The sequence below is a fragment of the Phascolarctos cinereus genome, unplaced genomic scaffold (assembly GCF_003287225.1).
Source record: "Phascolarctos cinereus isolate Bilbo 61053 unplaced genomic scaffold, phaCin_HiC Scaffold_9;HRSCAF=440, whole genome shotgun sequence".
In the NCBI taxonomy this organism is placed as follows: Eukaryota; Metazoa; Chordata; class Mammalia; order Diprotodontia; family Phascolarctidae; genus Phascolarctos; species Phascolarctos cinereus.
The window spans coordinates 260,210,744-260,469,938 of NW_027556402.1; the positions used below are offsets into that span (position 1 = coordinate 260,210,744).

At 48.8% G+C, this 259,195-nt stretch overlaps 1 protein-coding gene and 1 long non-coding RNA gene across 7 annotated transcripts in view; one reads left to right on the forward strand and one right to left on the reverse strand.

Moving 5' to 3' along the window:
- Positions 1 to 1,419, reverse strand: part of LOC144455151 (uncharacterized) — a 12,216-nt gene extending 10,797 nt beyond the window's left edge. The window contains exons 1-2 of the long non-coding RNA XR_013483845.1: positions 1,151 to 1,419; positions 356 to 432 (exon numbers count right to left, since the gene is read on the reverse strand). This is a non-coding gene — a long non-coding RNA (uncharacterized LOC144455151). The remainder of the gene's footprint in view (positions 1 to 355; positions 433 to 1,150) is intronic.
- A 49,482-nt stretch (positions 1,420 to 50,901) lies between these two features.
- ANO1 (anoctamin 1) lies at positions 50,902 to 237,510 on the forward strand. 6 transcript variants are annotated; one of them, XM_020970769.2, is made up of 27 exons: positions 50,902 to 51,142; positions 135,078 to 135,280; positions 153,795 to 154,109; positions 167,576 to 167,674; positions 168,532 to 168,683; positions 171,000 to 171,054; positions 175,008 to 175,053; positions 177,781 to 177,846; positions 178,350 to 178,405; positions 180,427 to 180,468; positions 183,475 to 183,539; positions 184,391 to 184,525; positions 188,636 to 188,796; positions 202,111 to 202,193; positions 204,952 to 204,963; positions 205,607 to 205,678; positions 210,641 to 210,715; positions 213,056 to 213,257; positions 213,367 to 213,478; positions 215,047 to 215,104; positions 215,726 to 215,826; positions 217,886 to 218,025; positions 220,533 to 220,685; positions 226,847 to 226,899; positions 229,322 to 229,506; positions 231,540 to 231,645; positions 235,671 to 237,510. In XM_020970769.2, the coding sequence occupies exons 1-27, from the start codon at positions 51,073 to 51,075 to the stop codon at positions 235,929 to 235,931; spliced, it is 3,078 nt and encodes a 1,025-aa protein (XP_020826428.1). In that variant the 5' UTR covers positions 50,902 to 51,072; the 3' UTR covers positions 235,932 to 237,510. The 6 variants fall into 6 exon arrangements, with proteins under 6 accessions (XP_020826428.1, XP_020826430.1, XP_020826431.1 ...); XM_020970770.2 differs by lacking the exon at positions 50,902 to 51,142 and adding an exon at positions 73,824 to 74,063; XM_078148767.1 differs by lacking the exon at positions 50,902 to 51,142 and adding an exon at positions 108,954 to 109,104.
- Positions 237,511 to 259,195: the final 21,685 nt, after the last annotated feature.

Here is a 259,195-nt window from a genome sequence, read left to right on the forward strand (position 1 = left end):
TTAAAGCTCAATGGGAAAAGCAAGTTTAAAGTATCTAACCCCCTCATAAGACTAATCTTAGCACAATCTTTTCAGATTGTAAAGTGGACCAGATCAGGGATTTGGAGAGGAGATCCACAGAAGTTACTTTCTCCACCTCTGAAACTGTCTGCAGGACATTAAACATCAAAAAAGAGTAGGACAGCAACTTATCCCTGGACCATTTCTATCTGAATGCCACAAAAAAAAAAAGAAAGAAAAAGAGAAGAATGAGATAGTAACAATGGCAATAACTCCCTTCACATTCTACTTCAAGGTTTCTAAAGCATTTCCCCCACAACCCTGTGAGTGTAGTGGTACAAACATTAGCACTGACCTGCTACAGATGAGGAAACTGAAAATCAGAGATGAAATGGTCTGTCCATGGCCATACAGCTAGGAAGTGAAAGGATTCTAGAGAGAAGGAAGAAAGAAATGGCGGGTCATGACATATCCCCCCACCCCAACCAACAGTCAACTGGATCCCCTTGGAAACGTCATAAGATTATGGATGTAAGGTTGGCATTGACCTCACAATGCAGCTATTCTAAGTATTCCCACTTCAATGACTGCCCATTTAATAGAGGAGGACGCTGGGATCCACGGATGGAAAGTGACTTGTCCAAGGTCACATAGCTCATAAGCAGGGGTGCCTCTAGAGGTCCTTGGGTTCCAATTCAAGCTCCATACTGATCAGTCAGTCAATAAGTATTTTTAAGTACCTGCTATGTGGATGGCAGTGTGCTAAGCACAATACAAAGAAAGGCAAAAGGCAGTCCTGCCCTAAAGGAGCTCACAATCTAACCAGAGATCAGCTAATCAGCTGAGCATTGTTGATTTGAAAAAACAAAACAAAAGAAAACCCTTCACTTTTCCAGACTAGTTAGGCAATTCTGTTGTCCCAAGGTCTGGAGGTGTTGCCCAGTGCTGAATCCTGTATGTGATTTCCAAGAGGAGGACTTGGCCCTTGCTTCCTACATGGGGAAATCTCCCCAATTCTCTTTTCTCCCCATGTGCGCATTCTCACAATGATATAATGCTAGAGAATTTATTCTCAAGAGCTCCTGTTTCCAATAAAAATTCTGACTCCTCTTTGACGGGAAGGCCCACCACCGTCACCAACCTATCTTACCTTCTAGCTCCACAAAGCTCTGACTTCCCACTGAAAAGTAAGAAATTGAGGCCACTGGCTAGCAAACACCTGCTCCCTCTCTCCCTTCCCCAGGTCGCAGGGCCTGGCCCTGCTCTATTTGAAGAGTTTGTTTCTTGGGACTTCTCCCAATCCGGACTGTTTATACATCAGGCCATCATTCTCAGCGCCAGCTTCGCCCGGTGGTGAGGCTGTGTCCACACAAAGCCCAACTGTGTGGCAGCTCTTGTGAACCCGAGAAGGGCATCAGCTGGGCCTGGAAGGGAAAAGCATCAGTCAGTGCACCTTGTGAGACTCTGACTGATGTCTCTCCCCCACGCTGCTGAACACTCAGTCCCGGATGTCAACCTTCCAAGAATCCCATGGACAAACCCAAAACACCAAAGCTTGACAGAAGCTGTCCCGGGACAGCTGGTCCAGTAGGGGATTAGGTATCAGCTGGCAGGAAGGGCTGGGCCCAGGGGTCTCCAGTTTTAGCCTTGACAGCTTGCCTCCAAGGCCTCCCGGGCCTGACTCAGCCCTGGTTCTAAGCCTTTAAGCTCTTGGAGGAGTTGGGGAAAGAAGACAGGGGATCATCAACCCTCCCACATAGCCTCCATCCTTAGGGGAGTAAGCAGGGCTTTTCTGGGTCTTGGCAGGGGCCTGGGTCTTCTGCCTAAAGGCAAAATGGCCTCCCCTTCCTCTCCCCACCATCTTCCTCCATCTTTGCTGATGGCTTTAGTCCGTGAAGGCCCTTCCTGTCTGCCCCCCCCCGCCGGCCTTGTGATGCTCCCTGTTTTCCTGGGTTGTGTCTCATCATCCAGAGGAAGGTGGGCTGCTGGAGGGCAGGAGCGCAGGGCTTCATTGCTGCCTGTCCACCCACAGTGATGAGCCACGTGGACACCCACAGCATCACACATTGTAGGTACTTCACAAAGCATTGGCGACTGAATGAGGTGAATAAATGAATGAGCAGAATAGTCCCCCCTTACCCCACACACTTGTGGAGTTGAATTGTGAGTGGATCCTGCTGGTGTGGGGAGGAAGAGTCAGGAAGACCCCGGTTCAGATCCCAGCTCTGACTCACACTCCTGGGAGTCTGAGGGCCCTCCTATAAAGCCTCTCCTGATAACTGTGTGACCTTGGCTGGGTCACTGTCTTTGGACCTCCATTCCCTGCTCTGTTCAATGAGGAAATGAGGAATTCTCAGGTCTTCGCCAATCCTAGATTTATGCACAAATGACGTTTCCTGGATAAGCCCAGCCTTAACTTAAACCTCGGTTTCCTCATCTGTGAAACAAGGGGGCCGGACTCCCTGGCCTCTGAGTCCCTTGCACCTCAGATGGTGCAAAGTGGTGTGTGCTAAGGGTCCACATTTCTCTGTTCTCCCCACATAACTGTAAGCTCCCTGAGGGCAGGGCCTGGGTCCGCTTGGTATCTCTCCTAGCCCCTAGCACAAAGTTCTGTATGCAGTAAGTGCTTGATTTCCATTTGTTAAATGAAAACCTAGGTGGCTTATTTACAAGGCTGGACGGAGCAGTGAATTTGAAGTCAGGAAAACCTGGGTTCAAATCCTACCTTCTCAGGGCAGCTAGGTGGCGCAGTGGATAGAGCACCAGCCCTCGGGTCAGGAGGACCTGAGTTCAAATATAGCCTCAGACACTTGACACTTACTAGCTGTGTGACCCTAGGCAAGTCACTTAACTCCAACTGCCAAAAAAAAAAAAGATTTACAAATCCCACCTTCTCTGCCACTATCTCCGTCACCCTGGACAAGTCACTACCCCTCCCTGGCCTCAGCTCCCCCTTCTGTAAAAGGAGGGGGCCAGACTTGAGATCCCTTTCACCCCTAGGTCTGAGGTCCTGAGACTAAAAGGCCCAGTTTTCTCATGGGCAGGAGAAACGTGATCTCACAACAAATGACTCATGCTGATTGTACTTAAGAGGCCCGGGAGGGTGCCTGTCAATCACAGGTGGTGTTCTGCAGCTCTGTCCTAACCTCCAAGCCCAAGGTGTTCATGGCAAGCTGGGGTGGCCCCTGCCAGGAGCTCATAGGAGCAGGGAGGGACCCTCAAAGAGCCTGGCAGAGTGCCAAAGACCTGTCACCCCTTGCCCCCAGCCCAGCCCCAGATGGGTGAGGGAGCCAAATAGGAGGACCTGATTCACCGTCTGCTTACTCTTCCTGCTTCCAAGGAAGTCTCGGCAGGAAAAGGGCCCTTAGCAGGACAGGCTACCCAAGAAATGAATCCTCTTTATGGTGCCCCTGCTGAGTCATCAGCCAGCCTCTGCTTGAATCCTCTCAGTGATGGGGAGCTCATTGACTGAGGCAGCAGCTGCCCATTCTATTTTGGAGGGCAGCTCAGAAGGGATTGGAACCCAAATCTGCCTCCCTGTCACTCCCAGCAGCCCTCCCGAACAAACAAACAACCAGGTGGCCTCTAGAGTCGGGCAGAACAAGGTCACCTCCAGGCACCTCTCCCATGAGACAGCGAAGAGCTGGTTTTGGATGCTGAGGACCCAGCAGCCTTTTAGTGAAATGTCCACGCAGGGCAGTACTGCTCGTCCCTCCCTGCTGGGCCTTCATGCTGGGGTCAGCGTAACCGGGGCCATTTCTGCCCCTGCCCCCAAAATCACCTGACGTGTTTACCTTACCCAGATGCTTGCCTGAGCCTGGGTGTGAGACCAAAGGTTGTCCCAGGAGCTGCCCTGGCTGGAGAGACTTATGGCCCCTGCAGCACTGTTTATAGATCCAGCATTAGCTGAGGGCCCTCGAGGCAAGCCCTGCTGAAGGAAGCCTGGAAGGGGGGTGAGGGGCCCTGCTATCTTCACCAATCCCGGCAGCCTCTCTGCACTGCAGCGGGGCAGATTTCTCAGCTCAGGTCTGAAAGGAAGTGCATGTCGAGGGGAGTTTATCTAAGACCAGGAAAGGCCGTAAACCTCAGGGAGAATGAGGCAGAGCCAGGAGACAGCTTCCTGAGATGCGGAGCAGGCCTTGTGGAGGGTGCCTGCAGCCCCCAGTTCGGGGAGATGAGATGCCCCCACTTCCTCCTCTCATATAAACACCGGAGCCGCCTGCCAGGCTCCCTACTGTCCCGAGGAATGATTTCTGAGACGTCACCAAGAAAAAAGCCCTTCTTGAGCCTCTAAATCTGTGACTGATCCCATTTCCTGAGAATGGCCCCAGGCCCAGACACCCTTCAAATCCACTTGCCAAGCCCCAAGATGCTCAGCATCTCCTCCAGACCTAGGCCCAATGGATCCTCCAGACACAAGGGGCCAGAGACGAGTTCGAGGAACAATATAATGTCATCCTGGTCAGGGAGAGCCCGCGGCTGGTTGGGGGACTCGAGAAGAACGGCAGAAGACAATCATAGGCTGTTAAGCACATTACCCAGTATCGCCTCATTTGCAGCCTGGAGAGATAGCTGCTTTTACTATCCCCGTCTTACAGAAGAGGAAGCCGAGTATCGGAGAAATTCAAGTGACTTGCTCAGGGTCACACAGCTAGTAAGTGTTTGCTATCGGACTCAGACCCTTCCTGATGCTGAGCCTGGTTCTCTCTGCTGCACCACCCTGTCTCTAGGGAATTAGATACATGCCCATTTCTACCTGACGTGGAGAAAACAGAAGCCCTTTTGGCTTAGGAAATGGGCTGATTTTCACAGCTTTGGGAAGTCTGAAGTATTTTCTGTTGTTGTTCAGTTGTTTTTCAGTCCTGTCTGACTCTCCATGGCCCTATTTGGAGTTTTCTTGGCAAAGATACTGGAGTGGTTTGCCATTTCCTTCTCCAGCTTGTTTTACAGATGAAGAAACTGAGGCAAACTGGGTGAAGTGATTTGCCCGGAGTTACACAACTAGTAAGTATCTGAGGCTGTATTTCCTAGGAAGCTCCAAATTTCTCCAGAATGTTAGACCGGCTTTCCTCTGAAGTTTGAACTTCACCCTCTGGTGGTGATAACCATCCTGACATAGGGAACAAAATATTCACAGTCCCGAGGGCTTTGTTTTGTGAGGAAATGAATCTGAAAGATTACTGGGGCCTTGAGCGATCCCATGCTCAATAGTCTATTCAAACGAAGCTAAAACAGAGCAATTTATAAAACCAGACAGGGGACACATGGACGCCCTTTGATGGGGAGACGTTCACGCCATCCAGACACCAATGGTCATTTCCAGCTGTCTCATCAGACTCACATTCATGGGTTTTTTTGAGCTTGGAACTTACCTGGGGGCCATCGGGAAGAAGGCCAGAATGTTTTTCTTTCCATCCCTCTATGCCCCACCCTCTTCCCCCCCGGAATTCAAATCCACACCCTGTGTGGATCCACAAGGGTTAGGGCAGGAGGGAGGTCAAATAGGAGGAGAAAAGGAAAGCAGAACTAGAGCCAGAAGGGCCATGATAGGTAGCTAGTCCCAACCCCTCATGGAAGAGCTGAAATCTGAACCCCAGACCTCTGACTTCAAGCCCAACACTTCGGAGGAGTGTGATTGATGGCTGTTTCTCAATATAAATGACAAGCTCTCACAGGGAAAGAGTTTGGATGGAGTGTGTCACCAGCCGTGTGCACAGTGCCGGGCACATAGGCAGCGCTTAATAAATTTTATTGAATTGAATTGCATTGAATTGAATTTTTCTTGACCACAGAGGAAAGATCCCCTTTTGGACAGAAACAGATTTAGGCTTGAATTAAGGGGTGGGGAGGACTTCTCACCTTTCCAGGTGCCCCAAGGCACAATGGACTGCCTCCAGAGGCATGGATTCATCATTGCTGGGGGGAAGGGGAACCAATGGAATAAGCATTTATTAAGCAGCCTACTGTGTGCCCAGCACTACTACGCTAAGTGCTTTTGTGAATATTATCACATTTGATTCTCACAACTCTAGAATGTAGGGGCTGTTATTATCTCTGTTTTACAGATGAGGAAACTGAGGCAGACAGGCTAAGTAACTTGCCTGTTCACAGTCACATCTAGTAAGAGTTTGGGGTTCGATTTAAATTCCAGTGTTCCTGACTCTAGGCCTAGTGCTCTGTGCGCTATGGCGCCCCCTAGTGGCCCAATGGCTAGATGACCACTTGTCAGATACGCCATGGTGCTATTGAAGTGGATGAGCTTTGGGACATTGGAGAAATGTCACTTGATATCCCACCTCTGATACTTGCTACTCACCCTTGGTGCATCCATAGGTCTTAGTTTCCTCATCGGGAAAAGGAGGGGTTTGGAGTCTTACAGTGTCTGAGGTCCCTTCTAGCTCAAGACCTGTGACCCCAAGTCCCTTCCACCTGGCCAGTCATGCCCACATCTTGATGACCACTGGAGATGGTGACAGATACATCCTCGCTGGCAGGAAGGGTTGCCCTCTGGACATATGTGGGTTGGGGTTCTTTTCTTTCCCTTGACTTCCTGAATGACTGGTACCTTCAAGTTTCAGGATGGCAGAAGAGACAGGTGCCATTACTGCTCAGACTTCGGCATGTCATTTGTTCAAAATATATCTCAGAGCCTGCCCAAAATGAACTGGGGAGAAGGGACAGGGAAAGGTAGCAACCAGCTGTTCATCCCACGGGACACTCCCAATCAGGTGATCATATAGAGAATCTGCGCAGAGGAATCCCATGCTTACTGATCATTGAATACCATGAGAGTACTGGGTCATCCTGGAAAAAAAAAAAACTTGGTGAGGCCTCAGCCGCCTTATCTTTGGGGAGAGAGTAGCTAGACAAAAAGAAAGTCACCATGTCATTTACCCCTTCCCCACCCCAGAAGCAGAGTGGTAGCAGGGTCATGGATCCAGAAGTGGGAGCCAGAACACCTGGCAGAGGTCAGGCCACACCTGGAAGAGCTGAAATTCATGCGGCAACTGATCTGGTACCAAGGCACACAAGCAGCCTGCAAGCTCCATCCATCCATCTCCAAGCATTTACGAAGCGACTACCACATGGCCAGACATGTGCCAGGGTCTGGGAATACTGTGGCTACAGGCAGACCACCCTGCCCTCAAGGAGCTTACATTTTAATTAGGAATCAGCCTTTCTCTCCTAGAGTCCCTAGGCAGGCTCTCTCTCACTCACTATGAAAGATTTATGAATGCCTGATAAAGTCTCATTAACTGACTGCAGAGTCCCCTCTGGGCTCATAATAATAATGCCAGTAGTGATGACGGTGAGATCTGTCCCATTGGTAGCTGGGTTTCACAGCTTAACAAGAAGTTTCCCACCCATGATCCCACTGACCTTCACAATGGCATCTCTTGGGGCAGCTAGGTGGAGAAGTGGATAGAGCACCAGCCCTGGATTCAGGAGGATCTGAGCTCAAATCCTGCCTCAAACACCTAACACTGACTAGCTGTGTGATCCTGGGCAAGTTACTTAACCCCATTGACCAGCCCCCCCCCAAAAAAAATCGCCAAACTCCAGTGGCATCTCTTGTGGGGCAAGGCCAATTCAATAACACCCACAGTCAGCCCACAGGCCTTTTCTTTATGATGAAGAAAAAAGAGCTGGGAACAATCAGAGAACACCTGTGTGTGCTATGAACTTTACAGCCAGGCCCCTCTACCATCCCTCGATTCCAGAAGCAGGCCCACCACACAGAGGAGGGAGTCCCCTGTATACCTCCCAGGATCTGGCCGTCATTGACCAGTGCCCCATTGTACCTGGAATGCTCCCCTTCCTTATCTCTGACTCCTAGAATCCTTGGTTCAAATGCCATCTTCTGTAGGAGGCCTTCCTGGCTCCTCCCCACCCCCACCCACCCCCAGCTTCCCAGCTGCTACTGCCTTCCCTCTTTAAGGTTACCTTCATCTCCCCTATAGCCATCTTGTATGTATCTGCTTATGCATGTATGCAGAGGCTTCCCTACTGGTCTGCAGTCTACTTGGCAAAGGCTGGCTTTGCCTTTCTTTGCATCCCCAGAACCTAAGCAGAAGGCCTGGCATGTAGTAAGCACATAATGCACACATGATTGGTTGAGGCCGAGCAGTCTGGTCCAGACACCATGTGTCAGGTGGTCTGGAAGGGGAGAAATCAATGTCAACCACACCTGCGGTCTGAACCCGGGGTCCCATTTCTGTAGTATCATTGGTGTGTGAAGTGCTTTCTTCACAACACCCCAGTGAGCTAGGTGGGTCAAGGGATAGTTATTAACCCCATTTTACAGCAGAGAACACTGAGACTTTGGCAAGAAAATGATTTGCCCTGTTGTGAAAGTCTACAGAAAAAAGTAGGATTAGAGACTGGCCTTGAAGAGTGAATGCAGGGTGGTCCTCCTCCCCTTTTTGGTCAATATTTTTCCCATTTAAGGAGATAATGGAATGGAAAGCCACATGTGGCCTGCCTGGTTAGTCCATTACCAAGCCACTGACGTGCAGCAACCATCTTGCTTCCTGCAGAGGTCGAGAGCGCATTAACAACAAATTGCAGTGGTCGCAAATTGATTCTCTGGAGAGATCAGGAATGATTAATACACAGTAATTTACTTCTCTCCGTTGGTGCAAAAAGCTTCTATTATGGAACCCCAGAGTTACTTAGAAGTCAGCTGCTGCACCACCTTCTCTGCCTAGACTCTCCATACCTTCCCAAGTTGCTTGAATCCCTGGGTTCAGTGAAGGTTGGAAGGCAAGTCACTAAAGCCTCCTTTAGCAAAAGCCAAACAGGAACCCTCCAGCTTCTGGTATTTCCTCCTGTGCATCTTTTTGAGTATAAAGGAATATTCCAAGAAAACAAGCTTCTAAGCAGGAATTTCACATTCAAAGCCCAAAGTGAAATCTTCCAGCCACTTGGTGGCCAGCCCATTGTCCAATACCTCACATACCTACACTTGCACATTAGGAATCCCCACTACCCAAACATCCCAGGTAACACAAGTTTGGCCCAACTTATAAGAGAAGAGGGCCAGCCCCTCTGGGTCCATACATGTATACCAGCAATGGTAGAATGAGTGAAAATGGTGCTAGGAGAGGAAGGCTCATGGCTTCAGCCTTGATTACATATGGACCCAATTTGATTCACCAGTGAATAACAGAAGATTGTGCACCTGGTCAATATCTTTGTCACTGCCTATGATCCATTTTCAATCCCTAAATCTTGTTATTCCTCAGTGGGATGCTTCTGGACAGTCTTTTTATCCTGGAAAAAATAGATTGACAAGGTTCTGAAACAGCATCACTTTTTCGGAATAATTCAGTTTGTTGATGGTTATAGGGAAGTACCAAACGCCTCTGCATGTTCAGAAAGCAAAATCACATAGCTAATGGTGCTGAGGTATGATTCAGACTCAAGTCTCCTGACTCCAAAGATCAGGGCTCTTTCCACTAAGCTGCACTGCCTCCTAGGAGACACAGCTCTAGAAACATTGGTGGAATGACTGTCACCTACAGGAAATGGCTTCTCAGCCCCCACATTCTGTGTGGAAGCTTCCCTGGGCATCCACTCAGCCTCTTTGTAGAATCTGAATGATTTCTAGGGGTTTCACAGACAGCGACAGATTTTCAGCACCTCCTCCCCGGACAGGTAAATATTTATATTTCATGGTGCATGTCTTCACTTGATAACAGAGTCTGTTAATGATTAGACCTGCTACTAAATGAAGTCCAAGTTTCAGAATCTGGAATCAAGACGTGTTAACTCCCCAAGACAACATTTGTTGAGCTGAAAGGTGATGTTATTAGCTAAGAAAAAAAAAATCAATGGCTGTGTGACCCTGAGCAGCATACACATCTCTGAGCCAGGGATCAGGTGGGCATTGGACTAGACGGTGACTGAGATTACCTCTACCTCGGAGACTCTGGGCTTCCATGAGGGGTTGTTCCTGTAGAGGGTGTCATGGTCAATCAGAACCTGTTCCTGACCATTTAGATCATTAGTCTGGGGCAGGGATCTCAATAACCCTGATCCAAGCAGCAAATACATGAGAGAGGCATAAACCCAATCCCTTGGGAGTTCAGGGAAATGAGACATGGTTTCCATAGCAGGATATGTGGGAGGGGGGTGCAGTGGGAGCAGGGGATTGAGGGAGATAACATTCAGGAAGACTCCATGGAAGAGGCACCATTGGGCTTGGAAGGACAAAAGGGATTGGCACAGGTTGGAATGGAAGCTCCTTGAGGACAAGGACTGTTTTTGCTTCTTCAGTTTTGTTTTGTTGTAAGCATCCCTAACACCCAGTACAGTGTCTGGTACAGAGCAAATACTTACTAGATACTTGTTGCTTGATTGGAAGACACTTCCAGGGAGAAAGAAGTACATGCAGAAGTATGGAGCTGGGAAAGCATGGTCCTTGTTTGTAGAGCTGGGAGTTGTCTGGTTTGGCTCTACCCTTTGGATCCTGCAGGGAGGGATGGGAGATAAGGTTAGAAAAGGAGTGCCAGCAAGCGCTCCCCCCTGAACCAACCAAGGCAAACTTCTCTGTCCATCTCCAGGCACTTACCCAGGCAAAGTGCCAGGTCTGATGTCTAGCCATGAAATAGTGGAGTATCAGGAGATAGGGAGTCTACACCTCGTTCTGGCTACTAATCATAAGTAGCCAGATCCTTTCTCTCTCTGGCCTCAGTTTCCCCATTTGCAGGGTATTGCCTGATGTTGGGAGCTACAATGGTGCACATGAGAGGGTCTCTCTCCTAAGGTTTTTTCCCCCAGACTAATAGGAGAATAAGGTATGTCCACAGATGCCACAGTATAAACCAGAGCTGGCTAAGGACACAGGAGAGGTGCCAAGAGAGAGCTAGAAGACATCCTGGAGAAGGACCAATGCAATCCAGGAAACATTTTTCAGCATCTGTAAGAGAGACCATCTGCATCGCTGTGTGTGTGTCAAAGATGTACAGTTACAGAGCAGGTGCATTGGTTGAGAGACCTTCAGCCCTCATTCCAATCCCATCCTCCATCCCCAGCCCTATTGGAAGCAGGTGCTAGGGATAGGACTTCTTGACCATTAGCCCAGTTTCTTGGCAGGCTTCTGAACACTGATTCAAAATGACTTAAGAACGCAAGCCTGTGTTTGGGGATCCACTCCTGGGGACATTCTTGTTTCTTTCCCCGTCCTTCTGCCATTCTTCCGCGGTGCTCCATTTCTGGTTCCTTTTTATTGGGAAATCTCTGATATGACAGAGCTTGAAATCATGGTCATTCAGTCATAGGCACTCTTAGTCTGGTGATGGCTATTCTCCTGCCTCCAGGCCTGGGTGGCTGCTCCCTTTTCCCCCTCCAGCCATCACCCCTGAGTCCCAACCAACAACCCTGGCCACACACCAAGCGTGCTTGACAGCTGTATGACAGAGGCTGATCTTGGGAATTCATATTCCTCAGGGTGGTATCCCCACGGGAAGGCCTCCTGGATAATATTAGTAACCGGTTTATTTAAAGCCAGGGGATTTCCTTAAGCCCCATTGCTTATCTCTCCTGAGCGTCTTGCTGAAACTTAGATGGCCTTCCACTTCTTGAGTCAAAAGAAATGTGTCCTTGCCTGGACCTCTCCCTGCTACTTAGTCTAACATGGTGACATCAGGATGGGAAGGGTCTGTTCCAGATCACTTAGGGGGGAGGGGCAGGGGTCACCCTCAATGCATAGCAGACATTCAACATGCGTACATTGAATGCCCAAATGATTGATGGCCCCTCTTGGGCTTTCTGGGACTGGGAAGGGGTTAATAAAAATGGAACCCCTCCTTCGTCCTGTGTGGCCCAGGCAGTTAGCAGAAAAAAAATCTTTCTGTGTTCTTTTCTGAGCCAAACAGTGAAGTGAGTTGTGCAAAATGCCAGCCAGATTCCTCCCAGGAGTTATTTACAGCCCGATTAAGGCACCATAAAAATGAGGTGAATGGGGCTGATTGAATATTTGACTTTAAGCCTGGTTCTGTTTTGATTCAGGACACAATTATGAAAAATTATGCCCCTTTCCTAATTCAATGAAGTCAAGAATGAAAAGACTCTGGCGCCGCCTCCAGCACCCTTCACCCTGTGCTCCACTCTGTTGCTGGGAATTGTCAGCCCTGGGGAGCCAGTTCCTAGGCAGAGAGCACAAAAGGATTCACTTCTTTCTAAAGGAGGAGGAGAGGAAGAAAAGTCTGGACCCCAGTACTCTCCTACTCAAAAACTTTCCATGGCTCCCTAGTGAGCACCAGCTCTTCATGATGACATTTGAAAAGCTCTGGTTCCTGGGGCATCTAAGTGGCGCAGTGGATAGAGCACCGGCCCTGGATTCAGGAGAAGCTAAATTCAAATCCAGCCTCAGACACATAACACTTACTAGCTGTGTGACCCTGGGCAAGTCACTTAATCCCATTGCCTAAACAAACAAACAAAAAAAAAAAGAAAAGAAAAGCTCTGGTTCCCAACTGCCTTTCCAGGCTTACTTCTTGCTTCCATTTATATAATCTGTGTTCCAGCCACACAAGCCTCCTAGATATTTGCTGAGCTTGATATCCTGTCTGCTACTTTCCATCTTTTGCACACATATGTGTGTATATGTATATGTGTGTGTGTGTATATATATATATATATATATATATATATATATATATGTATGTATATGTGTGTGTGTATTAGCTTTGTATCCCTACTGTCAACAGGCATAAACACACACACACACACACACACACACACACACACACACACACAGAGTATACAGTATATATATATATAAGTATAAATATATGTACAGTATACAGTAGGCACTTAATAAATGTTTCATTCAATCATAGTAATCAATGTGTTCACCCTTCACTTTTCATTGTTCTCTGAAGGGAAGGAAGAGAGCAATCCTTCCCTTCAGCTCGGACAGTCCAAAGACTTAAACATCATTCATCATCCTTCAGATTTCCCAGGCTGTATTCAGAGCCAAGCCTAGGCAAAGCTGGGAGGGAAGGAAATCAAGGGGAACCACTGGCCCCTTTCCCATCCCAGGGAATGCCATTGTCATGATCTGACCCCTCGGCCCTGAAAGGTCTCTGCACCATAGCCCCAGGTCCCTGGACAGTTCCCATGGTCCGGTCCTTTCAATGCTTACCATCACCCAACTTCCACTTCAAAATTCAACATTCATGGATTGATCATTTACTGTGGAACGTCCTGGGCTATTCACCACAAGTAGATGTGGGTAAAAAATCCACCAAACATGGTCCCTCCCCTCAAGGAGATTTCAGTCTAGCTTGAAATGACAATGTGTATTAACAACAACAAAACCTCCGGTGCAGGGCATAGCATCTGTACCTGCCTCGGACATTCTGACAAGGTGCATGAGAGGCAGAGTCGGAAGTCCAAAGGAAAGGGACCAGCACTAGTGATTAGTGAAGCTGGAGCTTGTGCCAAAAGCAGATGGGAATCATTGAAGGTCTTTGGGTGGGTGAGTGATGTGGACGGAGCTGGAGCAGCCCTGTCAGGGAGTGGTGATGATAACGTTGGATGGCAGAGCCAAAGGGTCCAGCCCAGGAAATAAGACCAGCCCGAGAGGAGCCTAGTGAGAGCTGAAGTCCAGGCTTCAACCTCAGGCAACAAGGGTTCAGTAAGTGAGTCACGTGGGGATGAGTTGGACAGTTTGTCTCAATCTGATCTTGGGGTTTTAATGACGCTCAAGCTCTGTATGATTTAAGAGGTGGAAATCTGGTAGGCAAGAAAGTGAATGCAGTTTTCAGTTTGGGACTAAGCGCTCCTGCTCTGTCAGACTCTACTGTCCTCATCTGTGATAAGGGAAGGTTTGGGAGGGAGGGGGAGGGGAGGGGAGCCTGGGATTGAGGAATGACCAAAAATTCTAAAAAAACTTTTTTTAAAGAAAAGAGTGTCAATAAACCATTAAGAAAAGCCCACAATGTAGTCTGAGAGTAGCTGGTGCCTAGGATGAGGAGCCTGCTGTCCTCTGACCTTGTCAGGACACATGTGATTCAGTTCTGGGCACTGGGAGAGGCAGGATGGCAGCATGGGTGGACAGTAGAGTTAGGTGCCATCACTCTGCTGCTTAGTGGCTGAATGACCCGGGCAAGTTCTTTTGATCCTCAGTGCTCCAGGCAACTCTCTGAGACTGTAAATAGAAGAGAAGATTCCAATTCATACTAACAGAGGGAGTTTCCTCACCTGGGAATTCCCCAAAGCAATGAAACCACAAGTCCACTCCTTTCCCACTCTCTGGGCATGCATTTAAGGGCACTGAGGGCAACAGGAATGGTGGAGGACCCCAAAACCCTGCTATAGGAGGATTAGCTAAAGGAAATGGGGCTGGGGGTGAAATGGGAGCCTTCTGCAGGTGTCTGAAGGCCTGGCTCGAGGAGGAGAGATACACCCGGGTGTCTTTCTTCTTGGAGCATAAGCTCCCTGAGGGAAGGGGCAGCTTTGCTTTTTCTATTTGCACCCCTGGCCCTTAAGATCATGAGGACCATAGATTTAGAGTTGGAAGGGACCTCAGAGACCATGAAGACCAGCTCCTCCCTTTTACAGAGAAGGAAACTAAGGCACACAGAGAGGTTAAGCAACTTGCCCAGGGTCACACAGCTAGGAAGCATCCAAAATGGAATTTGAACCCAGATCTTCCTGATTCCAAGTCCAGAGCTTGGCTCAGTGGTGGCACATAGTATTGCTTTATCCATTCAGGCCCACTGTGTGTGCCAGCCCCACCATCCAAGCCTCCTTTTTTCTTCTGGATTCTCTTCAGCTGCATCATTTCCATCCTCCTCCTCATTTGTCTCCATGGTAACTAAGTCCAAATGCATTTGGCAGAGGGCCCTGAATGCCAGTGTGGGAAGTGTGGGATTTATTCTCCACACAATAGGGAGCTATTCAAGGTTCTGGAGTATGAGTGATGTGATGAAACTGATAAGAGGTATATTCCTGCCCAGGGAAAACAGGAAGGATTGTTCTTACAGTGTCCCATCAGAATGCAAGGAGGCCTGAGTTCAGATCCTACCTCAGACACTAACCCTGGACAAGTCACATAATCTCTCTCAGCCTCCAACTCCTCGTCTGTAAAATGGAGATGGTGACAATAGCACCCACTTTATAGGGTTGTTGTGAATGAGGATTAAATGAGATATACAGAAAAGCACTTGGCAAACCTGAGATAAGAGACAGAGAGAGAGAGACAGACAAACAGACAGACAGATAGACAGAGAGAAAGGGGGGGAGAGAGTGAGAGAGAGAGAGAAAGAGAGAGAAAGAGTGAGAGAGAGTGAGAGAGAGAGAGAAAGAGAGAGAGAGAGAGAGAGAGAAGAGAGAGAGAGAGAGAAGAGAGAGAGAAGAGAGAGAGAGAGAGAGAGAGAGAGAGAGAGAGAGAGATTACATATATAAGATAATATTTGTAAAGCATTTAGCACAGTGCCTGGCACACTTAAAAATGTTCCTTTCCCATCTTTGTAGTAGGAGACTTGGAATTTGAACCCAGGTATTCTGGCTTGAAATCTGCCCTGCTACAACCCATTACACTATACAGGAGAGGAAATTGAGTCATGGAGAGATTCTTGAGCAGGGGAGTGATGTAGTGACAGCTGCCTAAGGTGATGGACCAGCTGGTGGTACAGCTGAGGCTTGAGCAGGATTTTTCTCCCTCCCAATGCAATGTGCTTGTCACTATACCCAGCTAACTCCCTTAAAGCTGAAAGGAATCAGATCATAGGATCACAAAAATCTCAGAGGTGGTGGGACCCAGAAGGGATGGCCATGGTTAGGACTGTAAAGAAAGAAGTACTTCCCCAACCCTGGATTATCCAGCACTGCAGAAGTCTGCTTGGCAGGCAGAGGTCACTTTCCTCAAAAGATGGGTCTATCTGTTTGGAAGCCCTCTTGTCCTGGCATCTACTTTTAGAAGTTCTGAATAATAATTATCCCAGCTTCCCAAACAGCCACTTTCTCAGATGTCACAAAGGCAGAGTTAAAAAGCCTGTCCACTGTAATCATCAGTGTTCCCATGACCACAAGGAGTTGCTAGGATATTGTCTTGGCTGGGAAGTGTCTCCTGCATGCATGAAAGAAAAAGCTAGGGACTCTCAGTGCCCATGGAGGTTACATATTTGAAGATGACATCCCAGCCCTCCTTCCATCCAGGTCCAGTGGAAGGCTACTGGACCCTTAGTCACTACAGAGAAATCCTTAACTTCACCTTCCTTCTTTGGCCACCCCAGTGGACAACAGCTGGAACACTCCCAAGAATTCCTAGCCTTGTTGGGTCCTGGCTGCTGAGAAGAGGTCAACATGGGGGAGTCCTCAACTCTAGTGCTGAAGCAGCATTCCCAGAAAGCCAGAGCCTGAAGGACGGATGAGCCTTGGGAGAGCATTCTGTGCCGGTGCCAAGGGAGTGGTCCAGCTATGATTGTTAATGTGATAGTTGGCAGCTTCCCCATGGCAATGCCATCTCTAATGAGTATGAAGAAACAGCAAGGGAGACCAAGCTTAGACACAATTCATCTTGATGATTTCATGTGAAGATTCAGCCAGCCTCAGCAGGCCTCCTTCTTGCCTTGGAGACAGAGAAAAATGTCCAATGGGCAATGGTTGCTAGTAGTTTATGAAGGCATTAGGAAGCAGGTGACTGCGAATGAGCCCTTACCCCTATAGCAGGGCTCCTAGTACCTGCCCCTCTGTTGATTCTGGGACGCTAGGGGAAGCATCTCACTTGATGAATTGACTTAGTTGGAGCATAAGAGCTGTCCATCCCAAGGGTCCTGCTTGGTCCCTGAAGACCCAAGTGAGAGAAATAGGTAGAAATCACAAAAAAAAAGAGGCTTGGGCTTGATGTCAGGAGCAATTCCCAAACAGTAAGAGCTGTCCTTGAGGGGACTGGAGTTGCCTTGGAAGACAGGGGCTAGCCACTCATCAGAGGTAGAGATAGTCACCTGGGGGATGTTACCCCCCCCCAGGTTCTTGGTCAAATGTAGGTTGGACTAGACGCCACTAAGCTCTCTTCCAACTCTGATGCCTGGTTCAAAAAGGGATTACATAGCTCCCACTCCAGCTGCCTTTATCATCAGCTCTTAGAGAAGGGAAGACTGGGTGAAAGGCTCATGTCCATAGGTTTTCAGGGGCCAGGGAATCCATGGAGAGAATGTTGGGGTTCTGGAATTGGCAGGGAGTGGAGAGGAGCAGTTCAGAAGGAGTGAGTGTGGTGCTTGGAAAGAAGTTGGTAGTAGGAAGAGGGAGGGGAAGAGAGAAGGGAGGAGACAGAGAGAGAAAAGGGGGAGGGAGAATAAAAGGGGGAGGGAAAGAGAGAGAGAGGGGAAGAGGGAGAAGGAGAAAAAGGGAGGAAGAGAGAGGGAGAGAGGGGGGGGAAGGAGAGAGAAAAGAAAGGAAGGAGGGAAAAAGAAGGAGAGGAGGGGGAGAGAAAGAAGAAGAGGAAAGGGGAGAGGGAGAAGGAGGAAGAAACAGAGAGAAAGGGAGAAAAGGGGGAGGGAGGGTTAGTGAGCCGATCTAGTTTAAAATCTACATGTGAAGCTTACACTGCAGCCTCCCTGAGCCCGTCTCCTCATCAGCAAAATGACCCTGGAGCTAGCCACCAGCTCTTGGTTTTCAGTCTTCACTTACTTTGGATGATTGCGCTTGTACGTCACATCTCCGCAATCCGTGAACCTCTTGTCACCCCCTTTACACCTCTCCTGGGAAAATGCAAGTGAAGGCATAGTTTTGATTTTGTCTTTGTAGTTCCAGTGCCTAGCACATAGTAGGTACTTAATACTGCGGAAGGTGTGGGTTTGTTTGTTTGGAGTGGATTGAGCCCAAACCCCACCAGAGTGATGGGTGAGTACCAGTGTTGATATATATACATATATACAATGTCCTCCTGGACATCCCCCAGATGAGCAGAGCATTTTCCTTGTTCAGTGATGGTGTAACCAGACATGCCACCTACAGAGGCAAGGAAGAATTCCTTGGGTCCCGCAATGAGTCCTAAAGGTGTGGGTCCAGTGAGAGCCTTTATCCCATTTTTTCAACGCCTTGAAGGGAACCCAACCTAAAGCTTGTTGGTGGCTCAGTGAGAGGCAGCTGCCTCACTGGGGTGTTTGTTTTAATTTTCCCACGCCTCTGCATTTCAGGATTCCAGCCAGAAGTGGAAGTACCAAGATCCCAAGAGAGAAGCTATTCTTACAGTGTTTCTGACCCAGTCAAAACCAGGAAGCACTAGGAATCTCATGAGAGTGTGGGGGGCCCTGGAAGAAGGATAGCTGAAGGACAGCGGGAAGAAGAGTCTCTAAAGGGGCTCCCATGGAGGTCAAACTCTGGGTACTTTATTGAGATGGAGCCTTCCAAAACATGGCTCCTCTCTGGAGTCAACCAGAGATGAGGCATCTTCCCCAGGCCAAGCTATGATCCTTCTCCAAGGCCCTGGTGCCTGAGTCTGCAAGACACTAAAAAAAGTCCTCCTGACATTACACCTTTAAGACGGTTTTAATGCAACCTGTTGGATCTGAGTGTTAAAACTGCCTCCTCCATCGTTCAATGGGAAACCACTCAAAGGAGAGCTTCTGTGAATAGTCTAGAAGTTCTAGGTGCATGTGAGGGGTAGATTCCATAAGTTAACCACAAGCCTTGATTAAGCACTTACTTACAGAAGCCCTGAGGAATGAAGGAATCAGTCAATGAGCATTTATTAAGCACCTACTCTGTGCCTCTTTAACAATAAGCCTGTTAAACTTAGAAATACTTCAGTGCAGGGATGGGAAACGGTAGCCTTGAGACCACAGGCTCCTCACCCCGCTTTAGAATTTGCTCTTTGGTCTGGCATCTATACTGAGAGAATAAGAAAATAGGAGTGCCTCCCAGGCAGAAAAAAACACACAAGAAACAGTTCCTATCCTCAAGGACCTTATATTCTTTCTTTCTATGTATCCTGTCTGTCTGCCTATCTATCTATCTATCTATCTATCATGTCTGTCTGTCTGTCTATCTATCTATCATGTCTGTCTGTCTGTCTATCTATCTATCTATCTATCTATCTATATATATCTATATATCTATATCTATATCTATATATATAGATATAGATATTGATATAGATATATAGATATATAGATATATATATATATATCTCCTGTCTGTCTATCTATTTATCTATACTGTTTGCCTGTCTACCTATTTATCCTGTCTTTCTGTCTAGCTATCCTTTCTGTCTGTCTATCTATCTATCCTGTCTATCTATCTATCCTGTCTATCTGTCTGTCTGTCTGTCTCTCTGTTTTCAAAATACAGGGAAAGTGACCGGACCAGTGATTCTATTGGTATAAAAAACCCCAAGAGGAGAAGACCACCCTCCCCACCCCACCAATGCAGATTAGGAACTTCCCCGCAATTTATGGTTTTCCAGAATTGCCTGGAGCACTGAAAGTGAAGTGACTTGACCAGGATCACACAGCCAGTGTGTGATAGAAGCCAGACTTGAACCCAGGTCTTCCAGGCTTCCAGGCTGCCCCTCCTCTGTGTATTACATCCAAGGCACTAGGGATGGGGGCATATTCCCTGACTTTGGAAGACAGGAATTAAATCCTGCCTCGGCTGCTTCCTGCCCATGCGATTTGCTTCCTCTGTAAAATGAAGAGGTTCGACTTGCTAACCTCATGTCCCTTTGTGCTTGCACTCTGTGACCTGGGAGCCTTGGACACTTTCATGACAAGTCAGAAGAATGAGATTCATTTGAAGGAAGACAGAAATATAATACTCATTTATTATGCAAAATTGACTAGAACAAGGAGTTAAAACCTCAAGTGCATTGAGAAACATGAACCCACTGGGAGCCTTACGTGAATGAAATGTGAGCCCGATGAGATGGCTTGCTTCCTGCTTGGCGAACTGACTAACCCAGCCAACTGTCTTGGCTGTAAAGAAGGATTAGCCTGGTTCTGCTGGGCCCCCAGGGCTGGTGGAGCCAGGAACTGTGGGAAAAAGTTACCATCTGTATAACCTTGGGCAAGTCACTTAACCTCTGCCTCAGTTTCCTCATCTGTAAAATGGAGATAATAATAGCACCTACCTTCCAGGGTTGTTGGGAACATCAAATGAGAAAATAACTATGCAATGCTTAGTACAGTGCCTGGCACATAGTAGGTGCTATACAGATGTTTTTTGTTGACCTCATTTGGGGTTTTCTTGGCAAAGATACTAGAGTGGTTTGCCACTTCCTTCTCAGCTTACAGATGAGGAAACTGAGGCAAGTGGTGTTAAGTACCCAAGGTCACACAGCCAGGAGGTATCCGAAGCCAGATTTGAACTCAGAAGATGAGTCTTCCTGACTCCTGGTGCTCTATCCACTGCACCATCCAGCTGCTGCTGCTGCTTTTGGCTGTGCCTTATAAGGGAAAACCGACCATCACAAGAGGTGGTGGGTTCCCTCCCCTTGCTGGAGATCTTCAGTCAGTGGATGGAGAGCCCTGTGTGGGGATGCTGTTTCAAGAGCTTCTTCATGCTGGCATTGTCCCCCCACATTGTCTCCTCTGCTTGGTGAGTTTGGCCCAGAGCATCTGTCTGGGGAAGCCCCCAGCCAGGCCAGCTCATTCCAAATCTGGGTCAGCCCACGACTCCCAGATCTTGCCCCTTGCTGGCTCCCCTACCCCCTCCTCGCTTTTCCACTTCCTTCTCTGTGGCTTATTCCCCAATTTCAGTGTTAGTTCTTTGAGTCAACAGCTGTCTTTTTACTTGTATTTGCATTATCAGTGTCTGACATACAAGTAGATAGATAGATAGATAGATATTCACTACCTATTTATGCCTCTCTGTCTCATCTCACATCTCTCTCTGTCTCTGTCTCTGTGTGTGTCTGTGTGTGTCTGTGTGTGTGTCCCTCCCTCCCCTTGAGGTCCCAGCTCATCTGTGCTCTGTGGCATACCCAGGGCCCTTTCTTCCACTCTGGAGGAGATATAGGGAAAGGAGGACAGGGGGAGGGGTGGTGGCAGAGAGAGCCAGACTCTGTCTGCTGTTCAAGGACCACCTACTCAAGTTCCAGTTCAGAGGAGCTCACTACCAGAAGGTTGGCCACAGGATGTTTTTGACCAAAGCCAACCTGCAAGCTGTGCTCTAAGGCCTGGAGAGGCTTCAGTTATCAGCCTTGGAGATGATATAGTCACAGAGCCCTTGAAAGAGGGACTTGACTTTCAGCTCAAAGAGAAGGGGCCATGACTGCTCTGCCCTACACCACCTTCTGAATCTGGAAGGGAAGCCTTTGATGCCTGAGGCCTAGCTACCACTCTCAGAAATTGCAGCCCAAACACAGCTTCCCAATAGGTGAGTGGGGTCATCTGGGGCAAAAATGATCAGTTCAGGGAAGTTTGTGTCTGGCATTTTCTACCCTTTTCCTGTGGTCCCCTCATTCCTTCTTTGCCTTGACAGATCCATAAGATTATAGAGGATTATAGACCAAGAGCTGGATGGTTAGAGAGAGACAGAGACAGAGATAGAGAGAGGAGAAGAGAGAGAGAGAGAGAGAGAGAGAGAGAGAGAGAGAGAGAGAGAGAGAGAGAGAGAGGAACAGATAGAGACACAGAGAGAGACACAGAGAGGAGAAAGGAGAGAGACAGAGACAGAGAGACAGAGACAGAGAGAGACAGAGAGAGACAGAGAGAAACAGAGAGAGACAGAGGGAGAGAGAGAGAGAGAGAGAGAGAGAGAGAGAGAGAGAGAGAGAGAGAGAGAGAGAGAGAGAGAGAAGGAAAACGAAGTGCTTACCATGTACCAGGGACTATTTTAAGTTCTAGGGATAAGCAAGACTATCCTTACCCCTCGAAGAGCTTCCACTCTAATAGGAAGAAAACACATGAAAGGGAACTGGGAGCAGGGGAGGCTGCTGCTGGTGCAGTAGAAAAGTTAGAAGTCATCCAGTATAACCCCTTCATTTTAAGATGAGAGTACTAAGACCCAGAGAAGATACGACTCACCCATGGTCACAGAGCTAGTGAGTTTCAGAGGCAAGACTTGAGCCCTTGGCTTGTAGGCTCTATCCTCCACACCAGAAGTGTCCAACACAGGGTCAGCTGGCCCCATGTAGCCCAAATCAGATTCAGAGGTAGCTCTTAGCTGACCTCAATATGTTGATATATTAATTTTAAAAGAGAAATCTAACAAACATGTGGTTTTCTAAGTCATAAACGTCATACAGAGAGCCTTGTGTATGGGTGAGGAGCCCCCATCCCTATTCAGACTGGACAGCACACTGCTCTACCATGCCTCTTCTTAGAAGGAGGACCCTCATTGCTGGTCCCTGGCCATGATGCTCCCTTTGGGACTGCTCGTTCCTGCACTTTTGACACCTGGCCCCAATGACCTCCTCATCCCATTGCAGAATCCCAGAATCTCAGAGCTGCAATGGACCTCAGTGGCCATGCAGGCCAAAGTGTGCCAGAAAACTACAGCATTGCTGAGAATCGGTCACCAAGCCTTCGAGTTTGGTGGGGCAGTGAGGAAGCTAGATAATTCAACACACTGATCCAGCAAAGCAAGATGCAAGCCCTGCCCTGGATGTTTACAGCCGAACTGCATTCTCCACTGGACAGTCCATTAACCTTTAAAATAAGCCTCCCCAAAAGACTATAAACTCTAGGAGGGCAGGGACTGTGCCTTACACGAATTCCCCAAAGTACTCAGCCAAGCAATGGGCATCACCAGAGAATGAATGTGGTTGTTTGTCCAATGACAACATGAGGGTGGCATCTTGACTTGCAAATTAATTGGGTTTAAGTGAGGCTGAGCCTCACAAAGTCATCGCCCTCACTCTCTCCTCCAGAGTTCAGTGGCAAGACAAGAGTCAAGATGGTTGGCAATGGTCCAGATGCAGTGAGTGACCTTGGCCTTTTTAAATAAAGGTCTTTCCTGCATCTCAGTTGGTCTGAGGCAATGCCCATTCAATGACTAAATGAATGAATGAATTTAGTATTGAACCCAATGCCTTGATATTATAAATAAATGTAAGTGTAGGTAAATGTATATAATTTGCCAACAAAGCAAAAGGAACAAGATATACCTACCAAAGAGCCAAGAGGGGAAGCAGTTCCACCATCCGTTTGCTTCTTTCTCATTCTAGTAATGGTAACCAATACGTCTAAAGCACCAAAATCTGCTAAGCTCAAGAGGCATCATCTCTTTGGAGCATCACAACAACCCTGAAAGGAAAGTATGGCTGTAATCCCACCTCTTACAAATAAGGAAACTGAGGCTGAGAGAGATTAATGATGTATCTGTCATTGTCCAACCAGTAAGTGTCCCAAGGGGGATCTGAACACAGCTTTGCTGAACTTCCAATCCAGCACTGGAGCCACCTGGCCACATCCTAGGTACTCTACCTGGAGAATCCTGGCTCAGGAGTGCTGTTCTGACCTTTTCCCTTGGGTCTCTGACAGATGATGAGGAGTTGAAGGAATTGGAGGTGCTTAGCCTAGAGATGAGAAGACTCGGGGCAAGGGTGGGGGAGGACGCAATAACTGTCTGGAGTATTTCAGAATTCATCAGGTAGAAGAAAGATTGGACTGTTCTGCTTGCTTCCCTGGCAGAAGCAGGAACAAAGAGGGGAAACTGCCAAGGAACCAAGTTAGATCTAATATTATTAAAGACTTCCTAACAATTACAGCCAGGCATGCGCTGGGACCAGCTGTTAGCGCAGATTGTGAAATCTTCAGTGTGCGCATTTACGCCTCAGAAACAAGCAAATAGTCCTCCCAATCAGAGCTTGATTTACTGTTCTGTGGACTGTCTAGACTTAAGAAAGTGATTGAGAAATGTTCATAACGCAGATTAAAAATTTTTTGAAGTGTCACAGGTACATTTTTTTTCTGGTAGCTGGTTGTTAAATGTTTACCAGGGTACCCCTAGTTGGAGCTATCCTAAAAATGGAACAGATTGCTTCAGGAAGTAATAAGGTCTTCCTCTTGGAAGTCTTAGAGAAGAGGTGAGAAGACAGATCACTCATCTTGTATAGTTTAGTGAGAGTTCTTAAGGTGCGACTACTGAGGTCCAAGTCTGAAGCTTTGATGATTCCACATTTCTCTCATGTGTCAACAAAATTATGGAGAGAATAAAATTTTACATAATCAGAGACTCAACTATCAGAATCCTCAGTTAACTGGACATCATATTTTCTGGCATTGAAATTTAGGAAAAATAGATGATTAAAAAAAAACAAAACAGGTTAGAGAATTATTTTCTATACAACATCCTGGAATCAGGGAACACTCAGCCCAACCATTTCCAGGACATTCAGCCACACACAAGCCGAAAGAATGATCCCAGGGGCTTTGAATGATGGGAGGCCTTGGCAGAACTTTCAATCCAGGGAAAAGGAAACTGTAATTGCTGATCTAGGATGGAGGCCGTGGACTCTGGAGAAGATTTGAGAACCGGCAAAGGTTTAGGTCACCTTTCAAGCATCTTACCTAACCAGATGCCCTCAAGCACTGCAGTTAAAGGCTGTTCCCCTGCCTTACCTAGTGCGTAGAGTTCATCTATAGGAGGGGCAGCAAGGTGTGGAGAGCACTAAATATGATGTCAGAAGACATGAGTTCAAGTCTCAATCTTCTGTTTAACTGGGCACACTGGGCAAGTCATAAGATCTCTGAGTCTTAATGTCTTCATTTTTAAAAGAGGTGACAATGCTTGCCGAGCCTCCTTCACATGGATGTTGTGAGGTTCAAATGAAATACTGAAAAAAACCCAGGAGACCTGAGAGACTCAACTTTTCTGAACCTCAGTTTTCTCATCTGTAACATACATGCAGTATCTATTTTCTTTCCAAGGTTGTTGAGAAGGTCAAATGATCTAATATATTTCAGATGGTCTGCCCACTTGAAAGTTCTATGTAAATAGGTTATTATAATTACCAATCAAAATGAGCATTGATCATTCAATAGTGAATGTGGGATAGGTTTGTGAAAATGGAAGGGCAGGGGTGTAATAGGTGTTTTTCTTCTTTATCTGCAAGACTAGGCAAGTCCTAACCCAGAAAACAAGCTTTCTCTACTTCTGGAGTTTTGAAAAGTATGGAAGGGTTCCCATGAAGGGGCTTTCTGAAAAGCCATAGTACAAGTCATTATTAGTTCTCATAGCTCCACACGATGGGACAGATGGGAGGAATCAAAGGGGTGAGGCCCCCAACTAGAAGAGTCCTGGGAGGGGTTCAAATCAGCAGGCAAAGAGGCAAGCCCTGATTTGTAGACAGCTACAATTCTGAAGGTCCCTTTGCAAATTTGTTTCTTTGAAATATATTTCCCCATAGCAACAAATTTACCAGAGTGCCTTCTCTTCCCAGGCTAGCCCACTGGGGCCCACCAAAACCCAGAATGTAGCTAAACTCTGGGACTAATAGCCCCATGTTGAATTGGCTCCTGGGAAATAGGAACCATGTAGTACCCCAGAGAAGGGAAGGGGGAAGGGGGAAGGGGTGGAGATAGGATTTGGGAAAGAGGAGGAAGGAGAATTTTGGTCTTGGGGAAACTTTTAAATAGCTGAGGTTTGTCTTTGGTAAGGGGAACTGGTCCAAATGGAATGTTGCAGTTAGCATGGCAGGAGGGTGTACAGGTAGGTCAGACTACATGAGAGCCCTCAGTGACTGAGAAGAAGGTTTCAAATGACAGTTGAACAAAAGTTTATCAAGCTCTGACAGATTGTAGAGCTAGTCTGTCCTGGGAGCTAGAGAAAGTCCAGAGTTTTGACCAGGTCCCTATCTTCATGTAACTGCTGGTCTAGGCAAAAATGAGCCATCTGCATGGATGGTGACATTCCTTGGTAAGTGTATTCCAGAGGGACAAAGGGCCATTTTTGGTCAGAGGAGGCAGGTCTTTAAAAAAGGCAGGCAGGTTGGTGCCAACACCCCCAAGCTCCAAAGTGACCCATCTCCTCTTCTTCCTTGACTCTCAGGGTAATCTTCTCTAATCAAGCCTTTCCTTCTTTCAGAAGAGAAGATCTCATAAAGCACAAGAATTCCAGAAGTACAAGGGATCTCAAGAGATCCCCTAGTCCCTGACGGCTGGCCTTCTGGCTCTTGCTTAAGAATCTGCAAATGAGGAAGAGCTCACTGCTTCCCAGGGCAGCCCATTTCCCTTTGGGACAGGTCATTAACGGGAAGATGTGTCTTTGTTTGTTTTCCTGATATTGAACCTAAATCTTTTTTTTTTAATAACTCCCAACCCCCACCATCCCACCACCATTGCTCCTGGTTCTTGCTCTGTGATCTTCCACAAAATGGCCCTTCAGATCCTTAAAGAGAGCCATCATGTCTATTCAGAGCATCCTTTCCCTCCTTAGGCTTCTTGTCTCTGGCCAAAAAAGATTCGTTTCCTTCAACCTGTTTTCATACTGCATGAACCAAATTCCTTTTGTGGAAGGGGTACCAAAGAAATGGAATCACTTTGTCCAATCTCTAAGGGCAAGACTTGGAGTAAGTAGCTGACCGTGGAGTCACAGGACCCAAGTTCTGATCCCGTCTCTGATACTCACTACTTATATGTGCTGGGGTAAATCATCTAAATTTTCTAAGCCTCAGTTTCCTCAACTGCAAAATGAGTCAGTCTTCTAGCTTAAATCCTATGATCCTTGATCCTTTATTCCCCTTCAGGCACCTAAGACAAAGGAGTCAACAAAGAACCCTTCTTCCCTCCACTTCTCCAAGTAGGCGCCACATCTTGCTGTCACTCCCTTCACATCCTCACCTTCTCTCATCACCTTAGTTCAAGCTCCCATCACATCCTGCCAAGATTATTGCTGCAAGCTCCTGTTTGGTTTCCCTGCTTCAAGTTTCTCCTCACTCCAGCCTGTCCTACACAGCTGCCAAAATGATTTCCCACAATGACAGACTGGCCATGTCACTTTCCTACTCAGCAAACTCCAGTGGCTCCCTATTACCTCAAAGATAAAATATAAGTTGCTCCGTTTAGCTTTCAAAGCCCTTCACAACCTGACCTGAGCCTATCTTTCCTGGCCCATTATACATTATTTCAGCCAAAAGCTGTCTCTCTGTTCCTCCCATACAACGTACCATCTCCCACCTCCAGATCTTTGCACTCGTCAGCCCCCATATTTCCATGCACTCCCTCCTCACCTCTCATATTCAACATGCACAGTTAATAATGATAATCAAAATCATAATAACTAATATTTCTGTAGTGCCTACTACGCACCACACACTGTGCTAAGCACTTCACGGATATCTAGTTAGATCCTTGCAACAGCCCTGGAAGATGGGTGCTATCATTATCTCCATTTTACAGATGAAGAAACTGAGGCAGGCAGAGGTGAAGTGATTTGCCCAGGGTCACCCAGCTAGTAATTGTCTAAGGCCAGATGGGAACTCAGGTCTCCTTGCCTCCAGGTCAGTATTAGTATCCTACCACTGTGTCACCCAGCCCAGACTGGGGCTGAAAGAGAGGACCATACTTTGGGTCTGTAGCATTCAAAGTTTCTTCAAGTTGAAGTGGTATAGGTGGATTCCTGTAGCTCAGATGCCATCAGCCCAGAACTAGCAGCATTTCTTTCTGACATCAGGCCCCCAGATTCTCAGACTCCCCAGTCTCACTTTTGGAAGAGCCCTGTCCAAAGTGCTTGTCTGGTCCCTAGACAGGCCTGCTCCACATCCCTCCAGGGCTCAGGCCTTTTCCTTCAATCTCTAGGAAGAAGGAAGCCAGCGTCTCCCAAGACAGGCACGCCGCTCTCTTTGTTAGCCAGGCTGCTTTCTCTTACATGGAGCCCGAGTCTGCTGCTTTATAACTTCAGCCGACTACTCCTTGTTCTGCTCCTGGGTCAGGCAGAATGAGTCCATCTTTCTTCCATGCGACAGCCCTGACACACAAAGACAGTTTTCTTTCTTCTCCAAGTAAAACAATCTGCTCCTTCCACTGATCTGAGAATGACACGATCTCAGGGCCCTCCTCATCATCTTGGCTGTCCTCCCTTTGACAAGTTCCAGCTCATGCTTTCTAAAGTGGGGTGCCCTAACATGCTCCTCCTGAGGAGGTCTGCCCCATCAGAGGACGGGAAGACCATCACCTCCCTATTCCTCAAGGCTATGCCCTACTTAACGAAGTCTGAGTGTGCATTAGCCTTTGGGGCTTCTGACTCCTCTAGAGCCTGCCCCCCACCCAAACCCCTACATCTGTCCACCTATGCCTTACTCATCTTTCATATGCAAAACTGATTTGAAACCCAAGCACGTGATTTTTGTTGCTGCTGTTCAATCATGTCCAGCTCTTCGTGACCCCATTCGGGGTTTTCTTGGCAGAGATACTGGAATGGTTTGGTTTTTCCTTTTCCAGCTCATTTTACAGATGAGGAACTGAGGCAAACAGAGTTTAGTGACTTGCCCAGGGTTACACACTAGGAAGCATCTGAGGCCAGATTTGAACTCAGAAAGATGAGTATTTCTGACTCTAGACCTAGCACTCTATCCACTGTACCACCTAGCTGCCTATTACATGACTTTTATCCCTATTAAATTCCATCTAATTAGATTTAGCTGAATATCCTAGCCTTCCTAGAAAGATTTATATTCTGAAGTAGTGGCTATCCTTCCCAGTTTTGTTTCACCTACAAATCAATAAGCTTGCAACATTTGCCTTCCTTCAACCATTGATAAGAATGGTAAACAGCACAGGACCAAACATAGCTCTCTGGGGCACATTCTAATCCTAAAAAATAGGCTTATTCTACTTCTAGGCTGGGAAAAAGTTTGGACCACCCCCATGTGGAGTCTTTCATAAGAGTTAGAGAAGGTGGGTGGAGAATGCAAACATTTAATAGTTCTCTTTAATAGTTCAGCTTGGTGGATGGATAAAAGGAGTCAGAATGGCGAGGGTCCTGCCTAGTCTTGGGAGCAGTATGATATGGGCTGGCAGGTTCCAATTTGCAGATAGCTGGTTTCCCAAAAGTTCTTTTGCAAGTCTAATCTTTTAGAATTCTGATTGCATTTAACAGACTATTTCTTCATTCTTACCATCAAGCTGTTAATGACTGTTTATTGGATCTGGTCATTCAATCATTTCCAAGTTCAACAGACTATGCTATCCTCTAAGCTGTATCACTCCATTCTGTCCACAAGAATGGCCTGCAAGATTTTATCAAATTCCTTACTTAAGCATAAGGCAAATCCTATCTGAAGCTGATATGCCCGTCGAGTAACTGTCAAAAGAGAAAATGAAGTTAGTCTGCCATGATTTTTTTTCTTAATAAAACCATATTAGTTCTTTGTGATCACTGCCTCCTTTTCTAGAGGTTCATTAGCCATCCCTTTAATAGCATGCTACTGAATTTGCCAAGAACCAAAGTCAAGCTCAGTGAATATCAAGGGCCACCAGTTCCTTCTGCCATGAAGCTTTCTGGTCTCAGTGCCAGGTGTTCTACATAATGAGTTAAGCAGGCCTCCACCTTTCTAGGGCCTCACCTCCCTGGGAGCCAACAATTAAAGATGTTAAAATCAAACCAGTGTATCACAAATAGTGGCCCAGAACACATCAGCATGCCAGAAACTTCTGGGTCATCTCACTTAGTTCTGTCAGTTGTTGATCAAAAGAGAAGGGAGAGATGGTAAAAATTCAGCTGGGAAAAGGAGGAAAGATGGCTCAGTGTGGGTGGAGAGGGGTGGGGGTGGGGGTTAGTGTGTATGCACATAAAAACACATGAGTGTGTACATGTAGGCAGATGCAAGTGTGCATACATGTGTGCACTTAATGGAATGAGATTAATAACTGAAGAAAAAATAAGGAAATGGGGATTGCAGCCCCAGCTTTGCCATCAAAGTTCATTGTTTTATTTTTTTTAAGATAGGCACTGGGGTTAAGTGACTTGCCCAGGGTAACACAGCTAGTAAAGTATTATGTATCTGAGGCCGGATTTGAACTCAGGTCCTCCTGAATCCAGGGCCAGTGCTCTATTCACTGTGCCACCTAGCTGCCCCATGTTTGATTTTATTTTTTATGTTAGTGAGTCCCTTCCCTGGCAGAGCCTCAGTTTCTCTACATGTAAAACAGAAATCATTCAATTCAATCCAACAAGTACCGGAGAGTGTACTCTGTGTGAGAGCACATATGACAAGCTCTCCATCCATCCCTGTGCTGTGGGCATGTTGTGGGGACAGAGTGAGATAAAATGCTCCGAAAAGTGTAAAAGACTTGACAAATGGGTGGTATGTATTACAATATGGTTATGGTATGGTCATCAGTGAAGCTGGAATAAGGGACAGGGGGCTTCAATGGACAAAGTGCTATATTTGGAAGCAGGAGACCTGGAATTCAAATGTGGCTCAGCTCCTTGCTAGCTGTGGGACCTTAGGCAAATTACTTCCCTTCTCAGGGCCTCAGTTTCCTGTTCTGTAAAATGGGAAGGTTGAACTAGTTAATGTCTAAGCTTGTCATGGCTCACTTGGGTGTGTAGGTGAGCAGGACAGTCCTGCCTCACCCTGAGTGGGCTGTCATGACTCAGACTGCTAAGTTGAGAAGGTGAGAATGCAGCATTTAATTCTATTCCTAAGTTGTTGAGAGGGGTAGTGTGCATACTGTATGGACGGTGTATCTACATCAGCTCAAATTTAACTCATTGTATTACAGCATTTCAAGGCTGAGGGAATGCAAAGGCATCCCTCATTGAAAGCCTGAGCTGTGCTGGTGCTGAGATCTCTGTCTGTCTATCTTTTTCTGTGTCTGTATCTTTCTCACACCCATACCCATACACACACAGAGTCAATGAATTATCTAAGATCCAAGCAGGGAATGTTCTTAGAACACAGAATGTCAAAGTTGGGAGGGACATTAAGTCCCTAGGAAAAAATTGTCACAGCTGGGAACATAGAATATTGGGATTGGTAGGGGTCTTAGAACCCGGAATAGCAGGGCTGGGAAGGGCCTTAGAACCCAGAATGTCTGGGCTGGAAGGGGCCTTAGAATCCAGAATGTCAAGACTGGGAGGAATCTTAGAACCCAGAATGGGGAGGGGCCTTAGAACCCAGAATGCCAGGGCTGAGAAGGACCTTAGAACCCAAAATGTCAGGGCTGGGGGGGATCTTAGATCCCACAATATCAGAGCTGAGAGGGTTCTTAGCAATCATCTAATCCAAGGTTCTCATTTTACAGATGAGGAAACTGAGGCCCTGAGGGAGTGAAGCAGCTTGCTCAGGGTTGCCAAAACAGGCACTCAGGTCTCCTACCTCCCAGCAGTGTCCTTTCCACTCCATCACTGAGTCAGAATACGAGGGCTCACATATGCGCAGAATCATCGAACCCCAACAGAAATCCACCTTTTTCTAAATTAGTATAGAAGGTCTCAGGAAAAAAAGGGGGAGATCAAGACTGAAAGCTCCAGATTCAGCTTCTGAGACCAAAATGGCCCTCTGAAAATAGCTTTAATCTGTCAGTGCCTCAGTTTCCCCAAAGGTAGAAATCGTCAACCACCTGGAAGCCTGGATTCAGAAACTGAATCATGCAAATTTATGCTGGCTTAGAAGAGGGGCTGCGCTGTATTAGATGCTAGAAGCTGATAGCTGGGAATCGTTTGGTCTGCTTCTCAGAATCCTTTGGTCTGGATACAGCGATAAAGAATGTGGGAGACTCTGAGTACTCCTGGGTTCTATCTGGGTCAGAAAGCCTATAAATAATGCTTCCCATGGTAAATGAGTACAGTCCCTTCCAATCTGGGTAAAATCAGGCAGCACAGATTTAATTGAATTTCTTCCTTCTTTTTTCCTTTTTAACGTCAAAGTTTCTAGTCCTCGACCATTCTTATTTTAAATCATATGTGCTTTCATCTCTGTCCCTGAAGACCAGTTCTCAGCTTCCCTAGTAGTTTCACTCCAGCTTCTCTCCCTTTTCTCAGACACTGGTTGGGGGCAAGGAAGGTGCAGGGATGGCCACCAGCATCTGGTGGGAGCCTGCAGCACAACCACAGGGGAGAGAGTTAAGGCATTGTTTGGAGGCTGAGTCACTGTGGGTGTGCTTGGAAACCCTCTGCTTTGAATGGGACATTAACATGATACACATCGTCATGTTCAATTTTAAAACATGAATTTGGGCTGGGTGAGCCTCAGAGACAGAATGTCTGAGTAATGAATTCCTAGGAAAAAGGATATTAATATATTGTACATGATGGGATGGGCAGGCATTAACAGGGACCAAGAGGCAACGTATGGAGTCAATAGAGCAGAATCAGGGATGCTGGAACAGGAGTAGGGGGTGGGGAGGGGGTGCAGTTCAAATTGTAAACTCACCAGGTCTGTGACTCTGGTAAGCTGCCTCACCTAAGCATCAGTGTCTTCATCTGTAAAATGGCTATAATAATGACTGTAGCAATGACCTCAGGTGAGATGTCTGCAAAGTGTCTACTAAACATTACATTGTGATAAGAGCATCAGATATCATTATAACAAAGAGAGGAGATTTTTGCTCTTTGGAAAGCCCAGCTTCCCAAGTCAGAAAGTAGCATGGGACTATGGTAAGAGCATTGGAGAGGTGAGCAATCTTGTCTCTGAATGATAGCTGGGAGACACTGGGTAAGTTGTTTCTCTTCTTCCTGTTTATTTCCTCATCTGTAAAGTGAGAGGCTTGGACCAGATAACTAACATACCTAAATCTAGCTCTAAAGCTAGGCTGCTATGACCTTCTGTGATTCAGCCATGAAATCGATGGTTTGGCCGATGAAGGGGATGTCCAGATGCAAAATTCAGAGACCCAAAGGAGGGGCAGCTAGGTGGCACAGTGGATAGAGCACTGGCCCTGAAGGCAGGAGGGCCTGAGTTCAAATCCGGCCTCAGACCAAACACCTGACACTTACCAGCTGTGTGATCCTGGGCAAGTCACTTAACCCCAATTGCCTAATTAAAAAAAAACAGAGACCCAAAGGGAAAACCATAATCCTGTTCCCTCAGACAGAGGCACAGTATTGGAGATTTAGAGCTAGAAATGATCTTAGGGGGCACCAAGCCTAACTGCCCTATTTACTGATGGGGAAACTGAGGCTCAAAGAGGGGAGATGACTTGTCCAGAGTCCAGCACCCTATCTTCCTTCTCCTAGCTGCCCCTTCAGTGGAAAATTTCTTTTAATACTACCTGAATCAAGCTCCTACTTGGAGTCTGCCCTGTGGAAAGGCTTGGGAGACCTAATATTGCTTTATTCTTAGAAAGAGAAGGAAAAGAAATTTATATCAAGAAAAGAAGGAAAGAAGGAAGGAAGGAAGGAAGGAGGGAGGGAGGGAGGGAGGAAGGAAGAGAGTAAGAGTGAGTGAGAGAGAGAAAAAAACTTAGTATCCAGCATTTCTTCAGAGCTTGCACTGTATGTGTGCCCGGCCCATCCCTCTCAAGAAGGCATACCTTCCCAAAGGACCATTTGCTGATGTTGGCATCTGGTCAGTTTTTAAAAAACAATCAGTGGACATTCAGAATTCAACCAGACTGGAAAGTCACTCTGACAATACAAGAAAGAAAGACCTGTAAGGGGGCTGACCTACATCTGCCCAAGGAAACAGAGTGCCTAATTAGAAAGGAATGACTCCTTGCCTCACAAACATTAATAACGGGCTGAGAAGGAGAAACCCGCCTGCATCTCTGAGAAGAATGGAACAAGGCCAAGGAGCTCAACGCATAGAATGTCATGCTGTAGACAGCTTGGGAAATGATATTGGAAACCAAGAAGCTTCAGCCGAGTGTAAAATCAAACAGGACCCATGAGGAGCAGAACCTTGTGCTAGTCATCTGGGTCATCCAGGAAGTTCTCACACATGGCTCTGCTCCTGTCTGGAGAGAGAGAGAGAGAAAGAGAGAGAGAGAGAGAGAGAGAGAGAGAGAGAGAGAGAGAGAGAGAGAGAGAGAGAGAGAGAGAGAGAGAGGAGAGAGGGGAAAAGAGAAGGGAGAGAGAGGGAGGAAGGATAAAAAGAGATGGAAAGAAGAGGGACAGAGGGAGAGAGAGAAGGAAAGAGAGAGAAAGAGAAGACTAAGAGAGAATAAAGAATAAGAGAGGAGAGAGAGAATAGGGGGTGTGAGAGAGAGCCCAAAAAGGAAAGAAAGGAAGGGAAGGAGGGAGGAAGCAAATAAAGAAAGAAAGAAAGAAAGAAAGAAAGAAAGAAAGAAAGAAAGAAAGAAAGAAAGAAAGGAAGGAAGGAAGGAAGGAAGGAAGGAAGGAAGGAAGGAAGGAAGGAAGGAAGGAAGAAAGGAAGAAAGAAAGGAAGGAAGGAAGGAAGGAAGGAAGGAAGGAAGGAAGGAAGGAAGAAAGAAAGAAAGAAAGAAAGAAAGAAAGAAAGAAAGAAAGAAAGAAAGAAAGAGAAAGGAAGGAAGGAAGGAAGGAAGGAAGGAAGAAAGAAAGAAAGAAAGAAAGAAAGAAAGAAAGAAAGAAAGAAAGAAAGAAAGAAAGAAAGAAAGAGAAAGGAAGGAAGGAAGGAAGGAAGGAAGGAAGGAAGGAAGGAAGAAAGAAAGAAAGAAGAAAGAAAGAAAAGAAAGAAAGAAAGAAAGAAAGAAAGAAAGAAAGAAGAAAGAAAGAAAGAAAGAAAGAAAGAAAGAAAGAAAGAAAGAAAGAAAGAAGAAAGGAAGGAAGAAGGAAGGAAGGAGGAAGGAAGGAAGGAAGGAAGGAAGGAAGGAAGGAAGGAAGGAAGGAAGAAGAAAGAAAGAAAGGAAGGAAGAAAGAAAGAAAGGAAGAAAGAAAGAAAGAAAGAAAGAAAGAAAGAAAGAAAGAAAGAAGAAAGAAAGAAAGAAAGAAAGAAAGAAAGAAAGAAAGAAAGAAAGAAGAGAAAGGAAGGAAGGAAGGAAGGAAGGAAGGAAGAAGAAAGAAAGAAAGAAAGAAAGAAAGAAAGAAAGAAGAAAGAAAGAAAGAAAGAAAGAAAGAAAGAAAGAAAGAAAGAGAAAGGAAGGAAGGAAGGAAAAGGAAGGAAGAAGGAAGGAAGGAAGGAAGAAGAAGAAGAAAGAAAGAAAGAAGAAGAAAGAAGAAAGAAAGAAAGAAAGAAAGAAAGAAAGAAAGAAGAAAGGAAGGAAGGAAGGAAGGAAGGAAGGAAGGAAGGAAGGAAGGAAGGAAGGAAGGAAGGAAGGAAGGAAGGAAGGAAGGGAAGGAAGGAAGGAAGGAAGGAAGGAAGGAAGGAAGGAAGGAAGGAAGGAAGGAAGGAAGGAAGGAAGAAAGAAAGAAAGGAAGAAAGGAAGAAAGAAAGAAAGAAAGAAAGAAAGAAAGAAAGAAAGAAAGAAAGAAAGAAAGATTGATTGATTCAAATATAAATCTATTCTAGTACACTAATTAAGAGCTTGCCATAGACATGCTTTCTAAACTGGATCAGCTGGGACAACAGAAGTGAGGGGAGCATATTTATTTATCTCTCTTGCTGTAATGCATGAGCTCCCTGGGAAGAGAAAATCATTAAGAGATTGAAGGATGTTATCACATACATTCTTCTCCTCTGGCATCATGACTGAGAGAGGAAGAAAGCAGCCAGAGCTGCTGCTGGACTCAACCATATCCCCAAAGTTGGATGGCCTCGGTTCTCGGGAGTCAATATTCCTTCGCATTAGCCTTTCTGTGGTCCTGTCCACCAGCTGGGCCTCTTCCCTGAGGAAAACAGCAAAGGCAAAGGTGAACAACTGTCAGTCCATGGTGTTCTCATCCATGTCCTCATCTTCAGTTAGGCCATCTGTGAAGATGGTTCCAGACCCAGAGCTGGCCTGGATCTCCTCTGAGCTCTGGACCCAAATTTCCACCCATTTGCTGGACCTCTGCTTGCATGGCCTCCCGGCACCGCAAATGGAACATCCACTTTTTTTTTTTAAATAATTTCCACCTCATCTCCCAGACATTCCTATTTTACCAAACTCTTCTTCCAGGTTTGAAACTATTCCCTTCTTAAGACTGCACCTGCACACAGGCAGAGTAGGCAGCCATCTTACACATATTGTTATTGCAAAATACCAGGGAAGTGTCTGCCCCGCCCTTGGATCTCCCTCATGCCAGCCTGGTGTGACTGACAAAGTCATTCCTCGGGTGAAGACATCGAATGCATCACAAAATCATAGAATCACAGTTAGTGGAGACCTCACAGACCAGCCTATAGTTAGCAAAGACTCTACCCCACTACGGGGTCATCCAGCCTTGGCTCGAAGGCCTCCAAGGGGGGAACAGGACACCTCCTGGCTCTACCCTCTGGGGTCAAACAGAACACGTTTAGTCCTTCATCCATAAGCCAAGTTTTTCAAATCTTTGAGGAGAGATGATGTGCAAACCCCTTCTTGAACAACATCTTCATTCAGTTCCCCATCGTCTGGCCAGTCTCCAGATCTTCAGCATGCTGCACTTCCCAGAAAGCAATGTCTAAAACTGTCTATAATATCTACATGTGGGTGAGCCCAGACCAGTCCCCTGAGCTACCAGTCTACATTAAAGCAAGCTGAGATTGGCACCACCCGCTCGTGACCACTGACGGTCTTCCTGCCCAATCTCTCCTATGACATCTTGGATCTCCTCATTACGCTTCTCATTCTGTTTTCACCCACTGCTTCCATGCCAGTTTCTGTCAACTGGTTTGTTAAATTAGCTAGCCCTCACTTGGCAGAGAAGGGAGGGGATTGTGGGCAAGCATGCCATTCAAGAAAGATCTGTTTTCTTTTTCAAAGTTAATTGGAACCTGGAATTGCAAAACATTTCCCACATCCACCAGTAGCCACCCCACCTTCAGCATGAAGGTTCAGAAAGAGACTCACCACAATCCTCATCACCATCATCATCATAGTTAGCATTTGTATGGCACTTCTAAGTTTTGCAAAGTAGTTTATAAACATTATCTCATTGGATCCTCAAAACAACCCTGGGATAAAGGTGCTATTGTTATTCCCATTCTGCAGATGAGGAAATTGAGGGTAGGTTGATTAGGTTAAATAACTTGCCCACCTCACTCAGCTAGTAAGTGTCTGAGGTCACATTTGAACTCAGCTCTTCCAGACTTCAGGTCAAGCACTCTATCCACTGATATAATCAGAGTAACAACGGCTATCCATGATCAAGGGCTGTCCAGTTTGCAGAGCCCTTTGTAAATACAACCTCAAGAATCCTCACCAATATGTTAGGCAGGCACTACAGGTAGAATTATCATCTCCATTTTACAGATGAGGAAACTGAAGCCCAGAGAGATAAAATCACTCCCTCTTCTGTGCTTATGTAGGTGGTAAGTAATAGAAGCAGGATTGGAACCCACATCTTCCTGCCTCCAATCCCAGCATACTCTGCTATACTGGACTGCTTTAAACAAAGTGGGCGATACTTTCAGCAGACAGACAGAACCTATGCCCAGAAAGGGGCAGAAGCCTGGCTTCCTGACCCCATCAGGGAAGGGCTAGGCCCACCAGTTCACATAGCTGCATAGACAACATGCCTCTCACTACCACTACCACCCTCATACTGGGTCCCATTGAGCCTCACCATTTCTGGTGTAGATCAAAGGGTTGGATGGGGGGAGAGAAGAGTAATCAGCTTCAGTCAGGCCCAGGACATCTCCTACTCCTAAAACAATGCTTGGTTTGGTCTAGGGTTGGGAGGATTGAAAGGAAGGCCTGGGGGGAAAGCAGCACAAGCCGGGTACCTCCCTACTGGAGGATTTCTGGGAAGACTGGCATCACATTCATGGTGACCAAGAGGGTTCAGAACGCCCCCATTCTGAGCACGTGAAGGAGGGTTGGCTGGTCACCTCTAAGAGAGCCCAGCTGCACTGATTATTCCTTCCATCATTCAACCTCTCTGGGCCTCAGCTTCCTCCTCTGTGAAATGAAGGGGCAAGACTTGAGCACCTCCAAGTCCCCGAGCCCATCACCAAGTACAACGTTAGCTCTGCGTGAAATAGCAAGGGGTCTCCTATGTAAAACCCTGCATGTAAAAACCTTAGGAACACCAAGTCATTCGAAAAGCCCAATAAGGCTGCCAATACATTTCCCCAGAACACCGGGCCTGTGGACAAGTCTTGGAAGCAATCTTACAGAGAAAAAATGTCCCTCTTCCATTTCCCCAGATTATCCATGTAAGACAACTGAGATTCTATCTTTAGGCCCAAACAAACATTTCTAACTGGACAGTGCCCAGCCCCAGAGGCTTCAGGCATTCTTGGACGCTCTTGCGCTAATCAAATCATTTGTAGGAAAATAAATGGGGTTCAAACTTAGTGGGCAGAGTGAAAAAAGAGGCTATTCGTAGGAAGATTTTTGGGAAAAGAACAAAGCTCAGACAGGATGTTAGCCTGCACTGACCTCCCCCCAACTCCCTGAGTGATGAAGCTCCCAAGCCGCCCTGGAGGCCTCACCATCCCAGGAAAAAGAGTAGGATTGTGGGGAACAGACTTCACCCAACCCCCAGCCAGGCTCCTCTCCCCCTGCCCATGCAGAGTAGCTGGAAGTGAGAAGCAGTGGTGGGAGTGGGAGGGTCTCCAGCCATGTGACAGAACTAAGATCCATGTAAGCTGAAGGAGGTCCAAAAGAACAGAAGACTAAGCCCCTCATTTGACAGAAGGAGAAACTGAGGCAGAGAGGATTGTGACCCTAAGTTGGAACAATACCTCTCATTTCTAGGCTTTATATAGTGGACACTATATATAGTGGGCCTGGAGTCAGGAAGGCTCATCTTCCTGAGTTCAAATCTGGCCTCAGACACTTACTAGCTGTGTGACCCTGGGCAAGTCTTAATCCTGTTTGCCTCAGTTTCCTTACCTGTAAAGTGAGCTGGAGAAGGAAATGGCCAGGATCTTTGCCAAGAAAACCCCCAATGCAGTCATGAAGAATCCAAAATGACTGAAAAGACTGAACAATAAACATACAGGGAAGTGGAAAGGAAGGGAGGCAGTACAGATAGGTGAGTAAGGAAGGCCTCTGCTCTCCATGAGCTGCCAGCTGTCTTTGGAGTGATGTGTACAACCAGAAAACAAAAGAAGGCGTGGTAAGTGAATGAAAATGGTGTTCATCTAGAACTTATTGTGTGCCAAGTGGAATACTGAGGGCCGAAGATACAAACAGAAAAAAGCCAAACGCTCCCTGCCAGCCACGGGCTCTGCTCTCACTGGGGGAGGCACTGAGAAGGGAGATCAGCCGCTGGGCCAATGGCAGAGCCCTGAAGGCTCCTGGGAGTAGCCACTGCTCAGACAACCAGGGCTCTGAAGGGGGAAGAGTCAGGAGAGATGGGAAGCCTGGGGTGCCTTAGCATTATCCTGTCTCTACTTTGTAGCTTGAATGAGTTCTATTTTGTCTCTATTCGGGGATCAGCTTGGCAGAAGTGGGATTTCTTGAGCTTATGCTAACTGGGTTTTAACACTATCTGACCGGCTTTGCCACCTAGAGGTCGAGTGTCATCATGCCTTTTAAATCAAGGGGCCAAACTTTTCAAGACGTTGCTAGGCTAGCCATATTGAATGGTACAGAATTCAAATTTTGTGGAATCTTAAAGTGATGCCAATTATTTCTAAATTTAGTTTACTGGTGTAACACACATACTTAGGCAGGACAACCTACACTTCCCACTGATTGCCACCTGCAAAAATTCCCTTCCTTTGAGGCTTTGTGCATTCGGCTTGTTTGCCAAAATGAATTATTTTACAATAATAAAACACCTTTAGACACTGTGGGGATTCACTGGAGAAAAAAAAATCTCTTCTTGAAAAAAGCCTGATTTTTGTTGGTCTGTTTTATTGCTTTCCCAGTAAATTTAAACAGAGGGAAGGCCAAAGCCGGGTTGACCGGACTGTTGCTGATGTCATCGACCTTTCACAGCACCCAGGCCTATGTGGGACTAAATTGCAACGTCTCTTTCTTTGGTCCCAGACCCTGTGGTGATGAGCCAAAGAAGCGTCCTTATAGAAATGGTGATACACGTCCTGAAAGACGTTTGGCAGGTGCAATATTGGGAGTACAGTTATGTCTGAAAAATAAGCACTCTTCGATGATATCATGCAGATTTCGAGCATTGTGTCAAAGTATGAGCCTTTCGAAATGATAAACTAAAAATATAATGCTATGGTTATTGTTTATTTCCTAGTGACTGTGTGACCAGGTCAAAAGTCAAACTAGACGTATCCCCCCAAAACTGTAAAAACGGAGATTTCTTACATTTAGGGGCACTAATATTTAAAAGTGCCTAGTACATAATAAATACTTTATCCATCTATCTAGTAATTAAACGAACCTATGTAATTTTAGGAGCTAGGCATTCACTCTCTTACTAATGCTTTGCAGAGCAGACTTTTTTTTTAGTAATTGCCCCAGATAGATAACAGCAAAGCATCCTCCAGAACAAGTAATGATTTTCTTATCTATTTAATTTAATTCCAGATAACTGTGCTAAGCACCTACTGTGTGCAAATGGTACCTGGTATAGAACATAGCCCCAAGGGAATGTCAGTCAACATGCCCATAATACTTGGCACTTAGGTGCTCAAAAAATGTTTGTTGACTGACTGTCTAACTGATAGGCACTGTGCAAAGTGTTAGAGATACAAAGAAAGGTCAAAAACGAACAAACAAATGAAAAACTGGACCCTGCACTCAAGGAGCCTTCTGAGCACTCCAGGCCGTGTCTCGCATCTCGAGGATCATGCCTAGTTCTGGTTTATCTTCTCTCAGAAAGGATGTTGGCTTGCTACACAGTGTCCGGAGAGGGCTCCCACCATTGGAAGGGCCTCAAGATCGTGCCATGTGGAGAGTGCTTGGGAGAACTGGGAATGTTCAGTCTGGAGAGGAGAGGACTTAAGGGGGCTTTCAGATGGGGACATAGCATATGAAGAAAAAAAGACTTGTTCTGCTTGGCCCAGAAGGCAGACCCAGGAGTAATGGGACTGAAGTTGCTAAGAGACAGATTTGGGCTCGTGTTAAGGAAAATTTAACAGCTCGAATTGTCCCAGAGTGGAACAGTCTGCCTCGGGAGCTGGTGGTGTCCTCCTCCCCGAGGAGGCCTGTGAGCCCAGACTGGAGGACCACTTGTTGGACATATCCAAGAGAACCTCCTTTGTGTGAGGCATAGACCAGAAGGGCCTCCTTCCCCAGCTCAGATGCTGGGGTTGCCTGCCTCAGTAGGTCTGCTGAAACTTTCTTTTTCTTTTTTAATAATATTTTATTTTTTCCAATTACGTGCAAAGATAAATTTTAACATTCATATAAAAAGTTTTTGAGTTCTAAAATTTTTCCTTCCCTCCTCCCTAAGACAGTAATTTGTTATAGGTTATATATGTGCAATCACATAAGACATATTTCCATATTCGTCACGTTGTGAAAGAAGAAATAGATGAAAAGCTTAAAAAAAAAGGAAGTGAAAAATAGCCTGCTTTAATCTGCATTCAGATTCCATCAGCTCTTTCTCTGGACGTGAATAGCGTTTGGAACTGTCTTAGGTGATAGTATTTCTAAGAAGAGCTAAGTCATTCACAATTCTTCATTGTACAATATGGCTATCACTGGGTACAAAGTTATCCTGGTTCTGCTCACTTTACTTTGCATCAGTGCATGGAAGTCTTTCCAGGTTTTTTCTGAAATCATCGTGCTGGTCCTTTCTTACAGCACAGTAGTATTCCATTACATTCATATACCACAACTTGCTCAGCCATTCCCCAGTGGATGAGTATTCCCTCAATGTCCAATTCTTTGCCACAACAAAAGCAGCTGCTATGAATATTTTTGTACATTTGGATCCTTCCCCTCTCTTTTTTTTTTTATCTCTTTGGGATACTGGCCTAGTAGTGACTACTGATAACTTTCTAAATAAGCAATGAATTCTGAAAGGGAGCCAGGTTGAATGCTTGGTCACTGTGGGGACTGGATCATCTCCCACCCTTGCCTGTCTCCCAACACACCACACATATTCTCTCTTTCTCTCACACACATCCCACACACACACTCACATGCTCTTACACTCACATATACACACACTCTCACACTCATATACACACTCTCACACATACACACTCTCTCTCTCTATCTCACACACACACACACACACACACACACACACACACACATACACACACACACCTCCCTGGCCTCAGAGCATCCCAAGAAGCTCCCCTCACTGCCTCGCTCAGGTACTGCCTCCTATGTGACACTTTCCCTGCCCCTCCCTCTCCATCCCTCCAGTTGTCCACACTCCTTCCTGACTAAACATTCTTGTTCCTCCACGACCACTAGAAGGCAAGCTCCCTGAGGGCAGGAAGTGTTTCATTGCTGCCTTTGCATCCCAGCAGCTGTCTCAGTGTTGCCTTAAATTCTTTCTATTTGGTTAAACTTGTCGCCATTGTTTTTCCATAGTGGGCTGGATTGAATGTTGGGCTCTTCTCTGAGGCATGGCTGCTGATCTGGTTTGAGTCTTTGTTCACTGAATTGTTGTGAAATGAACACCCTACCCTAGGTCAGAGTCCTGCCTCTGCTGTTCACTGCCCACGTGACCTGGCACGGGCCCTCTCTGGACCTCAGTATCCTTCTCTATAATATGAAGAGGATGGACTGGATCAGCCCCAAATCATTGGACCCTGCAGGAAGATCAACTTCCCCGAACCACCCAAAGACCTTTAAAGGGACTGGCAATGGATAAAAGCACTTCAGTGAAGGACTCCGTCTTCTCCAGGAGCCCAGAGCTCCTCTTGCTTCTGGGGCAATAGGAGGCTTGCCACTTTAGTCAGAAGCAATGGCTGTGCTTCAGCGGGCACCCAGCCTCCCTCATGAGAAGAACAGCAGAGGGATGACTTCTTCTGCAGCCTGACTTCCAGGTGCTGGCCACTGAGCAGCTGCTCCTTCAGCCTCTGAACGCAGATGAGGCCATAGACACCAGCCAGTTCAGCTCTTCATTTTAAGATCCAGAGAGGTCAAGCCATCTGCCCAAGGTCACACAGGCAAGCAGCAGAGAGATGATTAGATTCTAGGACTTTTTCTATTATATCATGCTGTCTTTTTCCTCTCCCTGGGACTCAGTTTCCCTACCTGTGAAATAATGGGGGGGCAGTAAGTAGTGGGACTCAAAGATCCCTTTCAACTCTAAATCCAATGACGATCATGCTTACAGCTCAGTTATACTCCAGCTAATGAATGAGGAAGCATTTATTAAGTGCTTACTGCACCCTAAGCACCAGGCATACTAATAAAAGCAAGTCAGAGGGTCCTTGCTTTCAAGGAGGTTTCCTCCTAGTAGAGGAGGACAACACGGAATGGGGCTCAGAAATGATCAGGGCATGATGTGGAGGGCTGGTCTCATGGATCAGAGCCCAGGGTTCCAGGCATGGAGGCCAGAATGGGGCTCAATCTGAGCGGGGCAGATTTTAGCTCAATATATGGAAGGATATCCTAACCAGGGCTATTGAGGTAGATATCCCCTACTTTCCCTCCTAGATCCCTGTCTATGATCCCAGTGTGATGGGCTACCCTGCGTATTCAAGCAGAGATGGACTGATCCTTCCTTAGGAACTTTGCAGAGATAATTCATGATCTAAAAAGGCAGCTTCACAGGGAAGTCTCTGAGCATTCTAGCTCTGGGACTCTCCCATCCTACCGTGCCCAGCCTATGCTCTTTCCTCCTCTCAGATAGTGTGCTTTCAACCTGCCTCAGTTGCAGGTGATCCACGCCGAGATTGCCCTGGCGGGACCCTTGGCCTTGGAGACCAAGTCTGCCCTGCACGGGGGAGGGGTGGGGGGTGGAGACTCGATCTGGTCCAGGCGCTGCCATTCCATCACTCCCGAGGACCTGCCAGCCCCAGGCGAAGGCTTGGTGAGTGTTTGAACATTGTACAAACACACCACTCAACGACACAGCTCCTCTCACTGTAATCTAAGCAGGAGGTTATGAACCTCCAGATGGAATCTGGGGAGAGCATTTCCCCCCACCCTCAGCTTGGCAGCTGCAGGGGGAGAGCCAGGCCCTTAACATACGGCCCCCCAAAAGAATGACAAGCTGAGGCTGGGTCCAAAATGCTAACTTGGCTTCTTTTCCCCAAATAAGGCTACATGACATAGAACTGTTTATACCAGCTCCCCCGGCGAAACAGGGTGTTTGAAGCTGCTTAGAAGAAAAGCTCCAGGTCAGTTCTTGTCCGTCTTTCCCCGGAGTCAATAACTTCAAAACCACGGCCCGGTTATGATTTCACGACAGGCTTCTAGAAATGTCCATTTGTCACTTTGTTACAGCTTATGAACAGCCCCCAAGGGTGGTGAGCCCAAGCCCCTGCCAGCTGCAGCCATCTCGGGGAAGTCTGAAAGACCCTCATGGCAGAGCTTTGGAACCACCAGGCTCGAAGCCCAAATGTGGAAAGACAAAGGAAGAAAAAGAAGAACCTTCCAGATGTCATTTCAGGCTGGAGGGAAAAACCAAAGTGATTTTTAAAAAGGCAAATAGAGAAATCACTTGGGTAGGTGCCTGTCTCTGCTTGGAGAATTTATTTCAAATTTTCTCTTGGAAAGAAGGCTTCTTTCTGCTGCAGATCTTCTTGGATAACCTTCAGGTCCCAACAATATTTACAAAAGAAGAGACTTAGCAGGGCCTAGTTCCAGGCCCTGGTATAAATGGTTAGACCTGAAAAGATGTTTCAAACACATCAAGAAATCTTGAATGCTAAATCTGCCACCCTGGCCATCCACGAGGAAAGGTGCTGTTATTAGCACCTGAGTATCCCAGGGGGCCAACTCTAACCCCTCAGAATGACTCAGGGGTGGGCACTCACACAACCTGTCTTCCACCCATCGTCCTGTAGCTATAACTAGGAATTCTGGCACCTGGGGCAAATTCAGTAGGGTGGGGTGGCAGGTCAGGGAGGGGAAGGAAGGCTGTGTTTAGCAAAGAGCCGTGACCAGTCATTTGCTTGGTTGAAGTAGATGAAAGATGCCAGGTAGAGGGTGAGGAAGGTCAGAGCATTCAAAGGGGGCAGGGCGTGATGGTGAAGATTAATCAATGAATCAGCCAGCATCTATTCAGCACACACTAAGGCCAAGCCCCATGCTGGCGATGGGATGGAAGAGCACCCAATGCCAACCTGTACAGAATGGAGGGAACTTGGAAGGAAGAGAGACAGCTACCGAGGGAGGCGTCCCACCACGACCATCAAGCAGCATGTCAGCTCCTCGTCATTCACTCATTCCATGAGCACTTATTAACCACCCACTGTGTGAGGGGCATGTTGCTGGGCACTGGGCATACAAAAAGAAAAAGACCAGTCCCTGACCCCAGTGAGCTTACATTCTCTCAAAGAAGAGTGTACGGTACCCAGAACCTTACAGGCATTTCTGCGGGAGGATTCTAGCCACTGGTGGGAGGATGGGGATGGCTGCAACACCAGGCTTTCTTTAGCTAAACTTTGAAGGAAGTGAGGTATTCTGTGGGATTGAAGGGAGCCAGACATAGGGGAACTGTCTCACAAAGGCAGGGAGGGAGGAGATAAGATACCCATGGCAGGAGACAGCCAGAAGGCCCAGTGTGGCTGAAACGTGAAGGGCATGAAGGGGAGTAATAGCGGAAAGGAAAGTCAGCAAGGGCTTTAAACACCCAGCAGAGAAGTCTGCATCTGATCCTAGGGGTAAGAGCGGCCACAGCCTCCCAGGGCTACACTGGGGCAGATCCTCACCGACAGCCACACAGTAGGTACAGTTATGATCTATGCCAAGTGTCAGTCTGGTGTCACCCCTCCCTGCCACCATGATCAGTTTGGCTGCTTGTGAAGGATGGAGCAGGGAGGGGAGAGAAGGAGGGACCACTTGGCTGTTATGATAGTCCAGGCAAGGGATAGAGAGGGCCTGAGCAGGGTGGTGACTCTGGGAGGGGGCAGAAGGAAGGAGCCCTATAGGAGAGACTTGACAGGAGAAACAATTGCATTGGTCAATGATTGGATCTATGGAGCGAGGGAGGGTAAAGAGTTACGGGTGATGCGGGCTATGAACCCAGAAGAAGAGGAGGGGAGAAGGCGGTGCCCTGGACAGAAAGACTTGTAGGATCATAGACATAAAAGAGGAAATGCCCTTAGAAAGAGAGGTATGCCCAATTGATAAATGGTCAAAGGATATGAACAGACAGTTCTCAGATGAAGAAATTAAAGCCATCTATAGTCATATGAAAAAATGCTCTAAATCGTTATTGATTAGAGAAATGCAAATCAAAACAACTCTGAGGTACCACATCACACCTATCAGATTGGCCAACATGACAAAACAGGAAAATGATAAATGTTGGAGAAGATGTGGGAAAATTGGAACACTAATACATTGTTGGTGGAGTTGTGAAATGATCCAACCATTTTGGAGAACAATTTGGACCTATGCTCAAAGGGCTACCAAAATGTGCATACCCTTTGATCCAGCAATAGCACTTCTAGGGCTATATCCCAAAGAGATCAAACAAATGGGAAAAGACCCACATGTACAAAAATATTCATAGCAGCTCTTTTTGTGGTGGCAAAGAATTGGAAATTGAGAGGATGCCCATCAATTGGGGAATGGCTGAGCAAGTTGTGGTATATGAATGTAATGGAATACTATTGTGCTATAAGAAATGATGAACAGGCTGACTTCAGAAAAACCTGGAAAGACTTATATGGTCTGATGCTAAGTGAAGTGAGCAGAAACCAGAGGACTTTGTACACAATAGCAGCCATGTTATGCGATGACTAAGATTGTTAAACTGAACCCTTCTCAGCATTACGAGGACCTAAGACATCTCCAGAGGCCTCGGGATGGAAAATGCTGTCCACATCCAAAGAAAGAACTATGGAAGTCGAATCGCTATCACTTACTTTTACCTTCTGTTGAGTTTTGTTTCATCTTTCTGATGGTTCCTCCTATTGGTTTTAATTTTTACTTACAACTTCACTAATGTGAAAATATATTTCATGGGTATGTGAATGTAAAGCCTATATCAGTTTGTGTGCCGACTTGGGGAGGGTGGGGGGGAGGAAGGGGGAGAAAAATTTTCAACTCAAAAGCATATGGAAGTGATTGTGGATAAATCAAAATAAATTACTAAAAAAAAGAAAGAAAGAAAGAAAGAAAGAAAGAAAGAGAGGTGTGTTTTAGGGGGAAGGCTGGTGAGGTTTATTTTTGCCGTGTTGAGTCTGAGATACTTCTTGGCTCTGTTTGGTCAGGAGGTGAGAGAAGCAGGCAGCCTTAGAGAAGGGTCTGAGGGATGGGAGGTTTCTCTAGAACAAAGCCAGGTCTCAGTGAACACCAGAAGATGAAGGAGAGGCTGGGATCTTGGGTTCAGAATGAGAAAGAGGATATCACATCCCACCCCCTTGGTCTACGTTTGAGAAAGCCAAGGCCCAGAGTGCTAAGGCAGCTTTCCCAAATTCATATGGGCCAACGGCTGAGCCAGAATCTGAATTCAGGCCCTCTGATTCCAAACACAATCCTCTGTCTCCTATAGCGAAGCAGGGGTGGGCTTAAGAGAGGACACAGCTGGAATGGGAGATACAAGATGCCTAGGATTTAGCTTGCTATTAGAGGGTGGGCAGAGGCAGGCAGAGGGTCAGCCACCTTGGTTGCCAATCCCCCAGCTCACTCAGCACTGACGGTGGGCATCCAAATGGAGAATGCCCAGTGAGAGGAATTGAGCCCTTGGGATGACAGCCTCAGTGGCCTAGGGCTCATTCAAGCTCTGCCTCACTCTGCCACTGATCAAGTAACCAGATTCCAAGGATGTTTTTCCCCTCCCATAGAATTCTGGAATCTCAGATCAAGAAGGGGCTTTGGTCAATGGCTGTCAAACCCAACTCTTATTTGAGTATGCATCCCTGCCCCCTCTGCAGCATCCCTGGCAAGTGGTCATCCAGCCTTGCCAGGGGACAAACACCCAAGGCCGTCCACTCTCCTCGAGACTAGCTCTAATTTTGATGTTCTCCGTGCTCTCCAGCCCCAATTCTCCTTCCCTCATGCCCACCCCCAGTGCTTCTGGTTCGTTCCTCTGAGGCCAAGCTTCTTCCTCCCCATGGAAACCTTGCAAATGCTGGAATGGTGACTCCATCTGTCCTGAGTCTTTTCTCTAGGATAAATCAGCCCAGCTCTTTCATCAGACGGTTGTGTGACACGAAGTCAAGACCCTTCTGACCTCCTCTAGACACTTCCCAGCTGACCGATGTCCTTCAGCCATGATACCCAGGAATGGACCCTAAGAAATCTCCCTTGTCCCAGCCTCATTCTGAGATTCCGTTTTCCCACTTCTCGCAAGTGGAAATTGGGTTAGGTGACCTTTGACTAAGCTCCTTCCACATCTAATGGTCAATACAACTGCGTCCCAAGTGCCATGGGGAGGGGAGTGGATATTCATAGAGTACTTTAGTGCCTTCACCCAAGGTACACCTAAGGGCTGCCCTACCCAGGTTGGGACTGGTCAGCACTTTTCCTCAAGTCCCCGCCAGGAAGTAGCCACTGCCTTCTAGGGCTGGGCTGGGGCAGATCTTTACCAACAGGCATATGATCCATGCCGAGTGTTGGCCTAGTGTCACCCATTTCTGCTCCCCCTGCCCCACAGCATGCCCCAAGCTCAGTGCCATCTTGAAACCCTTGAAACTCTTGCAGCTTAGAGAGGAGGGGGAGGGGGAAGACAAGAATGACTCCCAATGCCCCAGCCCCAGAGTGTCACAGGGCTTCCCTCTCTCATCTGTCTGTCACCAGACCCATCCAGGCCTCTGGGACTCTCCAATTCCTCCAGAAAACCCCCAACCCTAATGTGGACAAAGCCTCGCCTACCTTTCATTCAGACTAGACTAATTCAGCTTTAAAAAGTTTGCCCAGGGAATGAAGGGGTAGGCAGATAAACCAGAAAAGGCTAGAATTATGCAAGAGACAAAGGCTGTGAGATCTTCCCCAGTTAACCCCGTCTGATCCCAACCTCTGAGGCTGCCAGCATGTCCCTGAGAAAGGCCACATAGGACTGGACAGGTGCCCATCGGGCCCACCCATGCAACACAATGGTCAGGGAGTAGAAATCAGCCTGCTCCCTGGAAAGAAAGAACCTTTCCATTTATGACAAAAGGCATTCCTATGCCAACGCTGACAGCAGACATTCAGACTCCTTCCCCCTCCCGCGGCCCCCTACACCCACCCTGCCCCGCCTCCCTTAGGAGTGGGTAACTCATATCATGTAAAGTGGAGAAGAGAGAAATGAGAGAAAAGCATTACTTTACATCCTGTCTGGAAAGCAAGTGATCTGATCAACAAACGAGGGGCCTCTCACAGGGCTGGTAGCATTTTGTAAAAAGAAGAATAAATCAAGCCAAAGGAATTAATCTGGATAGTGAAATTTATGGGACCATGGAAGGTTATTGGGTGGGGTGGGAATAGAAGTGGGGGTGGCATTCCCAAAGCCCCATAAATCACACCCACAGAGTCTGCCTACTTGTTTGCTGACCCTGATACTGATGATAGTAGCCTGCATTTCCATCATGCTTTGAGGTTTACAGAGTAGTGGTTTTTTTCTCCCAAAATAGCCCTCTTAGGTAGGTGGTGCAAAGATTACTATCATCATGTCATAAATGAGGAAACTGAGGCATAAGTGGGCCCCTAGTTGTGAAGGTGGGAAGAAGGAAGGACTGTGGTCAAGTAGGAGGCAGACCAGCCAAAAGTCTGGATCCCCTGCCCAAGCCTATCTATCTCCCATGAGTGCCATGGTTTGCCAATCCCTTATCTTCCCAGTGTAGCCCATATAAGCTATGAGAACCCTTATTCCAACTCCAACTCTCACAGATAAGCCTTGGGTCCCAAGGCAAGGGCATTTCTCCCCATTTGGGTTTCTAGAGGTACCCCTGAGCATATGGAGGTGGTTCTCAAATGTTGATTCAAGCAACCAGTCTGGTCCAGTTCAGTCTATTCCCTACTGATAACGGCCAGTTCTCATAAGTAAACAGCATCAATTAACTTGCTCCCCAGGCCCTGGCTACACTGGAATGGTGAGGGTCCTAGGGACTAGGTCATGAAATGTTGGAAGGTACTGGGAATATTTAGTATGGATCAGAGAAGACTTGAGGGTGAGGGTGGAGTATCAAAGGTGGGGACCTCCCAGTCCCCACCTTCAAGCATTAGAATGACTGGAAGGTGGCCCCAGAGGGAAGAACCACAGCGATGTGGGCTGGAGGAAGACCAATTTCCGAAGGGAGAAAGCCCTTCCTAATGATCCAAACTGTCCCTAAGAGGGACGAATGGGCTGCTGCCTCTGGAGGGCATGACTTCTCCATCACTGGAGGTCTTCATGCAAAGGCTGAATGAGTGCTCATTGGCTGTGCTAGTCAGCTCTGGGGTGGATCAAATGGCCCGCGAGCTTCCTTCTGGCTCAGATTCTGTGAAGATGTGGTCAATCCTCTGTCTCCACACTGTTGAAGAACGGGGACTGGACCAGAATTTCACTGATGTAGGGAACTCCTCGAAGAGTGTCTCCCTCTAACCTTCAAGTTATTAGAGAGGGGCCTCAGGTTAATGACTTGCTCAGAGTCACACAACTAGATCAAAGGCAAGGCTTGCACCCAAGTCTTTCTGGCTCTGCATCCACTATGTTCCCCTCCCTCTCATTCTGCTGAAGTGGTGTGTGGGAGAGTGTGGATTGGGAGGGGAAGGGGTAAGGATCAGCCTTGATGTCCAGAGACCCAAACTCTCATTTCAGCTCATCCACAACTCTGTGTGTCCTTGCAAAGCACTTTTGCTCTGTGGCCTCCAAGTCCCCCATCATGAACAGGATGGTCTCCTTGCTGCTCAGAGAGCCCATGACTCAGAGTCTAGCACTAAGAGTCAGTTTTCCCTTCTGGTGTTTGTCCTAATTTTGGAAAAAGAGCAAGAAATGTAATCATTGATGGAATGTTGAGGGCAAACACTGTTATCATGGATTCCAGCACCCTGTTTGATCAAATGATTCATGGGCAAACTTTGTGAGGCTGAAAGATTAGCCTGCCTTCCATGAAAGCCACTCAGCCTGCTGCTTGGGGCCCTAGGGGGTGGCTTTCCAAGTCCTCAGAGTCTTCACACAGAGGAGGCAGCTTGGGAAAGAAGATCAGCCCCTTGGCTTCCTCCTGTGGCCAAGAACCTGTGGCTCTGATACCCAGAGCCATCTGCAGCTCTCGAGCCCAGGATGAAGGAGAAGCCTCCACCGGCCCAGAAAGATATAGTCCAGCAGACCACCCTGGAACCTCTGCTGCCAGGTAAGCACAGGCTGCACCATTAAGAGGGGACATCTCCGGGGTTTGATCCCACATAGACCCAATTCAGTTTGCATAGCTTTTTATGCACAATACAAAACTAAAGAGGAAGGATTGATCAAAGTCTTTAGACAAGTGTGTTCATAGCCAATGTCTTGGTCTGATCTGGCAGTGCCGCTCATATGTGTGGTTTGCAGAGGGCGGGGAGGGGGGGTCCTTAGACTTGAGTCCAAGGGAGGTGGCTTCAGGGGAGTCAGCAGAATCTGAAACCCGTCTGTAACCGAGGCGGGAAGGGAAGGGAGATCAAGAAATTACCAATTCCAAGCTTGGAAGGAATCTCGGAGGCACCTGGTGCAACCCCTGCCTGACCATGGATCCCCCCAACAACATCCCCAGCAAAGGGTCATCTGAGCTCTAGGGAGGTGAGCTCACTACCTATCGAGGCAGACAGCGCTCCTTGGAAGGATGTCTTTCCTTACGTCCTGCCTGAATCTGCCTCTCAGCAATTCAGCTCCCCTCCCCCACTCCCTCCTAGCTCATCCCTGGGGGGAAACTGAGCAAAGGAGAGTTCATCAAGTACTTGCCAACAGCTCTTGTGTCCCCTCTAAGTGGTGCCCATGAGACATCCCTGAGGGGTTCCTGGGGCAAAGTCTGCCTGGCTTGGTCTCCAGATCCCTCCCCATCCTGATTTGCCAATGTGATCTTTATCACTGTAAACATGTCTCTAGCTGCTTAGAAATGGGGGAAACAGGAAAACTGTTGTGTCATTCAGCCATGTCTAACTCTTCGTGATTTAGGGTTTTCTTGGCAGACACTGGAGTGCTTTGTCATTTCCTTCTCCAGCTCATTTTACAGATGAGGAAACTGAGGCAAACAAGGTTAAGTGACTTGCCCAGTTTCCATAGCTAGTAAGTGTCAGGCTGGATTTAAACTCACAAAGAGGAGTTTTCCAGATTCCACTGCACTACCTAGCTTCACCAAACAGGAAAATTAGGGGCTAATTATGTCATCATCTGACTCAATCAGTCCAGCAATAAGCATTTATGAAATATCTAGGTGTCGGGTACTAGGTCCTGCAACCCAAAGGACTCACTAAGTCACAAACTCTGAAATGAAGTATTTCACCCTTTCCCTCCCTGCCAAGGCAAAACTTTTCTCACATTACTCTGATTCTAGCTGTCAGGGAAGAAAAGCATCTGATAAGTTCATTCACACTAGGGTAAGAAGAGCAGATATCCTGCGATCTGCCATCAACTCTTAACACTGGGATGTAGGATTCCAAACCTATCTCTCATCCAAATTGCCCTCTTCCTTCTTTGCTGAGGTCCTCCTGATACCTCCGTTTTGAGGAAGGGCCCCAGCCAGCTATGCCTCATTCTCTGGATTTCATCATCATGCCCCCACACCTTTTCAACTCCCTTTTAAGGGTAGTCTTCCCCTTCCAGGGAGCATCTTGAGGACAGGCAGCACCTCACTTTCATATTTGTGTTTGGTGCCTGGTATAGAGTAAGTGCTTAAAAATGCTTGGTGACTTGACTGAAGACACCAGGGGAAAGACACAGCTGTGTTCACCCAGTCAGAGTCCTCAACTCTCCCTCTCCCTCCACCCTCTGTGGAAGCAGTTGCTAAGTCTTGTCAAATCTCCTTCCAGCAGGTCTGTCACACGCCCCCCCCCCCAGTCACACCTGCTACCTGAGCTCAGGTGCTTGTCCCTTCTGGATCCTAGTTCCTGCCCTCGGTGAATTATCTCCTATTTGTCCCACATACCATTTGCTTTGTTGTCTTCCCCATTGGATTGTAAGCTCCTTGAGGGCAGGGACTGTCTTTTGCCTCTTTTTATATCCCCAGCACTTAGCACAGTGCCTGACACTTAGTAGGTGCTTAATAAATATGTATTGAATTGAATTGAATCCTATCTCACCCATTACTATTGTGATAGTTTTACTTTGGTCTCCCTGTCTCAAATTTCTCCCCCAAAAGCTACCAAAATTGTTGCCCTAAAGCATAGGTCTGACAGCCGTCACTCCCCTCACTCCCCTGATCGAGAAACTTCACCAGCTCCCCATGGCTCCTGAATAAAATACAAAATCTTCATCCTGGCATTCAAAGCCCTCAGCCTTCTGCTCCAACCTCTCCTTCCATACCCTTTCACAATGATGCCCTTCACACCTCCACACTGTATGTTCTAGTCAAATGAGCCGACTTACTGCTCCAAGAACTCATGCCTACCTTCCCATCTTCCACCTTTGTACCTACATTTTCTCTCCGTGAATAACCCACTTTGTAAACATTAAGGTATTGGGTGCATGTGTGTGGTCAAAGGTCAGGAAATTTGAATGGTTTCATGGAAGTAAGATCCTACTCCAGCTCTCCAATGCCTCATCGTTGGGGGAGGGTGACCTTGGCTTCTGGAAGTCTCTGCCAGATCAGAACAAGCCAGAAAGGGCTTGGGTTGAGACCCTGCCATGAGGCTTTGCCTGGTTTCTAAGGACCAGCAAGAAGCTGGCCATCTGCTTGGCCACAGAAAGTTTTAGCTACAGCGTCTCCCCTGGAGTACTGAATGGCCTCCTGGTTGGGCTCTCTGGCTCCACTACCTCCCCGTTCCAGGCCATCCTTCACTCATATGCCAAGGCAATTTTCCTAAAACATAGGTCTAACCATGTTCCGCCCCCCTCCCTGCTCAGTAAATCCTGTGTCTCCCCATCACCACCATGATCAAAATGAGTGACCTCCTCTGGTTGGCATTAAAAGCCTTGGCCTCTTCCCCCATTACTAGCTCCCTTCAGTGCACTCTCCAGTCCAGTTGCACTGGTCTATTTGCTGTTCTTCCTTTCATCTCCTGCCTCGGGACTCTGCACTGGTTGTACCACATGCCTGGAATACCCTTGCTCCTTGCCTCTTCCTCTTAGAGACCGTGACTTCCTTCAAGACTCAGCTCCAATCCCTTCCATAGGAAGCCTTTCCCAGGCTCCCAAACTGCTGAAGCTTCCCCCCCTTAGGTTACCTTGTATCTCATTTGTGTGGATCTGATATGGATTTAGTTCTCTGCGTGTTGTCCACCCTGAAAAATGTAAGCTCCTAGAGGGCAGGAGCCCTCTTAGTCTTTATTGAGTCTTCGTATTCCTAGCACATAGTAGGTGCTTGTGGGTGGCTGGATGTTTCATCTAGAGTGACTCTCAAAACTTATTTACAACATCCTGGGGCTATAATCTCTGTTCCTTGTAGCATTATTGCTATTATTTGTATTATGTTGTGAATAATAACCCCTCATTAAGTGAGGCTTTTTAAAGTCCTGAACAGGGGTTCCCAGTGTGACCCATTTTTTCAGAAGTCTTTTTTGCCATCGTCTCTGAGTGAGGAACTGAGGGATGATCAGAGGGGTCTCACCTGAACAATTTCCTATGGGCCTGAAGGACAATATGAGTCTTGGCTGCCCACTCCAAAGGAAGCCAGGACATTTTGTGTTTAAAGGCTTCTCAGACCCCAGTTGGAAAGGAGCAACACTCTCATTCTGCAGAGGACGTACCTGAGACCCAGAGGAGTGAAGTCACACACATTATAAGGGGCAGAGATGGGATCTGAGCCCAGGTCTTTGGATTCCAGAGCCAGCAGCAGTGGTGAAGCCACATTGTCCATCTCATGCAAATGGTCGAGAAAGAAGCAGTAGGAAAGCTGAGTCACAGAGAGAGGCAGAGCCTGGGGCCACAGTGTCCCCTCAGAAATGATGGGAGATGCTTCCAGTGAGGAGGCAGGAGGAGGTTGGGGCTGGGAGCAGATGCAAATTGAGCCAGAGGATGCTGCTGAGATAGGCCTGTAGTGACCGGCTCCAGCCTTGCCAAATGCCAGTGCTGATCCATCCCGGATCTGACATCCTGTCCCAGCCCACAGCCTGCCCTCGGCCTCCCCTCAGGCTTCCAGATTCAGCAAATTGGGAGCATAAAGGAGATTGTCATCATTTGTTTAGTGAGAACCACAGACAACCTCAGGATAGGCGTGGAGGATGGTACCAGGGAGAAGCTGAAGGACAAAGGAGGGTGGGAACTGAGGAGATGGGAAGGATTTCAGGAAAGCTCAGGCTGGTGAGAGCACGCCCAGAAATCAGGCTGCCTTCAAGAGGAATCTGTCTTCGGGGCTCAGTCTCCGGGACTCCAGAACACTCTGCAAAATGTGTAACAATGTATCAGGGATAGCTACTTTTGTACGTGGTCTCCTCATCCATGAACAAAGCTCAAAGCCCTCTTGTCATAATCACCACGGACAGGTGCCCGGCACTGCAGAGCTTGCCTTAGAGTGCCACATAGGCATCCTCTCATTTGAGCCTCTGTAAAGTCCCGTGAGATTCAACCTCGGGACACTCTTATCCCCATTTTACAGATGAGGACACTGAGGCTCAGAAAGCTAAAATGACTGCCCCTTGGTCACTCAGCTAGTGCCAGAGGTGGGGTTTGAACCCCTATCTCCCTGAGTTCAAACACAAGACCCTGCCTTCTAGGTCACGTGGTGCGGAGTGTGCCTTCTGGCCCCAAATCCATCATCCTTCCCACACCAACATGCTACCACTCCACATCATCAGTGGTATCACAGCCTTTCTCTCAGCTGTGAGATGAGTTGCTGTGGGAATGCCCTTCATCTCCAAATGTCACCTCTGCCTGCTGGCCACAATAATACCAATTCTACACTTACAGAGGACTTCCTAAAACCATGAACCTTCAGAGCCAGAGGGCCCTTAGAGTCCATCCTGTTTTCTTCCCCTTGTCTTCATAGCCATAAAGCTTGGATGAAGCCCCAAGTATCATACTCATCAAATCTGATGATGACACCAAGCTGGTACGTTGCCTGGCCAGTTGGACCACAGAGTCAAGAACCAAAAAGATCTTGGCAGGAAATGTCCTGGGATAAATGTAAAGTCTTTACTTGAGTTCAAAAAATCAATCTCACAACTACAAGATGAGGTGGCTGTGACCGGGAATAAGTTCACCTGAGAAATGGATGGGAATTCTACTCAAGCTCAAGCTCAGGGTGAGTCACCAGGGCGACATGGCAGCAACAGAAGATCATTGAATCGGGACCACCTGGCAGGTGGGGGAGGTGCCAGTGCCCTGTCTGTCTTGACCAGACCTGTTGCCAGCACTAGGTTCAGTTCTGGGCTCCACAGCTTGGGAAAGACAGTGACAGAGCCCAGGTAGAGGTAACCCGGATGGGGGAGGGCCTGGAGAGAATCAAATCAAATCAAATTAATTTGTGCCTGATGAGAATCAAAGAGATTGAAAGACTGGGGACAGTGGAGATACATCTGTCTTCAAGTGTTGGAAAGGCTGATGTTTGGAAGCAGGGTTACATTGTCTCTGCTCAGCCTCAGAGAGGATTGCAAAGAAGCAGATTTAGGCTGCTTAGGAGGTCCTTACTAATTCGAGCCATCTCTAAAGTTCAGGCCAAGGTTGGATAGCCCCATCTTGGACTTCTAAAATGGCTTCTCTCTCAGTCTCACTTTGGTGTCCCCTCCATGCCAGACATTCAGTCAATCTGTGGGACTTGTTCAAGGTCAGGCCACAAGCTCCCAACAGAGTCAGGACAAGAACCCATGGCCTTGACTCACATGGCAGAGTTGTTACCCCCTGCCCATTGCTTCCCTGATAGACGTGATTCTAAAATGCTGCTGGGAGCCCTTTAATGAAAGATTAATGCGGCATTTCACTAGCTTTTAAAGGCAACCACAGGAAGAACTCGGTGATGGAGTGCAGCCATGCCCACCACTCATGGTTCAGAATTAAAAGGGCCAAATAAGCGAGAGCTCCCATACCCTCGGCTTGGGCCAGGCTGAGCTCTTTAGACTTCCATCGGCCTGGACTCCCCCAAAGCCAGGCCTTGGCCTCAGACAGGCTGTGTCAACAGAAGGAGTCCAGTACAGCCAAGTTCCTCTTCTGGGAAATGTCAGCCAGTCAGTAAACATTAGTAAGCACATAGTATGTGCCAAGCACTGCGCTAAGCCCTAGGAATACAGAGAAAGGCCAAAGACAGTTTCTGCCCTCAAGGAGCTTATTGTCCAACAGGAGAGGTAACATGCAAACAGCTGGGTAGAATCAAGCTATAGATACAGGCTAAATTCAAAAATCAGAGAAGATCACCTTAAATGGCCTAGAGAAAACCCAGATCTGGTTTCCTGGAAACTCCTTGTTGTCTCCAGAGATTGTCCTTATTCTCCCTGGGTGGAGGCTGTTCCGGAGCATGAGTGTCACTCAAGAGCCCTGCAGAAGCCATCCATCACCAAGTTAATTACTCGAAGTGTGACAGGCAGACACAGAGTGATGGAGGAGAGGCTCAGGGGTGGGGAGAAGAGGCCAGTTTGCACCTGTCAGAGGACAGCCAAAGGTTCCTAGAGCAAAACTTAGTTCCTCATTTAGCAAATGACCCTCTTAATACTGCCCAAGTCTGCATGAACTGTCTTAGCTGCTGTACCTCCTAGTTGATGAACAGCAAACTTGAAATCCTCAAACTCCAGCAACTTTTTTCAGATAAACTATTTTTTTGTCATGCCTCTCCCATCTTGGATTTGGTAAACGGCTCTTCAAATCCTAAGATAAGACTTTACATTTATTTCTGTTAAATTTCTTTTTGTTAAATGCATTCCAAAGTTCTATTCTCTAAAGACTTTATTGGATCTTGGTATCACATGGGTCTAGCCCATATCCTGTCATTAACTTGTTGAGCATATCACATCACTGTTGTGAGCCTCTGTTTTCTCATTAATGAATTAAGCTGGATAACCTTTAAGGTCTCTCCTCACCCTAAGTTCTGTATGTTTCTGCAAACATTGCCATTTTACCAATTAAAAGTCATTAAAAACAATTTCCAGAATTTTTGGATGTCAGACAAGTCTTAGAATACAAAATCTTGATGAGATAAAATGGAAATAAATCAACCATGTGGATTATCTTTCCTTAAAAGAAGTTTAAAGTATAATGGGGAGCATACATGTAGAAGGGATAGAGATAAGGGTGTGATGTGGAAGCCTGAACCAAACCACAGTTTTTCAGAGTTGTTCAGACCCTCCAAATATAGGCTTTCATAGCTGGAAGTCATCTGGTACAACCCAGAAAAGGGTTCCGAGAGTGGCATTGTTTTCATAAAGTAGATGAGGGTAGAAATTGACAATTTCTTTTCTTAGTAGTCCAGCATGTTATGAATAAAGGGATGGATGAATGAAAGAAAAAATTGTTAAGCATTTACACTACACCAGGCATTGTGTTAAACACTTTACAAACATTATTTCATGTGATCCTCATAATAATCTTGGGAGTTAGGTGTTATTATTATACCCATTTTACAGATGAGGAAACTGAGGTTCAATCTCTTTATGTGTAGCCTAGGAAAGGTGATTATCCCTCAGCCCATTACCACATTTTCTCATTATCCTGAGCTCAAAGGTAATACAGGAGTATGTTTGTATGTTTCTTCATTAATTACAAAAAAAAAGCAATGTCTCTCATTAATTTATAAATTACCTCTGAGCCCCCTCTTCAAAATTTTTCAAGACATCAGCATTATTTTTAACATCTCTTTCATTGTTAGGTGGTACTTTGAGAGTTTGTGCTATATGAAGATTTTCAAAGTCTTCAAGTTCTTCAATTTTTTCCACTTCAGATTTAATTAATGCCTGAATTCCTGCTCTTATTTTATCTAACCTGGGTTTGGGAATTAAGTTATTTCTTATCGTGGTTGTTGGATTTATCTTCAATATGTGGTTGTTTAATTTGGAGGTAAGGATGCCATTAACAAAAAAGGCATTTGAGGGCCATGTCTAGAATGGGGATAATCTGCTTCCTCTTGCTCTGATGTAACCCTGGTACATGACAATATCTTCCGGCCTCTTTCTGTTTCTTCTACACACCCAGCTTGCCTACCTGAGTTCTCAGCACTCTCCTTACTAAAGAATTTCCAGCAGATCAGGTATTGGCACTTCTGGTTGGTTCTGATGTCCCTTCCTTTCTTCCATGTAATATCAGAACACAATGAAACACCACTCATTGCTCTGCTCTCTTTGTCAAGCTCCTTATTACCAAATGAGTTTGTAAAAAGCACACAATAGGTACTTAATAAATGCTTATTCCCTTCCCCCTTTTCCCTCTTCATCATGACAGTTTCCAGTAGGGCCAAATTGTAACCACGCTTATGCCACCACCCTGTCTATTGCTCAGCTTCAGAGAAGCAGTACAAATTGACCCAATTGTGAGCATCATCAGACCCCCACTGGGCCAGCATTTTGGGCTCCTGTGTGGGGTGGCAGTCTCGGGGTACAGAGAGTCTCAATTGTATGGACTGGCATTCCCTTGATTTTCCATGTCTTCTCCCTTCCCCCCAACATCAGTGACCGAATTATAGAACATGACATTTGGAAGGGACCTCAGCGATCATCTGATCCAAACCAGATGCCAGAGCAAACCCCGGTGTGACAGAACCAACAAACAGCTTGTCCATGGCATGGATAACGGTTGGGCTTTGAGAGCAGTCGTGGTATAGTTACCACTCACACTCTCGATTTCTTCATTTGTTGGACTAAGGTGGTCTGAGGTCCTCCCAGCACACGATCTTTCCTGAGTCTGCTAGGTGGGAATTCAAGGGAGTGGATACTGAGGGGTAGGAGCAGGAATAAAGGGAGGAGGCTCCATTAGTCTCTCATCCCTGTGTGCTGCCCAGTAGAGATGTCTCCAGTCTGTCCATTCTGGAACAACCAGGACTGGACTTGTCTTACCCTCATGAAATTTTAAAACTGAACACAGATTTTCTCATCATTTGTCTTCATGGGATTGTGTTTTTGTTTTGTTTTTTTCCCCCTTTCCCTTCAAGAAAATGCGCAGGCTCGTGCACGCGCACACACACACACACACACACACACACACACACTGTGTTCAGCCATCTCTCGAAGCAAAAAACCAGGAGTCCAATATTTGTCCTTTCTAATCAACAAAAGCGTTCATCGATAAGTGCAGTGAAGGCAGTTTTGACTGAGCTTGCTTTGCCTCAGGGCCTGAGTTGGAGTACTGGGGGGAGGGGGGGAAGCTGTTGCATTAATGAGGGTGAGGTGATCAGGGCTACAGTCCAGGATGCAGAAATTTCTGAGACCCTGACTGCACTTGCTGCTCTCTTTCAGCAAAGTAGAAACACCTGAGCTTAGCTTGTTAGCTAGAATACTGGTTTAAAATAAGAAATGAGGGTTATGTCTAGCCAGCAGCCACACCCTAGCCCAGCTCTTCCCTGGCCCATAGCCACCCTTCCCAGAAGCCTCTCCGGTTGTGTTTGAGGGAACATCTTTGGGTTTTGTGCTTATGGTTGCTGGGCAGAATCACCGAAGTTTGTGCAGATGAGGCATGAGCATCTCATTCCTGAGGCTGGGTTTTATGATACATTCTTCTCAAAGCGTCACCATCTTGGGGCAATCAGCCAGCCACTGGCCCGTCCCCGGTGCCGACCCTCGGCACCTCATACCCAGAATGTTGCAGTAGCTGTGGGGGCATCACCTTGCCTCTGGGCAATCCTGTACTCAGCAGGCAAAGTGGTTTTCCTAAAGCATAAGTTACCTTCTCTATTCAATAAACTCTAGCAGCCCCCTATCACCTCCAGTATCAAATAGACAATCTCGGGTTGGGCCTCACCCTACCTTTTCAGTCTTCTGACAACACAAACTCCCCTCACCCTCAGCCCACAAACTCTTCGATCCAGCCCCACTGGCTTCTTTGTTGTCCCTCTAACTCAGCAGTCCATCTCCCCACTCTGGGCATGGTACCCCCTGCCTGGAAAGTGCTCCCCCCTCCTCTCTGCCTCCCAGCTTCCACTTTCTACAGGAAGCTTTTCCTAGCTCTCCTTTAATTCTATTGTTTTCTCTTTGTTCTTTCCAATTCATCCAAAATAAAACTTGTTAGTACACAGATGTTTGCATGTTGTCTCTGAACTTAGATGGTTAGCTCCTCTTTGGACAGGGTCTTCTTTGTATGCCCAGCAGTTTAGCACAGTGCCACATGAGTAATAGGTACTTAAAAACTTTTGATTGACTTCGTGACTGACCAGGCCTCTCCCCTGCCTTCCACACAATGGACCCAAGACCTTCCCCCTCCCTTGCCTCAGCCCACCATTGAGCAGAAGGAGAAGACCAGCCCCACCTGCCTGCCACTAAAGGGAGCCGTTAGGTGAAGCCCTTACTGTCCTATTGCTTAGTTCTACTGAACTCAGATCACTCCCAGAGAACCAGACTCTGACTCCCGTCCTGGTGTCTCTGCTGGACACACTCCCAAGCCCCACTCCACTCTGACCCTGGGATCTACTATTTACTTAATAGGGGACTAGCTTCCCCACCACTGCTCCCTCCCTGAGGTCTTCAGGAACTTGTCATCCACTCTGCTGCTTTCCCAGTCTACTTACTCCTGGCATTTTGTCTCCCATAAACAAACATGAGCACAACCTCTACTTTATGCATCATGTCCCTCCCCCACCCCAGTAGAATGTGAGCTTCTTGAGAGGGCAAGGACTGCAGAATGTTTCTATCTCTAGAGCTTAGCATACAGTAAGTGCTTAATAAATGCCTTACTATTCTGTTAGACTCTGTTGTAAAAGGGAGCAGAGGCAAGAGGAGAGACAGACAGAAGAGGAGAGAGAGAGAAAGAAAGAGAGGGTACAAAGAGGTAGAGGACAAAAAAGGGAGGAGAAGAGGGGGAAAGATAGAGAATCCCTTAGAATTCAAAATATTTCTCTTCTTTCTCTACTCTTCTTTAGTGTGCCTGTAAGAGATGAAAAATTACATGTTGAAGGTCTCCATCACACACTCTTGGGAAGGGATTTTGTCTTAAAAGGGAAAACAAGCCACAACACAAGGGGCAGCAAATTCCCAGCTCCCAAGTCTGGCCCTGGCCGGCTGTTTATCACATCTGCTCTCAGCCCTGTCCTCCCACCACCTCCAAGAGCAGAGTGGCAATCTCTCAGCATGCTGGAAAGGTGCTCAGATGGCTCTTTGTGGTAACCAGCTTTTGTTTTCCCGTCTCCCCTTTCCAGGCGTGCTCTTGAGGCCCCCACACGCTGGCCATATAAAATGAGGCTGGGGGGGGAAAGAGCTAACAAAACAGCCAGAAAGCTTCTCCCTTGGGTGTCTGGGGAGGGGGGTGGGTCTCTAAATATCTGATTGAAGCTGGTTTTGAGGGGAATTCCTGACGGAGGCAGAGAAGCAAAAACTTGAGAATTTCCGAATGAAATCAATGAATCTCTGGAAGGGCCCAGCCCTGACTGGTTCTGGCCACATGAGGCCTTGGGTACCAGGCCATGGTGTGATGTTAGATCCCTGGGAAAGCACAGCCTGAGTCTCTTGGGGGAAGGGGAGAGCAGTGGACTAGAAGTCTCTTTCCTTCTGTGGAAAATGAACTTTGAAAATGCCCTCCCTCCCCCCAATCATCCCTTTGTTACAAGGTGACATTCATTCCAACGATCATCCCTGCTCCTAGGCTTTTATCTGCTAAAAGCACCAGGAGAAACTCCAAACCTATGCATTGGCAAGAGGCTCAGACCAATGCCACTCTGGACATCTGGGGAAGGAAAAACTGGCTTTTACTGGGTGCCTGCATTCAACCTTCTCGGCTTTCTTTGACCTTATAAAAAAAAAAAAGTCAAAACACTAAGTCTTGACCGGGAGGATTCTTCCAGAAAAGCAGACTTTGCTGAAAAAATTTGGAATAAGAAGCTCATTTCATCTTAGTCCTTTTTATTTCTTCTTTTTAATGTCAGACAGGCATTTCTCCTTCTCCTTTCCTTCTCTTCCCTTCATTTTTAAAGGTCCTTTTTTTTAAATTGGACATGCTTGAACTCTAGAAATCTCACATCTCTAATGACTTTTAAAAACTTATGTGTATTTTTCCAACCTCCATCTCTTTTATGGCCAATGGCTTTGGCCCGGAAACTATTTACTATAAAAAACAGGATGTGTTTTCAGTGATTCAGTACCATCCCCAGCTTAAATGTTTGCACTATTAATTAGATTGGGGGGGCAATTCTTTAAAGAAAAAAAACCCAACAACTCCCACATAGGTTGTATCTATAAGCTGCTGGGTGGTGACTGGGCAGTCTGAGGTCAGATGGAACTGGAAGATTCCAGTCTAAGGATGTTAATTCCCTTTGGCCTTTTCTTGGAGCCATCATTTTAAACAAATCCTAGATTGACTTGGAATTCAGGTACTATGTTTTCAGGGAAATTACTCAATACACAAATAGACAAACATACCCCAGCTCTCCTACTTATTGGCCGTGGGACCTTGATTAGATCTCTTCTCTTCTCTGGGTCTCAGTTTCCTTACCTATAAAGTGAGGTCGTTGGACAAGGTGAAATCGTATGTCCCTTCCAGCCCTAAATCTCATGATAAATACTTGTTTTCTGTGTCTCTTGGACTGTCTTTGGAAAATAAGCTTTCTGAGATCCGCTAGTGTTAACGCCAGGTCTCCTGGGCCTGCATGTGTGTGGAATCCTGGGTTCTGATGGACACCGTTCCTGTTGCTTTTGGTAGAATCTGTATGCCCTGAGCTACACTGGAAAAAGAAGACCAGGTTTGCAATTGCTGGGCTCTGGGTGGCTGCAAAATGGCTTCAGCTCCAACCTCCCTCCAGTCTTGCTGCCAAGCAGGCCAGCACTGCTATTGCCCACTCAGGTCCCCAAGTTGCAGAGATCTGCTTCAGAAACCTGCACTCCGCATTTCATTATAGATGACCCATCACCTTACTCAACTGTCCCTCCTTGCCAGCTGCCCATGGAACAGTCACAAATCTATGACTTTCCTCAGCTGAAGAGAAAGAGTCTCATGCCACGGAAAGGGTCCCTGGATGGAGTCAGGAGACCTGCCTTCAAAGTCTGCTCCTGGACTTACTACTTTGAGCAAGTCACATGACCTTGGTATGCCTTGGTTTCCCTGTTGGTAAAATGTAGTTAATAGTGCAAAAGCTTCCTCCTTTACAAAGATTGTGAGTAAAGCATTTTGTAAACTTTGTAGGTTTTTTGTTTGTTTGTTTTTTAGCATTCCCATGGGATTTTATGGAGCTGAACAGATACAATTTAGAATTTACCACTTCTTTCTGGACTTTTAGAACTCAGTGGGGACTCTTGGCTCTGCATGTCCATGCAACCCACTGTGTCCCAACAAAAACACAGCCCCCACTGGATGATTCACCACTTCACAGAAAGCCAAAGCTTCCCTTCCCACCAGCTCTTTCAAATTGGAGTTCCCTTCTCAGGGGAGCTGACCTCTCAAGGCTGGGGACACTGGATTAAAGTCTCCTAAACGGTTATTGAAGCATAAATAATCTTGTTTTAAACTAAGTTCTAGTTTGTTTTCACCCATGGCTCTGTTCTGTGCAGGCATCCATTGGCCAAACCCAAGCAGTGGTTAACTTATTAGCCTAGCTGCCCTCTTGCTTTGCCCAGCCCAGCACTGTCCAGAGGTGACATTGGCTTCAGTTCTATCAGACTCAGGCAGCCACATGGGGGTGACATCCATTCCAGAGCCAGGCCTGCCCCATCCTCTCTCCCCACACGGGCACACTCCACCCACAAGCCCAGGGTTCCTTGGCAGTCCAGTGATTTGACAGCAGCTAGGGCTGTTCTGGGTACCTGAGGGGGTACAGTTGACCACAGACAGGGTGACACAGAGCAAGGGAAGAGGTGGGTGGATGGTGTTGGACTGTTGAGAAGAGGCGCAGAAGAAACTAAGGGAGGCTCAAGTCACTGGGAAAATTTAATCCTTTCACTTTTGTGCTATGAGCGGTCAGGTCAAGAAGGAGTCAAAGGAAGCTGATGTGGAGTCTGGGGGTTGGGGTTCCCAAGCCCAAAGGGCATGGCTTCCCATGATCATGTGTGAGGCAGCCAGGGGGCACTACAGGGCACAGGGCTCAGAGTCAGGATGACCAGAGTTCAAATCCAACCTCAGACACTTATTAGCTGTGGGACCCTAGGCAAGTCAGTGAACCTCTGTTTGCCTTGGTGTCCTCGCTATTTGCTTTTATATGCTCAATCTCTGAAGGTGGTTGTGGTGATCAAATGAGCTAATATCTGTAAAGCACTTAGAACAGTGTCTGGCACATAGCAGGTAATACATAAATGTTAGCAATGATGATGGTGGTGGCGTGCACTGGGCCTGCAGAATAGCAGAGTGGCATATCCAATCTATCACGAAGTCTTAGCATTTTTGCCTTCCTGACATCATCTCTTGTATATGTCCCCTTCTCTCTCCTCCTCTCTCCTCTCCTTTCCTCTCCTGTCCTGTCCTCTCCTGTCCTGTCCTCTCCTCTCCTGTCCTCTCCTCTCCTCTCCTCTCCTCTCCTGTCCTCTCCTCTCCTCTCCTCTCCTGTCCTCTCCTGTCCTCTCCTCTCCTGTCCTCTCCTCTCCTGTCCTCTCCTGTCCTCTCCTCTCCTGTCCTCTCCTCTCCTGTCCTGTCCTCTCCTCTCCTCTCCTCTCCTCTCCTCTCCTCTCCTCTCCTCTCCTCTCCTCTCCTCTCCTCTTCTCTCTCTCTCTCTCTCTCTCTCTCTCTCTCTCTCTCTCTCTCTCTCTCTCTCTCTCTCTCCCTGTCTCTCTGTCTCTGTCTCTCTCTCTCCCTCCCTCCCTCCCTTCCTTCCTCTCTGTCTGTCTCTCTCTGTCTCTCTCTCTCTCTCTCTCTCTCTCTCTCTCTCTCTCTCTCTCTCTCTCCCTCTCTCTCTCCCCTCTCTGTCTCTGCCTCTCATTAGTCTGCCTTCCACTAGCCTCTCCTCAGTCCAATGCATCCTCCATGCAGTTGCCAAATTCATCCTCCTAAAGCACCAGTCTGACCCACATCACCCCTCTTTTCCATAAATGTCAGTGCCTCCCTACTGCCTCCGGGATCACCTATAAAATCTCCGTTTGGTGTTCAAAGCCCTTCACAGCCCAGCCTCCTCCTACCTCACCCCGGGCCACTGTGACCCCATGACGCTGGCCTAGCAGCTCCTGGCCCCAGACCTTCCATTTCCAGCCCTGGTGTTTTGTCTGGAGCTCTTGCCCCCCTCAGCTTCCGTGGATGCTTCCTTCAAGTCTCAGCTAAAAGCCCACCTTCTAGAGGGAGCCTTTCCAGGCTCCTCCTCCATCCTAGTGCTTTGCCTCCGTTGGTCAGCTCCCATTGATCCTGTCTACAACTTGTTTGCACAGAGCTGGTTTCATGTTGTTGCCCCATTAGAATATGAGCTCCTTGAGGCCAAGTATTGGCTTTGTGCTTGGCCCAGCTCATGGTACACAGTAAGCACTTAATAATTGCTTAATGACTGACTGTTTTCTCTAGTGAGAGTGAAGCCCCTGTAGCAGGAATCTGTTGTTTCTGGGGGTTTTGACACATACAGTTATAGGTGGCTGGGTTGCACAGTGGATAGAGCTCTGGGCCTGGAGTTTGAAAAATCTGAGTTCACATCTAGCCTCAGGCACTTCTGGGCTTATGACCTTGAGCAAGTGATTTAATCTCTATTTACTTCAGTTTCCTCATCTGTAAAATGGGGATAATGATAGCACCTACCTCCCAGGGTTGTTGTGAGGATGAAGTGAGATAATAATTGCACAGTGCTTAATATAATGTCTGGCACATGGTAAGTGCTATGGGAATGTTAGTTTATATGTGTGTATGTATGTATGTATGTGGGTATGTATAGAATTATATGTGTATGTCTATGCAAATAGATACATGTATACACATACATATCTGTACATATATTTAGATGGATAGGTAGATGATGGATGGATGGATAGATAGACACACAGACAGACACACAGGATAGATGATAGATAGACAGATAGATAGATAGATAGATAGATAGATAGATAGATAGATAGATAGATAGATAGATAGATAGATGATAGACTAGATAGATAGACAGACAGACACACAGGATAGATAGATGATAGATAGATAGACAGACACACAGGATAGATAGATGATAGATAGATAGGTAGACAGATAGATGGATATTCAGATGATAGATGATAGATAGATAGATAGATAGATAGATAGATAGATAGATAGATAGGTAGATAGATGACAGATAGATTTCTTGCTGACTTCAGAATCAGGGAAATCTGGATTCAGATCCTGCTCCTGATATTTATACTGAGTCACCATTTGTTGTTGTTAAGTCATGTCTGACTCCCCGTGACCCCATTTGAGGTTTTCTTGGCAAAAATACTGGCATGGTTTGCCATTGCCCTCTCCAGCTCATTTTACAGATGAGGAAACTAAGGCAAACAGGGTGATGTGACTTGCCCAAGATCACACAGCTAGTAAGTGCCTGAGGCTAGATTTTAACTCTGGAAGATAAGTCTTCCTGACTCCAGGCACAGTGCTCTATCTACTGCACCACCTAGTTGCCCATGTGACCATAGACAAGTCACTTTACCTCTCTGAGACTCAATTTATCCATCTGTAAAGTGGCAGTAATTCCCGGGTAGCCCCTATCTCATAGAGCTGTGGTGAAGTTTTTACGTTAAAGTCTTTGGGAAATGTCCACTCTTTCATCTCTCAATCAAACAGTCCAAGAGAATTTACCAGGCCTCAGCTGTGCCCCAGGCACTGCGCTAAGTGACAGGGATTCAAAGACAAAGTAATCCCTTCTCTCTAGAAGTTTATGTTCTAACAGCGGGTACAATATGCACATATATGTATATGTATGTTTTATATCTACTATATATTATTATATAGAGATGTATTATATTATAGAGAAAAGTAGGGAGAAGAGAGAAGAGGAAGGGAAAAAAGGGGAGAGGAGAGGAGAATAGAAGAGAGGAGAAAAGGAAGAAGAGGAAAAGGAAGAGGAAGAAGATGGAGTGGATAGATAACTGACCAGGAAGACCTGGGTTCAAGTCCCACTTCTGACATACCAGCTATGTGACCTTAGACAAGTCACTTGACTTCTCATCATCCCAGGTAATTTTCTAAGATCACGATTTGCCCACTAGTCAAGGATGTTTGTACATCAGACGTTCCATAATCTAATAAAATCTCAGGTCCAGATTTTTTAAAATGAAAGAATTCTACAAAAATAGCACCAAATCTTTAATGATTTATTTTTTTTTAAAAAGAGCTAAATTTATGATTCGTACTCAGCCTAGGTTGGCCATGGTTGAAGGGTTCCATTTGAGCTCAGTATAATTGCAGCCCAGGAAACAATGACAATGAAGCTAGCTTCCCTGTGACTGCGCCCACCTTCATTAATCACTGTTTAATATATTTCCGAGAGTAAGAACGTATTAAAGAAAATGCACACTTTTAAATCTGTCCAGATGCACACAATGGACCATCACTGGCCCAGCACAGTAAATAATAGACGTTAAAAATAGCCAAAATGCATATTTACATTTTTTCTGAGCCTTTACGGTTTATAGTTCATCGTCCCAGGGCTAAGAATTCTAAAATTCTCTCTGTGTATTTACACAGCCGAGCCTTGCTATGTATTATGTCAGCCATCAAACCCTTCCAAGAAAAATGGGTTTTATCTCTTTTCTCTCCTAATTCCAGTGCACATTCTAAGAGCGGATAAATCAGAAGGAAAAGCTATGTGCAGTGAATTTGGCCATAGACAGAGAAAGTTCAAAAGAAGCCTCTAGACTCATCCCCATTCCTCCCCTTTCTTGGGTGAGCCTGGGTTAGAGGACCCATGATGCCATCTTCTATTGGACAGACTCCTGACTGGGTGATGGATTCTATATGAGGAGAATAAGACAGTTCCCAACTGTGTGATTTCTTGGTCAAAATTCTAGTGGCCTCTTTATGAAAGAGTTCAGTAGCTTCTAGAAAAGTCATGGGGACATGAGCTCAAAGACCAAATTCCAATTTCCAGCAGTCTGTTTACTTAGTACCTGGATGGCCTAGAGTACCTGGATCTCTGCAAATGAGTAAATTAAATGAGGTGGTATCTAGAGTACCTTCCAGTTAAGAGGCAACTAGTAGATACAGCACTGAGACTAGAGGCAGGAAGACTCGAGTTCACATCCTACCTCAGACACTCAATGATTGCTAGCTGTGTGATCCTGGGGCAAGTCATCTAACCTATTTGCCTCAGTTTCCTCATCTGTAAAATGGTGATAATAATAGCACCTCCCTCCCCTATAGGATTATACGGAATTATAAGTGTAAAATGTTTAGTACACTGGGTACCAGGTGTTAGGGTAAGCTCTGGGCATAAAACAAACACAAACAAAAAACAAAGGCAAAAGACAGTCCCTAACCTAAAGGAGCTTATAATCTAATGAAGATACAAGATGCAAACAAATATAGATAAAGCAAGCTACATACAGGATAAATAGGAAATAATGCAGAGAAGGCACTGGAATTCTGCAGGGTTGGGGAAGACTTCCTAGAGAAGGGGGGATTTTAGTTGGGACTTAAAGGAAGCCTGCATATTCAGAGATAAGTTATTCTTATTAAGTCAGTTCTCCAGGGCCCCTTCAGGCTTGACCCAGAATCATTTCTGTCTTGGTGGGTGCCAGGACAGCCAGCACCAAAAATCAGGATGGCAAAAAAAAAGCCCATGCTTCCTAAATATAGAGAGTACATTGATTTTTTCCTTCCTGCAGATGTTCAGGGGCCCGCGAAATCTTGGTCACGGAAGAAAGAAGCATTTTGAGACTCTGGCACACTTAAAAATGCCAACGCTTAGGAAAATGGAGCCAGGGCTTCTTGCCCCAGAGCTAAGGGAAGTGGAGGCACAGAGGGAGTGACTGGAGTCAGGGGAACTCTTTCCAGTTCCTACTCTGGTGCTTCCTACCTTTGTACTGCTGCCACCTCCAGGTCCCCACCTACAAGAGGATCCTAGGACCTGACTCCAGGGAGCTGACTGCAGGCTCGAGCAGGGGCTTGCATGCAGTAGGACCCTAGAATATGTTCGATTTAATCACTTGCTTCTCTGGCTTTCACAGCCCCGGTTCCCACAATTTCTCATCTTATTAGATCGTCCCTCTCAGTCGGCCTCTTTCTCTCTATACGTTAACATTACCATCTTTAGTGACAGGAAAACTCTAGTTTAAATCCATCCAACGATGCATGCTGACTGTGTGTTACCCAGGGCAGTCACTTACCTCTCAGGGCTATAGGCAGCTGTCTAAAACTTGAAAGTTCAGAAAAACTGCCGATCTGCATTGGTGCAGAGAATTTCCTCACCTGGGAGTTCCTGCTGCCAATGAAATGACCAGTCCAGTCCCGATCCACAACAACAATATTATGTGTTCAGTCTGCACGTGGGGTAGGGGGTGAAAGGGGGTGAAAAAAGCAAGACTCATCACTTACTAGGAGTATGAGATTGGCAGAATCATTGGCTTTTCATCAAGCAAGTCTTCATTGAGCATTGTGCTAATATAAGAACATGTGTTTTGTTTTTTGTGAGGCAATGTGACTTGCCCAGGGTCACGCAGCTAGTAAGGGTCAAGTGTCTGAGGCCAGATTTGAACTCAAGTCCTCCTGACTCCAAGGTCAGAGCTCTATCCATGGCACCATCTAGCATGTATTGATTAAGTTTTGTGCTAGGTGCTGAGCCTCAGTTTCCTCATCAGTGAAATGATGGACCCAGTGACCTCAAATCTATTCCAGCTCTAAATCCAAATCCGTCTTAGTTAATGTCATCCAGAGCAGGCCAGTAGCATAGCCTGGCTCAAGGTGCCAGAAGGGTTCGCTAAAAAGCTGTGTTTTTAGTAGAACTTGCTTTCAAAGGCATTGGGTATATCCCCCTCCCTCCACCCCTCCAGCAGCTCCCTTCATGTTCAAACAGTCTTGTTCCCCATCCTTAGATGGCTAGGATTATGGAGTTCCTGGCTTCAGGCACCAGTGTTCAGTAATGGTTGCCTGGCCCAGGGCAGCCTGCAGATGGCCAAGAACCTCCATGAGCTCTGCCTCCTGCGGCATGGGGGTGGGGGTTCTTCTAAAGACATCCCGGCTCCCCTCTGGGGATGAGCCACAGCGACCTTTAGAATGGCATTTACCATCAGCTGCTCTTGTCCATTGGGAAGCTTGGCCTGAGGTCAGCTCCTTGCCTGATGCTGGGCTGAAGGCAGTCCTGGGTCTGGATTTATTATATTTATCTGGGGGTGTCACTTGTTTGGGTCTCATGGATATACAAGGAGGCGCCTTCATTGGTACTTCCTCTATCCAACCCCCCTGCCCCGTTTTGTTTTGTTTTTTATTGTAACTAGCTGCTTGCTCTCTCTGGCCACCAACCTGACTGGGCCCACGAGACTTTTCAAAACTGTTGGTTTCACAAGCTAAGGAGACTAGGGAACGAATAACCCTTCCACTCCTCCAAAGGACCCGGATGCCCCAGCCCTGGGAGCCCCTCGGTTGTGTGGGGAGGCAGTCCAATAGCCAAAAGGCATTCCATAAGTGCTCAGTAGGCACCAGGCATAAAGAAACAAGAACAAAAATGAAGACAGCCAGCCCTCGAAAGGCTTGCTTTCTATTGAGAGTGCAACACAAAAACCAGGAAGCAAATATCTACGAGATATCCAGAGGAAATCCAAAGTGGCACCTGGGAGGGGTGGGGAGAAGGGGGACCCCTGGGAGAGATGAAGCCTAAAGGGAAGTTAAGACTGATAAGGTGGAGGTGAGGAGAGACTGCAATGAGGGTGGGGGGGGAGCAGTCTGTGCCTGGTCACAGAGACTGCTGATGAAATGATGGGTCAAAGGACCACCAAGCAGGGCAGGCTGACTGAAGGAGATCATGAGCATGAAGGACAGTAAGGTGCAGTGAGGGAGGGGTCAGGAAGATAGACTAGACCTTTTGGGGAAGGTCTCTGAAGGTCAAGGAGAGGCCTTTACGTTGCCCTGGAAGTAAGAGGGAGCCCCTGGAACTTTAGGAGCAGAGGTGACCTGGTCCAACCTGTGCTTTAGGTCCAACCTGTGTCACCTCTGGCAGCTTGTAGAGGATGCCATGGAGAGGGAAAAGATGGTTTAAGGAGAATAATTGGGGGGGGGGTCCTGCAGTGCTCTAGGTGCTAAGAAATGCTAGTACACTGACTGGTGCTTCTGTTAGTGGAGAAAGAGGACAACGGAGGTCAGCGCTGAGGTCTTGGAGTGTGACACCCATCAGCCTGCCCATCCTAAGCTAAAAGTGACCCTCTCTGATTAGGGCTGCTCTCTTACCTGGAGCCATATTGCACACAAGGATGGGGAGATGAGGGTTCTCACTGTCCATCCGAACTTTTAACGTAGAGACCCCTGGCTCCAAATGTCCCCAGCCACCACTGTGTGACACTGATCCTTAAAACACACCTCCTCTCTGTTCTAGAACATAAGCTGGGTAACACTGGCCACCTCTTTAGGCTTGTCAGCCAAAGTACTGAGGAAATCCATGGCCCCGGCAGAATAAATGCACCTTTCAAAAATCAGCCCAGCCAACCTCCCCTCTCACTCAGTCAGAACAGACACTCTTAGAGGAAAATCATGCGGGGGAAATTGAGACAGCTCCAGCTCTACTGGGCTGCCTCCATGCTGGGGGAGAATTTCGGAAACGAGGCTGAAGTGCCCTGAGGGACGCTCCCCTCCCATGCCCAGGCTTCACCTTGCCCCACTTCCAAGGGGTGCGATTCCGTTGTCACACCCAGGAGAGGGGAAGGAAAGGGAATACGCCTTTCTATCAGCCTAGCACGTGCTCCAGGAGCTGTGCTAAGCCTGCGCATTTGATCCTCACAACCACCCTTCGAGGCCGGTGTTCTGATTATCTTCATTTTACAGTTGAGGAAAACCAGGGCAAATAAAGGTTAAGTGACTTGCCCAAGGTCACACAGCTGGCATATGTCCAAGGTAAGATTTGAACTCAGGTCTTCTGGATTCCAGGCGCAGTGCTCTATCCACTTGTCCACTAGCTCTGTCCTGGGGGACTGAGTCAGGGGTTCTAGGGACAAGGTTGCTGCCCTTCAGGGACGCCCCCGCCCCCCCTCCCCGTCCATGCTGAGCCTCTTATTACCGTCGTTGGGGGCGGGGGGGCGGGGCTGAGAATCGGAGGTCCTCATTACAAAGCTGCAGGTCCTGAGGGACGATCCCCGCCTCCATGCCCAGGCTCTTCTCTTCCGTGCCCCAGCCCCAATCCCAGGCGCTCCCCCGATGCTGTTCCACGGACCGGGGGCCAGGGATGAACTTAGAACTTAGGCAAGGAGCGATGCCAGGGCACCCTGAGAAGCCCAAGGGAGGCCAAGGGCAGCTCAAGGCAGGAGAGGGGAGGAGAAGGGGCTCCCTCGGAGAGCGCACAGCTTTGCTTTGTCTGGTGGGGCGCCGCGTCGCGTATGAGGTTCGGTCTGTCCCACCGCACCCCGCGCACCTTCCGTTAGGAGCGGAGGGAGTCCAGCGACCGAGACCCTCGGGCGCGCAGCAGTCACCAATTACTTAAAGCGGCCTCTCCCGCTGCAAGGGGGAGGAGGGCATGGGAGGAGCGGGGTCAGGGCATCATCCGCAGGTGTGCGCCCCGCTGTGCCTGGTACCCAGGAAAGGGACAGGAAGACGAGGAGGAGGAGGAGGAGGAGGAGGAGGAGGAGGAGGAGGAGGAGGAAGGGGGGAAGGGGGAGCGGGAGAGGGAGCAGCGGGAGCGGGAGCAGAGGGAGGAAGGGAGTGGGCGTCGCCGGGAGCGCCTCCTGCCTACCCACCCCCAGGGGCTCCGGAGGAGGGGCCGGCTCCGCTCAGGGCTCAGTTCGGCGCGCTGCGACTCCCAGTCCTTTCTAATCCTCCCTGCTTGGCCGGCCGCCGGAGCCTGGCCGAAGGACAGACGGTTGGGCCACAGTGTCTGGGGAGGGTAGCGCTGAATTTCGAGGCTGCGTGAAGGCACCTAGTCCCTGGAGCCCCCTCATCCCTCTGGCTGGGAGCTGCAGACATGAGCCAGGATGCCTTTGACCTCCAGACCCTGCCTTCAAAGGACAAGAAGGACTCGGAAGAGGGTGAGTCCAACCCAGTTAGGGAACGCGATGTTTGAGGGGAGGAGGAGAGAGACAAGGGGGAGAGGTTGCTGTCAGGCAAATTTGGCAAAGGAGTCAGCACTTGGACCATGGCGCGAGCCTGAGGAGGAAGGGGCTGCCTTTGCTCTTGGCTCGTCTTTGGATGGGAGCCCGGATGCCTTCGGAGGCAGATTCCCCACCAGACTGACCTGGGCTGGGTCTAGGGACAAGGGAGCCCTGTCCAGGGTGCCTTAAGGGGTGCGAAGTGTCACGTAGACCAGTTAGGTGCCAATGGTCAGTTTCTTGATGGCGCAAATAGCAATTTGAAGAGAGTTTTAAGACCTGAAACTTTGCCTGTGCTCCATACCTAAATGGAGCTTTCCAAAGTTCCTACCCCCACCCAAGGGCAAAGGAGCTGGGCAAGCTATCCGAAAGTCTGGAGGCGGAGTCCACGCCAAGAAGTGACTCCTTTCCATAAACCCGGGCAGATAAATGACAGCAAGGCGTTTCGGATGTTTTTCCTGGGGGACTATTAATAAACACATACTATTTTGCGCTTAGATTTACCAATGATAGAAAGGAACTACTCTGGCTTAAAATAAAAATGGGGACCGCAGAGGAACTTAAAGGACCCAACAAAAATTGTGTGTGTGTGTGTGTGTGTGTGGTGTGTGTGTGTGTGTGCTCAGAGAGAGGCAAGCAGAGGGAGGCAAACATGGAGCTTAAAGCAGGACTTTCACTGACACCCAGGACCCTCCGACATACATCAGAGCTTGGGATATTTTTATACTAATAATTTTAAAATAAATGACCCTGTCCAAGTTCACTGGAGGGTTAGTTTTTTCCTCCTCTCCCAGTTCAAAGGTTATTAGATAAACCTCAAACTGGGCTACTTAAGGAAGGGGGATGGAAGGCTAAGTTTTATTTAATTGTAGGGCAGGATGATCTTAAATGAAATCACAGCAGTGAGACTTTCTGTGGCCTACAATCAAAATGCCAACTCAAACCGGTTACTGCTAAGTATAGACTGGGGAGTCCTTGCCTTTACTTTCTCGTTCTCTCGTTCCCTCTATCTCTCTGCATTCCCACGGAGACTGCTGTCCCAGAGTCTGCTTATTAAACAGGCAAATATTTAACTGGAGTTCGGCCCATTTCTAAAAGTAACACTGTGTGTTCATCAAATTATTACAGACCCCCGAGAGTACCCCAGAGAGCTCAGGGAATTGGGGGTCAGGATGAAGGGAAAGGAAGTAGCTGGGGTCTGAAGGGGGAGAGAAGACAGAAGTAGGAGAATAAGACTTTCCAGCATGTCAGCCTGAAAAAAGAACAGAACTTTATTCCAAAGCATTGCTACCCTGCAATAAGCAAAGGCCTTTGGGAGCAGGAGGGTCACCCCAAACTTCTGTTTTCATCAGTGTAGGAAATTCCCAGTGTGAAAATCCTCTCCCCACCCCACCCCCAGATCAGCAGCTCTTCTGTAACTTAGATTCTAGATTTAGATGAACACACATTTATTAAGTGCCTACCATATGCAAGAGTTTTACAAACATATCATATGTTCTTGACAACAACCTTGGGAGTTAGATGCTGTTGTTATCTTAATTTTTCAGATGAGAAATCTGAGACAAGAAGAGGTTAAGTGATTTGCCCTTGGTCAAACAGCCAGTATCATCAGAAGTCACATTTGAATTCAGGGCTTCCAGAATCCATGGTCCTTTGTCCACCTTGAAACACTGGGTGACAGTTAATAGTTATTATTATTATCATCATCATATTAAATATAGTAAATAGAGACCCCTATTTTCATTGACTTGAAAGACCAGTCTTTACGTGTCTGCACTTGGGGGCTAGAGGAAAGAACAGGAAGGGTTCTGTAATCCTGTAGAAAGTAAGCGTCTGAAGGGCAGGGCCTGGGGTTCAGTTTTGTCTTTGTACCCCCAGGGCTTGCCCTAGGACCTTGCTAAGAGGAAGAGATGCTTGACAAATATTGATTTTATTCTATACCTTGGAAATGTTCCTGGAGTGGGAGAGGGGTCACTTTCTGTAGGGTTTTGCTCCTCAGGAGCAGAACTGCACTTCTCACTAGGTCTTTTAATACAAAAATGTGTGTGTATGTGTGGTGTGTGACGTGGGGGGGGTGTAGAATTCATCGATGCCAATGCGTCACAGAGCTTAGACCACAGGAAGCTCATAAGCTTTACTTAGCATAGCCCACTGATCAAAGAGATCAGAGAGCATTATCTAAGTACTTGCTATGTGCCTGGCACTAGGGGTATGTGCTGGGGGTAGAAAGAAAGGCAGAATCAATGCTCAAGGAGCTCACATTCTAATTCGAGACACAACATTGACCTACAAGGTACACATAGAATAGATGGAAAGTGATCTTGTTGGGGGGGGGGGTCGAGGGGAAAAGCTCCAGCAGCTGGGGCAGGGGGAAGCTCTAGCAGCTGGAGGGACCAGGAAAGTCCTGCTGGAGTTGGTCTCTGAGCTAAGTCTGGCATGAATGTAGGAAAAAGCATTGATGAAGCCTATGTGGCAAACACTGTGTGCTAAGTGCTAGGAGTATAAATACAAAAGACAAAACAGCCTCTGCTCATGAAGAAATTACTTTTAATAGGGGATGGCAGCCAGGGATGGGGCATTTGGTCTGGGAAGTCAGGTGTGATGAGTGGAGTCCTAAGGTGATTAACTGATACATCCTTACAGTGAGTGAACAATAGAAAGGGAGGAAGGGAAGGAAGGAAGGAAGGAAGGAAGGAAGGAAGGAAGGAAGGAAGGAAGGAAGGAAGGAAGGAAGGAAGAAGGAAGGAAGGAAGGAAGGAAGGAAGGAAGGAAGGAAAAAAGGGGGGGGGGAGGGGGGGGAGGGGGAAGGGAGAAAAGGGAGGAGAGAAGAGAGGGAGAGAGGGAATGAGGGAGGAAGAAGCATTTATTAAGTGCTTACCATGTACAAAAACACTGTCAAATGCTGAGATACAAACAAGAAAGCAAGGCATCCCCTACTTTCAAGGATCTCACACTCTAATACAGAGAGAAAACACATATAAGAGGTTTCCACTACAAGTCAGATGGAAAGGTTCCATGATCCTTAGGGTGCAGCAGAAAGACTGGTGGTAGCACATCTTCTTTAGTATCATTTTCACTGATAAAACCCCATGGAAACCATTCGATGTGCCAAGGATCTTGTTTGGGAGAGCTTTCTTTGCCCCAGGTCTTCAGCAGCTGTGGCTGCAGTCAGAGTGGGGAACTTCAGCACCTGCAGAAATAATTGCCAAGCTGAATGTCCAATAAGTGGGCTTCCCTCCATGAGGGCTGTGACATCCGCTCTGGAAGCTGGTGGCCCAGAGGCTGCTTCCCCTCCCAGGGCTCTTGCTATCTATCTGCAGCAATCAGTCAGGTGTCATTGGTGGCAGAGGCAAGGATGTTTATCAGATGCCTGTACTCCCAACAAGAATGGGATAGGCATGGGATAGGAGTAGGAGGCAGGCAAGTATGAGTACAGTGGGGCTGAATAACAGGAAGAAGTGTGGGGAGCATGGTGGGGCAGGGGCCAGCATGCCCAGTATCCCACAGTCTGAGCTGGACTGCCATGCCTGAGTGTAGAGACTGGAGCACAGGAGCATAGCCAGCTACATGAGGATGGCCTGGGAGTCCTGAAGAAGGGGTAGAGGAGAGAGTATTCCAGGCACGGGGGCAGCCACAGGAAAAGCAGAGATCGGAGATTGAGTGTTACGTTCTAAGAACAGCAACAAGGTCAGAGTTTGTGGAGGGGAGTAACAAATAAGGAGCCTGGAAAGGTTGGAATGGGCTGGGTGGTAAAGGGCTCCCAATACCCCCTCCCTTCCCCCATCCCCCCCAAAAAAGGATTTTATATTTGATCCTGGAGGTAGTAGGGAGCCACTGGAGTTTATTGGGGGGGGGGAGGTGACATGGTCAGACTTGTGCTTTCTGAAAATCACTTTGACAGTGGAAGGGAGGGTGGATTGAAGTGGGTAGAGGCTTGAGGAGGGGAGAACAGCTGGATGGCTATTGCAATGGTCTAGGTGAGAATCTGACTCGAGCGAGAGGAGGAGGGAGTGGTAGCTGTGGAAGCAGAGACAAGGGGAAGTATGACTATAATGGGATGGTGTTGACAGTGCCTTCAGAATAACACTTCTGTTCCCATTTCTTTTTGTCAGTCTGTATGGACCTTGGGTTGGAGAAGGGCTCCTAGGTGCTTAGGGCCAGTGTGATGATGGGCAAACTTCTCAACTGCTCTGTGCCTCAGTTTCCTCATCTGTAAAATGGGGATAATAAAACCAAACTTCCATTCTACCATGGAGACACAATATGAACGCAGATCAGGAAACACAAGGAAATTTGAGAAGAGCCAGGGAAAGCGAGGACTCGCCACCTGGGTGTTCCCTGTGGAGGTGGGAAGGGGAACTTTCTCAGCGGGTCCAATGTCTTTAGAACTCTGACACCATCATTTACATACGAATGCTCCTTCCTACGCACCCCCAGCCCTGGGGCTGAATCTGAGCCCTCCTAGGCAGCCACTTTACCAGCCACAGGCTGGGGTGGGGGTGGACGTGGGTAGAAGTCCAGCTTATAGCGGCAGCCAGTGAAGAGTGACCGGGAGCAAGGGTGATTGCAGGAAAGAAGATGGGGCAGGAGAGGCTGAAGCCAGACCAGGACAGGGCCGGGCAGCCTGGCGTGGTCGCCTTTCCTTTATCCTATGGTGGTAGTGCCCCAAGCCTTCTTTTCTCTCCTTCAGTCACAGCTGTGGTGCCCTGAGGGCAGTCTGTCTGGCAAACCACCTCCGCATTCCCGGCCGATGAATGGCCCCCTAAAAGGAGCACTGGGGAACCCAGGCCGTGGCCCTGGGGTGCGGGTGGGATGGAAGAGAATCTAAGCTTCCTAGTCACCCAGGGTTGAAGCAATGTGCACTTTCTTGAGCTGCTTCTTAGCATGTAGCGTAGAAGACCTTGTGCATGGCCCCATGGGACGGAACCAGGAGCACTGGGTGTGAATGACAAAGACGAAAACTTAGGATCCGTGTCAGGGAAATGTGTCTAATGGAGAGGGAGGGAGCAAGCTTTTATTGAGTGCCAGCTGTGTGATGGACACTGAGAAACACTTCACAAATATTATCTCACTGGACAGCTTCCCTTCCCTGGAGGGCTCCAAGTAAAGGCTGGGTGGCCGCTTGTGGGGAATGTCTGGTCTGAGCCATCTGCCAGCCCTGAGATCTGATCCTGGGGTCTTCAGTGGTAAGAGATAGGGGTGGGGAGCAGGAAGAGCCCTGGGATTGGGGGTCAGGAGGGTCTCAGTGGCTCTGCCACAGTAGCTATGGAACCTTGGGACCATCCCTGCTCTTCTCTGAGCCTCAGTTTCCCTCCTGTAAACAGAAGTCTCTGAAGGCCTGTCCAGCTCTGATGGGTCTATAGTCAAAGGGCCAGTGAGGTGTGTCTGCTGCCCATCCCATCCACCCTCTCCCAGGGCAGTAAGGAGGCTCTTCTGGGGAAAGGATGGGCCAATTGCCAGTACCCATCGTTGTCTTATACCTCTGGTTTTCATGGACTTTCCCCCAGATAGGAGTACAGGGGCTGTCCTGTGGCCTCAGATTCCTACTCCTGGGAGCTGCTGGGTGTATCTGGGACCCAAGGAGTGCTTCCCAGGCTGCAGTATCACAATAACAGTCCAGGAAACATTCTGTGGTCAGTGGGCAAACACTTGTCAGCGTAGTGCATAGCCATGGGTGGAGACTCACACCTGCCAGGGATGACCCACCCAGCTGGTCAGCTTCATTCTCTTTCTCAGGCCAACTGGGAGGGGCTGGGCTGGGGTTTTCTGCCAGTTGTTTTTAAGCATGTCTTGTGGGTTGAGCGAAGCGTAAGGGCAGGGTTTGAGGCCTGGAATCCCAGCTAAGGGAGGTACTTACCAGCGCTGTGACTTTGGGCATGTGCCTTAACCCCTCTGGGCCTTGGGCACCTCCTCCAGGTCCAGATTAGCTGGCTGGCAAACCACAGGCCAGACTGACCGGTTGACCTTTTTTTTTCAATTGCCCTTGAGCTAAGAATGTTTTTTACATTTTTTTTGAAACAATAAAACTTTATTTACCAACGTAAAAGCCATCATTAACATCCATGGGGATGGGCGGGGCCTTGGCCCAGGACTGGAGTTTGCTGACCACTATACTGGATGATGCCTAGGCACCCTTCCAGCTTTAAACCTAAGATCCCAGCACGCTTTGTTTTCTTGGGGCCTCAGTTGTTAAATAGGGAGTTGGATTAGGTAACCTCTGTCCCTTCTGGAGTCAGCAAGGCGGCTCAGTGGATAAAGCTCTGGACCTGGAGTCAGGAAGACAAGAGTTCAAATCCAGCATGCATCAGACACTCACTAGTTGCATGACTCTGGGCAAGTCACTTAACCTGTGTTTGCTTTAATCCACTGGAGAAGGAAATGGCAAACCGAGCCAGTACCTTTGCCAAGAAAACCCCAGACGGGGTCACAGAGAGTCAGATGTGACTAACCAGCCACCACGGGCTCCCTCCTAGCCCTGAATCCTCAGGGGAGGAGCTCCTTCACAGCAGGGACTGCCTTTTGCCTCCTCACCTCCTCTGTGCTAATCACAAAGCTTGGCATGTAGTAGGCAATTAATGCTTCTTGACAAAGTTCTGTTTCCATGTCTATAAAATGGGGTCTTGGACTAGGTGACCTGTAAGGCCCCTTCTGCATCGGAATCAACGATCCTGACCCAGGAGTCTATTGGGAAGCCTGCAGTCTCCTGCAGGAAGTCCTAGCCAGTTCTGTGGCTGCACCCTTGTTTGCTCCTGGGCTCAGGCAGTGGTGGGCAAACACTGTCTCTTTGGCATCCTTTGCCTTCTCTGCTCTGCCCACATGGCACTGGTGGGAGGTGTGCTGACTTCTTGGATCACTTCATCCCAGACCCTGATGTAGTCCTGATGGGACAATGGGTTCATCTTTTCCCCTGCTCTTTTTTGGAGGGTGGGGCCTGGTGTCAGAAGGCCCTGCCATTTAGCAGCAGCATGAGCGGATCCCGATCCCCTTCCCTGACCTGGCAGTTATCCCCACCCTTCTCACTCCCAGGGTGGTCCCAGGGCAGGCCCCTACTATCTCTACTTCTCTAGTCCTGTGATCTCATGGTCTGCTCAAGCTGGATTTAGCTAGCCCAACCTCACTGGAGGAAACGGAGGCCCCAAGAGGGGTGGGCTGGGGGAGGCACTTCATACTCCGAAGGTGTTAAGTTCAACTCGATGAGGATTAGTTGTTGTTATTATTGTTGGGTTTTTTTGTATGTTTTGTTTTGTTTTTTGCCAGCTGCTACAGGCAATGGACAGCTAGGTCCATAGGGCCTGGAGTCAAGAGGACTCATCTTCCTGAGTTCAAATCTGGCCTCAGACACTTGACACTTACTACCTGTGTGACCCTGGGCAAGTCACTTAACACCGATTGCTTCACCAAAAAGCAAAAAAAAAAGTAAAACAAAACAAAACAAAAGACCGTTAGTACAATGTAAGATCCTTGATGGATGACAGCGACTGATTGGTTTTGTTTTTCTTTGTATCTCTAGTCCCCCAGCACGGCAGGACTCAGGCCTGAGTTGGAATCCTAGCTGTGCTCCTCTAGGCAAAGCACCCTCTCTATGATTTAGTTTCATCATCTTTGAAGTAAAAGGATTGGCCTCTGTGCTCTCTAAAGGCATGTCCAGCTCTAAATCTACGATTCTGTGAATCAATATTTATTGAATTAAACTGTAAAGGACTCATAAATGGTGAGTGTCTCAGGCTAGGCTTCCCAGTTCCATGCCTTCTACTTCAGTTTAGAGGACTGCAAAGGCTAACGTGAGGGTCTTCGAGTCAGAAAGGCTCGGGTTCCGAGTCAGCCTCTGATATTTCCTAGCTCTCTCTGCCTATGACTTTGACAGCTCTGAAAAACTCTGCAATCTGGGGCATTCTGTATACCTGAAGCATCTACCTCACCTGGCTGTTGTGAGGAGCAGATGGGAGGCTGCAAAGGAAGGGCCAGAAAACCTTAGAGCCCTATGTCAATGTCAACGATCATGTTTATTGTTGAAACAAATGTTTGGTTGCTACTATGAAAAACAAGCAAACAGGCAAGTGACCAGAGGTGCCATCTGTCACAGAGAACCCTCCACTTCCATAGAATAAACCAATACAGTGGCCATGTTTCTGACAAAGTATGCCTCACTCTGCACCTGTGCTCCACCACTTCTCGACTGATGTGGATGGGAGGTAGGTTTCACTCTCAGGCTCAGGTCCATCACTGGCCACTCACTGACTCAAATCCTTCCCTCTTGTTTCCCTTTATATTATTGTGGCCTTTGCCAAGATTATTCTGTCAGTCCTGTTTACTTTGCTGTGCAAAAGAGATCTCTGCAAATTTCTCTGAATTCTCCAAAAATGTCATTTCTCACAACAGTAATAGTCCATTAACTTCATTACTGCGCTTTATCCAGTAATTCCCATTGATGAGCATCCATTTGGCTTCTGGTTTTGTTGATGTTGTTGCCATTGCCAAAAGCACAATGTCATTATAAATATTGTGGCACCTGTGGGACCCTTCTTTCTATCTTTGACTCCCTCGGGGTACATGCCTCGCATTAGGGGTAAAGAGCATGCACAGTTCCTAACAATTCCAAGTAGTTTTTCAGAATGGTTGGGCCAACTCACAGCTCCACTAAAAACTAGTGTGCCTGTCTTCCCCCAGCCCCTCCAACACTGGTCATTTTTTCAGCTGTGATAATAAGAATTGTTATTTTATCAACAAAGATGAGAACCATCACTCTACCCACTGACCTCTGCCAGGCAGGAAGCATGACAGTTTCCCAAAATCCAAGCAGAAGCCATATTTCAAATAGGAAGTTTAACAATGAAATCCTCACTTCATTTTCACCAAGATGATCATCTTCTGTAATGCTAGTATAGGCATGTGGATGGCCTGCTGTTGGACATTCCTTAATGGATACTGAAGTTAAGCCAGTGGAAGAGACAGAGTTCATTTAATTTTATAATGCCTCACCTTAACATGCTCCTTTTCTGCTCACAAGCTTCCTAAAAATGAGAGCTGTCCCTTGGAAAGCACAATGGACTGCTCCTGAAAGAGAGTGAGCTCCCTGTCCCTGGGGGTCAGCAAGCAAAGACTGGATAACCACTTGGCCAAGATGCCAAGACAGAGTGTTCTTAATCAGGTCTGGGTTGGACTCATCTAGTATCCATCTAGCTTGGAGAATCTGAGCTCCTGTGCTTTCTTACAAATCTTCAGTAATTCATCTCGATGAATTAACTCCAGTTTTTCCTGTCTATGTCTTCTTTGTACATGGTTGTTTCTATGTTTTCTCCCCCGTTAGACTGTGAGCTCACTGAGGGCAGAGACTGTTTGCCTTTCTTTGTATCCCCAGCACTTAGCGTAACAGCCAGAACATACTAATCAATGAAAAAATGCTGTTTTCTTTGGTTGATTGCTGTCAAAGCATTTTGAGGAGTGGGAGGCGTACTAACAACTGGGGGGAGGGCAAGGCAGACTTTCTGTTAAACAGAAGGGTTGGACTAGATGTTCCCTAAGGTTCCTTTCCAGCTCTCTGTCCTCTGATTGTTTGGGCACCAGCTCCCTGTAGCTCCCTGTGACTTGTCATCATAAATCCTGATTGCTCATCCACGCTCATTGTGTAGCATTTGCTCCCTCTCATCCCTATCAACCTCCCTTTCTTTCCTTCTTTAAAGTTTATGTCCTTCTCAAAACCTTCCTATCAGCCTTTACATTTATTAAATGCCCCACATCTTCCCAAAAGGACCTTTTGTATGGGACCTAGTTTACCCTATCCATGTATCCTTCACTATTTATTCTAAATCCAGCCTCAGACATGACCCTTGGCAGATCACTTGACTTCTTCTATCTGCCTCAATTTCCTCATCTGTAAAATGAAGATGATAATAGCACCTACCTCCAAGAGTTGTTTTGAAGGTCAAATGAGGTAATATTTGTAAAGTGCTTTGCAAACTTTAAAGTGTTATATATATATGCTAGCTATTATGTTATCATTAATATTATTATCTAACAATCTTTTTCCGTTATTTTTTTTCCACCGCTTTTCAAGTTTTTATCACGTTTCCCCATTAAGGCTAAGGACTATGTCTTGAATTTTTTTTTTGGTGAGGCAATTGGGGTTAAGTGACTTGCCTAGGGTCACACAGCTAGTGTTAAGTGTCTGAGGCTGGATTTGAACTCAGGTCCTCCTAACTCCAAAGCCAGTGCTCTATCCACTGAGCCACCTAGCTGCCCCTATGCCTTACGTTTTTATAATGATCTTCTTCCTACACTCCCCCTCTAAGTAACCATCTTCAGCTCCTCTGAATTTTTGTTCAGACTTCAGTAGCACCAGGGACCTTAGATTCCATTGCACAGTTTTGTTGAATAGCCCCTATTAACTTGTTGCCTACCCATCCCCAGAGAGGCAGGATGAGGGTATGACAAGCATCAAGAGTCTTGTGTTGATGCTGGAGGAGGTGATGAGGACAATGAAATGCTTACGTGTCCTATTGCCAAGTGTGAGCTCCTCAGGATGAGTAACATGAGGTCCAAAGTACCCTGGCCATTGGAATTCATATCAATATAACACTCACCATCCTCATACCCTGGATGTCTGAACAAGCACCATGTCAGAAACACTCCCATAATGAAAACAAAGTGGTGGGTTTGCCCAGAGCTGAAAGTTTTTATACATAAAGAAAACAACTCGGGCTTGTGTACACACACACACCCACTCCCCCACACACTCACACACCCCTCCTCCCAAGGCAGTGAACTGAGCCCAGCCAGAGACTATACACAGAGACTTAAGTCATGTATTGGGAATGAAGATTAAAGCTGTCCCTTGGCTCTCCTTCCATTTCATGGTCATGCCAACTGCCTGTGAAATGATAAATGGAAAGCTAGACATCTGAAAGATGATGACTTAGCATCCTGCCTCCAAAGGCCTGAGCAATCATGGTGATGATTTATTCCCCTCAGCAATCCATCCCAGTCAATCCTCAGGTGGGAAGTGAAAAGTTGTGTAGCACTGCCCAGCTACTCTGTTGGGGTTCAGTGTTGCTTTTGGGGAGCATGCTGCTCTTCAGCTCACATCTGAACGCACAAAACATTGAATGTTGTGGGTGTTGCTCTGGAGGGTACCGTCAGCCAGCTAATACCCATCATTGCCCTCTTCTACCTTCTTTGTCTCTTAGGCTTTAATCAAACACATTTTGCTACAACAGGTTTTTTGTTTGTTTGTTTGTTTGTTTGTTTGTTTGTTTGTTTTTGCCTAGGGGCAATATATAATGGCCTTTCCAGTCCATGTGATCAACTCCTCTGCTGTTTAATGGAATTTAGTTATATGAAAAGTTTGGGAGCACACTCACAATAGCTCTGAGCCCCCAGTTAAGAAAATTCCTAACATTAGGGAGGCAATATGATTTAGTGGGTAGGACACTGGACTTGGCATCACGACTACTGGGTTCTAAATCTACCTCAGATACTTACTAGTCATGTGACTTTGGCCAAGTTCCTTAACCACTCTGTGCCTCAGTTTCCTCATCTGTAAAAGGGTTGCACTTGATGGCGTCTAGGGTCCCTTTCAGCACTAAATCTATAATCTTACGTTCCCTAATCTTCTCTTGCTAGATCATACTAGAGACATATAAATCTAGTAGCAAAAGCATTGAATTAAGATGTTAAAATGTATCTATCAAAGAAGGAAATAAAGCAATAAAATATTCTCCTGGCCCATACACAATAGAGAACAACTTCCTATTCTGCCAATGACTTATAATCGATTTCCCCTCTAATCCCTTGAATTCCTTAGCACCCCCTCAAGAGGGGGTGAGCATGATAACTCTCATTTCAGAACTCACCCACCCAGGCATGTTGAAGATGCATTATTGTCTACCTCCTCGGACTCTCTTCTCTAGCCAGCCTGCCCTGGTCATCTGGATCCAGCCATGACTTTGCTCCATGTGGTTATCTACTATAGCCACCTTCTGGCTGCCGCTTCCAACCTGAGTGGAGGCTGGACTGGAAGCAGGAAGGCTAGATATAAGAAGGCCATGGCAGTGGTTCACATGGCAGATGCTGAGGGCCTGCCCTAGTATAGCTGTAGTCTGGCTGAGAAAAAGGAGAATGATGGGAAAGATGTCATGGAGGTAGAATCTAGAAAACTTGGCAACTGATTAGGTATGGGGGTTGAATAGGGGTGGGTGTGGGCAGGCATCAAGGATGAACCTTCCAGGTTGTGACCAGGGTTGACTGGGAGGGTGGGGAACAGTGCCCTCCACAGAAATAGGTAAATGAGGAAGAAGTGAGTTTAAAGGGAAAGATAACGGGTTCCACTAGGGACATGTTGAATTGAGTTTGAAATGCCTTTGGTTCTCCTAAGAATTCATGTCTAGCGGGCAGCTGGTGAGGTTGGCTTGGAGCTCAGGAGAGAGGTGGGAGCTGTTCTGGTCAGTTTGGGAATCATAGGCGTAAAGAGGACAACTAAAGACATAGGGACGAATGGGATCTACAACAGAGTGTCTGTCTGTCTGTCTGTCTGTCTCTCTATCAAAGAGGGCCAAAGCTAGAACACTGGGGCTCACCCAAGCCAAAAGGGTAAGATGTGAATGATGAAGCTAGACATGGCTCTTGTCCTCATGTAATTTATCGTGTAATTGGAAAGACAAGGTATAACCACAGGAAAAGTTGGTTCATTTTTTGTGTTTTACATGACTTCACATGTATAATCAACACCCCATTGCTTGCCTTCTCAGTGGGTGGGGGAGGAACTGGAGAGAATTTGGAACTCAAAATTTTAAAAAATAAATATTAAAAATAAAGGTTAAATGTTAAACATTTTACATGTAATTGGGAAATATATAAATATGTAACATGTTTAATATATTTATATTTAATCATGTATTTTATATAGCACATATAAAATGATATACTTAGTTAATTTTTTCCAAGCTAGTTAACAATTAGAGAGATGCCATAATGGGATAGACATGGATTAGGGTTAGTTAGTCCCAAATTGGTGCTCCACAGCACTGAGCTTGGAGTGTTGTAGGGTGAATCAGGACCTTGAAGGGGGCCTTCTTTACTGTACATATAACAGAACATCAAAGTTAGAGGGTGAGCTTAGAGATATTTGAGTGAAACACTTGTGTTTTATACTTGGGGAAACTGAGCCCCGAGCATTTATTAAATGCCTACAATTAGCCCCCTCCTGCATGGCTGGAGTTTTGCTTGGAAGCAACAAGGAACAGTAGACAGAAGATGACATTTGAAGGCAGGGGACATCAGTCTGAATCTCAGCCTGTACTGACATCCTGCGTGATCTTGAGTATGTTCCTTCAGCTTCCTGGGCCTCAGCTTCCAAATCTCTAAATGAGGGGGCTGGCCTCAGGGGCTTCTGAGGGCCCTTCCACCTGTACAGCTGAGGTCCTCTGAGAGTCGGGGAGGAGGAAGCGGCTGGGATGAATGGACAGGAGCGGTCCTGGAACAGGTGGCCTCTGGGCTCCCCCATAGTGGCACTCAGGCTGGGACATCCTGACTGAGCTGGGGAGCAGCACCAGCCACATGGAAGCCATGTCCACATTTGTCTGGGCATGTAAGTCTCCTGGGGCAGTTTGCCTGCTAGAGCACCCAGGGCCAACGTGGAGTCACCGCCCAAGCCTGTGGCCGCCTGCTGCCGTGGAAACTGACCCATGTACCTGCCCATGACACAGAGCAATGTAAGGCTGATATGTGTTGTATTCCTCTCCCCAATGATATCGACAAAGCCATTAGGCCCCAAGGCTGCTGCATTTTCCACTGTGATCTGCAGAGACAATTTTGTTTGCTCACAAAACAGAAAGCAGCCTTTTAAAGAAACAACAGAACAAAACAAAAACCCAGCTGCTACCCCAAGCCACCACCTTAGCAACTCTAGTTATCATAAAAGCGACCTACTCACAGGCAAGTGACCTTCTTCTTTATATATAGATATATGAATATCATTGTTTCCAATTACATGTAAAAAGAACCTTTTAACATTTTTTTTAAATTTTGAGTTCCTGATTATCTCCTTCCCCCGCCCTCTCCCCTCCTTGAGAAGGCAAGCAACATGACCTTCGAATCAGCGCTTTTCTCCCCTCCAATATCAGAAGAAGATGCTGCCTCTGCTCCCGTGGGCCTGTGTGGAAATGGGAAAGAGCCTTGGACTTGGGGCCATCATCTCCAGCCCTGACACCAGCTCTTTGTGTGACCTTGGGTGGGTGACCTCCCATCACAGACCCTCAGTTTCCTCACCTGCGAATCGGGGGCAGTAACCGTGCTCCCAGGGGTAGATTAGATAGCAAGCCTGTTCTACGAGAGACCAGTCCCTGGGACAAGTCATCCCACTTCCCTGTGCCCCTGTCAGTGAGGGGTTCCCGACCTTGTTTGTACCCTGGACCCCCCAGGCAAAAACCTGGTGAAGTCAACCACCCCCTTCTCAGAATCACATCTCCAAGTTCCTAAAATAAAATACATACGATTACAAAGGAACCCAAGGTTAGTGAATGTAAAGATTTCATTTTCCCCCCATCCACTGAAAACTCGGTAAGAATCCCTGCTTTGAGCCTGTTTCATGTCAGGCCATTTGCTGATGTGCATGAGTGAAAGCAGGGGGCAGAGGGTGTGGGAGCTCCTCCCTTGTGGAGTGAAATAATAGTGAAAATAAAACAGCCGCAAATGCCAAAGATTTCACTCAAGCAGCTGCCATCTCTGCCTAGCCACAAAGCAGTCTCCATCCATTAGCACATCTCCTTCGAGCCTCACTATCACAGGTGTTCTGTCTCCCATTTCACAGAAGAGGAAACTGAGTCTCTGAGAGGTGGAGTGCTTGCCCAAGGTCACAGAGCTAGTCAGGGTCACAGGTGGGATTCCAGCCCAGGTCTTGCTGCCCCCAAATCCAGCTCTATCCACTAGGCCACACTGCTTCTCCAATTTAAAATGTCTTTTTGACCTCATGAAATGGCCAAGCCCCAGATGACAGACTTTCCTTCTGGCAACATTCCATATAACAAACTCCGCTGCCCCCTGAAGAATCTGGCCAGGCCAGGGAGCTTTACCTTGAGAGCTGTGCCCAGGGCTGGACTTTTCCCCAAAAGCTCCCCTCCTACCCTTCTCAGGTTTTCTGAAGGGATCAGCCTTGGGTTTCAGTTTGTTTGGGGGTAGAAACAAGGCAATCTAAGCCTGGAAGGGCAAGACTGGTCTCCCCCCCCCCACTCTGCTCATATTCACAAGAGCTGGGGAGGGGGGGAGATCTGGAACAAGAAACAGCACCACCCCCAGAAGCAGTGACAGGCTCTAGGTTAAATCCTGACCTGCTTCCTGCCTCTGAAGAGATTGGAAGAAGAAAGTAACTCAATTAGGAAAAAAGCATTCTCTCAGCTGGGTTTTCTGTAGAACTTTATACCAAGGGAAACTGATCTGTGAACTTAAAAAACAAACAAAACAAAACAAAAAAACAACAAACAAGGTTATTGGACATTAGTCTAACAGTCAGAGGCCCTGAATTCAGATACTGGCTCTGTCCCATGTGTGGCACTGGGTGAGTCCTTCGACCTCTCTGGCCTTTATTTTCCTCATCTGTAAAATGGAGCTGGCTAGAACATGAGGCTCCTTGAAGCTCTAAAAATTCATGATCCAAATTCTTAGCTCTTCCATTCACTCGTTGTGTGATGTTGGGCTGGTCACTTTCTGAGCCTCAGTTTCCTCATCTGGACTTGCTGAACTCTGAGGATCCTTGAAGACCTGAATTGATGAGCCGGAATCTTGGCTCTGTGGACCTCGGGCAGGTTACTGACCTCATTTCCTCCTTTGTGAAGGGGGGGGCATGGATGTGCTGGACCACAGGGCCCCTCAGCTGTCGAAGCCCTGGATCCAGCTCCATCCAGCATTTCCAAGCTCCTACTTCTTTAGTTTTTTAATCAACTTTTTAAATGATCGGTTTTTTTTTTAGCTCAGCCCAAAGAGATAAACCAGAGACAAAAGAGGGGGAGAAAGGATGTTTTTAAATAAACGCTGGGCTCCAAGTTTGTGTTCTCCTCCGGAACCTGGGCCGCTTTGGAGGCGTCTCCTTCTTAGTGCATCCGCTTTCCTGGCCATCGTTTCTCCATTTTCCCATATTAATCATCTGAGGAATCCCAGCAGGGAGGTTTATTAAACAGGAGAAGGAACCAGGATGCAGGCGTCAGGCCAGCCTCTCCAGGACCTGCCCCTCTGAGCCCTGAGCTATCTGCCTGGGGGCTTTCGGCAGAGCCCGGTGCTTAGCCCATAGTGCAGGAGGCGGGGTTGCTGGATCGATGAGAGGGAGGCCCACAGCTGCGGGCTCTCCGGAGATCGTCAGGCCATCCCTCTGTTTCCAGGGAGGCCTTAAGCCAAAAGTCCAAAAAACCACAGCAAAAACTTTCTCATTGGTTAAACCTCAGAAATCAAGGACATGGCAACTCAATCCCCAAAGAGAGAAAAAGAAGTACTTTAGAACCCAGATTCTATCACATGAATGTTACTTCCCCAAAAGGTTTAGATATCAGGAAAAAAGCAGGAAAGAGGAGTAAAGAATTAAATCCTGTGTCATTTTTGCCCAGGTGAAGCTTCCTCTGTTTTACCTCACCACATCTCATCCCTTCCACCATTTGCCCCCTAGGGAAGGCATGCAGGGTTATGTCAGGGGATGGAAGATGTCCTAGACTGAGAACTCTAAGAGGCCTCCTGGACCAACTGTCTCCTTTCCTTGGAGACCCCGAGAGATGCAGGGACTTGCCCAGGGTCACACAGGTAGCCACGATCTGGCCAGGATTTGAATCTAGGTCCTGTGACTGCAGAATCCGCCAGCCCTTTCCCACTACACCATCCGGCCTTCTGACTTTTGGGAGGAAAAAATAGCTTCTTCCCCTGGTTCTCATGAACTGTAGTGAACCAGGACAGATGTGGCCAGTGAGAGCTCTTTGAGTCTGGCTGCCTTTGGGCTGTCCAGTTAATAATAACTGACATTTCCAGAGGCTTTGACTTTGCAGGGCTCCTTAGCCCACAGGACGCCTGGAGGCTAGGACACAGACACTTAAGGAGGCTTTCACACATCTAGGGTGTGTCACAGACAGGACCCAGACCCATATCCTTCCTGATGCCCCATCTGGGGATCTGTCCATAGTGCTGGGAGGTCGCTGGTCCCTGGTGTCCCCCAGGACAGAAGCAGCAGCTCAGTTTGAGCCGTGAAAGATGAGGAGGATGAAGAGATGCAGGGATATGGGGATGGTATTCGATGTTACAAGATGGACACATGTGAAACTCATCTCCTCTTCTTTCCTCCTTTCCTCCACCCCAGTGCTGGGAAGAACACTCACCTTGCCTCAGAGGGTTTCTGTGAGGATATGTAAAGTGCTTTTCAAAACTTAATGCCTATAGGAACAGCAACAGTTACACAGTTCAGGGGCCCCCTGTGATCCGAGGCTTTTCCTCATCCTGCTCCCTTTTCAGCACCCTCTCTCTCAAAGTAACTTTGTGTAACTTTCCTCATACTCTGTATTTATTGATCTCTGTGTCCATGGTGTTTCATTGCAACAGAATGGAAGCTCCTTGATGGCAGGCATTGTTTTGGTCTTTGTAATAACCAGCACTGAACACAGGGCCAGGCACAGAGTAGGTGCTTAAGTATTTGTTGGATTGGATGGTTGAATTTAGTTAGCCAAGGTGTGGTACAGCAAGCCATCCACTTTACCAGGGACAGAAGATGGAGAGAGAGGGAAGGGGAGAGAGAGAGAGGGAGGGAGGGAGGGAGAGAGAGAGAGAGAGAGAGAGAGAGAGAGAGAGAGAGAGAGAGAGAGAGAGAGAGAGAGGGAGAGAGAGGGAGAGACAGAGAGAGGGAGAGAGGGAGAGGGAGAGAGAGAGAGAGAGAGAGAGAGAGAGAGAGAGAGAGAGAGACAGAGACAGAGACAGAGAGACAGAGAGAGAGAGACAGAAAGAGACAGAGAGAGAGACAGAGAGAGAGAGAAGGGAGAGAGAGGAGAAAAATATTTCTATCTATCTGTCTGTCTATATGGAGTAGTAGTGGGAAAATCAGACTGGAAAGGTTGGTGGAGACAAGAGCATGGAGGGCTAAGGCATACACATGGTTTTGTTGTTGTCTTGTTTTGTTTTGAAATAGTATTTTATCCACACACGCCCCCAGTTACATATAAAGACAGTTTTTAGCAATCATTTTTTTAAAGAAATTTTGAGTTCCAACTGTTCTCTCTCCCGCCCTCTCTGAGATGGTAAGCGATGTTTCCTGATGTCAAACCTGAATGTCTCTCTTTGCTTGTTGACAGATTGATGGTTGAGTTTCTAGTTCATCTGTCTGATATTCCATTTTCCCATCTGTATGATGAGTGGAGGAACACAGGCAATAACAACCCCTGGGCTGATTATGAGATGTAAATGAAATAATATACATGAACTGTAAACATAACATGCCGCAGCAGCATCAGCGGGGGTGGGGAGAGCTGAAAACCTGGTACTTACTCACTCAGTGAACCAACTTCCCCGGGGGTTCAGCAGACCATTCAGAGGTGGCCAGAATGACGAGCACTTCCTTTTCCTAAGACTGGGGAAAAATAGATTATCTCCTTAAAAAATGAAGATATGACCTACTCAGAAGAGAAATGTGCATCCAAAACCAGCAAGACTGTTTATGAAAGGAAGACGTTGACATGTTTTAAATCCGTTGTGTATAAAAATGAAGTGTCTTTGAAGACTGGTCTGTCCCATTTAATCCCTAATAGCTTTGACAATTTACAGACAACTCTCTGGGCTCAATATGTGTAATTGAAGGGACGTTTAGTTCCGCTTTCTCCTCCGGTTACCTGGATCTTTGCTCATCCTACAGAGAGAGAGAGAGAGAGAGAGAGAGAGAGAGAGAGAGAGAGAGAGAGAGAGAGAGAGAGAGAGAGAGAGAGAGAAAATGTTTACACATGCAATTGTGCTCAGGGGTTACATTTAGGGAGAAGGTCCCCTGGGATTGCGTGGAGTTCATCAGCTACCTTCCCCTTTCATTTGGTCCTGCTGTCAAAGGATATGACAAGCTCAGGTCATAATCTAGGATTGCCTGGTAATTCTGTCTCAGTAAAATGTTGTGAGCTACGTCACTAGAATTTGTTTTGTTTGTGTGCACTTGTGCGTACGTGCGTGCGTGCGTGTGTGCATGTGTGCATGTGTGCGTGTGTGTGTGTGTGTGTGTGTGTGTGTGTGTGTGTGTGTGTGTTCCATCAAAGAAATGTAGGCAAAGAAACTAAGCAACCTGACCATGGTAAAGCCATCAGTGGCAGAGCTCAGGGTGTAATTCAACAAGACAGTCCTGAAGCAGACCTCTGTTAGGTCTTCCAGATCTGTCTCCTAGCCCTCTGAGAGAGAGACAAAGGTTGATAGAGTGTTTATTATTTTTGACAACCCTCTATCCTGGGCCTTAGTGACCTCTAGAGACCTCTCTTCTACCATTAGCCTTCTTCCAATTAATAAGAAAGATGATGATGATGATGATAGCTAACATTTATACAGTGCTTACAATGTGCCAGGCACTGTGCTAAGCACTTCACAACTATTATCCCCATTTTACAGAAGAGGAAACTGAGACAAACAGAGGCTGACTTACCCAGGGTCACCCAACTCCTAAGTGCCTAAGGCCAATTAGGAATTCAGGTCTTTCTGATACTCTTTTCTTTAGGCTCATACCTTCTGCTCAATGGGGGAGAAAAGGGAGAAGTTACCAAATCATGTCATCTCTTTTAGGAAGACAATGAAGTGGGGTGTCCCAGTGGCAAAAGAACTGAACTAGGAGCATGAATGTGATGTCATAGGACACAAGTTCAAGCCTCCCCTCCCCCCTTCCACTTTTACTGCCCTTAGACCCTCTGACAAGTGATGACATCACCTCTCTGGGTCCAGGTCTCTGTGTCAATAGTGTTGGGGTTGAACTAGGTGCTTTCCAAGGTCCTTCTAGAGTTGGCTATTGAGTGTTTATTTTTTCAGTATTCCAGTGAAAGCATTCAAGAAAAGGACACCTGGGGGTGGGGAGTGGGGGCTGAGGCTCTTTAGCCCAAAGATGTTCAGAACTGATGTAAAAATGTAAACTGATGTAAAAACAAACAAACTGCTTCTTAACAATGAGAGCTGTCCAGAGGGGGGGGGGGGTTGGTGAGGAGATGGATTTTTTCTTTCTGGATGTCTCAAGGCCAGGCTAGAGGCTCACTGGACTGAGCTGGGCTAGGCGAAAGGGGACTCTTGTTCAGGTGTGGAGGCTGAGCTTTTTTCATCTTTCTTTGTGAACGATCCCTGGATAGTACTGTTAGTGGGACATGGTGGGAGACATCATCTAGACGATTAAGGACTCTATGCCTGCCCATCGGCATGCTGATCTTGACCTGAGTGGTCAGTTCCCTACCTCCCTGCCAAGCCTTCCTAGGATAAAGAGGATCTGATAGACAATGGATCAGGAAAGATCCTGTTTTCCATCTGGGTCTGCTATTGCCAAACTTGGGGTGTCAGACTTTAGTGTGTCACCTCCCTCCTTTTGACTCATAGGTGCTCCTTTTGTTTTGATTTTAAAAATTTATTAAATAATGTGCAGCTAGGTAGCATCATGGGTACAGTGCTGCATTCCAAGTCAAGACATTGTTGTTGGGTCATTTTTCAGTTGTGTCTGACTCTCCATGACCCCATTTGGGGTGTTCTTGGCAGAGATACTGGAATAGTTTGTCATTTCCTTCTCCAGCTCATTTTACAGATGAGGAAACTGAGGCAGACAGAGTGAAGTGACTTGCCTAGGGTCACACAGCTGGTAAATGTCTGAGGCCAGATTTGAACTCACAAAGATTAGTCTTCCTGACTCCAGCACTGGCAGGTGCTCTATCCACTTTGCTATCTAGCTGCCTGAAGACTTGAGTTTAAATCCAACCTCAGACACTTGCTTAGATGTACGTCCCTGGGTAAGTCATTTAATTTCTCTTGGTCTCAGTTTCCTGATTCGTAAAATAAGGTAAAAATAGTACCTCCTATGCAGGGTCATTTTGAGGATCAAATTAAATGATACATGTAAAGTGTTTTGCAAACCTTAAAGTGCTATGTAAACACTATTATTATTTGTAAAAGAAAAAATTCAGCAAAACCAAGCAATATATTGGAAAAAATTTGATGTGATGTGCAGTGTCCTATCGTTGTGAATCCTGACGTGTGCAGCAGTGGAGAGCAGTGTCCTATTATCTCTTTTCTTTGGAGCCAAGCTTGTTTTCTGTAATTTCATAACACTCATCTTTGACTGGTGTGTGGGCTTGGTTCTCTTCCTTGTGCATGGCTGTAGCCATTGTGTAGACTGTTCCTTGGCTCTGCTTCAGTTCAGAGAAGTCTGCTCATGCCTCCTGCTGTTCATCATGATTGTCTCTTACAGCTCAGTAAAATCGTTACCTTCACGTGCCACAACTTGAGCTGGGTCTTGAAGCCAGGGAAACTGAGGGGCCAGAGGATGAAGAATAGAGATGCTGTCTTATGTTTAAGGAATTACAAATAGACCAGCCTTTCTGGGTTGTTGATCACATAAGGGAAGTGAAATATAAGAAGACTAGAAACCTAGGAAAGGGTTTTTAAGGATATGAAGAGTTTTAAAAGCCAAACAGAGGAATTTATATTTGACCTTGAAGGTCATAGGGAGCCAGTGAAGGTCACTGAGCAAGGCAGGGAGGGGGGAGTGACCTATCAGACCTACCGTTATGAAACCAAACCTATCACTTTGGTAGCTGAATGGAAAATTATACCACACCCCTCCCCAGTCAATCAAAAAGCATTTATTAAGTGCTTACTGCATGTAATGCATTGTGCTAAATACTTGGGACAAAAGGGTAAAATAAGCTTACACTTTAATGGGAAAGACAACATAGACACATAGAAGTCTATTCAGAATTTATATGAAATGAATATAAGGGAGTTTGGGGGAGAGGATACCTGAGCAGGTGGGGGTGGGGATGGGTCATAAAGGCTTAATGTAGAATATGGTACTTGAGGTGAGTCTTGAAAGAAATCAGGGATTCTAGGAGATGTGAGAAAGAAGGGCATTCTAGGCAGGGGGGGAGGGGGCAGCCATTGTAAAGGCATGGAGATGAGCGTCAGGTATGAATAATAGTGGTTAGACCTCAGAGTTTCAGGAAGCCGGTTAAGTGGAAGATGAGTGGAAAGGTAGGAAGGGGTCAGGCTGCAAAGGACTTTGAAATCCAAATTGAAGAGCTTATATCTATGCTGGATGCCAGATGGCAAGAGAAAGCCACTGGAATTTGCTGAGTAGGGAGATGACTTGATCAGACCTGCCTATAGATCATACTTTCCAACTTATACTCACAGTATCCATGGGAAGAGAGTATTATCAAGAAAACAGATGCCCAAATCTAAAATAGTCTTAGAAAGAAATGTATTAGGTTGTTTGGTGGAGGAGAGCAAGCCAGAAAGGAGGCATGGCTCCCTCTCCCTGGCCTCTGGAAGGTTTACAATTTATAGAGTTTAGATAAGTATACCACACTGGGGAGTTAAACAGTTTTGCTCTGAGGGCAACTTGAAAGCAAGATAGATTGAGATGGATATCAGTAAATGTAAACAGTCAATAAAATTTGGGTTGAAGTTAAACACAAAGGGAACCCAAAACATAAGCTTTGGTGGACCCAGAACAAGGATAGATCTAGGACCTGGGCAAACCCAAGATTCCCAGAACCATCTCCAGCATTCCTGGAGAGATGCTGAGTTCAGGCGCACTTTCTGGGTTTAAAGAATCTCTAGTTGGATGTAAACACTATAACAATAAGTCTTCTGAACACTGTAATAAGCATTTTCCACAAGAGAACACACTGGTATCCATTGTTGACTCTTTTCTTTGTTGCCAGGGGTCATGCTCTTTGAAATTGCTTCCTGTCCCTGTCCTTGACTTTATGTGTGTGCATGTCTTCTCCTTGCTAAAGAAGATGCCTTGTACTGGACATGTAGCTCTGATGCAAGACACCATGGCTGATGGAGGGCAGAAAAAGAAAGAAAATATCTTCTCATCTCCCACTTTCCACTCTCATCTCCCCACAGAGTGTAGACTGCACGAAGCTTCTCATTGTCTAACGTGGCTTAACTGAATTACCTTTTTAGAGGACCTCAGGGGCAAAGCCAATCTTTAGCTAGCCAATGGCAAGCTGCCCTTCCAATTTTATAAGAGGGATCTCTTCCAGACTTCATAAAGGGATAACAGGGTGTAGACACACCTTTGTCCTTCCACCCTCCCACCCCCCACTACAAGGGAATGGCTAGTTCCAATATCATCTTGAGCCTTGCCTCAGAAAAGCATCGGGCCATATTTATGAAGTAAAAACATTTCTGCAAAGTCGCAGTTCATTATTGTTTTGTCAGTCAGGCCTTGTTCTAAATATACCGGGGCTGCTGTTAAGTTAAGGGAGCCCTATTATCATGTAAGGACCACCTCCTAATTAAGCCATCACTTGGGTATTCATGTCCTTTTCTTTCAACATCTGGAGCTTCCATGGTGACACATCAGATGCTGCTCGGTGAGGTTGCTAGACCTCAGACCTTCACACACATCTTCAGTCTGGAATTTAACTGCCATTTAAAGAGAGCTCCGAAAAGTCCATAAGCCTGCCAATCTGTTCCCAAGCAGCACCCCATTTTCCACCATCCATGCCAGTGCCAACCAACCTTGTCCCCAGGCCCATTATTTCCTTGAGCTAAAAAGGAACCCAGACATCTGGGTGCCTCCAAGCCCCCTTAGAAATGGCCTGTAATGAAAAGCTCATAGAAGAGATGAAAAGGAAGAGTAAAAGGAAACCAGCCTTGCCTGTTTCAGGGTCCTTGACTTTAGTGCAGAGGGCAACAGAAAAAAACAGGACGTGAGAAGGAAGGGAAGCAAGGAGGAGCCTTAGAATCTGGCCAGGAGGCTTCCACCGGGTAAGTGCTTAATGAATCCTATAGTTAGGCCAGTGGAAGAGACAAAGCTGATTCAGAGTTCGTGACATTCTGTAATGAGTCACTCACAAGATCCTTTTCTGCCCTCCCCCAAAACTGCTGTCCCTCAGAAAGTGGAATAGGCTGCCCCTGGAAAGGAGTGAGACCCCCATCCCTGGGGGTCATCAAGCAGGGTTAGGATGGCTTCTTGTCCAAGATGTTGGGGCAGTGAAATGATACAGTGGGTAGAGGGCCGGATCTGAAGGCAGCAGTCCTGCCTCAAACACTTAACTATCTGTGTAACCTCAGGTGAGTCACTCAGCCCTGTCCGTCTCAGTTTCCTGATCTGTAAAATGGGAGTAATAACAGCACCTACCTCCCAGGGTTATTGTGAGGATTAGAGATAACAATTGTGAAGTGCTTAGCCCAGGGCCTGGCACACACTATTCTTGCTATGTTGTTGTTGTAGGAGTATTTTTGTTCAGTTCTGGGTTGGAGTAGATGGTCTCAAAAGCATCTTCTAGCTGTGATAATCCAAGACCCTGCAATTGCTTGTCTATCTTGAATTCATGTCAGCTTGTTATGTCAGGTGGTCCTGCCTGTGGCTGGTTTGTATGCGGCTATCCACATGTCTCCCCATTAGACTGGGAGCTCTTTGAGAGCAGGGAGCCTGGCACATAGTAGGTGCTTAATAAATGCTTATTGACATGACTGGAGGGTTGCTGTGAGCTCTGAGGTGAGTGACGTGCTCAGTGACACAGCCAGTGCACATCAGAGACCCACCTTGACCCCCGGTCTGCAGGCTTGGAGGCCGGCTCTTTAACCAGCGAGACCCACCGCCTCCCAGGAGCATGTGTGCCAAGTTACATAAATGTTAGCTATTATGGCATAGAGCGGCTATGCCTCTCTGAGATGGGCCTCCCCTCAGCTGCCGCATGACTGGCTCATCATCAGCTTGCAGTCTACCCAGAGTCCCAGATCCTTTTCACCATTGCTAGCTTGCCACTCCTCCCCCATTTCGGATGTGCAAAGTCGACTTTTTAAAAAAAAAATCCCAATATAGGTCTTTACATTTATCCCTATAAAATTTAATCTTGTTGAATTCTGCCCAGTAGACTCTCTTTGGATCTTGCCCCTGGCATGGAGTTTGTTAGCTCTCATTCACAGTTTTTGCTTATCGAAATAAGCATGCAATCGGTGTATTTGTCTGTCAGTGATAAAAATGTTATACAGGGGGCAGATAGGTGGCACAGTGGATAGAGCACTGGCCCTGGAGTGAGAAGGACCTGAGTTAAAATCGAGCCTCAGACACTTGACACTTACTAGCTATGTGATTCTGGGCAAGTCACTTCACCCCAATTGCCTCACCAAAAAAATAAAAAGCTATATATCTATAGATAGATATAGATATAGATATAAATGTCGCTGGGCACAGCAGAGCTCTCTGGGGTCGTTCACTGGGGACCTCCTTCCAAGGCGACGTGGATCCATGGACTGAGTCATTCAGTCGGGTCCAAGATGCTCTGACCGTACTGTACTCTGATCCATCCCTCGCTACCTTATCCACAAGCACTGCATGAGAGATTTTATCTGAGGCTTTGCTAAAATCTAGGTAACCCTATCAAAAGCATTCCTCTGATCTACCACTCAGTAACTGTGTGAAAAAAGAAATGAGGTTAGTTAGGTGTGACCTGATTTTTATGAAGCCATTCTGCCCCTTGGTGATCACAAGCATTGGCATCCTCATTTCTTAAATGAGGTGACTGAGGTACCCTGCCATAATACATGCGACACAGATGGGGCTTTGCTAGTGGCAGAAGCTGGTGTTCCAGTGGGGAGAGGATGGGCCATCCCCTCTCCTCCACGGGCTGCCCTTGCATCTAAATTACCTGTTCTAGGACTCGCCTTCCTTTGCCCTCCACGCCCATACAGGCACAGCCCAGATTTTTAGGAGTATCATTTTACCTTCCTTGGAACTGAATCTGCCCCAGGGGCTGGGGTTCCTAGTTAGTGCTCTGGGGCCAGAGCATGATGCGGGCATGATCATCACTGAGCATGAGCCTACAAAGTCATCAGAGCTCAGAGAGCTGTCATTGCTGGCCTCTGGCCTGACATTAAACGAGGAATGGTATTCCAGCCTGCCTATCTCAGATTGCTTCTAAAACATGGCACAAGTGGAAGATTAGAAACCCAAAACTCTGAAAATGTTTGCATGCCATGAAGGAACAGACAGGCATAAGCCAGGGTGAAGTTTTTGCCCTGGAGCACATGCCCTCTCCCCCAGGAGCTGCTCCCCAGCACATCTGATCATCGTGCCTTGGCCCAGAAGCCGTCCCTGCCAGCCCTCCAAGGTGATGTCTGGCATGAGTTCAGCTCGAGGACTCTACAGGACCCAAGTGGGCATGGCTGTCCCAGATAGCAGCCCATTGGCCATCCCTAATAGTGCTTCATTTGCACTCCATGTCCAGCCTGTCAAAACAAAGCTAAATTATTCATCCTCAGAGAGAAAACAAGAGCTCACTTCCTGCATCAATTGCCCAAGCATCTCTGGGAGGCTTTTTGTGGGGCCCTAGCAGCCACAAGCTGGGATGGTCTTCTCTGCAGTGAAGAGATTTGTCCTCAAGGTGGCCCATTGGCTGCTGCTCCTGAAGAAGGGCAGGTGAAACACAAGCATCGGGGCCCGGGGGAAGGAGCCCCAAAAAGGAAGCACCACTTGGACCAACTAGACAAAAAGAATTTAGAGTTTTGAGCCCAGTATAGTTTAAACTGTTATATTTTTCTTTTGCAAGTATATACATGTGGAGACACTTTATGAGATGGAGCAGGAAGTGAGTGTATGACCAGAAAGATCTGTGAAGATGACTGGGAGAAGCGGGGGATCACATCAGGGGCCAGGTACATGGTCTGGTGAATTACAGAGATGCTGTGCTAGTCATAGAATGAATGAGTGAATGAATGAACAAGTGATATTCTCAACATCCCAGACCTCAGAAAGGTGGAGGGGAAAACATGACTGCATATAAGCCTGCACTCTCAATTCCAGCCAACTTTCAATTGTTGGGCACTAGGAAGCCAACTTCTGTGTCTCCCCAGGCCTCTTCTCTTAATCACCTTTCAGAATACCTCAGGACATTACTCTGCTTGTGAGCCTGCCAGTCACAGAGAAGAGAAAATTCCCACCAGGCCATCCGGCATAGTCTTAGCAACTCTGAGGAGTGGTTTGATGAGGGAGGAAGGTGAAACTAGAGAAGAAGGAAGGAAGGAAGGAAGGAAGGAAGGAAGGAAGGAAGGAAGGAAGGAAGGAAGGAAGGAAGGAAGGAAGGAAGGAAGGAAGGAAGGAAGGAAGGAAGGAAGAAAAAGAAAGAGAGAAAGAAAGAGAGGGAGGGGAAGGAGGGAGGGATAGAGGAGAATAAGGAAAAGTGGGAAGAAAGGGAGGGAAAGAGAGGGAGGAAGGAAAAAGGGAAGGGAGGGAGGAAGCAAGGAAGGCAGGCAGGAAGGAAAGGGTCCCTACTATGTGCCAGGCCCTGTGCTAAATACTTCATAAATATGATCTCATTTGATCCTCACAATAACCCCGGGAGGGAAGTGCTGTCCGAATTGTATAGTTGAGGGAATTGAGGCAAACAAAAAGTGGTTAAGTGACTCCCTCCAGATACATGGCTACTAAGTATTGAAGGCTGGATCTGAACTCAGGCCTTCTTGAGTCCAGGCCCCGACTCTGCATGCCATGGTGCCCCCTGGCAGCCCCAAATCATCAGTGAGAAGACCAGAAATTCAAGGCATTTGGGAGTTTGGGTTGTTCAGTTGTTTTTAGTCACGTTGGGACCTCTTGTGACCCGTCCTGACTCCATTTGGGCTTTTCTTGACAAAGAACCTTTAAGTCTATTATTGAGGTCCACTCATTTTATGGAAGACCCGGATCTGAGTACCCCATTCATTCAAATGAATGTATAAATGAAAGAAGGAAATTGATTAAGCAGTTACTCAGTGTCCAGCCCTGTATAGGTACTAGAGCTACAATTGAAAACAAAGAAGACAATGCCTGCCTTCAAGGAGCTTACATTCTGATGGGGGAAGGCAACAAACATATAAAGGGTGGGGGGAGAGAGGACAGTCCCCAGGAGGGCACTGGAGACTGAGCCAAAATGGCTGGGGCTTCTCTGATGGTCATTCCAGGCAGGGAAACAGCAGTTATTGTCAGCCTCAAGGTGGAGTCCTGAACTAACCTTCTGTAGAAGGAGAAAAATCCCAGACTCGGTCACTGGCATTATTCAGTTGCTGCTTCATGTTATCATATGAGAACAAATATAAAGGAGAACTGGAAGCTATGGGGGCAGGAGAGATAAAAAGGATTGCCCACGTACAGGTGCTGTGGTTTGGAAGTGTCTGGGAGGGGATCATGGCAGCTCCTGACACGTGCAGCCCAGCACCATTCCTTTGGTGGACAGCTTGAAGACATCCTGGAGTACAGAGAGGCTGGGCTGGTTCCTGTCCATCTGGGTGAAGGGCTGTCCCACTGGGAAGGAATTGGGCTCTTTGGAAGTGGAGATGTTGGTTTTCTGGGATCCAGTGGAAACAGGGGACTCGGGGTGTGTTTCCCAGTCACCCATGAGGTTTAGACAAGGCTCAGCAACCAAAGATCAGAAACCAAATGCTTCATCTTGCGACAGTTTTCCTTTTAATGTAGTTCAACCTCTGCAGTTCCTTCCCTCTTCAGAGTAAGGTCGGAACATTCCTCTAGAGATCTAAAGGCAAATCTGTGCTAGATTTCACCAAAACATCATTGCCTGAGGAACAGTTTAAGAAATGGTGGTAGTGTTTGTATCTAAGCAGGGGCAGTTGGGATCCCTGGTGAGCCTTGGGGGACAGAGACATTGAAATGTAAAAGGAATTGGGTCAGGGGTCAAATGCCAAAGGAACATTTCTTAGCTCCGCTGGGGTCTGAGACTGGACTAGCTCAGTTGCATATGAAGAGGCCTCTGGAGACAATGAGTGTGCGCCTGGGGCCTTAGCTGAAAGTCCTACCTTTGTCTCTAGCCAGTCATCTGCACCCAGATGGAACACTTAAGCAGTAGAACCAGCTGAATTGAGACTGATCTACATAAAGCCAGCAGGAGGCCCCGGCTGAGGTGATTGTCCTTGGAGTAAGATTATTGAACCGGAGAAACCAACCACCCCAGGCCTCCTCCCTGGAGGTAACAAAACTGCCTCGTTAAGGCTAGGTAGGCATTAGAGAGCCAGGTAGGCATGAGTTGGCCAGGGAGCCAGCTAAGTGGTGCAGTGGGTGGAGTGCTAGGCCAGGAGTCAGGGAGACTCATCTTCCTGAGTTCAAATCCTGCCTCAGACTTCCGAGCTGTGTGTTCCTCGGTGAATCACTTAGCCCTGCTTGCCTCAGTTTCCTCTTCTGTAAAGTGAGCTGGAGAAGGAAATGGTAACCCACTGCAGTATATTTGCCAAGAAAACCCCAAATGGGGTCACGGAGAGTTGGACATGACTGAATAACAAAATGAGGGAGCCAAAGAGCTCCTGCCAAGGCTAGGGGAAAATTTGTTGCCATGTCTGAAGGAGAGCTGCCTAGCTGTGCAATATTACCTAGCGGGGCCAGCTGCTGAAGGTGCTGAAAGCCTGTAGCTGCCCATCAAAGAAGCCCAAGGAATTCAGCTTATTGGCCCATCCAGAAGAGACAGCGCCCCCCACCCCGAGAGCAATCATGTGGGTGACTGCCCTCGGCCAGAAGCATCATTCCAGTGTCTGAGTGGTCTTCCCAGCCCAATCTGGCAGCAGCTGCCCAGTGGCTGAGTGGCCTCTGCGGACCGGTCCACCCACTGAGCGATCTGTTCAGCCCAGACCAGCAGTAGGCAAGCCTGCTAAGGAGATGAGCAGCCTGCCTGAGCCAGCTCAACAGCACATTGACCCACTGCTGAGACACTGTGCTCTGAGGCAGAAAGCCTAGTCAAGCTGCCTATTCATGCTCTTCAAGGAGACCGCCCCCATGAGCAATGTGGCCCCTCATCCATCACTGAGGCCACGCTCCACAGCACATTCTATGGGGACCATCTGGAGAAAGAAAGGCCTAGGACTGCCGCTCCAGAGTGTCAAGCATTCCCGACCACATATGTGCTTCACTACCATTGTACTCTCTGCCCTTTCTTCTTCCCTGACTCTATGTGTATTTGTGGGAGAGTGTTCTCTTGATTTGGGGGGGAGGGGCGAGAGATGCTTTATAACTCCTCTTCTTCGTATGCTGTTCAGTCATTTCAATTTTGTCCTGACTCCTTACAGCCCCATTTGGGGTTTTCTTGGCAAGAATACTGCAATGGTTTTCTGTTTCCTTTCCCAGATCATTTTACAGATGAGAAAACTGAGACAAGCAGGGCTAAGTGCCTTGCCCAGGGTCACACAGTTAGTCTGAGGCAAGATTTGAGCTCTAAGTCTTCTTGACTTCAGGCCTGGCACTCCAAACACTGCACCACCTGGCTGCCTCAGTTCTTGGTATTCAGTTTGAATAAATTTGTTAAAGAACTAACTAAGGCCATAGGCTGATTATTAAAGGGGAGCACCAGTGGGGGCTTATACACTGAATGTAAGAGGATAGACACTCAAAGGGTTACTCTCTGTAACACTGACAGTAGCAGCCAACCCTCTCTGGACTCAGAGCCAGTGTGAGTTGGAGGAATGAACTCAAGTAGGGTGTTACATATTACATCTTGTCTCCCTTGTTAGTATGTAAGCTCCTTGAGAGCAGGGACTTTCATTTTTTGCCTTTGTACACAGTAGGTGCTTAATAAATGGTTGGTGGTTGGTTAGGTGAATATAATGGAAAATGACTGGGCAGAAAGAAATGATGAATATCTAATATTTAGAGAAACATGAGAAGATATATTTGAAAGGATCCCAGGTAAAGTAAGGGCAACCAAGAAAAAGATACCAAGTAAATAGAAGAATCAATAAAAAATCTAAATGATGTGGGATTATAATGACTGAGCTTGACCCAGGAAAAGAGGAGAGGAAGCATGATCATTTGAGGCTATGCACACTCTCCCTTGCCCAGAGTTTGAGGCCTAAATCTGGAGACCTGGCTGCCCTGCTGATTGCCGAGCCAGACCTGTCTCTCAGGTGTGCTGGTCAAAAAGACCCCCTTGAGGTCAGAAATCCAGCCCTGTCTTTGGAGATGAGTGAATACAGGGACAGTCTTTGCATTCCGTCATGGTGCCACAGAGAAATGGAAATATTGAGTTCAGTTTTGAAATTATTGAGTATTGAATTATTCACTTTTGAAATACTGATTGTTGATTATGGAATTATTCAATATTGAAATGTTGAAATCTAAAGCCTCAATGGTTGTGGCTGACTTCCACAGACCCAAGCAGGTGTCTACCAGTGAAGAATGTGCACTGTACAACCAGTTATAAGAAGGAGATGACATTTGAATATCACTTTAACTGTATGCAGAACTCCCTACCGACCTGAGAGGAGGCTTGACATTGTGGATAGACTGTTCCCATCTCAACATGGAGCAAGCCACTTGACCCCTCTACCACTTTCCTGACTTGAAAAAGGAGGGAGTTGGATTCAGTGAACTCTAAATCTCTTCCCCATCTAAATCTATGATTCTGTGGTCCTGTTTTAGTCTTAGAACAAGCCTGTGAGGGACTGTTTAATAGGCATGAACTCCATTTCTACAGATGAGGAAAATGAGGTCTTAAACATGAGGTGACTTGACTGTGGACACATGGGTATTCAAGTACCAGAAAGGAATGAGAAGTCTGGTCTTCCTAACTCCCAAGTGATGCTTTGTCTAAAGATCACTTTTATCTTTATGGAAGAAATGCCATAGAGGCTGATTTCAGAGAACAGAAGTATTGCTGGGCTTGGAGTGAGTGAGACTGGGCTTCTAATGGCTGTGTGCACACGTCATTGTGCCTCTGTCTTCTCATCTGTAAGATGAAGGTAATAACTCTTGAGACCATGAGCTCCCGGGGCTCTTGGGAGTCCCAGATGAGGCAATATCTCTTGGTCATCTCAAAGCTTACCAAAACCTCAGCTGTCACTCCAAGTGCTTTGCAAACTTTTGCATGCCATGTAAATGTGGACTGTTATCATTCTCATTCCAACTCAGTCGTAGCTCTCAGCCTCTTCTGTCCCTGCCTTGAGCATGGCCCCCTGAATCTAGGTATCCAAATTCAAAATAAATGAACTTTTCCCCAAATATTTTGGTGAAAATAGAAACTTTCCGTTTTATGAGATATTATTTTAGCCATCTTGCTGTGCTCAAAGTCAAACAAAATATTAAGTCCTAATTCCATTTTCTTTCAACTGTTTAGCTTTGCCACTGGACATTCAGATAAACATTCACCATGGAAATGAGCCGGTGAATTTGGCTCCCTGGAGCAGGGCGCCATGTTGAACTATATAATACTAATACAAGCTACTCTGTGCATTAGCTATTTTATCTTGAGGCTTTATCTAAAGCCTTGTTTCTAAAAGACCCTCTCTGTTTGGGTTTCAGGCGCTTCAGATTAGTCAAAGAGAGAGAAAGTGGTTCAGAGTTTAACTCTAGATCTGGATTACCCTCCCGACTCCCACCCACACCTGCAGGTTAGGGCCCCAGAGCTGCTCTCCCTCCGGGGATGGGGAATGGCTGCTTCCCCTCAGGATTCCAGGAGCAATCCTGAGGTGTTGGGGGGGGGGGAGACTTTCCATTGTCACAGATAATAAGCCCTCAGCTGTGGGCTTCTCCCAGGATTATCACTTGATATCAACTAATCATTCAGCCTCAATTAGCTCTCAGAAATGGGTATTCACTTTGGTAATTTGGTTGGTCCTCTCCAACAAGTACACACAGAGTCTCGGGGAGGGTAGGCCAGGGCCTGAAGATCACAGGGGCAAAAGGGAAGACTCACAACTCCTGCAAGTCTTTGGGCTGGAGTCTTCAGAATGGCTCCGGTGGTCGTGGGCTCACTGTTCTGCAGTCCTGGATCTCTCCCTCATCATCGTGACCAGGCTCTGCTTGCCTCCCATTTCAGACACTGCTGCCAGCAGCTGCTGCTTCGGGGATGATACCAGGCCACCCACTAATCAATCATTCCATGTATGGTTATTAAGCACCTACTGTGTGCCAGGCGCTCTGCTAAGTCCCAGGGTTACAAAAAGTGGCAAAAGACAAGAGGGTGGGAACTACAGTGCTGGGCAGTTCAGTGGATTGAGTGCTAGGCCTGGGATCAGAAAGATCTGAGCTCAAAAGTGGCCTCAGGCACTTACTAGCTAGCTGGGTGACCCTGGGCAAGTCACTTCCCCTCTATTTACCTTAATCCACTGGAGAAGGAAATGGCAAAGCACTCCGGGATCCTTTCCCAGAAAAAAGTATCGTCCATGGGATCATGAGGGGTTGGTCACAACTGAACGACAACCCTCTATGAACTTACAGTCTGGTAGGAAAGATAAGGGGGCGTGTGTGTGTGTCTGTGTCTCTGTGTGTGTGTGTGTCTGTGTGTCTCTGTGTGTGTGTGTGTGTGTGTGTGTGTGTGTACACCAAGCAAGCTTTAGATTGGATAAATAGGAAATCATTCAAGAAGGAAGGAATTGGGATAGAGAGATTGAGGAAGGCTTCTTATGGACCCTAACATTTTGGTTGGGGATGGGGAGTTAGTTAGAAGGTAGGACTTAAAGGAAGTCAGTAGTCATGGCTGAGGTAGGAGACTGTTGCAAACATGGAGGATACTAAATCTTTTGGTCCTCCAAAGTTCAGTAGGTCCCCCTCCAGTCAAGGCAAGAAGGGATGGAGGCAGAGGCAGAAACATCTTCTTCTCCAACCCTCCCCAGTGACTCCCTCTTTCTTGGGAGTCTCACCGCACCACTTGATTCAATCATCAGATCCTGAACTTTCTCACCCTTTATAGCTAACTCAAAGCAAGTGTTTCCACAACTAAGGAAGAGATTTTCTGTCCTACCTAGTTGAAATGTCTTAAATTGAATGGATTCTCTCAAGATGCACCCTCACTTGGTTCAGATTTAGAAGATGGGTATAGCATCTTACCACTTACTTGAAGTAGAAGAGCCAACTGACTCAATAACCCTCATAGATGATAAGATCCCAGATTCTTCTCCATTGTTTCACAACTCTGCTCTACTTCCTCCTATCTTCTTGGGGAAGAGATTCAACCTTCAGTTTACAGAAGAGGAAAACTGATGCCCAGAGAGATGAGGAGACCTATTTGTCCAGGGTCACAAAGTTCAAAGAATTCCCTGTTCTGTGTTGGAATGGGTCTCAGCCAATATCTAGTCTAATCCATCCCCCAACAGAATCTCTACCCTCAAGTGGTCCCCCAGCTTCCCTTTGGGGAGTTCCAGAGAAAGGGAACCCCCTGCTTCCCAAGAAAGCCTGTTTTATTTGGGCTAAATTTGTGCCTTTCCCACTCCCACCTCCTGCTCTGGCTCTATCCTCTTGAGTCCAAATAGGGAGTGCCAGCCCAAATTTGAAGCCCAGTTCTCTCACTGTCTTGTTTTTTGGAGCTTGGAGTAGGCAAATAAGCTGCCTCTTTTAAACTAGCTATGCCTGAGTTGGCTAGGCAGAGCCTTTTCACCATGGGCCGTCCTAGAGGGCCCCAGAGCTGAGGGAGAGTGGCAGGCCATTGGCCCTGCCCGTTCTGAGCCCATGAAGCTGTTCTTTGGTGGCAGGCCTGGAGCAGTGGGGGTCCCTCATGGCCCCGGGAGTGAATAATGTACCTGCAGGCTTCCTATGTCACCACAAAGTGGACAGACAAGATTCAGGGCCCGCTGTTTGCCAGGAGCAAACAGGTTGGGCTTGTCCGTCACGTCTTCTCCAGAGGTTCAATAGCGTTTCCGTGTGTATCCTCTGAGCACCTGAGCACATGCCCCAAGGAACAGCCGGATGTTTCTGTTCCTCTGTTTACCTCGGCTGCTACTCCCTGAAATCTCCGGGGGGTGACCTCGGACTGACAGACAGATTTTGGTTGGGAGTTGGACAGAACACCAGGGGAGAAAAATCTGGGAGCCTCAAAGACCCAGTGAGGTAAGCTCTGATTGCATGGAATGGGATTTGTAGCTTCTCACCCATCTTGTCTCCCCCCTTCCCAATGGGCTTCACCTTGCCCCCTTCTAAGGCAGGATGAGATGGGTAGGAGAGCTCTGGATTTAGAGCTGGGGGATCTAGGTTTGAATCCTGACTTTCCCACATGCTACCTTTGTGGCCTTGGGTGGGGGGGCAGGTCACAAACTCCTTGGGCCTCACTTTCCTCCTCTGAATCACGAGGTGATTGGACTAAATAGATGGCCCCTGAGGTAGCAAGTAGCCATAGATGTGCAGCCTCGTGACTCAGCCTCCCCTTCAGGGAGACAGGCCAATAGCCCAACAGACTGGAGGAACAGTGAATCTGAATGAGGAAAAATCCCTCCAGTGCAGACGCATCAGAGATGGGCCCTGGGAAGACAGCAGGGCCCCATCCCAAGGCTGTGCTGATTCTTTGTTACAGATATATAGCGCTTCAGGTCCTCTTCTGGGTTTTCAGATGCCAGTCTGTCTTCTAATCTGGAGATTGGAGGAGTGGGGACTGTCGAGAGAGGGACAGCCACCCTGTGAGGGCCCCACCCCACCCCAGCTTCTGGGACAAACCATCCCCAAGAGTCAACAATGGCTCGCCTATCCTGGGCCCTGGGAGGCTGACAAAGCATTTCCAACCATACAGCCAGAAAAGCAGTGAAACTGGCATTTATCTCCATTTTTCAGATGGGGAAACTGAGGCTCAGGCAGGAGACCTGACTTGCCCAAGAGTCATGCAGGGCAGAGGTGGGATCCAGACTATCCAGGCCCTCCTGCACCTGAGGCTTGAATCCCTGAAGGCAGGACAGTGACTGGGAGCTTCCTATCTGAGGAGGTAACCCCACAGCACTAATTCTTAGACTCTTTAGGGTTGGGCAAAGAAGAGCATCAGATTTGGAATCAAAATGGGATCCAGTCCTTTCACTATCACCACCAGGAGTGACCTCAGCTTTCTGTGACTCAGTTTCCTCATCTGTAAAAATGAAGGGGTTGGGCAAGATGACCTCTGAGTTCCTTTGAGCTGCAGTCCTATGATTCCTGTATTTACCTGGAATCTTCTTCCTTGTACCTTCTCCCACTTCTGTCTTCTAGACCAGGGGTGTCAAACACTAATAGAAACAGCCACCTGTGGACTTAGAAAACCACAACCTAACATTATCTATATTTTGCTGTACTTTTATTTATGATGCAAAGCATTTCCCAATGACATTTTCATCTGGTTCAGGCCACACCCCAGAGATTTGAAGGCTTCTTGAGGTCTACACCTCGCTTCTAGAGTCATCTGCAGTAATTAGATTCTACCCCCCAGTTACTGAGGGCTTGTGTCCCCTGGGACCCAGTCCCTCTTTTACATAATCACAGGGTCATAGTCACAGAGCTGGGAGGAGAAGTCACTGAGTCTCCACTGAGACCCAGAGACATTCATTAATTCAGGGAGGCTGGGGGGAGGAGATCTTTAAATATCTAAAGACATGACCTCATCGCCATCCCCTCCTCGTCATCTTTTCTCTGGTCACTTTAGAACCCTGTTTCAGCCTCCTGACACAAGTCTCATGTGAATTTAAAAGACGAGCGTGAGGCTAAATTTGGCAACAAAGCAGGCAGTGTGGGACAGTGGATAGCTTGACTTGGTTTGGCTTGAACTTAAATCTTTTCTCAGACACTTACTAGCTGGTGGACCACATAAAAGTCTGAGCCTCCGAAAGGGAGAAAATAATGCCTTAGTCCCTACCTTGTACGGATGTTATGAGGCTGGAACACAATCAGGGGGAGTGCTAGTGTGGGATTGGACCAACCCCAGTGAGAGTTTAACAGTGGGCTTGGAAGAGTCCACTGTAAAATTATCAAGGGAACTTTTATACTTCTGAAATGGACAATACTGCTTTGTTTTATTGATTGTCTAGACTTGAGAAAGTGATGGAGAAATATTAATAGGTCAGATTTTACTTAAAAGTGTGTCCTGTGCGTTTTTGTTTTATCAGAGAGAGCCAGTTGTTAAATGTTTACCACACTGTTAAAGATAACAGAGTATATAAATTGATTTGTATAATCAGTATATAAACCAATTTGTATAATCAGTATATAAATCAGCATAGAAAGTGATTTGCATAATAAGCCTTATAAAAATTATCCAAATATCAGCCATTTATTCTGACAATAGCTTTTTTGTGGCTGTGGTACAAGACCAAGCCTGAGCGGTGCTGACTGTTGGCAGTGACCATCACTAATATCTAAGTGATCTATATAGGCAAGAACTTGACAGAGGGCAGGAAATGTTTGATGGAGTCAGATGGTGGAGGGTAAATGGGAGTTAGGAAGGGTGTTTGAGAGGTGGAGTGACCTGATCAGATGTGTGCCCGCGGAGGATGATCGGGGCAGTTATGGGGAGGTAAGAAGGTCCTGAACAAGGGGCTGGGTGGCCATGTGAGCAGATGCAAAGAATCACCAGAGATCCTTGGGAAGGAGACTTCCTAGAACTTGCTGGGTATTTGGGGTGCGGGTAAAAGTCAAGGATTTGTTCCCAAGTTAGGAGCCTCTGTGGCTGGGAAGAGTTGGAACACAAAGAGCCTATTACTCTCTGGAGCAAAGTTTCCTCCTCTGTGAGGGAAGGGCCAGAAATTGGGGTCAAGGGAAGGACAAGACACTTAGGACAGGAAATGTCTTTGGAAAAGTTTGAATAAAGTTTCCAAGAACCCCCAAAGTATGGTGAGTCTTGTGAGAAGGCAGAAGGAGGAAGGGAATGAGCATTTATTAAGCACCTACTGAAAGCCAGGTACTGTGCCAAATATTGTCTCATTTGATCTTTACAACAACCCTAGGAGGTAGGTGCTGTCACCATCTCCATTTTACAGATGAGGAAGCTGAGTCAGGTAGTGTTTAAGTGACTTGCCCAGGTCACATAGCTAGTAAGTGTCTGAAGCTGGATTTGAATTCAGGGTTTCCTGACTCCAGACCCAGCTCTCTGTGCGCTGTGGTGCCCCCAGCTACCTCTAAGCAGAGAAAAGAGACCCATCCTGCAGTTGCTCAGTGGGGGACTTTGTGGGTGAGATTCTGGCCCCCTTGGTGAATGGTGCCGGAAATAGCCCACAACTGCCATAACCAATAAAAAGGGATCTGTGAGCTTCATCGAAGCACCTCGTGGAAAGTGTGTCGGAAGGAAGGGGGGGGATGTAATGGCCAAGGCTGGCAGGCTCTTGCTTAGGAGTGCCGGGGAGGGGGGTAAGGACAGTGGGGGCCCAGGAAGATTCTGTCTCTGCTTGCCTCACCCGGCCAAGGGAGTGAGACTGGTTTACCATGGATACTCTGGACCCTGGAAAGGTGAACCCTGTCAGTGATGGAGGAAAACCCAGCTGCTCCTGTGGCCTGAGACAAGCCTGGCTTATGTCAGAGTGGGAACCTCAGAGGCTGCCGCCTTCAGCAGAGGGGTAAACTGAGTCCCCAGAGAGGTTAGCGACATTCTCCAAATCACCTAGGGAGAGAGAACATAGCCAAGTTGGGATTTAAGCCCTCCGGCTCCCTTTGCAAAAAATAGCCCTCTTCCCATTGGACCACACTACCTTCCACTCTGGCACTGACCCAGCCTCCCTAAGCCTCAGCGTCCTCATCTGCAAAATGGGAATTCCTACCTCACAAAGTTCTTGGGTGGCTCCTGTTATACATGGATATAAGTGGCCGGTAGAGATGGGAGCCATCCTCATTGCATGCAGCCCCTTCCCCTGCTCCCAACATACTGAGTCTACAGCCGGGGCGGAGAGGACTTGGACCTGGCTTGGAGTCCTGCCTCGGTGATCATGGCCATGTCCAAGCTTCCTTTTCCTCATCAGTAAAATGGGGGGGGGGGTGGACTCGAGGACCCTCGGCAGCTCTCAATCCAGTTCCTTTATCCTTACAGAGCTTCTCCATGTGAAACCTAGAAAGCCCAGAATGCCAGTGCCTGAACAAGTCCCTTTTACACCATTCCTGAGAATCCCAGACCCAAGCTCTTCTTGCACACTGCCTCGGAAGGGGAACTCATTACCTCCCCAGGCAGCCTGTTATACTTTGGTAGGGTTCTAATTAGACAACCGCCATCCTTAACTCTTTGTCCTGCCCTCTGGCAGCCCTTCACATACTTGAGGACAACTCTCTTGTGCCCCCTGAATCTTCCCTTTGGCAGATCCCCAAGTGATCTCCCCTCAAATCCCTCCTGGGGGTACTCCTCAGGTGTCCACAACTGAAGCCAGAGGAAATCTGATGAAGGCAAAGGATGGTGGGAATGGCCTGTTCCTGGAAGCTGTGCCCCCTCTCAGGGCAGCCTGAGATCTCATCAGCTTACCTGGTGGCCACATCACACTAATGAATCAGAGTCAGCTTAACTACCCGATATTCTTTGTAGGAACAATCGACTAGTGGAGCCTCGCTCCTGAGAGGCTGAGTGGCAGCTGGATAGAGGGTCATGGGATCCCTGACACAGAGCTGGAAGGGACCTCCCAGGCCACTGGGTCCAGCCCCCCTCCCTTTACACATGAGGAAACTGAGGCTGATGGGGGCAGTGACTTGTCCAGGGTCATATAGCTAGCAACCGTGTGAGCCGGTGTTCTGTCCACTGTGCCACCTAGCTTATTGCTCTTGGAGCCTAGAAGACCAGGGTTCAAGTCTCAACTTTGATGTGCACTGGCTGTGGGACCCTGGCCAGGTCACTTAACTCTTCAGTGCCCGGAGTAATTCTCCGAGAGTGTAAGTGGCAGAGATGGTGCTCACCTGCATGGGTGGAGGGAGGTTCCAGGTGCCATGAAATCCCAGGTCCAGTCCCATCCCCTATCATCATTCTGGTCTCTGAAATAGCTAGGGTTACACTGAGTTGGCTAGAGCTAGAGGCTGCTCCCCAGCCCAGTTCTTCAGATCTCCCTATGACTAGTGGGACAGAAATGGCCGGTTTCATCATGTTTGCTTGGTCCCTCTCTGAAGGATCGGATTCTGGTGCCCACTAGAGCCAGGATGACGTCGGTGATAAGATGCTCCTCTGAGGAGTTCTCTTCCTCCTCTCTGGTCTCTTCTTTGCTGGGGACACAACAAGGCTGCATTACTTCAGGGCACCAATGGGGCATTAAGGAGGGTGAGGTCCTTTCTCAAGGCTTGTTAGCCAGATAGGGCCCAGACAAGGACAGCAGTTTGGCTTTGTGGGGTATTTATGACTGGCAGAATGAAAGAGCCTTTTAAAGTCCCTGAGACTATCCTTCCAACATCCATTAGTGCTCACTTTATCGTGGGTGAGTGGATGGTGTCTCCGACCAGCGGGGGAGAGCAGGACTCTCAGTGTAGAGGCACTTGACAAGCCTTCCCAGGGGAGCTCCCATGGTCCCAGCCTCTCACCCTCTGCCCACCAGAAGCCTGTTCAGGGAGTCTTTAGGTGACAGGGGTCCCTAGGAATCCCACCTTCCCATCACCTCCAGCTTCTTACACCTGAGAATCAGAGATGAGGAGCAGAGGGGCCTCTGCCCAATGAGGAGCTCGGCTCTGTACCCTCCAAGATCTCTCCCTCCTCCTGCAAACGGTGTGAATCAGTGGCATTGGTGTGGCCATCCAAGCCTTTGCCAGGACAGGCCCTTCTAGGGGTTCATCTCTCCTTGGGTTCATTCATTCTATAAACACTGTTGAGAGCCCTGGAGAGATGCTGGGGGCCGAGACACCAAGATGGCTGGGATGGGATAGTCTTGCTCACAGCCTAGCAGAGCTTCTCTCTGGCAGTCCCAGGCCTGAGGGCTCTCCCTCCTCCCACTGATCTCCCAGCTCCTGACCCCCGTCCCGTTCTGGACAAGGACCAGCCAACATCTCACCTCCCCAGGAAGCCTTCCCAGCCCCCCTCATTCTAGAACTTCTCCCACAAGAATCCATCCTGTTTAGACTGTGGCTTGGTCGTCCATGGTGGGATGCTTATTGTCTCCCCCACTTTTGGGGGAGGCCCCATCTTAGGCCTTTCCTTGTATCTCTGCCTAGTGCCTGGCACACAGTAGGTGCTGAATAAATGTTTGTTGGCTGACTGACTGTGAAGGAAATGTCACACAAACTAGACTGGTCTCCTGAAGCTTCCGGCCAGGCAGCCCTGCTCTGGGGAAGGCAGCTGAGCCCAACGCAAGGCTCATTGGTTCTCGTATCAGAGGCTGTCACATTCAGTCATTTTCAGTGGTGTTTGACTCTTCATGACCCCATCTGGGGTTTTCTTGGGAGAGATACTGGAGAGGTTCGCTATTTCCTTCTCCAGCTCATTTTACAGATAAGGAAACTGACAAACAGGGTGGAGTGACTGGCCCAGGGTCACCCAGGTAGGAGGTGTCTGAGGCCAGATTCGAACTCAGGAAGATGAGTCTTCCAGACTCCAGGCCTGATGCTCTGTGCACCATGGGACCCCCGTGTGGCCCGGGCTCAGGGAACCTGGGTTCAGTTCTCACCGCTGATGCTTCCTCACAGTGGGACCTCCCTGTGTCTCAGAGAGTCTAGGTCGCACCTCCTGATGACACGGAGGCTTTGAGACCATCTGTGTCTCCTTTTTGTGCTTGGCTGGCTGTCCTTCATTCTCAAAGAGCACCCAAACGACGTCACTGTGCCAGAGTCAGGTTTCAGTGCGTCCCACCGTGGCTGATCGGAAAGCTCTGCCATCGGTCGGGCACAAAGAGTCCTTGAGAACCTTTGGCGAGGACCCTCCAAGCTTGCGCGTCCTGCATTTCCTTTGAGCTGCTTCCATTCTGCTCTGCTCACAGCGCATAGCACCTTCCCTGATGAGGGCACGCCATGCTGAGCGTCCTGCACCAGTGTCTCCCATGTCACACGATCAGTTCCAAAATCTTCAGAGAGACCTTGACAGTGTCCTTGTATCGCTTTTTCTGACCTCCTTGTGAACGCTTGCCCTGTGTAAACTCTCCATAAAGTAGTCTTTTTGGTACGTGTACGTTTCGCATTAGAACAACCCGGCCAGCCTATGGAAGTCGCGCTCTCTGAAGCAGAGTTTGAATACTTGGCAGTTTAGTTTGAGAGAGGCCCTCAGGGTCTGGTAGCTCATCCCGCCAGGTGATCTTCAGAATCTTCTGAAGACAATTCAGACGGCCCTCGCTCCCTTGCCCTCGGTCGGACTCTGGATTTTGGCTTGGGATGATAGAATGATGTTCTTATAACTGGAAGGGACTTCACAACCCCCTCATTGTACAGATGTAGAAACTGAGGCCCAGGAAGCTGCAGTAGGTTTCCCCAAAGTCACAGAGTGGATATGGCAGGGCCAAGCCGAGATTTGAACTCAGGCCCCTGGGGAGGCTCCTGAAGCCTCCTCAGGTCCTGAACCAGAACCAAATGCTAGTTCAGTGCTGCCTCAGTGGGCAGTGTCTGCGAGTGGTCCAGAGGGGCGGGTCCCTGGAAGGGAGGCCTGCTTTGCTGGGGGCTGTGAGCTGGGGGAGGTCCCCACCAGCTCACCTCTCCCAGCTGTGGGAAGCTGCCACTGCTTTTGAAGGCTAATCCTCAGCCGCAGGCCAGCAGGGGGGATGTTCACTGATGGGCCTGCACTAGAGTACCAGCCTTCCCTTGGAAAGTCCGTGCATTCTTGGACTGGGCCCAGCAGAGTAAACAGATAGCCTTTCCAAGGGCTGTGCCCAGCACTGGGCTGGCTGAGCGCCTCCCCCCCCCCATGGCAGAAGCAGTTTTTTCAGGTTAGTTGGTAGGTGTACAAAGATGAAAAGCAAACAGTCCCTGCCCTCAGGGACCTTATGCTCTCTGGCAGTGACACAGAGTGTACAGAGATGTGCCATATTAAAGGGAAAGCTGAGCCGGGAGAGGATTCTGTCATCTGGGGAGATCAGGGGAGTCTTCCTGGAGGCAAGGGCTACCCCAGTCGGACCTTGAAGGAGAGACCCCGGAGAGGAGGAAATGCATCCTGGCACAGAGCCTGGGTTGTGCCAGCTAGGTAGGGAGGGCTGAGTTGGGAAAAGCCTCTTTGTCCTCAGTCGGGCTGGAGAATGTGTAAAGGAGGTGGGACGGTGGAATGAGCTTGGGAAGGAGCCAAGTGAGAGCCAGAGAAGGAGGGCCTCCAACGCCAGGCCAAGCTAGGGGCAGTAGGGAGTATCTGAAGATGCTTGAGTAGGGGCGGCCTGGTCAGGCAGGAGCCTCACACAGAAGATTTTGGCAGCTGGGCAAAGGGGGTAAGAGGGAGAGCACAGGGGCCGGGTGGCCGAGGCCCCGGCAGGGGCAGGTATCTGTGAGTGAAGAGCAGTCTGAACTGAACGTGCTACCTGACGGCAAACGCTTGGTGTGAGCGACGAGGCGGCCCCGGGGCTGCTGAGAAGCATGGCACACTTGGAGTGTCTGACAGATGCTTGTTGACTGACTGACTGACTGAATTCCTCCCTGGAGGTTCAAGCCAAGGTCACGGGTCACTCCTTTTGGAGTGTGTTATCTCCTTCAAGGGCTTGGGCTAGACTGGGTGCCAGGCTTCTGATTCCACTTCCCAGCCCCCTCCAGCGGCAGGAGATTCTGCTTCACCCACCCCGGCCCCTGCCTTGCTGGGTAACTTTAGGCAAAGCCCTTCCCCTGCCTGAGCCTCCAGTAAGTCCTTGGTAGAACGAGGGCAGATGGGACCAGGTGACCTCTTCTGGTCTTGTTTTCGGCTCCATCAGTCACGATTCCAAGCAGTTCAGTGGAAATAATAATAATCACAATAACGAACATTACTAAAGCCCCTCCCGTGTGCCAGACATTGTGCTAAGCACTTTTTACAAATATTGTCTCGTTTGATTCTCACAACAACTCAGAGAGATAGAGGCTATTATCATCCTCATTTCACAGTTGAGGAAACTGAGGCAAAGAGAGGTTAAGTGACTTGACCAGGGTCATATAGCAAGTAAGTGTTTGAAGTTGAATTTGAACTCAGGTCTCCTGATTATAGGCCCAGCCTGCTATCCACCAGCCAGCTGGATTTAGAGTCAGATCTCACCGCTAACGCTTACTACTTGTGTGACTGTGCATAAGTCTGGGCCTGGGCCTGGCTGGGCCCCATTCGCCAGAGCCCAGACACCCTCAGGGAAGCCTTATCTATGACCCTGCAGGTGCTGTGGACCTGGCCGGGCCAGGCCCAGTGTCAGGGGGTCTCACAGCCTGCAGCACCTGAGCCCCGTCAATGGGCCTTTTGTGGACATCTGAAAGGTGCCCAGAATGGGTGGAACTTTTCAGCAGCACCTGCATCAACCTGGAAATGTTAAAACAACATCATCTTCCTCATCTTCCTCGTCCCTAGTCTCCTGGTATGGTCTCTGGTGCTAAGGAGAAGCTTCAAGTAACCCAACAGATTAGTTTGAGGCACCCCAGCTGTGGTGGCCTGGGGGGCACTCTGAGCTGACCCATCGAGGCTCATGTGGGCAAGGCAGCAATGGTTCAGCCTTCTTTATCAGCATTTGTGCAGAGCTCAGGAGAAAGCATTAGGTTTAGAGATACAGACCCTGGGTTCAAATCCCAACTCTCTGAGTTCTTTGCTGTGTGACTTTGGGCAGGTCACCCTCTCTGGGCTTTGTATAAATGAGGGGGCTGGGCTAAGGGACCTCTAACCATCCCTCCCAGCTCTTTCCTCCTGGGTCTTACCGAGCACAGAGTCTAATCTCCCCTCCTGCAAGCTGGCTCCGCCCGCTATTTCAATAGCGATGGGCCGGCCCAGAGTGCCGGGTGAGACACTAGATGCTTGTTTTCCATGAACAGCCCTCAGGCCACCTTGTCAGTGAGCTGCAGCAAGGCCGGTGGCTTGGCCAATTCTCTCCCTCTGCTTGTGAACTGGCCCCCGAGGAAAGCCCAGGCTGCCCTTCCCAAACAGATAAGAAGCTGACCCTGGGGTCTCAGAGGAACCACACCTTCCCCAGTCTCTTTGAGCGCTGCTCCTTTAGGGCACGCAGGGTGCACTCACTGCCCTGGCCCCTGGACAGCAGGAGCCACAGGAGTTTCTGTGTAGGGCACTCACAGCCTGCTGGACTGGAGTCAGGATGGCCCGAGTGCATTCACTAGGTTTTCTCCAGGACTATGGGCATAGAAACATACAGGACATCTCTAAGCCTCAGTCTCCATGTCCATAAAATGGTAACTGGTGGTGTGGACCTCACAGGGTCATGGTGGGGGCAACTCAGATGAGATAGTGCTGAGGCTTTGCAACCCTTTAAGAGCTCTGTGCCAGCCATCATTATGAAGATTGAGATTGTGGAGAATTTGTAAATTAATACAAATCCTCTGCTGTTCCAGGTCCTGCCTGGCCACCTCAGAAAACAATGGGCAGGTTTGTTTTTTTACTCTTTTCCTGAAACAAACAAAATCTTTCACCAAGAATAGTAGGATCAGTTTTCCCTTTGGAAATGTGGGCTAAAGGATGGATTAAGTCTGGATTGGGGAGGGCAGAGGGAGGGTGAGAGAGACAGAAAGAGGAGAAGCAGAGAAGGAAATAGAGAGTGAGAAAGAGAGAGAGAGAGAGAGACTGAACAATCAGCATTCTTCTTGGTTTTTCCCATGGGGATAGAGAAGCCCAGCCCTTCTGAGCTGTCTGGCTTTCTTCCAGGAGGTTGTGCATGTTCTGGGGCTTGATGCAGTTGGCCCAATGTCACCCACAAACAGGGGTGTCTGGCAGACCTCCCCATCTATCAGGGATCCCTCTTGGGCTCCGACTTGGTGTTGTGTCTCCTCCATGACAGTGGTGAGCGCTTTTGGCAGGTACACACCTCCCTTTTGGATGCATCCCCTGATGTTAATGAGCAAGGGTCTTCAAACAAAGCCGTCAGTTGGATCCATCACTGCGCTGACATCTTTGAAGGAATCTCGTATGATTCCTATTCTTGTTGTTCGTGCTTCATTTTCAGAGAGGACCGGTGACATCATGGGGTGATGTCACGTGAGGCAGAGCTGCACAAAGTCCTCAGCCTCACTCTCTCTTCCACGGTCATGAAGTCCAGTGGTGGTAGGACAAAAGTCAAGATGATCAGCGATGGCCGGGGCTGCGCATGTGATTCTGGTGTGTGCCCGGGAAAGCCCTAGTTGGAAAAGAGCCCTGAAGGCAACAACCAGGCTGTGGGGTGAGGTCTGAACAGAAAAGAAAAATACATAAACTACAGCGAGCATTCAATCTAAGAGGGAACCACTTTTGAGCTCTTTCCCCAACTCCTACACGTGGAGATTATTCTCATCTGATGTTATTAAGGTGAGGAATGAAGCCTACGGAATGGTAATCAAACAAACAACCAACACTTATTCAGCACTTTCTATGGGCCAGACATCGATAAGTGATGAGCACAAGGAAGGCAAGAAGAGTCCCTGCTCTCGAGGAATTTGCAATATTCTAGAATAGGAGAGAGCTGTAAATCAGTAGGGACATAGAAGCTGTAGAGTAGATGGGAGGTGGCCATAGAGGAGAAGGATCTAGCCCAGGGAAGGAGGGGGCAGCCCTCCTGCAGAAGGGGGTGATTTGAGCTCAGTCTTGAAGGCAGCTAGGGATTCCAACAGGAGGTGAGCACTGCAGGCAGGGCAGATAGGCAGTCCAGACACATAGAACTGTCCTTTGGAGGCAACAACGAGCAGGCCAGTGTGGCCAGACTCTAGACCATGTGGCAGAAAGTCGTGCCTAGAAAGCCTGGAAAGATAGTATTGGGAAGAAGTCTATGCCAGATGTTTCTTCAGGCCCCTTGTTACAGCCTGGGAATGTCCTCCCCTCCTTGGGAAACCTTGAGAAGCAGTTCTTCAACGCCCTCCAGGCTTGCTGCTGCCTCCAGCCCAGACCCAGTACGTCTGTTTCTTCTGCTCCAGCTACTTTTCCTTATTCTGTTTTCTCCAGTTCCTTTTCTGCTTCCTCAAGTGACAGCTGCATGACAGGGAGGAGTCAGACACATATAAGACACCACACCCTCAAAAGAACTGGGAGTTGAGAGTTGCCCAAAGATCAGTGGAGAGAAACACATGGTGACTACAAGCAAGCAGAAGAACATTGAAAACCAGGAATTAAAGAAGAGACGCCATGGGAAGGAAGCCGCTGATGAAACAGACGAGTGGAAAAGATGGACTGGTCACTTCGAGGCTGGGGAGCCTCGGTGCCCCAGGGATCCCTGGGAGTTCACTTCTTGATTGCAAACTCACTACCTTTGAATGTCAAAACCTGAATTCATGGCAGGCCTCCAGATTTCTAGGTCTGTGACAGAGTTGGGATAAAGCCGCGGATGGGGCATCCTGACCCCTTCACTTGTGTCAATCACAGTAATAGCTAGCAACTCCCAACGGCAGGACAGCACAGGCTGTATTTCTTTTCTTTTTCCTGGGGGCTTTTCTGGGCTTGCTCCTCTTAGATGAGATGTCTCAGCTGGACAGGCCAGTCTGCTGCTAGGCTGGGTCAAGCAGATTGCTCATCTGCTCGTTTAGATGCTCATTGGCCTCGGCTGCTGGCTGACTGCTGCAGAACTACTGGGCGGCCAGTGCCCGGGCTGGGCCAGTCTGCCTGCTCAGCAGCCATGGGGCTCTTCACTGAGCATTGCATCTGTGCTGGACAGGTCAGTCATTCCCTGGGCTCACTCCTTGCTCCAGCTTCTGCCTTGGCTGGGGTTCCAGTGTCCTCTCATCCAGGACAGCGATGGGAGATGCTTGGCAGAAGTCTCTCTGCTCTGACTGCCTAATACCCAAAGAGAAAATGCTCCATCATGGAATCACCACAGACAATCATTAGGTGGTTTTGGAGGCAACATAAGTTCTTAAGAAGGTTGAAAACCTGACGTTTCCAGTATTAACCAATGTAGATGAAGGCCAAGGTCATGGACCAGACTTCAGTCCTCCATCAGACATAAGCAGCCCCAATGCATTTTTTAGAAGTTTACATCAGAGGCAGGATTTGAACTCAGTTGCTCTGACTCCAGAAGCAGAACTCTACTATTCTGTGCTAAGTAAAAATAAGAGGATATGTGGTAGGGAAGGGCTAACAACTGTGGGAACCTGGAAACGTTTCTTATAGGAGGGGGTATCTGAGCTGAACTGGGAGATGAGCTAAGGATTCCAAGAGGAATGCGTTCCAGGCATGGGTGGCAATCTGTGCAAAAGTGTGGCGTAGTAGATGGGATGCTGTGCAGGAAGGCCAGCAGGTTCCAGTTTGGTTGGAGTGGAGAATGTCTGGGGGTGGGGGTGGGGGGGTCAGGGGAGTTAGGGGCCCAGGAGGAGAGGGCTGCAGTCACTTCATTCACCTTGTCCCCCACGTCCAAAAATTTGGTAGTATTTTCACTCCTCTTTCACTCTCAACTCTGACACCTAGGCAGTTCTCAGTTCTGTCTGTTCCATCTGTGAAACATCTTTCTCTTTCATCACCTCCTCTGTATTTCCATTTCTCTCCGCCCCCCCCGCCCAAGACAGGCTCTCATGACCTAGTCCAGTCACCTTCTCCCTGAATTTCCCTCATCAGTTCTCCCTTCCCCCATCCTTTATATCACAATCAGAATGTTCTTCCTGCTGGGTATGATGAGTGGTGGGGTGCCCCTGGAATCCCTGCTGCTAGGAGACTGAGGTTGGGGATCATTTGAATTTGGGCTTTTTGAGATGCAGGAAGGAGAAACCTAGAGTCCATCTACAGTAGATCAGCCACCAAGATGGGGAGCTGGGGGTAGAAGAGAGTCACTGGGATGCCCACAGAGGTTCAAACTGGCCCATGTCAGAAAAACCGAGCAAGTTAAAGCTTCTCTGCTGATCCTTGTTGGGATCGGGCCTGGGAGAGGCCACCCAGTCTCAAAAGAAACAAAAGCAATCTTCATTCATTGTTATTCTTAGTTATTCTATTAATAATTATTGTTATCATACATGCATAAATCTGGTCATGTCCCTCTTTTGCTTTAGAATATTTGTTGGCTCCCCTTTACTTCCCAATTCAATTGCAGACTTCTTTACCTGCCATTCAAGGCCATCCACAATCTGGTACCACCTTACCTTTTCAGCTTTATCTCATATTACTCCTTTCAACACAACAATGAATAACTCTCTCCCCCCCCCCCCTTTCTCCACACAGACATACACATCTTGGATTCTCCCACCTTCATGCCTTTGTTTATGTTAGGCCTTATGCCAGGAATGTTCTCCTTTCTCCTCTTTGGCTATTAAATTCATACCCATATGATAAAGCTCAGTTGAGATGCCACCTATTCCAGGAAGCCTTTCCTGATCTCCCCTTATCCCAGTAAGTGAGTACCCTTCTCACACCCCACTGAGCCCCTCTAAAGAACGTGAAGTCGGGAATAATTGTCAGACCTACTGATGTCTTAATCACTCTACCAGACTGTGGACACCATGAGAGCAGGGTCTGAGTCTGATCTTAACTTAGTGTCCCCCACAGGGTCCACCACAAGGCTCTATAAAGAAGAGATGATGGGGGCATCTCGGTGGTGCCGTGCATAGAGCACGGCCCTAAAGTCAGGAAGACCTGAGTTCAAACCCAGCCTCAGCCAAACACTTGGCACTTCCTAGCTGTGTGACCCTAAGCAAGTCACTTAACCCCAATTGCCTAAAAATAAAAAATAAAAATAAACCAAAAATAGAAAAATAAAAAAATAAGAGATGCTCAATAAATGTTTAGTGAATGAATGAATTTGTTGGGAGAGGCATTAGAGAGACAGCCTCATGTAACATATGGAGCACTGGACTTGAAGTCAGAAAGACCTGAGTTCAGATCCCACCTTGGTCATTAGCCATGGAACCATGGACGAATTAACAGAGCCTCAGTTTCTTCATCTTTAAGGTGGTGATAATAATTGTAGTGATGATGATGGTGGTGATATCTGTGCCATCTACCTCTTCCCTGTGGTTCAGAGGCTCCAAGGAGATCATGTGACTGGAGCCATTCACTGGCTTTGAAGAGATAGATCAGTTTTCACCATGATGATGATGGTGTCAGGAGGAGAGTGGCTTTTCCCCTTTGGCTTGGGGCTGAGCACCCTCCCTGGAACAGGGACTCATTTGTATCTTCATATGGTCTTGCCAAGGAATTTAAAAATTGTCCTGGAAGAGTCCCCTGAGCAAAGATTTTTCCCCTCACTTGTCACACGCAAATGGAGAATCCGGTCCACGGCCACGTTCCTTTGACAATAAGGGAGCAGCGCCAACCAGCTGTCGTGTGGCCCTCCCATGTGACTGGCTCTGTCCCAGAGCCAGGCTTTGAGCTGCGGAGGCTTTGACTGCCAAGAGCGCTCAAAGCAACAACGTGCATTGATTAGGCCCCTATTGTGTCCTGGAGATCTTGAACCCACCTGAGCTACAGAAGAGGCCTGGCCTGTCTGCTGCCTCAGCTGCTTGCTAGCTAGGCAGCCTTGAGCCAAGCATTTCTCTGGGCCTCGGTTTCCTCTCATGTAAAGGGAGGGGGTTAGACTAGATGGTTTCTGAGTTAGTCTGTCAGAAAACAGTTGCCCAACATTTATTAAGTGCTTACTGTGTGCCTGGTGTGGTTTTAAGTGCCTTCAGGGAGACTGGAAGAGACAGCATGTAGATAAATACCTTGTATGCACAGATATGTACAGAGAAGGTGGGAGCGAATCCCAGAGGAGAGGCACTGGTGTGGGGTGGTGGGGTCTCCCACAGAACGGGGCATTTGAGCTGAGTCTAGAAGAAAGCCAGGTAAGCAGGGAGGCAAAGGGGAAGAGGAGGACCTTCCTGGGCACTTGAGACTAGCTGGTGTCAATGCACAGATCAAGGAAACGGGGACTACTGAGTGATGATCTGCAGGGAGAAGGGAAGAGCTTCCAGGTCAGAAGCCTGAGGTACAGTGGCTTTGGGCAAGTCACCCAGCCTCTCTGTGCCTCAGTTTCCTCATCTGTAAAAAAGGGAAGATTGGACAAGATGGCCCAGAAGCCATCTCTAGGAGTCCATGCTCTAGGAAGATCTGGAGGGTTCTGCTGGACCATCATGGGGAGAAAGATTTTGGGCCCCAGAAAGCAGAGATGGGGGGAAGTTGCCAAGATGCAGACCTGCTCATTAAAGCTTCCTAGAGTGGAGTGAGCTGCCTCTGGAGGTGGGGTGTCCCCTTGGTACCCACCCCCCCACCAACTTCGAGTAGGGGCTGCATGGCCACTTGATGGGGATGTGATAAAGGGGATCAGACCCCACCCCCAGATCTTTGATCACATGATCCTTGGTGGCAGAGGCCAGAAGTGAACCCAGGTCCCCTCAAGCCGAGTTCATGCGTGGCTTCTCCCATCAGTGATAGCTGTGATGAGACTCAGGAAATGGGAATAGGGGTCAGGAGAGGAAACCCACGGCCTCTCCTCCCGTCCTCTCCTCTTTCCCTCTGATACCTCCTCCTGGTTGGCTGGAGCTGGCTGCTGGGGCACCTTTAGGATTGGCCTCCCAGGATGGCAAGGTGGTGAGAATGGGCCCCAGGGCCAACTGAACAGCTGATGTCCCAGAATCAGCCCGGCTACGGTCAAAGAAAGTAGCCCCACTGTCATTAAATTTGGGGTCTCAAACAGGTATTCTCACCATTAACTTTGTAATAGGACTTTTGCAGGGTTCTTTAAGATTCTCAGAGTGCTTTGGGGTGACTCTTATGTGTTGGGGCCAGAAGTATATAGTTCAGTCATTCAGTTGTTCAGTCATTTTCAGTCATGTCCAGTTCTTTGGGACTCCATTTGGGGTTTCCTTGGCAAAGATTTGAGAGTGGTTTGTGATTTCCTTCTCCAGATTTTACAGATGAGGAAACTGAGGCAAAGAGGGTTAAGTGACTTGCCCAGGGTCACACAGCTAATAAGTGTCTGAGGCCAGATTTGAACTCAGGAGAATGAGTCTTCCAGGCTCCAAGCCCTGCACTCTAGCAGCCTGAGGCAGAAGAGAATTGACTTACCCAGGGTCACACAGCTAGTCAGCATCAGAGGTGGAATTAGCTGTTGCTTCTCTCCTGATTCCAGGTTCTGGGCTCATTCCAACACTCCATGCTGCCAGTCATTCTTGAAGCCCAACTCCTAAGGCACGGCTTGCTTGGCCTCTGTATCCACACTGAGAGGACCCACATCAAGGAAAACCCAGTCCTCTGAAGTATCCAAAGTTAGTCAATCAACAATCATGTGTTAGGAGCCTACTGTGTGCCCAGTACTCCACCGGGCCCTGGGGATGCAGAGGCTAAATAAGGAGGAAACTCTTCTGTGAAGAGTTTGGGGCAAAGGTGTCTTAGGTCCTCAGGCTGTTGGTGTATGTGGGCTGGCTGCCGGTGGTCACATGCCCTGCCAAGAGATGTTAAGGTCACTGGCACATTGAATGTATGTCCTGTGAGGAGCTCATGAGAGCCACGCTCAAGCATCAAGCCTGGACGGGCCACGCTCTGTACCCTTGGAGGGAACACCCTCCTTGGAGAGCTCACAAACCCACTGGAGAGATTTTAGGATTCTTCCACTTATCTGTAAGTGCTTTGAGATCCTCTGCACTCAATGCCTGTGTGACATAGGGCAAGCCACATGGCCAGTCCTCAGTTTCTTTGCCTGGCTAGCTCCTGAGGGCCCTTCCAGCTGCAGGTCCAGGATTCCAGGGCCTGTGACAAGGCATTCCTGGGCTTAGAGCCCCCAAAATTCGGTCCCCTCTGTCTCCCTAAGCACAATGTCACCAGCTTGCCAAGTATTTGCTTGTGTCTTGGAAGCAGATTCCTCCAGCAGGGGCTCAGGAATTTTGGGTTTTTTCTTTTTTTTTTTTGCCTATGGCTGAAGCCTGGGCTGAATGAGGGTGTTGGTACCTCCTGTGGTGAGGTCATCCTGGGGATGGCGAGGGGATGTTAAACACCCTGTTGTCAGGGCAACAGCCATGTCACATCCTTGGCCAAGGGCCCTTCCCTGGAGCCCGAGCAGGGGCTGCCAGAGGAGGAGGAGGAGGAGGAGGAAATGAGCTGTCGGAGAAAGAGTCTGCCTTGACACGCCAATCTCTAAAAATGGACAACTAACAAGCTGCCTCAGAAATGGCTTGGCAGGTCTTACAAATGGTGAGGCAGGAGTCAGGGACTGACTGAGCTGGGACCAGCCTTTGGAGAGGGAGGTGGAGGCAGGAGCCCGACCTGGGGTGGGGGCATCCCTGGGCTGGGCTCCTCCTCTGCCCCTGGCTACTTTACATCTTCACCTCACACAGCTCAGGGTATGAACTACCTACTAAGTGCCAGGCACACAGTAGGGCAGCCCAGAGGGACCAGGCAGAGGAGTCTCAAAGGTGACTAATGCTGGCCAAGTCCACAAAGGGAAACAAACAAAAATGGAAGCTCCACTATGGGTTACATTTTAAAGTTGTCAACAAATGCTCCTTATTCACCTACTGTGTGCAAACGCTGTCCTTGGAGTGTTCTAGAGGGGTAGAATTATGGGAGATAAGCCTCCTGCCCTCAATTACCTTAGGCTATAATGGGGGGTGGGTCTAGCCATCCTTCAAAGTCTACCTCAAATTCCCACTCCTCCAGGAAGCCCTCCTGGATTGTGAGGGAATTGTGGGAATAGAGCAAACCTATTGCAGCTCACTGGCCCTGCCATCTCCAGCCACCTCTCCTTTGCAGAGGCATGAATAGGATTCCTTCTCTTCCTTGTGTCATTGAGCCCATGGACTGGGCCCAGGGAGCATCTCCTGAGGGAAGCACCTTCCCTTACTACTGCTCTCGCTCTTCCCAGACTGCTCCTCCTTTCCTGGCCGGGGCACCCTCAGTACAAGAATGGAAGTTCCTTGGGGGCGGGGGTGTTCCCTTTTTGTCATGGCATGCCCAGCACACAGATATTGAATCAGCGGGTGTTGCACTAAGGCCCCCTCCCCCTCCTCTCTCCTCCTACACTTTGTCTCTGACTTTGCTCACACCCTCCCCCAACTCTGACCAGGACTGTCTGGGAGCCTGGAATAGCTCTCACTCATCCAGGCCTCCCTCACGATGAAGCGCATGGCCTGGCTGGCAGCAGGCATCTACTGGTGGCCCACTGTAGTGAGATAAAAGTGTGTGGAACTGTTTGGGTGGAAGACCCTCATGCAAAGCAGCCCCTGATGGTAAAGGACCATGAAAGAGGGAGGGATCAGGTGCTCCAGAGAGTTCTGAGACAAAGAGCAGGGGGAGGGAGAGAGGAAGAGGGGACAGGGAGGGAGGAGAGAGAGGGGGAGAGACAGAGGGAGAGAGAGAGAGAGAGAGAGAGACAGGGAGGAAGAGTGAGGGGGAGGGGAGAGGGAGAAGGAGGGGGAGAGACAGACAAGGAGGGAGGGAGAGAGGGAGGAAGAGTGAGGGGGGATGAGGGAGGGGGGAGAAGGAGAAGGAGGGAGGGGGGGAGAAAGAGAGAGAGAAGAAGAGAAGAAGAAGAAGAAGAAGAAGAAGAAGAAGAAGAAGAAGAAGAAGAAGAAGAAGAAGAAGAAGAAGAAGAAGAAGAAGAGAGGGGAAGGGAGAGAGAGAAGGAGAGGGTAGGGGAGAGGGAGGGAGGAAGAAGGGAGAAGGGAAGAAGGGGGAGAAAGAGACAGAAAAGGAGAGAAAAGTGGCAAAGGAGTGAGGGAGGAGAGGAGAGGGGAGGGGAGGAAGAGTGAGAGAGAGACACACCACCCTCCTCTGACTGGGGGAATCCACAAGGATTCCCGGTGGAGGTGATGTGGCACCTGACATCGTACTAGACTTCAGTACTCTAGGTATAAGCTGCTAAATATTTCTCGGGAGGATCAACTACAGTAGTATTCATAAAGTTCGTGCTGTGGTGCCTGGCAAGTAGCAGGTGCTTCATAAATGTATGTTCCCTTCCCCTTCTTCCCTTGTTCTTTCCAATAGGCTGGAAAGGGTTTCAGTGTTCAGGTCAAATCATGTACCTCTCTCTTTCAAGAAGCTTCTATGGCTCCCTGTTGCCTCAAAAAACAACCCTTCACCTTGGTGCTTAAAAGCACAGTGATACTTTTTAAAGGGAACTTATTTGATTTATAAGGGTTTTAGACTTCTTTGAAGAAAAGCCTGAAGAGAGTCAACAAACCTCACTAGACTTTTTCTTTAAATAACTTTTTTGATGAGGCAATTGGGGTTAAGTGACTTGTCCAGGGTCACACAGCTAGTAAGTGTCGAGTGTCTGAGGCCAAATTTGAACTCACGTCCTCCTGACTCCAAGGCTGGTGTTCTATCCACTGTTCCACCCAGCTGCCCCAACCCACTAGACTCTTAAAAACATTCAGATGGAAACCTCAAATGAACTAGAGACTCACCCCTGCACCTGGCACAAAGCGAGTGCTTCATAAATGCTGATTTATTGATTGAGTTGCCCAAAAATGAGCTTCATATTTAGGTTTCATTCTGATGTCTCCCATCGTTTCCATCCATGTTAAGTGGAAACTCCGAGGTCCAACATTATCAGAGCAGAGGAAATTACTGTAATCAGACTTCTCACCTGCCTTATCTCAGTAACAAGCTGCCAAGTCAGATCTTCCCCAGGTGTGACTGAGTGGCCTTTGGCAGACTGTGGGGTGGGCCTGGCGGCTGTTGCTTCAAAGAAGTAACTGTGGCAGGTAGCCTGGGCAAAGGCCCTCACAACAGGGCTGAGTCACTGCCTGCTCATTCCTTCCATGGGCTTTCTTCCTCACCCCCCTCCCTAAGCCACTGCATCTGCAGCTCCAGGGATGTGCCTCACAATCAATGGCACATATTGTCCTGACCCTTGAAGGGATGTAGCCAGTCTATGCATAACTGGCCGCTGGAAGGTCAACAGATCATAGGTTTAAAGAGTGTCAGAGTGAGGAGGGACCCTCCAGACCATCTAGGCAAGTTCCCCTCCATTTTACAGATGGGGAAACTGAGGTCCAGAGAGAGTGAGAGACTTTCTGGGTCATACTGTTAGGGCGGTGTGCCAGGAATAGAACTCAGGATCTAAGTTCACACACCCCTGCACCTCCATCCAGCCGTTTCTTATGTGACCAAGATTAGGGCTGCTTTCTTGGAGCAGAGCTGGTTCACTGTCTGTCGTGCCTCTAAGGCTTCTCTCAGTTCTGAATCTATAATGCAAAGATCCATGACCTCTCTGGACCTCATTTTCTCTTCTCTAAAATGAAAGCATAGGACCAGGTGATCTCTAAGGGCCGCACCCGCTGTGAATCTATAATCTTATTGCCTCTTTGGGCTCCAGTTTCCTCCTCTGCAATGAAAGGGTTCAATTAGATGATCTCATTCAGCTAGATGATCTTGGAGGTTCCTTCTCCAAAGCCTGCAATTCCAAATTGTTCCCCACCCCCTCCCAAGTTTATTCATCTTCAAACTGAGGAGAATTTACCCTGAGCTTCCTGTAAGGAAATTGCTGGCTAAACTGCCCAATGAAATCTTACTGGTTCTTAGTCTTGGAGGGAGAAGCTGAAGGAAGGAGGTATCAGCCCCTGAAGTGGGCAGAGAGAGCATCGGGAGAGGTGCTTTGAACTTGGTAGTTAAGGAAGAGCTGATAAGCAAACAAATTCTCCAGGGACATTCCTGCCTGACATCAGCTCTTTTAAACTCCTAATTCGACTGATGCTTCAGGTTTCCAGTTTCATTGCTCCCTTTTTGTCAGAGGTCGAAGAGCTCTGGGTAGGCGCTTCCCAAGGGGACTCCTCTGTCCATAGAGCACAGAGCACCACATGCCTGGGACCGGCCAACTTAGATGGTTGTTCTGAGCCTGATCATGGCAAGTAAGAAAACATCCAGCCTTAGATGCCAAGGTCAGGTGTTAACTGTTCTGGGAGTGTGACCAGCTTTACCCATTCCCATCTGGGGTTGCTTCTCACTTCTGTAGTGCCTGTGAGATATCAGCTGAAGTATCCCCCCTCACTGAGGGTCTGTGACATCACAGCCAGCCCTGAGGAACAATTTATTGAGGGAGAAGAGGGAGGTCACCAGCAAAGCTCTACTGACAAAGGGCCCCTTTGTTCTACCCAGATTGACTTACTCTGGCTCTTCCTCAGCCAGGAGGGAATTTAGCCAGCAATGGCCAATCTACCAGTTTATGTGCCCAATAAATAAGGAATTACTGTTCAGCAGTTACTCCAATTTATCCTGGTCAATAGACATTTTGCACACAGAGCCTTGTCCTCTGAACTGGGGGAGGTGTGAAGTTTAGATTGGCAGGGACTGGTCCTCATTGACCTGATATTCTGAAAATCAAAAATCACTCAAATCTTTCGTAAAGCCATTTCTATTTTTCAACATCTGCCCACACCTTGGGGTTGTGAATTCCTTTTTTTTTTTTCATTCAGTTTGATAATCACATATTCAGTGCCTGCTAATGCCAGTCACCATGCTGGGTCCTGGGACCTGGAAGATAGAATAGAAACGTTCCCTGTCCTTGAGAATATATATGCATATGTAAGTGTGTATACGTGTATGTATGCATGTATATATGTATACATATGTGTGTCTTTCCTCATTTCTTACAAGCACAAACCTTGGATGAAGGTGTCCATGGCATGCCTGGCACATAGCATTTAACAAATGCATATTGACTGATCAGATGATGGTCAGGATCCAATGGGATCCAAACAGATCAGATAGGTGGGCTTGATCTAATAAAATAAAACTGAACAGCAACAAATGTAAAGTCTCAGACTTGAATGAGCAAGTTCAGTACCACAGGTACAAGCTTCGGGGAAGGGCCGCAGTTTGCACGAAGGGCCTCGGGGGAGATCAGTAGACCCAGCAGTGGGATGCGGCAGCCTCAGCAGCCAATGGGAGTCAACCTGGCCTCCAGGGACAAGGAGGCAATTGGCTTCAGGCAGGCCACCTCTGGAGGGAGGATTTCAGCGGGGAACATCTAGCAAGGCTGAGGTTCTCCAGTCCATGTCCTATAAGGATCCTTTGAAAGATTAGTCTTGTTTAGGCTGAGTTAGAGGAGGGAGGGAGGGGGTGCTGTCAGTGAAGAGAGTGAGGGCTCAAACAGGGACTGGATGACCCCTTGCCAGATGGACTCGCACCCCTGGGACTTCTGCTCCATTCTCTGCCTCATGGCTCTTCTGTCCTGAACAGTTGAGCACAGCAGGATTACACAATCTTGCTTGTTTACCAACAAGGAGATCAGGTTGCACAACGTGTTATTTTTATTTTTTTTGGAAGTCTTACCCAGCTCTGGAAACTGGAATTTGGACATCAGAGGCTTCTCCTGGCCTGATGGATGAAATGGTTCAGAATCAATGAGAAAGGAACTTCCCCATATCACCATTTGACAGATGAGGAAACTGAGGCCTAGAGATAGTGAGGAAGAAACTTCCCCACTTACTACAAATTTGTGGTCCAGTCCTGTGATTTCAATGGAGCTCCAGAACTTGGCTCTGGCCCATTCCCCCCCCCCACTTGCTTATTATGTGAGACTTGCGAAATGATTCCCCCAAGGCCTGTCACCTCGAAGGTGCCAATGGGAAGGGGAGGGGCCCCTGCAGGCTAACCTGAGAAATAGGACTCTGTGGCTTTGGAATATATTTTCCATTCAACCATTGGTGTTTGTCCTAAGAATTCACACCTCTTCTAACTCCCTTGCAGCCACTTGTTCAAGATGGTGCAATCTCAGGCAGCAGCATCCACCAAGGCTGTTTAGGCTACTGATCTCCCCTTCAACATATCTGACCATTGTGGGTCAGCTCACCATGATGCCATGACGGGGAGCTCACCACCTCTGCATTATCTGGACTGTCTTCCACTCTTTCAGTCCCCAAAGAAAGAGGAAGCTTTCTGCTTTTCCTACGATGCTTGGCTGAGTAGATAAGAAAATCTGTAGTCAGAAAAGTGACAAAGCCCAGAATGAAGTCAAAACCCCGCCCAAGTCCACCTCCACATACCAGCTGCTGTTCACGGGGTACAGGAGGTAGGGCAGGCAGTCAGCTCTGACCTTGGCATCACTGGGAGAAAAGATGGCCTAGACCAGGGTCCGAGCTCATCTGTGCACCTGGCCCCATTTAGTGGCTCCAGGGCCTGGAAAGTGGCAGGCTTATCCTCTGGATCTGCTATGTGCTGACCATGTGACCTTGGATGTGTCCTTTTATAGGCTGATGTGAATGGAAGGAGTCGGGGTGGCTGATTTCTGAGGGTGTGATCCTATGAATTACAGTGCTGCATTCAGTGAGACAGTTGTCCTCATAATACCTAATAAGCATCCTCCTCCAACAGCCTCCTCCCAAGCCTCCCTGTGGCCCCAGAGGGCCCTGGGCTCTAGAAGCCTCGGCCAGCAGAGGGCAGGCTCCTTTGTATCCTACCAGTTCATTTATAAAGCCTATGCTATTAATACAAGGTCTTGTGCTCTGAGTGCTGAGAGCCAGAAAGTCCCTATTCACTTAAGCAGTTTATAATCTAATTGGGGGGTGGGGGGGAGGAGGCATAAATACCTCTGAGACAAGGCAGAATGAGGTAAGAAGAGAGGAGAGGTGCAGGTGAATGGCTGGGGGAAGGTGAGAGCAAGACAGGGAAGAGTCAAAGGTGGTGACTCAGGGCCCAGCTGGACAGGTGCCAATCACAGATGGGCTTATCCCCCGAGGTGTCAAATGATTGTGAAGATCCAGCAGCTTGGGAAGCTTTGGTCCTGGGGGGGGGGCAATTGCAATTTTATGGAAAAAGCCTGCCTTGTAGATTGCTTTCCCACAAGGGTATTCACATATGATCTCAGCATCTGAGGAAGAAGGTAGGTGGGGCAGCAATGATTATCATCTTCATTTGACAGATGAGGAAACTGAGGCCCCAGACTTTGAGGAAGGAACTTCCTCACTTATTACAAACCCTGACAGGCGCCTTCCCCTTCGATTTTAGTCTTAAAGTTGTCTGAGGCGCCAAGGAATTAAGTGATTGCCCAAGAAAATACTTTGGGTATTGGAGGGAGCTGGTCTTCCTTGCTGAGGCTGGCCAGGCCCTGTCTACATTTCTGAGGGCTAACGATTCCGGGGATAAAATGAACAGGCCCCACTCAGAGCAGCTGTGAGGCAGGGAGGATCAACCGGCAACCTGGGCTCATCTGGCTGGAGGCAGGATGAAGCTGATCTCTAGGTCAGTGGGAGGAAAGGGGCAAGTACTGGAGTGAGGCTACAAGGGTTAGAATGCCAGCTCTGCCTTTTCTAGGATCTCTAAGGGCTATGTGACCTTGAGTAAGTCCCTTACCATCCCAGCCCTCAGTTTCCTCCTCCAAACAAGGATGGGGTTACACTGCCTGACCTCTACGGCCCCTTCAACCTTTCTACCACCCTTTAATCCCTAAGGTCCCTACAAGGTACCATTGGCTGGCACAATGGAGGTCAACCCCAAAGTCTGAGCTCCCAGCAACTTCAGTGGACAGCTCCAGAAAGGGCTGCTCTGCCCGTGACCATCTCAGCCCCTACAAAATAACTCGAGGTTAATGTACGCATCTTCGTGTGGCTAAGGCAGAAGGGCTCTGAGTCAGACACATCACACTGGCGGCTAGCCTGCAACCACTGCTGAACCTGAGGGTTGCTTTGTAAAAAGTTAAGAGGTGGCCGGCTGTCCGGGATGCCCCTTAGGGAGCTGGGTGAACCAGGTTCCCGGGGGAAGAGGCTGTTCCCACTCCATCCCCCAACTGCTCGGAGGCCAGTGTTCCCCAGGACCAGCAGAAGCCAGTTTGTGCCTGGGCATTCTTAACTTTCCCAGATGGACTGAGCGGGGCCGTCGCTAACCTGACCTGAAGGCAGCCAGGCAGGGCGCACTGAGGGGCGCCACAGCCTGGAGCCATCAGGAAAATATTGAGAAGGGCAGCTTGAGTATGGTAAGGAAGCCTCGGGACAAGCCAGATCCGGAGGGAGAGAAAAGGCGCCAGGGCTTTCTTCGGGCGAGAGAGAGGGTAGATGGACCGGCCTGCGAGCGGACCCCTCCCTCTATTCCGGCAGCTGGGCTGGGCAGGGGCGGGGAGACTGGAAGGCGGGGTAGTGCCTCAAGCCAGTGTGAGCAAAGAGGGAGGGAGGGACTGAAGCTAACCGCCCGCTGCTCGCTCTCTCTCTCTCTCTCTCTCTCTCTCTCTCTCTCTTCCTGGGGACAGAAGACGCCGGCGCGGTGCATGGGGAGGCCACGCCGCCTGGACCTGCAGACGACTCCCTCACCAGTTTAGAAGAAGCCCCGAGCTACGAGGCCATGAGGGTGAACGAGAAGTACTCGTCGCTGCCTGCCGCGGTCGACAGGGGCGTGCACATTATTAACATCCGTGCCATCGACGACCTGGGCTACCTGCAGTCCGAGGGCACGGTGAGTGCGCGCTGCCCAGAGTGGGCGGCGACGGGCGCGAGGTGGGAGCGCACCTCTCAGCGGCCCGGCCCACAGAGAGGTGAAGGTAGGGGCGCCGTCCGAAGAGGGGCGAGCCGGGCCAAGGGAGCGCGCTGCGTCCCGGGCTCTGGGCTCGAACTCTGGGCTCTGGGCTCCGGGCTTGGGCTGGGTTCTGGACTCCCGGGGCTATCTGGCGCAGGGATTCTACTCTGTCTGGCCCTCATATTCCCGTCTCTGACCTGAAGGGCAGTGAGCTTGAGAAGCCCTAAGGTGCGTTGGACTCGTAGCCCCCAAGAATGCCCTGCTTGGCAGAGATGCAGAGGGTGCAGCCTTCGGCCCTGGGTCCGAGCTTATCCCAAGCTGGAGGAGAAAAGCTTGGGGGCTGAAAGTGGGCGGGAAGGAAAGAAGCTCCCCCATGGGAGGGAGCGGGCTAGTCCAGATTCCCACCATCACCTCCTCTTCCCTATCCCCCACCCTCATGCCAAGTTTCCTCCCCTCTCTGTAGAAGGACCTGGTGGGGGAGACAGGCATCCCCTCTTGGTCGGGCTCTATATCCTTCTTTCCTCTCCACCTCCCTTCCTGGTGTCCTGAAGCCCCAGGGGACAGTGGGCGGCAGCTTCTGCTCCTTACCCCGAGTACTCAACCCCACTTCCTCCATGCTCTTCTTGCGTAGCTTCGGGGGTGGGTGGAGTTCACTGTGGCTGGGCTGGACCCGCAGTTACCTGGGGGGGGGGCTTCCCCGTGAGATGCTGGCGCTCCTCCCTCTAACTGTTGGGTGCCAGTGGGTACCTTCCATTCCCAGGGATACAGGTGCCCAGCACCGGCAGTCCGACTGTAGCCAACGCCGCTCGGCCCCCTCAGGGATTCCTCCCAGAAGCCAGCTCACAGCGAGCAGTGTTGGGCACCAAAAAAGCATGTGCCTTTCAATCCCTGTGCTCTCTCTGGAGGCTGCCCTAAGCTCCCTCAGATCTGGGCTGGTGAGGGAGGAGGCCCAGGGCTGCTATGAAACAGCAGAAAGTTCATTTTAGACAACTGTCTTCAAAATGCCCCCTTCACCATTGTGAAGGGGGCTGAGCCAGCCCTCCCTACTGCCTGCAATTTCGGGGGCTTATTTCCAGCTAACCAGGCTCCAGGGCTCTCCAGAGAATCTCAACCAGTCCAGAAGAGAAGTGGCCAAGCCCTCCTGGCTTCTTTAGCTAACTGAGGTACACACAAGCTTGTCCTTCTCCCCCTGGGAGCTGCTGCTGGGAGATCTTCCTTGGGACTCTGCATCAAAGCAGGGGAAGGAGAAGCAGACAGCCCTCTCCTCTTCCTCCTGAAAAAGCTTGGGGCAGGGAGAGCCGTTTCTCAGGTCACACAAGTCAATCTGACCTCAAATCCAAGGCACTTTTCCCTCATGGCACAATGGTTCAATTCAGTTGGAACCAACAAACCCTTGTTGAAGTGCCTACTGTGTGCAGGGCAGTGATTAGGAGTCCCCCACTCCCCCAAAAAGATGGCCAAGGGAGCTGGTGCAGGGGATTAGGCCAGGAACTACTAAGGAAAAAGAAACACTCTAAACAGAAACAGCAACAGCATGGTAGAAGGGAGTGGGGGGAGGGGGGCTCGAGGGGGAGTGAGTTATGTAACTCTGCAGTGTCCTCCGGGAATCGGCCTGAAGACGCTTCCAGATGAGGCCATAGGGCCTGACCTTTCAGAACTGGAGTAATAGCCCTCAGTCCCACCTTTCCCATCTGTAAAATGGGGGTGATAAGAATTTTTCATTTATGTTCTCCAAGTTGTTGAGGAAATCACAGGAAATTCTCCGGTCACATCATTTGAAACAAGGAGGGACTTGGGATATCATGAGTCCTCACTTTACAGAAGAAGAAACTGAGGCCCAGAGAGGAGCAGTAGCTTGCCCAAGCTAGTCAGGAGACCTGGTAATGATGGGCTGCTGAAATGTGTGGGAAAATGCAGGTCACCCCCCATCATCACCAGGTCTTCTCCTGTCTAGCTACATGATCTCCACACTGTGTCACTTGTAAATGATGGCCTTTCAGAAGACAGGGTCAGGGCACTTGGACAGTCTTGAAAGAGCACCTGACTAAAGTGTTTTATTGGGGGAGAGGGGTAAGTCTCAGAAGAATCTGTGCTCTGAAGCTTGAGGAGGAGGGTGGGTAGTAAGCCAAAGACTGCCTCTATTCAGTAGACTCAATTATCTGGAAAAAAAAAAAAAGACTTCTGAGCAGCCAAGAGCAGCCAAGAGATGTCATAAAGCCCATTCACTTTTCTCACTGAAGAGCTCTCACTCAGAGCCCATTCACTCTTTGTTTACACATGATTCTGACAACTTTTGTTTTCTGGTTTCCTAGCCAATAGCAAATTAGAAAGCCAAAGAGGAGCTGCTAAAGGTGGTACCCAAGGACCACTAGCTCAATGGTCCCAGGGGCTCCCCCTCTGGCTGCTTCTAGCCTTTGTCAGCCTCAAAGCCTTCCACATCTTAACATCATTGATTACAACCTACTAACAACCATGAGTCATCTAGAAACGGTTAGACTGTTTATTGTCCTCTCATCAAAAGTCCCGGAGGCTGCTGCCTGAGGGAGACTTTTTAGAAACATTTGCATCCCAAAAGGTTAACATAAACAATGTTTTGGTCCTTTAAAAAAAACTTGACAATCTGGGGTTTCACTTTCCCAAGGTCCCCAGCTGACCTCCCAACCCACTCTCACCTCCCACTACTATTCCCCTCCTGAAACTCCAAAAGCAAGACAAACCCAGGGGATCAATGGGCCCCCAGCCAGAGTTACACTTTCCCATCTCTAAGCCTTTGCCTACACAGTGCTCTCTTTGGTTTTGGTTTTGCTTTTTGCTTTTTTGGCTAGGCAGTGGGGTTAAGTGACTTGCCCAGGGTCACACAGCTAGTTAAGTGTTAAATGTCTGAGGCTAGATTTGAACTCAGGTCCTTCTGACTCCAAGGCCAGAGCTCTGTTCACTGTGCCACCTAGCTGCCCCCAGTGCCCTCTTTTGAATGGAATGACCAGCCCTCCCCATCTCACCTTCCTTTCTGCAAGGCCCAGCTCAGATTCACCTCCTCCCAGAAACCTGCCATGCCCTCTCCCTCCTCTCCCTCCTTAGCATTCTCCAGCTTGGCCCCACCTTCCCCTTGGTACTTGTTTCTCATTGTATATCAGATGATCGGATTTCAGCAAGGAGCACTTACCAGCTGTGTGACCCTGGGCTGGTCATTTCATAGCTCTGAATCTCAGTTTCTTCATCTATAAAATAGGGAAAAGAATATTTACCCGTTTTACCTCAAGTGGTTGTTGAAAAAAAAAAGCCATTGCAAACCTCAAAACTGTATTAAGGAGAGCCCCCCAGTGAGGTCCTAGAGAGCATGGCCTCCATGGCAACTTCTCTCTCTGTATCCCCAGGGCCTGGCAGGAACAGGTGCTTAATCAATGTTTCCTGAACTGAATTCATGAAATAAATGAGGTGCTGCTTTAACTTAGATTTTGATGAAGAAGTTGAGATCTGACCCCCCCCATTACATAGTTGGAGGTCCCACCTTTTGTATCCCCAATTCCCAGGGAGAGAAGGGCAAGCTCTGAAACTGACCCAGAGGTCGAGCCAGCCAGCCCCCTGCAGGGGCCAGAGCTAGCCCAGACACATTTCATACGTCCATCTTCTTCAGTCTTTAAAAATTCAGAACACTGAAGTCTATGCTGTTCTCCCTCCCCCTCCCCCTTCCCTCTCCTTCTGTACCGACTTTTCTCTCCTTCCTCCTCATTTCCTTTCATTCAGTCTCCCTCTTTTTCTTTCCATCTCTCTATTCCTTTCTCTTTCTTATTTTCTCTCTCTCCTTTTCCTTTCCTGTTTTCCTTCTCCCTCCCCTCTCATTCTTCCTCCTCTCCCTCTTCCTATTACTGAGACCATCTTTGCTCCCCCATCTGTCAATGTCTCCCTTTCCTTCTCCTGTCCTTTCTTTCCTCTGCATCTCACTCCCTGCCAGGCTGTTCCTCTCTCTGCCAACCCCACCCCCCAAACCCTTTCAGGCTGAGATATGGCTGGCTTCCTCTGATTCCAGAGGTTGTGGGGCTTGTCTTCTGGTAACCACTTTATCTCTTTGGAGTTTGGATTATCTCCTTTTGCCTGCAGGCTAAGGTAGGGGCAGTTTCTTCCATCTGGGAGTCTTGGGAGATTGGTACTAATTCTTCCTTATACCTCTCTTTATGGGATCTTCTTCCTATGGAACCTTTGTCTTGGGTCTTCCCACAAACCATGCGTCCCCTCCACTTGGGGGGGAGGGGCCATCCTTCCTTAGGCATTTAACATTCCCCACATACTGGGGTTGGTGGGGGGAGGGAAGCAGTGGTGGGTGGGGTGGGGTGGAGATGGTATCTCTTAGCCTTAGATTTAGAAGTGTTACTTTCTCTTCCCATAAAGATAAGACTCCCTCCAGACTAAACCTGTGATTTCATTAAGAACTCCCAAGTGGGGAAACTTTCTCCATTAGATTTGTCCAGCCCAACCTCTCTCAACCTCTGTCTGCTCTCACATCCTGTTGCCTCATGGTCATTTCAGACTGGATGTCCTGAAGACATCTTATTCAAGTTGAGCTCGTCATTTCCTGCACATCCTCCCTTCTTCCTCACTTACATATTGCCGGGAGGCTACAGCCATCCATCCAAGCTGCCATGTTTAGTGTCGTTCTCCACTCCTCATTCTCTCGCCACCCGTAGCTTATCAGTTGCCAAAGACTGTCATTTCTACCTTCCAAACATCTCTCCCATATGCCTTATCCCACCCTGCAGCTGGCCTCATCACCTCACACCTGGCTAGTGCCAGGGCTGCTGAGGGTTGTCTTCCTCCATCCTCCCTTCCACACCCTCTGGAATGCAGTGCTGCCACTGCCTCTTCCTTGCCGTTTCCCCCCACAAGATCTTCATCATTGTCCCCCTGCCTGGACATTGTCTCCCTCCCTTGCCACCTCCCAGCTTCCTTCTAGGCCCACTAGAGCTTCACCTTCTACAAGAAGCCTTTCCCCATCTTTCTGGTTGCCTATGAGAGCCTTTCCTCTGTGGGTTATCTCCACTATCTTGTTCACACCCAGGTGTTTATGTGTCACCCCCATCAGACTGTGAGCTATGAGGGCAGGGACTGTCTTTGGCCTCCCTGGTGCTTAGGAACTCCCAGAGTTTGAGCGGCTTGCCTAGGCTTACTTGGCCAGGATGTGTTAGTCAGGATTTGAATTCAGGTCTCCTTGGTTTCAAGGCTGGCCTTCTACCCACCAAGCCACACTGCTTCTCTCTTCCTATAATAATAACATACAGCAGTATACATTTCTATGGCACTTTAGGATTCATAGATCACTTCATGTGCATAATCACATCTGGTCCTCCCAGCAATTATGTAAGGGAGCTAGCTCCTTCTGAAGATGACGCACATGCTCCAATGACCTTGTGAGTTCATTGACTCAGGAGTTCTCTGGGACACTGGAGACTCCTTTGCCTGCCCATGGGGAGCTACCCTGGGCAGCCAATCCATCCTCTGGGCCATCCTACGCTCCCCTGATGGTGCTTTTTCCTCCTGTTACTCCATCATGGTCCTGCAGCTGGCTCCCACCTACACTTGTGACTCTCCCGTTTCACTGCTGAGGAGCCTGAGCCTGAGGCTGAGAAGTTAAGTGACTTGTTTAGGGTCACACAGCCATGGAGTATCACAATGCCACATTGGAGCTCTGATCTTTACAACTCAAGTTCAGGGCTTTGTCCATCAAGCTAGCAATGCAAGCATGTGCCAAATCTGATGGAAATCCATTGGCAGCTGCCAAGGAAGTGGAGATCCATGTGCCTGGACACAGTCAGGCTCCTCTACTTCACATCCTCTCACCAGCATTCAGCTTCCTCAGGGGAAGGCTGCTTTCTTCCACTACAACCCCTAGGCTAAGTTCTCCGAGCTGATTCTGCTTCAGACCAGGGGTCCAGAAAGCTTGTGGCACTCTGGGGGAGCAACAGGCCATGGAGCTCAGCTTTTGTCTAGCTCATGGCTTCCATCAGCTTTTGCCTCCCTTGGGCAGCTGAAGGTGGGAGAGGCAACCCAGCTCCCCATCCCATCCCCAGCCATCTATCTATGCCTCGGGCTCCCATGCTTCTGTTAGAGCTGCCCAGCAGGCTGATGGGGCAGGGGCATCTTGTGGTAGAGAGGCCCAGAAAGGACTCTTCTGTTCCTTGAGGGTCAAGCCATCCTCATGGATTTGGGGCAGGAAGGCACCTCAGAGACCAGCCAGTCCTACCTGTCCTTGAGCAGAAATCTCTTGAGCATTGCCAGCGTTCAGCTGCTGACCTGCAGTGAGAGGGGCTGGACTTTGATCTGTGTCCAGCCCTAACCTCTCTCCACGGCCAGTCTCAGATCTCAGGTGCCTGTTGTTCATGTTAGACTGGATGAGCCAGAAGCATCTTAAGCTCAGCCTGGCCAAAACAGAACTAGGGAGCTCCCCCTGCCCCCCAGACTCCTCCCCCTTTCTGAATTTCCCTCTTACTGTGGAGGGTATGACCATGGCTCAGTCATTCAGCCTCATCATTCACGCCTCACTGATTCTTACCCTACAGGTGCCATCTGTTGCCGGGTACTGCTGTTTTGACCTTTGAACCATCCTTCGAATGAGTCCCCTTCTGTCCCCTGACACATCGATGGCCCTGGCGCAGACCCTCATTGACTCGTACCTAAACTATTGCAATAGCTTCTGGGGGTGGGTGGGTCACCCTACTTGCAGTCTCTCCCCACTGCATTCCTTCCTCCTCTCAGCTGCCAAAGTGGGAGGCTGATCGTGTCATCCCTACCTCCACCTACTCCAGGACCAAACATAAAACCCTCTGTCTGGCATTCAAAGCCCTTTCCAGCCAGGGCTCCGCCTCCCTTTCCAGTCTTCTTGCACCTTACTCCCACCATTCTTTACAGTCCCAAGACACTGGCCTCCTGACTCTTCCTCACGCAAGAGGCTGTCTCAGCTTCCAGCATTTTCTCTGGCTCTCCTCCGTGCCTCGAATTCCCTCCCTCCCACCAGCTTGCCTGTCTTCCTTCCCAGGGAAGATCTCCCTTTTTGCCAGAAGTCTCTCCCAGCTCTCTGCGCCCCCCCCCCCCCCGCAGGGGACCTTTCCCTCTGAAATTAACTTTCATCTATTCTATATACCTTGTTATTTCCAGATTAACTTCCCCATTCGACTGTGAGCTTGAAAGTGGGGACTGGACTTGCCTTTCTTTATGTACCTAGCACATAGTACCTGCTTAAGAAGTGCCTGCACTAAGGCCACCCACTACATTCTTGCAGGATGTTTTTCCTTTGATTAAGCCTAAATCTGCCTCTCTGCAGCTTCCCCCCTCCCCCCATCCCTCCTTGTTTGCCGTGGGAACCAAGTGGAGCCTGTCTGCTCCTCTTCCACCTGATAGCCCCAAGCTACTTGAAGACATTGATCATAATGACCCCTTTGACCCCAAGCTTCTCTTCTCCAGTTCTTTCATTCATCCATATATAGCCAGGCCCCAAGGTCCCCTTAGCATCCTGGTCACCTTCCTCTGGACACTCCTGGGCTTCCAATGTTTTGTTGTCATTGTTAACAAGCGTTTCTTAAGCTCAGCCCAGCACCTCAAACAGTAAGCTCTTGTAAGCCAGGTGAACAAAAGTAAACAAGGTTCTATCCCTGCCCTCCCAGAGCTCAGAGTGGAGATGGGGGAGACTGATGATGTGGGCATTTGGAGGCATTTACAAAATAGATCTAGGAGGATTGGGGGGTCAGGGTTGGAAGTGACCCTTTGAAGGAAGCTGGACATTCAAAGAGGAGGCAGTAAGTAGTGTCTGGGGTCTAGACAAGGGGCAAAGGTATACAGACAGCCTGGTGAGTACCAGCCATTTAAAAGGAAGTAACAGGCTGGAAATGGAGGAGGAGGGTAGGCACCCCGGTCTCTAAAAGCCATCGAAGGCAGCTTCATGTTTAATCCTGAAGGTAAGCAGTAGTGGGGGTGGGGGGTGGGGGGGCGGCGGGAAGGCCTGTGCTTCAACTGAATCACTCTGGCAGCCACAATGAGGATGGATTGGGCTGAGGTGGGCCAGGGAATGAGGGCAGATGTGGAAGTTGAAGGGACAATATTTTGCAACTGATTGGATGTGGGGGAGTGAGTGAGTGAGAGCACGTAGTTATTAGGCACCTACTGTATGCCAGGTACTGTGCTAAGCAGTAGCATAAACAGAGGGATCAGAACAGTCCTTGGCTCTCAGGGGCTCCCATTCAAATGTAGATGAGATGTCATAACACCCACTGTGGGTTCGTCCCCAAGGGAAAGGCACCAGCAGCTGGGGAAAGCAGGGCAGGCCTCCTGCTGCACATAGTGATGCTTTGACTGAGTGTCGAGGGCAGCTGGGGACCAAGGATGCAGACCTGGGGGACTTGGAGGACAGCAGTGCCTTCTGGGATTAGTGAAGGTGGGGGGAGGGGAGGGTTTATTGGGAAAGATGAGTTCCGTTTGGGTCATACGCATAGGGACCCCTAGTTCGAGATGTCCAACAGGTAACTCTTCCAAAAATGTGATGCCTCAAACTGAACGTGGCATTTTCATCATTCGTTTTCCGTGGTGTCTGACTCTTCTTGAGTCCATTTTGGGTTTTCTTGTCAGAGATACTGTAGTAGTTTACAGGGTGAAATGACTTGTTCAGGGTCACACAGCTAGAAGGTGTCTGAAGCCTGCTTTGAACTCATGAAGACGAGTCTTCCTAACACCAGGTGCGGTGGATACAGAGCCACCTAGCTGTCCACACACCTGATTTTTTTTAAGCTGGTTTTTTCCTCCAATTACATGTAAAGATAATTTTCAACATTCGTTTTGTAAGATTTTGAGTTCCAAATTTTTTCTTCCTCCCTTCTCCCCTCCCCAAGATAGCAAGCAATCTGATACAGGTTGTACACGTACAATCACATTAAATATTTCCACATTAGCGAACACGACGTGATTGAGGCATTATTCATCTTCCTGCATATCTTGGGAAACTGAGGCTTACTCCGTGCAGTTGCTCTTTGTGTTAGGCCTCTCGACGCTTCATGGCTGGCTCCCAGCTTTCCCCATTCCCAGGCCTGGGCTCTGATCACTGGACCACACTGCCACTGCTATAAGGATGACCACTGTTTCCCATCTCCATAGCTCTTCAGAGCTTACCAATGCTTTCTTCCCAACCAGCCTGGGAGGGAAACACCAGCCCTCATTTTATAGGTAAGGACACCAGGACACAGAGGGGGCAGTGTAGGGATGCAGGGTCACAAAGCCAGCAGGATTTAAAGCCCAGCCCAGCACATGTTCCTATGTACCAGGCTGCTTCTGATGCAGAGGTCAAGTATCCTTAGCTTATGGCCCCTTACAACTGGGCCTCATCTCTCCCAGAGGGATGCATCCATTCACTCACTCTCTCACTCCACATGCCACAGGCAGGGGCTTGGACTAAATGGTAGAGTAGAAGCTCCCTGAGGACAAGCCCTGTCCCATTTTTCTGTCTGTATCCCCACTGCCTAGCCTAGAGTCTGAATACAGTAGGCCCTTCATAGATGCTGTATCTTTGATGGCCTCTGGGGTCCCTTCCAAGAACTTTCCAGGTGCCTTTCAAGGACTGCTGGCTTTGTCTCACTTCCTCCCTCCCCCGAGGCCCAATAGGAGATACCAGGACAGCATTAACAGCTCTCTCCTTGTGCCCAACTTCTAAATCTTACTTTGCTGGGGTCATAGGATGTAGAACAGGTAGGAGCCTAATTCAAACCTTGGAGGGGGGACTTTTTGGTTCCCAACCCAGTGTTCTTTCCATTAGACCAGTAACAAAACAAGTCAAGACAGGAACACATTTGGGCACAATGCAGAGTACTGAATTTGGAGTCAGAGGAACTGGGTTCCAATTCCAGCTGTCCCTCTTAGCTGAATGGCTTGGTGGGCTGAGCACCTGACTTAGTAGAATCAGGAAGACTTAGGTTTGAATAGTACACTTACAAACTTCCCTGTCTCTGTTTCCTTATCTGTATAATGGGGATCAAAAAAGCACCTCACCTCCCAGGGTTGTTGTAAAGATCCATTAAGATAGCTATAGTTAAGTGCTTAGCAAACCTTGAAGTGCTGAAGAGATGCTAGCAGCTCTGGTTTTTACCTGGGAGCCTGCACATGTGACTCCCCCACTTAGATGCCTTCAAAGCTCTAAACCTCTGACCTTCTGTCTCCAGACACTCAGTACAACCCTCGAGTGTCCGGAGGAGCTCAGGCTTGGACAGGAGCAGGGGTTTGAGGACAGCCCTGAAGGCTGGGCTAGGTAGACTTTAGTTAGAAGAGGCAGGGCACCTAGGGGACTAGATCCATCTTAGGGGACCAGCCTTTATGGAGCGTTCATGATATAGAATCAGGTGCCCTGGGTTCAAGTCCCATCTCTAATACTTAGTAGCTGGGTGACCACTGACAAGTTGGAACTTTTCTGAGCTTCAATTTCTGCACCTACGAAATGGATACAATAGTCCTTACACTGTCCTAGGCTGAAAGGCTTTGGTGAAGAAGTTGTGACATGCTTTAGAAATGGGGCAATTTGTTAGTGTTGGCCCATGATGGGACATAAACAGGTTGGAGTCAGATTGCAAAGGGTCTAGACAGCCAGGCATGAGAGTTTGGACACCATCCCATGGGCTATTGGGATTTTCAGGTCCGTTCAACAGACATTTATTAAGAGCCTACTATGTTTCTGGCAGATTGTGAGGCAGTAGGGAAACAAAGCCCTGCCTTTTAGGGAAACAGCTATTCCCCAAGCATTTATTAACTTGTTCATAGATGAGGAAACGGAAGCTAATTTCAGGAATGAGTACTAAAATGAGGTGGGTCTGGGAAGGCTTGAGGCACTGAGGCTGAGCTTTGGAGGAAGCTAGGCACCCTGCCAGCAAGCGAAAGGTTCGGAGGGAGAGCAGCCCAAGTGCTTCTCCCAAAGTTACCTTTGAGAAGTCTGACTATTGCTCAAATGTAGCTCACGCCGGGGTCTCCACACGCTCGGGCAGAAGATCCTCAGAGCCCGTATAAGCACTAGTAACTGCATTCAAGGCATCGGGCAGCCCATGGGCTGTGACTTGGGGGGTTTACAAAGGCAAGAGGCTGCATGTTAAATGGAGGGAAGAGCTGAGGGCATTTGAGCTGAAACTCAAGGAGGTGAAGGAAGGAAAAGTGAGAGCTGGCATCGTTTGAGCCGGGCTTGAAACACCAGGCTGACTTTGCATTTTCTTCTAACAGCAGTAGGGCAATGCAGGGCATCTGGCCCAGGGAGGGCCAGAGTCAGGCCTGTGTCTTATTGGCAGCTGGCTGAAAGCGGGATTGGAGAGGAGGCGCTATGTAAGAGAAGGGTCCTAGTGCCAGAGATGTTGTGGAGGGCAGGTCAGAATGAGCCTGAGCTAATTCAAGCCCACAGAGGTAGGGTCTCCCAGTGGATAGCACACTGGTTCGAGAGTCAAGGAGATCAGGGTTGGAGTCCTTCTGCCTCCCACACTTAGGAGCTGTGTGACAATGAGCATTCTACCTACCTATGAAATGAGTGTGGTGATTATTTGTAGCACCTCCTTCACAGAGGAGTCGGAGGATCAAATGAGTTCATGTGTCTATTGACCTCAGTCCTGATTAGTGGGTCTAGAGAGGAAAGGACGGCACTTTGGAAGCTACTGGTGCTTTGAAAGGAGTGTCCCAGGAGACAGAAGGAACCAGAAGGCATTATGGGAGGGGCTATAGTCTACCCTAGGAAGACTTCAGGCAAATTCCAAGAAGCCCAAATGCTCAAATCCCATTTGTGGGATAATGAGAATAGCTGGCATTTATAGAGTTCTTGAAAGCTGGCAAAGTATTGATCCTCACAACACTCATGGTGCCATTATCCCCATTTGATCGATGGGGAAACTGAGGCAAATCGAAGTTAAGTGACTTACCCAAGGCAAGTTAAGGTAACTTAAGGCAATGCTTGCAGTAGGATTCAAATCCAGATCTTGCTCTAACCATTTTGTTCCATTGTTTTGCTGTGAAGCAGTCCATCAGTCAGCCACTCCACAAGCACTTTGAATAAGTGCTCACAGTGCTCGAGATACAAAGACAAAAACTCAGTCTCTGCCTTCCCAGGAGAAACAACATGTCAATAGAAAAGAAGATAGAAGAGAGTTTGCTAGGGGAAGGAAGGCTCTGGTAACTGGGGCAGGGGGTGGAGGAGTGAGGCACGAAAGCCTTCCTTCAGAAGGTGGGAGCTGAACTGAGTCTTGAAGCCAGGGAGAGCAAAGAGGCAGAGGTGAGGGGCCAGAGCATTCTAGGCTGCAAAGACTGGGAGATGGGAGATGGTGATCAGAAATGAATGAATGAGTGAGCACATGCTGCATGCCAAGCATGGTGTCCCACATCCTATGCCTGGGCAAGGTTCAGCCTGGCAGCCTGCCTCTGGGGGCCTGTTTCCAGCCCTCGCCAATGGGAGCAGAGCAGTAACAGGCAGATGAGCCTCCTCCTGCTTCCTGAAGCTGATATCTTGAAGGTCCAGCCTCCATGGTATAGACTTTGTATCAAACCTCCCATGAATCTAAGCAGATAAAACTGCCCTAAGATACCCCCCAACTGCCAGTGTCTGGCATTTGCTTCTTGATGCCAGTGGCAGTCTTGATAAGGCCTCGCCTGGAGCACTGTACTCTGAAGGGGCTCCCAAGCATTGCTTCTGGCTCCCATGGCCCAGGGTCTCCCTCCCATTGCCAGACTTTCTCTTGTTCCTGCAGGAGACTTTCTTGGAAAGGCAGCCAAGAGGGAGCCCTGGGTTTGGGGTCAGGGAAGACCCAGGTCCCAGTCCTGGGGCTGTTACTACCAAGTGACCCTGGACAAGTCACCTGACATCATAGACTTAGAGCTAGAGAGGCCTTTAGGTCAAAGATGGCAAGTGTGGGGCCTGAACACTCCTCAGTGTGGTGGAACCAGATTAGAATGTGATTGGGAAACATTTCTCAAAAAGAGTAAAATGAACAAAATAAATATAAGCCACAGGTAACATTACATTTTAAAGCTAAGTCAACATAGGGATCCTGATGGGTGACTTAGGGAGATCCATTTCTATTTGGGCTTCTCCATTTTACAGGGGCAGGAAGTGGGGTGCAGAGAGGCAACAGCAGTTTGGAAATCTCGTCGCTCCTCCCTCCACACTTTCTCTCTCATTCTTCTTCCTCTCTCCATTCCCAGCCAGCTCCCCAGCCCAGCCCCCTCTCTTCTCACCTGGACCATTCCACTGACCTTCTCCTCATCATCTTCTGTTTGGCTTCCCCCCCCCCGCCAGGGGTGTGGGGGGGTAGGTAATAAGGGTTAAGTGACTTGCCCAGGGTTATAGCTAGTGACCAGATTTGAACTCAGGTCCTCCTGATTCCAGGGCTGTTGCCCTATCCACCATACCACCTAGCTGCCCCATTTGGCTTTTAACGCCCTTTGTGACTGGGCTTCAGTTAGCCTGTCCAGGCTTAGGGCACAATTCTCTCCTTCACTCACTCTACATTCCAGCAAACTGGCCTCCTTGTAGAGGTTCCTGTCTTCATTGTCTCCCACCTCTGTGCCTTTGCCCAGGCAATACTCCATGCCTGATGTGCCCTCCCTCCTCACTTCCCCCTGCTAGAATTGAGCTCTCTCTGAGGCCCAGCTCCCTCAATAAGGAACACTTCCCTCAAAACTGCTTTGGTTTTTCTTTGCAAATCTCTTGATTAATTTCTCTGGGTGTGTTATTGCCCTCCAGAGAATATAAGCTCTTTGAGGGCAGGGACTCGTTTCCATTTTTGGCTGTCTCTCCAGAGACTAGCACAATGCTTGTCATGCGGCTGGTGCTTATAAATGGTTGTTGAATTGGACCAGGTCAGGGAATCCTAGATCTTAAGTTGGAATGGACCTCAGAGGCTATCATGAGGTAACTGGGGCACAGATCATGGATTTCCAGCTAGAAGGTACTCTTGGAGGCACTGTCCTCCAATGCCTTCATTTTATGAAGGAGCATACTGAGGCCCAGAGATGGGAAGAGAAGTGCCCAAGGTCCCATAGGGAGTAAGAGGCGGAGCAGGAATTCAAACTCTGCCTCTTGCTCTAAAACTAAGATTCCTCTTTTTCTTCTTTCATTCCCATTAACCTCTCTAAACCTCAGTTTATCCATCTGTAAAAGGGGAGAAATGTCAGACTATTTTTAAAAGATTGTTGGGATGGCCAGTATCAGCACCTCTACTTGATAGAAGCCACCCCAGCCCCAAGCCTCACCCTTTCTAGTCTTGGGTAGCTAGGGTGACCTCAGTCACTGGAAGGCTCCATTCACACCAGTGGGATCAATGGGCTGGGCCCGCAGCTGAGTTGGGGACTTTCTCTGGATAACTGAGCTGACACTTGGCATATTCTTATTTCAGATTTCCCATGACCCTTTATTTATAGCCTTTGTTGAGTGTCATTTGTTAGCTGAGCACTGGCCCAGGCTCTGAGCAGCACATGGGCCATTTACAGAGGCAGCCTCAGACTGGAAGGAGCTGCCTCCTTGGGGAGAAAGACAGTCACCTACCAGCAGGACTAAATCATAGAGACTCCCCCCAACTTCCAAGTCCCGGGGCTAACCTGTGCTCTCTTCCACCAGCTAGGCTTTTTCATCAATTTCCTTTTAAAATTGCAGCCTCCTGACATGTTTCCCCTCCCTCCCACGTTGAATTCAATGCAATTCAACACACTTATTAAATACCAACTCTATGGCAATGCACTAGGCTATAGATATAGAGATTGAAAAAAAAAAACAAACAATTCCTGTCCTCAGTGAGATTACATTCTACTGACGACAACAATTTGTGACAGGTAAATATAAAATAACCTGGAGTGTGAAGGGAGAGAATATTAATAACTTGGAGAAACCCCCTCATGTAGGAGAGGGACACTGAGCACTGCCTGTTGCTGTACGTAGAATGTACAATAATCAGAGGCAGCTGTGTGGCACAGGGGATAGAGCGCTGGGCCTGAAATCAAGATGTGAATTCAAATCCAGCTTCAGACACATCTGCCTCAGTTTCCTCAACTATAAAATGGGAACCTACCTCCCAGGGCTTTGGTGAGGATCAAATGAGATTATATTTGCAAAGTTCTTAACACAGTATCTGGTACGTAGTAGGCACTTAAATCCTGTTTCCTCCTTTTCTTTAAGCCCATCTTTTCCATGCAGTAGCTGCCCCTAAGGAGGAAAATCATCATAAATTTTCTTTATAATCAGCTGCTTACCACCTATGTGACCTTGGTCAAGTCCCTTTCCCAATCTGGGTACCATAGAAGAGGCCTTAGCGGTCCCATTCCCTCATTTTGCAAATGAGGAAACTGAGGCCCAGAAGCTTAAAGTATTCAATCAAGGTCACCAAGGTAATGAGAAGCCCAGTCAGAATTTGAACCTAAGACCTCTAACCCCAAATCCTGAGCTATTTTCACTGTGTCACGTGACCTCAATTTCCTCATATGTAAATTGAGGGGGTTGGACTAGATAACATCCAGGGTCTCATCCAGTTTGGACTCTGGACTTCTCACTCTAAATTTCCAGAATTTTGTGTGAAGCCAGTTTTTAATATTGATGGTTAGCCTCAGACTTAGAACTAGTTGGGTCTGTAGCAATTATCTCTTGAACTCAGGAAGGCAGTGAAAGGACCCTTGAATTTCAGGTGAGTTGGGCTATGTTTGAATTCCCACTTCATCACCTATGGTATGACCTTGGATGAGTCCCTTTCCATCTCTGTGCCACAGTTTCCTCCCCCTCTGTAAAAAGCAGATGCTGGACAGGACGACCCCTAAAGCTTCCAACCTGAGGCTCAGGTCACCAAGGTCACCCAGGGAGGGATCATTGAGACCAATGCCCTGGGGCAGCCACGGCAGGATCAGGCACCTGGTCCCATCTCCTAAAATTCCCAGTGACCTTTTAAATCTGGACAGAGCCTTGGAAAGCTGTCCTGGGCCACAGTGGGTCTGCATGGGAAAAGCCAGCAGCTAAGCAGGAGCAGAGCCCAGCCCTCTGGCTTGAGTCCATGCCATGCTGTGTGCATGAGGCAGCCAGCTGGCGGGGTTGATTCCTTCTCAGATGGTGCAGCATCTACCAGAGAGACAGTCGGAGTGAGAAATGCTTGCACAGAATGGTATTAATCCCAGGGTCAGGACAACAGCCCAGATGTCTTCAGAGAGAGCAGGCTGCTCTATGTTAAGGTTAATTAACCCACTCAGAGGAAAATTGAATGAGGTATCTAAAGCTAGCAATTAGAATAATTCCCAGTATAGCACCTTATACACTATCCCCCCCCAAAAAAAAAAAGAAATCACAGGCTGTGACTCAGCACATCTGCACAGCTGAATGTGGGACTGGGAGTCAGGAAGACAGAGTTCAGCTCCAACCTCAGTCATTTCCTACTTGTGTGACCCTGGATGAGTCATTTCCCTACCATCTGCCTCACTTTCCTCATCTGTAAAATGGGGATCATCCCAGCTCATCCTTCCCATGGTTGTTTGAGGATCAAATGAGATAGTTTATGGAAAGGCTTTGTGGACTTGAAAGCAATACTAATGCTCACTTGCTCTCTGTTCTCGGAATCCCTTTGGAGAACCAGAAAGGCAGGTTCAAAGGCAACCTCCATCTTGGGTGGCCCTGTACCTTCCCTGGGTTCCAACCTGCTTTCACACCCATTGTTATCTTATGGAGCTCTACCTACACAGCCATCCCCAAGCGCCAGGGTTCTTATTCTCCTCATTGGACTTGGCAGGAATCCAAAGCAAGGCTCAGGGGGGAGGGGATGCTGCCAAGCCCAGTGTTCCTCAGGGCCTGTCCTCCCAGTGAGCAACAGAGTGGAATCTGAGTCCCAGGGGAGCCCAGGTTAGATCAGACCACTCACTTAATTCCCTAGGTCTGATGAATGCCTCCTTCATGTTGGCTCCAGCATGTTGTCTGTCTGCTAGGATCAAAACCTTGCTATTAGAAACCTGGGAGCTGCTGACTAGCACCTGTTCTCTATTCTGGGAGGTTGCTCAGTGGCCTTGGGCCAAAAGGAATGAAGAGTCTGGCTGAGACTTGAGGCCAGTTCACCTCATTTCCAGCCTATCCCATGGCCTCTCCACTGTGTCACACAGACAGCTGCATTGAGTAAGCCCCTACAATGTTCCAGGCCCATCAGTCAGAAGAGCCTACTATGTGCTAGGTGCTGATTAGGCTCTAGGGATCCAGGAGAGCCATGAAATCAGTTATTGCCCTCAGGGACTTTCCTTTCTCCAGGTCCTGGATCCCTTTAGCATTGGGGGTGGCCAATGAGCAATTTTAGCTTTCACTTTTCAGCTGAAAATTCATGAAGTAGCTACAATGGTTATTTTAGCAATCTGGCACCTGCTGTGAGTCTGGCATGTGCCAGGGGGACAGAAAAGAAGCAGTCCCTGCCCTCCTAGCTCTTATATTCTCCTGGAGAGGACAGTTGGCCCTGAGAAGAAAATGCCAAAGAGATTTGATCTCTTTATCTCACCTGGGCTAGAAATGAGGCAGCCACTCATGCTCTTGATCACACTGCTGACTAGTGTGGAAGCTTTGACCTGCTGTGGCTCCAGCTTGGCCCAGTCATCCCCAACCCTGGCAGCTTGGCCCCCCGCTCCTTGGGGCTCACCAGATCGGTGCCCGCCTTAGTGCAGACACCTGCTTGACTCTTTTTGTTTTCAGTTGTAGGGTCATTTCAGTCATGTCCAACTCATGACCCCACCTGAGGTTTTCTTAGAAGAGATAATTGGACATTTCCTTTTCTAGCTTATTTTACGGATGAGGAAATCAAGGCAAGCAAGGTTAAAGTACTTGCCCAGGGTTACAGAGTTAGCAAGTGTCTGAGGCTGGATTTGAACTCAGGTCTTCCTGACTCCAGGCCCAAAACTCTATTTATTTCCCTACTTAGCTGCCACCTGCTTGGCTGTAGCCCATTACAGCTCACTGGACCCACCAGCTTTAGCCTCATCCCCAGCAGGGATCACTATACTGGTGTGCACCACCATGCTGGGCCTGCAGAATATACCCAGGGCATCACAAAATGGTTCCTATACTACGTGTTGTAAGAGATCAGTTAGTCAGTAAGCATTTATTTATTAAGTATCTACTGTATGCCCAGCACTGTGTTAGGCTCTGGCCTTACAAAGATAGGACTGGGCTGCAACTCCTAATACACCCAAGTCAGTAACAGTGTCTCCACAAGCTTCTACAGTGTAACAGCATCTCCACAAGCTTCTACAGTGTAACAGTGTCTCCACAAGCTTCTACAATGTAATCCCTTTATTGCTCTCTCTGGGAGATAGGAGAAAGATAAGAAAGCTCTGCCCTCCCAGAGTTTGCCTTCTGGGTTCTCTTCTCCAGAGACACAAATCATTTCTTATTGCAATCTGTTTCCTTTTAAAGATTGTAGAATGGCATGACCAATGGCCTCTCTCTTTCCTGTCTCTGTAGCTGCTGAACTCACTGGCCGTGGACCCCGACGCCAACTGCAAGTATGGTCTCTATTTTCGAGATGGCCAGAGGAAAGTGGACTACATCCTCGTCTACAATTACAAGAGGACCTCGGGCCATAACATCCTGGCCCGAGTCCTCCACGTTGATCCCTCACTGGGGTCCCAGAACCTCAAGCAGGAACCTCTGCCTGGCAAGGACGGGCCCCTGGACGCCGGCGAGATTGACCATCACGAAGATGACAAGCGATCCCGCCGGGAAGAGTATGAGAGCAACCTTCTGGAGGCTGGACTCGAGCTGGAGAAAGATGAGGATGTAATTATCACTTCCATAAATCAGTGTGCCTGGTCGGGGGTTGGGTCTGAGGGGGAGGCCGGAGCTCTGCTGCTGGGAAGCCCAGTTGGTAGAGTCGGCTTTTACTTTTAGATTTCGCCGTTAACATCTCGCTGTGTCTCCTGGTGCCCAGATCTTCCCAGGGCAATGACAATCTACTCTTAGAACTGAACACATGTTCAGTCTTCTTCCTTTCATGTCTACTTTCAAACCAAGCACAGCTAGCCAACCTCTTCCTTCTTGATAACCCTAAAACAATCTTTCTGTGACACAAGTTCCTAATGCTCCCTTTCTCCCCCTTTTTGTCAGAGCCCTGCCTAATAAAGGAGCTGAGGATGGCTTCAAGGCATTAGCAGCTGCTGGAGGGAAAGGAGAGGGGCTAAGGGCTGGGGTTCTTCTGCCATCTACACTAACTTGCTGAGTTAGGCAGTCACCTTCACCTGGTCATGGGGTCTCCGAAAAATGAAAGGGATGTCCCTGACTGAGTTCTGGGATACTGTGAGGTTGTGAGAATGAGCAGCTGAAGAAAAATGCTGTACAGAGAGAGCAGTGGGGAGATTGGGGACTGGGGGCTTCTGGGAGATTGGCTTCAGGTTCAGATCCACTTCATATTTAGCTGAAAAGAAAGAATGAATCCAATTTAATTCAACAAACATTTATTAATTATGTAGGGGAGTGACAGAGTGCAAAGATGGCTTTGGTAACAGTAGGGAGGCTAGTTTGGAAAGGGACCAGCCTGGAAGCAGGGAGCCTGCTTAAGAAGCTATTGCTGGGGCAGCTAGATGGTGCAGTGGATAGAGCACCTGCCTTGGATTCAGGAAGACCTGAGTTCAAACCTTACCTCAGACACTTGACGCTTACTAGCTGTGTGACCTTGGTCAAGTCACTTCACCCCATTGCCTCATCAAAAAAAAAGAAGAAGCTATTGCTGTACTCCAAGTGGGAGGAGATGAGGCTGACATGTGAATGGTAGGAAGAGTAATTATCCTAGGGGAGACAGAGGCATTAACAAGACTTTGCAACTGGGAAAAAGGAAGGAGGGAGAGTAGAGTAGAGACCTCAGGTACTTGGGGGAATTGGGGGGGGGTTCCTGGCCAGATAGAGGCGGGTCAGTGACCACTGGATGCAGCCAAGGCAATGAAGAGCACCCTTCCCTAACTGAGCAGTCACATTCTGGTACTTTAGGGAGCTCAGGTGGGCCACTTCTTGTTAATTACACAGACAGTGGATCTCGCTCCTGTGAAACACTCGCCAAAAGCTTTCATTAACTCCTAGGTATTAGATGGAGGCTTGCTCAATGTTTACCTGCTGGGAAACTGGATCTTAATGTTTAGCAAATAAGGAACTCCTGTCTGGATAAGCGGCCACCTCCAGAAGGACTCAGTTATCTGAAAATCCAGCACGAAGCACCGAGAGAAGCATTGGCTAGGAATCTTCAGTGGACAGTCCACCATGGGAAGAGCCCCAGATTTTGAAGGAGGCTCCAAATTCCCAAAGGACACATTCCCTTTTTTTTTTTAAACAGATTGGGAAGTAGAGATTGGCTATGGCTTATATACCCGTCATGGAACCCCAGAGGAATGGGAGGGAGCTCAGAGGCCTAGAAGCCCTTCAAGGCACCACAAGGCTTCATTTAGAGATAGTCGCTAAGCCCTTGCTGAAAGAGCACCAGGAGGAAGCTTGCTCCCCACTCCCGGCTGGCTCCTCATTCTGGGACAGCTGTGGGAAAGAAGCTTTTCAAGTCTAAATGATTCTCTTTATAGCTCCTCCCTTACTTCTGATTCTGCCTTGATGAAGGTTAGTAACCATGCTCATTAATTCCCAGAGCTGAAATCTCCTTCTCAAATTTAAAACACCTACTATATTCCAGCCACTGTGCTAGGCACTGGTGACACACAGAAAAACTGAAACAGTCTCTGTCCTCAGGAGGCTCCCATTTCTACTGGGGAGAGGAGAGCACAGAACATGTTCCTAGATGTACAGTAGAGGATATAGACAAAATAAACACATCCATTTCCAGGGAAGATACTAAGGAAATTGGAAAGATAATGGTTGGAAAAGATCCAGGGAAATTAAGAGAGCATTTGAAGGTGGCATTTGAGCTAGGAATTTCATAAGGGGAAAACATTCCAGTAGACAGCCTGGGCAAAGGCCCAGGGGCAGGAAATGGAATTCTTTATACAGGGAATGGCAACTAGGCCAATTCATCTGGACCACAGAATTTGGGAGGGGGGCCATGTTGTTCACCTCAAAAGATAGGCTAGAGCAGTTAGTATTTGATTTTGAAGGCAGTGGAGAAATGAAACATTCTTGAGAATAGGAGGGGCATAGACCTGTATGTAAGGGATATCAGTTAGATAGCTCTATTGAGGATGGGAAGAAGTAGGGAGAGCTGGAGGCAAGGAGATCAATTAGAAGGTCATTGCAGTGGTTCAGGCAAAGGGGGGGATGAGGGTCTGAGTTAGGGTGATGGTGGTGTGCATCAAGAGGAAGGAGATTAGGCAGATATGAGTGACAGATTTTGAGGAGGTAGAATCACCGAGACCCAGGAAAGGATTGGGTACTGGGGAAGAGTGAGAGGACTGCACATAGATGGCTATCATGGTAGAGCGGTAGGACATGGTAATGTTGGTAGAAAACTGAAGTTAGGAGCAAGGCTGGTTTTCTGCTGAACGACAAGGAGGCAGGTTGAATAGATGCCCATGGGCCATCCAGGAAGGGATGGCCAGCAGGCAGTGGGAGCTCAGGAGAGACAAGAGGCCTGGGCTGGTGATCTGATAGCTTGATTAGCTTGGCACTAGGCCACCTGGGAAGAAACAAGGGGCCTACCTTCCTGGCTCCTCACAAACCCCATTCCTTCCAAGGGACTGGAAGACTTTTCTCTTCCAAAATACTAGCACTCAGCAAGGTTTCTTCAGACTGTTGGAGAACAAGGGTTGAGAAGGTTTGGGGGAAACTCAATTTGGGTAGCAGCAATTTCATACTGAGTACTATAGTTATTGGTGTAGATCCCTGGTATCATCGAATATGACTAAGGATGTAATGCTAGGTGCGTATATGTGCCTCAGTAATCAGCCTTTTCCACCCATTAGTTCTAAATAAGATCATAAAAGGGGCACAGCCCTGGGGGAGACAAGTTCTAGGCAAAGCATTATTTCCTTTTTTTTTTTTTGGCAATTGAGGTCAAGTGACTTGCCCAGGGTCACACAGTTAGTGTGTCTGAGGCCACATTTGAACTCAGGTCCTCCTGACTCCAGGGCAAGTGCCCTATCCACTGTGCCACCTAGCTGCCCCCTAAGCATTATTTCCATTCCAAAGAAAGGAATCCATTTATTTCAGGATTGCCTCTTAAGGCTGCCTAGTGGCCACTTGGACATCTCTCCTGGGTGTGCACTGAAGCATCACGTTGACTATTAAAAGTTGTCAGATACTTTGATGCCCTAGACACAGTCTAAATTTTTCCCATCTCACCTAATCTGGTGTGCATGGTGCAGCATGTTAGGGGAGGGCCTTAATCAGAGTTCAAGGCCATTTCTCCTATGGAATTTCACCCACATAGGTGGATCTGTTGGAGAAAGTAATGCACAGCTGCCATCTGCACAACCAAACACAAAGACAAAAACAAACCAGATCAGAGTCTATTAAAAGGCTGCCTGGATGGTGGGGAATATGTGGGGGATGTGGGAGCTGGGGCCAGGGTGATTACCAGGGATGGCTGCTCTCTGATCCATTTCAAAGGAGAGGAACTGGCTTATTAGAGGCCTGACTTCACCTAGACCCATTTGTTGGGTCCTTCGGGGAAAAGAACATTTAGGCTAAATATTAGATGCCTACATTCTTATCTCTTCTTTTCAAGAGACAGAGAAAGAAAGAGTGAGTAAAAAAGGAAGAAATAGAAAGTAAACTAAAGCAAACAAAAAGCAACCCAACAGTGTTATCCCACAGGGAGCTTTGCCCCAGCTTCTCTTCTGCTGAGCCTAGTGTACGAGTCACGTATTGCCTCCTCCCCTCCTTCCTTGCAGCTTGATTGAGCATCACAGGAATTTCCCCAGGGAGCTTCATAGAGGTTGTCCAGCTCTGGGTAAGAGTGAGCTGGCCCTTCTTCAAGGATCCCACAGTTCTGTGGGTGTGGAGTTTCTCCTGTGCACATTTAGTGTCTTGCGGATGTGGGAAAGGTACGGTATGATTCAGGCCCCTCTTAGAGAAAAAAATCTAATTGTGCACACCATCCCTAGCCTTCCTTAGGGCCAGTAATGAGAACCACCATGAAGCCTTATATTTCTATGTATCATTGTCATTTGCCAGATCTACATGAGCTCATTGGCTAATATCTAATGGGACTGGCACAAAAACACCAGGGCAGCAGGTTCTGAGCTCCATTTTACATGTGACGAAGTTGAAGTTCCACAAGGTTCGATTGTTTTTGTAGTACCACCCAGCTGGGACAGGTTCCAGGCAGACTCTGTCCCCAGTCTCAGGATTCCACTTCTAGCCATCCTGAACTACAACTCATAGTCAGGAAGGCTTGCAATTGGAATTGTTTTCTTAAGAGTGGTGCTGGGTTGGCCTTGAGCCATCACAGTGGAGAGGTAGGAGGCTGCCTATATTACATACATAAGGAGACCACTGTGAAGGATGGCTATTTAGATGACCTTTTTTATATAAGTGCCTGAATTCTGAATGCCAGAAATTTCAGTGGCCAAGGATGTTGTTTGGAGATGCCCGTGTTACGGTGGTGGTGCCAAGCCTCCAGGGTCTGGTCCCATATGTGCAACGTGACCTTTGTACCTGGTCATGATGGCATGGCTCCCTTGAGACTGTTGGTTCAAGTCTGGTGGGTAGAACAAAGGGGACAATCAGATCAATGACAAGGGACATTGCTGCCCCCTGGAATAAGACCAGCTCCTACGGCTTGGGCCTCACTGGTGGATGAGCCAAATGAGTGGAACAACCAGGTCCATGAGAAAAAGGGACTACAGTCAATTATTCAATCAAATTCACCTGACTTTATTAAGTGCCTGCTGCATGCAAAGCTTGAAGCTGGGCATTAAAGGGACGACTGAAGAGAAATGAAGAAGACTTTCTCCCTGCCCTTGGAGCTGCCAGGATGAAAAGTTAGATGGGCCAGCCAAATCCTTCACAAGGCTGAGATCCCAGACTCACAGAAGCAGAGCTAGAAGGAACCACAGGGTCCTCATGATGTCCTTGTTTCAGGGATGAGGACACAAGATACTGGTGTTCCTGTCCGGGCAGCTCCACTGTGAACGCTGTCCAAAGGCTTCGGTTACCTACGTGCTGGAGGCCTCAGCGCACCTGAGGTTCCAGGGCTCAGGCCCCCAGCAGGGGGTCCTGTGGGTGGGAACGTGGATGTACTCTGCCATCAAAATGGCTCTTCCCGTCTGAAACGCACATTTTCTGAAGCTGTGCCATATGGGATGTTGGATGTTCATATTATGGGAGTAATCTATTTTTAGAAAGTGCAGAATACTCCAGCCCCAAAATAGACGGACTCTATGCCCTTGGAGGCTGGCCTTTAAGGGGGAGAGGAAGCACACCCTGTCCCAGTGTTGAATTTGGAGAGACCCTATTAAAGGCATGACCATTAAAAGCTACGGCTATGTGAGTGTGAGCTGTGTGGATGGAAGCATTCTCCAGCTATAATTCAGAATGCTCATTTCCAGGATCTTACTTCATAATTGTCATAGAGCTTTGCTCCCTCTCTTTCCTGACTCTGTGGATACTCCCGCTTTAGAGAAAGGTGGCTGGCCCTGGTGGAGAAGGCAGGAAGGCTCCTTTAGAGGCCTCTGGGTGACTGCTCTGGGCACCATTGGCTGGTCCCTGGAGCCAGTGGAGGGACATAGAGGTAATCGTGCCTATTGACTCAGCAGAAGCGAAGGAAGCTAAGAATAGGGAAATGTCTCCCTGCACACAGGTCAGCAGATAAGGAAACAGGCTCGGTGGTTAATGTCACATCTGAAACTGGAAGGCCCCTTGCCTCCTGGCCCCTGGCACATCCCCACTCCATAAGGCTGGGCAGCTAGGGGGCATCATGAAGAAGCGATAGAAGGCATTGGGAGTCAGAGAAGACCCGAGTGCAAATCCAGCCTTGGACACTGACAAACCTCATGACAGGATAAATCGCTTCTTGCCCCAGTTTCCTAGGCAGCCTAGGCAGGGCTCCATTACGCTCTCATGCCCACATCATTCCTTTGGATGTGAGAGACACCTTTGAATCCTCTAGATCGATGCAGATGCCCTTGGAGGGGCAGGGAGTGTGTGTGACCCCATTTAACACCTGAGTGGGAATTCTTTGGCAGCCTGCTCTAAGAGCAATTGCAAGAAAAACATGGCTTGATTGAGTAGGAACAGTAAGAAGAAGAGGGGAAAGGGAGGGAAGAAATACTTCTTAAGTGGCTACCATGTACCAGGCACTGTGCTGAGTGTTTTACAAATATCTAATTTAAAGAAGCAGTGGCGGCGGGGGGGGGGGGGGGGGAATCTGAGTGTCTTAGTGGACCCTAAGCTCGAATTGAGTCAACAGTGTGATTCATTGTGGGTTAGGGTAAAGTGTTCCAGACTAAGGAAGTGACTGCCCTGCCGGCCTCTGCCCTAGCCCAGAGTGACTTCTACTGTGAAGTGCCACTGTTTAGAAGGTATATTGATAAACTAGCTAGTATCCAGAGCTGCTGACAACCTGGGCATGAGGAAGGCTCACCACACGAGGATCAGGGAGAAAGCTGAAGATGGGGTGTGTGTGTGTGTGTGTGTGTGTGTGTGTGTGTGTGTGTGTGAGAGAGAGAGAGAGAGAGAGAGATGGCTGTGTTCAAGGACTGTTTGGATTAGGGATTAGATTTGATCCTAGAAGACAGAACTGGGAGAGTGGGTAGCAGCTGTCTGGAAGCCCATTTAGGCCTGACCATGCGAGCTGTCGTCCCAAATGGACTGGACCTTGCCTAATGAGCTTTAAGCAGAGGCTTGGTGGCTCCTGGTTGGTGTTGTCAGAGGGAGGATTCTTGGTTCAGGGCTGGATTTACCTCACTGCCTCCCCTGTCCCCCATTCCCCACCTTGAACCTCTAATTTCCTACTTCCTGGAGGTTGAACCAGGAGGGGGTGAGTGTGCCAAGGGCTGCCTTCACAGCTTTCCAGGTTGGCTGGGGCCATCCTTGAGTAGAGGGACCCCCTCCAGCCTCAGCCCTGGGGGGGATGCCCAGCTGCCCAGGCACACTGAGCTCAGATGGAGGCAGGTGGCTCCTCTGTGACCTAGGAAAGCATTTCTAGAGCTCTTCTGGGATTAGAAATTCTGTTGCTCTCAACACCCTTGTGAGGTAGGGGAAGTATCCTTAACTCCATTTGAAACATGAGGAAATGGAGGCCTGGAGACAGGAGGTTCCCTGTCTTGGCTCACAGAGCTGGCAGGGAGAGCTCCCTGACTATACTCCAAAGCCAGTGGGCTCTTCCCATTCCCTCCCCCCGCCCACCTCTGTCTGAGGTCATGACCTCATCATTGTTTGTTCTCCCCATCTGAGCTCTGTGGACACCCCCCTCAGGCAGTGCTGTGACAGCTGGAGGGAGGGAGGCCCCCAACCAAGCTGGACAGTGCTCTGGCCCCCTACCCACCCTGGCCTCTGCCTCTCCTGCTGCTCATCATCCCTGGGTGCCCCATTGGCCTCGGTCCCTGATGCCACACTTGCACCCATGGCCTTCCTACTTCCTGCACACACTCACCAATAGGGCAACTAAATCCAACTCTTTAGTGGAGGGATCAAGCTCACTGGGAAGAGAACCTGAGCCAGGCTGGGTCTTGTTTTCTCGGAGTGGGCATCCCAGCCCCCAGAGGCCCAATGTGGCATGAAGCCTGTGAGGCAGAGCCTGGCATGGCCCCTGGAACAGTGCCCAGGGCATGCTGGGCATGGCACAGCGCCTGGTACCCCGTGGGCACTGAGTCACTTGCTGTGGAATGTTTATTGGCCTGTGCAGAATTGAGCCAAGAAAGAGCACATCAGTGCTGCCGGCTGACCACTACCAAGAGTAGTCAGAGGCCTGCAGAGAAGGCCGGCTTACAGCTGAGATCTCTTCCTCACTCTCCAAGAGGCTGAAGCTATCCTGGCTAGGATCAGGAGAGGCAGCATGTGCTAGTGGATAGAGGGGCAGAGCTTAGACTCTAAGTCATGAGACCTACAAGACTTCCAGCTGGGTGACCCTTAACTACTCTGGTCCTCAGACAATTAACTCCCTAGGACTTACCTGGGTCCTAGAAGGATTGTTTGATGTTTTTGGTTAGCAGTAGATAGAGCTCTGAGCCTTGAGTCAGTAAGATATTAGCAATGTGACCCTGGGCAAGTCATTAAACTGTCTGCCTTAGTTTCTTCATCTGTCAAATGGAGATCATAATCCACCTACCTCCAGGGCTGTTGTAAGGGTCAAATGAGGTAACAATAGGTGTTATATGAATGTTACCTTGTAGGAATTCCAGCACCTGAAGTTTCTCTCATGATGAAACAGTTCTAGACCCTTTGTGTCTTCATGTGGGAGCTGGAGTGTTGGACCTGGGGTTAGGGAGACCTGGGTTCATATTCGGTCAGAGAACCATAAGGTTTCATGCTTTATAAATTTTTTGTTAAATCCCAACTTGGACATTCACTCTTTCCTGAGACAAGGAATCTGAGAAGCCTCATTTTCCTCATCTTTAAAATGAGGATGATAATGGGCAGCTAGGTGACACAGTAGGTAGAGCCCTGGGCCTGGAGTCAAGAAAACCTGAGTTCACACCCAGCCTCAGACACTTAACTAGCCATGTGACCCTGGGCAAGTCACTTAACCCTGTTTGCCTCAGTTTCCTCATCTGTAAAATGAGCTAGAGAAGGAAATGGGAAATCACTCCAGTATCTTTGCCAAAAAAACTCAAAAATGGGATCACAGAGAGTCAGACATGATTGAAAAGTCTAAACATCAGCAATAGCATCCTTCATATCTACCTTGTTGTGAGGATCAGACGAGAATATCAAAGCATCAGGCCTTGTGAGGATGATATTTCCCCTCCCTCCCCCATGTTGTTTGGAGCAACTCAGAAAGCATTTATGAAGCACCTACTGTATGTGTAGCACCACCGTCATGGGTTCCTGCCTTGCCTGACAGGATCCTTGGGCTGCTAGCAACCTTCGAATAGGCCATCTGGCCTTCCCTCTCCTGAGCAAGAATCCCCTTTCCAGTCTCCCTCCCTGGTGCTCTCCTAGCTACTGCTGGAAGGGGCCATCGGCTGACTCCCAAGGCCGCCCCTTTCTCTCTACTGCTCATGTTTCTTTTTCCTTTTTTCCTGACCTAGAGGTTAATGAATCTTTTCTGTGTTCTCCCCTTTGCTGCTGAGCACAGCAGGGCACCTCCCTTTCCTGGGGGGCTGCTGGTGGAGGCTAGGCTGAAGCCTCGGGACCTTATTTCCCCTGGGGACTTTTCCTCCTCCCCAGTTAAGCACCTCTGCCTCAGCCTACAGGCAAGCCTTTGTTAACCAGAATGCTGGGGGCAGGGCTCTGGCAGCCTGGGCTTCCTGGTTAACTGAGGCCTGTTGGTTGGGCTGACGGGGAGTGGTGTTGGCGTTTGTTTTCTGTTGAATCCATTCTTGGTGTTGAAAGTCTTGGCTCTTACCGAATCTCTTGTCCTGTGGCAGTGGGTGGAATCAGTCTGATGAGGAGGGGCCTCAAGGGTTCCAGCACAAGAATTATGATGTGTTGATACTGCTGTTAAAAGACTGTAATACAGCTTTCTCTAGCATTTTACCACCCACTGTGGGCTTTCCTCAAAGCTACCTGGGAAGGCAGGTCATTATCCCCATTTGATAGGTGAGAATGTACAGTCAGGGAGTCCTGATTCCAAGTCCAGGGCTCTTTGGACGGGTGGTAGAAAGAGCCTAGGTTGAAGAGTAAGGCAAGCCAGGTTTAAGGTAGGCCAATTGATTTGTGTGACTCTAGACAAGTCACCTAACCTCTCCATGCCTCAGTTTCCTCAGCAGTCCCTTCTCAGCCAAAATCTATGATCCTCACATCCTTTTGACACTAATCAGGTGACCCTGGGGATCCGCTTCCTTTGTTCATCTTTTAAATGAGCACAGCGATGTTTCTTCTCCAGCCATCTTCTCTAGGCCACTGTGACTCCTTCCTCAGGGAACCTCCTAACAAGGTCTTCAAAGAATATTCATTTATTAAATGCCTACTGTGTGCCAGGCACTGGATGCTGGGGATACAAGAAGAGGCAAAAGACAGTCCCTGCCCAGCCTCTAGGATCTTATAGTCTAATGAGTGTGCAGGTGGGGAGGCCCCAGGCCCCACAGCCTTGTACCCCTCTCTCTTGTCTGTGGTGCAGAATGTGCTTCCCAGACCAAGCAAAGAGGTTCCCTGAGCCTGGGGGAGATGAGTAGCCTATAGATAGAGACACTGTGAGCTCCTCGACAGGAGAGGTCAGAAATAATGACCCCAGTGAAGGCACTGGAAACAAGAGAGGCTGAGCAGGGCTCCCTGCAGCAGGGGAGGTTTTAGTATTCAAAAGGTGATGTATTGTTTGTGATTCTCCCTCCTAAATGTGGGCTTCCAGGTCAATATGACATCGATCGAGAGCAGGAAGGGCCTTCCGAGGGCTATTGCTCCGGCTGCTTCACTTTGCAGGTGAGGAATAACGCCCAGGGAGCTGCGAGAACTTCCACGACCTCTATCAACTTCGCTAAGCACTTAGTATGTGCCGGGAACTGTGCTAAGCGCAGTAGTGAGGCAGGATTCAAACCCAGGCTCCTCCAGCTCCAAACCCGGGGCTCCACAACACCCCAGGTTAGCCGGGGCCCACAGCTCCTTGGCTTTGGTAAAGGTTGGTTCAGAGGCTTTCTCCTGGCCCCATCACAGAGCCTGTGTCTCACTCCCTTTGAATGAGCCCACATGTGGCTGTGCTTTCCTGGGGGTAGGAAGAATGAATCAGTATTTGGTGGTCCTGAGGCCTGGCTTTGGACAAGCCCCCTCAGGCAGCTGTCTCACTGGCTTTTCACTGATGGTTGGGGCCCAACAGCCACACTAACTGATTCCTGTGTCTGGGAGCCCCTAGAGGAAAGCAGCCGGAAACCTGCCGGGCCCCATGTCGCCTTTGGCATTTAGCTTGGGAAAAAATGAAGCCCCAGTTCCCTGAGTCTCCTTGCAGACTTCCCAGCGTCCTTGGCCAATAAACTGGGCACTGCTGTTAACCCATCCTGCCTGGGCCATGTGCACCCTGGGTCCCATGGCCCAGTGCCCTGCTCTGGCCAGATGTTTCCAAGGATGGGCTGTGTTGTTCACATAAACCGAGGATCCAGAAACAAACAGCAGGTCGGGGGCCACCGTCAGGAGCGGTCTCCATGGATTTCAAGGCACATAATTGGAGTCTCTTGTGTGGCAGTGTACGGTGCGTGGAAAGAAACCTCTTGGGATGATAATGATTCCTCCCCCTCCCCATCTCCGCCCCCATGAGGTTTGGAGCATCTCAGAAGTCATTTGCTGAGTGTAACTGGGATGGACCCTGGCTCCCTGCAAGGGCGGGTCCCCACTGTGCCCAAGCAGTGAGTTTGTGAGTGTGCAGGACCAGGGAGCTGTAGTTAGTAGGGAGCTTGGCAGGGTCTCTGTGTCTTGTGTGCCTTCCTTGAGACACGGGCAGGGGTGGGGGGGGTTGTAGTCAGATGACCGCAGTTGGATCACAGCTGTGTGACCTTGGGTAAGTCACTTGGACTCTGTGGGCTTCAATATCCTCATCTTTAAAATGAGGGTATTGTACTAGAGGGCCTCTGAGGCCCCTCCCGGCTCTAGCTCTAGGACCCTGTGATTTCCCTGGGCCTCAGTTTCCCATCTGTAAAATGATACTGTCAAATTCAGTGGCCTCTAAGATTTGTTCTACCTTTGCCTGCTAGACACCCCCAAAGCCCTGTTTGCATGCCCCCTTCTCCAGGAAGCCTTCCTGGAGCATCTGGTGGTCCCATCTTTCCCCCTGAAACCTCAGGTGGTCCTTGCTTTGCCCTCCCCCCAGCCTTTTTTTTTTTGGTGAATCAATCAGAGTTAAGTGACTTGCCCAGGGTCATACAACTAGTAAGTGTCAAGTGTCTGAGGCCAGATTTGAACTCAGGTCCTCCTGACTCCAAGGCCAGAGCTCTATCCACTTCACCACCTAGCTTCCCCATTTTGCCGCGTTCTAGTAGCTTCATGTGATTGCTGTGGTGACACATTTCCCTTTGAGGCTTCTCCCTCAGAACCCAGCCCAATAGCTGGCATTCAGTAGGCACTCAATCGATGTTGAATTAGTTCATTCACCATCCATGTCCATAAAGACTAAGCTTCTTAGATGAATGAGTAACTAACGCAGTCTACGCAGGTATGCGGGAGTCCTTTAACAAGCATTGGTTGAGGGCCTACTGTGTGCTGGGTCATTGCTAGATGTGAGGAATAGAAAAAACAAAATGTAACTCAAGGGCCCATGGTTGCTAGTGTCCCTCATGCTCCAAAATTAACTTGGGTTTGCTCTCTACATTTAAAAATAATTTGTCTTTGTTCTTACTCTTTTCATCCAATGGAACACATGCTCCCTGAGGACAATGATTGTTTCATTTTTTTCATCTGTGTCCCCAGAACCTAGCTCAGTGCATGGCACATAGTAGGTACTTAATGGATATTGGTGGAATAAATGAAATAGCCTCTGCCCTCAATGAGCTTATACTCTATTGGGAAAGAATGTATGGGGACATATACAGAGCTCTACAGCTAGGGACAGAAGACCTGGACGCCACTTTCTGCTCTCCGTATGAGGCCAGGCGCATCATCTGCAAAATGAGAATTTGGACCTCATGCCTTCTAAGGCCCTTAAGGGTCATCATTTTACAGATAAGGAAACTGAAGGTAAAAGAGGTGAAGGGACTGGCCTGGGTCATGCTGCTAACAGGCCACATCAATTTGACACAAAGTCTAATATGCTCTCCCCTGGGTCACCGGACTGCCGATAGCCATGAACTTGGGATCTCCCTCTTTTCCCAGCTGAAGCTCTATCCATGAGACGGACTTGCTCAGGGTCACACACCTAGTATCTATAGCTGGTTTGGAACTCAGGTCATCCTGATTCTGCCACACAGCTGAGGTGCCCCAGAATATTGGTACTAGAAGGATGTGCTTTTGCGGACCAGATCCTAGGATAATTTTACTTCCTGGTATTCTTTCACCTAAAGCTGTCCTTGAGTCAAAGACTCTGATAAGCATGTTAAACAGCACCAAACACAGACCCCTGTGGCACTCCCCTAGAGACCTCAATCCAATTGATGAATGCCCACCGACTTCACAGGGTGCCCTTTGAGAGGCCAGAGTTTACTTGGATGCTTTTCTGTTGCTTAAAATTGAGCTGGGGTGCCAGTCCCAAGGAGCTCTCTAACTGCCCCAATTGAAACTCTTTTCTTTCCTTCCAGACTAAAATACATGGAATTGGGTTTGTGAAAATCCATGCACCCTGGAACGTTCTGTGCCGAGAGGCTGAATTTTTGAAACTCAAAATGCCCACCAAGAAGGTCAGTGGTTCTCTGTCTATCCATAGCTTCAGGAAAGCTCAGGAGCGCAGGCTGTTGATGTGGGGCTGGGCCGCTTGACAAGATGGCTTGCTGGTCAGTTGCAAGGCCCTCCATGACAGTGGTGACTGGTCTTTTTTCCTTCACCAAAGTATTTTCAGTAACAATGAGAAGATGCCTGGCCTCCCATTGCATCTACTCTTGGAGGGAACAGTTGCAGAGATTTTAAAACTTCCTCCTTGCCTCCCTCTGTCCATTTTGCAGAAAAGAAGCGCAGATCTGAGTCTGGGTCTGGTATTTTGTGGCACACAAAACACCAGCCCAAACTGGGGGAAAAAAAGGCTCAGACACTAAAAGAGATGGCTTTAAAACCCCCTGAAATTGATGGCCAATGAAAATTTGATAAAACTTTGGGCTCCAGGCCTCTGCTGGGGCATCTTTGCCCAATTTATCCTTTTCCTTTTACTCTCATTTCCTACTCGCTGCGCTCCTGAAAGTGGACAGTTATGAAGGGATTTTACAGCCTGTTCCTTACAGTTTGTTTAGCTTGGTTTATTTCTCTGTAGAGACAAGAACCGGAGGTATGAGGGGCCGTTTACATAGCGCTGTCAATCAGGCTGTGCCTTCTTGCATCATCTAACAATCTCGCAGAGAACAGGCATCTCCTTGAATGTGTGAGGAAAGTGCTGGATTTGACGAGCTTGCTGCTTTCTCTCCATCTTCCTCACAGGCCCTTTGGGAAGGTCTGTCTGTCTTAATGTGCACAGCAGGGTCCTGTGGGGCCTGCACTGGACCAGATCAGAAAGGTCAACTCCCATGCAGCCAAATGATACCGGTTCTCTTTCTCCCCCAATCTGCAGATGTACCAGATTCACCAGAGCCGGGGCCTCCTCAAAAAAATTAACTCCGTCCTCCAGAAAATGACAGAACCTATCCAACCCCGGGTGGCTGGCAATAGATCCCAGAGCACAAAGAGACTTTCTTTCACCTTCTCCAGGGAAAAGCAGCACCTGTGAGTACGAACTGAGCCTGCCCAGGCTTCCAGCTTCGGCTTCGCGCTGATCAGACTGCCCGGGGCACCTGGGTATCTCGTCTTTAGAAACTGAAAGGTTCCATGGCTGTTCTGCTGGCCCCACTTATGTCTGGCATGGCTTTTCCGCCAGGAGAGTTTGTAGAGATGTTCAGTGTGGACGTCAGTTAATAAATCACTGTAATTCCAGAAAGGTGGTTTGGTCATCGACGAGTGCCAGGCCCTGCCCTCTGACATCAGAGGTTCAGGGGTTGTGGGGATACAGAGATTGGCTGGCTTGTTGTCCTGGACATGTCCAGCCCATCCTTCGTGCTTGCAATGTTCTCCCTTCTCACCTGCCTCTTGCAATGCCAAGGTTGACTAAAGTGGGGCCTCCTATTCAAAGCTTTTATCAAACCGCCAGCCCTTAGTGCTCCCCTCCCCAGAATATATTACTTGGTATTCTATCCATATAGCTTTTCTATTCACTTTTCCATGTAGACACATAGATGCATGTGTTCTATGTAGACATGTAGATGCATGTGTGTGTATTGATATATGTGTCCTGTTCCTCCCTTTGGCAGACTGTAGGCTCATCAAGGTGCCAGGATAATTCTTACTTTGTATCCCCTAGTACAGAGTAGGCCTGGCACATCATGGGTACTTTATAAGTGTGGAGTCGGATTGAATGAAAAACCATCTGGTCTCTGTCCTCAAGGAACCTAGTGTGCAGGAGGGTGGGGAGCAGGCAGTCCAGGGTGAGAGAGTGTGGGAGTATGCCCACCAGGGAGGGTGCTCCAAGAAGCTGGGGTCCAGGCCAAAGGTGAGCAAATAAAGGAGTCCTGGGAGAACCTGAGAAGGGAGAGCTCCTTCCCTCTAGAGCAGGTGAGAAGAAAGACAAGCTGCCTTCCAGTCTGAGAGCAGACGGCCAGCTCCAGAGGAAAAGGGGTCCCCAGACTGCCATTCAGAGCCTCATGGCTGGCTGAGGAAGCCAGGAGGAGCGGAGAAGGCAGCCCCTTGGGGAGAGGAGCCTTAGGAAGCCAGGCTCGAAGCGGCCATCTCCTCCTTGCCAGCCCAGGGAGGCAGTCTGGTCTGGGCAGAGGGCAGTTGGCCTAGCTCCTAATAAGGGAATACTGTTTTCTTTGGTTTGGAACCAGAGGCCCCTAAATCAATAAGGCTGCCCCTCCTTCTTTGCACCGGTGTCATCTCACAAGTACATACTGTTTGCAGCAACACCCCTGGTTGTACTGCGCAAGCCAGTGAGATTGTTAACAGGTCCCACCACAGCCTCAGTCCTCCATCCTCCTCAGGGGGTCCCTGTAAATAGCAACATGTGTCAAGAGCCAGGTATCCAGTGTTGTGGATCTCAGCCCACCAATAATGCAGAGATTCAGCAGAGGGGAAGGAACTGGCCCAAGGTCTCATGGCCCAGCAATATGGTAGGAAACTGTGCCCTGCCCCAGCTGTCTCAGTGGTGGAGTCCCAGGCTTGATGTCACCATGGACAAGGCCCAGTCTGTTTCACTCTGTTATCTGGGGTGGCAAGAGGCACAACTTACCTTGGGGTCTCTGCTGGCTTGGGACGGTACTGACCTCTGACCTCCTGCAGAAAGCCCTTGCCGTCTTCATTCTGCCACGTCATTGGTATCCACCCGGGTGCCTTATCCCCTGTTGAGACCATAAGCTCCCCAAGGGAGTCGAAGTCTACAGAGCCCTGGAGCCTCATAGTATTCCGGGGGGGAAGGCTGCTTCCTCCGTCCCTTTAACAATGACTAGCGTTTGTAGGGCTCCAGGGCTGGCAAAGTTCTCATGTTACAATCTTTCCTGATGCTCGCAACAGCTCTGGGAGGCAGGTGCTACCTCCTCTATTTCACCCATAAGAAAACTACAGCCCAGAGAGGTTAAGGCACTTAGTAACGTCACATAGCTAGGATTTGAACCCAGGTCTCCCTGACTCCCCAGTCCAATGTTCTCTCCAGTGCCTTTCCCTGACAAAGCTGTGGCAAGGATGATTGAGGATGAAGCCTGTTAGTGAATGAGTAGCCATTCATCTTCTGTATTTAATTCCCAGTAGCCTAAGCAAGTTCTCAGGGTGCCTTGTAGGAAATAGCAGTGGACTGCTCTGTGTCATCTCCTGCTCACGGTTTTCTCCCCTGAAGCAGGCTTGGACAAAAGTGGTCAGTCTTCGTTCTAGTTGCCAACAGTGGTCCTGTTTCTGCGATCATTTGTGACATCGTTGCTTCCCAATTCCCAAGAGATAGAACATGGGACCTGGCTCTCTCCAGTAACCGATGCCCTGTTCTCCTTAATATCCCCACAGGTTTGACCTGAGCGATAAGGATTCCTTTTTTGACAGCAAAACTCGGAGCACCATAGTGAGTATGGCTAGCCTTCTTGTGTCCTCTACAGCTGAGGGGTTGCCCTTGGGAAGCCAATGTGAGTTTCCCTTCCAAGATCCTTGTCCAATGGGAGAATAGTATTCATGCCATCATCGTGAAGTGACAGATTCCAGAAGTTAGAACGTTGTGCTGGCCAAAAGTGGGGAAGAAGCCTTCCTTGTACGTGGTGGGAGAGAGGCAGGAAGTAGAATAATGTCTCTGGCCCTGAATTATCATAAATCAGAGAGAGAAAAGGGATAACTCTCTTGAAGCCCCCTGGGAATTCAGTCTGGGTTGCATTTTGTAAGCTCCAACCCATGTGTACCCCCTCAGCTTTGGAGTTAGATGGCCCCTGGACCTACCTATCATGGAATGTGGGTCTCAGAGAAGCCAGGGACCAGGCTTGGTGTGGACATTGTGCCCATCGGTCAAAACGAATGAATGCCTACGATCGGCCGGGGCCATCCTGCCCTGGTGGAGGGGCTTCTTCATGTTTATCTAGCAGCTGCCAGCTGGGAAGGCAGCCAGTCCTCATGCTGTGTGTGCCTCAGCTCAGGGCAAGCCTTTTATCTAAACAAGAAATTAAGGTTTCAGCCAAGTTGTTGTTCTCAGGCCTTCCCTGCAGAGCAAGTAAACAAGTCTGGAGTTTGAGTCTAGCTGGGGAAAAGGAGGAGGGGATCAGGTGGCCAGGAGTCCTGCTGTGGGTCTGCCCAACACTTCTGCAGTAGGTCCACTATACTTGGGGGGCAAGGGGCTTTTGCTAGCCTGGCTGCATTGTAGCTGAAGAATATGCAAGATTTTCTTAAGAGGGAGTTAAGAAGAGTCTCTCTTCTCTCAGTAAAGTGCTTTTCAAGACCTAAACTGCTGGTGGGCACAGTCCCATAGCCTGAGGACCTAGCCAGATTGGGAGCTAGCTCACAGAGGCAGAGATTCAGAGCTAGAAGGCACTTTCATATTTTCTAGCCCACCCACCTCATTTGACACACGAAAGTCCAGAGCACTTAAGGAGCTAGACCCCTTAAGGAAGAAGGGAGCAGAGGTTGGATTTGAACCCAGGTCTCCTAAAACCAATTTCAGGCCCCCTTCCAAGACACTATGTGCTGCTTCTGCCCCCATTGCTGCCTGGTCTGCTCCACCCTGGACCTAAACAAGAATCCTTAGAGCGTTCCCAACCAGTAACCAGCCTTTCTGTGCTGGTCTCAGAGTACTGGAATCCACTCCCACTTCCAGAGAGAGGATCTTCCCCTTGGGGCCAGCTCTCTTGGTGGGGGTGGGGGGTCCTTATTTAATCTAGCTGAACTTGTCTTTTCTGCCATCCACTGTTCTAGGTTCTGCTCTCTGGGACCAAACAGAACGAGGTCAATCCCATTGCTAGGTCCTAACCCTTCAAATGCTTCAGACACAGCTCTTTTCTGCCTGTATCTTTACAGCCTGCTCCGAGAGGGAGCTGTTGTTTTTAGTGGGAAAGTTTAAAATGCCCATCAGCAGGCTCCTAAAGACTCCTTCCTTCTTGTTTCTCTTGTTCAAAAAGTATTCCCTACCTGCCAATAATGAGTTGGGCCAGACCTGTGGTTTCCCCTGGGGAAGGACCTCCTGGTGGAGCAGATTGGCCCCTTCTCACCAACGTAGTCTTAGACAGGAGCCTGGGGCAGGGAGAGGTTAGGCTCCTTAGCCACTGGACCTTGGAGGCAGGACCTGAACCTAGCTCTTCTGACTCGGAGGCCAGCCCTGCAACCAGTACAGCACATTCACTGCCTCTGTCCCTATTGCTTTGAACTTGAAGAAAGCATCCCCATCACACTTCTGTTGAAGTTTAATCTAGTCTCCCTTTCCCCACAACCTCCCTCTGATGGTGGAAGCTCCTAGAGGGAAGGGGCTGTCCTTTTATTTGTATTCCTTCCCAACCTGCAAATGCCTTTGCACACAGTAAGTAGTTAATAAATGCTTGCTTCCTTTCTTCTTCTCTGTGCTAAGCTTTCTTATCTGTAACAGATAAGAATAGCACAAACAAACCTGGGTGGGGGGGTTGGGGATCTAATGAATTAATGTATGTAAAGTGCTTTGCAAACATAAGCTTTATTGGCTGTGAGGGAAGTGGATTGTAAGTCAGTCTAGGGTGAGTCCAAGTGAAAAGCTGAGAGTAAAACTGAGGTCATAAGCCTAGGGGGAATGAGGGAAAGATGGTGGGGCCCTTGGCCAGAACAAGGGAGTTTGGAATTGGGTCAGGGGAAGGGAGAAGGAAGGAAGAGTTCTGGTTTTGGCATACACTGCAGTTAAGATGCCCAATAGATGTCCAGTTTGCCATATCCAAAGGGCAACTGGCAGGGTCTAACTGTGCCTTAGCAGAGACTAGGGCTGGAAATAGAGATTTGGAAATTGCCTGCATAGAGATGGGCATTGAATCCATGGGACTTCTGAGATCACCCAGGGAAACGGGACAGAGGGAGAAGTAAAGGGGGCCCAGGAAAAAGTAGAGGGGGAAGCCCAAGTTTAGTGGTCATGACAGATGAAGATCTAGCAAAGGAGTGTAATTAACAAGCCAATGGTAAATAAAAGGTCTTGCTGCATGTAAGTTACCACAGATGTCTGAGGTTTTATGTATGCCCTGGATCAAGGGATGTCCTGATAAGTTTACAAGGGGGGCAGGGAGAGTGATGACCAGGCTTTGGGGGGGGGTCGGGGATTTGAGCCTTCACTTGACACTGTGTCCATTGATTCCTTCTTGGGAGGACTAAAGACACCCTGATGAAGTCTTTATGACTGGGATTCCTCCAAGATGAGCAAGATGATGTGGAGATTATGAGAGGATAAAGGTGGAAGGGGGAGGTCTTCATCTCAGCCCTTGCTTTCTGCCTCTTTCCTTCTGGTTTTGAGATCCTGAGAGTGAAGCAGAGATAGCAGTCCACACAGGTGTCACCATGAGCCATCCTCCTAATCTAAGGGGTTACCCCACTCCCAAAGACTCAATCAGGGCTCATCCTTGGTCCTCTCAAGGAGATGCCAATGAACATATCCATTGTGTAAGCACATACTCTTAGGACTTGCAAACGGAGCCTCACCTCCCAGGGAGCTCACCAACTTGATCAGGAGCCCTGTTAATTATACCCCCAACATTAGGAGTATAATGGCAAAATTAAGCAGGACATTTAAGGCTCTTTAGACATCCTGCACTAAGATCTCAAGATTCCTTACCTTCAAGGGATTTGTAAAATATTATCTAACTGCGTCACCCTGGGCATATGGCTTAATCCCATTGCCTAGCCAAAAAAAAAAAGTAGTGTTGCCTTCTTTATAAGAAGTTAAGACTTTATTTTATAAACGAGTTGGTTTGAAATAAGGAGAAAATAATTAGAGAGGGTAGAGATTAGACACCCTCCCCCCTCAACCCCCACAGTTCAACATAGCTCTGAAAAGACAGCAAGGTGTCTAACATCCCACAGGAAGTTTAACAGCACCCCTCCCCCAGATTCTGCCCCCTGCCACTTAGCTGGGCGCCACCAGACCAAGCATTCACTCTTGGTTCCCAGAGGAAAAACCTTGAAGAGTAACACAAGGCCGTGATTGATCCCCTACTTGATGGGAATAAAGGACAGAATCAGCTGTAGCCCCATCCCCTGCCCTGCAGGGTCTGTTTCTTTTTGTGACGTCTCCTACGACTCTGGGCATACACAAGCAGGCTTCCTGAGATTTCTCAGGAAAGCGGGTCTTCCCTGGGAAAGGGTTTCACCTCCATTGCTGGCATCATTTCAGAGTCAAGTGCAAAGCTTACCTCTAGGGTCATGGGATATGTGTCTGCTTGTACCCTGGAGTTGGTGGAAATTGGCATGTGGGGTCTTAGGGAAGTATTCTATTGATGTCGTACATTTTCTAAAAATGAACCACCACACCTCCCCTCCCCCCATCTGTCTCTCTTCACCACTCCCCCCTCCCCATCTTTGTCTCTGATGTAGGTCTATGAGATTTTGAAGAGGACGACATGCTCGAAGGCCAGCATGGGTAAGGAGGCGTGTGGAAGGGATGGAAATCCATTCAGCTCCGTTCCTTTTCCATCACATATATGTTTTCATGTTGGTCAGTCTGGGTCAGCTGGCCCAGGGCTTCCTTGGTACTGAGGATTTGTACTGATTTACAGAGGGAACCTTTAAGCTCTGTGGCAGGAGATCTCAATAACACTGACTATCACTGGAGGGGGCCAAGAGATCATTACTTTCTCAGGTGGAGTTAATAGCCATTGAGAGAAGGTAATAACAACATTATTAGTTGGTATCAGAGAACTCGTCATCAAGCATCTGCTTTGGGATAGGCACTGTGCTTGGTGTGGGGATTTCAAAGACAGAGAGGAAACCAAGGCCTGCCCTCCAGGAGCTTACACTCTACCTGGGCTCCCCAGGGGAGCCTTCTGACATGCTGAATTGGTCCAGAGTCAGGGCTCACCTTAGCCCCTCTAGTCTTAGTGGGGTTAGGACGTGGGCCCAGCGTGGCCACCCCCCTGGCTGCATGGGCAGGGATGGCTGGTGACCTGTTATGCCACAGAGAGCCAAAACGAACGGCTTGTGGCTCAGAGTGGAGTCTGGTGATAAGTGAAGTCAGTCTGTTCTCAGGGATGCTGATTCTAAACACAGCTGACTTCCCGTGGGGGTAGAAATTCCTCCCTAGGGAACCCAAGTTGGGTGGGAAGCAAGCTTAAGCCATCAGGGTTTCCCTCCTCCTTCCCTGGCAGCTGAAAACATACCCTGACAGGCCCGAGCTCCAGCCCCCTGTGAGACAGAGGGCATTGATGAGCAGGCTGCTGGGGCCACCTGAGCAGCAGAGATTCTTGGAGGGCCCACCCGGGAGGCTGATGAAGGCTTTAAGTCCAAGGACCGGGCAGAAAGGGAGGGGACACTAGAAGCCATTTGCTACATTTATTAAACACCTGCTGTGTGCCCACAATTCAAAACTGGTTCCTGCCCCCAGGAGCTTCCATTCTAACGGAGAGACAACACGCAAACAACCGCTGCAGACAGAATGAGGGGGAGTGGGGGAGGATCTGAGCTGAGCTGTGAAGGCAGCCAGGGAAGCTGGGGAGAGAACATGCCAGGACAAAGGCAGGGAGATCGGAGGTGGGGGTGCACTCCATACGGAGCAATCACACACTGCTAGGGAACTCAGGCCACCTCATCCTGCCCCCTCTTTTTCCAGGTGAGGAAACTGAGGCCCAGATTAGTGAAGTGACTTGCCCCATCCTGCTCCCCATCCCGCTCCCCAACTCTTGTGCTTCCTGGCCCCCACCAAGTACAGGGAATCTTCCCATAGCCCATATCCCTTCTCAGCCAAGGCACTGAATGGTGGGTACTGTGGTCCTCTGGCCCCTTCTTGGCCCAGAGGACCCTTCCTCAGTCTTTGTCCCACCCCTGGCCAGGGCAGGCATGCTCACACTGGTCAGGCCTCCTTCAGGTTTGGCTCTTGTAGACAACCAGGGAGCACAGTGGAAAGGCAGATGTGGAAAACTGGATGCCTCAGTTTCCTCATCTTTAAAATGGGAGCATTAATAGTGGCAACCTCTTAGGGTTGCTATAAGATGGTATCTGTAAAGTGCTTTGTAAACCTTAATGACAACTATTATTATTTTCCATCAGTCTCTGCTTCCATCTGGCCTGAATTCCATTTTATTGCAACAAGTATCTCCATGTGCAAGGCCCTGAAGATTCCACAATAGGAGTAGGACCCAGTGCCTGCCCTCTGCAGGCTTCAGGTCCAGGAGTGGCAGACAGTGGTTGAGGAAGGCTGACTGGACTAGGGGCCAAGGAGAGAGCCGTGGAGGAGGCAAAAAGGCAGAAGTGAATTCTTTCTGATGATTTACAGTGAATCCCTTCCTCTTCAGAGACAGAACACAGGATGACAGGGTTATTAGCGGGAGGGACCTTAGAGGTCCTCGTTTTACAGAGAGCAAGTGACTTACACAAGGTCACTCAGTTGGAAAAACAGTCTTGGAACATAGGTCCTAATTTTCTACTCCACCAGGGACTCTTTTTTTAGTTCTGGTCCAATCACTGAGATAACTTAGCCACCCCCCCAGAAAAGAGCCCCCTTCCATTTAGAAGAGGCCTCTACAAACTCCCTGGGACAAGGCCCTCGGGCAGGTTAACGACCTCGGCTCAAGGATTTTGGTCCAAGATCTTAGGATCAGAAGATCTTAGGTGTCTTCAAGGCCAAAAGTCCAGCCCTCTCCTTTTATAGATGAGGAAAAAAAATAGTCCTGGAGGTTGTCAGCTTCTGAGGTGGGCCAGTGTCCTCTCCACTTATAAGAAGCCAGTCCCTACAGGCCTGCCTGCCCATCCCTGGCTCCCAGGGCTAGCTGAGATGGCTTTGAGGAATAAGTCTGACCTTTGAAACATCCCCCTACCAGAAAGGCCCAGAAGTTTGGTGACCCCGGCATGGGTCCAAGCCCAGTCCCAAGGGGGATTGTTTTTCTTTTTAGACAATTGGGGTTAAGTGACTTTCCCAGGGTTCACACAGTGTGAAGTGTTTGGTCTGAGGCCAGATTTGAACTCAGGTCCTCCTGACTTCAGGGCCAGTGCTCTATCCACTGCACCACCTAGCTGCCCTTTAAGGGGGATTTTCCCTGAGCCTTCCTGAGTCCCCCACCCCCTACTCCCTGTCAGTCCCCTTCTTTTATTTCCAAATGCAACAGTGACTTGCCGGAGGCCCATTCACGTAACTAATAGACTGATGTGTAAACAGGGCAAGGAGAGGGAAGAAAGAAGGATACTGCCCTTTTAAATAAAAGGAGAAAATGTGGTCAATATGGTAAGTCCCATCTTCCCACTCCTGCCCAAGGCTGTGGGAAAACTCTCCCTCCTGCTTCTCAAATCAGTCTCCAACCTCATTTTAAATTGTATGTGTGTTTCTTCACACCATCAATTTCCCCTTCCATGTTTTCCTTGTGATTTGACCTTTTCTAACCCCTCCAATACATACTTTCAAATCTTCAGGCTTTCCCTCCCAAGCAGGTGGGGTAATAGGAGTAACTCGTTCTCAGTCCCTCCCAGACATAATGCTATCTATTTTTCCTCTGTAACTTTCTAATCCTGAAAATTGAGCATGTTTTAATCTTCTGCTTAGTAACAGCCGTGAGGGAGGCAGCCTCTCCGGGAAGATCAATACAGAGGAGTTTTCTGATTTCTGGGGAGCCAGACTTACTGATTTCTCTTGGTGGAAACTCTTTTGGTGGCTGAGATATTTCTGCTGATTTCAGGAGAACGTGGGATATGGGACTGGTCACTAATCCCTCACATGCCTCTCTTTTTAAGGAATCACCAGCCTCCTAGCCAATGGAGTATATACCGCAGCCTACCCCCTGCACGATGTAAGTGACCTGGCAACACACTTCATCCCTGTTTGAAGGGAAAAGGGAAATGCCTCATATCATGATTGCAGTTCTTTTTGTCAGTTTACAAGCATTGATCAAGTGCTGCTGTGTTCCGGGACCCATGATAGGTGCTGGGGATACAGAGACAAAACCCAAAAAGGGTCTCTGCCCTTACAAGCTCGTGCTTTATTCTGAACAGCAAATCCATTTACACTGATGAGTAAATCCGTGACAGTTTGAGGCAGGAGATACCCACCAGACCAAAGACGCTTCCCTGGGGAGAGGGAACCTGGGGTGGGGAACCTTGAAGGAAACTGAGGATTCTTGGGAGACGGCAGTGAAGAGTAAGGGTGCATCTGGCATGCTGAACAGCCTGAGCAAAGGCAGGGGAGATGGACTGCTGAGCTTATGGAGCAGGAAGGAGCCTATTTGACTGGGACATTAAGTAGAAGCGGAATGATGGGTAAATAAGTGCAGAAAGGTGGCCTTAGAGCCTAGTGATAAGAAGTTTTAGCTTCCAAGAAGGCAGGTCATATTTGATACCAGATGCAGCAGGGAGCTGTAAGGTTATTGAACAGAGGTGTGACATGTATTTTAGGGAGACGGTTTTGGCTACCACGGGGCAGGTGCTCATTGTCAGTCGACAGAAAAGAGCCCCGGCTTTGGACTCAGTTTTCAGGTTTGGGTTCTGGATCTACTACTTGCTCCCTGGGTCACCATGAAGGGCCCAGGGCCTCAGTTTCCCCAACTGTAAAAAGAAAGGGACTGGAAGCTAGGAGTCACCTAGCTGTCTCAGTGGTTCAGGTGAGATTTCCACTCTGATCACGGGGGGGGGGGGGGAGCATTACATGCATCGTGAAGACTGGCTCTGGCCTTTTGTGCCAGGTGACACTGGCTGACCAGAGCTGCTCTTGCTTCCCTGGCGAGGCCCTTGGCCTTCGGAGGGTCACGAGAGCAGTTCTCCAGCCCCACCTCACAGAAGCAGCTGAGGACCAGGCTGAGGGATGACATCTTTTCTCTGGGGCTGACCAATCGCCCAGCCTGGCTTCTCCAGAGCAAGAAGCTGGCTTCCTGGCCTCATGCCACGGATCTCTGTCGCCTGGGCAGATGGGAACCTGTCTGTATCTGGCTGCCCTCAGGCTAAAGAGAAGAACCACGCTGTTCTTACTGTCTCTAGAGAGACAGGGCTAAAGTTGAGGGATGTTAGACCAGACAGGGTATCAGGTCGGTCTGAGCAGTGTGGGAACCTGGTAATTTTCCAAGTGTGTTTATGGCAGAGTTTATGGCTTAAGACTGGCTAGTAACAGGGTAGTAGAAAGCAGGACACTGGGATTGTAGGCTGCAATTAATCACTGAAGCACTTCAGTGTGGCCTTAGGCAAGCCTTGATCTCCATTTGCTCATCTGTAAAATGGGAATTCTTAGATCCTAAATCATAGACTGTGGAGCTGGGAAGGGCTGTAAGGGTCATCCCGTTGAAACTTTTTATAGTTGGGGAAACTGAGGCCCTGGATCCCTCACAGTGACCCAGGAAGCATATAGCAGATCCAGAATCCAAAGCCAAGACCTAAGTCTGGAGCCAGGGCTCTTTCCAGTCAGTCAGTAAGCACTTATTAAGCCCCTACTGGGTGCCAGGAATACAAGGAGGAATGGAACAATCCACCTTTCTCTGAGCTCACATTCTCACCTACTCTGCTGCCTCAAGGATCTGTCTCTGCCTTTCTGTTTTAGGAAATTGGGGTTAGGTGACTTGCCCAGGGTCACACAGCTAGTAAGTGTCAAGTGTTTGGTCTGAGGCCGGATTTGAACTCAGGTCTTCCTGACTTCAGGGCCGGTGCTCTATCCACTGCACCACCTAGCTGCCACATGTCTCTGCCTTTTGAGACCAGCTGGGTAGAGTCCCTAAGCCGAGGGTGGGGGAACTATATGAGCATGTCCTTGAGGGCGTGAGAGAAAGTGCCTCTCCTGGCCAACCACAGGGTCATGTGACTTTTCTATGCCCTTTTCTTTTTTAAACAGGGTGACTTTGAAGGAGAAGATGTTGAGATGAATGACAGAAAAGTAAGTTAAGGCAGAGTATTTGCCTGGTTCATCCCGGCCAGCTGCCAGCATCAATTAAGCACCTATTCTCGTTCAGGACTTGGGGCTCAGCTTTGGGGCAACAAAGACAAAAATAGGCATGGTTCCTGCCCTCAAGGAGCTTCCGTTCTACGGGGGGTTGTGGGATACAACAAAGAAACAGCTGAGTATACACGTGAATGTTTAGAGACAGAGGAAGTACCAACAGCCTAGAGAATGGCGGCCTCCCGGGGGGGGGGGTTGGCTCTCGAGCTGAGACTGGAATGAAGCCGGGGGTTCTACGTCCTTCACTCGGTATGATGGCAAGAGCCCTGGACTTAGGTCAGAGGACCGGGGTTCAAATCCTGCCTCTGACCCTTCATAGCTTGGTGACCCTAGGTAAGTCACTCGATGTGTCTGGGTCCGTTTTCTCATAAATTAAGCTCGTAAATTAGGTGATACTTGCTGGCCCCAAAGGGCCCTTCCCCCCTAAATGAGTGACCTGAAAATCCGCCGAATCCCCGGTGGACTCCTTCACTGAATTGGCCCAGAGTCCAGGGTGTCTCTGCTCTGATCTAGTTGGCCTCCCACTACTCCTTCGGAGCCATCTTACTAGCCAATAAGTCAGTCGGCAACCATTTATTGAACACCCACTATGTTCTGGATGCGGGAGTCACAAAGATAAAAGCCAAATCAGGCCCAAGCTCAAGGAGCTGTCCATCAGTTGGGGTTGACAGTACGTGTTAGTGTATTCAGATGAAAACCCATACACAACCCATATGTGGGAAATAGTGAGGGAAGGTGGAGGCTTCAGGAAAGGCTTCCTATAGAAGGGGAGAATCTTGAAGGAAACAGGATTGTTAGAGGCAGAGGGGAGAAACGTGGTGCATTCCAGGGATGGAGGGGCAGCCAGGACAAAGGCACAGAGGTGGGAAAATCAAAGTGGTATGTGTGAGGAACAAAGAGAGACAGTCGTTAGACTAAGCTGGAGAATAAGTGAAGCAGAATAACAAATAATGAAACTGGCAGGGGCCAACCTGGGAAGGGCTTTCCACAAGCCAAGCAGGGCCTTTATGCTTGATTCTGGAGGGGTCCAGGAGCCACTGGAGGGTATTAAGGGGAGGGTGGAGGGGATAACATGGTCACAGCCACTTTAGGAAAAGTCACCTTGGTTGAGTGGAATGTCCGTTGGACAGGAGAGATGCTGAAGGCAGGGAGGCCAACCCAGAGCCAGCTCTGTGGTGATTTCCAGGGTCACCTTCCATTACCATGCCTCCCGGCCCCTCCCAGCAGATGGCCTTGCTTCCTCCCAGCGTGCCATCACAGAATTGTAGAGATCATCAGGGGCCAGCCCATCCATTTGAAGGGAAGACAGGGTCCCTCACATCCCCACAGCCCAGCATTGCCAGGCCGCCATCCCACACACCAGACTCTGGGAGTGGCTTCTGAGTGATCTTCTCCATCAGATCCATCTTTGTTAAGTAAGCCAAGGCTTAGTCTTGCACACTTTCCTCTGTAAGAAATGTGAATCTCCCGTTCAGTGACACAGTGCACAGCATTCAGTGTCAGGGATCAGTGGCCTTCCAAGTGCCCAGCCAAGAATGGGCTCTTGGCCTGAGCAGGGAATCAGCTGAGGGTCCAACACTACCCTTGATATGGCTCAGGAGACTTGTAGAAACTGACATTTGGAAGCAGGGGACGGGGACTTGGCAAACACTGAGGCCCCTTCAGTTCCATCCACCCAACTCATGATTGAATTGCAAAAGCCCATCTACACCCATGTGCCAATCTCTCCTCTTTTTGAAATTTCTTGTAATGAATCCATTCACCTGGTGGAGAATGAAGCTCTTGTTTCCTCCAGGGCCAGCTCTGGGCAGTACTTAGGCATCACAAAAAGTGTTTTGTGGCCACTTGTGAGGAGGTTCCTTCTCTTAGGACTGCAACCAGCGATAGCCCTGCTGGAAAGAAAGTGGAGCCCAAACAGCCCTGGTCTCTCATGAATTCAGTGCATCTTTACTGGATGGCCCAGTGGCTAAGCATTTGGGAACGTTGAATGGAGGGCAGACAGAACGACCATCATGGGTCGTACTGAAATGTGTGAGGTTGAAATCCCTTGAATACATTTCAGTTTGTCCTTGGTTCATCCAGACTGAGGCCCTTGTCCCAGCACACACCTGAATCCTGGTAGGTTTCTGTAGCCTGCAACATCCCTCATCTGGTGGCCAGCCTTCTAAGGATGAAGAGAATAGTACAAAAGCTTGGAAAGCCTTTCTCCCCCCCCTCCCCCGCCCCCACCCCACCCAGGCCAGAGTCTTCTCCTTCCTACAGAGCCCTTCCCTGAAAGGCGAGTGTCCCATTCCACAGGGTCAGAGGGGTGACAGTAGTTAGCCTCGCTTGTGTGTGTGTGTGTGTGTGTGTGTGTGTGCGCGTGGACGTTTTTCCTAAGGGCTATAAATAATCCTGCCAGCTCTCCCAAGAGAAATGTAGCCATGTTCTTTTTGCCCTGAAGGATGTACCAATGTGGCTGTCCCCCTACCAACAAGCTTTTTCTGCTGTTTCTCATGGAGAGCGTGGGTGCACTCAAGGGACTGAAGTATAGGAAAACCACAATTTCCAATGAAAAGCCCATTTTTTTTCCACCCAGGGCTGGTGGGTGCAGTCCTGAGCTGCAGTTTCATGGGTAGGAGAAGTCCCAGTGCATAAGTTCATCCACTGATGCCCACTGGCCACTTGTCTGTGCTCAGACAAGTTAAAATACAGCTGTTCTGGGTCAGGAGCAGCACAAGAACCTGGGTCTTCCTGAGGCCATAGCCAGCCTCGAGAAACTGCACCCGCCGACTTTGCACTGTCCCATAGCCACCTAGAAATGATCCAAGATGCTAACTCTAGCCCTCCAGGTACGCCTCCTACCGTTGGTGCCTTCCGTGCCTGGCTGCCTTGTCTTTCCAAGTACACAAGAAAAGCTGGTAATGTGATTTCCTCTCCTTCCTAACCCCTTTTGTTTTCCAGATTCTGTGTGAGGAGTGGGCCACCTATGGGGCCTTCTACAAGTACCAGCCAATCCACCTGATCAGGTGAGGTCGACTTGGCCTTGAGTGGGCCCTGCCTCTCCAGCCAGAGGTCATGGGAAAATGGGCTAGGGTCACTGGTAGTCATCAGATCCACCTCCCAGTGAGAGACATGTATTTCAGATCTGCCTTGTACCTAGAGCTACATTCCACCTTGGAATCTGTTGGAACTTGAAAGAGATTGTGGCTTATAGCAACCAACCCATCTTCTTCTCAGAATTTGGTGGTTTTTCTTAGGCTGTGCAATCTAGCCTGAGGTGACTTAAGACTGACCTAGAGACTGTTAAGTCTTTATTCAAGATAGACAATGGACTTCAAAGGAAAACCTCACTTACTGTAAAGAATTCCTCCCCTTCCTGTTTCTTGATGCCCTTCTTCTTTTCCAGGCCTGCCAGCTCTTAGCATCTCACCTAGCTCTCTATGAGGGAGGTGACACATGCATGGAGGACAGCAGGACAGAGTCACCTCTTACACAGCAGAGAAGGAGGGCTGGGGAACTCTCTTATCTTGTTCTTCTAAACAAGATTCTTCTCAGGAGAATGAAAAAGGGAGGATTGGGACAGCCAGCTCAGGAAGCCAGAAGCCTGTTTGTGTATCAGCAAGACTCAAGAAAATGGGAGAGGAGAGGGAGAGGAGAAGGGATAGGGAGGAAAAGGAGAGAGGGAGGAAAAGGAAGGGAGAAGGAGAGAGGGAGGAAACATTTCCAAGAAAGACTCATGCCATGCTCTGCACCCCATTCTCCACCATTGAAACGGCAGCCCAGCATTAGAAGATGAATGGGGCATGGGGGCACTTCTCACAACCGACTTGGGGCATTAGCTCTTTCTCTGAGCCCTTTTCCCCCTCGTTGGTTCCAGGAAGTATTTTGGAGAGAAGGTCGGCCTGTACTTCGCCTGGCTGGGCGTGTACACTCAAATGCTCATCCCCGCCTCCATGGTTGGTGTCGTTGTGTTCCTCTATGGGTGTCTCACCGTTGATGGAAACATACCCAGGTAGGCCAAAGACAATAATCACCTTGAAAGTGTGTAATTCAATCACAGGTCCTGAGACGATCCCTAGAACTCAATCTTAGAGTCTGAGCACCCAGCTTCAACCCCTGGGCTGTACCACTTATGACCTCTGTCCTGGGGGCAAGTCCTCTCCCTAGACCAGAATTTCCTCACCTCTGAATGAGATTGGACTCAGCCACCTCCTAAGACCTCATGATCCTATGGTTCCAGGGGTCAGTGCTTCATCCCCAAATTCCCAAGTGTCATTCCATCCCTCATGAGGAAAAAAAAAGAGACTGGTCCAAGGAAGCATACCAAGCAGCTCAATATCTGCATTGAGAGGATGAAAGTTATTCCTGGGCACGAGGCCTTCATGATAAATTTTACCGTCAATCGGGAGACAGATCAAAGATGTGACCTATTTTCATCTTTGTATAGTTCTTTTTAAAAGAATTTAGGCACCAGGTGCTCTGAGAGTGACTGCCTCCCTGTGAAGTTTGGGGGCAGGCCAGGGAGAATCCCAAAGTCTTCATTCCTCCCTGCATCCAGCACACCTCTGCTTCCCTCCCCTACCCCCTGGCCTATCAGCCCAGTCATTGGGGGAACTTTACAGAAACCATGTGTCTGAGCACAGGTTAGGTGTCAAGGTCAGGGTTAGTGTTGGGTATCTCCTTTCAAAGGCAAAGCTCTCACGTGTCCTGGGAGGTGCACCAAGACCTATGAGGCTGCTCAAGGCACCGGGGAAGGTGATTTGGCCAGGTCTGAAGTTATCCAAGTGCAAGTATTTAGTTTGAGACCATGGAATCCAAGCCCTTTGTTTTACACACAGGGAAACCAAAGCAGGAAGGGGGAGGGCGTTGGGATGTGAGGGGCAGAGCTAGGAGTTCAGGCTCCCAAGCCAGGGGTCTGCACCCTACTGTGTGCTTCCTGCTTCAGGAGTCTCTGACCTACTGTATGCTGCCTGCTTCCATGCAAGGTTGGCAAGGCTTGAGCATCTTCCTTCTAGCAGCCACCTCAGTAGTGGTGTTGTTCTTGGAAATCAGTATCCCCTTGCTCCCCTATGGCTCCCATCACCATTCAAACCTGGCCACCACTGCCCGATAGGTGCATTGTGCTTCATGCTAATGGAAGCTCCCTAGAGATCAGGGACTGCCCTTCATACTGAGCACGTTGCTTGGCATGTAGTAAGTGGCTTAGCATTCCCCTTTCTGACCTCCTGGCATCATTTTCATCCTTTTGAAATTATTTTCTACATTTGCAAAAACTAGATTAAATTAAATTTTAAAATGTCCTTTTAGTGATAGCTAGCTTCTACTTGGCCCCAGAGGGCATAGCCAGGGGCCAAGGGATGGATGTTATAAAAATCAGCCTGATATTAGTGAAGAACCTCCTACAAATGAAAGAGAGCCATCCCAGTGTGGGCCAGGCTGCCTCAGGAGGTGATGAGCTCCCTGTCACTGAAGGGCTGCAAGCTGAGGCAGGGGGCCCCCTCAATAGCTGTGTTGTTGGGGAATTCTGGATCAGCTACAGTTTGGACAAGGCTGTCTGGTGTCCCCAACTCAGCCGCTCTTTGGTTCTATGGAGCAGTTTTGTGGCCATTTAGAGACCCTGACTTAACAAGCGTGACCTTGGTCTACTCCCTCGGCCTCAGTTTGTTCACCTACCGAATGGGTCAGCTGGGCCAGGTGAGCCCATAAGGAGGGAGAGGAGCAAGCCTCATTGAGCACCTGCTGTTCACCAGGCACCGCACTGTGACAAGCACTTAACAAGCGGTCCCTCGTGTGCGCCTCAGCCTGGGAGCAGTGGGGGGAGGGACTGAGTGCTGAGCCCTGTGGCCTCACTGGTGGGGGAGCCCAGACACCACTGCCCTTTCTTTGGGAGGTGCCAGGCCACTGAAGAGGTGTCCCTTCCTTCGGATCACGCAGCTGCTCTATGTTAGAAGTCGGACCTGAGCCCCGGGCCGTGGTGCCTCCCTGAGTCCAATCAGAGTCACTTGTGGCTGGCACTGGGGTGATCAGAAAGGGCTTCCTGGGGGAGGGCTCCCAGGAGCTGAGCCTTCAGAGAAGCAGAGGATTCCCAGAGGCAGAGCTGAGGAGCCATGGGCACAGCAAGCCAGCCCATTGGGCTGGAACCTGAAAACGCCCCAATGGGTGTAAAGGCCATGCACTAAACTGGGGCAGGTCTGCAGAGCCAGTATGGGAAAGGCTTTCAGTGTCAAACCCAGGAGGCTGGAGGTAGAGCTGCCCTTTGATGAGCGGTCCGGCTCTCACCCGGTAGCCTAGGAATTCCGTGGTTTCTCTTCTCCAGTGGAGGTTGGCAAAAGTCAGCTTGGCTCGGGCTCGTTTTCTGAATAATGTGTGAAGTTCCTGACATCTGCCAACTCTACCTGCCCCCCCCCTCCCTTGTCCTGGGCCAGGAGTGACTCTGGGATGGGGAGAAGGGTGAGGGCACAAGGGAGGGGGCCCCAGGGTTTAAGGGGGGGGCAGTTCATCCCTGTCCAAGAAGCTGAGTTTTTCTGCCTGTGGTCTGTTTGGCCAAGAAACTAAAGCAAAGTCTCTTGGAGTTAAAGAAAGCTGAGCATGGATGGCGAGATGGGCCTGGCCACCGGAGATGCTAGGCCAGTGTTTTCTTTCTACATCACCTCAGTTGTAGAATAAAAGAGATCCTTTCTGCAGAGCTCATTAAAGCTGAAACTCAGAACAAAACCTCGTGGAGGAAAAGAAACAAGGAAGGAAAAGGAGAAGCCAAGATACACAGAGTCTAGGGGCAGGTGGGGCGACCTCATGAGGCCGTGGGCTTCAGCCACCAGGCACTCTCCAGGCAGCGGCTGCTTCTGCTCATGCGTTTAGGTGATCAGAAGCACAGCTGACTATTATGCTGCACTCATAAGTTGTGCAGAGTATTTTGTGCGCGCTAGCTCATGTGAGCCACATAATAAACAACCCTGTGAGGGTTGACAGCTGAGGACACTGAGGCTCAGAGGTTAAGTGACTTTCCCAGGGTCACCTAGCTCCTAAGGGTCTGAGGCAGGACTACAGTGCAGGCCTTTACTCCAAGTGTGGTGGGTAATCCAGCTGAGACTTTCAAGTACCTTGGAGAGAAGAAAACAGGCCAATATGCCCATCCCCCAGGACCCCCTTCCCCAGTGCTTTATGGCAAAGATGACAGGAATGATGTCAGACACGAAGGCCAGAGATGCGCTCTACCCCCACCCCTCCCCAAATGACCAGTGGAAAGAGGGAGGAAGTTCAAGATTGCTCTGAGGGCTGGAGCAGTCATCGGGTATTTCATGATGGGCAGACCGCCCGTTCCAGAGGGAGCTGGCTAACATGTGACCTTGGGCACAGCCTCAGTTTCCTCACCTGTAAAATGGAAAAGAGAATACCACCTGCCTCACAAAGTTGTTATGAGAACCAAACGAGAGTCTGTTAAGTGTCTCACCAACCTTGGAGCTCCACAGAAATGTCACCAATTGATAATAATGACAATTAACAGTAAAGGCAGATAGCTATTAGCTGTGGTGGGGCAGAGGTCCAGCCAGAGTCAGGAAGCCCTGATGCCCATTGGTGGGCGATTCTTCACGTGCCAGTCCTTAGTAAATCCTCGGCCTCTTGTGGCCCCTCCTAACCATCTGCACCGACAGGGAGATGTTCCCTAAAGGGATGACATGCAGGTTTGCCCCACCCCCACTGAAGCTAGTGCATGGTCCATGGATTGTCCTCCGTGGTTTCCTGGAGTTTCCTTGCACTCGTCCTTACCTGTCCTCAGCATCACAGGCGACAAGTGGAGTGTTTGCAGCCAGACCATTTTGTTGGGAGGGGTTCAGAAGAGGGCCAAGGTGAGAGTAAAGGGGGGAGGGGGCCATGTCTGGTGAGGCTAGCTCTTGGCTAGCAGTGTGAAGGGTAGGCTTCCTTCTGGTCCTGCTCCCCATCCTCCCCTCCCATCTCCAGCTGATACTGATTCTGGTGCCTCGCCCCATCATGGAAGGGGAGGGTAGAGAAAGAAGGCTCTGAGAGCTAGAGAGTCCCCCACCCAGACACCCAGGCAAGAAGCCCTGCCCTGTTCCACTGTGCTGGATGATACTCCTCATGTCTCCTTCCCATCTTTCTCCAGCATGGAGATGTGTGACCAGCGTAACAACATCACCATGTGCCCCCTGTGTGACCAGACATGCAGCTACTGGAAACTGAGTTCAGCCTGTGCCACTGCACGAGCTAGCCACTTCTTTGACAACCCGGCCACAGTCTTCTTCTCTGTCTTCATGGCTCTGTGGGGTAAGTAGGTCCTGGGCCCAGCCTTGATTTGGGTCCTTGGAGGAGCCCCAGGGTAAGCATCCTACGTTGGTTTGCCTTGGCCCCTTCAGAGGGGGCCACAGTATTTCATCTTGTTTCTCTCCTCCTGAAATGGCCCACATGAGGCCTTTGCCTCTGATGACAATGAAGGAGACCAGCAGGGGCTTACTGACATGCCTAGGAGGGGCTTACATATGGTTCAGAGGGAAATTGCTAGGTTTGTAGTCAAAAGACCTAGGTTCTAATCCCAGCTCAGTCCCACACTATCTGTGTGACCTTGGGTGAATCCCTTTAGTGTCTTCCTGGGCCTCAGTTTCCTCATCTGTCAAATGAGAGGTTGGGCCAAATGACCTGGGTAGTCCCTCTGTTCTAAGTCTATGGTCCTGTGAACTACACTGAAAGCACAGCCTGCTTGGAAACTCTAGGGCTGGGGAGTGAGTCACATCCCCCACTTAAGGGTCCCTGGGCCCCTGATCAATGCCCCCTCCCCAGCCTCTGTTCTGCACAGAGGGGACCATGGTGCCACCTCTCATCTTCAGCACCTTGGGCACAGGGGAGGGGAGGGAGCCCCCAAGGCCTGATCTCTGTGGCCCCACAGCAGCAGTCACTGTCTTCAGGTGGACAGGAGGACTGCTGCTACAGTGCTCAGGAGCTACTAAAGCAAGCTCTCAGGGCTGGCCTGGTCCTGGGAAATCTCCTGGCTGTTTGTGTAGCTAAGGCCGCTGAGGCCCAGAGATGGGAAGGTATGGTGGCACTTCCACGTCATCCTATGGAATGCCCTCACTCCGGGACAGTGAATCGTGCCTGCTTGTGCCAGAAATCCCACACAGCTCAAGTCTCCACTTATTCAGAGTGTTGAATGATATTAAAATACGTGCACTTGCTATGTGCTGGGGATGCTAAGCTTTGGGGATATACAGAAAAGCTAAAAGGTTCCCTCAGGGAGTTCACAGTCTAAAGGGGGAGACTGCATATAAATAATGGTGTGCATACAAAACACACACAGTGTAAAGTGAGGCGATCTCATGGGGGGGGCTGGGAAAGGCTTCCTGGAATAGGCAGCGGCAGTGAAGTTGAGTCTTGAAGGAGACCAGAAGGTTTTGAAAAGTCATAAAAGCGAAATAGGACTTTATATCTGATTCTAGAGATAATAGGAACCCACTGAAGGTCACTGAGGTGATTGTGTGTGTGTGTGTGTGTGTGTGTGTGTGTGTGTGTGTGTGTGAGACATGGTTAGACCTGTGATTTGTGAAGATCACTGGGAACTGCATGGACTGGAGCAGAGAGAGATGGGCAGACCCACCCGGCCACTATCGTACTGGCCGCCATTGTGATAATCCAGGCATGAGGTGATGAGGGCCTGTGTGAATGGAGAGAAGGGCTATCTGTGAAAGATGTTGCAAAGGTAGAAACCATAGGATCTAGCACCAGACTGGACATGTAAAACCAGTGTGAGAGAGAAGTTGGAGGTGAGCCAGCCTGGTGACTTAGGAAGATGATGGGGCCCTCCACAAGAATACACAGCTTTGGAAGAGAGAAGGGCTGGCTGCAGCAGGGAGGGAGGGGCCGGCTGGGAAGAGCTAAGGAGTTCCGTTTTAGACTTGTTGAGTTCAAGGTGCATCCGATTTCCCATATCCAAGAAGTAGTCAGTGATGTGTGACTCCAGGTCAGATGGGTCAAGGCTAGACATGGATATTGACATCATAGAGACTGACATCCTTGGGGCTGATGAGATCACCAAGTGTAATAATATGGAGGGAAAAGAGACATGGGCCTTGATAGAAACTTGGGGGCCATCCACGGTTAATAAGCATCACCTAGATGAAGAAGCAGCAGAGGAGGCTGAGGGGGGTCACACAGGGAAGAGGAAAACCAGGAGACAACCTCATGACCCAAATCAGAAGAGGGTCAAGCATGTTGGGAACAGAAGGTGATCTCCAGTGTGGAAGGCTGCAGAGAGGAGGCTTGAGAAAGGGGCACGGAGAGATCATGGGAACTTTGGAGACGGCAATGTTGGTTAGTGATTGCAGAGGTCAGGGGGCTATTTGATCATAGAAGTAATAGAGAGGAGTGAGAAAAGAGGAGGATGTGCACTGGCTTTCTCACAGAGTTTAGGAGGGCAATGAGCCCCACAGGATGCTAGTCGGTGGGCTTGCTTGGACCAAATGAGGGTTTTGTAAGAACAGAGGAAATGAAGGCAGCAGAGAAGGAGATAGTTGGCTGGGAAATTGAAGATTTGTTGGAGAATAGAGTTGATAGAGGAAGCAATCTACCAGAGAAGATGGAAAGGGATGAGAGCCCTTGTGCGTGTCGAGGAGTTTGCCTTGGGAAGGAGAAGAGCTACATCCTCCTGTGAGACAGAGGTGAAGGAAGGGATAGTGAAGGGAGATGTCTGAGTGATGTGAGAAGAGGAGAAAGGAAGACGAGTGTCCTTGCATTCATTCCTTCACCAAACCCCTCCACTTTGTAGAGTAACAGAGCCGAAGACCAGCTGAGAATACAGCTCAGCTCCTTCCAAAGCCCAAAGGTTCATTGTCACCCTAGAGCTGATGTCCAAGAACAACATAAACAGCAACCAATGGGAAACTCTTGGGCTTTCCTGGAGGTGCTCTTCCGAGGAGCCAGCTGGCTAGGAGGAGAAAGGCCCAAATGCAGAGGTGCTCCCCTAGACCACTCCCAGCCATGCACCTAGGCCCCTGTTTCCCTTTCCTATCACCCCTTGTATGAGTTATAGGCCTCCTAGTCCTTGTCTGGCCTCTGCCCCTACTAAGCTCTAATCTTCAGCCCTCATCTGCATGAGGGGAGCCTCCACAAATGCCTGTTGAGTGAGTGAGGGAGTGAGTGAATAAACAAAGGAATGGATGGGAATTATCCCTCAGAGCTCTCTCTACCCAGATGTGCTGGAGCCTCAGGCCTTTGCCCTTTGTGAATTTGAAAGGAATAGCTGACTGTGTGTGGGGGTTGGTGGAAGGCTGGCATCACCTTCCTTTGATAGATCAGAGCGATGGGGGCAGCCCGGATGGTGAACTTCCTGGAGACAATGGCACATGAGGACCAGTTGAAGGAACTGGGAGCGTTTAGGCCAGGAAAGGGGCTGGGGAGACAGGAGAGCTATCTTTAGATCTTTGAAGGACATCCTGTGGGTAGGGTCTAGGGTTCTTCTGTTTAGCCCCAGAGGGTAGAACTAGGAACCCTGGGGCAGACTGCAGAGGCAGATTGAGGCTTGGGATGGGCAGGCCTTCTCTAACAATGAGGGCTCTCCCAAAGTGGAAGAGGCTGCCTTGGGACGGGGGTCTGCTCCCCATCGAGGCTTTGTGGGCTCACTCTTAAGGACAAATGGAATCGAGAATGTGCCCCTGTTTTCATTGTGCCCCTCCTCCTTGACTGATGGAATTGTCCTCTAAAGATGCAGCTGGCCACTCCACCAGGATAAAAATGGCACCACTTTTTATAAAATTCAAAATGATAGAAGTTTCTAGTCACAAAAAAGCCTCAGGGTTTTTGACTTTCCCTGTCTTCTCTAGCTCCTGGTACTACTTCATAAGTGACTGGTCCCCAGGGAGGAGAGGAAACAAACACCAAGCTCAGGCATGAAAGGCTTCATCCAGGCTCTGGAAACCTCAGGCTGAAGCCACCTGGCTACCCAAGGGCTGCAGACTTAAACACTGCAGAAAGGCCACCCCCAGGTGGAGAGCCCTTAGAAGCTAGGCTGCAGCCCAGTCACTGGTAGCTTTCTGAAAGTGTATTTGCACCTCCATGTTCCTGGGTCTGTGGCATGCCATCGAGAAGCCTGCTGAGCACATCTGTGAAGATTCAGGGTCGAATGAGGCCCTGGGGGCTTGGCTTTCTACAGGGACTGCTTCATTTTGAAGCAAGCTGTTCCTGGCCATCCTCTGAGAACAGCAGGATCTCTGAGGCAGGCAGATTAAAAACCTAGGGTTGTTTGTTGCAAAGTGAGCACACAAAGACACTCTCCCAGGGCCCCCCAGATTACCCACACATCAGCTCCTGCAGAGGTTCTCCTACCATAGACAAGCACAGACAGGCAGGGGTCAAGAGGTACCTAAGTACCTACTCTGTGCCAGGCTTTGTGCTAGCTTCTGCCATAGCCCTTGCCCTCAAGGAGTTCACATTCTATTGGGGAAAACAACATGTGCATATATGATGATATACAAAGTAGATACAGGCTGGTTTCATTTGACTACTTCATTTTTCACAGAAGGAGACTCAAGACTAGAAAGAATTTGTTTGAGCTCAGACAGTTAATGAGTGGCCCAGCCAGAGACAAGATCCTAAATTCCTTTCTCCCAGCTTGTCCCCTCCTTCTCTTTTGCCTCTTTTCCTTGGTGGCCACTTGCTGTAAGCTTGGAGTTAGGAGGCTTAAGGTGGCGTCTCAGCTCTTACATTTAGACCCTTAGACATATCACTTGATTTCTTGAAGTCTCGGTTCCTCTTTTGTAAAACAGAAGTGTTAATCCTTGAATGGCCTGCTTCAGAGTCTCTATGAGGGAATTGTTTGTGAATCAATTAATCAAATCTTCAAAATGCCATAGAAATTGGAGGCTTCATTATCGGCATTCTTCAGAAGCCTGCAGTGGGATTGTCAGCATAGACTTGCCTCAGGGATGATTTGGACAGAATTCACCAGATTTGTGTAATTAACTAGTCTTCATGGCATCCTCCTTGAGTACGTGTCCTTGAGGTCTCATTATGGTATAGGGGGCACAACCCCACATTGAGTACCACCTCTGGAAGGTGCAGCTGGAAAGTCTGCAGCTACTGTCCATGATAGACTGTGTCTGCCATCTAAAGGGCTCACCCAGCTAGAAACTGAAGGACTCATCTCCAGTCAAGTTAAGGAGTTGAATTTTTGCACCATATCGACTTTCAAAAAAATCTCCATTAAATGATACAAAGGGATATTAGTTAGTATGAGTGGAGAGACTGCCCATGTTGACCAAATCACAAGTGGCCTGTAGAAAATTTGGGTGCAAAGTGGGTGGACACAACCCCAGTCATGTCAGATCTAAACTACCACATCCTGTGTTTAAGGCCCTATATCTGTTGTTGCCCTTTTTTCTTCTTAACTAAATTATTGGCTCAGAGTCTCCTCTTCAGACTCTAGCTAACTGCAAGTGAAGTAAGGAAGAGTGGGAGGAAAAGAAATATTTTAACAGGATTTAATGGAAAGAAAAACAAACTCAGTTATAACTGTAAATGTGAATGGATAGAACTTGCCAATAAAATAGAGGACAGTGGTTGAATCGATAAAAAAGCAAAACCTAACCATTAATTACTTATAAGAAACACACTTAAAACATAAAGATTTATAGAGTTAACATGAAGAGTGGGAAGTGTTATGAATAACATACAGTGACATTATTTCCTTATCTATGGAGCATTTAAGCACAATGTAATTTATCTTCTTGAACGGATATGTTTCAGAAACAATGTCTCTGAAATGTATCTATTTTTAATGTTTCCTTGTCTGAGATCAAGTAACTTGACTTCTAACTACTGATCAATTTGCTGAGGGCTGAGACTTAAGCTCCCTTAGAACATAAAGCAGTTACCGGACTGCTAATTAGATGTCTTTCATTTCACCTCAGCTTTACCCTGTCCAAACTCCCAGTACATTTCTGCAGGTAAAATGTGAGGCTTTGGCCAATCCTCTTGCTGCTGGCCATCCTCTTTGACGCAGAGACTTCCGCTGCCATGTGCCAGGTACAGTCATTTTTTTTTGAGGCATTTGGGGTTAAGTGACTTGCCCAGAGTCACACAGCTAGTGAGTGTTATGTGTCTGAGGCCGGATCTGAACTCAGGTCCTCCTGACTCCAGGGCTGGTGCTCTATCCACTGTGCCACCTAGCTGCTCACAGTCATTTAGAAACCAGAACTGCCAGACCTCTCCAAGGTAACCTCTAAGCCTATGTACAACCAACCTGATGTTGCCTACTCAGAAAAAGAAACACAAAATATAAAAGGCCTCCAGGGATCCAGGCATAAGCTTCACTTGTGGAATTCATACTTTCCAGGGTATCAGCATCAGGGTCAGGGCAAAGGGCACTGCCCATCCCACCCCACATCCTTCATTAGGTCTGGAGACAGCATGACTCTCCTTACCATGGAGAAGAGTCCAGGCAAAGGGGACCAAGAGGAGCCAAAAGCTGTCTCTTCTTTTAGCTGACATAATCCCCATACCCCTGCTGTTGTCTCCGGAAAGGGAAAAGGACTGAGGGACTGCTCAGGGCTTGCTGTATTGTGCTGAACTGCCCAGTCCTCCCAGCATGGTGCCACCACCTGGACCGAAGCAGGTACCAGGAAGGGCAGCTTCCAGTGTGCTCCATGGGCTGGCACACCCTGCATCTGTTCAGAATCCTTCTCCTTCTTCAAGGCCAACCTGAAATGCCACTTCCTCCATGAAGCCTTCCATACTCTTCCTATCTATAAACACTCTCCTCAAATTGTTTTAGGAAACTTCTCCTGCTTTTCCCCTTTGTCCTGACCCCTTCAGTCTTGGGGTTCTACAGTCTGTAGCTCTACCACATTCCCTCCAGGAAAATGTAAGCTCCCCTAGGACAGGGACACAATGATTCTTTTTCTTTCTCTCCGCATCACACCAGCTTCCACATAGCAGGCATTTCATCAGTGTGTACTTTCAGCAAGCCATCACAGGCTCAGAATTGCATGTATTGACAGGTCACCAGGGGGAAATTAGACAAATGGAAAAAAAAGGCTTTCTATCCACTCCTTAAGGGTGTGGTGGTGGGAACAGACAGTCAAGAGTGTGGTGGTGACACTGCTATGGGGCGTCCTTCTTGGCTCTTGGGGCTTTTGATGCCTACCCTCAGCGCAGACCACACATGGGAGCCACCTCACCCAAGCAGAAGAGCTGCAGTGAGCCTGGGCCCTTCTCTCCCTCAGTGTCCTGCAGTCATCTACCCGAAAGCTTCCTCTCTGGATCCCTGCTTCATGTCTCTCCCCGTTCTGGTCCTTTCTCCACTTGGCTTCATTCATAGCAGGCGTAGCTATGTCTCTTCTTGAGGGTGGGCAGGGACCGCTTTCTGCTTTGTCTGATTAAGAGCTTACTAAATGTTGAGTAACTGATTGACAGAGGTACTTCTATGGGAAGGCAGACAGGTGAATACCCTGATGGCCGTGCTGCATTCAAGCTCCTTCAGATGGCATTTAGGAAAAAGCTGTTGACTTGCTGGAGGCTGCAAGCCCAGGAGAAATGCCTTCTACATCTAGGGATGCTCAGGGAGCCCCACCCAGAGAGGGGCAGTTAGATCCCTTCCTCCTCCCCGCCCCCCACACCTTGGGCTTGTCTGTCCCGCTTTGTTCTCCTTCCCTTCTATCAGAGCCACAAGGAGAAGGCCCAGACCCACTCCTGGCTTGGATGAGCACTGTCTGAGGCAGGTCCCAACCTCACTGTCACTGTGGGAACAAAGCTGGGTATTGAGGGTGGTACACATGAATCACCTCCAGCCTGCTGCATTCCACGCTGTTGCCAGCTGGCCCCTCGGCTGACACAATTGATAGTAGTCACAGACATTTTGTACAAATCACTCTCACCTTGGATTGGTGGCCTCTGGTGACTTTTGAATCAAGCTGGATTTGTCATCAGAGGACCCTGGTTCAAATCCTAACTCAACCGCCCTCCCCCACCCTACCTAAGTATCTGTCCTCAGTTTCCTTCTTTGTAAAATGAGAGGCTTGCATTAAATGGCCACTGGGCCCCTTCCAGCTCTAAAACCACGAGTGGAATGGCACCTTCTCATCACTGGTGCTTGTCATAGCACGTGAAGAATGGGGAAACTGTTTTCCATAGAGTATTTGCTTTGATCATCATAAATAAAAATAAAAACCCAAGGAGATGAGTACTGCTTGCATCATAGCCCCATATTAGAGGTGGGGAAGACTGAGAACCAAAGCTTCTTGTCTCTTTTCACAGAGCTAGTATCTGAGATAAGACCTAAACCCAGTTCTTCCTGATGTTGAATCTGCCCTCTTATTCATTATGCCATGCTCTCTTTCTCATCTGAAAACTGTTTGATGCTTTGAGTTACCTAATGGGACTGGATAAGATGAGCCCAAGGTGCTGGGATTCTCAGGATCTGTTTTCTGAAGTTGTAGTCTGGTCATGAGCTGTTAACTGTCAGTCAGGCCACTAGAGCCCGGGAACCTGAATGCCAATGGGAAAGGCTTGATCTATCTGTCCCTCCCTTAGAGAAATGATGTTCCAAGATGGGACAGTGTCTCTTCTCCCAAGGCCTGCCCCAAGATCCTGGAGCCTTGAGTGGAATTTAACAAATTAGATCCCCCCACCCCACCCCAAGACACCCTGAGCTGAGAGAGGATTTAGGGCAGATCACACTGTGGTTTCTCCACTATAATTAAAAGGCAAAAGATGTAATTGGAGTGAACACTAATTAGGAGACTAAATGGGTCATTTTTCTCATGACTCAGTAAGAAGATTGTAGGTTTGAGAGCTTAGAAGAATCCAACCTTCCAGCTCCAGTGAGGAAGAGGCCAAGTCTAAGGACAGGTGAGAGCCACCGAGCTTAGGAGGCCCCAGAACCCCAGGATCTCAGAGCTCCACTGATGCTCTGAGGCCATCAGAGGGCAGCCCGCACATGCATGAGACTTTCTGTGGAAACCCTCCAGAGTATCAGCATTCCTCCTGGAGAGTGGCACCAGAAACGGAATGCAGCACTCTAGAGGGACAAGACTATCACGATCCTAATCTTGGATGCTAAGCTAGCTTTCTTGAGTCATGTTGAGCTTGCGATCAGCTAAAACCCCTAGATCTTTTTCATAAGAAATGTTGTCTAGCCACACCGACCCTTCTAGAAGGAAGGGATTGTAAGACCTCTGGGCAATCTGTTATTTTTCCTTAGTGATAACATCTGGCCTAAATGTGATGTCATTCCATTCCTCCCCTCCCTCTGTGCCTCATTTCAATTTAACAACTATTTATGAAGGCCCTACTGTGTACCAGGTACTTTAGGCACAAAGACAAGAGTCCTGCCTTCTGGGCCTTCCTTTCTACTGGACACCAAAAGGTGTAACTCTGATGCTCTGAGATACGCATGGCAAGGCCTCTGGGGAGTGCAGTGGGGGACAGCCATGACAGGATGTTGTCATGGCTATTGCATAGGGGGAACATGGAGGCATACTGAGGAAACCAACCAGATGGTCACGGGAGAGGATGAACATTTCCACTAGAAGGGGCCAGTCTGGGTTGGGGCAGGTACCATTAGAGCTGTTGGTCAGCTGGGCGGGCCAGCCCGAGGCCTGCCAGCCTAGGGAAGGTGTGCCCACCCCTGGCCCCAGAGGCATTGAATGACCTGAGTTTTTCACCTGCTGGCTTTGGATTCCTTCAGATCCTCCTAGAGGTGATGGCAGAAAGGGAGGAGCTTGGCTCTACAGATAAACACCAGCTCCCCTGCTCCAGAGACTGACTTTTGTTTCTGTACTGACTGAATGGAAGACATTGTCCCCACGTGTTGGACCACCCTTTGTCCAAGTGCCTACTTCCTGGAGTGTTACAGGCTTTGTTATTCACCTGCTGAGGAAGCAGTGGGGAGGAGGGTGGGGGATGGGGACTGGCTTGAGCTTCTGCCATTGATCCTAAACATGACCTTGAAAAAATCCTTAAGGTTAGTGTAGCCACAGAGAGATCATCATGGCAGGAACCGAAATGAAAGGAGAAATCTGTAATAGGTAACCCAGTGACCAAGCTGCAGTGAACGAGAACCCACCCCAGACTAGGGGATGGACCCCAGTATTGGGGGCAGGGCTGCAAGGACAGAGATGGATGTGCTAAGCAGGAGTATGTTCCGGTATTAAAGAGCCAGTTGTTAAATTTTCGGTATGAACATTTACACCTTGGAAATCAACACTTACTACAGATTAGGGCTTGCTTTTGTGTTTTGCTAATTGTCTAGGCTTACAAAAGTGATGAAGAAAATCTTACCAGTGCAGCATAACCTTGAAAATGTGTCGTGTGTACTTACTTTTTTTTCTTCTGGAAAGCCATTTATTAAATATGTACCAGCATACTCCTGGTCATAAATGATCATCTGTGACACTTACTGGGTGTTTCTGCTGAACAGTTTGACTTTTTTTCTATCAGGGAAAGTTTGATCTGAAGTGGAGGATTTCTAGAAAAGACTAGAATGTAAAAGCCAAGGGCATCAGTGAAACTTAAAATATGAAAGAAAGAGGGAGAAGAGAGGGGAAGGAAGTGAGATGGGAGGGAGGGAAGGAGGACAGAGAAAGGGAGAAAAGGAGGAGGACGGGCAGGAAGACACTGTCCCTGGGTTCGAGGGACACCTGAGTTGAATCTTGATTCTTATACCTTTCTGAGCCCCAGTTAGTAGCACTTGCCTGCTTTTCCTGTTGTTGGCTTGAATTGCAGGTCATGTGTGTGATTCCTGACACCCCCAAAGAGCTGGCACAGCCCTAACAGCAGGTCAGGATTACAAGACTTAATTGCCACGAACTAGCTGTGTGACCTTGGGCGTGTTGTGGTCTCATCCAGCTATGCCATTCCCAATCTGACCAGGGCCCACCTTGCTTCATACCACACAAAACCAAGCCATCGAGAGTTTGTTGAGATCCTGCTCTGTGCCAGGCACCATGGCCAGTGTTTAGGTCACAAAGAACAATAATCATTAGAGCCCCTGGCCTCAGGAAGCTTCTATTTGTGATGTTTCTCCCTCCAGCAGGTGTCTAACATCTGCCCTCACCTGGCCATGGGCTAAGTGAGTCCATAAAATATGGAGAGGGCAGAGAGCCCAGAGTCAGGGGAGCAGACAGAGCTGCAGTCCCTGAGCTTAACCCGTCTAAACCAGGGGAGAGCCTCCATGCAGGCAGGCAGATAAAGGCAGCTCAGGGGAAAGTGATGGCTGCATCTCCCATGTCTATAGGGCTCTAAGGTTTGCCCCAGCCCTTTACACACATTATTTCATTCCAGCCTCATAACAACCTGCTTGGGTCAGTGTTTCCCATTTTATATATCAGGAAACTGAGGCTCAGTGATCTAAGCCATTTGCCAGAGTCACACAGCTGGTAAGTGAGGCAGATTTCAGGCTGCCATGTGAAGTCCTCAGGCCACTACACCCAGCTGCCTTCTAGAGCCATCTTTCTGGAGAGGCTGCTCGCCTTTCAAAGGGCTGCCTTTAATAAGACTGCAAGTAGGCATGTCATGGACCGACACAGAAGCACATTTCCAGTTCAATCCAGGCTTAAGGCTTCTCTGTGCCAAGCAGGTGCCCGAGGCAAAGAAAGATAATTGAGTGAGGAGAGAGGGAAGAGCCAGGCTAGGACACAAAGCTGGAGCTTGTGGGGAGAAGGTCAGGCAGCTGGCAATAAGTAAGACTTGAAGCTCATGGAGGGCAGGCACAGTTGCTTGGGCTCTTTTTTTTTTTGTATCATCTCTGGGGCCTGGCACAGTGCCCTGATACAGTTCAGTGAGTGTGGGCCCAGAGTCACCTTTGGACTGGTGAGAAGGGAGGAGTAACCTCCTTGCGGCAGCTCCAGGAGCCTGAAAGGATTGACAGGGAGAGATCGGGCATCTCAGGCTCAGGCAATGGCTGCCAGGCACGCTTACAGACAGGAGCCGGAGACCAGCTTTCAGCAGTGGCGCTTTAGTCACTTGGGTAGAACAGGGAATTCATGAAGGAAAAACATGTGAAATAAGATGGGAGAGGTGTGTTGGAATCTGATTCCTAAATGCCAGATTACAGAACAAGTGGTGCAATAGAATGACATTGTCAGACCTGTCCTTTAGAAATATCAATATGTCAGGTGTAGACAGGCTGGGAATGTGAGAGAATAAATGCAGGGGAAACAGTTGGCTGGCACAGTGGACCAACAGAGAGATGCTAAGGGCCTGAAACAGGGGGGTATCCATGCGAGTGGGTAGAAGGGAACAGACATGAGAGAAATGGTCATCACAAAAACAAAGAAGATTTGACAATTGATTGGATAGGGATGGGGAGGGGTGGGGGAGAGGAGAGGCAAGGCAGACTTCATGGTGGTGAACTGGATGGCTGCAGTAATGGTGCTGTCTAGAGATTGAGGGACATTCTAAAGTGGGGCAGGTTAGGGGGGAAGATGATGAATCCCAGTTTGGGCAGGTTGAGTTTGAGATAAATATAGGACATCCAGGAGAAGATTCCAGTGGAAGAGACTAGGGCAAGATCTGGATCAAAGCATACTATTTGCTCTCTCTCTCTTTTTTTGGTTTCTTCTTTCTCATGGTTTCGTCCATTGGTTCTAATTCTTCTTTACAACATGACTAAAGTGAAAATTTAAAAAAAAATTAAAAAGATACCTAGATCTGGAGGTCAGCTCCACAGAGATGGTAACTGACTCATGGAAATTGGTGAGTTCTTCAAGATGGAGATGTGCATAACTAGAGAAGAGATAGATGAGTGTCTAGGATCCAGACCTGGGCAACAGCCATGCTAGGGCCAGGAGACAGATGACCACCCATTCAAGGAACTTGAGAAGTAGCAAAATCCAGACAGATGGAAAGAGGACCACAACGGTCATGACATGGAAGCCAAGGGAAGAGTCTGTCCAGGAGGGCGTGTGTGACCAAGAGTGTTGGACAACTGCAGAGCATTCCAGCGGAATGAGGACTGGGAAAAGAGGTCACTGGTGGCCTTGAGAACAGTTTTGAGTCAAGTGGTGGTGTTGGGAGCCAGTCTACGAGGGAGTGAAAAGTGAGCAGTGAAAGGAAGGAAAGCAAAGGTTGAGGGGGTAGCAAGGTCAAGTGAAGGATTTTGATTGTTTGAAGGATGTGGGAGACTTAGATGTGTGTGGGCACACGGGAAAGGAGCTTGCAGGTGGATGCATAAGATCAGCCCCACCCCTCAAGGAGCTTAGGAACTAATTGGAACATAAAACAGATAAAAATGACTAGACTGTGAAGGAGGCTGGTAAGTGCCTTAAGAGGAGAACAAAGTGCTTCGGGGGTGGCTTCCAGGGGGAGATGCCAGGGAAGACTTCAGGAAAGAGTTGACATTAGATCTGGGTCTGGGAAGCTGGGCTGGGCTGAGAGGATGGTGAGGCTGGAAACACACCAGGCCAGGTCCCTAGAACTGTAAAACTAACCTGGGCCAGCCTAATGGGGAGGATTGCCCCAGTGACTCATTTCCACCTCAGCAGCCAATGTGTCTAAATAGGTCCTCCTGAGCCAGCTTGAAGTGGCTTTTGACGGCCATAGACATTAACAAAATTGCCTGTGAATTTGCCTCACTCCTTTTTTCTCTACTCTGTCCAGCTGCCATGTTTATGGAACATTGGAAAAGAAAACAGATGCGGCTCAACTATAAATGGGACCTGACTGGGTTCGAGGAGGAAGAGGTCGGTACCACTGGCTGCTGGCTGCATCTGCATGCTTCTCTTTCCTCTCAGTTGCTAGGGCATTTGTAAGTCCCCAAAAACAATACTGTCTGTCCTGCAGCCTTATGTGAGTGTGGTATGGGATGGTAAAGTGATCCTTGTCCAAGGGCAGAAGGAAAATCCTCCCTGTGGTCTGTTTCTGAGCTCATTTCTGGATGTGTTGGAGGCATGTTTGGTTACCAGGGAGACCTGCCCCATGTATGTGCAGGAATGCTTTGGACATCCACACCAGGGGGAGACCATAGCCACTGGTGTGGTCATGGAGATTCCTGTATACTCAGACTCCCTTGCTGCTCTGGTTAAGGTGCTAAAAGCAGGGCCTGGGCCATGTGGTGCAAGCTAGCCCGCCCATCCAGGCGTGCCCCCCATCCTTGCCAGGGTAATATTAGACAAAAGGCTCACACAAATGAGGCCCAAACCTCCCCCTTCTGGCCAGCTCACTGGTTAACGCTTCTACCACTGGGTGTGGTTAATGGCGAGGGGGTGGGGGGAAGACGGAAATACTGAAGGGCACAAAACCCATTGGCCCCTTTGGGATCTAAAAAAGGGAGGGAAGATTCAAAGTGTAATTATGGCTTCATGGGAGGGCTTGAAGCCAGAGTGCTCTGTCTTCTCCCGGCAGCTCAGGAGAAAGGCCCTCATTGACTCATCACTATTTGCTGGTTTCCTCAGATCTTGTCAGATGAAAGAGTGGGATCATTTATTAGAAATGTTTCTGGTGCAGTGGATAGAGCACCGGCCCTGGAGTCAGGAGTACCTGAGTTCAAATCCGGCCTCAGACCAAACACTTGACACTTACTAGCTGTGTGACCCTGGGCAAGTCACTTAACCCCAACTGCCTAAAAAAAAAGAAAAGAAAAAAACGAAATGTTTCTGGCACAGACCCCAAGGCCTCCAGAGCTGCCAGCAGTCACCAGCCCTGTGACCTCATGAGCTCCTTTGTACATCATAGCAGACCATCTGAGTTTGGTAGTTCATTTGTTGTTGTTGTTTTTTAACTCTGTAAGACATTTGGGTTACAACGTAAAAATCTCCTTTGTGTTTAAAAATAGCCAGACAGATCATTTCAACCGTTTTGATAGAGAGTGACCCTTGAGGTCAGAGGCACAGATATGATTTTATGCCATTTTTTTATTTGTCTTGTGGGGATCATGTAGCCCCCAACCCACCCCCTCGTTGTTCTCCCAAATGTAGCACTCTCTGGGCTGCTACTCACAAACAGCCACAGCTTGTGAGCCCCTACTGATGTGCTTACATCTACCAGCCTTCCAGAAGACACAGTGCTTTGCCCTAAAAAAGACATTTAATGCAACAGCCTGGCAAATCAGGGACAAGGAATGATCACTGCTGTGTGGGTACATTCTTCCATAAGTTACCACAACAATATTGGGAGAGGGCACACATGCAGAAAACACGCATGGCCAGGGAATACATATGGAAGGTATGTGTGCAGGGTATAGTGTGGGCAGGAAGCTTGAGTAATGGGTCATGGGAAGCCAGGTGACTGGGTACATGTTGGGGGGCATGCATGTGGGTTACGTACAAACAGGTGGAGCCTGATGGAATGAGATTCCACTGATATTTACTAAGCTGTTGCTTTGTGCTAAGTACTATGCTAAGTGTTGAGATACAAGGGATAGGAAGAGTCTGACTCTTTGACTTGATTGGGGTGAAGAGAAGAGGAGAATTGGGGGAAGGTCCCTCTTTCCCCAGAGCTGTGCTTGGCATGGCTTTAGGACTCTGGAGTCCTGAAGCATTTTTGACATGTTGTGTCTAATGGACACAGAGGTGCTGGATTTGGGGTCAGCAGGGCCAAACCCAACCTCTCCCACTCACTAACTAGCCCTGGACACAGCAACCAAAACCTCAGCCAACTAATCTTCCAAGACCCCAAGTTATAAATGGATCATTGTCCTGGTAGGAAGATCCCACACCAGGAAATCACTGGTCCTTGGTGTGCCTTGGGAATGGGAAATTCCCAATGGGAAAATGATGCTCCAGAGAAGACAAAGTTCTGGGGTCCTTCCTTCTTCATAGGCTCCTAGGCCTAGGGATGAAAGGACAAGACCTTGGAGGCCCACCCCCCTCATTTGACAGAGGGGAGGAAAGTGGCCCGGGGACTTGAAGGCACTCAGACAGTTACTGAGGGGCAGGCCTGGAAGGTGAACCCAGGGCCCCTGGCTATAGAGCTAGACCACACTGTGATGGGCAGGATGGAAACCATTGAGTTGCCTCAGACTTCCCGAGTGTCTCCAAAGGGGACTTCTCCTGGGTAGGCCCACTCTCTCCACTGTGCCCCCCAGTCACTGCGAGACAAGAGAGGTGTGAGATGCTAGCGGCCTAGGGTGTTTCACGTCCCCAGAGGTTTGGGCACCAGTGGCTAAGGATAAAATCAGGAAGCAAGAAGCATATGGGGTCTCATTACTCAGCCCTGTGCTTCCTTCACATTAGCCCAAAGTATTTAAACACATCACATCCTCTGGGAGGTTCCAACACTATATAAAGATGATTTATTTTGATGATTCCCCAAACAATGACCTGGGGATTCGACAGGCATCAGGGTGGAATGTTTCCCAGCCATCTCTTTTGCCCCCATTCCATCTCTGCTCTCCCTGGCTTTCTGACTTCTCGGCAAAAAGAGACATTGTGATTTTTAGCCCGTTGAAGTAATTTGCAATTTGTTGTTTCTTTCTTCTCCCCATTTTACTGATCCATGAAGGAGACCGTCAAGGTTTGGAACTCTTTGTGACTCCACTTCCTCCTCCCGCCCTGTCTCCCTGCACAAAGGGACTTTGCGCTCACCCCTGATGCTCGGCCATCATCTCATTTCCTTTCCTGCTTCCTGACAGAGCCCTTCTCCATGGCTCCTCTGCCCAGTAGCCAGGCTGTCCTTTTTCCTACCAGCATTGGCCTGTCTTAACATTCAGTCCTCCATTCTCATTTTCTGTTCTTCTAGCTGGTCCAAGCCAAGAGCCTGCCTTTGAATGGGTGTGGGGGTAGGAGGATCTTTGCATCTGCTGGGGCATGCTGAGGCTAATCTTTTCTCCTCTGATTGCTGTATGGCACTTGTCTCTGGCTACCATCTCTGTGGTCAGCAAGTTCTTGAACTGCCTGGGGCTTGCTGCCAAGAAACAGAAGCTGCCCCAGGGATGGGGGCAGCCCCTCTCATCCATTGCCAGTGGGGAGAATTCCCAGGGAGCTACAAGGGGAAGGGGAGGGGGCAGTCCAAAGGGCACAGCTCTGACCTGGCACCAACCTCCAACAGCTCTGCGAACCTGACCCAAGCCTAGGGAGCGGTTGGCCATGTGTTCACATCTGGGCTGGGCTGGCATTTCTGCTTTGTAACTGAACTTGAGACTGGCCTTATTCCACAGGCTCATCCAAGGGCTGAGTATGAGGCCAAGGTTTTGAAGAAATCCCTTCGGAAAGATTGCCGAACCAAGGAGGTAGGTGCCCCACTGCCTCGGCAGTTCTCACTAAGAGCCATGATTCTTTGTGGGGAGGAGGTGATGACTGCATTCTCTCAGGGGCCTGAAGCTGGCCTCACCAAGCAAAGGGTCCTCCAGCAGGACCTCCAGCAGGAGATGGATAGTAAGCCCCTATTATGTGCCAGGTGCTCTAGAGGGCACTCAGGATACAGAAATGAAAAGAGCTAACGATAATAACAGTGATAGTGATAATAACATACATACATACATACATACATACATACGTACAGATATCTATATGGCTTTAAGGTTTGCAAAGCTTTTTACATAGAACATCTTATTTGATCCTCATAACAACCCTGGAAGTAGGTGCCACTGTTATCCCCATTTTACAGATGAAGGAACTGAGACTGAAGTGGAGTAACTTACTCAGGGTCACACAGCTATCAAATGTCTGAGGCAGGATTCAAACTTGGGTCTTTCTGGCTCTATGCCATGGCGCCCTCAGGAAAGTGACATTCTGTGGAGAAAATGCAATGTTAATGCTGAGAAGTAAATCCAAAATATCTACCCGACAGCTACAAAGAACTGGCTGTGGAGAGGAGAGTGCTAACAACTAGAGAAGGGGATGGGGCAGGAAAAGACCACTGAAGGCTGCAGCCGCTGAACTGAGGCTGCGAGGGGGGGACGGGGAGAGCCACAGTCTAGCACAGGGAGCAGTGCTGTGAGCTCACTCTGGGAGGGTCGGCTGGCGTGACTGGGCAGGACTCTAAACGCCAAACAGGGGCTCTATTTGTGTATCTTAGCCTGCAGGCAGTAGTGATCCCCTGCAGCTTCTTCAGCCAGGAAGTGGCCTAGGCTGACTTGTGCCTTAGGGATAACTGGGCAGCCCTGCTTTTTCATAGGCTGGTCATCCCCCCTTAGAAGCCTCAGGATCCCACAGAAGGTTTCATGAGGACCTAGGACCCTCAGCAAATGGCCATTATCATGCTGGTGGGAGGTGGACTAGGACCCATCAGTTTTGACAAGAAGTCCCTCCCTCCCCTGTAGAAGTGATTCCTCTGTTACGTCTAGGTTTCATTTTCATTGTCTCACATACCATATATACTTTTGCCAGTCACCGGGCCTTTTTCCCTCTGATGCCTGCAAGGAAGCTCTTCTTCCTCAATGACGTTTGTGAGCTTCTGCATTTCCCCATATCTCGAGAATGATAAAAAAAAAACATCTGAAAAAGAAAGCTGACTGTCTCCCAAATCAGATTTCCCATCAGACTTCCCAGGCGTTGCCACAGGGCATCTATGGAGGAGGAGATGCCCAGGCAGGCAGATGACAAGGAGGGCTTTCCCCAGTGCCTGGGCCCCTCATTGTTAATACAAGAAGTCCTTGCCCATGTCCTGAGTCAGATCTTCACCTTGTACAGTCGATAAGCATTTATTAAGCACCTGCTACGTGTCAGGCACTGTGCTAAGTGCTAGGCTACCCCCCAAAACAATAAAAATTAAAACCATGTCTGTTGTCAAGGAACTGATAGTATGAGGAGGAGGTGACTGTGCACAAACCAGATTGAGACCAAATGAACTGGTGATAATCTCAGGGAAGGAGCCAGACAAGAGTTCTTCCAGAAGATTGGACTTTAGCAAAGACTTGGAGGAAGTCAGGGAAACTCACTAGGTGGAGATAAGAGGGAGAGGGTGAGTTCCAGGCTTGAAGGCCAGCAGGTGAATATGCTCAGTTAGGAGCTGAAGGGACCGGTTTAGGGAAGGGCCACAAGGCCAGGGTCACTGAGTCACAGAGTACAGCATCACTTTGGTGGCTGAGTGGAGGTTGGGCTGGAGTGGGGAGCAACTGAGGCAGGCAGACCCCCAGCATCCATTTCAATAGTCCAGGCGTGAGGGGAGGAGGGTCTGCACCAGGTTGAGGGCCATGTCAGAGGGCAGAAGGGGGTGTTTTGGAGAGGTAGAAACAACAGGACTTGTCGTCTGATTGCATATGGTGGGGGTGAGAGAGTGAGGAGCTGAGGATGAGCCCCTAGTCAGGGTCACTGGGAAGGATGGTAGTGCCCTCAACAGCTCACTCAATTGAGCTGAGCCCTAGGAGCCCGTTTGGTGTCTGGTTCCTGGCATCAGACTGAAATAGAGGGCATGATACACCCCCTGACATGGTCTCCGGATGGCACAAGAGAGAGAATCATTCTCTCTTGGCCTGGAATGCTCTTCTCACCTTTAGCTCATCCTGGAAGAATCCCAGTCTTCTTCAGAATGTGGCTCACTCCAACATGAGGCATTGGTGCTCCCCCCAACCCCAAATTACTTTGTATTTCCTCTGGCCTCTGTTGGAGAGAAGCTCATTGGTGGGTACAATGTGTGCTGTACCCCCTGCCGTTTAGATTGGGGCTTCCCAGCACCTAGCACCGTGCCTGCCTCAAGGTTCCTGTGCAATAAAAGCTTTTTGCCCTGACCTGCATCCAGCCCAATACTAATGAGCTAAGAATAAACAGCCAGCATTTTTCTACTGCCTGAAGGCGGGCAGAGTGCTTGCCATGCATGTATTTGAGGCTCACAACAGCCCTGGAAGGTCAGTGCTCTTGTTACCCCCATTGTGTAGGGAAGGCAGCAGAGGCCAAGAGGGGTTAGGTGTGGTCCAGACCACATAGCTAATAAGTGTCTGGGACAGGATTCAAACTCAAGTCTTCCTGACTCAGGCCAGCATTGCATCCACTGTGCAATCCACCTGGCTGCATCTATTTAACTTACTACAACCTATATGGGAAGAAGATAGTGATAGGATCCAAGGACCTAAGCTAGAAGGGACCTTAAACTTTGATCATCTAGACCAACTCCCCCATTTGACAGAGGGAGAAACTGAGGCCCTGACAGGGGTATCCACTTGCCCAGGGTCATATAGCTAGTCAGTAGCAGAGTCAAGCAAGAATCCTGTCATTGGGGACCCAACCGTAGTGTGATCATAATGGGCCAAGCATTCCCTAGACCTTCACACTCAGGAGAGAAGGGAGTGCTGGAATTCATAGGAGTAACACCTGTGTCCTTCCTGCCCCATGGGTTACATAGGTCCCTGGAAGATGTGGGCTTGTGCAGTCAGAGGCTTGTGCAGTCAGAGACCTGAAGAGCCTGTCAGGATCTCATCCAATCTCTTCACTTTACAGGGGGAGGGAGGAGCGGTGTAGAGAGACACTAGCTAATGTGGAACAACAAAATCTTGAGCCCAAGCACTAGGGGAGGAGCAGAAATAAAGTAGTCCTTGCCCTCAGGGGGCTGCCATTCTCCTGAGGAGACAGAACAGGTTCTCAGGGGAGTAAGTACAGAGGAATTTTGAGGGACAGAAAGTGCTAATAGCTGCTGGGGGGGGAGGGGAGAGGGTCAGGAATGACTTTGAAGGAGGTTAGGGACCCATTGAGGCATTAGCCGGAAGGGATGGTGTGCCTTCCAGACAGCAGGAGCATCCTAGGCAAAGACCTGGAGACAGGGGAGGATCAGTAGGGGAAGTCCATTGAATTGGGCACAGAGGATTTGGGTTCAAATTCCACACATGACCCGCATCATCTTGGGCAAGTCTCTTTGGCTCCATTTCCTCACTGTAAAATAAAAGCTCTGGACTGAAGTTGGAGGTGTCTCCTAGCTCTAAATCTGTGATTGTGTAACTTGGCCCCGTCCAAGGTTGCAGACTCTCTCCAGGCTTCAGTCTTATCCTCTAAAAAGAGACAGCTGGAGTCTGTGATCTCTAAACCCTGGCCTCCAGCACTAGGAGATGGAGTGTCTTCATATGCGGCGGCCTTGTCCAGCTCTGTTCTGTGCTTGACCTTTCTTCTCAAATGCCTCTTCCGCAGCATTTCTTTTCAAAGTTGAGCACCTGCTGTCTGTTCTTTGTTTAAATTGACCCGAACCAGAAATTAGCCTTGGAGTGAGTAAAGCGCAGGGTGAGCTCTCTGCTCAAGCCGCGCACACCAGTCGGGCGGGTGAGGATGACTCAGCGGGCACCGGTGTCCCCTCAGGGTGACACTCCAGCTCCTCGTCCATTTTTTGCTGTTATTGTTGTTCCTTATCTCTCCCTGCTCTCAGAAGCCTGGACGTTTGCCGGAGGAGACAGCAAACAAATGGAGAAAAAGAGTTAAGACAGCCATGGTGGGGGTGAAATTGGTACATTTCCTTTCCTGAAGGAATTGAAATGTTGGGCATTTGCCAAAAAAACAAAGTCAATGATATCCATAGTTGTCTGCCTTCCCTCTCTGCCTCCAGCCAAATCTAGCTGCTCAGACTTTTGTTCTTGATTTTCACACCTGTCCCCTTTTCCCATCTAGCACCCATGGAGAAGTTGGCACTGCATGGCTGAGGCCAGGATTTGTTTGTGAATGGAGGGAGCTGTTAACGGGTCCTGAAGCATGACAAATGTGCTTGATCCGGTCGCCTTGTTTTCTTGCTTTGGGTGCCTGTGTTGTTTTCAGTGAACGTGCATGCCCCCTTGCCCACCTGGCACATATATACCCCTTTCATTGTTTTCAGGGATGTATTACTTCATAAACGGCTCTTTGATAGTTGGAAAACACCAGAGTCCTCCAGCCCCACCTAGGAAAGGTGACTGGGTCAATGACAGGTTTCTAAACAACAACATTGCCTCCTGAGCTTGATAACTATCTTCTTGCTTCTCATAGTGAAAGGGGTAAATTAACAGATTCAGATCAAAAAATGTGCTTAGTAATTGGCATCATGGCTGATGAAGGTGGCAAAAAGCATTTTAACCTACGATAATGAATACTTGCTTCAGCTTGATGTGGAGGAGGCAGATGACTGTTCTGGTCTGTGGGATGGACAACAAGGCAAGCCAGGGTCCCCTAGCTTAGGAGGAAGTGGGATGGAACACCCCCTGACCTCCCTTGTCTGGAGCTGTCTCCCTGTTTTAAACTCAGTGCATAGCCAAGGCTGGCAGAGCTGGGATATATGACAACATGTCTATTTCATGCTATAGATCGATAAGGAGAAACTGACGTGGAAAGACCGACTCCCAGCCTACCTGACCAACCTCGTCAGCTTCATCTTCATGGTAAGTGTTCAGGAAACCAGAGGTGGGCCTGGGGACTTCTGCTGGTTGGGAAGGAAGTGGGATTCTGCACCTTTCTGCCAGACTGGAGAGACAGGCAAAGCTGGAATGATCCCTTCTCTCCAGGGACTTACCACTTGTATAAATGAATAGGGAAGATATGCAAAGCAAATATAAAGTAATTAGGGGAGGGGAAGCAGTAAGAACTGGGGGGTGGGGTGGGGTAATAGGGAGCCACTGAATGTTCTTGGCCAGAGAAGTGGCATGATCACACCTGTGCTTTAGAACTTTCCAACCCTAGACCCCGAGAGTGAAACCATCAGACCTGGACTTGCCGAGGACAGGGGAACCCTATAGACACCTTGCCTAACAGACTTCCTTATGGGCCAGAATGGGAGCCTTGAAGTTTATTAGCCCCTTGAGGTCCTGGTTTTTGGATGACTAAATCAGCTTCAGAATCAGCTGTTCATCTTTGTCATAAGACCAAATTTCCAGCTCTTAAATATGAGCCTCAGGCTGGCTCAGCATTAAGGTCCTGTCTGGGCAAGAAAAGCTAACATTTCCATCTCCCTTTTAGGTTAGGGTGTGTGATATTATGTGAGTTTCACAGGGAGCAGCTATTCTTATCCCCATTTCACAGAGGAGGTCACTGAGGACACAAAAAGATGGACTGGCCCTGGGTCAACCAGCCAGGAATTGGCTAAAGTGGGATTCAAAGCGAGATCTCCCAAACTCCACCTCCAGTCCTCTTCTCATTCCCCAAAAACCAAAGGAAGCAGTCTTTCCAGTTGGGTGGAAGGCCAGGCTGGCCCTGCCTCCTGCCAAGGTTCTCGGGTCTCAGTACCTCTCATCACCCTCATCAGCAAGGAGGGTGGTGTCACCTTCTCTAGCATTCCTGCCCAGGAGGTAGAGCTGCCAGCTGCTTTCTGGATGGGAGTGAGGAAGGTAGAAGAAGGCCTCTGGCTCAGGAGTGGCTATCTGATTAGGGAGGGTCTCCCCACAGGGCTCTGCTGGGAAGGGGAAGGGCTCTAACATCCAACCTTTATTCACCTCCTGAATCTCTTGGCTGCTTCTGTTTCCCTCTCTCCAGCTGTCTTTGTTTCCAGGCACCAGAAACAACAACAGGGCATGATTTGTTCTAACTAATTCTTTTAAACTTATCTTAAGATATTTCTTTGGTGGTGAAAATAGTAACAGCAATAATAATGATAAAACATGTATAACATTTAATGTATCTTTTCATAGCCCTTTGGGGGCAGCGAGGTGGCACCACAGTGGTGCTGGAGTCATGGCCAGAAGTTCAAAGTTGGCCTCAGACACTTTCTAACTGGTGACTCTGGGAAAGTCACTTACCCCTGTTGGCCTCAGTTCCTCATCTGTAAAATGAGCTTAAGGAGGAAATGGCAAATCACTCCAATATCTCTGCCAAGAAAACCCCAAATGAGGTCCCAGAGTTGTACATGACTGAAAAAACAACTTGACAACAACCAAAGAGCCCTGTGAGGTACAGAAGAGACCGAGACTCAGGTTCAGTGACTTGCCCAGGGTCTCACGCCTAGTCAGTGTCTGAGGCAGGATTTAAACTCGCCGCATCTTCCAGTTCCTTAGTCACAGACTTCTTTGGTGATGAAGCAAAGCAGATAGGGCTATAACTTGAACATTCCTGTTCCTAGGGAATATCTCCTGGCAAACTTGCCCCACTAGTGAGAAAACCTGCTAGTTACATGACCAAGAGGTAGCACAGCTCAGTGGAAAGAAAACTGGGCCTGGAGTCAGAAAGAGCTGGGTTCAGCTTCTCTCAGACACTGACTAACTGTGTGACCCTTGGCAAGTCACCACCTTTCTTAGCCTCGGTTTCATCATCTACAAAATGGTGATAATAATTACACCTACTTTCCATGGCAGTTGTAAAGATCATGACGTGAAGTGCTTTGCAGGCAGTTCAGTGCAGTGGACAGAGAGCCAGGAAGGATATGGATTCAAATCTTACCTCTAATGAATTAGCTGGGTGACCCCGGACAAGTCATTACACCACAGGACAACTTCATCCGGGTTGTGTGTCTCCCTCATTGGAATGGGAGCAGGAACTGTCTTTCTATATTCATCTCTGGTGATTTGCATACAGTAATTGCTCCATAAAAGCTTTATTCATTCATACTATGTTGCTGCTTCCCTCAGTGTGGGCTGTGGGAACACACACTGGATGGTTCCAATAAGAAAGGACTGCCTGGGGTGCTTGAATCTACAGCCTTTCTGGCCCCCAGTACTCACCTTGCTGACTCACTCGGTTCTCCCTGAGAGACTGGAATGAACGAAGGCCATGCTTTTCTCTCTCCTCCCCAGATTGGACTGACATTCGCCATCGTGTTTGCAGTCATCATCTACAGGATCTCCACTGCAGCAGCTTTGGCCATCAGCTCCTCCCCCTCCGGCCGGTCAAATGTGCGGGTCACAGTCACGGCCACAGCGGTCATCATCAACTTGGTGGTCATCATTATCTTGGACGAACTGTATGGCTCCATAGCGCGATGGCTGACCCAGATTGGTGAGCAGCAGGCAGCCTGGCACCGGCTCTCCCTGGTGCTTCATACCAGGGGTCAGGTGGGAACATCTGGATGGCCATTTGACCACAAAATCCATCTTCTTGGTTTTAGAGGTTCCCAAGACGGACAAGAACTTTGAGGAGCGGTTGATTTTCAAGGCCTTCCTGCTGAAGTTTGTGAATGCTTACACCCCCATCTTTTATGTGGCTTTCTTCAAAGGCCGGTGAGAACCCCAGAAATCAGTGTATTTGGTCCCTTGGAGGATGTGGCCTTGCAGGGGGAAGGCAGCCCTCCAGGTTGTATATGATAAAATAACCTTGTGGACACCCAAAGGCCCTGGTGGGGCACTGGATGCTCAGGAAACTGTGGCCAAGCCACGCTGACATTTTTCACATCACATGGAGTCAAGGGGCCACATTCCAGGTCACCCCTACAGAGCTCTAAGGCTGGAGTCAGGAAGACCTGAATTCAGATCCTGCTTCAGATGCTTGCTAGCTGTGTGACCTTGAGCAAGTCATTTAACTTTGTTTGCCTCAATTTCTCCATCTGTAAAATGGAGATAATAACAGCACCTCCCCAGAGTTGTGAGGATAAAATGAGATAATAATCCCAAAGTGACTAACACACAGTAGGCACTAAATACATAATTATTCCCTTCCCTTCTCCTTCCTCTTGTGATCTCAGATCTGATTTCGGATTCATCCTGCCCAGTATAAGGTCTTCTTTGATGAGATCTTGGAAAATGCTGGGTTTGTGGCCAACTATTATTATTGTTTTATTTAAAGGGGGTCCAGGGTTGCACAAAGATCTCTGGGAACCTCTTCCAATCAAAATCCACAGGGAAACTCGTGAATTGGCCTGTCTGGCCTTGTACCCAGCATGGATGAACTCTGCTAAGGAGAGACCAGACACTGCCCCCCCTTTCTACAGCAAGTCCTCTTGATCCCCCCACTTCAATCTCTTGTTCTGAACTCTTGCTTTTAGTGTGTGTGTGTGTGTGTGTGTGTGTGTGTGTGTGTGCGTGAGAGAGAGAGAGAGAGAGAGAGAGAGATCTGAGAGAGAGAGAGAGAGAGAGAGAGAGAGAGAGAGAGAGAGAGAGATCTGAGAAAGAGAGAGAGAGAGAGAGAGAGAGAGAGAGAGAGAGAGAGAGAGACAGAGACAGAGACAGAGACAGAGAGACAGACAGAGTTTCACAACAAGCCTCCCAGGCCTGGAACCTCTTTTGACCATCACCAGTGCCAAGGTGGCTGCTGCCCGTCGGGCTATGTGACTTGTGTATTGAGAAGGGTCCGACCAGGAAATGTATGGAGAGACCAGGGCATGCTCCTGGGGTGCCATGCACTGCATGGTCCAAGACGGCTTCTGGGGCCGACCCAGCCTCTGTTCAGATGCCGAGCTCATTGTTCTCCCCACCCCCACTTTGGGGCAACATTCTCCCCACCCTCCATCCTTGTTTTCTTGTGGGGGAAGATAAATGTCTTTCTTCTTGACTCTCTTACACTTTTAAGGGATGTTTACAGGGGAGGCTGGGGTCAAGCGAATGTTGGCAAAGCAGAAACATCTGTGGTATTTTTGCTGCAGATGAGTGTGTGGAGATAGCGATCCCTCAGCTCGGTCCAGCTTCAAACAGCAACAATTCATCCTTTAGGCCCAGCAGACCCTCGGGTCATGCTCCCCACTCCTCCCAGCAGGGCATTTGGGGGTAATCGGAGGAGGAGCTGCTCTCCCATGATGCCCCAGGAGCTGAGCTTCCTGCTCATCACCCCACCCCCCACCCCCATCTTCTTCTAGGTTTGTCGGACGCCCGGGAGACTATGTCTACATCTTCGGTTCCTTCCGCATGGAAGAGGTAACTGGCACCCCCAGGGCTCCCCACCTAGCTCTGGCCTTGTTTCCATCACCTATGCCTTTGGGGCCTTTCAAAGAAAGAAGCGGCAAGCAGTGGATGTCAGTTGGGCCTTAAACAAGAGGGCAGTGACAGCCACCAATTCATTGCTTCCTCCCTCCCCAGATCCTTAGCTGAGCTTGGATCTTGCAGGATCCATCTCTTTAGACTCTGGCCCCCAAACAGGTTGTTTCCCTTGATTTAAAAACAAAATCAGCACATGTTGACCAGACTGGTAATGTTGCCAAATGGGCAGAGCATTAGCCATCAGTATCTGATGGATAGCCAGGTTACAGTCTTAGCTCTGCTAGCAACTCACTCCACACTCAGGTAAGTGCTCTCTGGACGTCAGTCTCCCCATATCTAGTAAGAAGCACTGAACTCGGTGCTTTCCAGGGGATCACTAAGGTTTTCTGTTTCCAGGGAAGGCTAAGCTTTGAAGGGAGATACTCTTGAATGGCTCCGAACCCCCTGCCCCCACCCCAGTGCCCTAGTCAGAGTTGGGGAGGAGGCAGAGGAGGAGACAGGAGAGAGAGGACCAATGGAAGCTAATGAGCTCTCCTTCCTTCCTCTGTGCTATCCCAGTGTGCACCTGGTGGCTGTTTGATGGAACTCTGCATCCAGCTTAGCATTATCATGTTGGGCAAGCAGCTGATTCAGAACAACCTGTTTGAGATAGGCATTCCGTAAGTGACCCACCATGGTGGGGGGAGGGGCAATTGGAGGGGCCCAGGCTGGGGGCCCTAGAGCAGCCAAGATTGTGGACTCCTACTGGTTTGGGATTGGGGCTTCTCTCCTTCCAAGGCTGACTGACAGTCCCCTGTGCAGGGAGCCAGCTTAGATAATCCTGAAGGTCTCTTCCACACCTGACACTTAAAAGTTCTTGACAGTGAGGGCATGGAAATGTGGGAGCCTTTGAATCCACCTTTTTGGGCATCAGGACAGTCTGTGGAGCATTCCCTCCTTCTCTGGGCAGCATGGAGAGAGAGAGGACATGTGTAGCAGCCATCTCACTATATTAATAAGGCTCAGAGGAAGGTAGACTTTATAAACTCTAAAATGCATATAAATGGAAGAGATTTTATTTTTAATTTCCACTGCAAACTCTTGAGTTCTATGAGTCTGTTTCCTCAAAGTTATGAAAGCTGACATTTCTATTATAATAATAGCATTTGCTAGCTTTTGTAAAATGCCAGCTATGTGCCAAGCACCGTGCTGATCTCTTTTGTTCCTCATAACAACCTGGCGAGATAGTTGCTGTTATTATCCATATTTTACAGATGAGGAAACTGAGGAAGACAGGTGAAGTGACTTGCCGAAGGTCACAGAGCTAGTCAATGTCTGAGGTCAGTTTTGAACTCCGATCTTCCTGAGCATAGGCGCCATATTCTGTGCACTATGGTGCCCCCTAGCTTCACTAGTGGTGACAGCAGTTTACAGATGTCCTGATCTATCTGGGAGGCAATTCCTTCAGGTACTGTTAGCCCTCTCTTACAGGTGAAGAAACAGCTCAATAAGTTTCCAGGTCTTTCCGATGATCACTCAGCTAACAGATACCAAAGGCAGGTCTTCATCCACAAAACAAGTGTAATCGTAGTAATGATTCCCACCTTGCTCTTTATTTTTAAGTTTCATCTAACCATTTTGTTCACACATGGAAATGCCTTCCATCTATGTGGACAGCCACCTGCTTCACACCTTAGAGTCTTAGAGAGTTATTTAGAGCCTGGGATAACAGAGCCACTATGTGTTGGGGGCAGGACTCACCCCCAGGCCTTCCTGACACCACAGATGGTCCATTGGGCCAGGATGCCACTTGTTGCTGGGATAAAACAGGATATTCATAGCTGAGAAAAGTCAGTTGGGGATGGGGAGGAAGGGCAACCTGATGGGCAGTGGGAGCCTTCAGGGCTCTGGTTTGACTTAGGAGTCTTGAGCAAATGATTCAAGCTCTGTGGGCCTCCCAGGCTAGGCAGCTGAGTCATCTCATGGACTGCCTTGTGGGTTGATGCTCTAACAAGCCACACTCTCAGCTGAAGGCTGCCCCAGGCTGCTTTGTGTTCTCCAGAGGCCATGGACATCCAATTGGATGAGCATTTGGGAGCCAGCTGGAGGCAGGCTAGATGGCCCAGCTTGGCACCCAAAGGCCCAGTTCATGTGCCAACTCCACCATCCACCATCTGTAGGACCTTGTACATCATTTTTCTCATCAGTGAATTGAGGGAGGTTGGACAAGATACCCTCAAAGGTCTTTTTCTGACTCAACATTCTGTGAATCGAAGAGATTCCTTCATTCATGAGGTAATCACGTATTATGTGCCGAGCCCTGTGCTGGACATGTCACACAAAGAGAACATTGAAAGCAGTTCCTGCCTCAAGAAGCAGCTTCCCTTCTCCTGGGCAGGTGGTACCAGGGACAGCAAAAAGAGCCCTAACCCAAGAGTTAGATTTCTGCATGTGTTACCTGTGTGACCTTGGACAAGTCATTTTCTTTCTGGACCTCCATTTCCTCATCTGCTAAGTTTTATGTAGGTTTGGGAATAAAGGGGGTGGGGGATTTCAACATTGTAACTAATCTAGGGCTTTCTCTACGGCCTGAGTCATGTCAGTTCCTTAGTAAAACCAAGATGGCATGTACCTGACAGTCAGCTGCCTAGAAGTATGAATTCAGTGATCATGCCTTGGTTCTCTCCAAGGAGTACTTAATTCTGGAAGCTAATTAATGCCACCTCATTTGCCTTCCAGAAAAATGAAGAAATTTTTCCGCTACTTAAAACAACAGCGGCCAATTGACCATGAAGAATCCACAAAGAAGAAGCAGCGCTATGAGGTGGATTACAACCTGGAGCCCTTTGCAGGACTAACTCCAGAGTACATGGAAATGAGTGAGTGAGATTTAGAGGAATTCAGACTCTGGCGGTATGGCTGCCTCCTGAAAGGCAAGGAAGGCCACAGGGTCTGTGGAAGGCACTGGATAGGAACAGAGGAGGCTACCAAGGACAGAGCTCACCTCTTTTGCAATTTTCAGAAATTTCCCAGTGGGAAGCTCTCATTTCCTTCACTCTTATTCTCTACTTTCCCTGATTTCTGATGGCTCCCCATGTTCTAGAAGTAACCAGTGTGGAAGGTCCAACCAAGACAAATAGGCATCCAGTCTTAAGCCTATGATGGGTAGTTGTCCAAGGACCAGCCTTCCTACCAAGCTAAGTTTGTACAGATTCATCACTAGAAGGCCAGCCACAGCCATCTATTGAAATCCTTGATTAAGGCAATGAGGGGTTAGGGTTGGGGGGGGGAGGGGGAAGCAGTGCTTACAGGATAGAATCATGGCTCTTTGGGAAATGTCTGCTTAGGGGCCAAAAATTACAGGTAACAATTCTGTAACCATCCCCAAACCCTGGGCAAGACTGTCCTCTCTCTGCTCTCCCTTGGTGACAGGGTCTGTGGCATCCAGAGAACCACACAGGTCTTGTTTCTCTATCTCAGCTTGAGTGAGAATGAAGAAGATGGCACTGGACAAAGCATTCTGGGTAGTCGCCCTCCAGGGGGGAGGAATTCCTTCTCTTACAACTGATGTTTTAAACAAACCAAGTTCCTGACATTCCAAAAGTACTTTCCAGGGAAAGTGGGCAAGAATACAGTACAGGAATCTACACCCATACATAGACAAGGAACTTTAAGGTTTAAAAAAAAAGATTTCTGTTCAGTCCAGATAGTCAGCATGCATTTATTAAGTGCCTGCTGTGTGCCAGGTGCTGTGCAAAGCATTGGAGAGTCCAAAAAAGGCAGTTCAGTCTCTACCTTCAAAGAGTGCCCAGAAGAGACAGCATAATGGAGCGGAGCCCGCTTCCGTCAGAGGGAAAGGTGCTTCAAGCAACAGACCTGAGCGCTCTACTCTGAAATGAAGCTGAGTTCAGTTACAATGTAGCTCCCCAGAGTTGGCAGAGCCACATCCTACCGTGACAAGGTTTCGTCACAGCGTGTGAAGCTGCAGGAGGTTTCAGGGCAGCTTGGGGTCATTAGGGTCCATCCTTACTCCTCCTATTTGGGGGGATGAGTTTCCCAGGACAGTTCCCATCCCCCAGGGGGCCTCTCCTGCTGCACTGACTTCTTCCCCAGGCATTAGTCTTTGTTGCCATGGAGACTGTGAGTTCCTGGAGGGCAGGGTCCAGGCTGGGCAGGCAGCAGTGACTGTAACAGATGTTGGGGTCAGGATTAAGGTCAATGTCAGGGCCAGTGTCGATGTCGGCCTCATTTGTCTGCTGCTTGAAGCTGATGAAGTGCTTTTCTCCTTAGGTAGGGGCACGGATGTTATTCCTTCCCATGTTTCAGTGTGGTTTAGTAGATAAAATGCTGGACTGGGAGTCAGGAAGATTTGGGTTCTGATTCCTCTTCAGACACTTGCTACATCTGTGACCATGGCGAAGGTGCTTGCCTGCTCTGAGCCTCAGACAGCCAGGGGAGACAAATGCACTCTGGGATAGATGGTTGTGATCTGGGCCAAAGCTCAGGGCTCTCTGTTTGTAATGCAATCACTCCAGGTGTAAGGGAGGTGACCGGACAGGGATAGGATGGCCTCTCCTCACTGCCAACTCCACTCTTTTCATTGGCAGAGTGCACACATCCAGCTCCGTAGGAGGTGCCCCAGCCCCACAGATTGTGGGGAGGCAAGAGGCTCCCCTCGTCACCCACTAGACAGGAGTGAGTGAGGAACAGCCAACCAGGGTGGGGCCAGCTCCCTCAGGCTCTCGTACCAGGAAAGCAAAGCCTGGTCCCATGCTGCATTTTGTTCTGAATACTTGAGATGGCTCATCTAAAACTGGAAGGTGTCTCAGATGTCATCCTTTTCCAAATGGATTCATTTTTTACAAATTAGACTAGGGACCAGAGAGGTCAAGGGTCTTGCCTGAGGTTACACAGCTAACCAAGGCCAAGGGTTTATCTCAGTACCTAGAAAGGCTGTTGATGGGGCTCCTTCCAACCCCAGCCCTCTGTGACTTAGGAGCCAACCTGTGCAGCTTCTCCACCCAGTCCTCACCCTGTGAGTCTCAGAACCTTGTCAATATTGAGTGCTGCCATAGCTACAGAGTCAGCCTCCCCAAACATAGCCAATCAGGGGCCTCAGAAAGAAGACAGCGTGCTGGTTCCAGGGCCCTTGCGTGTTCAAACCCTTTCCCACATCAGACCTGCCACAGTAGATGCTAGCACTCTTTAGATCTCGGGATGCCCCCTCCATGGTGTGGATTCAGAGGAGGTCTTGAGTGAAACTGAGCAAACCTGCTGTCCAGGAGCTGCCTTTCTCCCAAAGGCTAAAGCCACCCAGCTGGGGCTGCCACCCTCAGACACTCACACATGTACATGTGCCCTGAATGCTCACTTATCTTTCTTCCAGTAATCCAGTTTGGGTTTGTCACCCTGTTTGTTGCCTCCTTCCCACTGGCACCTCTGTTTGCCCTGCTGAACAACATCATAGAAATCCGTCTGGATGCCAAGAAATTTGTCACTGAGCTCCGGAGACCTGTGGCAGTCAGAGCAAAAGACATAGGTAAGGAAGGAGAGAAAAGCATGAGGCTGTCATCTGTTGGGCTCTAGCATTCCCCAGCAGTCCTAAGCCCAACTGCTCAGAGAGTGAGCATCTGGTGGGGGCCTGTTGTGCCTGGGTACTTTTGGCTTGTTCTCACTGTAACAGCGCCTTCCTATGAGCTGCTCCTTCTGGCAGGATCACTGGGGATGGTCTATGGGATTTCTTAGGAAATCCTGAGACCTCTTCATCAGCCCAAGGCCCAGGATGCTCCAGGAGGGACCACAGCATCAAGGGCTAATGAGATGGGGCAGCCTTGCAGGCTGACACTGCAGACAGAGCCAGCCCCAGGCTCAACAAGATCTGGGGTCAAGTCGCACCCCTGCCATGAACAGGCAGAGTGATTCTGAGCAAGTCCCCTGACATCTCGGTGCACCCAGGCCAGCCTTGACCACTCCTGTGTCAGTCAAGTCACAGTTTTGGTCCCTGCAAGCTGAGAGAGAGGCAGCGTTTATGTTTTAGGACTCAGCTCCTACTTTCCAAGTACAAAACTAATGAGAAAAGAAGGGAAATGTGGGCAGTGTTTCTGTCCCTGTCACATGAGCAGCAGGAAGAACCAGGGATCTTTTACCAGGGAGGAAGCTGCAAAGCATCTCCTAGTGTTTGAAAGGCTGGCCTTTCTTAGCTCAGTCCCAAGAGCAGGACTGGAGCAGGCTGTGATTGAAAAGAGGCTGAATTAGTCTAAAGAGAAAGAAAGTTTCCTGTCTGGTGGAATTAGCCCATACTGGAAAGGGCAACTTCAGGAGGTGAGGAGACGTGGTGAGATTGCTCTGCAGGTGTCAGCTGGCCTTGACAGCCTCTGAGATCCTGGGCTCAGCATGCTGGGCTTTGCTGCCTCCCAAGGCAGACTCCCATATGACTGCAGGATTCTCCTCTTATCTCTCCACACCATCCTCCTTGGGGATCTCATCTGCTGCCATTCACCGATCTCTCTGCTGAGCCCCATGTCACCAGCTGCCTGTTGGACAGCTCCCACTGGATGGGCCCTGGGCACCTCCAACTTAGTGTAGCCAAATCAGAAGCAATTCTCCCCCCCTCCCCCTATACAACCCTCGCTGCTCCTTCCAGGGGTGTCACCAGGCCCTCTGGATCCTTGGCCGCCTGGGCCCAGGATCCTTTGGGCCTTCCCTGACCTTCACTCCACACATCTCATCAGCTACTGTCTCATCGAGTCTTCATCTCATGCCCCTTTGGCCTCCATCCCCTCTCTCTTCTCCTGAAGCTTCTGCTCTGGTTCAGGCCTCTCTCCCACTTTATCTGGGCTCCTCCAAGATCCTATTTATTGCTCTCCCTGCCTCTAGGCTCTCTTCTTTCCATTTCAACTTTCTTGCTGCTGCCAAAGGGATCTGCCTAAACCTGGCTCTGACTGCTCCCTGTACCCAAGTATATCAGCACCTACTCTGGGTCCCACATCCAGGAGGTAGCAGAAGAGGTGCCCAGACCTGGCACTTCCTGATTGCAAGGCCAGCTTGTCCGCTAGGCACTGCACCACACTACCGCTTCTGGCCTGGTCCACGGTGGGCACTTTATAAATGCATATCCATTGATTGTTTCAAGCTGGAAGGATCTTGGGGCTCATCTTCAAAGCCCCTCCTTTAGCAAAGCAGGAAACTGAGGTCCAGAGGTTCAGTTCTGTTCAACACGCTCCTTTTACACACCTTGTAAAAATTTCCATAGCACTGAGTGGCTGCTGTCAGTGCAGAAAGTCACAACATCCCTGCCCTCCATGAGCTTACTTTCTCCTGGAGGAGTCTGGTAGGTGGGGTACACTGGGCACAAAGGGATGTGATTAGACAAAATAGAAATCAAGATAGTGTCCACTTGGGGGGGCTACATTGAGCCCAAGTCCGCACTCCAGCAACTGCCTCCAGGGGCCAAGCAGACGGAGAGCAGCAGCCTGCTTCCCTGGCTCTGTGCTCCATCCCTTTCTCTCTCTGGGGCAGATGCTTCTTTGGTCTCATTTCTGGTTGTGGCTTTTTATCCTCTTTTCTGAGGAGTGATACCACCCTCCACCTCACCCCCATGCCCCCAAAGCCCTGGAGCAATTCCAGCTGTCCCTGCCTAAGGAGCCTCAGGAGCTGTGTCCCAGTCGTAGCTCTAGCACTCTGCTCTCCACCTGAGTGACCTTGGCCAAATGGCTTCACTTGCCTGAGATGCCATTTCTTCACCTGCATGATGAGAGGGTTGGCCTCTGTGCTCCCCTCCAGCTGGGGCTAGCCCTTGGGTTAGGTTCCTTCGAACTCTGGCTCACTTGGCTGACTCCTGCAGATTAGCTGGCCTTTAGCTGGTTCCTGTCTGGCCTGCAGAACTCCTCATCTGCCTCTTCTTTCCGGAGCTTGTTTGTGGACTCCATGGTGGCCGTTCCTGAGAAGAGAGCCTTTTGTCTTGTGCCTGTGATCCATGGTCAGGCCTCGAGCAGCCAGCCCCAGGCAGGAGAAGGGAGTTCGGGGGCCTGGCTACAAGAAGGAGGCCTCTTTCATGTTGGGCGCTGGCTCCAGCTCTGGGCGGCTGTTGCCCAAGCAGCTTTGGGTGATGTGCCAAAGCCTGTGCACCCTCCTGGGACCCTAGGGGATCCTTATGAGATTGGGGCTAGTCCCTCTGCCCTAGAAGGGGAGGCTTTGAGAAGCTTGGCTAGCCTGATCACTTGGGTTGGTGTGGAGGCACCTCAGATGAAGCAACCTCAACTGAGGGTGGAGGGAGGGGAGTGGGAGACCCCAAGTTATCTGTAGGAGGAGAGGCAAGTTCCCCTTGCCTGGGGCCACCCCTGCCTCTTCCCTACACCATGAGGCTGGGGCTGGGACTCAATTGCCTGTGGTGATAACAATCAGTGCTCCTCCCAATGTGTTCCCAGGGGAAACCCAAAAGTGCTGCTAGAACCCAGTCCTACCCAGGGTTCACAGAGCCAGAGCTAGAAGAGAGCTCCTGGGCCAGCCCTAGCCCTCTGCCCACTTGGAAATGTTTTAGACAGAGGGCTAGATCTGAGGTGCCTCAGATTCTTATTGGCTGTGGGACCCCTGACAAGTCACCTTACCCCACTTAGCCTCAGTTTCCTCATCTAGAAAATGGCGATACTAATAGCAGGGTTGTTGTGAGGTTCAAGTTTTTACAGTGGAGAAAACAGAGGCAGCCCAGATTATCCAGGCAGTTTTAAGCAGCATCAGCTGCTCTGAGTCCAGCTCAAGGGCTGCGGCCCTGACCACCAAGCTCGAGGAGTCCTGGTTGTTCATCCTGGTATTCTGGGCTCTGTCTCCACTCCACTTCCCTCTCCTGACAGGCAAGGGCAAAGCTAACCTGGCAAGCATCCAGAGACTGGTGATCAGGTCCGAGAAGGAAGGGCCTTCAATTCATGCCCTACAGGAATGGTTGGAGGAACCTATAGTTAACCTAAAGAAGGAGATGTTTGAGACACAGTGATTCACAGTGATGGTGAATGCCTGTCAAATTAGGAGTCAATTTGATCTGTTGGGGCCCAGGGCAGAACCTGGAGCAGCAGGTACAAGTGACCAAGAAGCAGATTTGGGTTCAAGACAAAGCAAAGTCATGACAGCTGTCCTTGAGGGGAATGAACTGCCTAGGAGGTAGTGAGCCTACCATCACCAGAAGGCTCCAAGCAGAGAGCCTGGGATTTCCTCCTAGTGCTTCCTGAAAGAGTTCCTCTCTTCCTCTTAGGCTAAGTCATTCCTCCATGTCTCTACTTCTGTTTCCCCTCCTGGCCACTTCTGCCTCACCTTGAATGAGCCCCAAAGCATCACTGAACCTTCTTCCTGTCACTCCTGTCCCACTGCCCTCTTCCTCTTCTGGCTTCTCACGCTGTGAGCCCCATCCAGCCCACACCTGGATGTGTCCTTCAGCTGTAGCCCACATGTGTGAGGCATGTCTGCTCAGCATATCCTGTGACCCCCCAGAGAAGGTGTCAGCTACTCTGTTGTACCCCTAAACACAGCTGAACAATAATAAGGACATAGCAGGCCTTGAATGCATGGTTATTGAATTCAGACATTTATTAGGCATTTCCTGTGTGCGAGCCTCTACTGGGGCTGGGATCCTAAGACCGAAAATGACCCAGCCAAGTTCATTCAGGCCCTGACCGATGGTGCAGGAGCACAACTCCCAGAGGTAGGAGGGACCTCAGAGGCCTTGAATCCTGCCCATCCATGAACAGTAATCCCTTCTAGCATCCCTGCAAGTAGCCACCCAGCCTGTGCTTTATGACCTCCAGTGCTGGGGAGCTCATCACCCCTCAGCTAGCCCAGCCCACACCATGACAGCTTTTCCTCACATCAAGCCCAAGTTGGCTTCTTTGGGGAGGCCAAGCAGAATAATCAGCTGATCACCAAGTCTGTATTGAGTGCCTACTGTGTGCCAGGCACTTGACTGGGTACTGAAGATACAAAGGAAGAAGTCAGGCAATCAGCCTGCCTTCAGAGAGCTGACTCTCTGCCAAGGAAGATGATACAGGCATATGCCCACCTTAGAGGTTTGTACCAAAGAGATGCAGGGGCACTGGGGGCATTTTGGTGGGGACAGAGCAGTGGCAGCAGCTTCTGAGGGCCCAGAGAGGCCTTCTGTAAAGAAGAGAGGTGTTCTGAGAGGTAGAGGTGAGGAAAGAGATATACCAGGCACGGAGGACAGTCCGGACAAAGAAACAAACGCAGCAAATGGGGCACCATGTCTGAGCAGCAGCAAGGCAGCCAGCTTGGCTTAACTACAAAGGATGTGAAAGGGAGTCATGCATCATAAACAGGTTGGGGGGAAAAAAAAGCTGAGGACAGTTTGAGAAGGGTCCAAAATGCCCCACAGAGGAGTCACCAGAGAGCCATTGGAGGCAGGGGAGTGCCGTGGTAACATCTGTACTTAGGGGCATCTACTTGGCTGGGCTGGAGCTGAGGAGACCAGCCACAAGCTTTTGCAGTAATTCAGATTACAGGTGAGGACGGCTCTTTCAGGAGACAATTCTTCGACACCTCTTGTCTTGTCTTCTCTGGAATAAACAAGCTTAGTTCAGTCCCTCCCTCCAGGTCTCGATGGTCTGCTCTCCAGCTCCTTCCCCATCCTGACCTCCCTTCTCTGGGTGCCCACAGCTGACTCCCCAAGGGGTCTGCCCAGGAGAGGACAGCAGAGCTCTGGCCCTCTCATCCGGGAGGCTCAGCCTTCCAAGATTGGGCCACCACTGGCCAACACTGTGCTGTGCGTATGGACCCACTCATGGCCTGAGGGAGAGAGGGAAGTGTTGACCCCATACTGTGAACGGAAGCAGCTGGGCTGCTTCCCTGGCGTCTGCTGAGGCCCTTCTTCTCTGGGGTAATGAGAGGATGAATAAGTGCTGTGTATACTTCAAGTCTGAATTATTCCTCCTGTGTTTACACATGCAATCCGGCAGAAGCCTGCCCTCCCAGGCACCTCCTCCTAATGTAAACTGGCTAGTGGCAGGGGTGGGAATGGTTTACTCGGGGAACGCCAGTCATGTTTCCACAAAGCCTCCTCTACCTTGACATATGACCCAAGACCCTGGCAGGCTTGGGGGGCCCATTGGGAATTCCATTCTGAGCTCATTCCTAGCAAGATTCCCCTCTTGCCAGACATTGTTCTGGGCCTGAGTTGGCTGCCCAAGAAGAGTGGCCCATGGTGCATGGATTTGGCCACCACTCCTGGGGAATTCGAGACCCTTTGGACCAGGCCTGAACGGAAGCTGAGCTGGGAAGTATTTATGTTGGGAGCCTTTTCTAAGCAAATAATCAGTGTAAACAAGGGAAGATAGTCCAAAGCTCTTAATAGGGAATAAGCTGCTGGGAAGCTCTTCAACCCCTGTCCAGTCCTTTAGAAGCAACCGCTTCCTTCTAAACTCCAGATAAGCTAATGACCACGTCTCTTCTGTGCATTAAAGCAGGTTCCTTAAGGCCTTCTCCTTGGCACCCTGTCTTTATTCTAGTCCTGGCTATGACCCCTCCAACCCCACCCCACTGCAGAGAATCCAATGGGGCTTCTTTTCCAATAAGGCTCTTCACAGATTCCAAGGGCTCTTGTCCCCAGCTGGTCCTGAATGACCACCTTTGGGCACCTTGATGAACTCAAAGAAAGAGGCCCTCACTCTAACCTCGTTTGGGTTTTTTTTTTCCTTCCCCCAGGCATCTGGTACAATATTCTCAGAGGCATTGGAAAGCTGGCTGTTATCATCAATGTAAGTACAATTGGATTGCCCAGAGAAGCAAGGGCATTGGTGAGGGACTGGCCAGGGGGCTGGGTGCATGAGGAATGGGGGCATCCAGGGCCCTTCAGGTTCTGGGTCCTTCCCTCCCCTCCCCTACTGTTTCATCCCCTGAACAGCCATTTGACTAATTGGAAGAGATGAGGTCACTGGTCTTCAGAAAGTTGAACCTGGATAAAGAAATTGTTTCCCTTCCAGATAGTTCATCTCTTAAGATCCTAGATCTAAGTTGGAGGGACCTTAGAGACCCTTGCATCCAGGCCCCTCATTTTACAGATGACTTAGGGTAAGTGACTTGCCCAGGGTCACATAGCCAGTGAACATCTAAGGCAGGATTGAAACTCAGGTCTTCCTGACTCCCCCTAGCTGTCTCCTTATGTTGACAGGGGCTTGTCTAGGTTGGGTTTAAAAACACACACACAAATTCATCCTACGTCTTTCACAACCTCAGGAAAAGTCCATAGGATTCAAAACTAAAAAGACTGGGGGCAGCTAGGTGGCTCAGTGGATAGAGCACTGGGCCTGAGGTCAGGAGGACCTGGGTTCAAATCCGGCCTCAGACCAAACACTTGACACTTACTAGCTGTGTGACCCTGGGCAAGTCACTTAACCCCAATTGCCTAAAAGAAAAGCTGAAAAAAGACTTCAGAGGTCAGATAGTCATCCCTTCCTGTGACAGATAAGGAAACTGAGGCCCAGAGAAGGAAAGAGACTGACCCAAGTTCCCTGGGTCATCAGTGATAGAGTTGAGTCCCCTCACACTGCCTGGACTCCCCAGCTCCATTGAGGCCAGGTACCATGGTTAGAAGAACTGGGGTTCTGGGCTCGCCAGACCAGGCTTTAGATCCTCCCTCTGAGGTGGATATTTGTGACATTGAGGAAATCACTCAACTTCTCTGGCCTGCACTTTCCTCCTTGATAAATCGAGGATGTGGGAGCAGATGGCCCCCAAGGTCCCTCAGTGCCCTTGATGCCATGATTCAGCCCCTTTTTTGGTGGCCCTCATTTTTCCAAAGCTCCACATGTGTTTCTCATGCCCCTGACCAAGTCCCTCTGCCAATGGCTGCAAGCCCATGGAGCCCTCTTTCCCATGGAGGCTCCTCCCCGTGTGCCAGTTTCCTGGTCTCTTTGGGGATTTTGCACCCATGGCTCCCTTTCCTTCCTCCCCTCCTTCCTACATTCCTGGTTGGATTTCCCCCTTCCCCCTCCCACCAGGCAGCATTGGCAGCCTCCTCCTATCTCCCTATACTCTGTTGGAGGAAGGTTTATGGTTGCTTTACTTAGGTTAAAGTAATCTTAAGACGGTGGCCCCAGACCAGATTGCGTTGGAAAGAAAAGACCTGCATTGAGCATGTATGTGGTGGGCCAAGCAGTAACTTCAAATGCAGTCTCCTTGACCAATTCCCTGGGCAGGAGGAAGTCTGGCAGCTGGGAAATGTCTTTTGAGCCCCGTGCTCCCAATTAGAGGCCAATGGACTTTTGTCCAAGAAGGCTAGAGGCTGTTTCTCCAGCAGCCAAAGCCTGTCCTTGGGGCAAGCAGTCAGTGCAGGCTTACCCAATCTGTGATAGAAACACCTGTTGTGCCTGGAGCTGAGGGAGGCACCCAACCATTGTCCCAACAATATCTCCTGAGTAATCTTATCAGGAATAGACTGGCAGGGTGCCCTCCCTTGGGCTCCTCCAGGCATTTCTGGAGATGGAAGAGCTGGCTGTGGCTGCCACCTCCAGACCAGGGCTGCCCTATGGGGAGACAAGAATCAACCTCCTTGTTGCAGTGAGAGCCTCATTCTCTCTCACAGGCCTTTTCCCAGCTAACATTTCCCCAAGAGCAAGGACACTGACCATGCACATGAAGCCGTTATCAGCCCAGTTGGACTGGATTTTTCTGGTTCACCAGAGTTCTGAAGGGGTGGGATACAGGACTGAGAAGTCTGGGGCAGGGGATGAGGGGATGGGGGGAGAAGGCCCAGAACATGGAACCCTGCTCGGGAATAGGGCTGAACAATGAGGTCTTGTATTGTGGCACTGAGGGACCTGGAACATTGGGCTGAAAGATGCCGGGGGTGCAGAGAGGGCATCTCCAGGAGGTGACCTCCCCTTCCCCCTCCTCCTCCCCTTCCCCCACTTCTTCTCATCCTCTTCCCCCTCCTCCTCCCCTTCCCCCACTCCTTCTCATCCTCTTCCCCCTCCTCCTCCGGCCAGCGCTTGCTCAGAGCTGCCTGGCCAAGGGTCTCACTTCATTCAGGATGCAGTAAAATGGGAGCAAGGCAGGTTTGCTCAGGGAAAGTCTAAGACCTCCCTTCCTTCCTTGTATTGGAATCAGGTGAGGATTCCCCATGTGCTGAAGGCCCAAGCCATCCTTATGCCTCTGACTCTCTGTTCTGTGGCCTCGCAGGCATTCGTCATCTCCTTCACGTCAGACTTCATCCCCCGACTCGTGTACCACTACATGTACAGTTCCAACGGCTCCATGCACGGCTTCTTGAATCACACGCTCTCCTATTTCAACGTCAGTGACTTCCAAGCCGGAACGGCTCCCAATGACCCCATGGAGCTGGGCTACTCAGTGCACATTTGCCGGTATGGATTTATAGTGGCCCCCTTCAAAAGAGAGAAAAGAGGAAAATGAGCCACGTGCATGCAGGAGGGGTGCTGGCCTAGCTTGGGGTTGGGAGCATCGTGCCTCCCCTTCTCTTGTGATCCCAGCTGATGGAGGCAGAGCTCCTCATCCCCAGTGTTGCCATCTCTGCCCTCAGGCTCTTAGGGGAAGCCAGCAGCTGGACAGGTGGAGGTGGGCAGCAGTGGCCAGAGAGGATGGGCCAAGAGAGTAGTCAGGACAAAATATAGCCAAGCAGTTAACTAGCAGGGGGCAAACTGGGCTTTGCCCCAGGGCTCTGAAGTCTGGGGAGGTGGCCTTCCTCCCTGGAAGGACCCTCTTCTTCCCATCATGAAAATGTTTGAGGTGTGACTCTAACATCTCGTGACACCTCACTTACTCCCTTCTGTCGGCACCAGGGGTGGGGAATCTGCAGCTTCAAGGCCCCCTGTGTGGCCTTCCAAATCCTCAAGCTCAGCCCTTTGACTGAATCCAAACTTCATAGAACAAATCCCCTCAATAAAAGGATTTGTTCCGCAAAACTTGGACTCAAGCTAGAAGGACCCCACCCCTGATGGACACCACATGTATAATGTCACCCCCATTAGAATGTGACTTCCTTGAGGGCAGGGACTGAGTAAGAACTTGCCTTTCCTTTTATCTACCTGTTAGTATTGGGACCCCACACTGGGACTCCTCCCCTTCAGAGCCCTGCTTTGCTTTCCAGATACCATTAAGCCAGTATGCTCATCCCTCCCTACTGAGGACCAAATCACACCCACATCACCCTCTTAGTGGCCCCAGGAGTATTTTGCCACCAATCTTCATGGCACCCAATTAAAGCAAGTGAGGGCTGGTCTTTCTCTTTTGGGGAGGAAAAAATGGGGCCTTATGGGGTACAAGCCCCTGCCTGCCTGTCCCCCCTCGCTGACTTTGCTTCTCTTTCTCTGGAGCCTGCTGTCCTAGGCCAGGATAGCCTTCTCCCTGGTCTGCACTGGTCTATGCCAACCACGCGTGGCGGTGGGACAGGTCCTTCACATTCCCAGGGCTGCTGTGGGATTCCCCGGGCAGGGAGAAAGCATGTCCCTGGTGGCCCATGACTCTCAGCCTTTGCTCAACCAGATGAGCTGGTTCTTGGGTGGTTCTGCCCTTGCCAAGAGGACTCCCAGGGAAAGTTTACCCCTCTTCCCTTCCTTGAAACCTGCCCTAATGGCTTTGCATACATATTCTCATGAGCCTGACACTCTGGGAAACTGAGGTAGGAGTAGGAGGAAGAGCCCTGAACTGGCTTTCTGGTTCTAACTCTGACGCTAAGAACAGTGTGGCCTTGTGCAGTTCCCTTCTTGTCTCTGGACCTCAGTTTCCCCATCTGTAAGGTGAAGGGGGCAGAGAGGTGACCTATAAGGCCTCGTCCATGCAGCTCAGTCCAGTGCCAACACTACCTTCAGGGGTCAGCCAGTCCACAGCCCCTTATTCAGCACCTCCTATGCTGCCAGGCACCACTTGGGTGATGTTAGGGTGATGGGCTACAGGTCAGTTGTAGGACTTGTTTACAAGGTAGAGCTTTGATTGTCACGCTTGGGTTACTTTGCTTGTACATCCCCAGCCCCTTCCAGGCTTAGGTCCCTTCCCACCATCCTCCGCCTCCTCCAGGTCTTTGCTGATGCCCACCCCCTGATTGCTGTCCCTCCAATGACCTTTCCTCTCCTTTGGATGGCTCACATGTGAAAGTGTTGTCTTGCCCAACAGAACATAAACTCCTTGAGGGCAGGAACCCTGGTTTTTATCTTGGTACCCCCCCCCGGCACTTTGTTTTAACTGATGCTATAATTTCATCCAGCATAGGGATCTCCCGACGAGGGCAGTCCCTCTATCAGTGCAGATGGGCCAATTTGTAGTCTTAAAAGATGTCCTGGCACAAGCAGGTGCTTAATAAATACCTGATGAATGGATGAATACAACAAGAAACCCAAGGTCCTGTTTAAATTCTTGTCTGTCCTTCTCGTTTCTTCTACAGGTACAAAGATTACCGAGAGCCCCCTTGGTCGGAAAACAAGTATGAGATATCCAAGGACTTCTGGGCGGTCCTGGCTGCCCGACTGGCCTTTGTGATCGTCTTCCAGGTAGCGTGGGCCTCGGGTTTTTCTGGATCGGGAAGAGGAGAAGTTTCCCAGACACCTCATGTGGAGCCTAGAAACAAGAGCCCCGCAATCGCGGGATCAAGGGTCCTTGGGAAGGTTTCGATCTGTCTCCGCCTCCCTCCCCACCCCGCCCCGGACGCCGAGCTCAGCTCACCCCCTAGATCTAATCTGTTGCCAAATCTTGTCATTGCAAAGTTCACAACGTCTCCCGTCTGTATCTCCCTCTCTCTTCTCTACACAGACACTCCCCTCCCCAGGTCACGCTCCCGTCCACCTCTTGCTTGGACTATTAAAATTACCTACCAGTTGTCTAAAGTGTCTCCCGCTCCAATCCATGCTGCACTCAGCTGCCAAAGGAATTTCCCTAAGCCCAGGACTGACCCTAACTCTACCCTGCCCGACCCCACTAAACTCCAATGGCTCCTTCTTGCTTCCAGGGTCAAAGCTAAAATGCTTTGTTTGACGTTTAAAGCCCTTCCTGCCCTTCCAGTCTTCTCACACATCCCCTGCCCCGTCATCCCCAACACACACATTCTATAATCCAGCTCCCCTGGCCTCCTTGCTGTGTCTCACACACACCTGGCGTTCCATCCCGTCTTGGCCTTTTCACTGGCCGTCTCTCTCGTCATCTCCACCTCCCGTTTTCCATCCTGTCCCACTTTCTGCAGAAGCCCTTTGCCTGTCCCTCTCACTGGTGGTGCCTTCTCCTCCTCATCGTCTTCCGTCCTTGGATACATCTTAGATGTCTATTGTTATCTCCCTCCTTATCTCCCTCCTTGAGAACAGGGACTGTTTTTGTCTTGCATTGTACCTTCAGCATTGGGCACAGTGCCTGGCACACAGTGACCACCTGATAAACAAGGTTGGCACAATAAGAACATGCAGCCATGAGAAGATTCCGCAGGCTGGGGACTGGATGCATTAGGGAATCACTGAGTGTTCTTGAGGAGCAGAGTGACCTGATGATGAGGGTATTTGAGCAATCTTGGTCTCTTTGCTATAAATAGCACGGCCACAGTTAGGAAGTGGTAGGTTCCTTCCCCTTCCTTGGAGGTCTTCAGGCAGAAGCAAGATGCCCACTTATTGGATGTGTGGTAGTAGAGATTGATTTTTTTGGATATGGGTTAGACTAGTTGGCTGCTAAGTACTGGTGGAATTCTAAAATTCAGTGATGGCCAGGCACAGCATGGATCCCACCAAGGAGGCCGGCACAAGACTCTGAGGGGGGAAGGGGAGAGTCCAGGATGTGGTAATGCGGGGACAGATATGGTATCAATGAAGAAATTAGGATTGAGGGACTTTGGGGGTCAGTTTGGGGCAAGTGTCCATTAGACACCCAAGCAGATATCATTTGAAGGCCATCCATGGATTTCCGAGCTGGAAGGGACTTCAGAGCTCATTTGGTGCAATGTCCTGAAGCTTTCTGGAGAATCAATGAAGGTGATGTCCGCCCCTTTTAGAATGTACACTCGTTGAGGTCTTACTTTTGGATCTGTGTCCCCAGAGCTTAGCACAGTGCTTGGCACATAGTAAGTCCCTAACAAATTCCTTTTCATTCATTTATTCAAGAATAGAAAGAGGTCAGGACTTGACAGTAAGTCCAACATTCTCTATCCGGGTGGTAGTTGAAACTACGTTAGCTAATGAGCTCATCCAGGGAAGGAGGCCAACAAATGACCAAAAATAGAGCCCTGAGGGGATGCTAGTAGTTAAATAGAAGGAGAAGAGGGGGAGATTTGTGGAGACAGAAAGAACCCTGGGAGCTCAGGGTGGGAGGAGCTTCAATGGAGCATCGGCAAAGGTGAGATCACCAGGGGAGAGACCAGTGAGTGGGTGTGGCCTCAGAACACTTTCCCAGGAGAAACTCCCCAAAGACAACCCTGAGGAAATGTCCTTGCCTCCCTTTGCAGAAGTTAGGGACTGTGGATGTGGAGCATGGCATATCCTGTCAGACTCCTCCAGGGAGGAGTGCAGGTGGAAATGAAAGGGATGTCAAACAAAATGTGCTGGTGAAAATTTTAAATTAATTTTTTAGACACCTCTTTATTTCCTTGGGCATTAGTTGGGGGAGGTTAAGATATCAGGTCCATAAAAGCTGCACAGACAAAGATCTGGGCCTTGGTCACAAGAATTCCTTAAAGGAACCTATCCCCACTGAGGACCTGAACCCCAGCTGTCCTACTGATGTTTCTTAGAGAGCAGTCTTGGGCAGCTAGGTGGTGCCATAGCACATACAGTGCCAGGCCTGAGTCAGGAAGACTCATCTTCCTGAGTTCAAATCTAGCCTCAAACACTTACTAGCTGTGTGACCCCGGGCAAGTCCCTTAACCCTGTTTGCCTCAATTTCCTCCTCTGTAAAATGATCTGGAGAAGGAAATGGCAGATGTCTCCAGTATCTTTGCCAAGAAAACCCCAAATAGGGGCCTGGAGAGTCAGACGCAATTGAAATGACAGAACCACACCAGACAGCAGTCTGTATAAGCTTCTTGCCATTTATTTCTTTCTCCAGCAGGATATTGAAAGGTACAGGGGAAACCACCTGTCTCTCTGTACATGAGGCTGGAAAGAGCTCTCCGGCAGAAAGCAGCACCCATACCATGGGCCTGACCATAGGCAAAGAGCTCCAGAGTCATGACCGGGGTGACCTTAGGATCAGAGAGCCCAGCCCCAGGCCCCAGGCTGGGCCTTTCTGAACCATGTGGAAGCCTGGGGCTGTGGGTTACGGGAGCCAAGAGAGAAGCTTCTGGCTTTTGCCCATCATCAGTGCCAGCTCCCAGGGGTGGTGATTCCAAAGAAAGGTGGGCCACCCTGTGGAATCAGCAGAAAGCTGCTGACCTTCCTTGCCCATGTGCTCTGACTCATGGGCAAAGTAGGCACAGCCTGGGTTTCACCATGAGACCAGAGGTTTCAGGTCACCTTAGCAAGAAGACTGATCTGATGACTGTAGCCATGCAGGCCATCCCAGGTGCTTGGCAAATGCCCATTGACAGAATTAATCCATCTGGCACGGAGCCAAAGGACTTTGGCCCAAAGAGCACGTTTGCCTGTTGGGTCATTACCTGTCCACTTCTCCATGGTATTGACCAGTGGTACTGTGATATATAAGATCAGCTGAAGAAACTATGGATAGCACTGGAGACCCAAACCTGGAGTTCCCAGGCCTCAGTTCTACCACCTGCCCCCGAGTGACTTCACCTTTCTGGGCCTCACTCTTCTGCCTGCAAAATGAGGGGGTTGGATGGGACGGTCCCTAAACACAGGATCCTATGGTTCTATGACTAGGTGGCCTACAGGGCTCCTCCCAGGTCTAGATGTGTGATCCTTGGAGACCCTCAGGCGCCATCTTGAAGTGTTTGGAGGACAGTGCAGGGGAAGAGGGGGCAGCTTGTTCTGCTTGGCTTTAAAGGCAGAGCTTGGAGCTGTGGCTTGGGAGCAGTCTCAGCATTGAGGGGACTTCCCCCCAAAAGGGTTCCAGGAGGGGGTTGGACAGCCACCTGCTGAGGATGTTGGAGCCAAAATGGCATCTGAGGTCTCTTCCATCTCAAAGAGTCAGAATGATGATTCCTACAAAATCCTGAAGTACCTTCTGAATCCTCAGAAAAAGGTGCCATTAAATGGGGGCACTGTGAGGGGAGGAACATGAATTACTTGTGCAGAAGAACTTTGGGTTGGATAACCCTCATGATGACTACTATTAGGGAAAATAAGGAAAGGTAAGCTCCCTTCTCCCTCCCCCCTCCCCTAAGACCTCCATCCCTTGGGAAGTTTAAGAGTGAAGCCATGGAGTCCCAAGCACAAGTTGTGTTCTCTTTTGAAATCCTCCTGAATAGATGTCTTTCTGCTACTTTATTGATCCTCTTCAATGGCCCCCCAGTGGAGGGGCCAAGGGAACACTCAGGAGCCCAGCAAAGAGTCACAGCATATGGGTTACCAGACTCGGCTAGAAATAAGGCTACGGTCTTATGATAGTGATTTCCCTTCCATTCTTCTTCCTCTCTTCTCCCCAGAACCTGGTCATGTTCATGAGTGACTTCGTAGACTGGATCATCCCCGACATTCCCAAAGATATCAGCCAGCAGATTCACAAGGAGAAGGTCCTCCTGGTGGAACTCTTCATGAAGGAGGAGCAAGGCAAGCAGCAGATGCTAGAGACCATAAAGGAGAAAGATAACCTCCAGGGTGACAACTGCAATAATCACAGCCCGCCATTCACCAGGACCCAGCGAGGCAGCACAGCATCCAGATGCTCCTACCATGTGGCAATTTAGTGGGAGACTTCCAGAGCCCTGGGGCATGCTAGACAGAGCTGCTCTGCCTGCAATGCAGTCTGACTCATGAACAACCTGGCGCAGGGTCCAGAGTGAGCTGAAGCCTGGTGGTGCCTGTGCTGGGCAAAAATTCTCTTCTTGCAGAAACAGAGGACCACGTCCTGATGGGACACTTCCTTTTTCTTTTTTTTTTTTTGCACAAACTGTAATGCAGGGAATCTCTCTTTCTCTCTCTCTCTCTCCAAGGTTAATCAAAAAAAAAACACAAGTTCATGGTGATGCCCATAGGGTTGGTGCAGATACTACAAACAGTTCTCGGAGGACTCAGTAGTGTCTTCTACTGAAAGATGAGTAAGGGTCACCCACCAGAGGAAAAAAACCTTTTGAACTTTTTTGATGCCTTAACGTGTAGACAAAGTGGTTTCCCTAGATGCAAGGCCTGAGCTCCTAGCAATAGAGGGAGCTGCTGAATCACAAACTAGGTTTGGAGGTGGGTTTTCAGAAGAAGCTACTGGAGCACGGGAGGGGAATCCACTTCTACCCATACGTGTTCCTGTTCTTCATATTGGGGCCTTCTGAGCTACCATCCGAGAAAGCCCTGCCCCAACCAGCCTAGGGAGTGGGAATTGGGTCTGGCCTTCTGGGTCCCAGATGCAGTGCATGCTGGGAGGAGCTGACTGTGGCCTCCCATGGGGGGAGGGCCCTCCAGACCACCCCCACACACATCCCAGTGGCCAACCCCAATCTATCCTCTCCCTCTCCTTCTCCTATCCACCCACCCCCAATCCTTTGGTTTGGATGAAACCACATTGATAAAGGACTACTAGAAGAGAGGCATCCTGAGGGGTATTTTTAGAGGCTATTTCAGGTTTTAAATAGAAGTTGTACCAACTCACCCAGACAGTCTCAGCTTCATGGTATTTATTGGTTTCAAAAATAAATTATGGGGTGAGATTGATTTTTTTTCTGCAGTTGGCTTAAAATGTACCAGAGGTGGATGGAGTTTATTATGTTAACCAAATATCTCTGCAAGGCATTTAAAAGATTGTTCCTACCAAAGATTTTTATTAATAAAGGGCTTATATTTTGGTAACACGCTCTTCTATCTTTACTTACAGGAATTTCACTATTGGACAACAATCATTTACAAGGCTTATTAAACATCCATACACACACACACACACAGTTCTCAGTGACAGGAGTCTTCTCCACATACACCAAAGCCGGATGGTCTGAGATTTCCAAAGGCCACACCCTCTCCAAGAGAATAATGAATGTAATCACTCTTCCCAATTCCCTGATGTTTGTGTGAGCGGCAGGCAGTCTCTGTCCCTAACACCAAGGGCTCCAATACTTTTGTTATTTGCTGAAATTGTACAAACGGATGTTTTATTTTCTCTTGTGCAGGAAGTTGTTTGAAATAGGGTTTTGTATATAAATGTTGTATTAAAAATTAGGTGATTACCCAAAAAAAATCATTTCATGGAAACAATTTTTTTTAAAAAGACAAGTAAATGTACACAGATCCATGTAGTATTTTGGCTGAGCATTGATTTGAAATAAATTTAAATGCACAATCCTTTCTTAAGTCGGAGACCTTCCATTGCCCTTCTATCTACAGTAGGTTCAAAGTTGGAAGTGTCTTCCTTCCTTTCTTCTGGATTTGGGGTTCCTGCAGCATTTGACTTGATGTCCTAAAAGTAGTCAGTTCCCTGTCATTGGAAGCCTCCAATCACAGGACGGTGACCAGTTCATGGGATGTTTCTGGTCTGAGCCTGGGCTGGGCTAGGCGACCTTGGTAGTTCCGTCCAGTCTGGGGTTTTGGTGCTTCCTCTTCTATGCAGGTGAACACATCTGTGTCTAGAGTCATGCTCCTGGTCCATTTATTTCAGAGTGTGTGGAAAACAGGGGGCCTTAGAATGCTGAAATTCTAAATATCCCCTTAAAACTAGACCCCTAATCATCTTTAGCCCTAGCCAAGTCAACAAGCCAAAGACAGTCGTGGTTCTCCAGGAGCTCAAAGTCTGACGGTGGAGACAACAGGCAATCAACCACATACAAACAAATTACAAATGGGAGAAAAGGGAAATAATAATCCCATCTTGTGAACGTGGCAGCCCTCATTGGGCGGCAGGATGGACAGCAAGTGGGGGTCATATGTAGACTGAGTATTTCCATCACCTGAATCCCTGTGGATGGAAATCCGTCTGGATATGTTGCCTTAAGAAGGAGAGTCTGAAGACCAAAAGGGATTTTCTCTGCTCTGGAAATCTCCATCCCGGCAGCCAGAACTCCTGCCCAAAGGCACAGGAGGATGAAGGAATCTGGAATGCGTGCTGCCAGAGCCCAGGCCACAGCCTAGGGAGTGGAGCTTTTGAAGTAGAGGGCAGAAGGCTGTTATCCTAGGTGGTGAAAGGTTTGAGTTGTGGGGAATCACGATTTCTACTACAGTATTTTTCATCCCCTTTTTGTAGCCTGTACTCTGTCAACCAATCACCAAATATAAGCACCTACTGTGTGCCAGGCACCGCTAGGCTCTGGGAAAACAAAGGCAGAAAGGAAGCATTCCCTGCCCTCAAAGAACTTACAGTCTAATGAGGGAGGCATATGGACATATAGACATATCTCCTAAATGCTGGCGGTTTTATGCTGTGAGTGGTTCCCTAGGTTGAGGAGGCACTAGCGTCTGAGTGGACAGGATGTGATGCTTGAGCTGAGTTTTGAAGGAAGCTAGGGATTCTAAGGTGGTGGTGGCAGTAAGGAGGGATGGGAGAGCTTCCCAACATGCAGAGAGAACAGCCAGGGCAAGCCCCTACTGCTGCTGAGGGTCGTGTTGCTGGGGGCAGACCTTTCCCCTGGCAGATGGGCTTTTGGACAAGCTTGTCCCTGAGGGACAGATGCCAGCTTCTGATTCACCCCTGCCCAGCCAGCTCTGCAGCTGACACATAATGAGGAGGGCCAGCTAATGCAGAGAATGGAATCAGTATCCAAAAGGATCTCCTAGCCCCAAAAGATGGTGCCATAGATCACACTGACCTTACACTCATGTGCAGGGCCTGTGTCCAGTGGTTTCTCCCTGGGAGAAACTTTCTCTTTACTCATAAGAGACTCTTGGGACTTACTGCTCTGCATCCTCCAGGGCTTTCTCCTCATTTCTCCCTAAAAGCCCAAGGTGGCCCACGGGAGGACACCAGAATCTCTCCCCAGGAACCTCTTATAAGCTCCAGTACACTCTCCACACTCCCACCATCCAAGCAGGAGTTTACCTCCCTCCAGGGCCTCAGAAGTTACTGGTCACACTCAATTCCCATTCATTCAGAATTCTTAGAATGTTGCTACTGACTCACATCCCCTTCCAGACAAAGATGTTATAATTAATCCCTCAAAGTCTAGTCACAAATATTCCTGGAAGCTTTCTCTGTCCCTCAGTAACTGCACCAGGCTCTGTCTCAGACATAGCCATGGACCAGATCTCTGGACCCTTCTGAGCACTGATGAGCAGCGTCCAAAGAACTCGTTGGTGTCCCATTGTATCCTGGGGGTCTGGGAGGATGGATGGACAGAAAACCCATGTCTATTGACAAGTACCTAGTTTATCTTCATAGTACAGACATCTTCCCCTGAACAGACGATGCTGATTTGATAGGAGAAATGTAAAATCCAACTGCACCAGTACAGGGTGAGAAGTTTAGGAAAACAGTTTATGTGACAAGACCTGAGGATTCTAACAGACTCCATGCCCCGTGCTCTTTGTTGTTTAGTCGTGTCCAACCCTTCGTGACCCCATTTGGGGCTTTCTTGACAGAGATACTGGAGTGGTTTGCCATTTCCTTCTCCAGCCCATTTTACAAAGGGAGAAACTGAGGCAAACAGCTTTATGTGACTTGCCCAAGGTCACATAGCTAGGAAGTGTCTGAGGCCAGATTTGAACTTAGGAAGACGAGTCTTCCCAATTCCAAGCCCAGTATTCTATCCACTGCAGCGCTGCCCACTCCCCCAAAGAGTCAATTCAGCATGTTGAGTCCTCTCAGTGGTACCCCCCTCACATTCATTATGGGCCCCTAAAATCAAGATCTCCTCTGCTTATACTCACCCAAATGCATGATTGTCCAGTGCTCTTTGAAGCTGGTGCCTGCCCTGTTCTTCCAAGAGTCTGTCTAAATTTGACCTCTCATGATACAGAAATACAATGTTACCAACTGTGGTGAGTCCGTTAGCCCAAGAGTCCACTTTGCTTAACCCAAAGCTCCATAACATTCCAGGAAAAGCCCCCATGGTCCAGAAGCAAAGTTCTGGGTTTATACAATCAACATTTAGTAAGCACCTACTATATGCCAGGCATTGTGCTAAGCCCTGGGGATACAATAGAGGTCAAAGACAACTCCTGCCCTCAAGGAACTTCCAGTCTAATGAACCAATCTAGAAACAGGTTTGATGGGAATATCAGATTTTGACTCAGGTCTAAGTCTCCCCTCAGCTCCCATGCAAGCACTCAGGCTAACAAGACAGCAAATAGAGGTAGGACGGTTTGTGTCTTACCGGACACACAAAAATGCCAGGGCTCCCACCCAAGTCCCTAAACACCCAATCCTGTACTAGCCCGGGCCCTAGCAATCATGGCACCAGTGAAAGGATAGGCTTCCTAGAGGAGAGAGAGCTCAGAGCTCAGCCAGACCAATCCTCACATTTGGCACATCAGTCAACTTAGGTCAAAGAGTTTAAGTAGCCTGCCCAAGGCTATGCCCGAGGTATGCCAAGGCAGGGAACCAGAACTTGAACCCAGGCAGGCTGACTCCAAACCCACACCTCTTTTCCACCTGCTAAGTTTGTTCATGCACATGGTGACTCTTTCCCTGGCAGTTCCTCATCTCTTACATGGTCCAGAAACTCAGCATTGTCCAATAATTCATCAGTCACACCACTGATGCCTTTAGCCAATGCCCTCCTTGGGACTTATGGTCAGCTGGAGGGGGCACATGGCTAGCTGAACACCACATGCTCACCTCCAGAGGACCACAACTCTCTCTCCCTCTCTCTCCCTCCTTCCATCCCTCCCTCTTTCTTTCCCTCCCTCTCTCTTTGTCTGTCTCTTTTCTCTCTCTTCCTCTCTGTCTTCCCCCTCCCTCCCTCTCTCTCTCTCTCTCTCTCTCTCTCTCTCTCTCTCTCTCTCTCTCTCACACACACACACACACACACACACACACACACTCTGTGTCTCTCTGTCTTTCTCTCTGCTTCTCTCTTTCTCTGTGTGTGTGTATATATATATACATATATATACACACACATATATATAATATATATATACACACACATATATTTTATATATATATATATACATATATATATATATATATATATATACATATATATGAAGGTTAGATGAAGTTTAAAGTATATCTCAGTTAGTGAACTGGCTATGAATCAGCTACCCTCAGGATCACATCAATGGAGCAGTGTAGGACACCATGGGCACTTAGAGCTTATCTAAGCATTCATCTGGCTGAGGGAATGTCCCTCCTCAGTAAAAGGCACTGTCATTCCTGGAGTCCTCAGCAGTGGAGGCACTGAGTGCCAAGAAGTTGCCCAATCTACTTCACTTCCTCCTTAAAGCATTCCTGTGGTACCAGAGAGGGAGGGTTATCTATGGCCTTTGTTTTAAAGAAGCGGAAACTAACCTTCCGGTGAGGGGAAGGGACTAGAAAACTGCCTGGGGTCACAGAACAGTTACAGAACCGGAGTCCCCGGCTCTCCTTCGATGATGTTCGACTAGAACTGTCCTGGTCATCATTTGTTCCCGACTTGGATAAATGGTTGGTTAAGATGCTTGTTAACTTTATATGAAATATGAAGGTAGGAGGAATAATCCAGGAATGCTAGGGGCAGCTAGGTGGCACAGTGGATAGAGCACCCTGAAGTCAGGAGGACCTGAGTTCAAATCTGGCCTCAGACCAAACACTTGATACTTACTAGCTGTGTGACCCTAGGCAAGTCACTTAACCCCAATTGCCTGAAAACAGAAAAAAAAATTATCCAGGAATGCTAGAGGTGAAGTCAGGGAAACCTGAGTTCAAATTCTGCCTCTGACATTAGCTGAGTGACCCTGGGCAAATCACTTGATCTCTGTAAGCCTTAATTTCCTAATGCCTTCAGCCTCTACTTTATAGGGTAGTTGTGAGAATCAGATGAAATGACCCCTCTAAGTATTCTTCATTCAGCCCCTAAGGTTCACTGTCATTGTCAGCTCTCATGTTGTCATTTATCATGAGTTGATGGAGTGGATGACCAAAGAGGCTTTGAGAATAGAAAACAATGGGCTGAATTTAACGAGTGCCTTGGGTGGTGCTTGTAAATGTTTATTGAATTGAATAAATGTCAAGTTTTACATGTGGGCTCCAAGCAATCAACAGCACTATTATAGGGTGAGGAAATCAATCAATCATGGCTATAGAGCAGTTCAGATGAAAAATCAGGGGTGACAGTTGTTGTGGGCTGCAGTCTCTCAGGAGTCAGCACTATGACTTTGCATCCAAAAAAGAGCCAACATAACTCTAGGCTGCAGAATGAGAGCTGGGGTGGGGGGAGGGGCGGACAGAGAGAGAAGCCATCCTTTGTTCACAGCAACCTTGCCTGGTCCCATTCCAACCAGAGGACTCTGTTCAGCTGGGGGTGCCATATGATAGGAAGGTCGTGGACGGGTCGGTGAGGGACTGTCCAGAGGAGTTTGACTCTAAAAGGGAAGGGCCCCCAAACCACATTATATGAGGATTGGTTCAGAGAACTGGGGAATGTTTAGCCAAGTGCAGAAAAGATTCAGGGAGAAAGACAGTTATCTTTCAGAATCAGCAGGGCCGTCTGTCACTTCTGAGAAGGGATTTAATTGGTTCTGTTTGGTGCAAGTTGCAAAGAGGTCAGTATAGAAGTAAGTAAGAAAAAAACCTTCCAGCAGTAAGAGCTGCCTCAAAGGAGAATGGGCTGGCTATCTCTAGGGGGAGGGAGTTCCCCATCATGGGAGGTCTTCAAGCAGAGGCTAAGTGGCCACTAATGGGGTGCTCAGGTAAGGATTAAGTCTTGCACACTAAGATTTCATTTGTTTGTTTATTTGTTTTTAAATTAGGGGCTAGTGCAGGTCTTCCAGCCTGTCTAGGTGCCTGATCCTGAGACACTAGCCAGCTATGCTATGCTGGTATCTCATTGTGTCCTTTTTTATCTCTTTCCTGCTGCATGTATGTCCTGGGGTTTTCTGCGTGTATTTTCCCATCTCCTCTTCTGGATTTCTAAATTCTTCAAAAGCAGGAGCCTCTGAACCCTCATCTCTGGTCCGGGGCTAAGAGCAGGGTCATTGACTGACAGAAAAATCCATAAGAACATCTTGTTAAGTCCAACAGATTGCTGTGGATTTTGCTTTTTCAAAGAGGGAGTTATCTGAGTTCAGCTGGTGTTTATAGGCTGAGAACAGGCCACCTCCTGAGGAACAGAGCAGGGCCTGGAGGGCTTGGACATGGCTTTGCTAATTGTTCAACTTGCCTGCTCCCGCCAAACATTTCTGGAAAGGGACTTTGTAACCCATCTGTTGGATGACCCTGGGCTTAATCTCACACAAACAGTAAAGGATCTGGGTGGGGGCTGCTGAACTCCTTTCTGCCTCAAGGCCAAAGGCTGCCCAGGGCTCTGAGGCCCACCCACACACTCTTGGTGCAGACCAGGACCAGAAGCCAAAGGTCAAGGAAGGCAGGCAAGAGCATTGTCTGGCTCTGGCTCACCAGACTGCCACAGCTGCCCCTTAGTTCCAGAGGTACCCTCAGGGCTTAGAGGGGTCTCATCTTTAATGGTATGATATCCTCCTCACTAATGCCAATGAAGGATTAGCACCCCAATTCCATTTAATCACTTCACATCAATTACTTTTTATAAAAGAATATGTATCCCCAAGACATAGCAAGGGCAAAAGGATAGACATTTATCCCCTAACACTTCGAAGGCACACTGTCCTCGGTCTCACCTCATTCTGGGGGGAGAATGGGTTCAAACTTAGTTCTGTTCCTACATAAAACTGGTCCCATCAAGGTCACATCCAGTAGTCAGTCAATAAAGTGCCTACTATATGCCAGGCACTGTGCTAAGTTCTGAAGATACAAAGAAATACAAAGAAGAGTCCCCACTCTTAGGGAACTCACAGTCTACTGGGGGAGACAACTTGCAAACTAGATAGATTGATAGATAGACAGAAAGACTAATAGGTAGATAGACAGATAGGTAGACAGACAGCCAGACAGACAAGTAGATAGATAGATAGATAGATAGATAGATAGATAGATAGATAGATAGACAGACAGACAGACAGACAGACAGACAGACAGACAGATAGATAGATAGATAGATAGATAGACAGACAGACAGACAGACAGACAGACAGATAGATAGATAGATAGATAGACAGACAGACAGACAGACAGACAGACAGACAGACAGACAGATAGACAGATAGACAGACAGACAGACAGACAGACAGACAGACAGATAGATAGATAGACAGACAGACAGACAGACAGACAGACAGACAGACAGATAGATAGATAGATAGATAGATAGATAGATAGATAGATAGATAGATAGATAGATAGATATAGACATACAAATGATAAGTTGGAAATAATCCACAGAAGGAAGGAACTGGAATTAAGAAGTACTGGGAAAGGTTTCTTGTAGAAGGTGGGATTTCATTGAGTTTCTTGAGTAGGGGGTGACATGGTTAGATCACAGAATTGGAGAATTGGAAAGAAGTTTGGAGACGTCTTCGCACACCTTAGATAAAGAATCTCCTCTAGGCGCCACCTGCTGTACTGGTGTGGATCCAGCCGCTGCTTAAGGAATCTGCAAATCTACACCTGCCGCTTGGACACTTTTCCAGGAAGGCTTCATGTAGAAGGGAGAGTCTGAGCTTAACAGTAAAGGAAGAGAGGGTCTCTCCTAGGATGAGGTGAGGAGGGAGTGATATCCAGTGAGTCTGGAATGATAGGTTGGGTTCAAGTTGAGTGACCCTAAAAGCTAAGCAGAAGCTTCTGTATTTTTTCCAAAATTCAATGGGGAGCCACTGGGGTTGAGTAGGAGTCAGAACCATCGTTGAGAGCAGTGTAAAGAAGGACCAGGAATGGGGAAGGATTAGGGAGGAGGCTGTTGCCCCCTACCAAGGTGAGAAGTGATGAGGGCTTGAATTAAGATGCCATCTGGGTGTCAGAAGAGAAGAGTCAGAGGGAAGAGATGTTGCAGAGGTAGGGAGAAATGGAATGGTACTCTGTCAGCTGTGGTCAATGTGGTGGTGGGTTTTGCATAATCGACTTTTCTTTTCCTTTCTCATCATGGAAAACTCCCTAGGGGGTGGGATATGAGGCATATAACCAGAAATGTGTGTAATGTAAGAAGCATTAGCTAAACTTTAAAAATCAAAGGAAAACAAAGTCCTTTCCAATCCTCAGTGCCACGCTCTGGAGCTCTTGAGGAGGAAGGATGCACCATTTCTTTCCTGATGTGACCTTTGGACCAAATGACACATTTTACCCAAAAGCTTGGACTTGGGACAGGATGAGTCACTTGGAGTCAAATTAAGCTCAAGGCAGATTCTTAACCAATGAGGGAGCAAGTTTTGAGGTCAAGATGGCAAAGAAAGCTAAAGGCAGGGACTCAAGCTTGACCAGGGGGCCAGGTTTTGCCCCACCGATGAGAGCTCAGAACCATCTGGTTGTTTGAACTTGACAAAAAAGATTTGGCTGCCTGTTGGGGCCAAAGAAAGGAGGCCCCTCCCCCCCCCACCTCTGTGCACATGAGGGAGAGGGAAATGGAAGGAGAGGAGAATGAAAAAAGGCTTCTTCCCTAACCCCTCTTGCCCATTCTTTAAAGTTCACTTCCAATGTCACCTTCTCCAGGAAGCCTTCCTTGATTCTGCCTTCTCCACAACTCCATCCCACCCCACCCCCACCCCAGAACATACTCTCTGAGGCTTGCCTGATTGCTCACCTCTTCCTAAGGATTTTAAGTTATATCATTCATCTCTATTTCTACTTTATACCTCTATTAGACTATAAGCTGTTTGAAGGCAGGGAAACAAACTGTCTAGCCATGATATGAATACTGTAGGCACTTAATAAATGTTCATTGCATTCAGTTCAATGCATGGAATGTGCCTTCATTTTAACAACTGAGTCTTAAATTGTATGCTCCCTGAGGACAGGGACAAGGGCTTTTACTCATCCTTGTCACTCTACACAGGGACTTGACCAAGAAACATTTGGATGGATGAATGAATGAATGAATGAATGAATGAATGAATGAATGAATGAACGAATGAATGAATGAATGAACGAATGAAATCAGCCTGAAGACATAGAACGCAGAAGGTCATTTGGAAGGAGCCTTAAAGATAATTTAGTCCAGGGCTTCTTAAACTTTTTCCACTCCCAACCCCTTCAGCGCTTCTTAAACTCATATGGCTCACGATTCATATGAGGTCTAGTTTACCTGTATGGGCCTCCTTTACAAAATGAGTGGCTGAGGAGGAAGGTTGTCTTCTCTTCTAGTTCAGGCATCCTATGGATACATCTAGGTCATTCATTTGTCATTTGGCAATATGTAAAAACACACACACACACACACACACACACACACACACATACACATTGATCAGCTATGAGCTCAACTCTGCCTGAAAGAACACAAGGATTCTTATCTAATTAGAACCTTGAACACGGATTTATCAGCCAGACTCCAGGAAACAAAAATGTATAAGAAGCTGAGCAGACATTTTCCAGACAATCAGAAAATATTTATTACTATACTGTATACTAAACTGTATACTGTATACTATATACTATATATGGGTCCTGAGCTAAGGGCTAAGTATGCAAAGACAAAAATTATCCTATCTCTGCCCTCCTGCTAATTATGGGACACTGACAAACAATGAATGAATTAGAGGTGGAAGAGAGCATTGACATCTGGGAAAGCTTCCTGGAGGAGGTAGTATAGCACATGAGTTGAGCCTTGAAGGAAAAGTCTCCTGAAAGGGAAAAGTAAGGGAATGATTTCCCAGGCATGGAAAAAAGCAGTTGAAGAGATATAGTCAGGAGAAGGAATGCCAAATTCAGAAAACAGATATCCATCCCATTGACTGGACATGAGGTCAAGTCAATAAGTTAACAAGCATTTATTAAGCACTTGCTGTACACAAGGAACTGTGTAAGGGCTGGGGATACAAATACAAGTCAATAGAAAGCCACCCCCTGCCCCAAAGAAGCTTCCATTCTATTAGGGAAGACAACTCAGAAAAGGGAGTTGTAAAACAGAGGGGCCAGAGCATGGTGGAGGAAGAAATCTGAGCATCGAAGGAAGCACAGCTCAGAAAGGCCTGGGCACCTTTCTTGTAACAGAGGCTCTTGAAGGACTGATCCATCAGAGGAAGGGGATGTAGGGGCAGAGCAATCTGCCAGGGTGAGAAGACTGGTGAGTTGCGGGGGAGAAACAAGTCCAGAGAAGAAGGAGCAGAGTCCAGACCCTGAGTGGACCAAATCTGAACAGGTAGGGAGAAGCCAGTCTCTGCTAGGCTGTAAATACCGAGATGAAAAGTTTGCACTAGGGAGAGACCCTTTTAGAACAGGGAACAGATGTAGTAGTCCTGTGCCAGGGAAGGCTCATTCTGGCAGCTATGGGGAGGATAGACTGGCATGGGGAAAGCTTGGAGGCAGAGAGACTGATTAGGAAGCTAATGGGAGAGGGGAGGGGAGCCAGAAATCAGGGTGGTGGTCCCATAGATGGGAAGGAGACAATCGTGAGAAATGTCAGGGAGACAAAATCTGAGGACTTGGCACCTGTCTGGATGAGGGAGAGAAAGGGCAAAGAATCGCGGTGACTCTAGGCTACAGTCATGAACCCAGAGACTTGGACCTTAGCGCAAAGGATGAGTCTACAACGCTGCTGGTTAGTATAGTTCCAGCTTGTGCAGGAAGGTGAGGATGGAGCGGGAATGCTGGCTGGCTGGGGAGCAGCGATGAATGTAGAGGTGGGGCTACAGGAGGGGGACAAAGAACCGCTTTAGAAGGAGCAAGAGACCAGAGAGACATGGGGAAGGACCTGAGACTGATGACTGAGGGCGATTGAAGAGCTCAGGATTATAGAAATGGAATCGACATTGACTTTTGATCCAACACCCTTTATTAAATGCCTACAAATGGGATAGAAAGACAGAAATACAAACCAGATGATCTCCAAGATTCCTGCCATCTCTCACTCCCCTGAATCCAGAGGACAACACCCACCTCCACTGCCCCCATCCCCAACCTTGAGGAGTCTATGAGCAGCATCGAAGGCCTTCCACCCTAACAGGAACACAGACTGAAGTTCCCCCCAAAGCCCCAGCCAGGATTGTGGGGTGGAGGGAGCTGTTGAGAGCATGAACAGTTAACAAAATGATTCCCTGCTCCCGCCTTCCTGACCACCTTCCTCCAGGCCCCTGAGCTGGCCAAGCCCCAGACACTAGCCCGGAGCACCCGAGGCCTCTGCAGAGGAGCAGGGGCCCCGAGCAGGGTCTGGCACTGGCCGTCATTTCCTCAAGATGCTTTTAGTCCACCCAGCATAATGTAATTGCCATGTGGCTAGAGGAGGAGCAGAGGAAACCTCCCATGTAGGCAGAAGAGGGGTGGGTGCGCTCCCTCTACAGGCTGGGCTCGGCACCAAGTGCAGGTGAGCTCAGAATTGGAAACTTCTGACAAATAGAGTATTTCAGGCATCTGCTGGGCCCTTGCCTGGCCATCCCTACCATCCCCAAGGAGGGCACAGGCAGCCTGCCCCCTCCTAGGCGGTAGTGGAAATCCCACAGACACTCCCTAGAGTGTCTCCGCCACCAGACTGAGCCTTCTGGATTTCCACTTTCTTGTGTTTCTAAGATACAGGAGGGGAAATATTTTTGCTGTCTTGAAATGCTTCAATGTGAATAAGCATACTTTCAGGCTGAGTTAGGTTCTTAACCCATTATTCATCCTTTTAACCCCTTCAGGCTTCTGGGAGCTGGCTTGGAATGAGCAGGCTGCAAACCCTGGGTGTCCCTGAGCTGGAAGGGATCTCAGAGGCTGACAGTCTGTCAGGAATCTCCTTTGTAACTCTCCTGATAAGGAAGCTTCCAGCCTCTGTCTGAAGACCCCCAGTGAAAGGGAGCTCCCCACCTCTCAGGACTGCCCGTGCCACACTGGGATGGCCCTAATCTTCAGGAGCGGTTTCTTGCCATTCAGCCCCAGGAGGCTACTTTGCCACTCCCCCCAGATCCTTGCTCTGCTTGGCCCAGGCCAATCCCTCCTCCACAAGCATTAGAGCACAGCATCATGTGTCCCCTCAGCCTTCTCTTCTCCAGAAGAAATATCCCCAGTTCCTTCCAGGCATCCTTCCACCTCCAACCCCCAAACTGGGGTTGGGGGGGAGAAAGAAAAGAGAAAAAGAAAACCCTTGTAATAAACATGCATCATCAGGCAAAGCAAATTCCAGTACGGGCCAAGTCTAGAAGTATGGGTATCATTCTGCAAGGGAGGGAATTCTTTTCAAAAGGGAAAAACCCCAACTTTTCACAAAGATTCTGCCCTGAGCGCCTGCTTGAGGTGACTCACCTGAATAAAAGCTCCCCAGCAGGCCGAGCTATGGGCCTCTACTGGCCCACCTGGAGGACAGAGAGCTTCTTAATGCTTCTCATTTCCCGTTGGTGCATCTCTTTTTTAGCTTTTTGAGTTGTTTTTTATCTAATATTTTGTTTTCCCCTTAATTACATGTAAAAACAATTTTAACATGTTTCTTTTTGAAATTTGAGTTCCCAGCACTCTCCCCACCCCCTTCCCTGCCCCCTCCCCCCATTGAGAAAGCAAGCAGTTTGACATAGGTTAGACATGTGTAATCAGGTACATTTCTCAAACCTATCCAACTCTTCTGGGAGAAAAAAAAAAGATTAAAGAGAAAATCCTGTCCAGGTCAAGACTTTCCCTTTAAAGCTTAGAGATCAGGGGCAGAGAGCTGAGAATCTAGCACAGCCTCCCTTTAGGCATTATACCCATTGAAGGATTAGGCTAGTGAGGCCCAGACAGGTCATATGCACCACAGTTATGTAAAGTGGTTCGCAATTGTTTTTTTTTTTTTAACCAGACCTGTGATTTCTGCTGAAAAAACATCTCCTCCCAATGCAGGGCAGGGCCTTCTCTATCTTAGACTGAAGATAGAGACTTCTATCAATCTAAGAGACTCACTTTCTGCAGGCTCCAAGACAGCAACGGACTTGCCCAGGATGACACAGCTACTGTGCTAGAAGCAGGACTGGAACCCAGGTCCTCCTGACTCAGGGGCCAGCTCCCACAGTATTATGCCACAGTGAGCTTACTATTGAAATGTCTACTAATCAATGTCTATTAAAGAAGCATCTAAGTGGATAGAGAGCTAGAGCCGGAGTCAGGAAGACCCAAGTTCAAATTGGGCCTCAGGCTTACTAGCTGTACGCCCCTGAGCAAGGAATCTAACCTCTAGGGCTCAGTTTCCTCATCTGTAAAATGGGGATAATAATAGCACCCAACTCCCAAGGTGGTTGTGAGGATCAAATGTGTTAATGTTCATCAAGTGTTTGCCAGCCTGAAGGCGCTAGATAAACTCTATTATTATTATTATTGTTATTATTATTATTGTTATTATTATTATTATTATTATTATAAATAAAATCTACTGCTAGCTGTCAGCCAGCACCCCACTTCCTGCACCCTCCCTCATAACAAAGGAAGGCTGATGAGCAAAGCCAGCCGACACAGCAGCCACCTCCAATGACCCCGCCATGATCCGAACCCACAGCCTCCACTCCCCGTTGCGAGCACCGGGTGGTACGCCCTCACCTGGTTTCTGGGCTCTTTTCAGAAGTCAGTGTGGGAGTCAGACACTGTGGCAATTTTCCCAGGTAACTTTTGTGGTTTGTTTTAATTCCAAGCATTTATTTCTTTCTCCTTTCTCTCTTTCCCTGTCCTCCATTAAAAATAAATGAAAAGAAAAACAAAACTCTTGTATGACATATGGAGTCAGGTAAAACAAACCCCCACATTGGCCATGGCCAGCAATCTGTCTCCTGTCATCTGGAGTCCATCCTGCCTGTCAGGACATGGGGAGCATGTTTTATCATGAGGTTCCCAGGATCATGGCTGATCATTTCATCAATCAGGGTCCTTAATTAAGCTTTTCTGGATTGTTCATATTTCCAACACTGGGGCGATGCACACATTCTCCTGGTTCTGCTCTCTTCCTTCTGTGTCAGGTCCATACAAGTCTTTCCAGCCTTCTCTGAAACCACCGCCTTCCTCATTTCTTATGGCCCAATGGTGTGCCAGCACATTTACAAGCCATATTTCTTCAGTCCTTCTTCATTATGTGCCTTGTTTTTTAAACTGCTGAGATAGAAGACGGTCTCAAGAAATCCAGATTAAAACAGCTTGTTCTGAGCCCCAGACGGTTCTTAAACTGTTACTTACTTTTTCCTCCCCATTAATGCCCACTCCTGCAGAGAAGTAAGCCCTTTTACGATAACTGTCTTAGTATGGGCTGTTCTCTCTCATCCAGGAGAATGCAAGTTCCTTGAGGACAGGACTGGTTTCACTTCCGTCTCCGTACCCCCAGCACCTGGCACATTGTTGGTCCTGGAGGGCCCCCGCTTAGAGTGACCCAATAAATGGGTACAGGGGAAGGGGAAGGGAGGGGAAGAGAGTAAGCATTTATTTAGCACCAACCATGTGTCAGGCACTGCTCTAAGTAAGCACTTCTCTTTTTTGTCAATTTTTTTTTTCATTTGACTCCCATAACAATCCTGTGAGGTAGGTACTATTATTATCCCTATTTTACAGAAGAGGAAATGAGGCAAACAAAGGGTAAGCAATTCGCCACACAGTAAGTATCTGAGGCTGGATTTAAATGCAGGTCTTCCTGACTTCCAGGCTCTGCCTGCGGAGCTCTGCACCAGCCTGTCTATTCCGGGAGGTCAGTGTCCTCTTTCCACAGCCCAGGCCAGATTCCACTCTGTCAAAGGTCAGAGAGTCGGGGAGATGAATCCCCTTTCTGCAGCTGGGGAGTCTTCGTCAGAGTCAAGCTCCAAACGGCCTCTTTTGCTATTCCTCATTAGCCAGAGGCCGGATGAGGTCAAAGCCAGAGGTGGCCAGTAGCTGGCTGAGGGGAATCCCTGCCTAGGAGAGAACAGAGAATGCCAGAGCCCTGAGGGGCCATTTTCAAAAAGTAGAAGAGAAGACAAGCCAATGGGACTCTGGAAACCGTCTAGAATGAATTGTTGAAAAGATGCTTGGTGAGCTTCCAGAACAGGCAGCAGAGAACCAGCAGGAGAGCTGCACGAACAAGTCACTCCAGTCCATCCATCCATCGGTCACTCAGTAAGCTTTCATTTCCTTCTTGGCCAGACTTTCTGAAGTGATAAATCAAGAGGAATGCTGCCCATACACTTTACACAGATTTTAGCAGCGCTTCATGTCTCTTGCTGTGCTTGTGGAAAATACATCGAGATATGGGAGAGATAATAATGCGATCAGGGTGCTTAGGAAATGGTTGAATGGTCAAACTCAAGAGTGTGGCTCCATTTCAGCTTGGCAGGAGGTCTCTAGTGGACTGCCCCAAGGGTCTGTGCACCTGGCACCATGTACAGTTTTTATTAATGGCTTGGAGAAAGGCTCAGGCAACATCTTTATCTGATTTGCAAATGACAGAATCCCAAGTAGATCTGAAGCTAGAAGGATCGGCCAACCTGGAGTAACAGTGTTGGTTTCCTGGTTCTTCTCCTACCTCTCTGATGGCTTCTACTCAGTCTCCTTTGCTGGATCTTCCCCCGGGCACATCCACTAACTGTGGGTGTCCTCCAAAGCTCTGTACTGGGCCCTCTTCTCTTCTCCCTCTGTACTATTCCACTTGGGGATTTCATCAGCTCCCCAAAATTCAATTTTCATCTGTATGGTGATGATTCTCACATCTGCCTTTCCTGCCCCAATCTCTCTGCTGACCTCCAATCTCCCATCTCCAACTGCCCTTCAGACAACTCGGACTGGATGTCCAATAGACATCCTAAACTCAACATGTCCAAAATGGAACTCCTCGCTTCCCCCTCTTCCTAATTTCTCTATTATTATTAAGGACACCACCATCCTCCCAGTCATCCAGGCTGGCAACCTAGGTCCCATCCTCAACTCCATTCTCTCTCACACTATTGTTTCTACCTTCATAAGATAGTTAATAAAAGCCCCCTTCTCTCCTCTGACACTGCCACCACTTTGGGCCAGGCCCTCATCACCTCGTCATCCTAGACTATTGCCATAGCTGCTGGGGGGAGACGTCTGCCTGCCTCCAGCATCTCCCCTTCCAGTCCCCCTTCATTCAGCCTACAAAGTGATTTTCACGAAGTGTAGTTTGACTGTCACTCATCCTCCCCCCTCTTCTACTCAATAAACATCATTGTCTCCCTGCTACCTCTAGGATCAAATACAAAACCGTTTGCTTAGTTTTCAAAGCTCTTCATCACCTGACCCCCTCCTGCCTTCCTGGTCCCTGCTTTCACATACTCAGTCTATAATCCACTTAGCTGTGCCCTGATTTCCTTTCTGAGCCTCCCACATCTCTCTGCTTCTTCCCTCGCTGTCCCTGAAGCCCCCGTGGGGCATCACCCCCATTGCCCTGGCTTCCTTCAATGCTCAGCTCAAATCCTACCCTCTCATTGCCTTGTTCTTCAAGAACTGTGGACAAACAGGAAGCAGCCAAGGGGAGACGACTTGTTGGCCTGGCCTAGGAAGGCAGACCAGGACCCACAGAGGAAGATTAAGGAACTGGGCATGTTTAGCTTAGAGGAAAGGCGATTGCCAGAACAGCTGCTGTCAGGACTTTGAGGGCTCTCTCCTGGAGAAGACATCACCTTGACTTGACATCGGGAGCAAACTCCTCACAATTTAAATTGTTCCAGAATGCCTTGGGCTGTCTGCAGGGCAAGGAAGTTCCCCTCCCTCACGTGAGGAATCTTCAAATCAGGCTGTGTGACCACTTATCAGGTACACTTTAGTGGGGACAATTTTGGTGTATGGAGTGGACTAGATGACTTGCAGTTCCCGGCAACTCTCAAATTCTGTGACCATTTAAAAAAAAACACCTGGAATATTAATCCCTGGAAGGATAATACAACACAGAACATGGAATGTCAGAGGTGGGAAATGAGAATGTTAAAGGTCAGAGTGAGGATGGACCTTAGGACGTGGAATAGGAAATGTTAGCAGGACAAAGAACCTTAAAACACAGAACATGCAATGTCAGAGTGGGAGGGACTTTAGACTAGAAGATAGACTATAAGCCCAATGTAAGGACGCTGAACTAGCAATGAGAGACCTGGGTTGTGAGCCTCTATTGACCCCTGACTCACTGTGGGACTTTGAGCGAGTCCCTCAGTGTCTCATTAAAGTAAGGATTAAGAACATGAAAAAGATCCTGGGTTGTTGATGGGAGGTGGGGGAGTTTTTCTTAGTCAGCTTGACTTTGGGTGATTACCTGAACCTTCCATCTTTTGGCTCTTAACTCTGGAATCCTCTGGCTCTAAGGGCTTCTCTGGGCCAGGCTGCCCCTCCAGACTCAGCCAGTGGATCTTCAGTCAGTGGCATGGGGCAATTGGAGATAAAGCTGAGTCATATTTCCCTGGAGGGCATCAGGCAATGGGGCTCAATCAAAGCATGAGAGGCCTCACTGTCTATTATCCTCTCTCCAAAGGCATGGATCATTCTTTTTAAAAAAATATATGTATTTTTAATTTTATTTTGTTAAATATTTCCTAATTATATTTTCAAAAATTCTTAACATCCATTATTTAAAATTTTGAGTTTCAAAGTCTCTCCCTACCCCTTGAGAAGGCAAGCAATAGGACATTGATAAGACATGTGAGTCTTGCAAAACATATTTCCATATTAGTCATGTTACAAAACATATACACACAAAACCAAGAAAAATAAAGGAAGTGGAAAAAAGCCTGCTTCCATCTGCACTCAGAATGCATCAGTTCTCTCTGGAGGTGGAAGCACTTTTCATCATGAATCCTTCAGAACTGGCTTAGATCATTGCATTGATCTGAGCGGCCAAGTCTTCTACAGCCGGTCATCTTTACAACATTGCTGTTACCGCACCTTCTGAACAAGCCTAGTACTTGGCTTGTCATGTGTCTCTAGGCCCACCATCACTAGAGGGGAGAGGTGGGCTTCATCACGCAGATAGTCACCTAGGAACACAGCCAGCCCCGCCACCTGCTCCAGGGATCAGCAGCTAAGTTAGGGACCCAACATGAGGGTGGGCAGATCCCTGGTGTTGCTGTTGGGACCCCTAGCTCGGGGTAGACATGCCCACACTTCCCACGCTCCTGGATTTTCATCTTTGCCTAAGATGCCAGTGAGGGTCTCCAGGGCCATCACTCCTTTTTCTCCCTGAGGGCTCTCCAGGTCCAAACAGCTGCTAATTGATGAGATTCAAAGACAATTAGTGTCAAGTCACAGAGTCCTAGACCTACAGCTGGGAGGCACCTTGGAGGTCACCTAGCCCATTGCCTTCCTCTACAGATGGGAGTCGGAGGCCTGGAGAGTTGGAGTGACATGCCCAGCAGGGTCACACAGGTGAAGAACGGCAGAGCTGGAATCTGAACTCAGCTCCTGGGGCTCTAAGTACATCCTTGGTTCCCTGCTTTCCAGTGGCCAAGGGATCAGAACTGTTTGTTTGAACCAGGGGCCAGCCTGATGCAAAGACAGACTTCTAACCATCTATTCCCAAAGTAAGAACAGGCTGCCCCAAGAGGTAATGAGCTCCCTGTCCCAGAAGGCCTTCCAGCAGAGGCGAATGACCACTCCTCCAGGATGTCTGAGCAGGGATTCTTTTTCTTTTTTTAAGCTAGGCAATGGGGTTAAGTGACTTGCCCAAGGTCACACAGCTAGTAAGTCTTATGGGTCTGAGGCCGGATTTGAACTCAGGTCCTCCTGATTCCAGGGCAGGTACTCTATCCACTGTGCCACCTAGCTTCCCCTTTAGCAGGGATTCTTGTTCAGGTACCAATTGGCCTAGCTGGTCCTTTCACCTCTGAGACCCTGTGGGTCTATTTGCTCTGAACTCCGGCCCACTCTGCAGTGCTATGAATGCGTACATAACGCCCACCAGTCATCCTTCTGTTCCACATGGCTTCTAGCCTAGAAACCTCTGCTGGAAACCGCTCTGGCCCAACTTGGCAGGTCCCTCCCAAAGGCCTGGAGCTCCCCCTGGAGGATCTAGAAGAGAAGTCATCAGGAGTCTAGAAATGGAAATAAAATATGGCAGCATTGGAGGTGGGGTGGGGCAGAGCAAGCCTCTAAAAGGCCTAGGAGTCTCGGGAGAGAACCAAAGTGGGGAGAGAGAGGAGATTGGGGGGATTTTGTCCCCCGCCAGCTTTATTTAACCCTGAAGAGGTGACAAGTGCCACTACCCATGGCTTGCCATGCTCCTGGCAAGGCTTTCCCAGGACCCCACATGTTTTATGGCTTGTAAAAAGGCAAGGATAGGAGAGACAAATGGCCCACACATCTTCCAGGAGGAGCATGGCAGAGGATGCTCTTTGTCATTAAGTGACTTTGGGGGCTTCTCCCTGAGAGGTCCGGGGCCATCAAAGGCTGGATACACAGACAGCCAACACAAGCTGGTACTCGGCATGCAGAGGGTCCTAGAGAAATGTGAGTCCGGGGGGCCATCTAGGTGACACAGTGATAAAGCACTGACCCTGGAGTCAAGAGGATTTAAGTTCAAATTCGGCCTCAGACACTTGACACCTACTAGCTGTGTGACCCTGGGCAAGTCACTTAACCCCATTGCCTAACCCCTCCCCCTCCCCAAGAAAAAAGAAAAAAAGGAAGAAAAGAAAGGTGAGTCCAGCCCATCTACATGAAACACCCCACCACCACCACCAAAGAAAGATCTAAAGAAAGGCAAAAACACAGTCCCTGTCCCGCCCTGGAGAAGATGAGCCTGACGCTGAGAGGGACTCCATGCAGACAATTGGGTAGAAACGTCTGTCCAGAGCCAAACCAGCCCCGACAAAGTTTTAGAAGGAAGTTGAGTGGGTCACTCGGCAGAGGTGAGAGGCAAAATCGTCCTTAGGTTTGGTGGCTTGTTCTCGATATGCCCAGTGTGGACAGGAGGTGATCTCGAGGGGCAGCCTCTGGGGAGAGAAGAGGGGGAGGGGAGGAGGGCAGATCTGAACTGAGCCTCGAAGCGGCAGGGGTGGAGAGGAGGAGGCCGGCATTCCAGGCGTGGGGGACAGCCAGTGATGAGAGCCAGAGCTGGGAGATACAGAATTGGGAAATAAAATAAATACAACAGTGACTTCTGGGGTCCCTGCATCTCAAAATACCGGTCAAGGAGAGAGGTGTAAGTAGACCTGCAGCGGCCGAAGGCTGTAATGGCTTTGAATGCCAACCAGAGCACTTTGTATTGGGTCTTAAAGGTTACAGGGGGACAGCAGGCCAGACCTGGGCTTTAGAACGACAAATCGAATGGCGGCTGAATGGAGGATGGAGTGTAGAGGGAGAGACTGGAGCCAGGCAGCCCCTCCCCTAGCGGCCATTGCCATGGTCCAGGTGTGAGGAGATGGGGGTCTGCACCAGGGTGGGGGCAGGGCCAGAGGAGAGAAGGGGGCGTGTTCGAGAGATATCACAAAGCCTGGCCAGTCAGTGGACGGGAGGAGGTGAGGAGGACGACACCTCCGTTGCCTGGGGGCCATGATCGTTTGAGTCTCTGCACCCCCAGCGCGAGCAAAGTGGCTCACACAGAAGAGGTGCCCGATCAATGCTGGCTGACCTGTGCTGTGATGTACCATAAGCAGCTGTGACGGACTTGGTGTGGGACTCAGCAACCCAATGATCCAAAACCATCCCGAAGGACTCATGGCGAAAAGTGCTACCCGCCTCCAGAGAGAGCCCTGAGGGAGTCTGAGGGCGGATTGAAGGAGGCTTTTTTCAACTTTGTTTTTCTTGAGCTATTATTTTTTTGGTCTGTGTTTTCCTTCACAACATGACCGATATGGAAATATGTTTTATGTACGTGTACATGTATAAACTATATCAAATTGCTTGCCTTCTCAAGGAGAGGGAGAGGTGGAAGGGAGGGAGAGACTTCGGAACTGAAAATTAAAAAAAAAAAAGAACGGTAAAAGTTGGTTTTATATGTAATTGGGAAATAAAGTAAAATACGATTTTTTAAAAAATGCTTGCTGAGTGAATGAATATTCTTGTGGTCCTTTTGTACCCAAAATGTGCCAACAGGGAGACGTGAAAGATTCTTGCCTGATAGTGGGGCAGCCAGGCCTGTGCCCTCAGGACTACTTCAGCTTGTGTGAAGGATGTCATTCCAAGGATGGGGAGAAACAAGGAGGAAAATGTCCTAGGGTTTTAAGGGGTGTCGGGGAGAGGGTGAGTCAGTAGCACGGAGATATAACAACAGAAAAAATGCCCCAGAGACCTTGGGCTGCATTCAGAGGACTCTCAGCCTCCAGGACAGTGACAGTCACACTGCACAGTCACACTCAGGTCCTCCTGACTCTAAGGGTACAGCTCTATTCAATACAGCTTACTGCCTCTGTAAGCATATACACATCCACACATATATACTGATCTCTTGTGTATGAGATGGACACAGGGCTCTGCTTCCTCATTCCCCGTGCAACTGTAGGCAAGGCTTCTTCCCTCTCTGAACCTCAGCTCGCTCCTGTGTTAAATGAGATTAGAGTCCGTAACATGTAAGGGACTGTCTAGCCCCCAGGAGCCGACCTGTGGCAGCTGCTGACCTCCAACCTCTGACACTGAAATGGAAGCAACTCAGTACAATGGAGAGAGCCCTGTCACTGCAATCAGGGGACCTGGATTCAGATGCTGCTTCTGACACTATCCAGGTGGCTTTGGACAAAGTCTCTTACATTGTCTAGACCTCAGTTTCCCCATCTATAAAACCTGGAGGCGACCTTTGGGGTCCCTTCCTATTCCAGGTGAGTCTGTGATACTCGGGCTGCAGGCCCTTCATTCCAGGACTGGGGTCCTCCTCATAGCAGTCCACCAGTCAGTAAACATTCATTAAGCACCTACTCTGTGGCAGTCCTGCCCTCAAGAAGCTCCCAGTCTAACAGGGGAAACAACTTGCAAAGCACCGTGCCCAAACAAGCTCCAGACAGGAGCTAG

What these genes read in the sequence shown, in the direction of transcription:
- ANO1 (XM_020970769.2), top strand. Translation starts at nt 51,073, where the DNA reads ATGAAGGAGAAGCCTCCACCGGCCCAGAAAGATATAGTCCAGCAGACC. An exon ending in GTTCCTTCCGCATGGAAGAG is followed by an intron (nt 215,105 to 215,725) that starts GTAACTGGCACC and finishes GTGCTATCCCAG; the next exon opens with TGTGCACCTGGTGGCTGTTT. An exon ending in TCCAGAGTACATGGAAATGA is followed by an intron (nt 218,026 to 220,532) that starts GTGAGTGAGATT and finishes TCTTTCTTCCAG; the next exon opens with TAATCCAGTTTGGGTTTGTC.